Source organism: Antechinus flavipes, chromosome 1, assembly GCF_016432865.1.
Source record: "Antechinus flavipes isolate AdamAnt ecotype Samford, QLD, Australia chromosome 1, AdamAnt_v2, whole genome shotgun sequence".
Classification (NCBI taxonomy): domain Eukaryota; kingdom Metazoa; phylum Chordata; class Mammalia; order Dasyuromorphia; family Dasyuridae; genus Antechinus; species Antechinus flavipes.
Genome location: NC_067398.1, coordinates 419,012,172 through 419,300,529, shown reverse-complemented (window position 1 = coordinate 419,300,529; position 288,358 = coordinate 419,012,172). Strand labels below are relative to the sequence as shown.

Genomic DNA, 288,358 nt, shown 5'->3' with positions numbered 1-288,358 from the left:
AAGTTGTAGTAAGAAATTAGTTTCTTATCATCTTCAAATTGGATTTGTAAAAGAGCACTTCTTCAGTGCTTCAAAAGACATAAATTCATTTTAAAATTTCAGTTCTTTGTCCTGATATTGACATATCACCAGCCTCACTTTTTCAGGTGAGTCTAATGGAAAGCTATATCATCAGTCTACTGGAAATAGCCCTAAATGCAGTAGGAGATAATGACTTTTTTTAAGCTAAAGTCTCTCCTAGGTCTCAGTCTGTTTAAGACAATCCACATTCAGTAATGAAGCCTCGGGAAGAAATGAGACCAAAAAATAGCCTCTTACGTGGTCAATCTGAGAGGGAAAGAATTTTAGGAATTCTGGCCAAAGCAGAAACAAATACTATTTACATTCACTCTGAACCTGATTACTGACACAGAAGTAAAAGACCATGTGTTTATATGGTCAATATCGAGTACAAATAATCAGATAATTAAAACCCAAACAGTGACAAGTCAGATTTGAACTGGAATCTATAATTGCTCAATGAATGGGAGGCACGGTGGTTGTATATAAGCTATGTATATAAATAACAATTAAGTTATTGTATTTGAATCCCAATGGTTTTCATCAAAACCTGGATTTCCAAAGTTATATTTCAAGAAGTCATAAAGAAAATTACAAAGGACAAAACAATTAATTTTTCATGGTTACATAGGGAACTTGTGGTAGAGACGTTTCTGGAAACTCGGTCTCCTATTTCTTATCCAATGTTCTTTTTTCCTCAATAAACTACATGATTTTCATTAATATTACTGATTCTTGGTGATAATGGAATCATGGGATTCAGAGTTGAAAGGATTCAAATTGAAACATGAAAATCATTTAATAAAATTCTCTCACATAGAATATAAAAATGATATTGAAACTGCATATTGGATGTGTTTAATACATATTTGTTGTATATTTTGTGATATATTATGAATATGTATTATAATCATGTATACAAATATATTATATGTGTGATATAACATGAAACATTTTCTTTATGAGCTTATTTACAATATCCTAAAGCTTTTCTTGAAGCAAAAAGTAAATACAAAATTTTAATTCAGTTACATTTGCCCAGCAGGGTGTTTAAAGTATATGTCTTTGAAGGATGCCACTTCAGTTTTGTCCTACAAAACAACAAAAATATGATATCTCTTTTATCTTGTCAATTCTAAACTTTGAGGCATTTTTCTTCTCAAGATATCCTAAGGAAATGATGGTTATTCAGTTTCTACTTTTCAAATTTAGAAAGACAAGAATAAGAGATATAGTCTGCACTTGGCTTTCTTCCATTAATTTTTTTAAATTACATCATTTATGGATTTAATATGCATTTTGTGAAATTTGAACTAAAGAAAACCAATTTTTTTCTCTACCTGACTTATAATAGTCTTTAGAAAACTAGGTTTATAATGCAAATACTGACAGGCTTTTAACTTTAGCAATATGAATAACATCACTAAGTTCATTATTATTCATTTAAGTTTCAAGGAAACCTAGACTAAAGATTTCTTTTCCATTGTAGACACAGTTCTGTGCTTGACTTAAGACAATGGAAGGAAATCAGTCTTATACATAAATTGAACTAGTTTCACTGTCAAAACAAAATTTAAAAATAATTAATTTATTACAACCTTGTAGATCATTATTTGACTATTTGCTTTAGCCCTCAAACCAGAATACTGATGAATGAATTCACATTGATCCTGAGAATAACTTTTTTTTTTATTTTGGATAATTTGGAGGTTAAACAAAAATCTCTGAATTTTATTCCAGCAGTCTTTCCTACTAGAAATAACATTAAGGCTATATTAAATATTCTATTAAGCCATTAGGTTGAACAGAAGATAGAGCAATGGAGATGGAATTACAGACACTTGAATTAGTTTAGATTTAGAAGGAAGTCAGAGAAATAAGAAAGTGAATATGAGGAGTAAAATTCCAGGCAGAATGGGCAAGCAGTTAAAATTATCATTCCCAAATGATGGAGTATCTTGTTCATAGAAAAGCAAGAAAGCCAATGTCCCTGGATAAAAGAATACATGGGTGACTTTAGACACTTCTTAGCTGTGTGACCCTGAACAATCACTTAACCCTGGTTAGCCTCAATTTCCCCATCTGTCAAATCAGATGGAGAAGAAAATTTTAAACCACTCCAGTATCTTTTCCAGAAAAACTAAATGGAGTGACAATGTCTGACACTACTACAATGACTGAACAGCTACAAAATTATGCTTTACTAGTGAATTGTAGAAATAAGTAAGTTCATTTAACTTTTAATTCTACATCCCTAATTCATATTATTCTTTATGATTAATGGTCATTTAAAATTCTTCAGAAAACCATAGTGTTGCTTAAAATAGATCATATGGTGATAGATTCAAAGATACTTTCTTGTTTTCTGACTTCCTTCATGTGTAAGGTGTAAGATCTTGTGATCATGTAAGATCTTACCTTCTACATGAAGCCTTTCTTAATGCCTCTTAATTCAAGTGGCTTCTGTTTGTTATTTTTTATTTTTTCTCTTGTTTGTGCAATTTATACAATTGTATGCAAATTGTCTCCACAGTGCTTTCTTTAAGGAGAGGGATTGTTTTTTTTTTTTTCCTTCATGTCCCAGTGCTTAACACAGCACATGGGACTTGGGGGTACAGAATATATTTTCATCATCTGGTTGACTAATAGCAATAGTAGGAGAAAGAGGAAAAGTTTTGATAGTAGTAGTATTCATATCATGACCTTATCAGAATTATGTTCATAATCTTTACATTTATATGACACATTAAAAAGTATATTTATATCCACCACAGTAGCACATTTGAGTCTCTTTAATCATCCTGTGAAGAATGAAGAAAAATGTTATTGAGAATAACAAGAGTTGCTCCTTGAGTCAGGGAAAAAAAAAAACTTGATCCAAGTTTGGATATGGAACAGGATTTCTGTGTGACTCTGAATAAGTCACTTAAACTCAACCATCTTGCAAGCAAACTTCTAAGACTATAAGGTACAGAAAAATTATTAATTGATTTTGCATTATTTCAGAGTTTTCTCACTGGGAGTTTCCAACAACAATAAAATGATGTCTAAGAAGCAGCAAACCAAAGAAACCAAAAACAAAACAAAACAAAAAATCAAAACCAATCAAACAAACAAACAAACAAATAAACAAAAAACAATACTGTGTGGAGGGTAGAAAAGTTAGTTGTTGTTTTGTTTTTTTTTTTTTTAACTGCTTTTACTTAGTTGTTTTTAATAAAGATTGCCTTATGAATCATGTTGGGAGAGAAAAATCAGAGCAAGAAAAAAATCATGGGAGAGAAAAAAAAGACAGAAAAGGAAGTATTTCATAGTAGATCATCTCAAAATCTTGCTTATGTGTACAATGTACAAATATTTTTGCACAAGTGGATGCTTCCACTACTGTGTTTGTATCCCAAGGAAATCATAAAGGAGGGAAAAATAATGACATGTAAAAAATGTTTGTAGCAGCTCTTATTGTGGTAGCAAAGAACTGGAAAATGAGTAGATGCCCATCAATTGGGGAATGGCTGAACGAGTTGTGGTATATGAAAGTTATGGAATATTAATATTCTAGGAAAAAAATGGTGAACAAACTGAATATAGAAAGCCCTGAAAAGATTTATACAAACTGATGGTGAGCAAAATAAGCAGAACCAGCAATATGTTTATATATTTTTGTTTGTTTTCTGTATTAAAACATGCATAGATAATTTTTCATTGACCCTTAGAAAACCTTGCATTCCAAATTTTCCCCTGATTCCCCCCACATACCCTCCCCGAGTTGGCAGGTAATCCAATACATGTAAATATCTTAAAACATATGTTAAATGCAATATATGTATACAGATTCATACAGTTATCTTGTTACACATAAAATATTCAGATCAAGAAGGAAAAAAACTGAGAATAAAAACAAATGCAAGCAAAAAACAACAGAAAGAGTGAAGATACTGTTGTGGTACACACTCAGTTCCCACAGTCCTCTCTCTGAATATAGAGGGCTCTTTTAATCACGAGATTATTGGAATTGATCTGAATAATCTCATTGTTGGAAAGAGCCATGTCCATCAGAATTGATCATCATATAATCTTGTTGTTGTTGGGTACAATGATCTCCTGGTTTTACTCACTTTACTCAGCATCAGTTCTGCTGATTATTTCTTAACAATAATATTCCTTAACATTTTTCTACCATAACTTATTTAGCTACTCTCTAACTGATTGGGTATTCATTCATTTTCCATTTCTTTGTCACTACAAAAAGGGTTACTAGAAACATTTTTGCTCATGTAGATTCCTTTGCCTTTTATATGATCTCTTTTGGATACAGGCCAATAGAGATACTGCTGAATCAAAGGGTATGCAAAGTTAGATAGCCCTTTGGACATAGTTTCAGAATTGTTGCATCAGCTCACAACTTCACAAGCAATGTATTAGCGTCCCAGTTGTCCCACAACCCTTTCAATATTTTTCATTGTCTTTTCATGTCATTTTAGCCAATCGGAGAACTATGCAGTAGTATCTCAAAGTTATCTTATTTTGCATTTCTCTGATCAATATTGATTTAGAGTGTTTTTTTCATGTGATTAGAAATGATTCTAATTTCTTCATCTGAAAATGTTTACATAATGTTTACAGCATTTATCAATAGTAGAATGATTTGTATTCTTATAAATTTGAGTCAATTCTCTACATATTTTAGAAGTGAAATCTCTATTAGAAACTTTGTATATAAAAATTTCCCCCAGTTTATTGCTTTTCTTCTAATTCTGTCTGCATGTTTTTTTTTTTTGGTATAAAAACTTTAACTTAATATAATCAAAATTATCCTTTTTGCATTCCATAATGTACTTATTTGTTCTTTAGCCACATATTTCTTCCTTCTTCACAGATCTGAGAGGTAGACTTTCCTTTGTTCTTCTAATTTTCTTATAGTATCACTTTTTATGTCTAAATCAAGAATCCATTTCAATCATAACTTGCATAAGGTGTTGCATAGAGTCATTTGCTACTTTATGCCATACTAATTTCTAATTTTACCAGCAAATTTGTCAAATAGTGAGTTCCTATTCCAGAAGCTGGGATCTTTTGGTTTATCAAAAACTAGATAGCCATAATCATATTGAAACCAAACTAACTCCACTGATCAGCAACTGAAATCAAATGGCAAAATCAAATGGATTTGATGACTGTTGCTTTATAATTTTGGTCTGGCAAACAAGGCCACCTTCATTTGGATTTTTTCATTAATTCTCTTGAACTTTTTGACATTTTTTTTTCCAAATGAACTTTGTCATATTTATTTCTATCTTTATAAAATAATTTTTGGAGCGTATGATTGGTATGGCATGTAGATGATTTTAGATGAAATTGTCATTTTTATTATATTTGCTCAGATTATCCATGAGCACTTGATATTTTTCAAATTGATTAGATCTGATTTTATATGTGTAGAAAGTATTTTGCAATTGTGTTAATGTCTGACTTTCTCTTGGCAGATAGACTTCTAAATAGTTCATATTATCTACCATACACACACACACACACACACACACACACACACACACACACACACACACACACACACACACACACACACACACACACAGACACACACACACATCATAACTATATCATCTATAATAGTTATAAATGGAATTTATTTTTGCATTTCTTGTTTTTGGACATTGTTAGTAATCTCTAATGTATTATCATGCTGATGATTTCTATGGGATTTTTTGTATCCTAAAATTCTGCTAAAGTTATTAATTATTTCTACTAGTTTTCAGTTGATTTTCTAGAATTTCCTGCAGATCATATCATCTGAAGAGTGATAATTTGATTTCCTCATTACCTACTCTAATTACTTTAAATTATTTTTTCTTTTGTTTTTACTAAAGCTAATATTTTCAATACAATATTGAATAGTAATGGTTATATTGGGCAATCTTGTTTCATCCTCAATCTTACTGGGTATAATCCTAGGTTATTTCCATTACCTAAGATTCTTGCTGATGGTTTTAAATAGATGCTACTGATCATTTTAAGGAAAACGCCATTTATTCCTATCAATAGCAAAACTATAATAGTAGGGGAATCTCAATTTTGCTCTCTCAGAATTACATAAATTGAATCACAAAATGAATAAAAAAGAAGTTAAAGAGGTAAATAGAATACTAGAAAATTTAGTTATAATAGATGTTTGGAGAAAATTGAATGGAGACAGAAAGGAATACCTTGTTTTCTTTTCAGTTCATGGAACCTATAAAAAATTGACTATATATTAATGCATAAAAACTTCAAAATCAAATGTGAAAAGGCAGAAATAGCAAATTTATTTTTTTTCATATTACAATGCAATAAAAATTATATTCAATAAAAGGCCAGGGAAAAATAGACCAAAAATAAGCTTGAAACTAAATAATCTAATTCTAAAGAATGAATGGGTGAAACAGCAAATCATAGACCCAATTAATAATTTCATCCAAGAGAATTACAATAATAAGACAGCATATCAGAATTTTTGGGATAGAGCCAAAATGGTAATAAGGAGAAATTGTATCTCTCTAGATGCTTATTGTTTAAAATAGAGAAAAAGAAGATCAATGAATTGGGCTTGCAACTAAAAAGGCTAGGGAGGGGGGGGGGAATAAAAACCCACAAACACTAAACTTGAAATTCTAAAAATAAAAGGGGAGATGAATAAAATTGAAAAATAAAAAAAAAAAAACTATTGAATTTATAAAACTAAGAGTTGGTTTATGAAAAAATGAAAAAGAATAGATAAACTTTTAACTAATTTGATTAGAAAAAAGAAAGAGGAAAATCAAATTGTTAGTCTCAAAAATGAAAAGTGAGAACTTTCTGCCAATGAAGAAGAAATTAGAGCAATAATTAGGAGTTGTTTTGCTCAACTTTATGCCAGTAAATTTGATAGCCTAAATGAAATGGAGGAAAACATAGAAAAATATTCATTGCCCAAATTAACAAAGAGAGAATAAATATTTTAATGGTCCCATTTTAGAAAAAGAAATAGAATAAGCTATTAATCAACTCCCTAAGGAAAAAAAATCCCCAGGTCAATGGATTTACATGTGAATTCTATGAAACATTTAAAGAACAATTAATTCCAATACTACACAACTATTTGAAAAAAGTTGGGAAAGAACTCACTTGCCAAATTCCTTTTAGGATGCAGACATGGTACCGATAGCTAAATCAGGTAGGATGAAATCAGAGAGAGAAATTATAGAACAATTTTCCTAATGAATATAAATGGAAAAATCTTAAGTAAAACAGTAGCAAAAAGGTTACAGAAAGCCATCCCCAAGATAATACACCACAACAAAACAGGACATATACCAGGAATGCAGGACTGGTTCAATATTAGGAAAACTATTAGCATAATTGTCTCTATCAATAACCAAACTATCAAAAACTATATAATTATTTCAATAAATGCAGAAAAAGCATTTGGTAGAATCCAACAGTCATTTTGAATAAAAACACTAGAGAATATAGGAATAAATGGACTTTTCCTTAAAATAATTAGTGGGATCTGTTAAAAACCATCAGTAAGCATCATATGTAATAGAGATAAACTAGAACCATTGCCAGTAAGATCAGGAGTAAAACAAGATTGCCCACTATTACCATTACTATTCAATATTGTATTAGAAATGTTTGTTTTAACAATAAGAGAAGAAAAGCAGATTAAAGGAATTAGAGTTAGTAAAGAGGAAACCAAATTATCACTCTTTGCAGATGATATGATTGTATAGTTAGACTGTGAGAGTATTAACTAAAAACTATTAGAAATATTCCACAACTTTAGCAAAGTTGCAGGATGCAAAATAAATACACATAAATCATCAGTATTTTTATACATCACCAACAAAGTCCAACAGCAAGAGATACAAAGAGAAATTCCATTTAAAATAATTGTCAATAGGGTAAAATATTTGGGAATCTATCTGCCAAGGGAAAGTCAGGAATTATATGAGTACAGCTACAAAACACTTTCCACACAAATAAAGTCAGATATAAACAATGGGGAAAATATCAAATTCTCTTGGAAAGCTCAAGTGAATATAATAAAAATGACAATGCTATCTAAATTAATCTTTATTTAGTGCTATGCTAATCAAACTCCCAAGAAATTATTTTACAGATCTAGAAAAAATAATAATAAAATCCTCTGGAAGAACAAAAAGTCAAGAATTTCAAGGGAATTAATGAAAAAAATGCAAATGTTACTAAGCTGGACCAGATTTAAAACTATATTATGAAGCAGCGGTCACAGAAACCTTTTGGTACTGGCTAAGAGTAGTTGATCAGTGAAATAGCTTATGTTCACAGAACAAACTAGTTAATGACTATAACAGTCTAGTTTGACAAACCCAATGACCCCAGCTTTTTGGATAAGAACTCACTATTTGATAAAAACTTCTGGGATAATTGAAAAGTAGTATGGTAGAAACTAGACATTTACCCACACCTAACACTCTATAATAAGATAAAGTAGAAAGGGGTTCATGTTCTAAACAGAGAATGATATCATAAACAAATTAGAAGAACATAGGATAATTACTTCTCAATTCTGTAGTGGCCAAAGAAGAACTGAAATTGGAGGTCATTATTGATCACAAATAGATAATTTTGAATATATTGAGTTAAAAAGCTTTTGTACAAACAAAACTAATGCAGACAAGATTAGAAGGGAAGCAATATACTGGGAAAACATTTTAACATTCAAGTGTTCTGATAAAGACCTCATTTCTAAAATATATTGAGAAATGACCCAAACTAATCAGAATTTAAACCATTTTCTAATATATAAATGGTCAAAGCATATGAACAGACAATTTTCAGATGAAGAAATTGAAACCATCTCTAGTCATATGAAAAGGTGCTCTATTATTATTGATCAGAAAAAATGTAAATTAAAAGAACTCTTAGATGCCACCACACACATCTCAGATTGGTTAGATGACAGGAAAAGATAATGACAAATGTTGGAGGCCATGTGGGAAAACTAGTACACTAATACATTGTGGTGAAATTGTGAACAGATTCAACCATATTGGAGAGTAATTTGGAACGAAACCCAAAGAGTTATCAAACTGTGCATATGTTTTGATCCAGCAGTGTTTTTACTGGGCTTATATCCCAAATAGATCTTAAAAGAGAGAAAGGGAACCATATGCGCAAAAAATGTTTGTGGAAGTCCTATTTGTAGTGTCAAGAAACTGGAAACTGAATGGATGCCCATAAATTGGAGTATGTTTGAATAAGTTATAGTATATAAATGCTATGGAATATTATTGTTCTATAAGAAATGATAAGCAATATGATTTCAGAGAGCCCTGGAAAGACTTGCATAAACTGATGCTATATGAAATAAGCAGAAGCATGAGATCATTATACATAGCAACAGCAATATTATATAATGATCAATTCTGATGCACATGCCTCTATTCAACAATGAGATAATTCAGACTAATGGTCTTGTGATCAAAAGAGATGTCTAACCCAATGAGTGGATTGTTGGAATTGACTGTGTTCACAACCTAGAACACTCACTCATTTTGTTATTGTTTTCTTGGAGTTCATTTTCTTCATCCTTTTCTTTTCTGGTTTGATTTGATTTTTCTTGTACAACATGATAATTATATAAATATATATCCATATATTGGATTTAACATAGTTTTCTACTATGTTTAACATATATTGGATTACTTGCCATCTAGAGAACGCAGGTGGGAGAAGGGAGAGAGGGGAAACTAAAACACAAGGTTTTCCAAGGGTTAGTGTTGCAAAATTATTTATGCATATATTTTGAAAAATAAAAACCTTTAATAAAAAGAATTGGCCCTTTGGTAAAAGAGCTACAAAAGCTCACAGAGGAAAATAATTCCTTAAAAAATAGAATTGAGCAAATGGAAGCTAATGACTTCATGAGAATTAAGATACAATAAAGCAAAACCAAAAAAAAAAAAAAAAAAAGGTGAAATATCTCCTTGGCAAAACAGGCAAAACTGGAAAACAGATCTAGGAGAGATAATTAAAAAAAAATCATTATCAAACAACAAGACTGGATATGTCACCTTTCAAGAAATTGTTAAGGAAAATAATCTGTCCTGATATTCTAGAACCAGAGAGTAAAATAGAAATTAAAAGAATCCACCAATGTCCTCCTGAAAGAGATTCCAAAATGAAACCACCTAGGAGAAAATACTTCAAGCATTCAGAAAGAAACAATTCAAATATTATTGAAAAACTTTCAAGATAACACAAGATTTACCATCTTCTACATTAAAGGACCAGTGGGCTTAGAATATGATTTTCCAGAGAACACAGAGCTATGACTGCAACCAAGAATTATCTTTCCAGAAAAACTGTGTATAATCCTTCAGAGAATAACATGATCATTAAATTAAACAGAGGATTTTCAAGAATTTGTGATGAAAACATCAGAAGTGAATGGAAAATCTGATTTTCAAATACAGTACTCTAAAGCATAAGGAGGTAATCAGTAAAGTGATATCATAAGTGACAATAAAGTTCATATGTTTATATTCCTATTTAGGAGGATGATACTTGTAGCTCATTAGAATATTCTTATTATTATACAGTTAGAAGGAATATATATATATATATATATAGAGAGAGAGAGAGAGAGAGAGAGAGAAGGCAGAGGTGTGAGTCGAATATCAAAGGATAATATTTTTTTTAATGATGAAATCAAGGGGTGAGAGAGGATATACCGTGTTTCCCCAATAATAAGACACTGTCTGATTATTTTTTTGGACAGAAAAACACCAAAGGGTTTATTTTCAGGGGAGGGCTTATTTTAATGAACATTGACAGCAATTTTAATAAACAGGTAAATGTGAACAAAAAAAAAGTACCTTTATTCAATAATGATCATGTCATCTTCTTCAACAACATCGTCATGAGTGTCCATACCCTGAATTCCATCCTGGATGTCTTGTGCCTCTATTTCCTTCAGAAGAAGTGGACCCAATCTGTCATGTCCAGCAATATAGCTCTCTTTAAACGAACATGTCTTGCCCAGGTAACCTGCTCGTAGTGCCTTGGAGACACAGCTGTCAGTAATTTTATCCCATGACTTCTTCACCCAAGTCACGACTTCTTGCAGACAGGGCTTCACAAAGTTTCCACACTGATTTCTTTCCATTCTATTTTCAATTTAGTCATTGACTTCCATGCTCAAATGGTCCTTAAATGGCTTGTTTATTGCAATATCAAGGGTGTGGAGATAAGCAGTCATTCCTGCAGAAATCATTCCTTGATCTATTCTTCTCTCTGCAAGGAAGTTCTTCATTTCTTTAGCACAGTGAGTGCTGGCTGAGTTCTTCTTTTATTCTCCATCATGCCCCCTGAGTTCTTCTTTTGTCCTCCATCATGCCCCTTTTATCCTCCATCATGCCCCCTCACTCCCGCTTATATACCAGGTTTTTATGTTGTCCTGCCTCAGCTCTCCTCCGCGGCATTGCTCTCAATGGCTCCAGCAAGCAAATCACTAAAGACATGCTCACTACTACAGCTCTGATTGGATGGTACCATAATGTAGTGTGTAGCACAGGGGATCACCTTCACTACAGTAACAATCTCAATAGGGCTTATTTTGGGGGGAGGGCTTATTTTAGAGGAATCTTACACAGTAAGGGGAGGGCTTATTTTCAGGATAGGTCTTATTATCGGGGAAACACGGTAATGGGAGAAAGAGAAAGACAAAATTGGAATGGTGCAAATTATCTGTTATAAAATAGAGGCAAAAAAAAAAGTTTTTGTCTAGTGAAGGGGCAGAAGAGGAGTAGAGATTGAGTGAGTGAACCTTACTCTCATTAGAATTGGCTCAAATAGAAAATAACTTACATAGTTTTATATAAATCTATCTTACCCTGAAGGAAAATAGGACATGAATGGGATATGGGAAGGGGAGCAGGATAACAAAAGAGAGGATATATTGGGGAAGTGAGTGCTCAGGGTGAAATGAGAGAAAATAAATGGGGAAAAATACAATTAGCAATAAGAATTGTAAAAAAAAAAATGGAGAAAGTGTCTCTGATGGAATATTATTGTTCTGGGGGAAATGATGAGTAGGATGCTTTCAGGAAAACAAACAAACAAACAAACAAAAAAAAAAACCCTGGAAAGTCCTCCTTGAATAAAATGAAATATATTGTACACAAAGTAATAGCAATGTTATGGGATGAGTTGTAAATGTAGTACAATCATCTACAACTAATCTGAAGGATTTGTGATGAAAAATCCTTTACATACCCAGAGAAGGAACTGATTTTGTCTTGAATATTGATCAAAGCATTCTCTATTTTTCTCTTTATCTCTCTCTTATTTTTAACTTATTTTTCTTGAGGGTTTTTTTTATTTTCTTTAAGGTGGGAGATACATGTTTTCTTTTACTATTTGACTTTTATGGAAATGTTTTGCATCACTTTGATGAGGTTTGTATTCCCTCAATTCCCAGGGGTGGTGAGGTTAATGGCAATAAGAGAGCTGAGTAAAATCCCCTTTTTGGTCCACCACCGGTTTAAAGTGAAAGAATTCACTTATCCAGAATTATTAATAGCAGAGATGGAAGTTTATTTTTGGATAAAAACCAGTTTGCTAAGAGACTGACTTCTATAGTGGCAGAGCCCTATTAGGGAAATAGAATCTTATGCTGAGAATGCCTTCTCAGCAGGCAGTATCCTAGCAAATTGCTTGGCCCTCTACAGAGAGTGAGTTTAAGGGAAGCTGTTATACGGATATCTTGGTGGAGGACTGGGACAGCCTGAGCTGATCAGAGCAGTATTTCTCAATTGAATGGCAATTTGTAATTTCAAAAAGATCAATGGAAGTTGATTTGCCCTTAAGTAGTGTTGCTTCTCTCATCCTGAGAAGATGGGCCCTCTCTCTAGACTCCTTGGAGCCTGGGAGATCCTGATCTCTCAGATCAAAAAGGAGATACAATATAATTTTAAAGGAAACACAATTTAGTGATAGTATTAAAAGAAACACAGCTTCAGTAAAGGGAACTGTTTCCCTTCCTCTTCAACTTCACATATGGTTTCTTATTTGTGGGTGAGGATAAAGGAGAGAAACTAGAACTCAAAGATCTTAAAAATAAATATCTAGACAATTGATTTGAATGTAACTGGGAAAAGCATTAAATAAATATAAATAATATTTGCAAAAAAGTTGCAAAATTCCTCATCACTATTAATATATATCATGTTCTCTCCTCTCCACCCTTCATATTTAATTAAATGAACTTTTGACATCTCTGCAGTTGTCAAGTTTATTGTACTTATTTGCACCTCATCTTTCACAGCCTACTCATTTAATCTGCACACCTACCATCTTAGCTCAGTTCCTAATTACCCCTTGACTATATTATTTAGTTAGATTTCCAATTGATTTTCCTGCTTTAAGTCTCACTTCTCAAATATGTCCTATGTGCTTCTGATAAAGTATTTTTTCTTAAGCACAAATCTTGGCATGAGACATTCTACTCAAGCAATTCTGGTGATTGACACAATTGTAAAATATTAACTCTTCAGTATTTAAAACTTTGCGAGCAGACCCAACCTTTCTTTCCAGCGTTAATGGATCCATTTCTCTCTCTGTTTAACAAGCTATGAAGTATCCACAATGTTCTTCTCTCCTCAAATTAGGTGTGTCATTTTATATATTTTTTAAACCTCTTGACTTGTCATTTCCTATCTCTGAAAAGCCTCTTTCTTTATCTCTGACTCATTGATTCATTCTCTTTTAAGATATATATTGGGCATATTTTTCTACAGAAAATCTTTCCAGATCTTCCCAATTGCTACTATCTAGCTATCTTTTTTTATATCTATCTATATAGATATACACACATATGTTTGATTTGTATTTATTATCTACTCTTTTAGAATACAAAGTAATTGCAAATAAGCATTATTACATTATTTATCAGAAAAACCCCCTCCCTCCTATATATAAAACTTCCCCATTCCTTTTTTCCTTTCTTAGTTTTTTTCCTCTTCATTATCACTTCTTCTTAAGGATCTCATTCTTTAGAGATCCTAGGAGTTAAATTTTCCCTTCCGAATTACTCTTTGACTAGATTTTTTGTTGTTCAGTCATTTTCAGTCATGTCTAAATGTCTATGGCCCTACTATGGTTTTCATTGTAAAGATGCTAAACTATTTTGCCATTCTCTTTTCCAAATAATTTTTAAAAAATAAGGAATTGAGTCAAATAGAACTATGTGACTTGTCTAAGTTCTCTCTGGTAGTAAGTATCTGAAGATGGATTTGGATTAATGAGAATGAATTTTCTTGATTTCTAGCCCAGTGCTCTATCCTAGCTGCCCTAGGAAATGGATTTAGTCTGTGATAATGCCCCAGTTACCTATTTATACCTAGGACATATATATCTGTTTTTACATAAAACCAAATCTATTCCACAATAAAGTGGGATCAAGAGATATAAACTAGCAGTTCTCAATTGATTTATAAGTTATTAGTTATTGTTCAATCAGTTTAGTAATGTCTGACTCATTATCCCAATTGGGGTTTTCTTGGCCAAGATCTATAAGCACTTTGCAATTTCTTTGTCTAGCACATTTTGCCAATGAGGAAACTGAGGCAAACAGGATTAAGTTGCTTTCCCAGGTTCATACAATTAAGAAGAGACCACATTTGAATTTAGGAAGATGAATATTTACAAACATACACACACACACACACACACACACAAATATGTTCATATATGCATCTACACATAGTCAGGATCCCAATGCCAAGATCAACCCACTATCAAGAAATACTCTTTTTTCTAGAACTAAAACCCAGTAAGCATGTTGTGCTCTGAGCCTGACATAACAATTTTTTCAAGTCATTTTTTGGATGAACTCAAACATAGGAAAATGCCAGAACTGTTTCATATAGCCACCAAGTATTCCCTAAACTTTCACAAGTACTTATAATATCCATGTTTCCATAATGAAGCCCTGTTATCACTCAAACATGTCTCATTGTTGTGATTACTCCTCAGTGACAGTTTTACAATTTATTGCATAACTGTAATGCCAGAAACTGAGGCAAGATAGAGGTTAGAGAGTTATAATATTTTATTTGAAAGGGAAAGATTTACTGAGACCAAATGGTTCCATGGTTTGGTAGCAGGGCTGAATAAGACTATCATCTCCAAGAATCCAGTAGCCAATGTGAGTTCTCAATGACATATATATATATATATATATATATATATATACACACACACACACACACACACACACACACGCACACACGCATGCGCATACACATACACACACGTGGCCCAGATACAGGGGTAGACTGAGGCAGGGGCAGAGTCAGAGTGCTAAGAGCACAGGGTGGGGGGAGGCACTGGACATTCTAGGATTGGGAGAGGTATTCTGATAAGTAGGGAAGGGCTGGGGTCATGATGTCTAAGATAGAAGGTCTTTTATCCTTATCAAATATTCTGATGGTTAGAAGGGAGGGGTAGTGTTGCAGGATTGACCAGAACAATTTGGAACTGAAGCAGAAAAATTCAGGGAAGTTTATCTTCTCCAATGGGGGAAAAAAGACTTTAGCTTATAGCAGCTATTAGGAGTTAATTGTGATTATAATAACCTGTATGAGATCTTTGCTCCTTTATTCCATATACATATATACATACATACATATATATATTGTGTGGGTGGATATGGGTGTGGGTGTAGGTGTGTGGTGGTGTTCACTTTCTCCTCAAAATGCAAACTCCTCAGAATCTTAGACTCTTTTTACTTTATCTTTGTATGATTAGAACTTTATTTAGTCATTGAAACTCTGGAGAGTTTTAAACCAATGATTAATAGATTGTATGGAAAGATGGGCTGGATTCCAGATAAAGCTCTTAAAAATCAAAGAGGGAAATTTGTGTTTTATTCTCAAGGCAATGAAGGAGGGATCACTAAGGTAACTCAGCATAGGCATGTGGAGTACCTATGCTTAAAGTGTATCAATTTGGTAGTTATGTAGAGAACACAATTTCTAGAAATGAAAACAAATTTGGAGATTTACATAATAGTTCAGGTAACTGACAATAATGATATGACCTAGAGTAGTAATTTATAAGAGTAAAATTAAATCATGTGATATGATAAAATCAGCATTATTGAAATATGTAGTTAGAGAAAATACACATTTTGTATTTTTGGATTTATAGTAAAGGACACAGAAGATCATGTCTTTCAGTGTCAGAGTGCCACTGGTTAAATTGCTTAACTGCTATTTTCTTATTTTCCCAAATTTAAAATCAGGATTATTGTGGCACTTATTATGATAACACTGTTGTGGGGAACAATCAAGATAATAACTATAAAATGATTTGTAAAGCTAAAAATATATCACACAAATAATAGTTGTTATTAACATGATATAAACTTTATAATTCAATATACTCTGGATTAAAAAAAATGTGTATTATATTGATGACTATTTCACTAAACTCTACATTTAACCAAAAAAATATATTAGTTATGAAAATATTTTCCCAGAAAATGAGGAAGAAGGAGGAAGAGGAAGAAAAAGAGGAGGAAGAGGAGGAGAGAAGGGGGAGGATGATAACAATGGTGAAAATAATAATAATAATAATAGTACTTTTCAGTTCACAATTGTATTCTCTTTACACTATTCACAAAAAAACTCTCTGAGGTAGATGGAGCAGATAATATTCCTTCCTTTTAAAAGATGAGGCCAGATAATTTCAATATCCCACCCAAAATCAAAGAGCTAAGGACTGTCTAGCTAAAATTTGAATCCATGTCTTTTTATTTTCAGTTCCAAATCTCTTTTGTTGTGTACCACCTTAGGATACATCAATTCTTATTTATGGACATTCTGTTTTATTATATATTAATAAATAAACCAATAAATATATATTAAGTACCTACTATATGCCATATGGTGTTAACCACTTGAGATTTACTGGTTAGATTTCTTTCTTAAGGAGCATGTCTTAAACCAAAACCAATCTGATTCTAATTGGCCAAGGATAGATTCTAGGCCAAGCCCCATTTAGTCATTGTTTGAGTTCTGATTGACTCAGATTGAATTTAAATAGCAGTCATTTCTGCTTTGGCCAGTACCCTGAGGGTCTTTTCCTTGGGAATTCATTCATTCATTTATTTATTTACATTTTTTGGAGATTCTTTGTATATATTCTTTGAGCATAGGTATTCCATGTGCTTACCCTTAGTTTCCTTAGTGACTTTGCCTTGAGGTATTTCCTTCACTGATTTGAAAATAAAACACAAAATTCTCTTTTTGATTTTAAGAACTCTTAATCTGGGAGCCACCCTATCATTCCATTCACTCTATTAATCACTGGTTTAAAACCCTCCTGAATTTCAATCACTAAACAAAGTTCTAGTCAGAGGGAGAGTCATACAAAGGGAAGGGATTCTTTGCCCAAATTGATACCTAGCCTTAATCACTCAATGGGTATGTCCTCAGTCAAACTGAGACCTATGGAAGATCTTAACTTGAAAAGGCCAAGGTCTCTTATTTCTCCAGTCATTTTCATTTATAGCTTGTCCCTATACCCAGATGGCTCTGGAGGGGAAAGTGAGGCAAGTGACCTTGCACAGCCCTCCCTCCCTTAAATTCTATTCACTTGCATGCCATGATATGATCTTTCTGATGTCATGGTCCTCTTTGAGAAAGAAGGACAAACAGAACAAGTGGATAGAAAAAGTGATAAAAGATATTTGACCCTGAAGGAGCTTAGAATTGAATGGTGGAGGACACATAGATACACAGACATACACACACCCAATGTGCATGTCGATATATGTATATATGTATATGTATTAATGGGTGCTTCTATACATATTTATATTCACATGTATGCATACAAAACAAATTATATGCTAGATGGAGAGAGAAAGAGAGAAAGAGAGAGAGAGAGAGAGAAAGAGAGAGAGAGAGACAGTGACAGAGAGAGAATGCAAGCACAATTGCTTCTCCTTGTGGCTCACAAAAGTCCCTCCTCATTGGAAAGCTGACAAGCAACAATTTGAGAGATTGTCTGTATAAACATTTTATATGTACTCTCAGATCCATCTCTTGTGTCATCAGTCTTTACAGCTTTTCAGTTAGACAACAAATTCTTCACCATTCCATGATATCAGCTTATTGGACATCCTTAAAAGAAGGCTTATTAAGTTTCTAGCTTTTGAAACCAGGCATGAAAGATTATTCGAATGGAAAAAAGAATTCACCATCACTCGTATCCAAAGGAAAGCCTGCTCCAAACTTCAATGTGCCTTCCTATAATGCCTACTAATCATAGTGTGGGAAGAGATGTGAGGTATGTGGTTAGATATATGAATAATTTAATATGCCTTAGGTACTATAAGCATTTAATCAGAATTAAAGTTTTAGTCATTGAAATGATTAATAGAAGATAACATATTATTACTTTTTTTTTCTTTATTGATAAAATGTGCTTAAGAAACAAATAAGTGATTGACATTTTAACCTGATTTGACAATCCATTTGATATAATAATCTAAACCATTTTCCTAGCCATATCATCATAGTATATTTCTTTATGGCTCTTACTTTTTATTCAGGTTTGTTTTCAGTACATAGAAATGTATTTTAAAATCAACAGCCTTCTTCTGTCATTTAATTAACAGAATATGAATTACCCTCTCTACTCAAATAGGTAAATTGTCCTGTAACTATTCCCTCTACTAGTCAATACATTTATAATAGGGACTCTAACAGGTGACCTATTCTTGTAACAAAACTGTTATATTATTATCTGATACATTAGATTAAGAAGAAAAATTTCTCTAGAATAGGGCATAGAAGAAAGGGGAGAGGAATCACAAATCGGAAGAGCTTTTATTGTTTTTACTTTAAGGGTGGATCTACAAATTATTATCCATGACTACATAGAGTTTTTCAAAATAAACATAATAATGATAATCCTGGATCATATACATTCAAAGTCACAATAGTAAATTCTTCACTATCAATGGGGAAAACAATCTATTTTCCATTTTCTTGCCTTTAATCTCAAATCTTGTCTCTGAACTGAAATTAGGCACTATTGAATTCTGCAATAAGGATACACTGTTGATCTCTAACTCATACAACTGTGCTATTTTTTTTTTCTACAGATGATTTACAGGTTACAAGCATGCTATAACCTTTCTTTCTAAAACTGAAAAACAGATTAAGTAGAGCTGATTAACTGAGTCTACAGACACAGTTATTCTGTCATGAGGGAGGTCTCTAACAAAGCACTTCTCTCTGAACCCTCCCACCGTATTCACTTGCAAATCACTGTGTGCCTAGCAAGGTCTGTTCTCCCCCACTCCGGACCAAGACCTTCTCATGTTGAGCACTGCGGTTCCATCAACAGCAATGTCTGTCTCTATGAGGGACGTTCCTTATTAATCAGGGACACTGAATGGAAACCAATCAGATTGAGAGTTCCTTTGGCTTCAGTTTCCTGCCTGCCTGAGTTAAAAGTGATGCTGAGAGAGGGAGGGAAGCACAGTTAGAGGCAAGAAGATTCAGCAGTGGAGATATTTTATATTAGAAGCAAAGTGAAGGAATCAGACTGAAGCAACGCTGTGTTATCTGTGTATCATTATGAAACCCTAGCATCTCTTACATCCCTTAATAAGGTAAGTGTCATGTTTATTTTGAGAGAAAGAAAGAGGCAGAGAGATAGAAAAAGAGAGAGAGCGAGACAGAGAGAGACAGAGAGAGACAGAGAGAGAGAAAGAGAGCTTTTTGCTATGAAGTTGTATAAATCTTTAAATATCTTCTAAGCAGTTTTCTGTATATTTGGAGGCAGAAAAGAATAAACTCAAGGTGTTTCAATAAAAGTACAAGATTTCTGAATCACAAAACTTGTTATGCATGTTTTGGTTTCTTTGGGAAGTAATAAAAGCATACGTCCTTTTTTCATGTGCCTTACAAGTTATAGATGTTGGAAGATGAAATACAATTATACATTGATTTGTTTTTACTGTTTTCAGTGCTATTAAGTTAAACATACATCACCACGTTTCATGGAAAGTGTATTTTCTTATTCTACACATTCAAAACTCTGCTTTTTTCATTAACCGATATTTTATTAAATTGTTATAAGTTTAAAATATTTGTAGCTAAAGGCATCATTAGCCATCACTTTAGTTGTGTTGTATATCTTTTCTCCTTTAGAGATTGAATTGTGATCATCAAAATCCTCCCTCCCTTTCTGAAGTAAATAGTTCTATATGAAAATCTGTAAGTCAGAAGAAAATATATTAGTTAAATGTTCTTTAGATTATATGACTGTCTCCTTTATTGAAAGAGATACATCTTCACACATGCAAAGCAGTTGTCAAAGTCAGCAGCCTTAAAGTACAAGACAATTTGCCAGAAGTGCTAACTAATATCCTAGGAAACCTGATCTTTATGTAACAACAGCTGGAGGGGGAGAAAAAGACAGAGAACAGGAAGAAAGAATCAAAGGCTTTTAAATTGGCACCTTGAATTAAAAGTGGTTTGGCAGATGCAATACTTAATAAAGCATTTTTGACATGCAATATGTATGCAATCACATTAATTCAATTGTAGAGAGCATAACAGACTGAAACAAAGAATGATGAATGCCAAGTCTCTGAGAATCAATATCCTTTGAAGTGGCATGGTCATGGGCATCCTGTAACAATTTATTTTCTCCTGACCTGTTAAAAAAAAGAAGTTAGGAAAATATGAGGAGACAGTTAAAGCACTTATTGACTACAACAGAAAAGTTCACAGTATTTACTCAGATCAACTTTCTTATGAGAGTGTAATTTAGTAATGCAAGAGAAAATGGTGATTTTTTTCAGAGATGTGATAATAGTTTTGGTGGACTTTTTGTCTAGCATATTAATGTTTAGGAGATTTAAAATAAGATAAAGCTTCCCATTACCCTTCTCTTATATAAAGACTTTAGGTAAACTAATAAACCTGGAAAATATATAGAGCTTTCTTGATAGATATAGAAGTGATAACTTTTACCTGACAGGAATCAAATTTCAGTTAATAACATTTACTACATCTATGAAATTAATAATGTATTTTATCAGTAACAACTAAGAATGCTTGTAATAATTCAAAGTTCATAGGTGTAAAAAGTGTTATTAAGTTTTTTAAGTTGCAGATTGACTATGTTAATTATATTCTATTTAGTTCTGAGCAGATAGATTTAAAGGTTTCATTAAATGTTCATGTACTACTTCTGTTTCTTGTTCAGGCATGGCACTGTCAAACTCTGAGAAAGATATATGAACTGAAGATATTCTGAAAGGTCAAAAACATAAATGACATAATTAATGTTAAAACCTTATACATATTTGTTGATTTGACAGAGAATGGCATCAATAGATATATAGCATGATTAATCTCAAAAAAGTACATGACTGGAAACTATAAATGATAAGAACAAAATTTGAATACAAACTAAAAAGTATTTCTTTTTTGGAAGATGTTCACCAAGATTTGTTGCATCTTATTGTTTGTTAGAACATTCCTCTAAATAGAATCTATGTTCTTAAAGGGAATGGTATTAAAACAAAAATGCATGTTGATTAAAATAAGGAATAATGTTTTATACTTCTGAGTAAAATTTTGAAATAGGAATTGGACTGTAATAAAATCATAAATAATGTGAAATTTTCTTTCAAAATCAACTAAAATAATCATTGAACATTCTTGATACTGATAGCAAACTTCATTTGTATTTTGGCATTATCATAATATTACACATTTGAAACAGAAAATTATATTATTTCCTAAAAATACAAAAGCATCAATTTCACTCTTATTTCAAAATCATTTGTCTTTTTCCCTCTTTTCAATCACATGTTGCTCTTCTTGAGAATGAGTTCACTGGCTTTGGCTCTCATTGAAATCTCAACCTCTGAAGGGTTATGTTTTTTTTTTTTTTTTTTGGGGGGGGGTGAAGGGATGGAGAATGGAGGAGAATTTTCCAGTAAACTCTAAATGGACCAATATGGTATTTCACCTAAGATTTATTTTTCAGTTTGACATTTCATTTGTTTAAAAAAATCTACGAGTGAACAGTGAAACTGTTTTTTTAATTACTATATTTTTCTTCATGAAAATATGAGAGGAGGCATATCCTCTTGCTAATGAATGGTTTTATAGTATTAGAAGACTTGAGGATTGAGCTCAATAGAATTTCTTGTATAATGTCACAAGTATTTTCATGTGTTGTTTCAAAGACTATATGTTTTTAAAATTGGGATCATTGAAATTTTCCTACTACAAAAATTTTTCTCATACATTTGTTCTTGTTTCTGAATGCACACTACCAAACACACTAGTAGAAACTATGGCATAAGTACTGCAAGACCAGTTTAAATGTTTGAAGGAAGCCTTAGCATAATTTGCATGTGTATTTTAAGAGTAATTTTGAAAGGATCAATGTTAATTTTATGAAAAATGAAAAAATAAACTATAAATATTACTTGACATAATATTATTTTTTAAAAAATCAACACTATTTTGATCATTTTTTAAAGATATACTTTCATTATTTTTAAGTGAAAAATCAGTAGCAAAGTTTATCATAGAGAAAATGTAAGTAGTGAAGTTATTTTTAATTACTCTAAAAGACTTATGTTATGATAAGGATTTTCATATTTGCCACATAATAATTAGTTTTAAAGAGATGTAAATGGAAGAATTACCACCTCTAATTACTAATGTCAGGTAATAATGGTTTTTTAAAATCACTTCCAATCAACGCTTAACTTCTGCAATATCCCTATAAAGGGTAGTGGGATACTGAATTTCTTTTTGTAGAGAGTGCTATCTAATAAGAATTTTAAAACAACATCAAATAATTAGTCTAAAATCAATTAATCCAGTGAGAATTTGTATATTTCTTATTATGTATATGACCAACACCAGGCTAAGTACTACTTAGCATTCAAGGAGGGATAAAAAGTACTCATTCAATAGCATTATTCTAAAAGTGAGATAAGAAACCTCTCTAGGTCTAAAATTGTCAGTTATGGAGAGGTAAATATTTGAGCAAGGTCCTCAGATTCCACTATCTTGGGAATAAGAAAAAAAAAAAAAAAAGAGGGAGGAAAAGATAAAGAGGAGGAAAGGACAGAAGTTGAAAGAGAAGAAAAAGGCAGGGGGTGATAATGGTGAATAATAACAATAAAGTCTATGTGGTGTTACAATTACAATCATCTCATTTAATACTGAACAGTCCAAGTTCCATGGAATAGTGACCTGACTGATATAATACAAATAGGGTATGCATTTCCTCATTCAACATTTTATGTCAAGTTTTTCAATATTTTGTTGTGTGTTACACAAGATTTCCCCAAATTTGTCTCCTTCTAAACCATGATATTGTCTCATTGATGTCTATGCATCATGAAACAGATGATGATGATTCATAGAAATATGATTTAGATCAAGAGATGCAAATTATTTACATTTTTTAAATGAATACTATGCTATTTCAAGTTTTCTGTACAAACATAAATTTTGTAGTCAAATCATTTCCTTTTCTTCATGGGTCTCCAGTGGAATAAAGTTAAATGGATTAGTGAGGAGAATTATTTAAGTCATTAGAGTTTTATCCTTTTTTGATTAGCAGTCCTAACATTTCAATATACTTATACCTAAGTTTAACATTATGCTAGAATGATCATATAAACACATTAAGAAAACATATTAGGAAAAGCAGAACTTCAGTACTGTAACCATAGTGTTTCTAACAACACTGAAAATCCTCTCTTAAAAATGATAATGTATTTTTTTTTTAAAGTGGAAAGGGGGAAAACTGTAAGCATCATGAGCTTTTAAGAGGAAAAAAAAGTCTCCCTTCTGCAGTGCCAATATTGTGCCAATGGAGAACATAATATGTTTTCTATTCATTTCATTAGTTGAAAATCAATGCCATGTTTAATGAGTACTTTAGCAGTCTCAATTTCCTCTGTTGAGTAAAAAAAAAAAAAAAACTTTAGGTGTCACTGAAAAATCAATAAAATATTAGTGCATATGATTATTTCATAGGCATAAATTTAAAGTGACTATAACTTGAAGTCATTTCTTAGCTAAATATCAAATAATGAAGAACACTCATGACTTCATTCTGCTCTTTTGCTTTAAGTTACTATTCAATTTCTATTAAAAATATTAAACCATATATTTGAAAATTAAGTAACATGAATTTGTACATTCTTAAATGTACTATATTCATAAATGTACTTGTTTCAAGTTATAAAAGTTCTGTTTGGGCATGGTAATAAGCACTCCTTTATTTGCATATGTACTGAATATAATGTCATAATGTAATTTTGTCAACATCTTGTGCTTCTAACTAGATTATAAAACAACTCTAATTAGATTATAAAACACATTAAAGAAAACACACTAAAAGAATTAATATTATACCAAAGATAATCAGAGGCCACTGTAATTCACATAGAGCTGATAATTTATCAAACATTTTTTGTTCAGGTTTTAAAAGTTAAAAAATTTTAATATAAAATATATTTTATTTTGTTTTCATTAATTTCTGAGAGTGTAAGTTAATTCCAGGACTATAAACAGTCTCTTTTGTATTCTATTTTTGATTTTAAAGGAGGTTACTATAGCAATTTATTTTAATTGCCAAAAATCATTTTGATGTATTTTTATAAATGTTCATTTCTATGCTATATAAATATTAAGATGAATTTTTAAAATTTGATGATATTTTAAAACATTAATGCATAATTAAACATAAATATGTTTATATATTTTAATATGTGTTTATATATAAATATATAAAGTATAAACATTACTATTTATTTTTAATATTTATCTTGCATAGCTAGTCAGTTTTAATATTGTATGTGTAAGTGTGTGTGTTTGTGTGTGTGTATACATTATAACTAGTAGGAGAATATTGAGAAATATACTCATTTTAAAGTTGTTTTTTAAATTATCAATATACAATATAAACTGACATTAGGAAGATGACTATTATTTTGGATGTATAACTTTCCAAAGATATAATATCATGCAGAAGCATACAATTTAAAATTTGAAGCCATCATCTTTATTTATTTAAAAGAAGAACTATATGTTATATATATATGAAATGCTAAACTAGCCATGTGAATTGAGATATGGATTTAAATACTACTTAAGGACAAATTGGAAGTAACTTTGGTCCATTATTCATTTCAAATTTGAAAAACTGTCTTCACAAAACAGTGTAATATCTTTGCCTATTTAAGTTATCTCTAATGATAAAAGAACATAAAGTATATAAATTATTACATCCAATAAATAAGTCAAGATTAAGTACATTGTGCAACGTGAACAATGTCCCTAACTTTATTCATATGTTTGTTACATCTAAATGTTATTCTTGAGAAAAATTCAAATATATTATCATACTTTATGCTCTTTAAGAAATCTTTAATTTTTAAGATTAATCTTTAAGAAAATAACCTTTTAAGCTGAAATTTTAGCAATAATTTTCTTTTCTTAATTATAGCCCTTTAGTCTTTGTGGAATTGTTTTTGTTTGTTTGTTTGCATGTAATTTAAATTGCAATATAATCATATTTTTCTCATTTTATAATAATGAATATCCAGTAATTTCAAAGGTAAATTTCCTGAGATAAAATTGTCTAAGATTATCCTAAAATTTATTTAGACACTATCAGATTACTTTGCATAGTACTGAGCATATAAAGTAGTATTATGCATAGCATTAGGTACAAAGGATAGTTTCAGTTGTTTTGCTAAATAAAAGAACAAATGTGATGCATAAATATGAACTGCTGAGATAAAGGACTTATTATATATGTATTTTTCAATGTGTTATGAACCATGTTGGCAGTCTAGTGAAGGATAGAGACTGTACTACTACACACCTCTCAGATTGGCTAAAATGACAGGAAAAAATGATGAATGTTGAAGGGGATATGTGAAAACTGGAATTCTAATACATTTTTGGTGGAGTTGTGAATTAATCCAACAATTCTGGAGAGCAATTTGAAACTATGCCTAAAGGACTATCAAATTGTGCATACCCTTTAATGCAAAAGTATTTCTACTGGGCTTGGATCCCAAAAAGATTATAAAAAATGGAAAAGGACTCACATGGGCAAAAATGTTTGTGGCAGCCCTTTTTGTAATGGCAAGGAACTGGAAAATGAGTGAATGCCCATCAGCTGGAGAATGACTGAATAAGTTATGGCATATGAATATAATGGGATATTGTTATTCTATAAGAAATGATGAGCAGAATGATTTCAGAGAGGCCTACAGAGACTTTCATGAATTGATGCTAAGTGAACCAGTAGTAAAGACCTGAGCAGAACCAGTAGAACATTTAAACAAAAAAAGCAGTTATATGATGATCAATTCTGTTAGAAGTAACTCTTTTTAATAGCAAGGTGATTCAAGCCTGTTCCAATGATCTTATGATAAAGAGAACCATCAGCATTCAGAGAGAGGACTGTGGGGACTGAGTGTGGATCACAACATAATGTTTTTACTTTTTTGTTGTTTCCTTCCATTTTGTTTTCTTTCTCGTTTTTTTTTTTTTCTTTTTTGAGCTGATTTTTCTTGTGTACCATGGTAATTGTGGAAATATGTATAGAAGAACTGCATATGTTTGACATATATTGGATGACTTGTCATCTAGGAGGGGTGGAGGGAAGGGAGGAAAACATTTTAGAACACAAGGTTTTGCAAGGGTGAATGTTGGAAATTATCTATGCATATGTACGTGCATATAGGTATGCATATACATATTAAAAACTTTAATAAAAATTTATTTAAAAAAATAAACCCTTTCTCAGAATAATACTTATCAATGGACAAAATATGTTTGTGTATATGTGTGTGTATTTACCCATGTATACACACATACATGCACATATAAAAAATTCACAGTCCCCAAAGTAAAACAAACTCCAGGACTGAGATTTTTTTTCATTAAATTCTGATTGGGGCCAAAATTCAGGATTTTTTTTTCTGGACAATTGTGTAGAAAATTTCATTTTTTGTATAAGGATTATATGTTATATACCCAGTGAAATCAGTTTCTTCTATGATGTATATATATATATATATATATGATGGTATATGATGGTGATGATATATATATATATTTAATTTTAGCTTTATATTTACAAAACATTTGCATGGGTAATTTTTCAACAATGACCCTTGCAAAACTTTCTTTTCCAAATTTTCCCCTCCTTCCCCCACCCCTTCTCGTAGATCACAGAAAGTCCAATACATTAAATATATTAAAAATATGTTAAATCCAATACATGTATACATATTTATACAGTTATCTTGCTGCACAAGAAAAATCAGATCAAGAAAGAAGGAAAATAAATTGTGAAAGAAAACAAAATGCAAGCAAATAACAATAGAGAGAGTAAGAATGTTATGTTGTGATCCACACTCAGTTCCCATGGTCCTCCCTCTGGGTGTAGATGGCTCTATCACTGAACAAGTGGAACTGGTTTGAATCATCTTATTGTTGAAGAGAGCCATGTCCATATGATGCATATTTTGTCAGTCAGAAGTATTACCAGTATTTTCAAAATTTGTAAGAACTGTTCTAAAAAATAATTTCATCTTGTCTTTCTTTGTCTTCCTGATTATCTATAAAGCAGCTATTGTCATTCTAAAGGATATACTTAATTGATATATAATCTTTAATTTAATTTTATAAAAGTAAACTATGAATTAATGGGATAAAATAAGATAATTAAAAACTTTAGGGAATATTCACACAACTATAAAATTTGTGTTTTTATGTAATTCATAGGAATTTTTTTTTAAAATTTTCACTAATAAACAATTGAATCTACAAATTGAGATTGTATCAAGAGGAAAAAAAAAAGACAAAAATCACTTGAATCACTTTGCTTTCATAAGTGGAGTCCATGAGTTCATTTGATTCATTTAGGAAATTGATATTCAAAGTACTTTCTAAATTCAATTAAAGGATGCCTGAAAGCTCATAATAATAATAATAACAATATTATAGATATCAGCCCATACCTCTTATGAGGATGGGAAAGTTTGAATCACGAATAATCACAACATGGGGTTATCAATGAAAGCAGATAGAAATCTTGCTGCCATAGTATTCCATTATGTAGATGAATCAAAATCAGTTTGGGAAGAATATTCTTTATGATTCTTGCTTCAAATATTATGTTGTCAAGCATTTTGATATAATTATGTTCTTATCATCAAATTTATTCAAAATGAAAATAATGAAATTGCATATGTTTATGTACATAAAATATAGACAATATGCACATAGTTTTCTAAATCTATAAAAGAAAATAAGCACATACAACAAAACTACAGTTAAACTAGACAATAAAGTTAAAAAATCCAAAGAAAAGTATAAAGAAACCTTTCTTTAGAAGAAATTATTATAATTAATGCTATAAAATAGATTTGCGTGTCTTTAGTGCTAATTTTACAATATAAGAAAATGTTTTATAAAAATTACATTTGAAAAATATTTTCACAGAATAAATTTTATGAAAAATTTAAACATTTAAACATTTTAAACCCTTCATAAACTAATTATGCCCCCATCAAAAGAAAGTTATGAAGTTTTCTATTTTTTTCCCAAATTTAACTACAATAATGCTTATTTTTTTCTCTAATATGTGGCTTGAGTCTAAAAAATAAAAACAACCAAACTGTTTTTAAAAGTTACCTTCTACATATTGATAGCATTTAAAATGATTAACTGATTAGTGGCTTGCATTTAATGTATTTCTCTGTGTAGTGGCATGAACTACATATTAAATGATACCATGTCAATTAAGATTAGAAAATTGTTCCACGTTAATAAAGCTATTAAGACTGGGTGTTTTCATATTCTCCTCACATTTTTATTCTTCTAGTCTATGGAAATCTTGTCTCCCAGAGCATATTTGCATTTCTAAATAATAAATCACACATCATTTTGAAAAACTTTACATTAAAATTCTGTAATATTTTCAGTAGTTATGAACCTATTTTTTCTTTAATATAAGTTTCATATATGTGATGTTTTGGTTGTTGTTCAGCCCTGACTCTTCAATTTGAAGTTTTCTTCTCAAAGATATTGGAATGGTTTGCCATTTCCCTCTTCAACTCATTTTACATATGAGAAAACTGAGGCAAGCAAGATAAAGTGATTTGTCTAGGATCACATAACTATGAGGTATCTGAGGTCAGATTTCTGACTACAGTCCCTACACTCTTATCAATTCACTGCATCTAGGAGTCCTGTCTTGTTTCTAACAAAAATAATTTTCATTTCACCAACTTCTAGGTTTTATTAATTTTACTTTCAACTCATTTTAAGCAGCTTATAGTCTTTCATTATTTTTCTATTGTATTGACTATTACCATCTTTTATGAAAGTTAATTTAATCCCTCCTCAGACCTTTTTCTTTTTCTTTTTTTTTTAATTTTTTAATAACTTTTTATTGATAGAACGCATGCCAGGGTAATTTTTTACGGCATTATCCCTTGCATTCACTTCTGTTCCGATTTTCCCCCTCCCTCCCTCCACCCCTTCCCCCAGAGGGCAAGAGTCCTTTACATGTTGAATGGGTTGCAGTATATCCTAGATACAATATATGTGTGCAGAATGGAAGAGTTTTCTTGTTGCACAGGGAGACTTGAATTCAGAAGGTATAAATAACCCGGGAAGAAAAACAAAAATGCAAGCAGTTTATATTCATTTCCCAGTGTTCTTTCTCTGGGTGTAGCTGCTTCTATCCATCTTTGATCAATTAAGGCTCTCTTTATTGAAGAGATCCACTTCCATCAGAATACATCCTCAAACAGTATCGTTGTTGAGGTATATAATGATCTCCTGGTTCTGCTCATTTCACTCAGCATCAGTTCATGTAAGTCTCGCCAGTCCTCTCTGTATTCATCCTGCTGGTCATTCCTTACAGAACAATAATATTCCATAACATTCATATACCACAATTTACTCAACCATTCTCCAATTGATGGACATCCTTTCATTTTCCAGCTTCTAGCCACTACAAACAGGGCTGCCACAAACATTTTGGTACATACAGATCCCTTTCCTTTCTTTAGTATCTCTTTGGGGTATAAGCCCAGTAGAAACACTGCTGGATCAAAGGGTATGCACAGTTTGATAACTTTTTGAGCATAGTTCCAAATTGCTCTCCAGAATGGCTGGATGTGTTCACAATTCCACCAACAATGTATCAGTGTCCCTGTTTTCCCACATCCCCTCCAACATTCCCCATTATTTTTCCCTGTCATTCTAGCCAATCTGACAGGTGTGTAGTGGTATCTCAGAGTTGTCTTAATTTGCATTTCTCTGATTAATAATGACTTGGAGCATATTTTCATATGTTTATAAATAGTTTCAATTTCTTCGTCTGAGAATTGTCTGTTCATATCCTTTGACCATTTATCAATTGGAGAATGGTTTGATTTCTTATAAATTAGAGTCAATTCTCTGTATATTTTGGAAATGAGGCCTTTATCAGAACCTTTGATTGTAAAAATGTTTTCCCAGTTTCTTGTTTCCCTTCTAATCTTGTTTGCATTTGTTTTGTTTGTACAAAAACTTTTCAATTTGATATAATCAAAAGTTTCTATGTTGTAGTCTAGTTCTTGTTTGGTCATAAATTCCTGCCTCTTCCACAGGTCTGCGAGGTAAACTATCCTATGCTCTTCCAATTTATTTATTATCTCATTCTTTATGCCTAGGTCATGAACCCATTTTGACCTTATCTTGGTGTACGGTGTTAAGTGTGGGTCAATGCCTAGTTTCTGCCATACTGATTTCCAATTTTCCCAGCAATTTTTGTCAAATAATGCATTCTTATCCCAGAAACTGGTGTCTTTGGGTTTGTCAAACACTATATTATTAAAGTTATTGGCTGTTTTGTCCTTTGACTTTAACCTATTCCACTGATCAACTAGTCTATTTCTTAGCCAATACCAGATGGTTTTAGTAACTGCTGCTTTATAATATAATTTTAGATCTGGTACAGCTAGGACACCTTCATTTGATTTTTTTTTTCATTAATTCCCTTGAAATTCTTGACCTTTTGTTTTTCCATATGAACTTTGTTGTTATTTTTTCTAATTCATCAAAGTAGTTTTTTGGGAGTCTGATTGGTATAGTGCTAAATAAGTAGATTATTTTAGGTAGTATTGTCATCTTTATTATATTTGCTAGCCCAATCCAAGAGCATTTAATATTTTTCCAGTTGGTTAGATCAGACTTAATTTGTGTGGAAAGTGTTTTGTAGTTTTGCTCATAAAGTTTCTGATTTTCCCTTGGCAGATAGATTCCTAAATATTTTATACAACCAGTAGTTACTTTAAATGGAATTTCTTTTTGTAACTCTAACTGTTGGGTTTTGTTAGTGATGTATAAGAATGCTGATGACTTATGTGGGTTTATTTTATATCCTGCAACTTTGCTGAAGGTGTAGCTTGTTTCTAATAACTTTTTGGTAGAATCTCTGGGGTTCTCTAAGTATACCATCATATCATCAGCAAAGAGTGATAATTTGGTTTCCTCATTGCCTATTCTTATTCCTTTAATCTCTTTCTCAACTCTTATTGCCAAAGCTAGCATTTCTAATACAATATTAAATAGTAATGGTGATAGTGGGCAACCTTGTTTTTCTCCTGATCTTATTGGAAATGGTTGCAGTTTGTCCCCATTACATATAATGCTTACTGCTGGTTTTAAATAGATGCTACTGATTATTTTAAGGAAAAGTCCATTTATTCCTATACTCTCAAGAGTTTTTAATAGGAATGGATGTTGGATTTTATCAAATGCTTTTTTTGCATCTATTGAGATGATCGATCATATGGTTTTTGTTAATTTGATTATTAATATGGCCAATTATATTGATAGTTTTCCTAATATTGAACCAGCCCTGCATTCCTGGTATAAATCCTACTCGATCATGGTGTATTATCTTGGGGATGATTTTCTGTAGTCTTTTTGCTAATATCTTATTTAAGATTTTAGCATCAATATTCATTAGGGAGATTGGTCTATAATTTTCTTTCTCTGTTTTCAACCTACCTGGTTTAGGTATCAGTACCATATCTGTGTCATAAAAGGAGTTTGGTAGGACTCCTTTATTCCCTATTTTTTCAAATAGTTTATAAAGTATTGGGGCTAATTGTTCTTTGAATGTTTGGTAGAATTCACATGTAAATCCATCTGGTCCCGGGGATTTTTTTTTAGGGAGTTGATTAATAGCTTGTTCTATTTCTTTTTCTGAAATGGGACTATTTAAGCAATTTACTTCCTCCTCTGATAATCTGGGAAGCCTATATTTTTGGAGGTAGTCATCCATTTCGCTTAGGTTATCAAATTCATTGGCATAAAGTTGGGCAAAGTAACCTCTAATTATTTCTTTAATTTCCTCTTCATCAGTGGTAAGTTCTCCTTTTTCATTTTTAAGACTGCCAATTTGATTTCCCTCTCTCCTTTTTCTAATCAGATTTACCAAAGGTTTATCAATTTTATTAGTTTTTTTCATAAAACCAACTCTTACTTTTATTTATTAGTTCAATAGTTTTTTTTTTTTTTTTACTTTCTATTTTATTAATTTCTCCTTTTAATTTTAGAATTTCAAGTTTAGTAATTGATTGGGGGTTTTTAATTTGGTCTTTTTCTAACTTTTTAAGTTCCAGGTTCAATTCATTGATTTTCTCTTTTTCTATTTTATTCAAGTAAGCCTCTAAAGATATAAAATTTCCCCTTATTACTGCTTTGGCTGCATCCCATAAATTTTGATATAATGTCTCATTGTTATCATTATCTTGAGTGAAATTATTAATTGTGTCTATAATTTGCTGTTTCACCCAATCATTCTTTAAGATGAGATTATTTAGTTTCCAATTACTTTTTGGTCTATTTACACCTAACTTTTTGTGGAATGTAGTTTTTATTGCATTGTGGTCTGAAAAGAAAGCATTTACTATTTCTGCCTTCCTGCATTTAATTTTGAGGTCTTTACGTCCTAATATATGGTCAATTTTTGTGTAGGTTCCATGAACTGCTGAGAAGAAAGTATACTCCTTTCTGTCACCATTCAGTTTTCTCCAGAGATCTATCATACCTAATTTTTCTAATATTCTATTTACCTCTTTAATTTCTTTCTTATTTGTTTTGTGATTTGATTTATCTAAATCTGAGAGTGCAAGATTGAGATCTCCCGCTATTATAGTTTTGCTGTCTATTTCTTCTCGCAACTCTCTTAGCTTCTCTTTAAGGAAGTTAGATGCTATACCACTTGGTGCATATATGTTTAATACTGATATTGCTTCATTGTCTATAGTACCCTTAAGCAAGATATAGTTTCCTTCCTTATCTCTTTTAATTAGATCAATCTTTGCTTTTGCTTGATCTGAGATAAGGATGGCTACCCCTGCTTTTTTGACTTCACCTGAAGCATAATAGATTCTGCTCCAGCCTTTTTCCTTTAGTCTGTATGTATCTCCCTGTTTTAAATGTGTTTCCTGTAAACAACAGATTGTAGGGTTCTGACTTTTGATCCAGTCTGCTATCCGCCTCCTCTTTATGGTAGAGTTCATCCCATTCACATTTGCGGTTAAAATAACCAATTCTGCATTTTCTGCCATCCTAATATCCCCAGATTATGCTTTTCTTTTTCTTGCCCTCCTTCCCTTCTTCCCTATTGGTCCCACTAACATCGCGCAGCTCTCCTTCTTTAGTATCCCTCCCTCCTCCCTTTGAATCCCTTCCCCTTTCTTGTACCCTTCCCTTATTACTCTTTTTCCTTCTCCCTTTTCCTCTCCCACTTTTTAATGAAGTGAGAGAAGAATCTGTGTAAAACAAATATGTCAATTGTTTCCTCTTTGAGCCAACTCTGATGAGAGTAGGATTCACACAATGTTCCTCCCCCTCTCTAAGTTCCCTCATATATGATAGGTTTCCTTTGCCTCATTGTCGCATGTAGTTTCCCTCTTTTTATCTCCCTTCTTCCCTTTTTCTGACGCTATCCCCTTTCCATTTCTACTTCCCTTTTTTATGTTATATCGGGAAAATCAAATTATACATATGGTTTTTATGTATATTCACAACAGAAATACAGTTCTCAAGAGTTCCTTTTACCTTTTTCTACTTCTCTGATTCCTGTTGTTGAAGATCAAATTTTTTGTTTAAGTCTGGTTTTTTCCTTAGAAACAGATGGAATTCCTCTATTTCATTAAATGTCCATCTTCTTCCGTGGAAAAAAATACTCAGCTTAGCTGGATAGTTTATTCTTGGCTGCATTCCAAGTTCTTTTGCATTTCGGAATATCTGATTCCAGGCCCTTTGATCCTTTAATGTTGAGGCAGCCAGATCTTGTGTGACCCTTATTGTTGCATCTCGGTATTTGAACTGTTTTTTCCTGGCTGCTTGTAAAAATTTTTCTTTATTTTGGAAATTCTGAAGTTTGGCCACAATATTCCTTGGAGTCTTTATTTTAGGGTCTTTTTCAGAAGGTGTTCGATGAATTCTTTCAATGCCTATTTTCCCTTCCGGTTCTATCACTTCTGGGCAGTTCTCTTTGATGATTTCCTGTAAAATAGTATCTAGGTTCTTTTTTTCATCATAATTTTCTGGTAGTCCGATGATCCTCAGGTTATCTCTCCTAGATCTATTTTCTAGGTCTGTTGTTTTTTCAAGTAAATATTTGACATTTTTTTCCAATCTTTCATTTTTTTGGTTTTGCTTGACTGATTCTTGATGTCTCAATGAATCAGTCATTTCTATTTGTTCAGTTCTAATTTTTAGTGAGTTATTTTCTTCGTTAGCCTTTTTTACTTCTTTTTGTATATGTCCAATTGAGTTGTTTTGCTCTATGGAATTTTTTTCCATTTCACTATTTTTTTTTTTAATTGAGTCATTTTCTTTTTCCAATTCGCAAACTCTGTTTTTTACCTTTTCCAATTCACATTCAAATTTTTCTTTTAGTGAGTTATGTGTCTTTCCCCATTTCTCTTCTAGCTCTCTTTTAAGGTTTTTAATAGTCTCTTCTAGGAGAGCCTTTTGTATTGGAGACCAACAATTGTCTGGAGACTGTCTGCTATTAGTCTCTTCAGGATTGAAAAGCTGTTCTCTTTCTGTGTAGAAACTATCAATCGTTCTTTTAATTTTTTTTACTCATTTTGTTAAAGCCTGTAAGGTCTGCCTTCAGAGCCAGGAGGTTACCAGCTTCTTCTGCAGAGCAGTGAAAGGTATATGGACGGGGTAGCTGTCCTGCGAACCGGCTACAAAAAGCAGCGAGGTACTGGAGTGCTCTGGGAAAGAGTTCCCCACCTGAAAGTAACTCAGGCCTGCAGGGCCGGGCTGGGAAAGTACCTTTCAAAGAACCTCAGCTGTGTGAGATAACGACTGCCCTGGGGCTAGACACTTAGCAGTGAGAGTTTCACTTCCCAAGCCAAACCCTGCCCTGGTGCTGTGGGTATTAGCATCTGAGCAGTGAATGGATTTGCAGGGACAGGAGGTGTCTGCCTGAGAAGAGCAGTCAGCTGGGGAGGTTCTATTGCCCCAGGCCGAGCCCCCAGAGGCTGCCCAGGCTGTGCCCCGCTGCCGTGCAGATTAGTAACTGCCCCCACAAAAGCCCCGAACTGCCGGATGTGGCCACAGGGCTGCGGTAAGTTTGCTTGAGTCACTTCCGGGTTTGAGGGGTTACAGCCAGATCTCGTTAGGTTCTGGTGTTTTTTAGAGGACCCTCTGTTTTAGGCTTTAACTTCTTTGCCAGTTTACTGCTTTGTAATCAAGGCAGAGCAGTTAGCCTATAGCAGAGTGGTCCCTATAACTTCTCTAGCCACAGAGATCACCCCCGCCCCTGGTCTGCTCAGGACGCTAGCCTCTCGCTGCCTGTGCTAGTCTGTTCCTGGCTCCTCAGGACAAACCTTTCCTGGCGAGCTCCCGGATTGGCTGGTAAATTGTAGTGTTTCTAATCTTCATGAATTTAAGCAGTGAAGAGTTATTTTTGAGGCTGGATTAAATAGTTGGTTATGAGGGTAATGAGAGAAGCTTAGAGAGTCGTGTGTGCCTGCTCTGCCATCTTGGCTCCGCCCCGGAAGTCCAGACCTTTTTCTTAATGAATCACCTTCTTTCATCTTATTCTTCCTACAGATTTTGAACCCACAATCTTTTTCCTTTTTATATATAATTCTACTTCTTTAGAAAATTTATTAATTGCTTTTATTTCTTACCTTAAACATATGGAAATGTTTAGTTTCTCTTATAGTATCTCTTTCTAGAGACTTACTATCTCTCTTTCCGTATCTGTATCTATCTGTTTCTCTGACTCTGTGTACCTCTCTTTGTTTCTATCTCTCTGTGTCTTTCTCATTTTACCAGATCATTCTTTGTCATACTTGTCACTTTCCTGAATTTATGCTTATTATTTAAAATATGAGTAATTAATGATAATGACTCACATTTACACAATATGTTCATGTTTGTCCAACACTTTACATATATTACCTTAGTTTATTCTCTGAACAACCCCATGGGATAGATGCTATTATTTTTATTTTACCTATGAAATATTTGAGACTCAAAAAGTTTCAGAGAATTATTAAAGACTATAGAGCTATTTCTTATCTGAGGAGATATTTGGAAACATTTTTCCTTATTTCAAATCCGGTTGTCTATCCACTGCCATGACACTTCTTAAGGTCTGATTTTCCTACTAAACTGAAAGTTCTTTGAGGGAAGGAAAGGAGTGCTAGCTAAACATCACATCACTCTAATTCTAATATATTATTGGCACATAGTATTCATATTTGAAACAGTACTTTTTTTGAAAGCTTGTTGATTTTGCTTTTCTAGGCAGTTTTACTATAATTCTTAGCACCTAAATCCATCACTTTGAAGTTCACATAGTCTTTTTGATTCTTTAATGTAGTGACCTAGCTTTATTTAAAGTATTATAAATATTAAATGTATGGAAGATTTCATAAGTTTTTGAATCAAGCCCAGTGTATAAATCTTCTCTACAATATTTGTAAAAATTATATGCCTAATGGATTATCTCTTTGTTTTGATTTCTTTCTTTCTTTTTTGCAAAAAAAAAAAAAAAAAAAAAAAAAAAAAAAAAAAAAGGGATTAAGTGACTTACCCAGTATCACATTGCTATAAAATATTAAATACCTGAGACCTGACTTGAACTTAGGTCCTCCTGACTCCAGGAATGGTTCTTTATCCACTTTGCATGTAGCTACTCCTGTTTTAGCATTTTGAATGATAGAATACTCATTCAGTGAAAATTCTTCTATAATTTTCATCAATTTTCTTAACATGTTCTCTCTCTCTCTCTCTCTCTCTCTCTCTCTTTCTCCTCAGGCAATTGGGGTTAAGTGACTTGCCCAGGGTCACACAGCTAGAAAGTGTTAAGTGTCTGAGACCAGATTTGAATTTAAGTCCTCCTGACTTCAGGGCTGGTGTTCTATCCACTGCACCACCACGTATTCTCTTTAAAACAACATAGATCCTCTTATCCCTCTTGACCACTTTTACACTATAGGTATGGGAGGAAAAAAGTTACTATTATCTCTTCATAGGAACTTTGTTTGCCCTGAAAAAAAATTTCTAACACCTTCAAATAGTCATCATATAACATCATTCCTAAACCCTTCATTATCCCTTTTTTAGGATGAATCCAGTTTATCAATAATCTTAAATACAATATATAAAATTCATCAACTTTACTTTAATATTTATTTTTTTTGTTTAGATCCATTTTTAAAGCCTTTTCATTTGTGCTTTACCACCCAGAGCTGTACAATATAAAGCTATAATTGCAGATACAATTTACATTTGTTTTACATTGTCATCCTATTCAACTTCTCTGTCAAATCTTTGTCATGATAGCTAAAAATATCTTCCTGAAATCTGTGAATAGGAATTTATGAAACTAGACTTATGATTTTTCAGTTCTATAGACAATATTAGTTATGTGATTATGATTTGAGTATTTAAAATAATCACTCACATAGTAATGTCTCCATTTCACCTCCATTAAGGAATCCTCTTTTTTAAATTTTGCCATATACAATGTCTTGATATGTTCTGAATAGTTGATCTTTACTTCCCTACCTCTATTCTCTTTAGACAAGAAGTGGTACATAGATAAAGAGATACAGAGACAGACATGGAGATTTAATACAGATGAAGATTTAACTTCCATTGCTAGGTAGATGAAAAACACATTAATTAAAAAAAAAATTTCCATACTAACTTTTGTTAGTAGAGTTTAGTAGAGTTCCCACTCTAGCCTAAATTAAATTCTTTGATGTAGCCTTCATATTTGTGTATGCATATGCATGTGTGAATGGAGTCACAAGGACATATAAAACCAATAAATTATACTCTCCTTTGTTGCATTTATTAAGTGCTGTGAGAAGTTTATCCAACACAACTATAATAATTTATTCAGGTTCCATACATATTAGCATTTTATTAAAATAATTGCTCTCCCTTTTTCTACATACAAAATATAAATGCTTGTATTTTCAAGTCTAAAATAACTCTATTTCACATAATCTCTTGTTATCTGGGTTTTATGCATCTCAGTGATACGTAAGTTTTCATAAGTTTCCCTTCTCAGATTTTTGTTATATTTGTTGGTATGATAAAATATTCATATATTGAAAATATATAAGTATTATAACTTTTTATTCCTTAATTCATATAGAATATGTAATGACTGAGAATATTATAAAGCTTTTATTGCTTTAAGTTTGGAATGACTACATTTCTCAAGAGCGGTAGACATGTGAGTTATGGAGGTCTTTAAAATGTACAGCAATAAAAGTTTCAGAGTGCCCCATATCATCACATATTTTTAATGTCAGGTATTTTGCCTTCCCTTTCTATCACTTTTAACATCTCTACTCCATTCCTTTATACCTTTGAGAAATGTCCATGGCTGTCATTTTTGTTTCCATATTTTGCCATTGAGTGGCCAGCTCACTACCTCATGTAAGGCAAGCATTTTAATAAACAATTTTTTAATTAAATTGAATCTAAAACCAAGAATTTTATTGGAAAATATTGCTCATTGATAAGTCACAAAGACATCAAAATATATGATACATGAAAATGTTTCCTCTTTAAAAACTTTTATACATTGTATTTCTTAAATCTATTATGATTATCTTAAATATTGAAGTAATTAATTGGAATTGATTATCTGTTCCAATCAGATTCAGTAATACAAATTGCTGATATATATGCAGCACCTTGCTTGCATTAATTCACTTGAGTTTCATAATAATCTTGTGATTCAAGTAATGCAGTTATTATTACAAATCATTATTTCCAATTTATAAATGAGAAAAATAGGACTTAAGAGAGATTGAGAGATTTTGTCTAGGGTCACACAGTATTATTTCATCCTCTAGCTCTCTTTAATGTTTTATTTTTTCCTATCTACTGCTCAATGCCTACAGACACTCCTAGGATGATTCCCCCATTGTTCAAAAGCAAACATTCACACTTATTCCATGGATCTTACTGGTCTGCTAGTGTCTCATTATTCGTATTCCATTTTCTGCTATTTCCCTTGAAAAGATACAAAGATGGTGACCTATCTATAGCAAAGGCAACTGATATGTAAACAATCTGACAAATTAAAGGACAAATGAGAGAGAATAGAATCCCAAAGAACCAGAGATGTCTAAGCAGGAAAAAAATACACACACACACACACATACACACACACACATTTATGTATATTCACACTCACCTACATACATTCATATATTTATATACATACATACATACATACACTTCATGCATATTATACCAATTTATACTGAGACACATATATATGCATATGCATTTATTAATATTGTTTATATTGTCATGGTTATTGCCTTTAAAACAGTATTAATCTGGTAGACTTGAAATGGAGATTTCTCTCTTGATTGCATCTTTGATTGACTTCATTTAAGATCAATGATTACTATCTGTACTTTTTTCCTAATAAATTCTACTCCTAATCCTTGTTTTATATCTTTTATTTCCTACCCCTGCTAACTCTTCTACTCCATTATTTGCCTTACTATCATTTAACCTCCTGCCACCTATGAATCTTTCCCTTATCTTCTCCCTCCCAGACTATTTCTTCCCCTCTTTATCCCATTCCTATTAATCTACAAACCTCATATACTTCTTTTAATCTAAACATCCTATGGTATCCTGCCTTATTCAATGCCGCCTTGTCCACATTTTTATTTTTATCCCTTTTCTGTTAATCTACATTTCTTGTCCCACTATCATATTATATAAGTGATATAAGTGATATATATATATATATATATATATATATATATATATATATATATTTTTTTTTTTTTTTTTTTTCTATTAGGTTCACCTTTGGTTGAGACAAAGTCCTGAAAATCTGCAAATTCATTGAATGTCCTTTTTTTGTTTTTGTTTTTTTCAATATTATGGATAATTTTGGTGAATATGATATTCTTGGCCACAGGCCCCTAGCTTTTTTGATTGCTGGTATACATTATTATAATGTCTGTGGTCTTTATTTTGGTTGCTGATAAATCCTATACAATTTAATTGTAGCTCCAGCATGTGTGAATTATTATGTTCTTGTTTGGCAGGGTTTTTTTTTATGTTGTTGTTGTTGTTGTTGTTGTTTTTTTGCTTTGTTTGTTTGTTTGTTCCTGAAACATTTTCTCAATTTTCCTAGATCAAAGCTAGGGGTTTCAAAATTTGGCAAAAATATTCATATATGTTTTCCACAAATGAATTTTTTGAGGTGGTGATTGATGTTTTTTTTATTATTATTATTATTTCTACTTTCTCCTCATATCACATAAGAAAATTTTCTTTAATTTTTTTTCTTGCATTATTGTGTCAAGGAGGTTTTTTTTTTTTGGGGGTCACAGTTTTCAGTTACTCCAATTATTCTTATATTTTCTATTCTTGAACTGATCTCCAGATCTGTTTTTATTTTTTTTACAAGATGTTTCACAATGTATTCTATTTTTTCATTCTTCAGATTTTGTTCTGTTATTTCTTGGTCTCTTATACCTTCACTGATTTCTCTCAATTGTAATTTTAGAAAAATTATTTTCTTTTTTTTTTCTCCTTTTCTAATTGGCCTACAATAACATTTTTTTTCCATAATGATCCTTCTCTCCCTCTCTCTCTCCCTCTCTCTCTCTCTCTCTCTCTCTCTCTCTGTCTCTCTCTCTGTCTCTCTCTCTCTCACTCTCTCTCTCTCTCTCTCTTTTTCTCTCTCTGTCTCTCTGTCTCTCTGTCTCTCTCTCTCTCTGACTTGATTTTTAAAGTCTCTTTTGAGTTCTTCTGTAAAAACTTTTTGGGTAAGTATCCATTTAATATTACTCCTTGAAGTAGAAAAGGTTTCTTTTCTTTTTTTTTACTTCACTGTACTCTCAAGATCTCTCAAGATATTTTAAGTTTCCATTGTTGAATTATGTCTCATTTAAAAAAAAAAAATGAGAACTATATCTAATCCTGGGTTGGAGAGGATGATGCCTCTACATTCATTTCAGCTTTCCCCTCTGACCTGCAATCTCAAATCAAAAAATCCATCCTCTTGCAAATTCCTGCAGACATCAGTGTTCCTGCACAGCTGCATCTGTACTCACTAGATGTGCTGGTTCCTTTTACCCAGAACCCTATCTCAGCAGCACAGCTGAGCCTAACTTTCTTAATCAGCAGAGATTCTTTCTGTCTTTCCAGACTCAGACCCTCTTTCCCCAAAGTATTGGGGAGGTGAAAGTTCCTATGGTTCTGGTTCAGGTTCTAACAGAATCCAGATAACTCCAGTGTTCCCTACTTGATGTTTTTGGTGAAGCTAGTCTGGAGGGTGAACCCTGGTTAAAATCTCTTCTGGGTCTTTTCAAGTTATCCCAGGAAGATCCCTCTTCTGTCCCTAATCTTCTTTGTTTTTCACCATTCTATGTTTATCCTGAAGCACTGTCTGCAGGGGAAATTTTCTGACCTACTCCACTATCTTTCCAAAATCATCAAGAAATCTTACCTCAATTTCCTTATTTGTAGAAGAGATCCATAATCTCATTGAATTTACAATTGGTACCTTTAACTCATCTAGCTCAGCTCCCTCATTTTACAAAGGAGAAAATAGAAATAATAATAGGGTAAGTAACTTGTTTAATATTACGTAATTAGGAAAAGAAAGATGTGGTATTTGGACTCAGATCTTTTGACTCCAAACCCAGTGGCATCTCTATCATAACAGCATTCTTTTAAATGTAATAAACTGGCATAATTCTGCTGCAAGTTTTATATTTTAAGTTCTAATGTTTAAATATCAACAAAGAAAAGAGGTGGAGAATGGCTTTCCATAAATTAAAGTAGATACTAAAGTGGGCTTAGAAGTAATTTTCAAAGAATATATTTTAAGTAAAATAAAAATATATGTCCTCCAACCTAAAGTGAGTACTTTCTAGCAACTTTAACCCTTCATATAAATTTAAAATTTACTCCAGTATTAATAGTCCATCTTAATATTCTATCTATAAGCCAGAAGGAATTATGATTATGGTATTCTAGATTTTGTGGTTTGCAATTACAATATAAGATTATACATTTCATAATAGCTTGTTGAAACCTACTCATCCAATTGCTCATGTAATTTACAATATGTAATTATTCAAAATAGACTGGATTTCAAAATCTTTGTTCTCAATATTGTATAATCTTGCGCTTAATAAATGTTCAACAAATATTTGATCAAAAAGAAAATCAAGGACCCTAACTCATGCAACATTTCAGCCAAATGTCTATTTTTTTCTTTGATTACCTTAATATCTATGTTGTTATTCAGTCACTTCAGTTGTGTCTGATTTTTCCTGACCTCATTTGTCTTTTTTTTTTCCTCTTGCAGTGATACTAAAATGGTTTAACATTTCATATGCATGCATGCTTTACAGATGAGGTACTGAGACAGAGTTAATTGATATGTCCAGGGTCTCACAGATAGTAAGTGTCAGAGGCCAGATCTGAAATCAGGAAAGTGAATTTTTCTTATGCCAGGTTTGGTCTTCTATCCGCTGTATCACCTTGCTGTCCCTAAAATCTGTGTTGGTCTTTCAAAGATACTGAATTAGGAATAATTGGATAATGTGATATGAAACAAATACCTTGCCGATCCATTTGAAGAGCAGCTGCCATTATGGGAATATTTGACTCCCCTTTAACTATTTAAGGAGGTTCTTGTAGGTCCCTCACAAAGAATTCACAGAGGTCTCCCCAATAAGTGTCTTCTCAAGACATAATGCCCCAATCACAGCACTCAAGATATAGCTAGCTGTAAGATGTTAAATTTCATTAATTTCTTCTTATTAAATTTTGGACACTATTTAGATCCTGATTCTGTCATTTGATTTGTTATCTCTACCATTTTTATTATCTTCAAATACATATTTAGGGATACGTGGATAAGTTGAATAACAAACGCACCTAACTAATTGTTCAAAATTCCATTCAATAAATATTAAGGAGAGTTTTATATCTTCTTGTTGAAAATAACATAAAATAAATGATCCCTTTAGACTGACATTTAAAATCATTCACAATTACCATCTTACTTTCTCAGGTTTCTTTCACTTTATTTCTCTTTAATCATTGTATTTTCCAAACTCAGAGTCACATTGTTCTTGTGGTTGTAGACAACTACAAAGAAGAGTTAGAAGTTACATCAATTGCTTTTTGTTTGGTTTGGTTTGGTTTCGTTATCTGTTTTATTCTCTTTTTTTTTTCTAGGTAACAGAGACAAGTATGTGGCAGAGATGAGCATTGAAGTAGGATTTTCTTTGCTCTAACTAAGCTCTCAATTTACAATACAAATTGCTTCTCTGTAGAAGATAACAGATGGTTATTAAATTTTGCTAAATTGAATTGCTGAAATTGTCTATGTATGTATCTATTTATCTAGAGAAAATTAAAATTAAATCTATCATAAGTTAAAGAGTTATCTTCTCATTTTAATTTCTTATCTTAGAGAAAATATAAAGTGCAATGATAGCAATTTAAACATTTAATTTCAATATAATATTATTTTGGGATAAAAGTTAATCATTTAACACTTCATAACAAGATAAGGTTCAAACAGATTAATGATTTAGACATAAAGTATAATAGTAACAGCAAATTAAGGGACAAGGGATACCTTACCTTTCAGATCACTGGGGAGGGGAGGAATTTATGAACAAACAAGAAATAGAGAACATTAGGAAATGCAAAATGGATAATTTTGGTTACATTAAATTAAAATGTTTTACATAAACAAAACCAATGAAGAAAATGTTGAAGGGAAACAGAAAACTAGAAAACAATTTTACAGCGATAATTCTCATTTTTTAAATATAGAGAGAACTGAATCAAACTTATAAAAGTACAAGTAGTCCTCAATTAATAAGAAATCATAAATAAGAAGAGACAACAGATGAAGAAATTTAAGCCATATATATAGTCATATAAAAATGCTCTAAATCACTATTGCTTAGAGAAATGCAAATTAAGAAAATGAGGTGCCTCTTCACACCATTGATTAAGATGACAGGAAAAGATAATGAGAAATGTTAGGTAATATGGGAAAACTGGGGCACTGATACACTGTTGGTGGAGTTGTGAACTGATCTAGCCATTCTTGCAAGCAATTTGTAACTTTATCCAAAGGGCCATAAAATTGTGCAAATTCTTTGATCCAGCAGTATCTCTACTGTGTCTGTATCCTAAAGAAATCATAAAAGAGGGGAAAGAACACACATGTACAAAAATGTTTGTAACAGCTTTTTGTGGTATCAAAGAAGTGGAAATTGAGTGAATGCCATCAATTTGGAAATGCCTGAATAAGTTATGATCTATGAATATAATGGAATATAAATGTTTTATAAGAAATGATGAGCAGGCTGATTTCATAAAACCTTGGAAAGACTTACATGAAATGTTGTGAACATTGTGAACAGTGAAGTGAAGTGAGTGAAGTGAACAGAAGCAGGAAAACATGGTACACAGGAATAGCAAGATTGAGTGAGGATTAGCTCTTTTCAACATATTAATCTGAGACAATTTCAATAGACTTGGGATGGAAAATGTCATCCACATTCAGGAAGAAAACTATGGAGAGTGAATGCAAATCAATCAGTCACCTTTTTGTGACTTTTTTCTCCTTCTCATGGTTTTCCCCTTTTTATTCTGATGTTTCTTTTTCAATATGACAAATATGGAAAATGTTTAAAATAATTGTACATATATAACTTATTTTGGATTGTTTGTTGTCTTGGAGGAAGAAGTAGAGGACAAAGGGAGAAAAAATTGGAACTCAATCTTACAAAAATGAATGTTGTAAACTATCTTTACTTGTAATTGGAAAAATAAAATGCTATTATATAAAAATGTTTTTACATATAACAGGGAAAAGTAAAATTGGAAATAAAAAAAGAAAAGGAAAAGGAAAAAGTAAGTTAATCATTTAAAAGTATACTTATTTTTTCTGTTCTTAACTAATGAAATTCTTCACTTAAAAAAAAAAAACTTTGTTATAGAATTTGCTTTTTAAATTAAATTATTTTAAAGTTTTTAAAAAGAAATCTCAACTTTGAAATTCTCTCCTTATCTGATGTTCCACCCCACCTACAGAGAAAGCAAGAAGGCAATATATCAATTATAATATATATGTATGTGTGTGAGTGTGTGTGTGTATACATATATATAATATATAAACATGTGAAATATATTTCTCTGTTAGTAATATAAAAAAAAAGAAAAGTAGAGGGAAAAGTTACATTTCAAATTGTAACTGAATTCATTAGTTCTCTGATGATGGATAGCATTTTTTATCATGAGTCTTTTGTAATTATATTGCTACTATGTATAAAGGCCTCTATTTTTGCTCATATAACTTTGCATCAATTTATGTCTTCCCATTTTTTTCTGAAACCATCTTCCTTGTCATTTCTTTTTGCCAAATGGCACTCATTTCACAACTGATGAATGTCTCCTCAATTTGCATTTTTGCCACCACAAAAAGAACTATTGCAAATATTTTTGTACATGCAGATTTTTTTTTCTTTTGAACCTTTTTGGGGTACATTCCTAGTAGTAGAATTGCTGAAGTAAAGTGTATTAAAGGTTCGTTTTCAAAATCTCTTCAGTAGGATCTCTGAGTTTTAAATGGCAGCAAAAGCCCTGTTCTAATCACTGTGTTTGAAGATAGATATTGAAACTTTTCTTCATTTACAAATTAAATGAATCAACTCACAATTTTAAAGCAACAATAATAAAACTCACTCCTCTGTAATAATGCATTTTTGGTGTTATCTTTGTAAGGAGTGGGTATTTATTTTTCACCAATGTTTTGTCTCATTTATAAGAAAATGCTTAACCACTTTTGAATAAATCATATAAATTATTAAAATCCCAATAGCTACATTCCCTTAATTCAGGCTTATTTGTACTTATTGTGACTAAAATTACTGGAAGAATGATCTGAGGTACTCAGAAGCATTATGTTTAAAGAACATATAGGAGAATAAGGTGATTTTACTGTTAAAACATGCTTATAGGAGGCCACAGATAAATATTTTCCTACTACAAGAAGGTCATAGAAATATTTTATTCCTTTTCAAAGTATACAATAATTTGAAAAAAAAAAAAAAAAAAGACTTGTGTTCTCATTATAATTCAACACTACTTGATTTGACCCAATCATTTTAGTTTCACTTTTCAAGCTTTTGTCACAAGCTAATTTCCCTTTAAAATGTAATGATAAAAATTGTTACTATCTGCAAACAATTTTCTGCTATATTATTTCTGATTGAAAGAGTCCTTATTTCCCATTTTTCTGTTTCTATTTATCTGTCTTTGACTTTGTCTCCCTTTGTCTCCTTCTTTTCTTCTATGTCTGTATCTGTAGTCTGTCTATTTCTGTTTCCATCTGTCTTTCACTGTCACTACCATTGTCCCTGTGTGTCTGTTTCCCTTTTGATGTTCAGTACTGTCTGTTAAGACTTCAAAGATAGTTAAATGCAATGTTGTGTCCACCTAATTGTACATTAAAAACATGTTGAGGAATATGTGTGGAATGAATCCAGAAATCTAAGTTTTATAAAAGAAACCTTTCTAATCCAATGCTATGGCTCCCTCTTTTGGATATCAGGAATTTTAATATTTAACTGAAAGATAACTTGAAAAGACCTAGTTTACACATTCATTGTCTCTTTGGGAGCCTTTGCTGAAGGCTGGTGTTTAAAGAAACAAAGTAAATCAAAGTTGTTATAAATGCTTACAAGAAATTCAGGAAGCAAAACCACTGTATTTTAACTGAAATGCCTCTGAAGATTCAGTAGTGTTTCTAAATTCCATGAAATGTTTTAAAAAATGTTCTGCCAAAGTAATGCACACAGGTAGCAAAACGCAGAGAATTAAACACTGTCACTTTTTTTTTTTGCACATTTCACCTAAAAAGTACAAAGAAATGTCTGTGAAAATTCATCCAAATAGATACATCTATAAATAGATGTAAATTTTACATATAGATAGATGCATCTAAAGAAAAAAAATGAATGAATACATCCCGAAGTTTACATATTTTGTTCATTTCTCTTTTGCTATTGCATTTTTTTGAGATTTCTTAAGAGATTTCTTGAGTGATCTTTGCCATCATATTAATCATTTGAAAATAGTAGTTTTAAATAGAAAAAATATTTTGTTTTGAGTAATCCTTCATTTTAGAACAAATGAGTACTTTTTGAGGCATGCTGAAGGAAGGGATATCTAGAAAATGTTTCAGACAATAACTTTGAAATAATAAAATAGTGAGAAATAAAATCATTATATCATATGACTAGTTTTATTATTTTCACAAACATTTCAGTCTTTGTAACATATTTATTGACAATATATTAGGGGAACATGGACTTTAACTGCCTTTTTATTGTATTAGAGAACTCTCTTCTGAAGAAAATACTTCTACCAATCCAGAAGAGTATCTGTACTTCATATTTTTTAGAATTTTGCCTATATAAGTTCTAAATCGTTAAATTACTTGTCCTGGGTCATAATATCAGTAAGACTTCCTAGTCTTGGGGGGTCTATCTACTATGAAATTTTGTCTTTCATGGGTTATTAAATATGAAATGTTAATAATATTAACAATTCTAATAATTAAATAGCACATATTTGTGTAGTTTCAAATATAACTAGAATATTCAAAGAAATGAAGATAGTATGCTCTGATAGTAGAGATCTGCAAAAATAAGTAAATAATGCACATGTATAATTAAGTAATCTTATGTCTTTTTTAAACATTGCAACTTTTAAAAAAATTTTATAGGCAATTATTAAAAAATTTTCTCTTTTCTTATTTCTCTTTCCTATTATCTTTCTCAACATTAATTAGAACACATTAAACATCTTGTGGAAATATAAAGAATAAGAAGATCTTTGGTTTACTAACAAAATCATAATTTAAGGCATTGAACTACACATAAAATATTCCTATTATTATAACCACAGTAACTACAGAAAACCATTGTCATAGATGAATCAACAGAAGTAAGTCAATGGAGAAAAATTATTTTATTTTGACAATTCCTACAAGTCTTTCATTTCAACTTTTCTGCCTCACTTTATTTTATCTACTTCTATTGTTAAATGAATACTTGTGACTATACCTTGTCAATAGTAGTCTATCTTTCACATTAGGGCCAAAAATTTATGTGAGGAAGCTTTTAAATTGTCTATGGAACCAGCTTCCTTAAGTACTCAATATAAAATGTGTTTAAAAAAGCATGGAATTTGATACAGTGAAAAATATGAAAAAGAATGAAATTTCTTTTTTTTTCCCAAAAATCAGATCAAGAAAAAAGTAGTATTAGTTTATCCTATGAGTGGTGAAAAATAAGAACAAAAGAAAAGGAAAAGATGAAGAAAACCTTGCTTCATGAGACGATTTATTTATATATGCATTAACTGAGTTAACATCTTACTTCCCTTTCTCCCAAAGGGTTTCACATAGAAAGAAAGGGGAAAAAAATCACATTTCCTGTTGCTACTACATATGAATAAGATGGCATAAATATCTCATTAATATTTCCACCTAGCCTGTTCAAGTTAAATTATTTTGAGTAGTTCAATATAGAAGTTAATATGACAAATATCAGCAGATTTTCTGTGCTTATGCCATCAACATTCTTAATATTAATGTCTTCTCCAATTTTCTCAGGCAGTCTATGAAATGACATTTTCTACGAACGACTTAAACTAGAGCATTACTAACATCTAGAAAGAGTTTATAATGTACGAAGGAATATTTCCACATGCTTTCAGCAACAGCCTAGACTTAAAAAGTACATATTTTGAACTCTACTGCATTATTTACAGCTTCTTTAATGCTACTTTTTATAGCTTCCTGATTTTCTGACAGTACCTTCTAAAACACAAAAGGGAAAATTCTATTTTTTAGAGTGGTTGCCTTCCATTCCTTTAAAGACCCTGATGTCCTTCAATGGATAGAGTCACCACTTTTTTACCTTTATTCTCCCTCATTCTTGGCTCAACAAGGGAAATCAGGAAACAACAGCCCCTCACTCCTGACTTAAATTCTGTTTTATGATCTAAAATTGTGACAATTTTCTTCAGGAGTTCCATGATGATGAATTAAGTATATATTATGTTCCAGGAACTGAAGGTTTAACTATAATGATTAATTGACTCTCATTAATCCATATTCTATAATGGAAGACAACATAATATGTATGTAGACATATATGTGCATGTCTCTATCGCTATCATTTATCTACATCTGGTTCAGACAAAGTTTTGTTCTCAAGCTATTTTAAAAAGAGGGGAGGAAAAAGGGAATAATGTCCAAATTGCTAAAAAAAAATGTGGTAGTTTTCTTTCTTCCAAACTCAGGATAGGATAGGTCTGTATCAAGGGCAGAATTAAAAATGGTGTAGGTGGGTAGGAATTAGAGTTCAATTTTTAAAGCACTTTGGAAAGTGGGGCAGAATGGCATCTCAAATAAGTGAACAAAGGATAGAAGAAGGCAGCAGCAATAGATAGAAAACTTTGGGAAACTAATTTTAAGTCTTGTGGAGGATAGAGTTTTGAATTTTCCTGGTTCCCTGCTTGGCTTCTTAAGAGAATTCAGCAGGGATTGAGAAGACTATGATATTTTCCTCTAGGAGGGATAATGAATCTATGACAAATCCTTTTCCTTTCTCTTCTTTTGGTTTGTATTTTATCACTACTGATATAAACTACCTATCCCTCATAACTATGTTTTTCTTTGAACTTCCAAATTTATTACTGGTTGTTTATATTTTAATGATGATTCTAAATAAAAACAATTATCTTGAATTATTGTCTCTGCTATCAAGTGCTAGAATAAAGTGGAAAAGCAATAAATAATTACCACATTGAACTAAACTAGATCATTTTATGAATATTACTAATAATCAGCATTTTTAAACTTTTTAGTTTTTCAGAAAAAAAGGAAGTCATGGTGAATAGATATATTGGTTTCAGAGTTAAGACCTCAGGAACTAATCTCAGTTTTTCCAAAAAGGCAGTGGTCTTGGGTTTTCTATGCTCCCAGAATGAGAAAGGATACTGACGTTAAAAGTGGGACAGCAAAGAAAAGATAATGCACAAAGAGTGCTCCAATAGTATTACATAATAGATTCTATTCATTATCTAAAAGCAGTAAAAAGGTACTCTTAGTTTCCAAACTGCCATCCTTACATCTCTTTCACTCTAAAGATTTTTTTAAATGCTACTAACATGTAAAAACCATCTTCTTAGATTAGTTTTTTTTTTTTCTTCTTGAACTGATGAGGAATATATTTCTAGGGTATTTATAATAATATCCCCATTTTAAGGGAGCCAGTTCAAGCCTAGATTGAATAACTATTAAATAAAAAAATGAATACAGTTAAATCCAAGCTAGTTAGTTAGAAAAGGAAGGCATCAGTCTTTAGGGGACAAGGAATAAGAGAGAAATCAAAGACTAAATGGATTTGATGATACAGAGATTAGAAAAGAATGTCTTCCAGCCATGGATATGATCAGCTCAAAGGTGTGGAAATGAGAGCTGCAGTGTCATGGGAGGAAAATAGAAAAGGTCAGTTTTGAGGAACTATATGGTACAGAAAGTAGAATACTATATAAAAAGTAAGAAAGGTAATTTGAGCTCAGGTTTGTAAAGTCATATAGAGGAATTTATATTTTATCCTAGATAAAGTAGGATTTGATTAAATAAGGTAATCACATAATCAAACCTGAGTTTTATGGGTGAGAGAGACAAGGGACAGAGGGAGAAAGAGAGAGACAAAGAAAGAGAAAGAGAGAGAAAATTTTAGAAGAGATGAACAAGAATGAAGAAACCTGAGACTAAGGGAACGATTAAAAATATTGCAGCAATCTAAAAAAGGAGAAATGAGGTCTGAATTAATGTTTGGCTAGAGAAATTACCAGATATGACTGGTGAGAAATTGTGAAGATAGAAAATTTATTTTACAACTTATTGGATATGTGGTTGAAGAAGTATAAGGTAAAGTCTAAATTGTTGCCCTTGGACTACTAAAAGAATGGAAATAACCTTCAATAGATAATTGGAAGTTTGAAAGAAAGATGGATTTGAAGTGAAAGGCAATGAGTTGAGTTTTAGACAGATTGATTTTTGGATTTCTCTGGACCATCCAAACACTTGGTAATATATAGCTCAGAAGGATAAGGGAGAGACTGGGGCTGGATATACAGATTGGAAGTTATGTTTCTGACAAAGGCCTCATTTCTTAAATATATTAAGAACTATGTCAAATCTATAAGAATGAAATTCATTCCTCAATTGATAAATGATCAAAGGATATGAGCAATTTTCAGATGATGAAATTAAAACCATCCATAGTCATGAAAAAAATACCCTAAATTACTATTGATGGCAAAATACAAATTAAAACAACTCTGATGTTCCACCTCACGTCTCTCTGATCGGCTAAGATCACAGGAAAAGGTAATGTTAAAAGCTGGAGGGGATGTGGGAAAATTGGAACATTGATGCATTGTTGGTTGTTGCAGAAAAAAAAAAGCAATTAATAATAAAATAAGAAACTATGGAGGACAAGTTTCATTTGAAGGATGAAGTCAGAAGCCCGATATGAAAAGGCTTGAGTGATGAGTGAAAAGACAGGATGTGGAGCCAATAAAAATAAAGATTTTTTTCTAACAATTTTGCTAAAAAATGAAGGACATGTATAAGATATTTTGATGGAGTGGTACATTAGGGTCTAGTAACCATATACTTTTATTTTTGTTTTTATTTTAATTTTGTTTAGTAGTTGTGTTTATATCATTTTTAAACTGTGGGAGGCTAAGTTCAAAGGCAGCTGGGGAAAAATCAGTAGCTAGAAGAAGCTGAAACTCAGAAGTGGTCAGATATAATTGAATGTAAAATCTTTTGGAGAAGATAAAAGGCTATGGGATCAAGATACATGTATCAGGACTGATTCTGGGAAAAACCAGGGCCATTTCTTTGTTAGAAATATTGAGTCAAGGAGTTTTGAGATGAAAAAAGAGACAAATTTTTGAATTTATAGAGAATGTCTTTATTTTTCTAAGTTAAACATTAGGTAAATTTCTCAACTGAGAAGTTAGAGGAAATAGGAGTTTGAAGAGGAAATGGAATTTTTAAAATATTTTAATAATGGTAAGAAGTAATTAAGTAAGAAAAATGAATTTCTTTGCTTTAATGAAAACTATATTTAAATCAAACAACAAATATATTAGTGGTTGTTTGTCTTCCTCAAACTCTATCTTGTGCTGAATAATAGGAACACAATAAATTAATTATTAAAGTTATACAAGTTTAGGTCAAATAAGGGATAAATAGCAAAAAATGACCAGTGATACAAAGGGGCAAAGGTTTTAAAGGTACTAAACAGTATAGAATTGAATTAGTTAATTATAGATTTGAGGTCGAGAAGATAGGAAATTAAAGTCAGAGTTAGAATAATGGTCTTATAATATACAAAATGTTAGAGCTGTTAAAATTTGTGAAGAGCATGATGAATAATATTAGGAGTGTTAAGGCATAAAGAAAGATAAATGGTAGGAGGTTATCGTCATATTTAAAAAATGCTAGAATGGTTGTGTTTGGTTATTCCTTTGTTTTTAAATCAAAATAGTGGAATTTTGTAATACAGATATTTCACATATATGTAGCTAGAGCAGGATAAAGAAGTAGGTCATTGAATTTGATAAAATAAGGAAATTTAGGTGGTTGAGTCAGCAACAACATGAATATTAAATTGTTGTTTACTTATGCCTGAGTTTTTTGTGACCCCATGGATCATAGTGTCTAATAGAGTTTTCTTGACAAAGCTATTTTCCTCTCCAGCTGATTAAGGAAAGGAAAGGTTAACAAACTTGCATAGGGGAACACAGCTAGTAAGTGTCTAAGGCCAAACTTGAACTTCCTTACTTCAGACCCAATTGTCTAACCACAGAGCTTCCTTGCTGCTTCTTGAAATTCTCAAAAAAAAGAGGAGATTAAATAGTGATCCAAATTTTGAACCCCTTAAAGAGAAGATTGAATAATTAAGGGCCAGAATTTATAGACAAAAAAGTTTATAGGACAAAAAATATTAATAGTTAACTCCAAAGAAGTAGAAGTTGCTGACAGATGGTGGAATTGATAGATTCTACAAGTAAAAGTGAAGTGAAAATGTTTTTCTAACTCCATCTTGAAGGCCAGCATTGGAGAGAAAATAACTATGAATGTACAAACTGGCTCTCAGTGAGAGTAAGTATGTAGAAGTATGAGGAGAGTTAAGGAAGAAGTTTATTCCTAATGGTGAAACATACTGCAGAGGACTCTGGAACAGTTTGGCAGATTTGTACTGTGGCACATTGGATTGGGCTGAGAGAAATGGCTTGTGGGGATTATGTAATTTACTTCTAGGTATCTGGTGATTCTTTAATAAGGAAATGGGAAGAAAAAGATATTAAGAAAACTGGTCATAAATTTGTAGAGGTTGGGAGTCTCCATGTAGTGGTTTTGTGGAGGAAAGGTCCCAAGCCATATTTGCTTTATCTATTTTTCCAGGTTTGGAACAGATATAAGGTAAGTGGTATGTGACAGGCTTGATATAAATCACATAATAGTAATATAAAGGCTCTAAAATTTATTTTACTTTTATAAATCATATCCATATTGTTCCTTAAAATATATAATATTATACTATACTGAAACTTAATATCATAAAAGTCTAATGCTCTATTACATTTAAGGTCTACATAAGTGATTTTTAATATATATTTATTTGTATCTGTCCATACATTTTAAACAATTTTAATGAAAAGATTAAAAAATAGATAACTTTTTCTGGTTGCATAAATAGAAAATATTGAAAATAATTTTAAAATTATCTTGATAACCCCAAAATCATTCATTATAATCACATTTATCCATATGTATTCATAATTCTCATCTCCTCCTACACTAGATTTTAAACTTCATTTGAAAAGAGATGTAGTCATGTTGATACTATTATCCCATAAGTGCCATATAGAGAACATTGCACTGCTGTGCACTCATTATTTTTTCTTTGTTTTTTTTTTTCATAACTTCAATTTCATCCTCCTGTCTTAATTTCTTTAAATTAATAAAATCTTAGAAATAGAGGTAATTGTAGATTTTATTTTTGTTCAATTGGCAGGTGAATAAGAATTCTCGGATAAATGTTGGACAAATGCTTATACAAATTTTATTTGAAAATTTGTCTCTGATAACAAACCCATCAAGTCCCTAAGACAGGCTGGTTTTTCTTTTAGACAACTCTGTTTGTTGCAAATTTTACAAACACTGCCACAGCTCATATTGAGCTAAAATAATATGTTTTATTAAATATAATGTCCACCTATTATTTACAGTTCTGGCTCCTGGGAATTATCTGGTCCCTATTCTATCTGTTGTCTTCGAATATATGAAGTTATTACAAATTACACCCCAAATCCCTCAAATCAATGTGTTTCCACTGCCTTCTAATCAGATTTATTTCATACAAAATCCTAAATCAATAGCTGAAGATTGGACCTGAGGATATCTGTATGCTAGATAGGTTATTTTGATGTATTCTGGAAGTCTGTGGTCATTTCAATTCCATCCTTGGTATGTTGAACATTATTGTAAATTTCTCTTATTATGAAATGAAATTCTATGGGAAAGATATAGTAAGCACTGTTAGTGATGGCTTCAAGTAGCAAAGTTAAGACATGTTTGTTTTTGTTTCTGTTACTATTATTATTTTTTTCCCGTTGACACAGAATTCTAGATCAAATATTTTATTTTCAAATACACTCCAACTGTCTCTCATTTTCTTTTGAATATGATAATATGATATTTTTAGAAGGTGACAAAAGAATGACAATAGTTAAAAAGTAATAGAAGATAGAAGCCAATGTGTATATCAAAAAAATTACACTAATTAAAAAATTATCCTCTCTTCTCTCTCTCAATATCCACACAAGCATATACGCACATATATGAATAAGGTTTCTTCCATTTAATTGAGTAATATAATATGTAAAAATAAAGAGGAAGAGAAGGAAAAAATGAAAAATGAGAAAGAGGAGGTGGAGGCAATGGAGAAAGGGGCAGAGTAGTAAGAGGAGTAGGAGAAGGAAGAGGAGAACAGAAAAAGAAAGAGAAAAAAAGGGAAAGGAAGCCAAAAAAGCTTTAAGGAAATCACTAATGAAAAGAAAACAGAGGTAAAAACTCAAAAATTCTGTATCAGAATGATTTCTAAAGCAAATCATTAAGTCTAGGACATAAATATTTTTGACATAAAACAGACATTCATACAAACCTTTACACTTTCTCAAAAATCTCTGTAAAATCTTAATCAAATGTATACTCATAGCTGTAATATCTTCCATTTTTGTTACTTCTAATTTCTAAATTTCAAGTGCACTACACATTATAATGTTTCTTAAAGTGTTTTTGATAGATGATGATTATATTTAAATGAATTTTTTCAGCTAAGATGTTTATTTTAGGGTTATAATAAGACAACATTTGAATAAAAGAAAACAATTAGTCAAATACTTCAGCATTTAATAATTTTAGAATTTTTTCCCAAAATACCCATACAATTGAAGAAAAATACTTGATTAGGTAAAAAATTGAGTTTTATATTTCATTTTGTATGAAGAAATTATGCTACACTGTGGGTAAAAAAAATGAGAATGAGGAACGTACTCTATTCTGCCAATGTTTTTCCATAGGAAAGTCTAGGTCTTAGTTTTCTCCTCTAAAAGGGAGGCAGCTCAAGGGATTATAATAAAGATGACAATATTTAATCTATTTATTTAATGCTATACCAACCAGACACCCAAAATTATTTTAATGACCTAAAAAAAATAATAACAACATTCTTATGGAAGAAGAAAATGTCAAGAATTTCAAGGGAAATAATGAAAAAAAAAATCAAATGAAGGTGGCCTAGCTATACCTGATCTAAAACTATGTTACAAAGCAGCAGTCACCAAAACCATTTATTGGTTAAGAATTAGACTAGTTGATCTATGGAATAGGTTAGGTTCATAGAACAAAATAGTCAATAACTATAGCAATTTAGAGTTTGACAAACCCAAAGATCCCAACTTTGAGAATAAGGATTCACTATTTGACAAAACTGTTGGGAAAACTGGAAATTATTATGGCAGAAACTAGACATGGACCCACACTTAACACCATACACCAAGATAAGATCAAAATGGGTTCATGATTTAGCCATAAAGAATGAGATTATAAATAAATTAGAACATTTCTAAGTGAAAAGATGCTTGATTCTATGACTCTAATATTATAATGAAATACAAATGTTAATGTTAATAATGTCAAATATACCATACATAGTTTACCTCTCAGACTTATTGAGGAGGAAGGAATTTGTGACCAAAGAAGAACTGGAGATTGATCACAAAATAGAAAATTTTGATTATATCAAATTAAAAAGCTTTTGTACAAACAAAACTAATGAAAACAAGATTAGAAGGGAAGCAATAAACTGGGAAAACATTTTTACAATTAAAGGTTCTGATAAAGGCCTCATTTTCAAAATAAATAGAGAATTGACTCTAATTTAAGAAATCAAGCCATTCTCCAATTGCTAAATGATCAAAGGATATGAACAGACAATTTTTAGATGAGGAAAGTGAAACTTTCCATTCATATGGAAGGGTGTTCCAAATCACTATTGATCAGAGAAATGCAAATTAAGACAACTCTTGAGATACCACTACATACTTGTCAAATTAGCTAGAATGACAAGGAAATATAATGCAGAATGTTGGAGGGGATGTGGGAAAACTGGGACACTGATGCATTATTGATGGAGTTGTAAATGGATCCAACCATTCTGCAGAACAATTTGGAACTATGCTCAAAAAGTTATCAAACTGTGCATACCCTTTGATCTAGCAGTGTTACTACTAGGCTTATATTCCAAAAAGATATTAAAGAAGGGAAAGGGAGCTGTATGTGAAAAAATGTTTGTGGCAGCCCTTTTTGTAACGACTAAAAACTGGAAATTAAATGGATGCCCATCATTTGGAGAATGATTGTGTAAATTGTGGTATATGAATGTTATGGAATATTATTGTTCTGTAAGAAATGACCAGCAGGATGAATACAGAGAGGTTTGGAGAGACTTACATGAACTAATGCTAAGTGAAATGAGCAGAACCAGGTAATCATTATATACCTCAACAACTATACTATATGAGGATATATTCTGATGGAAGTGGATATCTTCGACAATGAGAAGATCCAATTCAGTTCCAATTAATCAATGATGGACAGAATCAGCTATACCCAGAGAAAGAACACTGGGAAATGAATGTGGACTACTTGCATTTTTGTTTTTTGTTTTTTTCCTCAGGTTATTTTTAACCTTTCTGAATCTGATTTCCCTTGTGCAACAAGAGAACTGTATGGATCTATACATATATATAGTATTTAAGATATACTTTAACATGTTTAACATATATAAGACTGCCTGCCATCTAGGGGAGAGGGTGGAGAAAGGGAAGGGAACAGTTGAAGTAGAAGTAAGTGCAAGGGACAGTGTTAAAAAAAAAATTACCCATGCATATCTTCTGCAAATAAAAAGCTATAATAAAAAATAAAAAAGGGAAAAAATTAAAAAAGAAAAAAAATAAAAAGGAGGCAGCTTTATACAGCAGTGGATAGATCACTGGCCCTCAAGTCAAAAGGATGTCAGTTTCAAATGAGGTCTCAGATACTTAATAACTGTGGGATGCTAGACAAATTACTTAACCCAAATTGTCTGTCAAACAAAAATAAAAAATGAGGTTACTGGATCGGATGAAATTCAGGGGTCCTCAAACTTTTTAAATAGGGGGTCAGTTCACTGTCCCTCGGACTGTTGGAGGGCTGGACTATAGTAAAAACAAAAACTTTATTTTGTGGGCCTTTAAATAAAGAAACTTCATGGCCCTGGGTGAGGGGGATAAATGTCCTTAGATGCTGCATCTGGCCTGCGGGCTGTAGTTTGAGGACCTCTGATAGATGGTCTCTTCTAAATCTGATTATGTGAAATGTGTTGGAACTTTATTTTTATTAAGAACCTATCCAACCATACTATTCCATTTTTTGTGTTCTATCATTCTTTGTTCTAAGACTTCTTACAATTCTAACCTTCCCTTTGATTCTAATCTTCTTTGTTTCAAGGTCCCTTCCTTCTCTAAGATGCTTGATTCTATGACTCTAATATTATAATGAAATACAAATGTTAATGTTAATGTCAAATATGCCATACATATTTTTTTCCAATTTAGAGTGCATATATAAAGTTTATATATAACCAGCACCAAATTGATTATTTATGAGGATTTTATAGCTCCACAAGAATGTGAATGCGTTTGATATACTCTAAATTTATAATGTTTTATAACAGAATAATTTAATGAAGACTGTCATTTGTCTGTGAATTAACTATCCCATTTTCCATTAATTAACCTTCTAAATATATGAGAACAATTCATTCATTTGCTTTGGTATGTTTTTTACCTTTTAAAATTTTTAAGAGTTTTATTTTTTGAATTACAAGTAAAGATAGTTGTCAATATTCATTTTTGTAAGAGTTTGAGTTCCAAATGTTTTTCTATTTCCCTCCCTTACTACCTCTGCCCCAAGACAGCAAACAATCTAAAAGGCCATCACACACGTGCAATCATTTAAAACATATTTACATATTAGTCATATTGTGAAAGAGAAATCTAAACAGAATAAGGCCCAGATGAAGTTGTGAAAAACATTTCTTAAACTAAAGTTACAAAAGACAACAGAGATTCTCCCCCCAAAAACAGAAATACCCTTAAGAAAAATAAATTAAGAAAAAAAAGTTATGCTTCAATCTGTCTTCATGCACAATCAGTTCTTGCTCTGGATATGGATAGCATTTTTCATCGTAAGTCTTTGAAAATAGTCTTGGATATACAGCAACCTGTTCAACATGTAAAGGACTGCTTGTTATCTGGGGGAAAGGGTGGAGGGAGGGAGGGGAAAAATCGGAACAGAAGTGAATGCAAGGGATAATGCTGTAAAAAATTACCCTGGCATGTGTTCTATCAATAAAAAGTTATTTAAAAAAAAAAAAAAAGTCTTGGATCATTATATTGCTGAGAATAACAGTCATTCACAGCTGATCATCCCACAACTTTGCTGTAACTATGTACACAGGACATTTCACTTTGCTTGAGCTCATAAAAAGATTTTCCAGGTTTTTCTGATAAAATCCTGCTCATCATTTCTTATACAAAAACAATATCCTTTTATAATCCCATACCACAATTTACTCAGTTATAAATCAATTGATGGGTATTCTCTCTGTTAGGGACTTTACTTCTGAGAATTGCCATGTATGCCATGTCAGCTGGTAGGGTGGACCCAGGAGATAAAAAGAGGCTTGGCCTTTGAGGCAGGAAGTTGCATCTTACAGGTAATAAATAAAATAAGGGTTATGAGTATTAGGGCTCATGTACGACCGATATTATTGTGTATTGATATTATTTGTTTTGTGATAAGTCGGATAAGTCAAATTTGTAGAGTTTGGATTAGGTTGGGTAGTCACCATTTAGGTGTTGAAAAAATACAGTTCCATAACATCATATTTTCTCAATGAGATACATGGTCCCTAAAAATAAATAAGCCTAATAATATATGTAAGAAAAAAAGTAATTATAGAATTGTTAATATTGTCTGGATTGTGATATACATAGACAATGTGGCATAGTTCCCAATCTTGCCAGTTTGATAATTACCAGTTTAGACAAATCAGGTAATCCTAGAGAGCCCCAGGCACTACCTTAGAATTGACCTATAGGTAACAGGAAGATTGTTGGTGGAGAATCACATGGACCAAACCCAGAGCTTTCAAATATATGCATTCTTGTATATAGACTTTGTACAAGTAATCTTTTGATTTATTCAATGCAGCTATGCTAGATAGATGCTGCTTGGGTACAATGAGCTAAGCTTAGAGTTAAATAGGAAGAGAACCATCCAAAGAACATTTGGAAACTTTCACAGTATTTTTTTATGATCTCAAGATGTTACACAAACATATTCTTTTTAAAGCCTTAACATTCTTTCATTAATATCATATGGCTGTGGTTATAGAACCAAATAATCTCATAAAAATAAAAAAAAATTAAGGTTACCAAAAAAAAGAACAACATAAGTGTATAAGTGATATAAGTAGACTATAGCTACCTTGTCAACAATGGCTATCAACTGAAAAATGACAATCACCAAGAAAGGATATGTATGATCAGAAAAGATAATAGACCATTTTAGTGGTATAGTAGAAAGAAGACTACATCTGGAATTAGAGGACCCAAATTCACATTTCCCAATGTAACCTTGGAAATGATTTAACTTTCTTGGGTCAAAATTGAGGTGTTTGGAATAAATGGCCTCTGAGACCCCTTCTTATTCTAACTCTTCATTTATGATCTTGAACAAATTATTTAAACTCTCAAGTTTGTTTCCTCATCCATAAAATAAAAGATGAAGATTAAATGTTCTATAAGGTACCTTAGGGCTTTTAAATCAAAGATTAACTAGACTTCAGTTTCTTGATCTATAATAAAAAGATTAGAGTAGATAAATTAAAAGATCCCTTGCACTAACTTTGTGGTGGGTGAGAGAGAGAGAGAGAGAGAAGGAGAACAGATGAGTAAAATAAGGACTTTCATGCTATCCACAAAATATTAAATAAACTAGGAGGTATTCATATATTGAATAAATATCTCCCAAAGAATTTGTGGAAATACAATGACAAGAATCATACTATTCAAGGAGCCACTGGTAGATTGTGATTTTCACTGATAGAAAGAATATCAGCATAATTAAAATCATTAATGTACAGAAAAATGAAAAGACACACACACACACACACACACACACACACACACACACACAAATAAAAATTCAGGGCCACCAAGAAGAAGTCTCTTTTGGATTTCCACAAGTATTCCACATTCTTCATTATTTTTTGGTTCTGTCCCCAACAAACATTTAAAAAGCAAAATTATTCTTTATTTAAGACTATGCCTTTCCATTTTATTTCATTACTAGCATTGAGACTATTTAATCACATATGTTCTCCCCCTAAATCAACACACTTTCTGCTCCCTTGGATTCTGGGAACTGTTTTCTCACAGTTTTTAATTCTTATTGTTCACCAATCATTATTCCTCTTTTCTAGATCATTATCCTCCTTCGACCTTCTAAGCATAAATTATTCCGTGAGGCTCTGTCCTCTGCCCTTTTCTCTTTTCCTATTTCCATAACGACTTGAAATCCACCCTTTGGAAATTACTCCAATATCTCTATCTCTAACCACAGTCAATCTCCAAGTTGCAGTTAGACATCACCAACTGCTTGGGAGACAGGTCCACATGGGTGTCACACTGGTGTTTTAAAATTTAATCTCCAAATCTTCCTCCTTTTCTCAGATTTCTTGTTTCTATTGACAGTATCCTCATTCATTCACTGAGACTCAAGATCTTTTCATCTTTAACTCTTCCTTCCCCTTTGCTCAATGAGTTATCATTTTCTGTTATTTTTCCATGCAATATCTCTCCCATCTGGGCTCTTCTCTTCACTCACAATTCTGCTACCTTAATTCACATTCTCATAATTTCCTTCTTGCCTGTAGTCTCATAATAGTCTGTTAATTGGTCTTGCTGATCTCAATCTCTCTTTTTTGTAATATTTTGCTCACATAGCTGTCAAAGTAATCTTCTTAATACATGACTCTTCAGATATTCTGTGATTAGAATTCTGTTTCTCAGTCTTTTGACAAAAAAAAGCACATAAACAAATGACATCTGTTTACATGGATTTTATCTTAATGATCTGGCAATTTTAGAGCATAGGATGTGCCAAATGGATGAACCACATATATATATATATATATATATATATATATATATATATATATATATATAGTAAAGGATAGACTTGAATGAAATTAATATTTAGGATTGGGTTCTGTTTCTTATTGAAGGAAAGAATCATGAGTATTGAAAGTATATGTACAAGAAACCTGGATAAGGAAGCGACTTGGAAAGAATGGATGAAAGATAAAGCACACAAAGCAGGTTATGTTAACATGACTAATGAAGCAAAATACCTTAGTAAGGATAAAATCTTGGATCAAGAGTTCTATTCATCATCTTAAGTACAAAAGCATTAATATATTTCATCTAGCCTTAGGGCAGCAGAATTCTTCTGATAAACTTTATGTCAAAAGTCAACACAACTTTCTAGAGAGCCTACAAAAAGAGTAATAGGTACTGCTAATTGTCTTGCTTATCCTATTTACAGTACAGTTGACCAATTAGTCTGAAAATAGTTGCTGGCTAGTAATGTACTTATTGTATTACTTTTTTTTTTCATGAAGTTTACATAAAAACAGCTAGAGAAGCTCCATAATACAAGAAGTTGTCTAAGGTTAAACCTTTCTATTTTGTTTTGTTTTCTTCTGGATCTGTGATTTTATTCATGTGAATTCTACATATATTAAATCTCATCTCCTAGTATCGATCAACAAAGAATTTGCCATTTATAATCTTAAAGAGCTGCCTAAGTATGCCATGAAGTGACTTATCCATGTTCATACAATTAGTAGGTATCAGAAACAAAATTTAAACCTAGACCTTCCTGAATACAAACTGGGTCCTCTAGATATTAAAATCCATGTGATTTCTAAAAAATATTTTATCACATCTTAATTCTAACAAGCCTGACTTCTTCAAGCAAATTTCCCTGCCTAGTATTTTTTCTAGCAATGGCAATAAAAAATCCATTTTATAAGTAACATAGCTCAGGTCTAGTATGTTTGTCATGTAGATCTGAGATAATTCTTCCCTAACAATAATGTTAAGGATGCATCTTTTCATTTAATTTATTACCTTTCTTTCTAAACATAGGAAATATTTTAGTTTGTAAGGAATATATAACTAAGAAAATATGTTCTTCACTTTACCCTCAATCCATTTTTTTGTCTGAAATTACAGTTTTCCCATTTTTTTACATGTCAGGATCTGAAATGTTTGGGACTTTGATAGCGTATATCAAAGTGATTGTCTACAAAAGTTTTAACTTGACATAACTTGAAACTTTCCCCAACCTTCCTATGGCATTATTATTACTCTATTACATTCTCCACTTACACCTGATGACTTCTATCTATGCTGCCAAAATATGGTCTATAAAAAAGACATCATGAAAAATTGCTTCAAGTGTTCCAGGTTCAGACTGAGCTTTCAGAGAGGGATGAGTTAACACCCTCGGCGAGAGATGAGTTAACACCCCGGCTAGGGATGAGTTAACACCCTCGGCGCGAGATGAGTTAACACCTTGGCTAGGGATGAGTTAACACCCTCGGAGAGCGATGAGTTAACACCTCGGCGAGAGATGAGTTAGCACCTCGGCTAGGGATGAGTTAACACCCCCGGCGAGGGATGAGTTAACACTTCCGGATCTGGCTGGTTATATAACTGGGACCGGAGCTTCAGTCCCACCAGTCTAAGCCGGTTTGGTGTGGAGCTGTGCGTCTGGTTGTAGGAAACCTACGGATCTCCTTCATTCAGGCTGTTCACTGCGCTACCCGGTACTGGCCATGACGACCTTGGGGACCAGCAATCCGACTGTGACTGAGTATGTTGTTCGAGTTCCTAAGAACAACCTCAAGAGGTACAATATTATGGCTTTCAATGCAGCTGACAAAGTCAACGTCTCCACTTGGCATCAGGCCAAGATGGAACGGGATCTGAGCGACAAGAAGCTCTATCAGGAGGAAGAGATGCCAGAATCTGGGGCTGGCAGTGAGTTTAACCGGAAGCTCCGGGATGAGGCCAGGAGGAAGAAGTATGGCATCATTCCCAAGGCTTTCAAAGCTGAAGACCAGCCCTGGATACTTAACGTCAATGGCAAAACAGGCAGAAGGTTCAAGGGAATGAAGAGGGGTGGGGTGACAGAAAACACCTCGTACTACATCTTCAAACAGTGCCCCGACGGGGCCCTGGAAGCCTTCCCCGTGCACAACTGGTACCACTTCACTCCTCTGGCGCGGCACCGGACGCTCACCGCCGAGGAGGCCGAGGAGGAATGGGAGAGGAGGAACAAAGTCCTGAACCACTTCAGCATCATGCAGCAGCGGCGGCTGAAGGACCAGGACCACGATGAGGATGAAGATGAGCATAAAGAGAAGAAGAGCCGGAAGAAGCCCAGTGAGTTTCGCATCCACGACCTGGAGATGAGCTCTGATGACAGCACCAGCAGTGGGGAGGAGGGTGAGAAGGTCCCCAAAAGCAAGAAGAAGGCGGCTCCCTTCAGGGGGGGCAAGAAGAAGAAGAAGAAGAAGGGCTCTGATGATGAGGCCTTTGAGGACAGCGATGATGGGGACTTTGAGGGCCAGGAGGTGGACTACATGTCAGATGGCTCCAGCAGCTCTGAGGAGGAGGCAGTAGGGAAAACCAAGGTGGTCCAGCAGGAGGAGGAAGGCCCTAAAGGCATTGATGAGAAAAGCGAAAGCAGTGAGGAGAGTGAGGAGGAGAAGCCCCCCGAGGAGGAGGAGAAGGAGGAAGAAGATAAGAAGGCCCTCAACCCGCAGGAGAAAAGGAGGAAAGGAGACAGCAGGGAAGAGTCGGACACCTCAGAGGAGAGCGACATCGACAACCAGGTGTCCTCGGCCCTCTTCCTGACCAAGAAGAAGACTCCCCCCAAGAGGGAGCAGAAGGCCTTAGGCAGCAGCTCCAGGGGCAATAGCCGCCCGAGCACTCCCAGCGTGGACAGCGGCAGCACGTCCTCCACCCTGCGGGCAGCCGCCAGCAAGCTGGAGCAAGGGAAGCGGCAGACGGGACCCAGTGGTCCGCCCACCGCCAAGCGCCCGAGGCTGGATGCCGGACCCCAGAGCATCTCGGGGAAATCCACCCCCCAGCCTCAGTCCGGCAAGTCCACGCCCAGCAGTGATGATGTGCAGTTGACAGAGGACGCGGTCAGGCGCTACCTGACCCGAAAGCCCATGACCACCAAGGACCTGCTGAAGAAGTTCCAGACCAAGAAGACGGGGCTCAGCAGCGACCAGACAGTCAAAGTGCTGGCCCAGATCTTGAAGCGCCTCAACCCGGAGCGCAAGATGATCAATGACAAGATGCACCTCTCCCTTGAGGGGCAATAAAAGCTGCTTGGCCTTTAAAAAAAACAAAACAAAACAAAACCAAAAAAAAAAAAAAAACAGGATTCCAGGATTCCGTTTTTTTTTTTTTTTAGTGATCCATGATGAATTATCTCTAATCATTGAAAAACAACATTTTCAATTGGTACTTAAATGTTGTCATTTCTAAACATGAAAGAAGGTCTCCATTATCTCCATTGATAGAGACTTTGATATATTTTGATATAAGATAGATACATATCTTATATGTCTATGTCTATGTAGGAAATATGTAGGATGATTCTGTGCCCAGTTAGAGATTTTGATAAATTTACTTTTTTCAAAAAAAGGCATGAAATTAGTTAGCCACCATAATGTAATTCTATTTAAAATGTGATATAAAGTTTCAGAATTGAGGTTTATAGCATTGATTCTACCAAAGAAGGCTTAATACTCCACCAAAGTCTGGATTTGGATTTAGTGAGATCTGTGATTAAATTCCAGGTCTGACATTACCTAGTACAAGTCAATTGTATTCATGAAAGTACCTATGGAAAAACAATAAGCCTTTTATTTTCTTCACTAAATTGTGGGGAAAGCTCTTGACACTGAAATTATTACAAGAATGTGACTAATGACACTTTGAAATCCCGATTTATCAATCATTCTGAGGGGATGTGGCTCTTAGATCTAGTCTATGATCTCTTCCAGATCTTAATCTTTGATATCATGTTATTCAGTTGGAAGAGATGCAAGAGACTTAATTTTTTTTTTTTAGAACCAGAAGATAAAAGTCTCAGTGAGCTAAATATCAGGCCATCAAAGGAAAAATAATTGTTTTGTCCCCCACTATCTTGAAAAAAATAATTTTCTTTTCCATATTTCTCTCTCTCTAAGTCTCTTGCATCTCTTCCAACTGAATAATATGATATCAAAGATTAAGATCTGGAAGATGTTGGAATCCTTACTAACTGCTAACTAATTAGAGTTGATCTAATCTTACAAGAAGATGTTTTGGGCAGAACCTGAAACAAGGTACTAAGTAGAACTAAGTTCAATGAGTTCACACCTCCCTTGAAGCTCATTGGGCCAGAGAGCACTATGGGAGAAAACCCATAATCCCTCTCTCTCGTATCCCACAATTCCTCCCTCTTGGATAAAAGAAACAGACAGAAGCTCTCGGTCAGATTTCAGTAGAGTTACGCCAGAAGCCCTCTCTCCAAGGCAAGGCAGAATATTTTCCACTTGGCTGGCTGGTGACAGAAGTGTTCTTGAGAGAGGAAGACGCTACAAGTCGAGATTTCACCGGAATGACATGAAGACTGGAGCTGGTTGAAGGCTGAAGAAAGCAGAGGCAGAAGCTGAAGGACCAGACCTTTGGATTTAAAGACATTTGGAGAGAGCTCTTGGAACCAAGCAGAGAGATAGGCCTCTAAGCTAACCGGGCTATATTGGAAATAATAAAAGATCTGAACTTTTATCACCTGGCTGCGTTTTGAGAAGAAAAAGCTCACAACATTTTGGCGCCCGAACAGGGACAAACAGACCCCTCAGTGGATTTCAGTGGAAAAGCTCCGATCCTGATTCAAGTGGAAAAGCCTCTGATCCTGATCCAGTGGAAAAAACTTCAACCCAGAAATTAGGGTGAGTGCAACAAAGAAATTTTGTTAGAAGAGTTAAAGTAGAATTTCATCTAAGATGGGACAGATATTTAGAAAACAGTCTGTTTATGTTCAAGGAAAATGTTTAGAGAGCATTGTCAAAATTATGGAAAGCCAAGGTTTAATTATAAGTTTACAGCAAATCACTGAACTTTTACAAACTGTAAAGGACATATGTCCTTGTTTCTCTCTTGATAAGGAATTAGATTTAAATGAATGGAAATTGGTTGGAGAGGATCTTTGTCAATTCTATGATAAAAATGGGCCTAACTCAATAATTAATACATATAATGTAATACAATTGGCTATAAGAAGTTATTTAAGTGATAGAATGATGAAAAGGAAAGTACAGGAGGAAGTGCCAACTTTACTTAGGTGAAAAGGAGGATGAATCAGATGAGAATGGAGTTAATTACAATTCTGAGTATGATACTTCACAGCAGGAGGAATTAGGTGATTCCACATCTCATGACCCTCCCCCCACAATTAACCCTTCATGGGTGGAACAAGGGGGAGGGAGAGAGACAGAAACACAGTCAGCTTCTCCTGTAAAGCAGAATTTGACAAGATTAGAAAAAGCATTAATTAAAGCAAAAAATGAAGGAGAAGATATATCTGATTTTATAAATGCATATCCTGTGATTGAAGAGCTCAACTCCTCAGGTCAAAAAGAGAGAAAATACACTCCTTTTAATTTGGGAAAAATTAAAGATTTGAAAAAGGGTTGCACTCTTTATGGGGCTACATCATCTTATGTGAAGATGTTACTGGATAATTTGTCTAATGAAATCCTAACCCCGAATGACTGGAAATCCATAACAAAAACTTGTCTAGAACCAGGACAAAATTTATTGTGGCTTTCGGAGTTTCATGAATTATGTAGGATTCAAGCCCAACGCAATAGGCAAACAGGAGCTATTGTACAAGTTGCTTTTGACCAACTAACTGGAGAAGGTCAGTATGCAGAGAGTTCAGAACAGATTTATTATCCCATAACAGTGTATGAGCAAATTTCTAAGGCTGCAATAAAAGCTTGGAATTCTCTCCCTGGACAGAAAGATGGAAATAATGCTTTCACAAAAATAGAGCAAGGTCCCAATGAACCTTTTGCAGATTTTGTGGGACGTTTACAAACAACTGTAATAAGAACCATTGGAGATAATGCAGCAACAGAAATAATGACTAGACATTTGGCTAAGGAAAATGCCAATGAGATTTGCAAGAGAATCATATGGGGGCTAGACAAAAATGCTCCTTTAGAAGAAATCATAAGATGCTGTGCCACAGTGGGCACAAATGCTTATTATGCCCAGACTATGATGAACATGGAAAGACAAGGTCCTTCTTGGCAGAGGAATTCTAGAGAAACTCGTCGATGTTTTCAGTGCAGAAAAATTGGACATTTGAGAGCTCATTGTAGATATGGAGATAGAGTGAGAAGACAGGGTGAGAGAAAACCCAAAACCCCATGTCCAAAATGTAACCGAGGCTTTCACTGGGCCTCTAAATGTATATTGACCCAGAGGAATGAGAGGCTCCTGCCCAGCCTCCAAAGTATCAATCAAAGGACAGGTGGGGCATGATAGCAGCTGAGGTTACACCCAGAGAGACTTTAGAAATTCAGAACTCTGATGTCATCAACCAACAGAAAAGCAATCAGGATTACAGTTGGGAAGAATACAGGCCTTTTAAGACAAAAAGACAATATCCAATGCAAACAGCTCCAATGTAATTACCAGATGATGAGGAGAAATCCCAAAAGTGGTAAATAGAAGAGAATTAGATAGGTTAACTGCTTGGGGAAGAGGATCTGCTTATATTTTCACAGGTGGAAAAGAAATCAGATGGCTAATAATGAGACTGTCAAAAGAACTTTAAAATCTTCAGATTTCAGTTCCTGAAAAACCAGCAAGAATCATTGGGTTCCCTGAGATGAAAAATTGTTGATGAGACTTTTTGCAGTACTTCAGAGCCTACAGGAATTATTAGATTCCTGGCACATGAACTAATGGACAATGGATTGCTTATGGACTATTTCTAGGACTTATGGACATGTGTAAATTTTCAGGTTGATTTATGTTGTTATATTACTACTAGCCTGTGTTATATTGCTATGTGCTTATGTAAATTATGTATAATGCCTCCCATATTGATGGATTTATGTATACCATGTATATCTGTTACAAAGTTCTGGCCCATATTGATGGATTTATGTGTACCCCTTCAGAAACCCCCTATGTTTTAAAACAAAAGAAAGGGGGAGATGTTGGAATCCTTACTAACTGCTAACTAATTAGAGTTGATCTAATCTTACAAGAAGATGTTTTGGGCAGAACCTGAAACAAGGTACTAAGTAGAACTAAGTTCAATGAGTTCACACCTCCCTTGAAGCTCGTTGGGCCAGAGAGCACTATGGGAGAAAACCCATAATCCCTCTCTCTCGTATCCCACAATTCCTCCCTCTTGGATAAAAGAAACAGACAGAAGCTCTCGGTCAGATTTCAGTAGAGTTACGCCAGAAGCCCTCTCTCCAAGGCAAGGCAGAATATTTTCCACTTGGCTGGCTGGTGACAGAAGTGTTCTTGAGAGAGGAAGACGCTACAAGTCAAGATTTCACCGGAATGACATGAAGACTGGAGCTGGTTGAAGGCTGAAGAAAGCAGAGGCAGAAGCTGAAGGACCAGACCTTTGGATTTAAAGACATTTGGAGAGAGCTCTTGGAACCAAGCAGAGAGATAGGCCTCTAAGCTAACCGGGCTATATTGGAAATAATAAAAGATCTGAACTTTTATCACCTGGCTGCGTTTTGAGAAGAAAAAGCTCACAACAGGAAGAGATCATAGACATAAACAAAATAATTGTTTTGTCCCCCACTATCTTGAAAAAAATAATTTTCTTTTCCATATTTCTCTCTCTCTAAGTCTCTTGCATCTCTTCCAACTGAATAATATGATATCAAAAATTAAGATCTGGAAGAGATCATAGACATAAACAAAATAATTGTTTTGTCCCCCACTATCTTGAAAAAAATAATTTTCTTTTCCATATTTCTCTCTCTCTAAGTCTCTTGCATCTCTTCCAACTGAATAATATGCTATCAAAGATTAAGATCTGGAAGAGATCATAGACATAAACAAAATAATTGTTTTGTCCCCCACTATCTTGAAAAGAGAGAGAGAGAAATATGGAAAAGAAAATTATTTTTTTCAAGATAGTGGGGGACAAAACAATTATTTTTCCTTTGATGGCCTGATATTTAGCTCACTGAGACTTTTATCTTCTGGTTCTAAAAAAAAAAATAAGTCTCTTGCATCTCTTCCAACTGAATAATATGATATCAAAGATTAAGATCTGGAAGAGATCATAGACTAGATCTAAGAGCCACATCCCCTCAGAATGATTGATAAATCGGGATTTCAAAGTGTCATTAGTCACATTCTTATAATAATTTCAGTGTCAAGAGCTTTCCCCACAATTTAGTGAAGAAAATAAAAGGCTTATTATTGTTTTTCCATAGGTACTTTCATGAATACAATTAACTTGGACTAGGTGATGTCAGACCTGGAATTTAATCACAGATCTCACTAAATCCAAATCCAGACTTTGGTGGAGTATTAAGCCTTCTTTGGTAGAATCAATGCTATAAACCTCAATTCTGAAACTTTATATCACATTTTAAATAGAATTGCAAAATTTTAGATTTGAAAGTTAGCATCCTATGTTTTAATGACTTCATAAACTTGTACTTAATTGAAATATCTAAAACTTTATCCTGGGCCATGGTAGGAAAGCAAAACTTTTGCTTCTTTTGAAGCTGAATTTACTGGCATCTGAGAACAGCTTTACTCTTTCAGACTCATAAGGATACTGTTCAGTTCTCAGCTATGATGATCTGGCTACATCTTCTAGAAGGCAATAGATGAGAAAAATGGGTTTACTACAGATTAGAGTAACTGGTACTTAAAACAATAACTTCTCCATTTGTAGTGTGAACCATTATGATTTATAGTTAGTGAATAGGATATAGTTAATAGGATATTTTAAATTTCCTGAGGAACCATCTTTTACACTGCCTTTTAAGGGAAAATCAGTGATTTTTTTTCCTTTTATTATTACTTAATCAAATCCCAGATTGAATTGTCCCTTATTTAAATGCAAGTTTTTTGTGATAAAATAAATTTTTCCAATAAAAAAGGGTTAGAACCAGGGAGGGGGAAGAAGTGATTTTATTTTAATTTTTTTTTAAAAAGATAATTGTTTTGTTTATTCTTATACTTGACTTCAAATTACTTTTCCAGGCCAGGAGGATACTCATGGGGTTGGGGTAAGGTGAGAAATAAAATAAAAGATGCTACTGAGAAAGTCTATAAAGCTTCTAAGAGGCAGGGACAGACAATTCACTAATGGGACATGAAAAATTTTTAACAGAGGAATTCTGCAAATGGGAATTCTCCAGAAATCTCCTTCTATTTTTATAGTGAATTATAAAATAAAATAACCTCAGTACTGTACCTTTGCCAGTGGTGTTTTATAAATCTTCTTCATAAAGTTTAGAGACACTAAGAGGTACATGCCATTAACATTTCAACAAGATTTTTCTCCTTTCCAAAGACAGACTTTTAATTCACCTGAATAGCTCCTTTAAGGAGCTATTCATTTCCTTCTTTTTGCATCCTCAGCTTTAGCACAGTGCTTGACACACTGTAGGCTTTTCATAAATGTTTGTTGATTGTTTGATTGATTGTTGTACAACCGAGAATCACCACTTTTTAAGACTTTATAGGATGGAAGCTCTTTAAAGTTGTATCCTCTATGTCTTTTTAGACTGACATGAAGAAAGCTGAGTAAGAGTCAATTTAGGAGTGCTCATAGATTCATATATACTTGCCTCATATATACTAGCTAAGTGACCCTGGGCAAAGCATTTTATCTCTTAATCCCCCATGTAATTCTCTGAGATAGAGGAGTTGCTGATTCCCTACATTTTAGAAGATGGTTTGACACCTAATTAATTTAGAAGCCCTGGGTTCAAATTCAAATGCTTCAATTTACAGCTTATTTCCTTTTGGAAAATCATTTAAGTAAGTCAAAGATCACTTATTTTTACACCCACTATGGAACAGAGATTGTACTAAATACTAGGGATACAAGGAAAAGGAAAAAAAAAAATCTCTGCCCTTTGGTAGCCTATAGTCTAATTAGCTAATAACATACTAATAACGATGTAGTTTATGTATAAAAGATATGGATAGAGTCATTGTCTCTAAAGTCCCTTACAGCTCTATTAATCAACATATATTAATTAATTATTAATTAATAATGTATTGATAGGTTACACCAAAGTAATTTCTAGGAATATAAAGGAATATAAAGATTAAATATTTACTTACAGTGAAGGAGCATTCTTGCTTAGAGTTCTTGTATCATAGTGTAAAGCTCACACACAACTTATAACCCTCCTAAAAAATCTTTAAGAGCTTAGTAAGTACTAAATCACTCTGCTAAGAACTGGGAATGCAAATACATGCAAACGTGAGAAAAGGGAAAGGGAACAAACATTTATTAAGCACCTGCAAATTTGTCAGATACTATTCTAAGTGCTCTATGTGAGGCACTTCAGCTTCACAATAATTCCTTAAGGTAAGTGTTATTATTATTACTATTACTGCTACTATTATTATTAATTCCCCTTTTTCAGTTAAAGAAACTGAGATTGACAGAAGTTGTGTCTTTAGTATCATGCAATATTAGTAACTATCTGAAGCCAGATTTTCCTTTTTCCAGACCCAGAATTCTATTTAGGGTTAAGACCCTAAACCTAACCCTAAATGTGTGCTGCTCTTATATAGCAGAAAAATCCTACCCTTAAAGGGCTTATATTCCAATGTTTGAAAACAATATAAAAGAGAAGGATCAACAGTATATAGGGTGTCTTCCAAGGTAGGGTGAAGTTTTTTTGGATATAGAATATTCTGGAACAAAATAAAAAAAAATTAAGAATTAAAAGTGCATACAATGCAGTGCATCTCAAACTGTAAGCACCCAATAATTTTATTAAATTAAAAATTGTGTATGTGGGAGCAGGTTGCTGAGGGCTACAGATGAGTCAATATAGCAAACACAGAGCTAAAAGTAAGCTGATACTTTTGAAATAGTCTTAATGATATCAATAAAATATTAAAGAAGTACTTTATAGAATTAGAAAAAATAATAACAAAATTCAGCTGGAAGAACAGAAGGTCAAAAGTACCAAAGGGATTAATGAGAAAAAAATACAAAGGGAAATGGCCAAAACTCCATAATAAATCAGCAGTCAACAAAAAACATATTGTATTAGTTAAGAAAAAGAGTCATTGATCATTGGAATAGGTTAGGTTCACAAGAAAAAAAATAGTTAATGATTATAATAATGTAGCATTTGATAAACCCAAAGACCCAAGTTTCAGGATAAGAATTCACTAGTTGACAAAAATTGCTAGGGAAAATTGGTAATAAGTGTGATATAAACTAGGCATTGATTCACACCTAACACACTATACCAAAATGAGGTTGAAATGGCTTGATGATTTAGACATAAAGAGTGATATTATAAGCAAATTAGAAGAACAAATGACAGTTTCTCAGATCTGTGGAGAAGGAACACATTTGTAAAAGAAGAACTAGAGTATTGTATGGAATACAAAATGGATAGTTTTGGTTATATAAAGTTAAAAAGTTTTAGTGCAAGCAAAATCAATGCAGAAAATATTACAAGGGAAACAATAAACTGGGGAAAAATTTTTACATTCAAGGGTTATGATAAAGGTCTCACTTCTAAAATATATAGATAAATGCTTCAAATTGCCTCCAATTGATAAATGGTTGGAGAATTTCAACAGATAATTTTCACATGAAGAAATTAAAACCATCTCTAGTCATGTAAAATGTTCTAAATCACCTTTGATCAAAGAAATGCAAATTTAGATAACGCTGAGGTTTTGCACACCTGTCAGATTGGCTAAGATGACAGGGAAAAAAATGATGATGAATTTTGGAGGGGATGTAGGAATACTGTGATATTAATATATTGGGTTTTTTTGATATTTTATTTTATTTTATTTAATAATAACTTTATATTGACAGAATCCATGCCAGGGTAATTTTTTTACAACATTATCCCTTGCACTCATTTCTGTTCCAATTTTTCCCCTCCTCCCTCCACCCCCTCCCGTAGATGGCAACCAGTTCTATATATGTTAGATATGTTACAGTATATCCTAGATACAATATATGTTTGCAGAACTGAACAGTGTTCTTTCTTTGGGTGTAGCTGCTTCTGTCCATCATTTATCAATTGAAACTCAGTTAGGGTTTTTTGTCTAAGAAATCCACTTCCATCAGAATACATCCTCATACAATATCATTGTCGAAGTGTATAATGATCTCCTGGTTCTGCTCATTTCACTTAGCATCAGTTTATGTAAGTCTCAACAGTCCTCTCTGTATTCATCCTGCTGGTCATTTCTTACAGAACAATAATATTCCATAACATTCATATGCCACAATTTACCCAGCCATTCTCCAATGGATGGGCATCCATTCATTTTCCAGTTTCTAGCCACTACAAACAGGGCTGCTACAAACATTTTGGCACATACAGGTCCCTTTCCCTTCTCTAGTATTTCTTTAGGATATAAGCCCAATAGAAACACTGCGGGATCAAAGGGTATGCACAATTTGATAACTTTTTGGGCATAATTCCAGATTGCTCTCCAGAATGGTTGGATTTGTTCACAACTCCACCAGCAATACATCAGTGTCCCAGTTTTCCCGCATCCCCTCCAACATTCATCATTATTTTTTCCTGTCATCTTAGCCAATCTGACAGGTGTGTAGTGGTATCTCAGAGTTGTATATTAAAGAAGTACTTTATAGAATTAGAAAAAATAATAACAAAATTCAGCTGGAAGAACAGAAGGTCAAAAGTACCAAAGGGATTAATGAGAAAAAAATACAAAGGGAAATGGCCAAAACTCCATAATAAATCAGCAGTCAACAAAAAACATATTGTATTAGTTAAGAAAAAGAGTCATTGATCATTGGAATAGGTTAGGTTCACAAGAAAAAAAATAGTTAATGATTATAATAATGTAGCATTTGATAAACCCAAAGACCCAAGTTTCAGGATAAGAATTCACTAGTTGACAAAAATTGCTAGGGAAAATTGGTAATAAGTGTGATATAAACTAGGCATTGATTCACACCTAACACACTATACCAAAATGAGGTTGAAATGGCTTGATGATTTAGACATAAAGAGTGATATTATAAGCAAATTAGAAGAACAAATGACAGTTTCTCAGATCTGTGGAGAAGGAACACATTTGTAAAAGAAGAACTAGAGTATTGTATGGAATACAAAATGGATAGTTTTGGTTATATAAAGTTAAAAAGTTTTAGTGCAAGCAAAATCAATGCAGAAAATATTACAAGGGAAACAATAAACTGGGGAAAAATTTTTACATTCAAGGGTTATGATAAAGGTCTCACTTCTAAAATATATAGATAAATGCTTCAAATTGCCTCCAATTGATAAATGGTTGGAGAATTTCAACAGATAATTTTCACATGAAGAAATTAAAACCATCTCTAGTCATGTAAAATGTTCTAAATCACCTTTGATCAAAGAAATGCAAATTTAGATAACGCTGAGGTTTTGCACACCTGTCAGATTGGCTAAGATGACAGGGAAAAAAATGATGATGAATTTTGGAGGGGATGTAGGAATACTGTGATATTAATATATTGGGTTTTTTTGATATTTTATTTTATTTTATTTAATAATAACTTTATATTGACAGAATCCATGCCAGGGTAATTTTTTTACAACATTATCCCTTGCACTCATTTCTGTTCCAATTTTTCCCCTCCTCCCTCCACCCCCTCCCGTAGATGGCAACCAGTTCTATATATGTTAGATATGTTACAGTATATCCTAGATACAATATATGTTTGCAGAACTGAACAGTGTTCTTTCTTTGGGTGTAGCTGCTTCTGTCCATCATTTATCAATTGAAACTCAGTTAGGGTTTTTTGTCTAAGAAATCCACTTCCATCAGAATACATCCTCATACAATATCATTGTCGAAGTGTATAATGATCTCCTGGTTCTGCTCATTTCACTTAGCATCAGTTTATGTAAGTCTCAACAGTCCTCTCTGTATTCATCCTGCTGGTCATTTCTTACAGAACAATAATATTCCATAACATTCATATGCCACAATTTACCCAGCCATTCTCCAATGGATGGGCATCCATTCATTTTCCAGTTTCTAGCCACTACAAACAGGGCTGCTACAAACATTTTGGCACATACAGGTCCCTTTCCCTTCTCTAGTATTTCTTTAGGATATAAGCCCAATAGAAACACTGCGGGATCAAAGGGTATGCACAATTTGATAACTTTTTGGGCATAATTCCAGATTGCTCTCCAGAATGGTTGGATTTGTTCACAACTCCACCAGCAATACATCAGTGTCCCAGTTTTCCCGCATCCCCTCCAACATTCATCATTATTTTTTCCTGTCATCTTAGCCAATCTGACAGGTGTGTAGTGGTATCTCAGAGTTGTCTTAATTTGCATTTCTCTGATCAATAATGATTTGGAACACTCTTTCATATGAGTGGTAATAGTTTCAATTTCATCCTCTGAAAATTGTCTGTTCATATCCTTTGACCATTTATCAATTGGAAAATGGCTTGATTTCTTATAAATTTGAGTCAGTTCTCTATATATTTTGGAAATGAGGCCTTTATCAGAACCTTTAACTGTGAAGATGTTTTCCCAGTTTGTTGCTTCCCTTCTAATCTTGTTTGCATTAGTTTTGTTTGTACAAAGGCTTTTTAATTTGATGTAATCAAAATTTTCTATTTTGTGATCAATAATGGTCTCTCATTCATCTTTGGTCACAAATTTCTTTCTCCTCCACAAGTCTGAGAGATAAACTATTCTATGTTCCTCTAATTTATTTATAATCTCGTTCTTTATGCCTAGGTCATGGACCCATTTTGATCTTATCTTGGTATATGGTGTTAAGTGTGGGTCCATGCCTAATTTCTGCCATACTAATTTCCAATTATCCCAGCAGTTTTTATCAAATAATGAATTCTTTTCCCAGAAGTTAGGGGCTTTGGGTTTGTCAAACACTAGATTGCTATAGTTGACTATTCTGTCTTGTGAACCTAACCTTTTCCACTGATCCACTAATCTATTTCTTAGCCAATACCAAATGGTTTTGGTGACTGCTGCTTTATAATATAATTTTAGATCAGGTACAGCTAGGCCACCTTCATTTGATTTTTTTTTTTCATTAATTCCCTTGAGATTCTCGACTTTTTATTGTTCCATATGAATTTTGTTGTTATTTTTTCCAGATCATTAAATTTTTTCCTTGGAAGTCTGATTGGTATAGCAATAAATAAATAGATTAGTTTAGGGAGTATTGTCATCTTTATTATATTCACTCGGCTTATCCAAGAGCACTTAATATTTTTCCAATTATTTAAGTCTGACTTTATTTGTGTGGAAACTTTTTTGTAATTTTACTCATATAATTCCTGTCTTTCCTTTGGTAGATAGATTCCCAAATATTTTATGCTATCAACAGTTATTCTGAATGGAATTTCTCTTTGTATCTCTTGCTGTTGGGTTTTGTTGGTGATGTGTAAAAATGCTGAGGATTTCTGGGGATTTATTTTGTATCCAGCTACTTTGCTAAAATTATGAATTATTTCTAATAGCTTTTTAGTAGAATCTCTGGGGTTCTCTAGGTATACCATCATACCATCTGCAAAGAGTGATAGTTTGGTTTCCTCATTGCCTACTCTAATTCCTTTAATCTCTTTCTCGACTCTTATTGCAGAGGCTAGTGTTTCAAATATGATATTGAATAATAATGGTGATAGTGGGCAAACTTGCTTCACTCCAGATCTTACTGGGAAAGGTTCCAGTTTTTCCCCATTGCATATGATGCTTACTGATGGTTTTAAGTATATGCTCCTGACTGTTTTAAGGAAAAGGCCATTTATTCCTATGCTCTCAAGTGTTTTTATTAGGAATGGCTGTTGGATTTTATCAAATGCTTTTTCTGCATCTATTGAGATGATCATATGGTTTTTGTTTGTTTGGTTATTGATATAGTCAATTATGCTAATAGTTTTCCTAATGTTGAACCAACCCTGCATTCCTGGTATGAATCCTACTTGGTCATAGTATATTATCCTGGGGATGATTTTCTGTAATCTTTTTGCTAATATTTTATTTAAGATTTTAGCTTCAATATTCATTAGGGGGATTGTTCTATAATTTTCTTTCTCTGTTTTCAGCCTACCTGGTTTAGGTATCAGTACCATGTCTATGTCATAAAAAGAGTTTGATAGGACTCCTTCAATCCCTATTTTTTCAAATAGTTTATTTAGCATTGGAGTTAATTGTTCTTTAAATGTTTGATAGAATTCACATGTAAATCCATCTGGTCCTGGGAATTTTTTCTTAGGGAGTTGATTGATAGTTTGTTCTATTTCTTTTTCTTAGATGGGACTGTTTAGGATATTTACTTCTTCCTCTGTTAGTTTGGGCAAGCTATATTTTTGGAGGTATTCTTCTATTTCATTTAAGTTGTCGAAATTATTGGCATAAAGTTGGGCAAAGTAACTCCTAATTATTGCTCTATTTTCCTCTTTGTTAGTGGCAAGTTCTCCCTTTTCATTTTTAAGACTAACAATTTGATTTTCCTCTTTCCTTTTTTTAATCAGATTTACTAAGGGTTTGTCTATTTTGTTAGTTTTTTCATAGAACCAACTCTTAGTTTTATTAATTAATTCAATAGTTTTTTTTTTTTTTTTTACTTTCAATTTTATTGATCTCTCCTTTTATTTTTAGAATTTCAAGTTTAGTGTTTGACTGGGGGGGGTTTAATTTGTTCCTTTTCTAGCATTTTTAGTTGCAAGCCCAATTCCTTGACCTTCTCTTTCTCTATTTTATACAAATAGGCCTCTAGAGATATGAAATTTCCCATTATTACCACTTTGGCTGTATCCCATACAGCTTGGTATGATGTCTCACTATTATCGTTTTCTTGGGTGAAGTTATTAATTATGTCTATGATTTGCTGTTTCACCCAATCATCCTTTAGTATGAGATTATTTAGTTTCCAATTATTTTTTGGTCTACTTTCCCCTGGCTTTTTGTTGAATGTAATTTTCATTGCATCGTGGTCTGAAAAGGATGCATTTACTATTTCAGCCTTAGTGCATTTGAGTTTGAGGTTTTTATGTCTAATATGTGGTCAATTTTTGTATAGGTTCCATGAACTGCTGAAAAGAAAGTGTACTCCTTTCTGTCTCCATTACATTTTCTCCAGAGATCTATCATATCTAACTTTTCTAGCATTCTATTTACCTCTTTGACTTCTTTCTTATTTATTTTGTGGTTTGATTTATCGAATTCTGAGAGTGCAAGGTTGAGATCTCCCACTATTATAGTTTTGCTGTCTATTTCTTCTTGTAGCTCTCTTAATTTCTCTTTTTAGAATTTAGATGCTACACCACTTGGTGCATATATGTTTAATATAGATAGTGCTTCATTATCCATGGTACCCTTTAGCAAGATATAGTGCCCTTCCTTATCTCTTTTAATTAGATCAATTTTTGCTTTAGCTTGATCTGAGATCAGGATGGCTAGCCCTCCTTTTTTGACTTCACCTGAAGCATAGTAGATTTTGCTCCAACCTTTTACCTTTAACCTGCATGTATCTCCCCGCTTCAGGTGTGTTTCCTGTAAACAACATATTATAGGATTCTGGCTTTTAATCCATTCTGCTAACCTCTTCCTCTTTATAGGGGAGTTTACCCCATTCACATTTATGGTTAGAATGACCAATTCTGTATTACTTGCCATCTTGTTAACCCCGGTTTATGCTTTTCTCCCTTCTTTCCCTGTTACTCCCCTTCCCAGTATTAAGCTTGTGAGCACCACTTGCTTCTCACAGCCCTCCCTTTTTAGTATCCCTCCCCCCGCCTTAGAGTTCCTCCCCCTATCTTATCCCTTTCCCTCCCAGTTTCCGTATTCCCTTCCGCTTAGCTTATTCCTTCCCTTTTCACTTTTCCCTTCTCACTTTTCAATGAGGTGGGAGAAGTTTCACCATAGACTGAATATGTCTACAATTTTTCTCTTAAAGCCAATTCTGAAGGCAGTAAGATACCCACTATATTCATCCCCCTCCATTCTTTCTCTCAGATATAATAGGTTTCCTTTGCCTCTTCATGAGATGTAGTACCCCCACTTTACTCTTTTTCTGGTACAATGTCCTTTCCACATCTAGTTTCTAGAACAAGGTATACATGTATTCTTTATACATCTTTATAGTCAAAATATAGTTCCCAAGATTAATCTTTACCTTTTTAGATTTCTCTTGAGTTCTATATTTGTAGATCAAACTTTTTGTTAAGTTCTGGCTTTTTCATCAAAAATAGGTGAAATTCGCTTACTTTGTTGAATGTCCATCTTCTTCCCTGGAAAAAGATGCTCATTCTAGCTGGGTAAGTTATTTTTGGTTGCATACCAAGTTCCTTGGAGCCTTTCAGAATATCATATTCCAGGCCCTTCGATCCTTTAATGTGGATGCTGCTAGATCCTGGGTGATCCTTTTTTATGGCTCCTTGATACTTGAATTAGGTTTTTCTAGCTGCTTGCCGTATTTTTTGCTTTGTCTGATGCTTCTGGCATTTGGCCACTATATTCCTTGGTGTTTTGGTTTTAGGATCCCTTTCATTAGGTGATTGATGAATTCTTTCAATGTCTATTTTACTCTCTGTTTCTATGACTTCTGGGCAGTTCTCTTTGATAATTTCCTGGAAAATAGTGTCCAGGCTCTTTTTTTTATCATGCTTTTCTGGGAGTCCAATAATTCTCAGATTATCTCTCCTGGATCTGTTTTCCAGGTCTGTTGTCTTTCCCAGAAGGTATTTCACATTCTTTTCCATTGTTTGATTTTTTTGGATTTGCTTGACTGATTCTTCTTGTCTCCTCGAGTCATTCAATTCCAATTGTTCAATTCTGATTTTTAATGAAGTGTTTTCTTCACTCTCTCTTTTAAAATCTTTTTCTAATTGTCCAATTGAGTTCTTTTGTTCTGTGGAATTTTTTTTCCATTTCGCCAATTTTGTTTTTTAGAGAGCTATTTTCTGTTTCCAGTTCACTAATCCTATTTTTCAAGGATTTTATTTCTTTATCCAGTCTCTCTTTAAATGAGTGGGACGACTTCTCCAGACTTTCTTGCCAAGCCTCCCTCTCCTTTTCCCATTTTTCTTCTAGCTCTCTAGTGAGAGCCTTTTTAATTTCCTCCATAAGATTCATCTGTACTGAGGAACAGATGATCTCCTCCTTTGGGGATTCACCTGGACACAGTCTGTTTTTAGTCTCCTCAGGGTTTAGAGGCTGCTCTCTATCTGTATAGAAGCTGTCAAGGATTAAAGTCCTTTTCAATTTTTTGCTCATTTTGTCAAAGAATCAAAGACAAACTTTCTTGGCGAATCTCAAGGATGGCTTCTCTTGGTAACTATTTGTGGGTTTTTTTCAGTCAAGCATTAATTCCTTGAGATGACAAGGTGTGTGTCCTCTTGCTAGATCTTTTCTTAGGATATCTTAGGATAACTCCAGGTGTCTCCCTTCTGAGGATGCTACACTCAAGGTAATTCCAGAGGAGAGTAAATATAAATGACCAGCTTTGCCATGGCAGAGAAGGATGTGGAGAGAAGTAGAGAGAGGCAGAGATGTAGAGAGATTCAGGGATACAGAGAGATGCAGAGACATGCATACATTTGCTCTTGCTTCCTGCTAACTCCTGCTGAGATAACCAATAAAGAAAGGCTGTCTGGCACCTTAACATTGGCTGGTCTTCATGTCTATCACAGGAAGATGGGTATGTATGGCCCTGGCAATTAGTAGTCTTGGAGTGGGAGGTTACACCTCACTTTCAAATTATTTGCTCTGAGAAAAGAGGTATAAATATTTTATATACATAAATTACTTTTTAAAAATCTCTTTTGGGATTCATATTTAATAGTGGAAGTGTTAGATGAATTTATAACCCTTTGGGCATGGATCACATCTTTTGACCATTCATCAATTAGGGAATGTCTTATTTTTTTAATTTGATTCAGTTCTGTATATGTTTGAGAAATGAGACTTTCATCAGAGAAACTTGCTTCAAAATAAAATTAAACATAATTTTTAAAAAACTGTCTCCTTGTGTGAAAAATGAAATATTTTCCCTATAGAGAAGTATCTGCAAAAAAAAAGATCAAATAAAACAATTCAAATGACTTTGGTTTTTAAGGGATTACAAACAATGCAAGTTGTATTTTTGTTATATTGATGGGGAAAATATCTAGTAATGAGAATCATTAGTGTTAACATGAGGTCTTTTTTTTTTCCTTTTTAAAAAAAGTTCTTATATACAATATTATTTAAGTGTAATGAAAATAAAATAGTTGAAGGTGTTACCTTTATGTAAGCCACGTTGGTTATGTTTTAAATGAATCTTTGGCCATTTGGATTTAAAGTGCATACCATGAAAAAGCAATATATTTGTTTTTCATTAAAGTAACATGTAATATAGTCAAGTCAGTGGTGCAGGTGATTGGTGTACAAAAATAACATTTTCCTTTTTAGCCTTGTTAGATATTTGTGTAGATTGTAATCTAGCCCTTTAGGCATTTTTCTGCTACCAAAAATATTTTAAAATATTTGGAGCTCCTAAGAACATTTGAAGGATAATTAAATTTTATTATAAAATATGTTTACTGTAATATGAGAAAAGTGAAGGATTTTATTTCCTGAAAAACTATAAAATTTATACATATGTAATATTTAGAAGGGAGTGTGGGTCAGTTAGATGGTACAGTAGATAAAGTGCTGGGCCTGGAATCAGGAAGGTTCATCCTCTTGAGCTCAAATCTGGTTTCAGACACTTACTAGTTGTGTGACCCCTGGTGAGTCTCATGATTCTCTTTGTCTCCGTTTCTTCCTCTATAAAACGGAGGAGAAAGAAATGATAAGCAAATTAGTATCTTTATTTGTTGGAATCCTTACTAACTGCTAAGTAATTAGAGTTGATCTAATCTTACAAGAAGTTGTTTTGGCCAGAACCTGAAACAAGGTACTAAGTAGAACTAATCAAGACAAGGCTTGTGTTCCCACCTTTACTCAAAGTCCACACCTTAAAGCTCGAGAGCTTTAAGGATTCCAACATCAGGTGGGAACACAAGCCTTGTCTTGATTAGTTCTACTTAGTACCTTGTTTCAGGTTCTGGCCAAAACAACTTCTTGTAAGATTAGATCAACTCTAATTACTTAGCAGTTAGTAAGGATTCCAACATTTATTCTTTTTATTTAAGATTCAACTTATTGAATAAATAATATAACAAAAATAAAGCATTTTCATGACAATTTTAAATGGTTGCACATTAAATCTTACTATATACAACTTGCTATTCCTTTCAAATATACAGCAAAATTGTCACTTTTTTTTTTCTCTTTTTCTTTCTATTTCCCAGGCACTATATATATATATTTATGACTAGAAATTGTTTTAATTTTTTCATCAGAAAATTGTTTGTTCATATCCTTCAACCATTAATCAATTGAGAATGACATTTTTACAGATTTAACAAAGTTCTTTAAGTATTTTAATTATAAAACCTAATTATAAAATTATAAAACCTTTGATAAATTGTCTATAAAATTGTTTTTCCAATTTTCTGCTTTCTTTTTGATCTTTATAGTGGAAATTATCCAATTCATGTGTAAATTTGTTATCTATCTCTTGTTTATTCATAAATCATTTTTCTGTTTGTAAGTCTATTAACCAATATGTTACATATTCTTATTTTCTTGTAAAATCTCTTTTTCCATCTAGGTCATGTATCCATTTTGGCTATCTTGGTAAATGGTGTAACTTATTGCTCTGTACCCAGTTCCTTTTACATTATTTTCCAGTTCTCTTAACAATTTTTTTTTAACCAAATAATGAATTATAACCTCCAAATCTTAAGTTTTATGCTTGTGAAATGCAAGATTATTGTTTATTTGCTGCTATAAATTACATGTATGCTTTATCACACTAATCTACCTTTTTATATCACATATACTAATACACATCTTCTAATATTTTTCCCAGAAAAGGCTCAAATGTGGTCATGAAAAGTTAGACATGATTGGAAAATAACTCAAAAAAGAAATGGCTTATGGACCTTTTTCAAAGATTTTCAAAGATTTACTGACAAAAACTTAGGAGCAATCTAAACACTGTATTGTTCATTTAAACCTAGAGCACATTTACAGATTGTCTTTTAACCTCCCTGATTTTTGCAGTGGGGAGGAAACAGTCTCCAAAAGTCAGTCAGAAAAGTATAAAGTGAGAAAGCCCTATCTGAAATCCTGGTTTGTCAATGCCAAATTCTGTTCCATTTCTTCTGTAACACATTAATTATTGTTAGAAAGTATAATACAATAACACCTTAAATGATATAATAGAATGTTACAATCTTGCACCAGCAACCCAATTTAAAAAAAAAAAAAAAAAAAAAACTTTTTGCAAAAACATGCATAAGTAATTCAGTGCATATATCCTGATTCTTTATTGTAAGTGGTATATCAGCTATCTATTTGGCACATTGATTAGTGTCAGGATTACAAAACTTTAAAATATTAGTAGAAACAGAATTTCAAAATCTCTTTTTTGTCTTTTTATTCTGTAGCATGTTGGTTAGCCATGGTTAGCACACAGAAAAGTCTGCTATGTTGTTGTTCTTGCTGTTTTTGCTTGTCTTGTGGGATCATAATTCACTTTTAAAAGAATTTTTTTATGCTTGGTTATGAAGTTGCTAAAAATTACAAAAGACTCATATCATGCATGACACTACTCGGCATTAATTAAAAACATTGCCATGGAGATTGCTATAGAAACATTTAAAATGCACCAGTGCCAACAGATCCTTACTATTGATTCAAGTATGTCTCATATTTTAGTACGAGTTAAATCCAAAGTACACGTATTTTGTATTACAAAATGTGTTACAACAAATTGTGTTTTTTTTCTCTTTTTGCATATTGAGAGGAATAATATATTCTTTAGATTATTCTCTCAGATCAAAATGTTTTAACAACTTGGTAAAAATAACAAAAAAATTTGTTATCACATAGGATTTCTTGATTTCTATGTCTCAATAGATTTCTTAAATATTAAAAACATGATTGGTTTCTACCTTTTAATAATATGCATTTTCTAAAAATAAAATCATGAAATAAAGACATGTTCCACTAATAAATAAATTAACTAATAAATAAATAAATAGATTTCTTAAATATTAAAAACATGATTGGTTTCTACCTTTTAATAATATGCATTTTCTAAAAATAAAATCATGAAATAAAGACATGTTCCACTAATAAATAAATTAACTAATAAATAAATAAATAGATTTCTTAAATATTAAAAACATGATTGGTTTCTACCTTTTAATAATATGCATTTTCTTAAAATAAAATCATGAAATAAAGACATGTTCCACTAATAATAATAAATTAAAGATATGTTCCTAAACCAGCACATAGTAAGTAGTAAGTATTTAACTAATGTTTGATCTATTAAGAGATATGCTTTAGGTTTTTATAAATATCTTTGTATTTTCATGTGTAATAATATTATAGAAGTAAATTGCAAAATGATAGTAATAAAACATTTTAATGATTGCTTTGACAATAATACCACCTTTTCTCTAATCTTCAATTTTTGCTTATTAGCTCCTGTACTACTGCTTACAAATATACCCATGCCTTCCTTCATTATTAAAACAAAACAAATAGTACACTTACTCCTCTCTACCATCTTCTTAAATTTTCATTCTATGTTTACTTCCTTTCACAATGAAACTCCCCCTCTCCCCCGCAAAAAAAAAAAAAAAAAAAAAAAGGCATCTAAACTTGTGCTTTATGTCTTTTCCTAGTATTCATTTTTCACCCTTTTGTAATATGGCATTAGATATCATCATTCACGGTGAACTATTCTCTCCAATTAAAATCCATTAGCCTGTTTTTTTTCCCCCAATCTTTATCCTTCTTCACATCAATATAGATACTGAAAACAATCACTTACTTCTGAATAGTTTCTCTTTTCTGGTTTTTATTCTTCTAGTTTCTCTTGGTTTATGTTCTATGTGATCACCCATTCTTAGATTCCTTTCCATGTTCCAATCCTTATAGAGGTTGTATGCCAAGATTCTATAATATGTTTTCTTGTCTCTTTCTACATTTCCTCCTTCCCTTTCCTTCTTATTTTATTATTGAATGAAATGTATTTCTGTTTCTGATGTTGTTTGTATATATTTTTCCTTCTTTTGATCAATTCAGATTAGACTGAAGTTCTTATCAATAATTCTCCCAAAACCCTTCTTAATGTAGATGTCTATATGCACAGCTGGATTATGTCAAATAAATATAGTTTTTTACCCCCTCCCCACTAGTGTAATCTGTCTCCTCTCTTTTTGAATTTTTCTCTTAAAATCATTGGCAAAATAAGGTCTCTAAACTTTAATTAGATTTCTTCTTTGATCTATAATGATGAAAGGAAACAGGGTACATGATTTACACATATTTGCATTTAAACTTTTTATCTTTGCACAGTTTTGTTGTTATTGCTCATCCTTATTTATCTTTTTTTTTTAAACTGTTTCTCTTCATTGCTGTTTTTGAACTTAAAAGTTACTATGTAAAAATGTTCTTTTTCATCAGGAGTAATTAGAAGTATTCTAATTTATTGAAGGTTTATTTTCCCCTCCATAAACTATACTCAGGTTTGTTGAGTAAATTATTCATGGCACTAAATTCACATTCATTGCATTCTAGAATATTACCTTGTAGGACCTGTTTCTTCAGTTGTGAATGATATATCATATATATGTCTGACTGGGCCTTGCCAGTCGGTAAATTCTTTTTTTCTGGTTGCTTGCAATATTTGTCTTTGAGCGTGAAACTCTAAATTTTGACTATGCTTTCCCAAGAATTTTCTTTTTTTTTTATCAATATATATATATATATATATATATATATATATATATATATATATATATTTATATATATATATATATATATATATATATATATATATATATATATATATATATATATATGTATTTCTATTTCAACTTTGCTTTCCAGTTCTTTAATATTTCTTGAAAGAGGATGTGTGAGCTCTTTTTGGTCATAGGATTCAGATAATTCAAAAATTCTCAATTATTTTTTGATCATCAGTTTTCCCATAATATTTTCCCCATAATATATCTTACATTCTTTTTTGTTTTTCAATCTTTTAACATTTTTGTAACATTGACTTAAGTTTAGCCCATTCTAATTTCATTCTTCTTTTTTTTTTTTTCATTCTTTTTTTCTTTTCCAGGAATACTCATTAAATTCTTGCCCACACTGTTTTTCTCTGTGGCGTTGCTTATGAATCTTCTGGAATCATTATTTTCTCCTGTGTTTGTGCCTTAGGCTTCTCTGCCACTATAATAAATATTTATAGTGAGATTATTTTACTTTTTTTTTGCTCATTCTTCCATCATGAAACTAGACTTGATGTCAGAACTAGGTTTGCTACACTTCTGGAGGGAAGGTTTGCGCTAATCTTTTTTATTGATTCTCTGGGCTAGTGAGAGTTGCATTATGCTAAGATCTTGAACACATTTAAGAGTGGAAGACCTGAAAGAATTCAATACTTTTAGTGGTGTGTTCTAGTGAAAAACCTGATTCTTGTCCCCTTTTTATGAGTTCTCCAAGCTCTTTTTTATTTTTTTTATAGCTTTTTATTTACAAGTTATATGTATGGGTAATTTTACAGCATTGACAATTGCCAAACCTTTTGTTCCAATTTTCCCCCTCCTTTCCCCCACCTTCTTCCCTAGATGGCAGGATGACCAGTAGATGTTAAATATATTAAAGTATAAATCAGATACCCAATAAGTATACATGACCAAACTGTTATTTTGCTGTACAAAAAGAATTGGACGCTGAAATATTGTACATTTAGCCTGTGAAGGAAATCCAAAATGCAGGCATGCAAAAATATAGGGATTGAGAATTCAATGTAATGGTTCTTAGTCATCTCCCAGAGTTCTTTCCCTGGGCATAGCTGGTTCAGTTCATTACTACTCCATTGGAATTTATTTTGGCTCATCTCATTGCTGAAGTTGGCCAGGTCCATCAGAATTGATCATCATATAGTATTGTTGTTGAAGTATATGATGATCTTCTGGCCCTGCTCGTTTCACTCAGCATCAGTTCCTGTAAGTCTCTCCAGGCCTTTCTGAAATCGTCCCGTTGGTCATTTCTTACCAAACAATAATATTCCATAATATTCATAAACCACAATTTATTCAGCCATTCTCCAATTGATGGGCATTTATTCAGTTTCCAGCTTCTAGCCACTACAAACAGGGCTGCCACAAACATTTTGGCACATACAGGTCCCTTTCCCTTCTTTAGTATCTCTTTGGGGTATAAATCCAGTAGAAACAATGCTGGATCAAAGCGTATGCACAGTTTGATAACTTTTTAAGCATAGTTCCAAATTGCTCTCCAGAATGGCTGGATGTGTTCAAAATTCCACCAACAATGTATTAGTATCCCTGTTTTCCCACAACCCCTCCAACATTCCGCATTATCTTTCTCTGTCATTCTAGCCAATCTGACAGGTTTGTAGTGGTACCTCAGAGTTGTCTTAATTTATATTTCTCTGATTAATAATGACTTGGAGCATCTTTTTATATGGCTATAAATAGTTTCAATTTCTTCATCTGAGAATTTGCTCATATCCTTTGACCATTTATCAATTGGAGAATTGTTATGAGTTCAAATGTTGGAGTTCTTGTTCTTCTCAAAACACAGCTGGTTTAGCTTAGAGCCCTCCGGATGTCTCCAAATCCAAAGGTTCTGTCCTTCAGCCTCTGCCTCTGCTTTCTTCAGCCTCCGACCAACACAGAGATGGAATGAATCTCTTGTCTCCTTCACTTGGGGCTCGGCTAGCTTTCTGGTGAGTCTTTCAGACCAGCTTGGTCTCAGTGGGGGGTGTGCAGGAGCCTAGCCATCAGCTATAGTGGTGTGAGATGAAGATGAATCTGGTTGTCCACTGAACTCTCCACTAGTAGCTTTATGCTCTGAAAACTCTTTTTCTGCCACCAGCCAGCCAAGTGGAATATATTCTGCCTTGCCTCGGAAAGAGGGCTTCTGGTGTAATTCCGCTGAAATCTGTCAAAGTGCTCTTTGCACTAGAGTTGCTCCTCTTGAGTCCAGTTGAACTCTCCTCTGTGACCAGCCAGCCAAGAGGAAAAACATATTCTCGAGTAGCTCTCTCTCCTTATATGTGAATCTTCTGAGAGAATGGGATTATGGGTTTTCTCCCATAGTGCTCTCTGGCCCAAAGAGCTTTAAGGGAGGTGTGAACTCCCTTGAAGTTAGAAAGTTTACTTTGTGAAGCTGGCATACTTGTGAACTCCAATGAGTAAAGGTGTGAACACAAGCCTTGTATTAATTAGTTCTACTTAGTACCTTGTTTCAGGTTCTGGCCAAAATCTTCTTGTAAGATTAGATCAACTCTAGTTAGCAGTTAGTAAGGATTCCAACATCTACTCACAGAGAATGGCTTGATTTCTTATAAATTAGAGTCATTTCTCTATATATTTTGGAAATGAGTCCTTTATCAGAAATTTTGACTATAAAAATATTTTCCCAGTTTATTGCTTTCCTTCTGATCTTGTCTGCATTAGTTTTATTTGTATAAAAACTTTTCAGTTTGATATAATCAAAATTTTCTATTTTGTGATCAGTAATGATCTCTAGTTCTTCTTTGGTCATAAATTCCATCCTCTTCCACAGGTCTGAGAGGTAAACTATCCTGTGTTCCTCTAACTTATTTATAATCTCATTCTTTATGTTTAGGTCATGAACCCATTTGGACCTTACCTTGGTGTACAGTGTTAAGTGTGGGTTGATGCCTAGTTTCTGCCAGACTAGTTTCCAATTTTCCCAGCAATTTTTGTCAAACAGTAAGTTCTTATGCCAAAAGCTGAGGTCTTTGGGTTTGTCAGACACTAGATTGCTATAGTTATTGACTGTTTTGTCCTTTGAACCTAACCTATTCCACTGATCAACTAATCTATTCCTTAGCCAATACCAAATGGTTTTGGTAACTGCTACTCTATAATATAATTTTAGATCTGGTACAGCTAAGCCATCTTCATTTGATTTTCTTTTTCATTAATTCCCTTGAAATTCTTGACCTTTTGTTTTTCCATATGAACTTTATGGTTATTTTTTCTAGTTCATTAAAATAGTTTTTTGGGAGTCTGATTGGTATAGCACTAAACAAATAGATTAGTTTAGGTAGTATTGCCATATTTGTTATATTTGCTTGCCCTATCCAAGAGTATTTAATATTTTTCCAATTGGTTAGATCAGACTTAATTTGCGTGAAAAGTGTTTTGTAGTTTTGCTCATAAAGTTTCTGATTTTCCCTTGGCAGATAGATTCCTAAGTATTTTATACTATCAATAGTAACTTTAAATGGAATTTCTCTTTGTAACTCTGTTGGATTTTGTTAGTAATGCATAAGAATGCTGATGATTTATGTAGGTTTATTTTGTATCCTGCAATTTTACTAAAGGTGTGGATTATTTCTAATAACTTTTTAGTAGAATCTCTGGCATTCTCTAAGTATACCATCAAATCATCAGCAAAGAGTGATAATTTGGTTTCCTCATTGCCTACTCTAATTCCTTTAATCTCTTTCTCAACTCATTGCCAAAGCTAGCATTTCTAATACAATATTGAATAGTAACGGTGGTAATGGGCAACTTTGTTTCACTCCTGACCTTATTGGGAATGGTTGCAGTTTTTCCCCATTACATATGAAGCTTACTGATGGTTTTAAACAGATGCTACTGATTATTTTAAAGAAAAGTCTATTTATTCCTATACTCTCAAGTGTTTTTAATAGGAATGGATGTTGGATTTTATCAAATGCTTTTTCTGCATCTATTGAGATAATCATATGTTTTTTGTTAATTTGGTTATTAATATGGCCAATTATACTAATAGTTTTCCTAGTATGGAACAAGCCCTGCATTTCTGGTATAAATCCTACTTGATCATAGTGTATTATCCTGGGGATGATTTTCTGTAGTCTTTTTGCTAATATTTCATTTAAGAATTTAGCATCAATATTCATTAGGGAGATTGGTCTATAATTTTCTTTCTCTGTTTTCAACCTACCTGGTTTAGGTATCAATACCATGTCTGTGTCATAAAAGGAATTTGATAGGACTCCTACATTCCCTATTTTATCAAATAATTTATATAGCATTGGGGCCATTGTTCTTTAAATGTTTGGTAGAATTCACATGTAAATCCTTCTAGTCCAAGGGATTTTTTTCTTAGGGAGCTGATTAATAGCTTGTTCTATTTCTTTTTCTGAAATGGGACTATTTAAAGAATTTACTTCCTCCTCTGTTAATCTGGGAAGCCTAATTTTTTGGAGGTAGTCATCCATTTCACTTAGGTTATCAAATTTATTGGTATAAAGTTGGGCAAAGTAACTCCTTATTATTTCTCTAATTTCATCTTCATTGGTGGAAATTTCTCCTTTTTCATTTTTAAGACTATTAATTTGATTTTCCTCTCTCCTTTTTCTAATCAGATTTACCAAAGCTTATCTATTTTATTAGTTTTTCATAGAACCAACTCAGTTTTATTAATTAGTTCAATAGTTTTTTTTTTTTACTTTCAATATTATTAATTTCTCCTTTTAATTTTAGAATTTCAAATTTAGTGTGTGATTGGGGATTTTTAATTTGGTCTTTTTCTAGTTTTTTTAGTTGCAAGCCCAATTCATTGATCTTCTCTTTATTTTATTCAAGTAAGCCTCTAAGGATATAAAATTTCCTCTTTACCACTTTGGCTGCATCCTACAAATTTTGGTATGATATCTCATCATTGTCATTATCTTGAGTGAAATTATTAATTGTGTCTATAATTTGCTGTTTCACCCAATCATTCTTTAAGATGAGATTGTTTAGTTTCCAGGTACTTTTTGGTCTATTTACCCCTAACATTTTATTGAATGTAGTTCTATTGCATCGTGATCTGAAAAGAAAGCATTTACTATTTCTGCCTTCTTGCATTTAATTTTGAGGTCTTTATGTCCTAATATATGGTCAATTTTTGAATAGGTTCCATGAACTGCTGAGAAGAAAGTATATTCCTTTCGGTCTCCATTCAATTTTCTCCAAAGATCTATAATACCTAATTTTTCTAATACTGTATTTACCTCTTTAATTTCTTCCTTATTTGTTTTGTGGTTTGATTTGTCTAATTCTGAGAGTACAGGGTTGAGATCTCCCACTATTACAGTTTTGCTGTGTATTTCTTCTTGGAACTCTCTTAACTTCTCCTTTAGGAAGTAAGATGCTATACCACTTGGTGCATATATGTTTAGTATTGATATTGCTTCGTTGTCTATGCTATCCTTTAGCAAGATACAGTTTCCTTCCTTATGTCTTTTGATTAGATCAATTTTTGCATTTGCTTGATCTGATATAAGGATGGCTACCCCTGCTTTTTTTTTTTTTTTTTTTTTTTTTTTTTTACTTCACCTGAAGTATAATAGATTCTGCTCCAGCCTTTTACCATTACTCTATATGTATCTTCCTGCTTTAAATGTGTTTCCTGTAAACAACTTATTGTAGGGTTCTGACTTTTGATCCAGTCTGCTATCTACCTCCTCTTTATGGGAGAGTTCATGCCATTCACATTTACTGTTAAAATGACTAATTCTGTATTTCCTGCCATCTTGTTGTCCCCAGATTATGTTTTTCTTTTACTTGCCCCCATAATCCTCTTTCCCAGTTTTAAACTTATGCATCCCACTTGTATCATGCGGCTCACCTTTTTTAGGATCCCTCCCTTCCCCCCTTTGACTATCTTCCCTTTTCTGGTATTCCCTTATTACTCTTTTTTATTTTCCCTTTTCCTCTCCCCCTTTTTAATGAGCTGAGAGAGCATTTTCTGCAAAACAAGTATGTCAATGATTTTCTCTTTGAGCCAACTCTGAGAGTAAGATTCACACAATGTTCCCCTCCCTGAATTCCCTCAGATATGATAAGTTTCCTTTGCCTCTTTGTGGGATGTAGTTTCCCTCTTTTTATCCCCACTTTCCCCCTTTTCTGACATTATCCCTTTTCCATTTCTACTTCCCTTTTTTTATGTTATATCAGTAAAATCACATTATATATGTAGTCTTTTTATATCTCTACAACAGAAATACAATTCTCAAGAGTTCCTTTTACATTTTCTGCATCTCTTGAGGCCTATGGTTGGAGATGAAATTTTTTGTTTATTTCTGTTTTTTTTTTTTTTCCTTAGAAACAAATGGAATTCATTTGTTTCATTAAATGTCCATCTTCTTCCCGAGAAGAAAATGCTCAGCTTAGCTGGGTAGTTTATTCTTGGCTGCCTTCCAAGTTCTTTTACATTTTGGAATATCAGATTCCAGGCCCTTTAATCCTTTAATGTGGAGGCAGCCAGATCTTAGGTGATCTTTATTGTGGCACCTCGGTATTTAAATTGTTGGATTTATTTATTTATTTTTTGGTGGCTGCTTGTAAATTTTTTTCCTTAATCTGATAGTTCTAAAATTTATCCACAATATTCCTTGGAGTTTTCATTTTACATTATTTTTCAGAAGGTGTTTGATGAATTCTTTCAATGCCTATTTTACCTTCTGATTTTGTTACCTCTGGATAGTTCTCTTTGATGATTTCTTGTAAAATAGTATCTAGGATCTTTTTTTCATCATAATTTTTGGAAAGTCCAATAATTCTCAGATTCTCTCTCCTAGATCTATTTTCCAGGTCTGTCATTTTTCCAAGTAGATATTTCATGGGGTTTTTTTTTTCCAATTTATGATTTTTTTGGTTTCACTTGATGGATTCTTGCTGTCTCAATGAATCATTAGTTTCTATTTGTTCAGTTCTGATTTTTAATGAATTGTTTCTTCATTAGCTTTTTTTACTTCTTTCTGTAAATGTCCAATTGAGTTTTTAAATGAATTGTTTTTCTCTATGGAATTTTTTTCCATTTCACTAATTTTTTTTTATTAAATTTTTTTCTTTTTCCAGTTCACAAATCCTACTTTCTTGCAAGTTCTTTGTCTTTTCCAATTCACAAATCTTACTTTCCAGAGATTTTTTTTTACTTTTGCTAATTCACAAATTTTGTTTCTTTGCATTTCTTGGGAATTTTTTATCTTTTCCAATTCATATTTCAAAGCTTCTCTTTCCTTTCCCCAATTTTTTTCTAACTCTCTTTTGTGACTTTTAATGGTCTCTTTTATGAGAGCGTTATGTAAAAGGGGACAGGTAACATTCCCCTTTGGGGTATTGTTTTGTGACTGTTTGCTATTAGTCTCTTCCGGGTTACAGACCTGCTCCTTTTCTGTATAAAAGCTATTGATCATCCTTTTAATTTTTTTACTCATTTTTTAAAGCCTTTAGGGTCTGCCTTCTGGACAAGGAATTTACCAACTTCTTCTCCAGAGCAGGAAGAGATGTAATCCAGCTTCAGGCTCCAAGTTGTGGGAGTGCTCTTAGTGAAAGTTTCCCCTTCCCCCAACCAGAGGTGATTGAGCACCACAGAGTTATGGATGTACCCAGTTGAGCTGTGTGGTTTAGCCACTGCCCTAAGGCTAAAGGCTAATTGGTCAAAGTGTCACTGCCCCAGGCTGGAGCCCCCTGTGGGGCTGTGGGAAATAGCAGCTGACCAGCAAATAGCCTGGTTCAGACCATAAGTCTCTGCCTGGAAGTCTCTGCCTGGAGGTCTCTGCCTGGAAGCAAATCGCCCTCCAAAGTTCTATTGCCCCAGGCCGAGTCCCCCACTGTGCAGATTAGAGTCTGCTCTGGGCTGTGCCTCAGTGCTGTGCATGTTCGCATCTGCCCCAAGGAAAAGCCCTGTACTGCGGATTGGGGCTTTGAGCTTGTGCTGTGGTCTGTGCTCTCACTTCTGGTTTGGCGCTCCACTGCCTCTATCTAGTTCTCTCCCTGCTTGTGCTGATTTTCTCCAGGCCCCAAGGACAAACCTTTTCTGGCGAGATTCCAGATTATCTTCGGCTGGTGAGTTGTTGTACTTCTAATCTTTATGAGTTGTAGCAGTGAAGCACTATTTTTTAGGCTGAATATAATATTGATATTAAGGGTAAGAGAAGACCTTAGAAAGTTGCGTGTGCCTTCTCCACCATCATGGCTCTGCCTCCTCCTCTTCCCCCCCTCAAGCTCTTGACCTGTGTTTGGATCCAAGTAACCTTAAACTATTTTTCGACTTTGCTCTTATCTGCCACCTAGAAAAGTCTGCTAGTTTATAGTGGCAGAATACTAGGTTTCCTTTTGTTCTGAAATTCCTCCTCTAGCTATATCTTTATAGATTGGAATAGATGCTAATGTTGAAATGGTAACTATTCCTGAAATCTGGAGGACACTGCTACGGGAGCCTTATAACTTCTTCCTTGTGCAGTAAACCACTCAGGACCTCTTCACCCAGGAATACCAGACCCACTTAAGGACCCCTCTCAGTCACTCCCACATCTATAATCCAGAACTTGGTAACAAATCTGCTAGTTTGCACATGAAACTATTGTGATACCCTTCATAGATTGTATGATGTCCTTAATGGATCTTAGATATCTTCTTGCCTTGGTGAACAATTTCTCCCTTAGTGATGGATTATTTAATGAACAATCCATTCACAATATCTACAGATTTATCTGTCTATTGTAATGTAAGTTCTCTGGAGGGCCTCAGGATCAGTCAGAGTCAAGATCAATCAAAGTACTTGGTCTTTAGCAGGAGAAGTGAAGGAGGCAGGCAAGCTGCACCCATGACTCATCAAAGATGGATCCTAGACTTTGGAGTCTGGAACCTGAATTCTTGCCTGCTAAACTTGCTACAGCAGAGAGACTCTGACTCTCTCCCTCAGCCCTCCAATCTTCCCCTATGATTAGCTCACCACAACACATTCAGCAGGGACCAATTATGAGGAGAGCCATCAAATCATCATATCATCTAAGTATATGTTTAAAGAACCATTATCTCACATTGAGTAGATACTTAGCCTTAAGTATTCTGCTGTCTTAGATTCAAGTACACCTTTTTAGAATTCCAGCCCTCTGCAATTGTTCCAGTCCTGTACAATTTACCTATCCAAAACTGGGCTGGACAAATGACACATGGATTAGTCTTGATTTCCCCATCAGCAACTGATTTGGTGAGTTCTTTCAATGTGTTTGGAATTTTGCCTAAGAAATCTGAGCTGTCATTTTCTTAATATTCTAACATCTTGGATCTGAATCTTCAGACCACAGTGATATTTTTAATGTCCAACTCTGAAAATGTGATTTCCCTGATGAATAAACTACCCTTACTCTCTATTATGATTAAATACATTATTTATTATAGATAAAATACAAATTATTATTTGAAGTTAAAACTTACTACCTTTATAGGATTTTTATTCATTATCCCTTCATGAACTTGGCAGTCAGACTTGGTCTCTCTCTTCCTCACATATGACAGCTTATTTTGTGTTTTTCTCATTTTGTACATTCCATAACTCAAATATACTTTCTTCTCACTTTTGCATATTACCAGCCTTTAAAAACTCAAATCAATCACCACCTCTTATATGTTACATCTTTAACATATTCCTAGGCTTTAATTCTTTTTCCAAATTACCTTGTTTTATTTTGTTCATAGAATATATCTTAAAATTCTTTGTGAAGTTTTAAACTTTAGTAGTTTATCTATGTTCATGCTATTAATCCTTGAGTGAAGTCTGTCAATCAATGAATATTTAGTAAACAGCTATTATCTACCAGACACTGTGATATTCAGTGGTGACACAAAGGCAAAAAATAATTCCTATATTCAAGAAGACCAAAATCTAATGGAGCTGACAGCATGCAAACAACTATGTATAAACAAGCTATATATAGAATAATTAAGAGTCATCAGAAGAGGGAAGTTACTAGAATTAAGTGTGATTGGGAAAGACTTCTAGAAAATGAGATTTTAAGTGGAACTTAAAGTAAGCCAAGAAATCCTAAAGAAAATGAGGAAGAAGAGAGTTCAAGGTATGAAGCTATTCACTGAAAATGTACAGAAATTGATCATGGAATATTTTATTCAAAGAAGAACAAAGCATCTAGTGTCAATTTGTCAAATGATGTGAAGCTGTTTGCTGTAAGATGTAAGATCACAGTGAAGTAAATGAATGTAACTTTAATAGAAATATGTCTTCAATACAAGACCTGTACATTTAACAAATGCCTGTGATTTAATGATTTTAAAAACTAGTCAACTAAAATTAATCTTATAAAATCAGTGTAGAAAGTACAGTGTAGATTGCAAATCAGTACATAAATCCATGATTTTATATTTTACTATTCCTGATAAATGAAAAACTATTTATATCAGATGAAAAGCAAAATCAGAGATGGAGAGGAAGTATAGCAATCCTATTCATAAGATAACAACTTTCTATTATATTATCCTTATTATAATAGCTTTCAGGATAATTTGACCTTGATAAACACACACACACAAACGAACACAAACAAATGTGTGCTATCTACAACTATATCCATATCTCTCTCTCTCTGTATATATATATATATATATATATATATATATATATATATATATCCACATAATATTGGCCACAAGGACATCTATCCACATATTTGTCAGTGCTTCCAAACTATGGATTTTGATATAAGAATAATATTTTAATAGATGCCCATCAACTGGAGAATGACTGAATAAATTGTGGTAAATGAATATTATGGAATATTATTGCTCAGTAAGAAATGACCAACAGGATGATTTCAGAAAGGCCTGGAGAGATTTACATGGACTGATGCTGAGTGAAACGAGTAGGGCCAGGAGATCCTTATATACTTCAACAGCAATACTATATGATGATCAATTCTGATGGATCTGGCCATCTTCAGCAAGTATATTAAAGTATATATTTTTAATATATTTAACTTCATCCTGCCATCTGGGGGAGGAGGTGGGAAGGAGGGGAAAAATTGGAACAAAATGTTTGGCAATTGTTAATGCTATAAAATTACCCATATATATAACTTGTAAATAAAAAGCTATGAAAAAAAAATAAGATTTTAGATAATCACATTAATAATTTAAATAGATGCAAGATTTCTAAACCTAGAGAAATGAAGTACTGAAAGAGACATAAAATTAGCGATTTCAATATTAAAATGATTATTTTTGATCAACCATTCTGTCTTGGATTCAGTCTAAACTAAAATGGTTAAATAGACAAATGATACTCAATTGACAGGAATGTGACATAATCTATTTGAGTATATGGACAACTAAAAATAAATATAAGTCACTGATATTTATAATGTTCTTTTTTCTAGTAAATTTATTTATTTTTAATACACATTGCTTTATGAATCATATTGGGAGAGAAAAATCAGAACAAAAAGGAAAAACCATGGGAGAGATGAAAAAAGAAAAATAAAAAAGAAGTGAACATAGCATGTATTGATTTATATTCAATCTCCTTAGTTCTTTTTCTGGACACAGATGGCATTTTCTGTCGAGTCTGTTGGGATAGCTTTGCATCAATGAACCACTGAGAAAAACCAAGACTTTCAGAGTTGATCAGTATATATACTTGCTGTTAATGTGTAAAATGTATTCCTGTTCTGCTTGTTTCACTAAGTTCATGTAAAATTCATTTAAATCTTTACAAGACTTTCTAAAATCAGCTTGTTCATCCTTTTTTTTTAATAGAACAATACTTTTCCATTACCTTCCTACACCATAGCATATTCCACCATTCTCCAATTTGTAGGCATCAATTAATTTTACAATATTTTGCTACCACAGAAAAAGCTATTACAAACATTCTTACACATTAGGAGTCCTTTCCTTCCTTTATGATTTCCTTTGGATAATGACCCATTAATGGCATGGCTTGGTAGAAGGGTATACAAAGTTTGATTGTACTTTGAGCATAGTTCCAAATTACAATTAAAAATGGTTAGATCATTTCACAATTCCAACAATGAAATAGTGTCTCATTTTTCCCACATCCCTTCCAACATTGATCATTATTTTTTTCCTATCATCTCAGCTAATTTGAGAAGTATGAGATGGTATTTCAGAGTTGTTTTAATTTGCATTTTTCTAATCAATAGTAATTTAGAACATTTTTTTTTCATATAACTACAGATGGCTTTAATTTTATTATCTGAAAATTTTATTCATATCCTTTGAACATTTATTAATTGGGGAATGGCTTGAATTCTTATAAATTTGATAAAATTCTATGTATATTTTAGAAATCAGACCTTTATCAGATATTGTCTGTAAAGATTTTTCTGTTTTGCAGTTCTATTTTAATCTTCTTTATCTTGGTTTTATTTGTGCAAAAAATTTTAATGTAATCAGAATTTTATTTTTCATAATGTTCTTTAGATTTTCTTTGGTCGTAAATTCCTACCTTTTCCAAAACATCTGATAGGCAAACTATGATTATGATACCATCCTTTGTGCCCAAATCATGTACCCATTTTGAACTTATTTTGGTATGGGTTGTGAGATATAGGTCTATGACGAGTTTCTGACATATTAGTTACCAATTTTCCTAACGATTTTTGTCAAATAGTGAATTCTTATTCTAGAAGCTGGAGTTGGGATTTTATCACTGTGCTAAGTTTATCTAATATATTCAACTTATCCACTACTCTATTTCTTAGCCAGTGGTAAATGGTTTTAATGACTACGGCATTATAGTATAGTTTTAGGTTTGATACTATTATACCACCATTGTATTTTTTTCAAATTAATTCCCTTGATATTCTTGACGTTTTGCTTTTCCAATTGAATTTTGGTATTTTTTCTAGCATATAAAATGTTTTTGGCAGTTTGGTATAGCACTAAACAAGTAGACAAGTTTAGGAGCAATTGTCATTTTTATTATATTAGCTCTGCCTACCCAAGAGCAATTGATTTTTTTTTTTTTTTTTTTTTTTACAAACATTTAGTTCTGACTTTTTTGGTGCAAGAAGTATTTTGTAATTACATTTATATAGTTCTTGGGCTTGTCTTAGTACGTATATCCCAACTATTTTATTTTATCTACAGTAATTTTAAATGTAATTTCTCTTTCTATCTCCTTCTAATGGACTTTGTCACTTACATAAGAAATGCTGATGATTTGTGTGGATTTATTTTATAATCTATAACTTGACTAAAACTGTGAATTGTTTCCAATAAATTTTTGATTGATTTTCTAGGATTCTCTGATCATCATATCATCTGCAAAGAGTGATAGTTTTATTTCTTCCTTGCCTATACTAATTCCTTTAATTTCTTTTTCTTTTTTTATTGTTAAAGTCAACATTTCTAATACAACATTGAATAATAGTGGTGCTCATAAGCATCTTTGTTTCACCCTTTGACCTCATTGGGAATATGTCCAACTTTTCTTCATTACAAATAAAGCTTGGTGTAAGTTTTAGATAGATATTGCTTATTATTTTAAGGACAATTCCTCTTATCCCTGTTCTCTATTGTTTTTAATAGGAATGAGCTCCATATTTTGTTAAAAGCTTTTTTTGGCATCTATTGAGATTATCATATGATTTCTGTTGTTTTTTTTTAATTGATATGATTGATCATGGCAGTAGTTTTCCTGATATTGAACTATACTTCATTGCTGGTAAAATTCAACTTGGTCATAGTGTATTATTCTGCAGATATATTGCCATAATTTCTTTGCTAATATTATTTAAATTTGTTGCATCAATATTCATTAGACTTATTGGTCTATATTTTTCTTTCTCTGTTTTGATTCTTTCCAATTTAGATATCAATAGCATATTTGTGTCATAATAGGAATTTGGCAAGACTCCTTCTTTATCTATTTTTCCAAATAGTTTACATATTATTGGAGTTAATTGTTCTTTAAAAATTTTGTAGAATTCATTCATGAATCCATTGGCCCTAAACTTCCCCCTCCCCCCCTTAGGGTATTCACCAATGCTTTGGTCAATTTATTTTCAAAAAGTGGAACAATTTATGCAATTTTTTCCTCTTCTGTTAATTTGAGCAATTTATATTTTTGTAAATATTCAATTATTTTGTTTAGATTAGAAGATTTGCTGCAAATAGTTGGACAAATTAGCTCCTAATTATTGTTTTAATTTCATTGTCATTGGTGGAAAGTTCACCTTTTTCAGGTTATGATGCTGGTGATTTTTTTTTCCTTTCCTTTTTCTAAACAAATTAACCAAAGATTTATCTATTTTGTTGATTTTTTTCATAAAACTAACAGTTTTATTTATTAGTTTAATGATTTTCTTAGTTTCAATTTTATCACTTCTTTGAGTTTCAGAATTTATAATTGGATATTTAATTGGGGTTTCTTAATTTTCTCCTTTTCTAGGTTTTTTAAATTGTATGTCCAATTCATTCATCTCCTCTTCCTCTATTTTATTCATGTAGCTGTTTAGACATGTAAAATTTCCCCTAAGAATTGCTTGGGCTGCATCCCGTAGGTTTTGGTATGTCATCTCATTAATGTCATTCTCTTGGATGCCATGGACTGTTTTTGTGATTTGTTGTTTGACCTACTACCTTTTTTTAAAATTACATTATTTAATTTCCAGTTGGTTTTTAATCTTTTCCTGCCCCTCTTTTAAATATATATTTTTATTGCATTGTGGTCTGAAAAGGAAGCATTTGATTGTGAGATTTTTCTATTCTAAAACATGATCAGTTTTTGTGAAGGAACCATGTAATGATAAGAAAAAGGTGTATTTTTTTCTTTCCCTCTTCAATTTTTTTCAGAGATCTATCATATCTTGGTTTTCTAGAATTCTATTAACCTCCCTAGTGTGTTTCTTCTTTATTTTGTGGTTAGATTTGATTGATTCTCAGAGGGGAAGGTTCAGTCCCTCACTTGTATAGTTTTGCTGTCTATTTCTTTCTGTAACTGGCTTAAAATTTTCTTTAGAATTTTGGCTGCTTTACTACTTGGTACATACACATTTAGTATCATTACTACTCTTTATCAAGATGTACTTTCCTTCCTTATCTCTTTTACTAAAATCAATTTTTATTTTTGCTTTAGCTGAGAGCAGAATTGCTACCCTTTTTTTTTTTTAATTCACCTGAAGCATAAATAAATTCTGTTCCAGCCTTTTACCTTTACTCTGCATATGACAAATGTGTTTCTTGTAAACTATTTTGTTTTTTAATCCATTCTACTATTTGCTTTCATTTTATGGGAGAGTTCATGCAAATCCCTCCATCATACACTTTTTCTCCCTATTATGTATTTTTGGTCACTTTTTCCATCCTGTCCCAGCTCCTATTTGTTTTTGTTTGTTTTTTTACTTACCCTACCAACTATCTTTTCTCCTATCATCCCTCCCCCTTCTCTTAGTAGTGTTTTGTTGTTGTTCTTTTTATCGATTCCACCCACTACCTTATCTTCTTTCACCCCTTCCTTTTTTCTCTTCCCTTTTCCCTAATGTTTCTTCCCTCCTTTTTATCCTGCCCCTCCCTTTTCTTCCCTCTTTCTCCTCTTACTTCTCACAGGGTTAGATAAATTTCTATATCTAACTGAATGATTAAATCATTCCCTCTTAAAATCAAAATTGATAAGATCAAGCTTCAGACAATGCTCATCCCCTTTGCTTCTTTCCCTCCATTGTAATAGGTCTTTTGCATCTCTTCTTGTGATAATTGTCTTATTATACCACTTCATTCCTCTTTTTCTAGTACTGACTTTTTCTTACCCCTTTATGTCTTTTCCTTTGATGTAACCCCATTAGAGTCTATTAACAACCACAGCCTCTGTCCATGGGATATTTCCTCTACCTATCCCAATGACAAATAGAGTTCTCAAGAGTTTACAGATATAATTTCACCATCTAGGGATGTAAGCAGTTTAATTTTTAAATTATATATATTTTTCCCTGTTTACTTTTCTATGCTTCTCTTGAATCCTATATTTGCAGATTAAATTTTCTAATTAGTATTGTTTGTTTGTTTGTTTGTTTTCAATAGAAAAGACTGAAGGTATATTACTTTCTGAAAATATATATAGCTTTCTGAAAATGAATGGTGGAGTCTTTCAATGACTATTTCCCCCTCTGTTTCTAGAACACTGGCATAGTTTTCCTTAACAATCTCCTTTTTTTTTTTTTTGGTTCTGACCTTCAGGTAGGCCAATAATTTTTTTTTTTTTACTTTTAAAATTTCATCTGCATCATTAGCATTTTCTCTATTGCTTTCTTAAGTTTATTTTTTTAAAATATATATATTTTTTCCTTTTTATTGTATCTGTATTTACAAGGAGTCTTTTTTTTCCCTTCCCTCCCTCGACCCCCTCCCCTAGATGGCAAGTAGTCCTATACAAGTTAAATATGTCACAGTGTATCCTAGATACAATATATGTGTGCAGAACCAAACAGTTCTCTTGTTGCACAGGGAGAATTGGATTCAGAAGGTAAAAATAACCTGGGAAGAAAAACAAAAATGCAGGTAGTTTACATTCATTTCCCAGTGTTTTTTCTTTGGGTGTAGCTGCTTTTGTCCATCATTTATCAATTGAAACTGAGTTAGGTCTCTTTGTCCAAGACATCCACTTCCATCAGAATACATCCTCATACAGTATTGCTGTTGAAGTATATAATGATCTCCTGGTTCTGTTCATTTCACTTAGCATCAGTTCATGTAAGTCTCTCCAGGACTCTCTGTATTCATCCTGCTGGTCATTTCTTACAGAACAATAATATTCCATAACATTCATATACCACAATTTACCCAGCCATTCTCCAATTGATGGGTAACCATTCAATTTTCAGTTTCTAGCCACTACAAACAGGGCTGCCACAAACATTTTGGCACATACAGGTCCCTTTCCTTTCTTTAGTATCTCTTTGGGGTATAAGCCCAGAAGTAACACTGCTGGATCAAAGGGTATGCACAGTTTGATAACTTTTTGGACATAATTCCAGATTGCTCTCCAGAATGGTTGGATTCATTCACAACTCCACCAACAATGCATCAGTATACCAGTTTTCCCTCATCCCCTCCAACATTCATCATTATTTTTTCCTGTCATCTTAGCCAATCTGACAGGTGTGTAGTAGTATCTCAGAGTTGTCTTAATTTGCATTTCATTGATCAATAGTGATTTGGAACACTCTTTCATATGAGTGGTAATAGTTTCAATTTCATCATCTGAAAATTGTCTGTTCATATCCTTTGACCATTTATCAATTGGAGAATGGCTTGATTTAGGCCAATAATTTTTAAAATATCTCTTCAAACTCTATTTTCCAGGTCAGCTATTTTTCCAAAGATGTATTAACCATTTAAAAAAATATATACTTTTTAGTTTGACTGATCCTTCCTGTCTCACAGAGTCATTAGAGTGCATTTACCCTGTTCTAGTTTTTAATTTGTGATTCTCTTCAATTATCTTTTGTATTTCTTTTTCTATTTGGTTAATTCTATTCTAAGGAGTTATTTTCTTCATTTTTCCCCCTTCCCTTTCCAAGCTGTTGACTCTTTCATTTCCTTTTTCATTTTTTTCTTTCACCTCTTATTGTACTTGAAAATCTTTTATGAAAACTTCCAAGAAACCTTTTTGTCCTTGAGATCAATTCATATCACCCCTTAATATTTCTTCTGCAGCCATTTTGTCCTTGTCTGAGTTGATATTTTGTTCTTCCCTGTTACCATAGTAGAATTCTTTGGTCATGGTCTTTTTCTGTTTCTTGCTTATTTTCTTTCCTTTTCTTTGGTATTTCCTCTTTTTTTGCTTCTTTGGTTGAGCTCTACTCCTGGAGTAAAATGGGCATTGTCTTAAATTTCTTGTGTATCACAGAACCTTGGCTTTAAGCACAGGATCTCTTTGTGTTTACAGAGGATAGCGTTGCTTGCTCTTTTCAGCAAACTTCCCTGAGTTTGCTTTTTGAGCTTAGACTGGAAGCTGCTTTAATGATTTGCTCCACAACCAATCCAAGGATGATTGTCTTAGTTGCTGATTTGCAGTGATTAAGACTCTATCATCAGCTTTCCTAGCTTCCATCTTACCTGGGCTGAACACCCTTTTCACCCCAGTGAGATTGACTTTTTTTTTTTTTAAAGTTTCTTTGGTCTATCTTAAGCATAAGAGTGGTTTCATTCCATCAGATTTTGTTCAGAGGATTACTTTCATGTGGTTTGTGATGGAAACTGCAAGAGCTTGAGCAGCTTCCTGCAACTATTCTGTAACATCTGGAGTGCTGGACTTGAACATAGGAAAATCAATTTCAAATTGGCCTGTGCGACATGGGGAAGTCATTTAATTTCTCTCAACCTCACTCAGTCAATTTATTGAAGCAAGAATTTATTGAATATTTAGTGTTTACCAGCTACTTTTAAGCACTTAAAATTAAATTATAAACTTATTTTCCAATAGGGGAATACTACATCAAAAAAAGGAAGTTCAAAAACAGGGAAGAAGGTAGCTGGCATGGAGATATTATAGAGGAGTCTCAGTTTGCAGCCTTGTGAGTGACAAACATGGTTACTTGCCAACTAATTTAAGTGGAAATTTTGGAAGGAGCCTTCCAGTCAAAAAGATAAATGTTAGTGAGGCAAGAATGTGTCTAATGTGTAAATTCCAGGGCTGAAATGGTATTCCAGAATTAAAAAGTTTGGGGGAAATGATGAATAGTTCAAATTGCAGTAAAAATTTGGGCAGATTTTGTCCACATTGAAGACTCAGGTCATGCCTTAAATGGAGAACATAATGACATCTACCTTACCAGTTTGTCATGAGTAATTTTTGTAAAACATTTTGTAAATCTTAAAGCACTATATAAATTCCAGAAATCACTATCATCATCATCAATTAAATAACATAGAAGTTAATTGTTTATACTGATGTGGTGAGTAGCCTAATAAAGCCATTTAATATTTGTATTAAATGACATTTGTGTTGCTTATATATTTCTGTGTTAAACCTCAGAATCTCACTACACATAAAATGGAATTTCACAGTCCAACGGTGGTATGGGCTCCACATGTCTGAGTATCTACTGGGAGGAATATACGACAATGTTGGTTACTTGCCCTGGTTGCAAAACAGTAGATCAGCAGACTAATTAAAAGACACCAATGCAAATACAAAAGGCAAACAATGAGCCCCTAAATGCCACAACATCACAGGACCTGCTAAGTCCACCCAGCACCAGGAATTGGTCAACACTGACCCAGCACAATCATTATTGCCTGTAAAAGAGTTTGGACAGTCTTCTATTTACCCTAAAAGCAGATCTCAATTTTTAAAAAAAGAATGAGCAAAAAATGAAAAATAACTGTAATCATAAATAATTTTTATGGAGAAAGAAAAGAATAGATTTCAAACCCTGAAAAGAGTAAAAGCAGATTGTCTTCAGAGGAAGCCCCAATGAATGATATAAATTAGTCTCCATCTCATATGGCTCTCTTGGAAATATTCAAAAAGGATCTTGGAAGAGAACTAGAAGAAAAATGGAAGGAAGAAATGAGAACTTTGCAAGAGGGTTGGAAAAGGAAACAAAGAAATTACCTGAAGAAAAATTACAAAATACATTTAGTGAAATGGAAAGAGCATATAATTTCTTACAAAATAGATTTGACAAAATGAAAAAAAAGAAAACAACTACCTGAAAAACAGAATTTGTGAAATGGGGAAAAAAAAAAACAGGAAAACAGAATTTGTGAGATAGGAAAAAAAAATCAAAATTAAAAAAAAAAAAAACAACCTCATTTAAAAATTCAGTTGGGTAAATAGAAAAAGAACTAAAAAAAAAGTAACTGAAGAAAACAATTTGCTACAAATTAGAAGTGAAAAAAATGGAAATGAATGACTCAATGAAATATCAAGAATCAGTCAAGCAAAAACAAAAAAAAAAAAAAAAAGAAATGAAAAAAAGTAGAAAAATGTGAAATACCTCCTTGGAAAAAAAACTGACCTGGAAAATAAACTTCAGAGGAACAATCTAAGGATTATTGGACTTCTAGAAAATTATGATATAAAAAAAGTGCCTAGACATTTATTTTTCAGAAAATCATGACAGAAAACTGCCCTGATGTAAAAAATCAGAATATAAAATAGACATTGAAAGAATTTACCAATCACCTTCTGAAAGAGACCCCAAATGAAAATTCCAAGTAATATCATAGCAAAATTTCAAAACTATTAAACCACTATCTATCTATCTATATGTGTATATTGCAAGCATCCAGAAATAAACAATTCAAATACCAAAGAACAAAAATCAGGATTACCCAGGACCTAACACCTTCAATTTTAAAGGAGTGAAGGGCCTGGAATCTGATATTTGGAAAGGCAAAGAAAATTGTAATGCAGCCAAGAATAAACTATCCAGCTAAATTGAGCATTATCTTTCAGGGAAGACTATGGATATTTGATGATGCAGATGGATTTCATTTATTTCTTATAGAAAGAACAGAATTGAATAAAAAAAATGATCTCCAAATACAGACTTCAAAAGAAACATAAAAAAAAAAAAGGTAAAAAGAAAAAAAAAAAAAAAAACTCTTGAGAACCATATGTCTGTTATAGGTATACATAGAGAGTGTGGATATAATTGGATTTTACTGTGATAATATGACAAAGAAATTAGAAGAGGAAAGCAGAGTATCCTGAAAAAAGAGGAAAATGAAGATAAAATCAAGGAAATTACTTCTCATGACACAGCAAAGAGCTATTATAATTAAGGGAAAAAAGGGGAGGAAGATGAACATTGTGAGACTCAACTTTCATCAGATTAGGCTCAAAGAGAGAATATCTGACATATTTGATTTCAGAGAGAAACTAATCTCATCTTATAAGGAAATTAGAGGGGAAAGAGGAAAGAAAAGGGAGAATTTAATAGAAGAGAAAACAGAAGTAGTAAGGGAAAGAAATAAGAAAGAGGGAGGGGCTTTAAAGGGGAAGAGATGCTTAAGGGAAATAGTGATCAGGAGCAAAATACTGGAGAGGAGGTAAAAGAAAAAAAAATGGGGGTAAATAAAATGGTGGAAAATACAGAATTAGTCATTTTAATTGCGAATGTGAATGGGATAAACTCTCCCATGAAACAGAAGTGGACAGTAGACTGAATTAAAAACCAGAACCCAACAATATATTCTTTACAAGAAACACATTTAAATCATAGTAATACATACGAAGTAAAGGTAAAAGGCTGAATCAGAATCTATTATGCTTCAGGTGAAGTAAAAATAACAGAGGTTATCAATCTTGATCTCAGATTAAGCAAAACCAAAAATAGATTTAATTAAAAAGAAATAAGAATGGAAACTATATTTTGCTAAAGGGTACCATAGATAATGAAATAATATCAACACTAAACATACAATGCACCAAGTGGTATAACATCTAAATTCCTAAAGAAGAAGTTTAAAAAGTGCAAGATGAAATAGGCTGCAAAACTATAATAGTGGGGGATCACAACCATGTTATCCCAGAACTAAATAAACTGAACCACAAAATAAATAAGAAAGCAGTTAAGTAGGTAAATATAATACTAGAAATGTAAGTTATGATAGATCTTTGGAGGAAATTGGAGACAGAAAGGAGCATTTTTTTTCTCTGCAATTCATGGAACTATACAAAAATTAACCATTATTAAGGCATGAATACCTCAAAATCAAATGCAAAAAGTCAGAAATAGTAAATGCATTTTTTTTTCAGATCATAATACAATAAAAAATTCATTCAATAAAAAGCCAGGGGAAAAATAGACCCAAGAAACTAAATAATCCAATTCTTAGAGAATGAATGGGTAGAACAACTAATCATAGATACAATCATTACTTTCATCCAAGAGAATGACAGTAATGAAACAATATACCAAGATTTGTGGGATTCAGCCAAAGCAATTGTTAGGGGAAACGTTATATCTCTATATATCTCTAGATGCTTACTTGCATAAAATAGAGAAAGAGGGCAATTAATTTAGCTTACAACCAAAACAGTTAGAAAAAGAATAAATTAAAAATTTCCAATTAAATACCAAATTTGAAATTCTAAAAATAAAAGGTGATATTAATAAAATTGAAAGTAAGAAAACTATTGAATTAATGAATAAAATTGAGTTGATTTTATGAAAAAATCAACAAAATAGATAAACATTTTGTTGATTTGATTAGAAAAAAGAAAGAAGAAAATCAAATTGTTAGTCTCAAAAATGTAAAGGGAGAACTTTACACCAATGAAGAGGAAATTAGAGCAATAATTAGAAGTTATTTTGCCCAACTATATGTCAATAAATTTGATAATCTAAGTGAAAAGGAGGAATATCTACAAAAATACAGATTTCCCAGGTTAACAAAAAAGGAACTAAATTATTTAAATAATCCTATTTTAGAAACAGAAATAGAACAAGCTATTCATCAAATTCCTAAGGAAAAAATCTTCAGGGCCAGATGGATTCACATGTGAATTCTACCAAACATGTAATCAGAATTTAATTATAGTACTATCTGAAGTATTTGAAAAAATAGGGAAAATAGGACTCCTACCAAATTCCTTTTATGACACAGATATGGTCCCGATACCTAAACAAGGTAGAGTGAAAACAGAGAAAGAAAATCATAGACCGATCTCCCTAATGAATTGCAAAAGTCTTAAATAAAATAATAGCAAAGAGATTACAGAAAGTTATCCCTAGGAGAATAAACCATGACAAAGTAGGATTTACACCAGGAATACAGGGGTGGTTCAATATTAATAAAACTTTTGGCATAATCGACTATATCAATAACCAAACTTACAGAACCTATGATTATTTCAATAGATACAGAAAAAGCATTTGATAAAATCCAACACCCATTCCTATTAAAAACACAGAGGGTATAGGAATAAATGGAGTTTTCCTTAAAATGATCAATAACATTTATTTAAAACCATCAGCAAACTACTGGGCTTATACCCTAAAGAGATACTAAAGAAGGAAAAGGGACCTATATATGCCAAAATGTTTGTGGCAACCCTGTTTGTAGTGGCTAGAAACTGGAAATTGAATGGATGCCCATCAACTGGAGAATGGCTGAATAAATTGTGGTATATGAATGTTATGGAATATTATTGTTCTGTAAGAAATGACCAGTAGAATGAATATAGAGAGGCTTGGAGAGACTTACATGAACTGATGCTAAGTGAAATGAGCAGAACCAGGAAATCATTATATACTTCAACAACAATACTGTATGAGGATGTATTCTGACAGAAGTGGATTTCTTCGACAAAGAGAAATTCTAACTCAGTTTCAATTGCTCAATGATGGACAGAAGCAGCTACACCCAAAGAAAGAACACTGGGAAATGAATGTAAACTGTTTGCATTTTTGTTTTTCTTCCTTGGTTATTTTTACCTTCTGAACCCAATTCTTCCTGTGCAACACGAGAACTGTTTGATTCTGCACACATATATTGTACACTGTGACATATTTAACATGTATAGGACTGCTTGACATCTGGGGGAGGGGGTGGAGGGAGGGAGGGAAAAAGTCGGAACAGAAGTGAGTGCAAAGGATAATGTTGTAAAGAAATTTTTTTTCAAAATAAAAATAAATAAATAAAAAAATCAGCAAGCATCATGTGTAATTGTAATGGGGACACATTAAAACCATTCCCAATAAGATCGGGGTGAAACAAGCTTGTTCACTATCACCATTACTATTCAATATTGTATTGGAAATGTTAGCTTTGGTATTAAGAGAAGAAAAAAGAGAGTAAAGGAATTAGAGTCAGTAATGAGGAAAACAAATTGTCATTTTTTTACAGATGATATGATGGTATGTTTAGAAAACCCTAGGAATCATTTAAAAAAAAAAACTATAAGAAAAAGTCCATTACTTTATCAAAATTGCAGGATACAAAATAAATGCACAGAAATCTTTAGCATTTTTATACATCACCAACAAAGTCCTGCAGCAAGAGATACAAAGAGAAATTCCACTTAAAATAATTGTCAATGATATAAAATATTTGGGAATCTTCCTGCCAAGGCAAAGCCAGGAACTATATGAACACAACCACATAACACTTTCCACACAAATAAAGTCAGATCTAACCAACTGGAAAAATATCAAGTGCTCTTGGGTAAGCCAAGTGTATATAATAAAAATGACAGCATTATCTAAATTAATCTGCTTATTTAATGTTATGCCAATCAAACTCCCAAGTAATTATTTTACGTATCTTCAAAAGACATTAACAAAGGTTCATCTAGAAGAACAAAAGATAAAGAATTTCAAGGGAATTAATGAAAAATATATAAATAAAGGTGGCCTAGCTTTGTCAGATCTAAAACTATATTATAAAGTAGCGGTCACAAAAACTATTTTTTACTGGCTAAGAAATAGAAAAAGTTGATCAGTGGAATAGTTTAATCTCACAGGACAAAATAGTCAGTGACACTAGTAATCTAGTGTTTGACAAACCCAAAGACCCCAGATTTTGGGATAAGAATTCACTATTTGACACAAACTGCTGGGAAAATTGTAAACTAGTATGGCAGAAAATAGGCAATGATTTATACCTAATACCATATACCAAGATAAAATCAAAATGGGTCCATGATTTAGACATAAAGAGTGACTATTATAAGCAAATTAGAATTACATAGGACAATTTATCTCTCAGCTCTGAGGAGAAGAAATTTGTAAGCAAAGAAGAACTGGAACTTATTATTGAACACCAAATAGATAATTTTGATTAAATTAAGTTGAAGTGTTTGTTTAATGCAGATAAGATTAGAAGGGAAGCATTGAACTGGGAAAACATTTTTAAATTCAAGGATTCTGAAAAAGAGCTCATTTCTAAAATATATAGAGAATTGACTTAAATTTGTAAAAATCCAAGCCATTCTCTAATTGATAAATGGTCAAAAGTTATGAAAAGACAATTTTCAGATAAAGTAATTGAAATAATTTCTTGTCATACAAAAAGGTGCTCTAAATCATTATTAATCACAGAAATGCAAATTAAGACAAATCTGAGGTACCACTACACACCTCTCAGATTGGCTAAGATGACAGGAAAATATAAAAGGTGCTTTAAATCATTGTTGATCATAGGCATGCAAATTATGACAAATCTTAGTTACTACTACATACCTCTCAGATTGGCTAAGATAAAGACTGATGTTGGAGGGGATACAGGAAGACTGGGACACTAATACATTGTAGAAGGAATTGTAAATGGATCCAACCATTCTGGAGAGCAATTTGGAACTATGCTCAAAGAGTTATCAAACTGTGCCTATCCTTTGATCCAGCAGTGTTTTTACTGGGTTTATATCCTAAAGGGATCTTAAAGAAGGAAAAATGGAAAAGAAAAAAAAAAAGAAAAAAGAAAAAAGGAGGAAAACGTGCAAAAATATTTGTGGCAGTCCTTTTTGTAGTGGCAAGAAACTGAAAACTTAATGGATACTAACCAGTTTGAGAATGACTGAATAAGTTATGTTACATGAATATTGTGGAATATATTCTGTAATATATGTTCTGTAATAACAATCAGGAGGATGATTTATGAGAATATTGGAAAAACTTATTGATACTAAGTGAAATGAGCAGAACAAGGAGATAATTGTACATGGCAACAACAAGATTATACGATGATCCATTCTTATGGACATTGCCCTCTTCAACAGTGAGGTGATTCCCAATGATCTTGTGATGAGAAGAACCATCTACACTGAGAGAGAGGACTGTGGGAATTGAGTGCAGTTCACAACATACCACTGTCTCTGTTTTTGTTGTTGTTTGCTTGCAGTTTGTTTTTTGTTTTTTAATTATTATTATTCTTTTCCTGTTTGATTTGATTTTTCTTTGCAGCTAGATAATTATATAATTATGTATGCATATATTGGAATTATTATGTATTTCTTCCATGTTTAATATATTGGATTACTTGGTGGAAGGGGGGAGAATAGGGATACAAGGTTTTGCAAGAATTAATGTTGAAAAATTATCCATGAATATGTTTTGAAAATTAAAAAAAAAAAACCTTTACAAAAAAGAATAGAAGATATGAATTTTTTTTTAATAAAACCCTTAGGATTTGAACTTTCTGTATTTGAAACAAAGTAACAAAGGGCCATTTAAATTACATAGTTTTGTTTAAAGCATGGGAATTTACAAGTCATAAATTAGCCTTGAGATCTCTGCTAGGGATCCCTAAATGCCTTCTAAATGAATAAGGAATTATAATGCAAATGTAAGAAGATGTTGATTCAAAAAACTATGGAATTCAAAGAAATGTGTTCTTTAGTTTGTAGAGGGCTGAAACTCTTGAGTCATTGCACTGAGGTCGGTTCAAGCACTTAAAGCTAATTACAATACTCTATGGGCATATGCTTGGAAAATGGTCCTACTCATTAAGGATTGTAGGAGGGACTAGGTGGTGGAGTAAGATGAGCCAGGGTCACTTTTTTGCGGTAGACAAGGAAGAAGACTGTTGCAGAGATTCTACTTCCATCCTGTTCACTTCTACCCTAAAGACCAAGAATAAAGACTAAGGACTTTTGCTTATCATGACTAGGGCTGCTTCTGAGGTATGCTGGGTGCTAGTGCGGTAGCCACATTAGTTCATATCAAAAACTATGTGCAAACACACCATCATGGAAATTGTTTAATTCACTGAGAATTTTTGCAATTCATTTAGTAAAAAAATAACAAGGAACCAATAAAATTTAAGTATATCATTCTATTGTACCTTAAAAATGTCATATGAATGTCAGTTTGCCTACCTAACAAAATAGTCATTAAATTAATTTAATGGAAAAATCTTAGTTGGATTTAAATTAGTTTATTTGTGAAGAGATCTCAGAAGGGTACATGGTATAGAAAGGTATGAGGCAGTTGGGATTAAGTGACTTGCCCAGGCTCATATAGCTAGGAAGTGTTAAGTGTCTCAGGTCAGATGTGAACATTTGAACTCAGGTGTTCCTGATATTAGGGCTGGTGCTCTATCCACTTAGTCATCTAGCTGCCCCAAGGCTTTGGAAATAGATATATTAAAACCTAATAAAAAGAATCAGCATAATATAGTACAAAAACCCCGGGGCAATGGGAACTTTGGTTTCATTTTCTGGATCTGCCAGTGAGTCGCAAGTCAATTCTTCCTATCAGATATTCTATGAATGAAACAAATGGAGTAAGAATACTTATTTATTTTTAGTTCCATCAAGTTGTAAAAGTCATTATTGAGAATATTCTACTAATGGAAGCTTAAGTAAGAGAATACATATCTACTCCTTATTTACTTAATAGATATAGACAGTGAACATATACTTTTACTGGCATAGAGCAGACATTCTCAATTATTTTTTCCACTTGTAGCATCTTTTTACCTAAGAAAATTTTATGTGACACAGGTACATAAGTTTATAAAATAAGTATACAAATCAAACATTTAATGAAAATAAATCATAATTTTACAACCTCCACATTTAGTTACATATCCCATATGGGACTGTGACCAAAAATTTAAGAAGCTTGTGGCAAATTCCATCTACCAATACAGTTTTCTGCATTTTATTGTCTTAGAGATTATATCTTCCAGTTGTAACATACTAATAATGAATCCATGAGAATCTGGGAAAACAATGTTATATAGAGGCAACTTAAAGTTACAAGAGAATAAGATATGCCCCAAACAGCTAGAAATTTAGTGATGGAAACCAAGTCAATGAAGTAAACTGTCTTCTTCTGCAGATTGAGAAGGAGAGGTTAAAATTTCATCATGAAAACTTTATACCAAATGCACAACAGAATGGGGAGTCATATAATTCCAGGGAGAAGAATACAGAAGTATGTTTGCAAAAAAGATAAAGATAAACTTCCATCACTTGCCCTCCGAACTCTAACATTGATCAATAGGTTTGGGGGAAGGACACTGGAGTTGGTAAAATAAAACAGTGAAAATTACCTTTAGTCAAAAATATGTAACATATACTCCAATCCTAAAAGGATGATGTTTAATTTAATATTAGGCTTCATTTAACTTTCAGTAATAAATCTGTTAGTGTTTCTGTATTAGTATAAATACATGTATGTTCAGAGATGCATATTTATATCTACTTAATTATATCCTTACTTGTATTAAATCACTTTCATAGGTCCAAATGCAAGAGACACATTAGTGATCATTTCTCAGTTTATGTATTTATTCTGTTTATGTATTGGGGTGAGAGAAGAGGAATTGATCTGTCCTTAGGCTTAGATATCTTGGGATAAGTCATAGCTAAAAATAAATTTGTTAATTGCTCTACACACAAAGAACCAGTAGATATCTGATGGTTATAAAAGAAAAAATTTCCATCACATTCAATAAAGGTAGTTTCTTACTATTTAATTTGGGTCATCTAAAAACAACAACATGAAATTGCATAAGTGACAGAAGTATTAACATATTTAAGAAAGTTTTTTTTTTTTTTCCTAGTAAGGTCTGAAGAGATTAGGGGGAAGTTTATGAGATGCATTGCTTTGATATTTAAAAAAAAAATCCTCAATTACATATTATTTGAATACTCGATGTTTATTTAAAAATTTTTAATAAAAATCCCACCCTTCCCATCTTCCTTTCCCCTGTCCCTGAGATGATAGGCAATTGATATGCTATACAAGTACAATCATTTAAACATTTCTATATCAGTGATTTGGGGTGAGAAGACAAGAAGGCAAAAATAATAATAATAATAATTAAAGAAAGGATAAGAGAAATGAAAAGAGAGAAAAAATGGAGGGATACAGTAATTAAGGAATGGAGGTAAGAATGGAGGAAGGAAGAAGGAAGAAAGAAAGGGAGAAAGGAAGGAGAGAGGAAAAAAAGGAGGGAATAAAAATATTTTGGTTCATTCTGTATTTAGAAAACATCAATTCTTTCTCTGGAAGTGGTTAGTATTTTTATCAAGAGTCCTTAATAATTGTCTCTAACCATTGTATTGTTATGGATAACTAAATCATCATTCAGTAGTGCTGTTTGCTGTGTATAATATTCTCCTGGTTCTGCTCAATTTACTTTGTATCAATTCATGTAAGTCTTTCCAGGCTGTGTTTTTTTTTTTTTTTTTTTTTTTAACCCCTGACCTTTCTTTCTTTCTTTCTTTTTTTTAATAGCACAATAATAGTCCATTACAATCCTGTATTATAACTTGTTCAGCCATTCTCCAATTGATATCTCTTCAAATTTAAATTCTTATCCATCAAAAAAATGCAAAAAACAAAACAAAACAAAACAAAACAACTATGAGAATTTTATTTTCTACTAAAGTAAGATACTTCAATTTCCAGAGAAAGAATGTTCATCAATGGTTAAAAAAGCTCACAGAGAAGTCATATATAATTCATTATCAATGCAGAAAAAGACAGTGGTACTTCTCTATATTAGACATGAACAGGAAGTCCATTAATATTATTTCAAAATATATACAAAGCTGTGCGCATGGAAACTTTCTGAAAAGGTGTTTCCTCTCTAAGAAATGAGAATAACTGCTAATAAATTTAACCTTAGTTTCACTCATGTTGGAAAAGAAAAGTTGGTAATATCGTGTTGGAAGCCCAAGTGTTATAAATATTTCTGTTTTTAAGTCTTTAAAAAAAATTTTTATTAAAGCTTTTTTATTTACAAAGCATATGCATGGGTAATGTTTCCAACATTGACCCCTGCATAACCTTTTGTCGCAAATTTTCCCTTCCTTCCCTCCAGCCCTCCCCTAGTTGGCAGATAGTCCAATACATGTTAAATATGTTGAAATGCATGTTAGATCTGATATATGTATACTTATTTATATAGTTATCTCTTTGTCCAAGAAGAATCAGATCAAGAAGGAAGAAAAAGAAAAACTGAGAAAGAAAACAAAATGCAAGTAAATAACAATAGAGAGAGTGAGAATGCTATGTTGTTTTCCACACTCTGTTCCCATGGCTCTCTCTCTGGGTTTAGATGTCTCTCTTCATCATTGAACAAGTGTAACTGATTTGAATCATTACATTGTTGAAAAGAGCCACATCCATAAGAATTGATTGCCATATTGTCTCGTTGTTGCCATGTATACTGATTAGTTCTGCTTATTTCACTTGGCATCAGTTTGTGTAAGTCATTCCAAGGATCTCTGAAAACATCCTGCTGGTTGTTTCTTACAGAACAACAGTATTCCATAGCATTAGTAAACCATAATTTATTCAGTCCTTCTCCAGCTGATGAATATCCACTCAGTTTCCAGTTTCTTGCCACTACAAAGAGGATTGCCACAAACATTTTTGCACATGTGGGTCCTGTTCCCTTCTTTAATATCTCTTAGATATAATTCCAGTGGAAACATTGCTGCATCACAGGGTATGCACAGTTTGATTACTTTTTGAACATGATTGCAAATTGCTCTCCAAAATATTTTGTTCCAACAATGTATTATTATCCTACTTTTCCCACATCTTGTCCAACACTCATCATTATCTTTTCCTGTCATCTTAACCTATCTGAAAGGTGGATAGTGGTATCTCAGAGTTGTCCTAATTTGCATTTCTCTGATCAGTACTGATTTGGAGCACCTTTTTGGCTACAAATAGTTTCAATTTCTTCATCTGAAAATTATCTGTTCACATCCTTTGACCATTTATCAATTTTAGAATGGCTTGAACATTATAAATTTGAGTCAATTTTCTATATATTTTAGAAATAAGGCATGTATTAGATCTTTTGGATGTAAAAATATTTTCCCAGTTTATTGCTTCCCTTCTAATATTGTCTGCATTTGTTTTCTTTGTACTAAAAGTTTTTAACTTAATATAATCAAAATTATTTACTTTTTTGATCAATAATGATCTCTATTTCTTCTTTGGTCACAAATTCATTCCTCCTCCACAAATGTGAGAGGTAAATTATTCTATGTTCATCTAATTTGTTTATGGTATCATTCTTTATGTCTAAATCATGAATCCATTTTGACCTTATCTTGATATATAGTGTTAGGTGTGGGTCTATGCCTACTTTGTGCCATACTAGTTTCTAATATCCCCAGCGGTTTTTGTCAAATAATGAATTCTTATCCCAAAAGGTGGGGCCTTTGGGTTTGTCAAATACTACATCATTATACTCATTGGCTATTTTGTTCTCTGAACCTAACCTATTCTACGGATCACCTAATCTATTTCTTAGCCAAAGGTTTTGGTGACTGCTGTTTTATAATATAATTTTAGATCAGGTACAGGTAGGCCGCCTTCATTTGATTTTTTTTTTTTTTTCATTAATTCCCTTGAGATTCTCGACTTTTTATTGTTCCATATGAATTTTGTTGTTATTTTTTCTAGATCATTAAAATAGTTTCTTGGAAGTCTGATTGGTATAGCACTAAATAAATAGATTAGTTTAGGGAGTATTGTCATCTTTATTATATTCGCTCGGCATATCCAAGAGCACTTAATATTTTTCCAATTATTTAAGTCTGACTTTATTTGTGTGGAAACTTTCAAAAATTTTTTCTTTTACTTCACACAATCTACCCTCTCTTCTTTCATCTCTTCTTTCTTCCTTTATTCTCCTCCTTTTTATACTTTCATGTATGGTAAGATAGATTCCAAAACTCAAAATGAGTATTCATATTACTCCCTCTTTGAGCCAATTATAATGAAGATGATATTCACAAGTTCCCCTAACCTCATGGTCCCTATCTTCTCCACTATAAAAGCTCTTTTATGCCTTTTATATCAAATAATTCATATATTTCTCCCCTTTTTCTTTCCTTTCCCAAATGCATTCCTTTTTCTTAACCCTTACTTTTGTTTCTTAAGATAATCATTCATTCCATCATATTTAACTCATATCCATGTCTTCTGACTATACTCTGTTTAATTATCCAGTAATCACAAACTTTATTGAAGTTTTCTCAAGGAGAAATATAAAATTTAACCTTTTTAAAATCTCTTATGGGTTCTATTTCCTCTTTACCTTTTTATGCTTCTCTTGAGTCTTGTATTTGAAAGTCCAATTTTCTATTAGCTCTACTCTTTTCATAAGGAATGCTTAAAAGTCCTGGAATATCAATTTATTTTTCAGTAGGATTATATTAAATTTTACTGTGCAAGTAATTCTTGCTTCTAGTTCTGGGTCTTTTGCCCTCAAGAATATAATTTTCAAGCCCACCAGTCTTTTAATGTGGAAAATATTATTTGTGGATCCATGATGTTTTGCTTGTTCTTTTTTTTTTTTTTTTTTTTTTTTTTTTTTTTTACTACTACTAACAATATTTACTCCCTGACCTGGAAGTTCTGGAATTTGATGATAATATTCCTGAGCTTTATTTTAGGATCCTTTCAGAAGGTGATCAAGGATATCTTTCAATTTCTATTTTTACCCTCTGTTTCTAGTATGTAAGGTTTTCTTAATACTATCTTGAAAGTTGATATCTAAGATTTTCTTTTGAACATGGCTTTTAGATAGTTCAATAATTATCACTTCTGTATACGTTTTTCATGTCAGTAGTTTCTTTCTATTGAGATCGTTCACATTTTCTTCTATCTTTCATTCTTTTGATTTTCTTTTATTATTTCTTGATGTCTTACAAGGTCGTTTGGTTCTACTTGTCCAAGTCTAGTTTTTAAGGACATTTTTTAATTGAGCTCATGTATCATTATTATACTTGGCTAATCCACCTTTTAAGAATTTCTCGTGTGTGTGTGTGTGTATGTGTGTGTGTGTGTGTGTGTGTGTGTTTGTGTGTTTTCCAATTTGGACAATTTTACTTGTCAATGCATTTGATTTTTGTTCTTTTTGACATATTTTTCCTTTTTGACAATTTTTCCTGTTGACCACTTGTCCTTTTATATTTCTGTGATTATCAAAATTTAAATATGCAATTGCACCATTAAACAGAGAATTTCACTTGGAGCAGGTATTGGAAGTATAATATGAATATACAATTAAATAACCTTCTCATAATTTAGTATTTGTAAGCTGTAGAACTGGAATTTGAACTCAGTTTCTCTAATTTTTCTCTTTAATAAATATCTTCAAGGCATCTATATCAAAACTTTGCCAATGTATTTTGATTCTTCATTCAATTCTGTCTTTACTTTCTCCCTTCTTCACCTCCCATTACTGAAAAGATAAGCAACTTAAAAGTAGATTATACATATGAAATTAAAGAAAATATATTTCTATGTTACTCATATATGAAAGAAAACAAAAAAAGGAGGAAAAATTATATATATATACATATATATGTGTGTGTGTATATATATATATATGTATGTATGTATATATATATATATATGTGTAGAACAGGGGTCCCCCTGATATAACCCTAGGACATTTTAGGAAAGACTAACCTTTCTGAAATGTAAACACCTACAGGCTAGCTCCTCAGAAATTTTGTTGGGACCCCTTGGACTAACTGGGTTTTACTGGACTTTCAGCAGAACCACAAAGACATTTGCCTCCCTGTTTGTCCAGTGGAATTTTGAGTCTGGTAGGACTGAGTAAAACTCAGCTTATTGGGAATGCCAGTCCCAGCTGTACTGCTGAGATGTGGCTCTGGGCAAGGAGGAACCAGCTCCTGGTGAGTGCAAAAGCAGCGGGACAGAGATGCTGTTGGCTGTGGATACTTGTAGGAGGATGGAGCTGTTGATTCCTGGTCAGAGTGGAGAACTGTACGATCCCCCTACCCCATGATTAGAGATGCTTACACTAATACCACTTATTTAAAAAAAAAAATGAATTGGCAAAGAAGAAAGAAGCTAACCATTAAAACTTATTATGGGGACAGGGAAGACTGGAGTTGGTCTTCAGAAGAGGACACTTTAGTTAAAAAAAAAAAAAAAAAAAAAGCTTCTACCATAAAGAGTCACGTGAAATGGCTCCCTGCCTAGAGAGAATTGATAGAAGAATTCAAAAACATTTAAAAATTAAATGAGAAACATTGCGGAAAATCTAAGGAAAAAATTAAAACCATCCAAGAAAAACAAGATCATTAAAAAAATGTTAATTAGAAAAAGGAGGTACAGAATCTCAAAGATGAAAACAACTCTTTGAACATTAGAATTGTGCAAGGGGAAACCAGTGAAGCTAGGAGAGAAAAAGAAATAACAAAACAAATTATGAAAAATGAGAACAGAGAACATATATTTAGTGTGCTATAATGTTGTAATCACTTTAGTATGATATAATAATATCATTCTAGTTTGATATAATGATATAATCACTCTAGTTGGCATATACTTAGTGCTATGTGGAATGATGTAATCAGACTGAGGTAGTTAAGAGCTAAGAGGACTGGAAAGGAGAGTTCAACCTCACGCTTCATCTAGACACAGACACAGAGAAGACACAGATGAGGATTAGGCACAAAAGACAGACAGAAACAGAGAATCCTCTTGGTGTTTCTCCTGCCTTTATCACTCCCTCCACCTAAGACCAAGGCTCATCCAAAGATCCTCCAGAGAGCTAGTCTGGACATTACAATGAGGGGAGAATAGAAATAGCAAAAATCCACCAATCACTCCTTAAAGAAGATCCTTTGTGAAAAACACAGGAATATTATTATAAAATTCAATTGCATAGAGGTTATACATGTATAATTATGCAAAACATTTTCATAACAGTCATGTTGTAAAAGAAAACATTAACAAACAAAAAGCTTAAAGGGAAAAAAAAGTTTTAACCTCTATTCAACATAATTTAATTAAAGACTCAGCAGGGATAAGAAAGACATGTGTGTTTATCTGGGGGGGGGGTATAGTGAGTGTCTGTATAATGTACTTCTTGTTGTATATTTTGAAATCTCTCCTATATTCTGCTGAGCATATGATAATGTTCCCTTTTGTTTTGTATTGCTATTCTATTTATTTCTCTTATTCTATTTCTTCAAATAAAATAAATCTGATAAAAAATTGGGGAATATATAACTTCATAAATAAGTATGGAATTTATAAAGAGAAAAATACAAATAAGTAAAAGGAGTTAAATGTGAAATAGTTTGGGGAAGAAGGCTCTCGACATTTAAATTAAAAAATAGTGCTATGTAGAGAATTCTCTATGTAGAGAAAGTCTATCTGTTCAACAAACTTTAAGGAAAAGAGGAATTCTAATGAGGTAAAAGGAGGCAAAAGGGACAATCTGCACAGAGGACTAGAAGAAACATATCCAAGAGGTGAAGGGAGAAAAGACAAAATTTGCAATTGATTGGATATATGGTTAAAAATCTATAATAACTTAAGGATAACATAGAAGTTGTGAACCCAATTAAACAATTAAACAAGTTATTTGAAAGGAAATAATGTAAAGATATATGTTTGTCATTCCATGATGATGATGATGTGGTAGTAAGCTTAGGTAACTGTGGAGAGAGGAAGGGAAGCTAAGAATTTTCTCACTGGTATCTGTGCTTCCATGGGTGCTTGGGCAGCATTTAAATGACTTCTACTCCATGTGGTCACTTCTATGCTCTTACTGAGAGTGTTTGATAATCTGGACAGCAGAAGGAGAAGCAACCTTCAGAACATAGAGGGAGAGGCTGTTGGTGACAAAGTTCATGATTAATTGTCATGGGGAAAGTAGGATATGATCTATCTTTCTATCCTCCTATAACTCTTAGATCTTTACCATAGAGTCCCAATTTAAAAAAAAAAAAACATTTTTTTAGTCAAAAACTGGCAAATACAAACTTGATGTGATTTACTTTCCTTCCCACCCTGCTTTTTGATTTATATTTTCAGTATTTATGTATTTACAGCTAATTTACCTTTTGATAATAGAACCTTAAAATTGTTATTTTAACCTCATTGTTTTTTGCGACATGAGTATTATATCCTCTCCCAGATGGGACATTAGTTTTCAATAACTGTATGATAAAATGTGGAAGAATGTATTGATATTTTATTTCCATAGTTCCTTGTACGTACCGAGATCTTAATAACTGAATTGAATAATAATTATTTCAAAGTAAGTAACTTATAAAATTTTGCTCATTTTTCAGGTCTTTGAAAAGCAGAAGACAACATTTGGAACTCTCTGTGCGTGTGTCTGTGTGTGTGTGTATGTGTGTGTGTGTGTGTGTGAAAGAGAAAGAGAGAGAGAGAAGCAGAAGAAATTTGAACTTGACATTCTATCAAAAACAAACATGATGAGGACGTGTTCCTGCTTATCCTTATTTATTTGGACCTCTCTGCTTCATGTTGTTGACCTGTCACCATTACAAGAACAAATGAACAAATATTCAGAAAGAGAAAAAAAACTTGGTTTCTCAGAAGATCGTGGAAAAATGCTACGTCGGACCAAACGTGGTTGGATGTGGAATCAGTTTTTTTTGCTGGAAGAGTATACAGGTACAGACACTCAATATGTAGGAAAGGTAAGTATTTTTTTAAGATGCCAAAGGCAGAAACTGAATGGAAGACTAGATCAGTCTCTACTAACCATTTTTATATTTTGTTCATCTTAGGTAAGAAAAAAACATATCCATGAATATGTACATGCAAACATATGTATGTGTGTGTGTGTGTGTGTGCGTGTGTGTGTGATGAAATCATTGGGTTGATATTAAATGTTTGCATTATTTTAATTCAAATGTATAAGCACTAAAAGAAAAAAAAAACAGTATTTCAAATAACATTTAAAAATCATGTATCAAAAGTAAAACAAATATATCAACATATCATAGGAATGATTTTTTCCCCCCACAGAAAAGCAATATAATTTATTTGAAATGTACTGATTATATGATACTCAGTGATATAGATAAAGTACCCTCTATATGAAAGGCCCTGGTGCTTTTCTCTGCAATAATGTCAAAAGCAGGTAATAGGCCAGATTAACTTTAGTACAAGCAGCTTTATATTTCTCCTTATCTCCCAGATGTTAATAGGAAGAGTCCAGTATTCAGATGATGATAGCCATTGCAACAGTTTCTTGTGAGTTCTAGATCAACAGATATAGATTTTTTTTTTCAATATGGATTTTTATTTTATTCATTTATTTTTTTCTGAGGCAATTGGGATTAAGTGACTTGCCTGAGGTTACACAGTTAAGAAGTGTTAAGTGTCTGAGAATAGATTTGAACTCAGGTCCTCCTGACTTCAAAGCTGGTGCTCTATCTACTGTACCACCTAGCTGCCCCTGAATCTTCGTCATCTTAAGGCATTGTTGTATACCTCCAATCAATTCTTCTTCAAATAAAAAAAAATCTTGGATTCCTTTTTTTCAGAGATGTGTGTTAGATTAAGAATTAAATGACAGACTCCTCACCTTTGCCCCTACCTTCAATTTTCTGAAACACTATCTATCTTCTATAAGGACACATTAGTTCAATCTAGTCTTTCTCCTTTATATTCCAAATTACCTATTGTTATGTTTCTTTCCCCCCCAATTAATAGACCTGTAATTTCTCAGAATGGAAAGTGAAAAAAGGAACCAAATAGCAAACTAATTATAAAAATGCTTCTTTCTAATTTAGTTCTAATGGCATCTTAATTTCAATCATGTCTTAAAACCTTGAAACCCTAGAAATCACCTTTAAATCCTTCAACATCATCATTAATCATGTATGGTACTTTATAAAGTTAACACTTATTATTGAAGTCCAGAATAATCTCTCAGCAAGCTAAAACATTCAGTAAATTGACAATGGACCTTTCTTTTGTTTTTTAATCTAATTCATTTTTTAAATTTTCTGGATATACATATATTAACTTTTTAATACACATTTCTTTATGAAACATATTGAGGCAAAAATCAGAACAAAAGAAAAAAATACTGGAGAAAAAATTAGAACAACGAAGTAACTATAGCATGTATTAATTTATATTCAGTCTCCATAGTTCTCTTTCTGAATACAGATGTCTTGTTCTATCCAGAGTTTATTGGGTTTGTCTTGGAACCAATGGCACTTTCACAGAATCCCTTGGTTATTATATGGTATGACAAATCTAGAATTAGAGGCGTGACAACTAAACATAGAGGTTATAACTAAGTACCACTTTTCTTTACTTTTTGTAATTGTTCAGTTTTTTTTCTTTCATCTTCTCTCTGGGGCACCATTTGGGAGTTTTCTTGGCAAAGATACTAGAATAATTTGCCATTTTCTTCTGCAGCTCATTTTAAAGATGAGGATACTGATACAAACAGAGTTAAGTGATTTTTCTCAGAGCCACACAGCTAGTAAGTATCTGAGCCCACATTTGAACTCAAGAACAGGAGTCCTCCTGAATCTAGGCCTGACATTCTAGCCAATACAATACCTATCATTTTATAAGTGAGAAAACAGGCATACAAAGTTAAAGTGACTTGCCCCTGGCCATATAGCTAGAAGGTGGGAGAGATAAGATATGAACTTATGTTATCCTGTATCCAAGCCATGTATTCTATGCATTAAACTTTTTAGTATGCTTTTTGTTTGTTTGTTTAGTATTTATTTTTCTACCATCATAAATCAAGATTGCATTTCTTTTATCTGGACAATTTTGGTAGCTTCTCTTAAATTGTTCACATCTAGAATCTAATGTGTATATCCTTGTAAGAATAATCTACCACACATCTGAAAAATAGGAATATAAAATTTTTGTTAATTGAAGAAAAATTAGAGGTCATCTAATATAAACCTCCTATTTTGTAGGTGAGGAAATAGACTAGGAATGAGGAAATGATTCATTTAAGTTAATCATTCAACTACTTAATGGTGTATTCTAGACCTCTATTATTGATTTCTACTCCATTGCTTTCCCCATTACATTGTATTGATCATGAAATGTTACATTTCAAAAAAAAAAAAACAACTTTTTAGTGGTTCAAATAATTAATATGTCAAGTCCTGTACTATGTTGGTCTTTTATTAAAGAAAAAAAAATCTGTCCTTATGAAAGTTGCAGTTGTTGCATTTTATTGGGGTGAAAGGATGGTGTGTGATTAGGGATGTATGAGGAGTGTCTGTATACATATATATGTAGTTTGTGTGTGAGTGTATGTGTATAATATGCATATATCTTATATTTTCTGTCTGTGTGTGCATGTACATATACATATATACCTGTATATGACAAACACACACAAAGTAAATACAGTGATCATAGGAATAGATCACCCAATGTTTGTGGTTGGAAAGATAATCAGCAAATAGCATATGTGCACAAAGTTTTTTAAAGTGAGTTCTCAACCAATATGTGGCTATGTAACTGAATATGGGGTTCATGAATTCATAAGTTATTATCAATAAATGTTTGATTTATATACACATATATATGTATATATAATATATATGTATATACTCATATTTGAGTAAAAAAAAAAAAATTGGGTGACAAGGGGTGGTGAGTGGAAAAAGTTTAAGAAGCCTTGATGTAGGAGATAATATTGAAGATTATCTGTTGAGGGAGTTTGGTCCTAAAAGGAAGATAGGGATTCTGAGACCTAAGAGTGAAAAAGGAATATATTGGAAGCATAAGAGGATTTTATGTACAAAGTCACAGGAAATGGAAGAATATATAATATATGTATGAAACAGCATGTTGTTCATTTTTACTGTAATCAATCAAATATTTATTAAGCTCCTAATATGCATTAGCACTGTGGTAAACACTAGAGATAGAAATACAAAGAATGGAAGAATTCTTATTTGCAATAACCTTACATGCTTATAGGGGAGACAACAAGTATATAAATTAACAGACAAATAGATATATGAAATATATAGATGTAGCTATTAATGTTAATATATCAATATCTCTATTATATAAATGGCATAAATGCAAATTAAATAAATATAAATATGTACAAAATATTTAAAATATTATTATAATTGAAGGACATGAGAAATTTGAGAAATCAGGAAATGTTTCCTGAAGAATTTTGTGTCTCACTGCCTCTTAAATAAAGAAAATTTATTGGAGCAGCTAGGTAGTACAGTGCATAGAGCACCAGCACTGAATTCAGGAGGATCTGAGTTTAACTCCATTCTCAGACCCTTAAAATTTCCTAGCTGTGTGACCTTGGACAAGTCAAACCCCAGTTGCCTCAGGAAAAGAAAAAAAAAGAAAAAAAAAAAAGAAAAGAAAAGAAGAAAGAAAAAGAAAATGTATTGTGTGGGAAAAAAAAGAAGGCATTTATTCCAGGCATGGGGGAATGACCATTGCAAAGACACAGAGATAGAAGGTGAAGTGTCTTGTATCATGTCTAAGGAAGAGAGTAAAAGCCAATTTTGTTAGATTATATTTTGTGTAATGGAAAGAGGCTTCCATTTGTATTTTTTAGAACCAGTCTTTATAGGACTTAAAAAAATAAAATAAAATTTTCTCTTTTGTTCAAGAGGCAAGAGGTAGCCAATGGAATTAGTTGAGTAGGAATATCATATGATCAGATCAGTACTTAAGAATAATTACAGTGATAACATTTTTTGTGCCTTTGGCATAAATAAATTTTAAAAAGAAAAGGATTTAAGGGGATAATATTTAATTTAGTTTTAGGCAGCTGACTTTTCGACAGACTGATTTTGGTATAAGCAATCCAGGAAATCTAATAAAATGTATCAACTAAGTCTTTGGTAATATGTAACTTAACTGGCAGAAAGTAGGGTTGGATGTCCAGATTTGGAGAGTTATCTGCATAGAAAGGATAATTAAACCAAGGGATTTGGTGAAGTAACTAAGAGATGTAAAAGAAAATCTTGGTGAATGTCTACAATTAGAGTATGTGATGTAGGACTGGTCAGTCTGATAAAAGAACCAGGTGATAGTACTATCATGAAAAGTAGAAGAGAAAATATGCAGGAGGAAAGGGTAGCATCAATTTTGGTTTGAAGGGTCAATTATATGGGATTCTTTCCATACAATGGAGGCTAATTTCTCAGTGTTCTCTGCCTGAGTGTAACCAATATACAGTGTTGATGAAAATGGGCAAAAGGAAAGATCCTGATTTATTTCTTATATCTGATCTTAACAAAGATGTCAGTTCCAGCTTTTTTCCAAGTCCAAGATGAGCAAGACATCTGCATATAGAACTTTTATCATATCCCATTCCAACCCCTACCTACACTACAATTTTCTGTTAATTTTCCCTTAAGTGATAGTTGAGACTCTGTTTTGAATGGACTGATTTACTTTACTCCCAATGGGAGATTTTCTTTACTCTGTCTTGTAAAGGGCTGAAACTCTGAGTTGATGCACTAGAATCAGACAATCGAGCACTTAAGGCTAATTACCGATTGGACAATACTCCATTAGCATATGCTTGGAAAATTGCTCTTCCCACTATTTTGTGCTGGCTTGATCTTTTTGGAGTATACAGAGAATATCATAAGGGGGTGTAATAAGACAAGCCAGAGTCACTTTGGCGGTAGACGAGGAGAAGGGATGTCGTGGAGATCCTGCATCCATCCAATTCACTTCTACCCCTAAAGACCAAGCATAAAGACCAAGGACTTTTGCTTATCCTGAATCCGGCTGATTCTAAGGCATTCAAGGTGCTAATTCAGTCTTCACACTGTCTTGTCTAGTATATATTCTTATATATGTACTTTCTCTTATTTTTCTGAATTGATTTAAATAAATGTTTTTTTCTTTACTATTTGCTTTATGTGGTCACTATGGAAATGGAATTTATTGAGTAGGAAGTCAAGCCTTGAATATAAGTTTAGAGCCCTCTTTTCTTCATTAAGAAATAGTACTAGGGTCAAGTAGGTGTTGCAGTGGAAAGAGCACCCGCCCTGGGTTTCAGAAGTAGCTGATTTCAAATCTGGATCAGATACTTAACACAAGCTGTGTGACCATATAGATATAATTCTAGCTTAGTAGTTCCTTTGTCAGTTCAGTCCTCTGTTCTTTATCATATCATGTTTTTTGCAAAGCCTTAATACTTGGACCACTCCCACCTACTACCTTCACTTTTGCATATCAGTGGCTAAAGGAAGATAGGAAAATATGAAACCAAAAATTGGATACATTTTACATTTACATTACATGACCTCAAATGATCATTCACAATTCTTAAATATTCCTTTTATAACTCTATTATCAGTTCACTATTGTACCCTCTCCAGTGGCTATTCCATACTGTTCCATCCCTCTTCAAACTTTCTATATTTCCTCCTTTCCTCTTCCTATCTACTCAGAAGGGAATCTCACCTCATACTTTACTAAAGAAAAGAATGATGAGGTTCAGAGATATATATCTAGACATTGTATTTTTCTCATTCTATACTACTTAGTGATCTCATCAGATTACAAAAATACTCTGAAACTTCTATTACTCTCAAGAGAACTGATATATATTGTAATTTCCACAGGCTTGCAACTCATGTGTCACCCTCAACTTTTCACTATCTCTCACTTCTCCCTATCTAATCTGTTGGCAAGATCTATCAATTTTACTTTTACTACATATTTTAAATATGCCTTCCTTCCTCTTCTGATATAACTACTATCTTTTAGAAAATTTAAAAAATCATTTTTAAAAACAGAGGATTAGCATAATGAGTGATGTTTTTAGATGATTAGAGAGTTGTACTATTCAGATTTTTTTTCTTTCTATACCCAAAGCCTGGAATGTTTTTTTCATCTTAATTTGAATATATTAGTTTCCTTTGTTTCCTGCATATACTAGCTGAAATCCCATAGGACATTTTTCCATCTTTCTTAATCTAGACCTTTCCTTTTGGTGACAATTTCCTTTTTTATATCTTTTCTTGTTTTCATTTGGTTTTATATTGTCTCCCTTATTAGGTTGTGAACTTCTTGAGACTACATACACAGAGAGACAGAGAAACAGAGAGAAAGAGAAACAAAGGCTGAGACATAGGCAGACAGAGACAGAGGAGGAGGAAAAAAGGGAAGGGGAGAAAGAAAAGAAAAGGAGTTCATTCTGTTTCGAACCCCAAGTTTAGCTCAGTGCTTAATACATAATAAACATTTGTGAAATCCATTTTTTACTAATAGGAGTGATGAATGTTTGGTGAATCAAATATACTTTTTAGAAAGCAAGAAATAGGTGCACTGTCTTCTTGAAATTAATGGTTTTGACTGATAATTTATATTATCATAATGTATATTGTCTTGAATATCATATTCAGGAATTTATGTTATAGAAAATGAGGGATCATTTTAAAAAATATAGCACTTGTATAATGAAAGTGGTGTTTTTAGATGATTAATTGGCTGCACTCTTCAGGATATATTTAAAGAAGAGATTATATTGACTAGGAAATATTTGATAAAATGCAGTTTAAATAGTTTACCGAAAAGAAGAATGTTTTATAACATATGGCTTCACAATCATTTTAATTTTCTATTTAAAAACCTAAAGTTACATTAGTTCTTTTTTCAGTTAAAAGTACCAATAAAAACTAGAACCTTGTTATTCCAAGACATTAAGAAGAATAAAAAGTTCTACAAGGAACACTTTAATATTAACTAAGATTTGTATGGTGCTTATTATGTGATTCACACTACACTATGCATTTTACAATTATTGCCTACTTTGATCCTTGACAGAAACCCCATTAGTGTGAGCCAGAATGGATTACAATCTGCATCATTGAAGGACTTTTCCATATTGAGAATGTTATAGATTCAATAATGTTTTAGAGAGCTGAAATAATTAAAGGAGCTTTTTCTGTTCAAGAGAAGTAGCCAAAAATTGCCACATAACATGCTCATCCATTTATTTATCTTTTATTTATCCACCTATTCATTCATCTTTCTAGTTTTTGATTGGTATTTATTTGACACCTACATTTTTTATCAGTTAGGATAGCTATACATAATAGAAGTAATTCAATCTAGATCAAAACCAAGGAAAAAATGTTAAATAAGTCTGACAAAAATAATAGAATACCTGATTATATAATTAGTGATTAACCTAGTGTATAGAGAATTATAGGAGTTTATTGAATAAATGTATTTACTGTAGGAAAAGCCAATTATTGAAAAATATTATTTTTTTTAACAATGACTTTAATTCCTACCTAAATCCCCAAAATAAGCTGTAACTGATTTATGTGTCAAACTGTTATTGAGAGTTAGCTGAACTTCATTTATTCACCTATCACTGATTTTTCTGAAGCAAATTATGTATCCACAAAGCATGTGAATTGTAGAAAGAGCCAAATCACAAGCAGAATAAATGTAAGATATGGTGTGTATCCTGTACTTTCAAGAAATATTAGGGGTTTAGAGAATTTAATTTCAAATAGTATTTTAACTAATCTTTGGAATAAAATGAGAAAACTGTTGTTGAAAAAACTGTTTACTTTCAGAAAGGCACTTTCAGATCCATGGGCCAATCTCATTATTTGGAGAAAAACAATTTTAGTAGAGATTATAAAATAGTAAATAACAAGTTGTAAAATTATACAGCACTTAGAGGAGCATCGGGTTTACAATTAGACTGGATGATCAGAACTATTTGATAAACCACTCTTCACTTTCAAGTCAATCTGTTGCCCATGAGAAAGAATGTGGAATTCCCTAGTATGTAGTAAATTTAGTGCTGGTAATAAATTGAGAAATATAATTCTTGGTTATTCACTGTACTTGCATATCTTCTGTACATCAGTAGTTTCCTAAAATTAAAACTGAAAAGACAATAGTGCCAAAAATTTAGGAAAGGAAGATAAGTGAATTCATCAAATGTGATTGATAATAGTGATAACTCTTAAGGAAAAAAAAAATTAGAACATACTTTTAGGAGTTGTTAATTAGTGTTTATGAAATTGTACTGTTTATAGACTATATATAACTTATTTGAATTGTGTATTTTTAAAAATAATCAATAGCTAAGCATAGGAGCATGAGACTGTAATAGCAGATATTAGGCAGACTGAGAATGACATGTCACTTGAGTTTGAGAATTCTGAGCTATAGAACTAACTATGCACTATCTGCACAACATACCTTATTAATATAGTGTGTATAGATTAACTGGAAGACTGAGTAGATCAGTAGTGGGATCAGGAACACCTTCAGCACTTCCAGCCTAGGTAACTTGTAATGGGCTGAGGCTTGAGTTGATGCACTGAGGTCCCAAGCACATGAGGCTAAATAGTAATTGGACCATACTCTATTAATAGATAAGCTTGGAGAGAGAATGGCCCCCACCCACTCTTTGTGCAAGTCCTGATGTGTTGTATAGGAAATGACGATTTTGGTGGGTGGAGGCAGGGGAGTGGAGAAGGAAAGGAAGGGGAGGAGATGGCTCAGTGGATAGAGCACTAGCCTTGAAGTCAAGAGGACCTGAGTTCAAATCCAGCCTCAGACACTTAACAAACAGAAAAAGTAAGTGGAGGCAACCGTGGCAATGGCAGTCCCAAAAGTCTCTCCTTCCCTTCCTTCTCCACTCCCCTGCCTCCACCCACCAAAATCGTCATTTCCTATACAACACATCAGGACTTGCACAAAGAGTGGGTGGGGGCCATTCTCTCTCCAAGCTTATCTATTAATAGAGTATGGTCCAATTACTATTTAGCCTCATGTGCTTGGGACCTCAGTGCATCAACTCAAGCCTCAGCCCATTACAGTAACTTCAGTAAACAAAGTATTAAACTCATAAAAAATGTAGCTGTCAAATAAATTACCAATCAAAAAATAGAAAGCTGAATGGATAGATAGATGGATAAGTAAAAGATGAATAAATGTATGAGTTCATAGGTGATAGATAACTAGATGATATATTATTCTATTGTTTTGATCTTAGATGTTTTCAGAAAGAAAAAAAATATAATGATTAAGTTATCTGGACAGCCCTGAAGATGCTACAATTTAATTTAACAATTATTTTATTTAACATTTACTGTGTATCAGAAATTGTACTTAATACTTAAGATACAAAAAGAAAAAAAATCATCTTTTAAGAAGCTTACAATTTTATACAGCAGAAAAGATATTGTAGATTGTACATAATTGTACATAAATTGTACAATTTCATTGTAGATAATTTCAAAAAGAAAGAAAGAAAAGGAAAAAAAAAGAAAGAAAAAAGTTTAAAAGGACCTATAAAGTGTTCTACATCACTTGTAATACCAAAAAATCTCATGTAAGACCACAATTCTGACCTCTGGTTTCCTGATGAACAAAGAAATATAGTGAATGGGAAAGAGTAAGGAGGAAGAGGAGAGAAATGTCTTCTGTTTCCTGCTATTGGAGTATCTCTAATTGCTATATCCAAATACATAAAATATCTATTTGGGTTTATTATAACTTCCTATCTGAAGTTACATTAGTTCTTTATTTCATTTAAAGTACCAATAAAAATTAGAACTTTGGTATTTTCTCCAAAATCCAGCTGTCCTATCCCATTCAAGTTCATGTCCAAGTCCTAGTACCATTAGTGCCACTCTTGCCCTACACTCACCTACCTATTTTGCAATGTTCTTAGTAACATGATAGTTAAAATAATCAATTATGGCCGAAAGGGTTAGCAGTACATAAATGAACCAAAGAAAAACTGCTCAAAAGATTGGCTCTGTTCAACTTTAAAAGACAAATTGAGTTGGAAGTGAATGAAGAAGAGAAATAAAGATTTATTAAGTTACCTACTCTGTAACAGATCTTCTGCTTACTATTTAAAAAGTATTTCATTCAATCCTTTCAACATCACAGGAAACAGGTGCTATCAATAATTCCATTTTATAGGTGAGAACAATGAGTAATACAAAGATTAAGTGAATTGCTCAGGGTAATACAAATTGTAAGTGTCTGAAACCATATTTGAACTTAACGTTTTTTTTGACTTCCAGCAGCACAGAAAATGAACATCTCTTGTCAACAGATCTTAAAAGGAGAGAAGCAAAAGAAAATGGCTATCTAGTGTCAAGAGGAGTAAAAATGTTTACTAAGGCTAGAATTTTGTCAAAGCACGTTGAACATCTTTAGCAAAGTCTCAATTGCCCTATCATCGTGATATCTCTGATCATAGTATTTGCAAATGCACTTACAGATTTATTCAGTCTTCTATGTTTCAAATTTGTATAATTTCCATTGTAATTAATAATAATCTATTTTATTCAGTACACATCTCACTTGTCTTATAAGAATAATTTGAGTAAATTAATTCACTTTAAATTTTCTAATTAGAAACCAATTCATGTTGAATTGATGGATAATTACAATTAAGAAAGAAAATCATTGATAAGAAAAATCAGTACACTCTTGTACAGAATTTAAATAGTCCCTCAGTTGAATGCCATTGAATGTTACAAATGTAAGAATGAGATGATTCTGGTGCTCAAGGAGCTGACATTTAATTGGGAAATAAGATTCATAATTTGTAGTGATCAGAGACAAGAACTGATTATGCCCTTATGTTCTGAGAGATAAGATAAGTGAATTGAAAAACGTCAAAAAGTATGTTGGGATATTTTTTGAGGAAAGTTACTATCAGATAGACAACTTCTTCCTCCCTATCTAAGGAAATTATTTAATGGTTATCTCTCTGATCCAATTTCTTTTATTTTTATTAAAAATAAGCAAAAAATAAAGAAGCAAAATTTCCTCTTTGATTAGATAAAAATTATCAGGGGAATATGCATAATAGACACAAACACCATATAACACATGCCTATTATGTGTGAAAAAATTCTCTGGGCCTATCCAAGAGCACTTAATATTTTTCCAGTTGTTTAGATCTGACTTTATTTGTGTGAAAAGTGTCTTGTAGTTTTGCTCATATAGTTCCTGACTTTTCCTTTTTTTGGCAGATAGATTCCCAAATATTTTATACTATCAACAGTTATTTTAAAGGGAATTTCTCTTTGTATCTCTTCCTGTTGGATTTGGTTGGTGATGTATAAAAATGCTGAGGATTTATATAGATTTATTTTGTATGCTTCAACTTTGTTAATGTTGTGGATTATTTCTTATAACTTTTTAGTAGAATCTATGGAGTCTGTAAGTATACCATCATATCATCTGCACAGAGTGATAACTTGGTTACCTCATTACCTACTCTAATTCCCTTAATCTCCTTTTCATCTCTTATTGCCAAAGCTAGCATTTCTAATAAAATATTGAATAGTAATGGTGATAGTGGGCAACCTGTTTCACTCCTGGTTTTATTGGGAATGGTTTCAGTTTATCACCATTACATATGATTCCCACTGATGGTTTTAGATAGATGCTATTTTTTTTTTATTTTAAAGAATTTTTAAGGAATATTTTAAGGAAAAGTCCATTTAGTCCTATACGCTCTAGTGTTTTTAATAGGAATGGATATTGGATTTTATCAACTGCTTTTTCTGCATCTATTGAGATAATTATATGTTTTTGTTAATTTGGTTATTGATATAGTCAATTATGTTAATAGTGTTCCTAATATTGAACTAGCCCTGCATTCCTGGTATAAATCTTACTTGGTCATGGTTTATTATCCTGGAGGTAATTTTCTGCAATCTTTCTGTTAATATTTTATCTAGGATTTTTGCATCAATGTTTGTTGGAATCCTTACTAACTGCTAAGTAATTAGAGTTGATCTAATCTTACAAGAAGATGTTTTGGCCAGAACCTGAAACTAGGTACTAAGTAGAACTAATTAATACAAGGCTTGTGTTCCCACCTTTACTCATTGGAGTTCAATGAGTTCACACCTCCCTTGAAGCTCTTTGGGCCAGAGAGCACTATGGGAGAAAACCCATAATCCCTCTCTCTGGAAGGAGCGTAAATAGGCCAATGGGCCAGTCGAAGAAGTTCTTCAGAGGAAGACGCTACAAGTCGAGATTTCACCGGAATGACATGAAGACTGGAGCTGGCTGGAGGCTGAAGAAAGCAGAGGCAGAGGCTGAAGGACCAGACCTTTGGATTTAAAGACATTTGGAGAGAGCTCTTGGAACCAAGCAGAGAGATAGGCCTCTAAGCTAACCGGGCTATATTGGAGATAATAAAAGATCTGAACTTTTATCACCTGGCTGCTTTTTGAAAAGAAAAAGCTCACCACATTTTGGCGCCCGAACAGGGACCGATTCAGATCCATCTGAACTAGATCACAACATTTTGGGCGCCAAAATGTGGTGATCTTTTTCTTCTCAAAACACAGCCAGGTGATAAAAGTTCAGATCTTTTATTATCTCCAATATAGCCCGGTTAGCTTAGAGGCCTATCTCTCTGCTTGGTTCCAAGAGCTCTCTCCAAATGTCTTTAAATACAAAGGTCTGGTCCTTCAGCCTCTGCCTCTGCTTTCTTCAGCCTCCAGCCAGCTCCAGTCTTCATGTCATTCCGGTGAAATCTCGACTTGTAGCGTCTTCCTCTCCAGAACTTCTTCGACTGGCCCATTGGCCTATTTACGCTCCTTCCAGAGAGAGGGATTATGGGTTTTCTCCCATAGTGCTCTCTGGCCCAAAGAGCTTCAAGGGAGGTATGAACTCATTGAACTCCAATGAGTAAAAGTGTGAACACAAGCCTTGTATTAATTAGTTCTACTTAGTACCTAGTTTCAGGTTCTGGCCAAAACATCTTCTTGTAAGATTAGATCAACTCTAATTACTTAGCAGTTAGTAAGGATTCCAACAAATGTTCATTAGGGAGATTGGTCTATAATTTTCTTTCTCTGTTTTCATCCTACCTTATTTAGGTATCAGTAGCATGTCTGTGTCATAAAAGGAATTTGGTAGGACTTCTTCAATCCCTATTTGTTCACATAGTTTATATAGCATTGGAGTAAATTGTTCTTTAAATGTTTGGTAGAATTCACATGCAAATCCATATGGTCCTGGGGACTAGATTAATAGCTTATTCTATTTCTTTTTCTAAAATGGGACTATTTAACCTTTTTGGTTCTTTCTCTGTTAATCTGGACAAGCTATATTTTTTAAAGCATTAATCCATTTCATTCAAGTTATCAAATTTATTGGCATAAAGTTGGCCAAAGTAACTTCTAATTATTGCTTTAATTTCCTCTACATTGGTGGAAAGTTTTCTCTTTTCATTTTTAAGACTAACAATTTGGTTTTCCTCTTTCCTTTTTCTAATCAGATTTACCAAAGTTTTATCTATTTTATTGTTTTTTTTTTTAAGAACCAACTCTTAATTTTATTTGTTAATTTAACAGTTTTTTTTTTTTTTTTTTTTTTTTTTTTTTACTTTCAATGTTATTAATCTCTCCTTATATTTTAAGTTATTTCAAGCTTAGTGTTTGGGGTTTTAAATTTGGTCTTTTTCTAGCTTTTTTTAGTTGCAAGCCTAATTCATTGATTTTCTCTTTCTCTATTTTATCCAAGTAGGCCTCTAGAGATACACATCTGGGGGAGGGATGGGGGGAAGGAGGGGAAAAATTGGAATAAAAGGTTTTGCAATCGTCAGTGCTGAAAAATTACCCGCATATATCTTGTAAATAAAAAGTTAAAAAAAAAAAGGCCTGAAGACCTGAGTTAAAATCTAGTTTTAGACAATTATTAGCTGTGTGACCCTGAGCACATCACTTTACTCTGCTTTCGTTTATTCAATAGTAAAATGCATATACCACTCATCTTTAAAAATTGTTTTGAGGAAAAGATCTGTAAAGAAATTTGCAAACTTTAAAGTGTTATATAAATGCTAGCTGTTTATTATTAGTTTAAAAATAATAATACTAACTCTCATGTACATATTACTGTTATACTTAACAAATATTTTCATTTTAACACTGAAAACAATGTAGTATAAGAAGTATTATCTTCATTTTAAAGGGAAGAGAACTTAGATATGATCCAGGAATGAATCATTTGCATGTGCAAATCATAATCAAAGGAGGCAAAACTCAAGTTTATATCTCTGTCTTCAAAGTCTAATTTTTTTTTTTTGGGGGGGCAGGTATACTTCTCTTATTCATTACAGTGATTGGTATATAGTGGAAATATAGTCAATATTCATCATGTTGAGTTGTTGTTGTTTTGGTTTTGTGAATTTATTGGTTAAAACAATCTCAACTTTCCAGATGTATGTAATTGTGTTTTGTTCTCTTCCTTTGCTTCCTAGCTTAGCCTCTACTCCCTGACTCTTCTAAACTGAAATATGTTACTCAAAATAATTTAGAATACTATGTGGCTTTTTAATTTTCCCATACCAGTGCCCTTATCCATTAGCATGAATAACTATATGTTTGCTCAATTTAAACTATATATATATCTATAAAGTATTTTGGTATTTGAAAATATCATTCTAGAACTATCTTACATATACACATATACTTTAAAACCAAATAGATTCTTTTTCTTTCTAATTGTTACTACTTTATTCAACAATATAAATAAAATCTTGAATGGTCTGTGAAGAGCTAAAAAACAAACAAACAAACAAAAAAAAAAAACTATATTGACCTGTTATTTGAATTCTCTAAAGATTTCTGAATCAGAATTGTTCTCCTCTTCATTAGCATTTTTGATGTGTAGATAATCAAACAATAGGAGGTAAATTGTCTTTGAAATCTTTAAAACACCAAGCAAATGGTGTCATTTCCCATCAATAGAGAAGAAAGGGGATAAAATAAAAGTGAATTAATTAAAGCTCTATTATAATTTATATCCTGTCCTTTAGCAAATTTCCTCATGGCAACAAGATGCCCTCATTTACTTGAAAACTATGCCACAAAAGGTTTGATGATGAGTGCTAGCGACCTGTTTAGTTAAGTTAAAAAATGATCACCATCATGTTAATTTCAAATGATTTGTATTTTTTGCCATAGGAGCTGTTGTAGACTCCCAGGGATCCTCAAACTTTTTAAATAGGGGGCCAGTTCACTACCCCTCAGATTGTTTGAGGGCCGGACTATAGTAAAAACAAAAACTTTGTTTTATGGACCTTTAAATAAAGAAATTTCATAGCCCTGGGTGAGGGGGATAAACATCCTCAGCTGCCGCATCTGGCCCGCGCCATAGTTTGAGGAACTGTCTGAATCAATGGAGGAAGTTATCACAATAATGAAACCAAAATATTTAATTACTGAAATATGTAGGTTTATATCTTAGTTTTGTTAACAGTTTAGTCACAAACTAATCTAAACTATTTACTATTTTATGACAGTTTTTAAAATTTTTTCTAGTTTCTTGTAAAACAATATTTTTTACATTTGTTTTTAAAACTTTCAGTTTCAGATTCTCTATTTTCCTCCCCACTCATCCTTCATTTAGAAGTCACATGTGAAATTATGTGAACATTTCCATAAAAGAAACCAGATTTTTCTCTTCCCCCAAACAAAACTCTCAAGAAAAATAAAGTAAAAAAAAAAAAAAAAAGTAACAAAAAATATCAAGTATAAATGCAACTGATTATCCAGACCTCATTTTGGGGGAAAAAAATCAAGAAGAAAAAGAAATAAAAAGATAAAAGGTAGAGCTACAACCTCTTCTGATGGTGAATGAGATTATTATTGACTCATTTTTGTTGTTGTCTGGTTGTTATTTTCTTAATGTTCTGTTTTTTCCTTAAATGTGAAAGGCCTTTGCAATGGAAATGCCTAGAAAAAAATGGCTATTGGAATTAATGAAAAAAAAAAAAAAAAAAGGAAATGGTAAGAAATCACTTCATTACCTGTGATGAAATTAAGCCATTTTTTTCACATGAACTTTCTCATCACTGGGTACCTAAAGAACTGACAGGTATATTTGTTTAACTATTCCTTAACACGTATAACAATATGGAAAATAGAAGAGGTATCACAAATTTAGAAACTGGCAGATTCTGTACTTATTTTCAAACACACAAACTCTTTACAAAATAAAAAATATATATATTTAAAATAAAAATATAGGCTTGGAATTTCAAAATCTGCCAACAGTTCCAGAAGAATAAAGTTTTGGGACTTTCATCACTGAGGCACAATCTCTGGCACCTTTTGGCAATACTTGATAGGAAGCACCTACCTCTTGAGGCTACTTGGACCTATGGTCCAAGACTAAAGATTCAAGAAGTCATCTCTCTAGTTACATGGGTGAAAGAGTACATATAATAAGATGTATCTTACTTTTCAGAGAGAAAATAGTAGTTACAAAGAGAGAGGTCATATATGTGTGAAATTCCCTCCCATAACTCATATTTTTTCTGTTGTTATATAATTCCAAATCTTAAAAATATTTTGGTAGTAATGGGAAATTAGAAATATTGTCTTTCTAAGTCTTTCTGAAACCCTCACATAGAAAGGCATCTATGATCAGTTAGAGTTCAAAGTATATAAATTATTTCCAGAATTCAATAGATGCACTTAATTCTCTCAATTTTGATATCTTCATAGTGATAAAATAGAAATTTGAAACAAAGACAAAACTCACTGTAACCTCAACAGCTTGTAAAAGAATTTTCCTGAAGTAAAATGTTCACTTAATAGAATTTTAAAAAATAAGAAATGAAAACAAGTGATATAGGGCCTTAGAGAAGGAAAATATCTCTCTTTTTCCCCATTGGGTACTAAGAATTTTTATGTATGCATTATGATGATTTTGCATCTCTAATATTAAGTCTTCTGTCATGCAGAAATAATTTTAAATTTAATAGAAAAGAATGCCATGACAATTATAAATTGTTGAGATATTATTCAATATTGTAAAAAGAAAAATGAAAAGAAGAAATTTCAAGTTATTTTATGCTCACAATATATTTTATGACTTTAATGTTAAAATGTCTTATTGAGTCATGAAACATTTAATTCATTTGTGAAACTGAAAATCCAAAAGATAATAAAATAAAATGAAAGAAAATATTTCATTTGTACTCTAATTATATGAGGACAGAAAAATAAAATTAAGTTCTAAACTGAAAGGCCTCTTATTAGCATCATTAAAAACAACAACAACAACAACAACTAAGTCATGGAAAAGAATTGATTAAAGATAAAAATTCTACATTTATGTGCTTATAATGAATTTTGACTTTAACTATAGTTACATATCATCAGTTTATGTGGCAAATTTAACATGTAGAACATTATATGAGAAATAACAAAAAAAATGAATATTTCAGAGAGGTTGGTAATCTAATATGCAGAGATAAAATAATAATTCTGTTAAAAGTCTGAAAAGACATTTTGATAGTCAAGAGGGTTTATGGAGTAGTGCAGATTCATATTTATGAAATTTATGCCATAGACTAAAGTATGGTATTTTTTGTTTGAATGATATATTGAAAAGGTGTTGCTTTGAAGGGAACAAGAGTGCTGCATTAAAGTGTGATAGAATAATAAAAATAACAAGGCTTTAAATCACATTCCATTGAATGACACTCACTCATCAATGGTCATACTCCTTTTCTTAATCCCATCCTATAATTAACTTAACTCAGATATATGGAATGAGATGAGACAATGCATATGGATAACTAAGCAATCAAAATTCCTCAAAATGGCTCCATTTAAAATTTTTTCAATAGCAAAAATTTAAGAGAACAGTTGAAAAAAAATATTGGAAGAAAATGCAAAAAGAATGAGAAAGACAAAAATATAAAGGAATAAAAATGTAGCAAAGAGAGACAGAGAAAGGGTAAATAATAACTACAATCAAGCTGTTGATCTGAATAAGAAATATTAAGCAAAGCAATATACATTTCAGAAGATTCTTCCTGTGTTAATATATAATGGATTCAGTGTTTCTAAAGTGCCTCCAGATACAGAAAAACCTGTGTTCATCTCTTATCTCTGTCACATATTTCTTGTGTGAATAATGACAATTCACCTAATCTCAGCATGATTCAGAAAGCTCCTGAGTTTCTAAGGAATAGGTACCTTATTAATATATATTTGTATAAGAAGTTTCCCCTAGGAGTTCCCTTAAAGACATACACACACACACACACACACACACACGCATGCACATATACGTGTACATGCACATGCAATGCACACACACAGATTGTATAAAGATACATACAGAGAGAAACATGCACATGTAATAAAATTGAGAGCAAAATAGATATTAATGAAATACATTTAGTACAAGATCATATTCCCATTGTTAGAAGTTAAAAAGAAAACAAAAAGAGAACAGAACAAAAAATGGGTTTAGCTATATTTAACTATATGTGTCATACTTTATAAGGAATATTGGAACTCTGGTCAAAAGATTTGAGGGTAAAGCCAAATTTTCCACTGGTTGATTAGAAGTAAATTATAAATTTGGATGTAATATTCAAAATGTAATAATGTTCATATTCTCTAACTCTTAGGAATATTGTGAAGAAAGCACTGTATAACTCTAAAGGTATAAAATAAATATGAGCTCTAATTTTAATTCATTATCTTTCATCAAATTCTCCCACAGTTCTTCATGTTTAACTTCTTGCTTTTCCAAAAAAAAAGCACTTTTTCGATTAAAATTTCTGACTTTAAAAATAATTTTTAAAAAATATGAAGAGCCCCATGAAGTTAAACAGAAAACTATTAAAAAGGACATAAAAGGTAACAACATTAAGTAGTTGAAGTTTTTTCCCATCTCAGTAACTTATGGTGGATAAGTAAAAAATATGGAAACAATGTTTTACCTTTTTCATTCCACCAACTTTATATATGATTTTTCTCTTTGGATTTAAGAAAACAGAAAACAAAATACTTTTTTTTTTTTTTTTTTTTTGTAATTTAAGTATAGAAAGTAATGATATAAAACCTATGCATTCACAGCATCTCTCTATTTTCATCTATTTTTTCCCTTTATATTAAGTTGCATATTATGTTCCCAGTTGCAAAAGAGAGTGAACTCAAGAAAAATTCACGTAGGTAAGCTTGGGGTTCCTAGGGAATGATCTCCTTAAAACTCAGGGAAGCAAATTCCAGAGAAAAGAATAATATATCTTTCAATGAAGATATCAAAACACATAAATATACACAATATTAACGGAATATGATGCCCTGTATTTGGAATGAAACAGCAATTCTAGAGAGACCATAATTTCCCCATGCCTCACATTTCCCAAGAATAGTATAACAATAAATATTATAATTAGAAAAAATAACTAAGGATACAAGAAAGGGATTTCTTAGACTTTTTTTCTTTTCAGTTTACATTTTTTTATTATTTATTAAACAACTCATTTTTCCTTACTGATCTAAAGTACTTCCTCTAGAAGTATCTAGATCAAAATCAGATCTTTTGAATATTTCAGCATTTTTTCCCCGACTACACCACACATCCTTTTTATCCCAGAGATCTGTAAGTATATGGATCACTTTTTCAGATGACCATGAAGCAAAACAAAGGGAATAATTATACATAATTAATCTGACACTATATACATGCATGTATACACATATAAAATATATGTGTATATATATATACAAAAAATAAATGAGTGCAAACTATATATTTAGGTGTATACATGATATCCATGTGTATGCACATATATGAAATGTTTTAAATATGTATAAAATACTTATTTAAATATTGAGTGGTGAGAAAAGAATAAGCGAGTAAATACATCACTAGAGCAGAATGCAGCATTCTTTGAGAGAGTAGGTTACTCCAGTGTTAAATCATTCTATCATGTTTGACTTTGTGATCCCATGTCAATAGCTACCAGACCCTTACTTCTGAAGTCTGTCCAATCTCATTTTCATTATTCCATAAAACTACCTATCCATCTCATCTTCTGTTGTCTCCTACTCTTTTTGCCTTCAATCTTTCCCACCATTAGAGTCTTTTTCCTATTAAAAATTTTTCTTTTTTCTCTGGCAAAAGTATTTAAGTTTTAACTTTAGAAGTTAATCTTCCGGTGAAGAGTCAAAATTGATTGCTTTAAATATTGACATATTTGATTTCCTTGCTGCCAAACAATAAAAAAGTCTTCCTTAGCACAGAAATTTAAAGCATTCAACTTTCCTCACATTCAACTCTTACATATAGTGATTCTGGGATTGTTGGCAGGGTGTTGACTCTGATTTTTTTTTTGTATGCTGTCTAGATTTACTACAGTTTTCTGTTAAATTAGCAAATGTTTTTCATGGCTGCCATTGCTATCTTCAGTGATCTTTTAGTCCAAGAATATCAAACTTGATACTCCACTAGAATTTGGAAAAAAATTATATTATATTTATATTACATAATATATTATATACATATAATATATTATGTGATTTATATAATAATTATATATTAGGGTTTTCTTTATCAATTTGAAATTCTATTTTTGAATGATTTGTCTGAAATTTTGTGGGAAAGTCCATCATCCAATATAGTTGAGAAATTATGGGGGATTTTTTTGAAGAATTTTGAAGAAAAAATTAATCTTATTAACATGTAGCCACTGAGTTGACACATATGTCCATAAAATTTGATCACATGGCAATGAGCTAGATATGGCATTCCTTTATATATAAGTGTACTCATAAATCTTAAGTAAATAGTATGAACCCTTTAAAAATCCTATTATCTTTTCAGATGTAATCAAGGAACCCAAAATAAGTGAATATTTTTATCAATATTTAATTTAATGTCTCTGTATAAAACCTACATATATCTTTATTATTATTTCTATTTAAAATGATCCTATGATTACAATTATGTCTTTCAGCACATTTCTATTTATAAAGCCCTACTCTTTATTCAAACTTTGAACACAAAGACAAAAGAACAAAAGCAAAATAAAAAACAAAACAAAAACCTTCATTGCAATTATGCATGTTATATCAAACTCAAAACTGGTGAAGGAAAAAAAAAAACATTTTATGTAGAATTTTCTATAGTACCCAATTTTAAAGTGTTATTTACTTGATATAGTTAACTGTATTGTAATCGAGTATTTTAACACATTGAGAACAATTGTCTAGAATCTAAAAATAACTTTTCAAATTGCTGTTGCCTGCAGTAAATTTGGTCCTTATTTAGTAAAATTTAGATAACTATTACATTATAAGTGTGCTGAAGTCCTTTCTCTCTCTCACAAAATAACAATAATAATCTAACACAAAGGATTAATGAGCAAGTGTCTTTACTTTTCTAAATTCAATTCAATAAGAATTTCTTAACACTTACTTGATACCATACAGTGTTCTGAAATGCAAACATAAGCAAACAATCACTGCTCCCAACTACCATATATTCTAATAGAGGAGGGCACCACATAAAAGGATGTTTTTTTAAAACAAACAAACAAAAAAACAGCTGGGGAGGGGATAGTGAGAAATGAAGATACCCAGGGTGTGGGCATTAATATAGAAAAATAAACATTTTAGAGGAAGTCCAAGGGGGACAAGAATGCAGCTTAGAGAGTAATGAATGTAGCTTGATCATAAACATAGGAAAGTTTTGAACAAAGAAGTGACAAAATAAAACATAATTTCCTCAAGTTCCAGAGAGCCATCTGGGATTGTCCATTGGAATACACCCACACAGCAATCTAATATTGGAAAAAATGATTCTCTGCTGATGGTTTGAGGAATAATCTCAGTTTTAAAACTGAAAGGGATTTTTACCAATTATCTAATCAAACCCCTTTATTTTATAGATATTTGATTCCCAGAAAACTTAAGTGATTGGATAAAGGTCACAATAGATAGTAAATAAATGATCTGGTATTGATACCAAGTTCTTTGACTCCAAATTTAATATTTTTGTTATTACACTGTAAAAATATACTTTTGTCCTAGGGAAAAACAGTCCTGATTTTGGAGGCCTCCCTCCTAATCTTGTCAAATTGAAAAAAGTTATCATTTTACTAGTTTGTCTTTATTCCCTTATTCTAGAACCTCCTGAGAAACCTCTTTAAATGATTTAGTTTCTAAGAAATTAGACATAAATTCATTGGCCATCTGAGATATTAGTAAAGCCCTACTCTATCAATGCTATTGATATTTAACAAAATGCAAATTTGTCAACTCTTTGTTGTTTTGGCATAATTTTTATTTACAACGTGTTATTGTTTCTTTTTGCTATTTTTATTGTTACTAAATAATGGGGCACATGAACATATAGGTTACTTTCACAGAACTCTTGAAATCATTTCTAGATTTTTTTTTTTATTTGCACAGTCATATAACTAGTAAATATGAGAGGCAAGATTTGACCTTACTTGCTATATGACTTTGTACAAATCATCTAACGTCCTTGGTGCTAAATAGCCTCATTTGTAAAATGTAGGTGTCATGTTAAATAACATTGAAAATTCTTTCAAACATAGATCTATGATCCTATCAAATCCAAGGATCTTGAAGCTTATACTTCTTTGAAGGACCTTGAAAGGATACAATTTATTTTAAAAAGACAGGGGAACCTAGATTAAATTCTTGTCTTTGAAGACACATGAGATCTATAATTATGAACAAGTTAAGGAACCCTTCTATTATTCAGGAAACACTGTAAGTTATAGAGTAGTCACCTATTTCAAAAATTTGATTTTTTTTTCTATATCTGGAATTCCTTATACCAATTAAATCAAATAGTTCAATATAATAAGGAAAATAAAATAAAGCAAGAGCCAATGTTAGAGAAGAAAAACTTATGAATCATTAATAATTGTAAAAATATTGGAAATAAGACTATGGGATGTTCTTGCTGAAATTTTCTCCAAAGACATTGAAAAAAAAAATCATATACCCTTGTGAATGTAACATTTCTAATATAGACTTTAAAAATATATTGTACAATAAGTATTTCCAAAAAAATCATTAGTAGCACTTCACATAAAAAAAAAAAAAAGAGTCTCATTTGATTAGAAATCTAACATGATTATTGGTTCTTTTATTTCAAAATCCATTCCTGCAATGTGATTGCTAAAAATTCCAATGTAATCTTGGCTACAGAGTAAAAACATCTTTCAAATCAGAGTAAAAAACATTTTCAATTTACACAGTGTTGGTCAGATCATATAAAGAGTTTTGTATATAATTGTGGTCACCATGTTTTAAGGAGAATGCTGAAAATAAAGGGTGAGAGAAATAACACTAGTGATAGTGAGGGTTCTCAAAACTATTTCAGATGACAAAAGAAAGAAACTGGACTGCCATACATGAAGATCTCATGTCATTACAAATAAAAGCAACTTAATAACTAGAGCTTTCTAACTATTCTAACTATAGAATAGACAAACTCATTAAGTAGTAATCTCCCTCTAACCCATGTACCAAATGAAAGGCTGAATAAAATTCTATGAACAATAGTAAGGAAATTTATTCTTGTATTAGATGGAACTTGGAAATGAATAACTCCAAGGAAACTATTAAATTCTCTATTTTATATTTACTAACATATACTTTACCTATACTAATTATAAAGAATTGGAACTTATATTGAAAAAATTAGCATATACTTTATTTTAACATGTCCATTGATTTAACAGTCATAATATATGCAGAATTCAATATAAAACCATATATATACTTTGTGAATTTACATGTACACCTATGCATGTTGATATGTTATATGTATATCTCCTTACATATATAGAAATACACATATACATGTAGGCATGTACACACATAATTAAAATCTATATATCTACAAACCTGTGTGTGTGTGTATGTGTGTGTGTGTGTGTGTGTGTGTGTATTCATGTTGGTATGAGTGCATCTTTATATAACAAAAGAAGTATTAACTAATGTCTAACATACAACTTTATTGTCAGTTCCAGTTTTTTAAATATGATTATATTGGGGAATTTTTAAAATTAACATTTTTAAATTAAGAATTTATTGCCACTTATTTACTAGATCATTACAGAACTGCATATTCTTTAACATATAGTGTGGCTTAAAATGGTGAATGGTCACCATTCAATAAAAAAGCTGGAGAGAGCTCTAGGATCAAAACAAAAGTTTATTGTATGTTCTTAAAGAAGCAGGCACCCTTCCTGTCAAGCAAACAATCAAAAGGAGGAGGCACTTTTTGGGATAGGTTTTACACTTTAAATAGTCCCCAGTGCAAATACTCCTCCCACCACTGACTATCATCTTCATTGACTGAGAGTCTTACATTCTAAATACAGGAACCACTTAAGAAATTGAACTTGGCCAATAAGTACATAGTTGCCTATATCTAATTTGAAGTAAGGAGAAAAGGATGTCATGGGAGGATAACAGGAAGAGGACTTAGGTATTCAGTCCCCCCTCTTATTTGTTCACTGAGATCTCTTGAAATTTTTATAACATAATTTCACATTCCCTATCTAATTCCTCATCCCCTTCTAGCTCCTGTTGGTCTTTTTGGGGCACTGACTCCCACCCTTTTAACACCATCAATCTAACAGACCCTTCAGCTTTCCCTTCCAACCTAATCATTTTGGATAATGAGTTTTGGACTATTCTAGTTATCTGATTGTTGATAATCTCTACAACTGCTTGAAGTCTAATTATACTATTCAACATAGATATTGGGATTCTATATCCCCAACTTCTATCTTGAGCCCAGGTGGTTGGCTCATACTCTTTAACTATTCTTTTGGGGGGCCAGGTGTCACCCTAACTATTCGCATCTCCAGTCTGGGTAATGGAGATATCTAAATTCCATTTCCCTCTTCCCAAATCATCATACAACTGAATCTCTAAATATTTGTCTGCTTGTTCAGGAAGAAAGAAAAAAAGTTGGTCTTATTAATTCAATATAACAGATCCCTGTCCAAGTAAGAGGTAGGTGAGTACACTGGGAGGTTTAGGTGAAATTCCTTGGGGAAAATATATCAGCTCCCAAACAGGTGAAGAGGCCCAAAGTAATTTTTACTTTTTTAAAATTTTTTATTTAAAAATTTTAAAAAATAATAAGAAGAGTGATACATAGTCTATTACAATGCACTGGGTTCAGAGATTGTGTTCCCATTCAGTGAAGGCCTCCTCCTGAAACATAATTTAGGGCTCCCTAATCTTCAACTGACCACTCTGATAAAGGTGGTGCCACAAATCCTTTTGTCCTAGTATGGGATGTCCAGCCTTGTTCCTAGGTCCAAATTGCAGTGTCTGAGATCAGTATCACCTGGTAGGATCCTTCCCAGCATGGAGTCAACTTCTTATCTTTCCAGGATCAGATCAAAACTCAATCTCCAACCTGAATTCTATGAACAAGGAAACCTAGAGGAATAATCTGAGCTATTAGCCCTTTTATTGTAGTTCTTGTAAATATTGTACCAATGATTTAACATATCTCTTAAGAAATAAATCCTTTGTCCCTAAAATAGGATCCCAGTTCCCCATATAATAAGCCTGGAAAGGCTGACTATATAATAATTCATAAGGTGAAACCCTAATATCTCTGCATGGCTTGGTTCTGTTTCTCACCAGAACAAGAGGAAGGCAGTTAGTCTGAGGTAGTTGGGTCTCTAAAGATAATTTAGTCAGTTGCTGTTTTATTTCTTGATTTATTCTTTCTATTTTCCTAGAAAAGGGAGGATGCCATGGAGACCCCAAGTGATTTCTAAGTCCATAATCATATTCTGCAATACTTGGGCAGAAAAATGTGTTCCTTGATTTGAGTCTATCCTCTCCACTCCTTCATATGTGGGAATGATTTGTTCTAATAAGACCTTACTTACTGTCTAAGCATTTGCTCAGGCTGAGGATGTGGTGTTCTTTTCTTTAAAAATATAATGGTTCTCTCTGGGAACAGGTTTCTTGGGGAGGTTTTCTGGAGGCAGCTTCAGTATCAGTTCAGATCAATAATCACTCCAAATACAGCCAGATGATAAAAGTTCAAACATTTATTTTCTCCTTCCAAAATAACCAGGTTAGTTTTTCTTAGAAGCCTATCTTTCTGCTTGGTTCCAAGAGCTCTTGCAGTTGTCCTTTGCCTCTGCTTTCTTCACTCTCCAGCCAGGACCAAGGTGAAAGTTGGAATTAATTTGTCTTGCCTCTGAGAGAGGGCTTCTGGCTCTCAATCTCTCAGAGTGCTCTGTGTCTGTCCCAGAGTGCTCTCTGGCCCTAAGAGCTTCTTGCTTAAATGAGCTCTCTAAAGGTGTGAACACAAGCATTGTTTCTATCAGTTCTACTTAGTACCTTGTTTCAGTTCTGGAATAACATCTCCTTATAAGATCAGATCAATCTACACTGAACCATGCTAAATTAGATAATTATTGTCTCTATCAACTCTAATGACTTAACACTTTTGTAAGGATTCCAACATGGGGGGAATGCTTCCATCCATGAGATTAGATGGCCCACTATGACCAGCAAATATTTGAGACAACCCACTGGTGGCAGCTCAGTGAAGTTCACCTGGATGCACCTGATGTCTGACTCCTAGAGGTTATCCCCCTTTCAGGACCTGGCAAGGCTTGTTAGTCCTTCAACAAATGAGATAGTTGTACACCAGTTGTCGGACCATAGTATATAGGCCTGGGGAAACATATCTTGTCAGTACAACATCACACAGATTTTGCTGCCCTGGTGCAATTGTTGAAGGATCTGCCTCATACTTGCTTTGGTAGGTCCCTCTCTGCCTTCAGGTAAAAGCCATTGTCCTTTCGGAGTTCACAACTGCTCCGAGAGTTAAGGCCTTCTCTTTTTCCTTCTGAGTAAAACTGGGAGAGGGTAGACGAAGGGCAAGTTCAGGTATCAAGGCCATTATATGAGTAATCTCCTGGTCTCCAGCTCCCTTGGGTTCCTTATTTGCTAATTCTCTTGCCTCAAAAGAATTTTCCATCTGATGTCCCTTTATGGGTATTACTGCTACATTGCTAGGAGCAAGAATGTTGTCTAGTACCTCTCTGATTAATGTATAGTTTAACATTACTACTGACAAACCCTTGTCCTAACCAAATTTTCCAAATACATGTATCACACCCAGATATATTTTGAATTGGTGTATATATTCCCATCTCTGTCCCTCAATAATTTCAACGCTTGATTTAAGGCATATAATTCACAAGTTTGAGCTGACCAATGGGCAAATAGACTGCCCTTGGTAAATAGTGGAAGTTTTATCTCCATCCACAATAGCAAATTCATTTTTCCTTTTCCCTTATACCATCCTAGAAGAGACATCTATAAACCGATTTACTCCCCAAGATATTGTTGATTCTTGTAAATCCTTTCTTACTTTTGTTTGAAAATCAATTAACTCTAAGCAACAATGTTCCTCTCCAGGGGATAGTTCTGTTGCAAGGGACAAAAAGGAGACAGGATTAAGATTAAAGAATAGCCACTAGTTTTTTTCTGCCCCCCTCTTATTTGAGCAAGAACTCCCCGAGTCCCCCTCCCTCAACATGGACAAACAGATGGAAGGGTTTTTCCAAGGTGGGGAGAGCCAATACAGGTGGTGAAATTAACAAAAACCTTAAGTACTCAAACTTCTCATCACTCTCCTGATCCCATATGATAGAATTTGGATTTTCCTCCAGGAGGTTCTTATAAAAGGGTTTAGTAATAGCAGCATAAGAATCTACCTATGTCCAACAATATCCTACTAACCCCAGAAATTTACTTAGCTCTTTCTTTTTCTTAGGTTTGGGTATATTTCCTCAATTCTGGCAGGGTCCAGTCTCTTGCTGCCTTCACTAATCAAGTGTCCTAAATATTTTACCTCCCTCTTCACAAACTGCAATTTCTCTTTTGATACTCTAAAACCTAATCCTCCAAGAAATTTAATAGCTCAATGGTACAACTACTAGTTTGTTCCCTTGTATCCCCCACTATTAGTAGATCATCTACATATGTAATACCCAAGTTTCCATTACTGATTGGAAATCTCCCATGCAATTTTCAAGGATTCGACCAAACAAATTCAGGGAATCAGGCTAGCCTTGGGGTAAAAAGCACCATCTCATTTGCTGCTTCCTTCCAGTATCTTCCCGATGGAAAGCAAAGAGATTTCTACTACTCTCCTCTAAAAGGCAGCTCCAGAATGCATCCATCAGATCCAATACACTGAACCACTTAGCAGAACTAGGAATCCAAGCCAGAATGGTATATAGGTCTGGAACCACAGGGTGGTAAGCTAACACATTAGTAATCTCCCTTAGATCCTGAACTAACTGTATTTCCCATCCTTCTTCTTGACAGGAAGTATGGATGTGTTGAAGGGTGAAATACAGGGTTCTATTGTAATGCCAGAGAAACTGAGCAAGATAGAGATTAGGGAGTATTTAATAATTTATTAGATGGTAGAGATTTACTGAGACCAAATAGATCCATGGTTTGATCCCAGGGCTAAATGGGACTATTGTCTCAAAGAATCCAGCAGTGAATGTCAGATACAAGATTCTTTTATAGGATAACAAGAATAATGACATAATGGGGGAGGTACCTGGATGGGGATGACCTAATGGGGGGAGGCACTTAGAGTGACAATGGGAGGTACTGGAGAGGCTCCTGATATTCTAATGATGTCTAAAATGGATAAAGACCTTTATTCCATCAAACATTAACAGGGAATGATTATAGCCTAAGGTCTAAGATTTAAGACCTTTATCCTAACATTACGAGGGAATGGTTATAACCTGAGTCAGAGTAACTGAACAGGAAATTAGGGAAACTGGATCAGGACATTAAAAGAGAACTGTGGTACAACACTATTACTCCATTTCTCAATAAGCCTTGTATCATAGTATCATTCTCCTTCCTTCTAGTGAAATTGGATATTGTTTGATTCTTCTTGCAGACCACCTTCCCAGAGTTTTTCAATGTGATTTTTTCGGGATTATGTCTGCTCTTCCTGGATTGTCAAGTCCTGCCCAAACCTGAGTTTATCCTAGTCTGTTCTTCATTCATTAGTGCCATTTTACTGGGGTATATTGTGGGTCCATGTGGAATCAACATAATTTTTAGTTTAGTTATTAAATCTCTCCCCAGAAAGTTTACTCTCCTACTTCTGAAATGAGCACAAATCTGCCCAATGTTTCCCTTTTTCCCATATACAAGAAAAATTTCTCCTTTCACCCTAGAAATCATGTGGGTCTCCTTACATAAGTTAACCCCCTCAGGCAAACAGGTCACTGAAGATCTTGATGTTCCAGTGTCTACTAAGAATATGAGTTTCCTGGTGGGGTCTCACCTTTAAATTTAGCAAAGGTTCCTTGTGGGAGTCTTTCAAGAACTCCTGACTCCCATAATCTTCATCAAGCTCAACAAGGGAACATATCTGCTTTTCCATTCTCTGTTGGAGGTAGTCTTTTTGTATATGCCCTACTTTTTGACATCCCCAGCATGTCAAATGTTTTCTCCTGTGAGGAACAGCAAGCCTTCTTTTCCTTCCTGAATATAACTATCTCCTTTCCTTGGGGCTTTGTCCTATGGGTTTTTTCTGTATCCTTTGCAATTCCCTGTACCTTCTGGACTAAGATTTTGGCTTTGTGCTTTTGTTTATCATTATCCCTTCTAATATACACCTTGGTGGCCTCTTCCAATAGATTGGAAAAGTTCTTATTAGTCTATCCTATTAGTTACTTTCTGTAACTTTTTAATGATATCTGGTCACAAAGTTCAATTTCAAGATGTCTTTTACTTCTGGGTCATCAAGATGAAATCCAGAGTACTTCCTCATGCTATTTTCAGATATTCAGCTGGTGACTTCTCCTTCCCTTGAATCACTCCAAAGGTCTTTTTCATATTCTGTGCCTTTGGTACTGTATTTTAAATTCCCATTGTAATGCAGGAGAAACTGAGGCAGAAGAGAGATTAGAGAGTTTTTAATATTTTATTAATGGGAGAGTAAGATTGACTGGACAGGACTCTCATCTCAAATTATCCAGTCAGACAGAGATAAGGATATACTGGGATCAAGGAATCCATGGTGGTCCCAGGGCTGGAGGAGACTGTCATCTCAAAGAATCCAGCATCCAGCATCCAGCTGCCAACCTCCAGCAATGAATGGAGGAACCCCAACTTCTTAAATATCTTTTCCCTAAACAAAAGAAGGGGTAAGAAGTGAGGGAAAACCTCTATCAGAGTAGGGAGGCCATAAATCCTAGAAATACCAGAGACAGGATGTCTGAATACAAAGAAGTAAAAATATCAGTAAAATATCTTGAAATATTTTAGAGGGATATTGTAAATTCTTGAGGACACAAAAGAGTCAGGAGGTCTACTCTCTTGTTTATCTTGCTAATTTATAACCTTAGAACAAATAATCCTCAGTCTTACTGGGTCAGAGTGGGGTTTACAACTAAAGAGATTGAGACAGAACAGTTAAGGAAACTGAGACAAGGGAAACTAGTGCAGGGAAACTGAGTCAGGACAGTTAAAGAGAACTGTGGCATAACACTATAATTATCACTTTTCTAAGATCCCTCATACTTCCCAGATGTATGGTGTTATTGTGATCTCAATTCGGATCTATTAAAGGGTATTTTTGGTCAGCTGGGATTCCTCCTGCAGCTGGAGGGAATCTTCTGTACTATTCTTTCATAGCTGCTCCTCTAAGTTCTCCTCTTGTGAGAAGAGAAAATTCAAAATAGACATAAATTCTCCCTAAGTGAAAGATTAGGATCCAGGATTTGATCAAATTGTTCTGCTAGGCTGGTGGGATCTTCTATTAAGGACATCATTTCCTTCTTAAAGGTCCTTACTTCTGTGGCACTCAGGGGAACATTCACATATCCTATACCTCCCTGAGCCAAGGGAACTTCTCTTGTGATACAATTTAGGAGTTGAGATTTTGGTCTCTGGAAGAGGGTAATTTGCAATATCCCTTTGAATTTGCTTTAATTCCCTCCTTAGAGAAGCAAATGGCCCTTTATGGGGCTTGGGTGGGGTTAATTAAATTAAGTCCTACTGTGCCCTTAGGGCCACTGAAGGGGCTGTTAGAATTAAGTCCTCTCCTTTCCTTTCAGGGCTGGATGATATGGCTTCCTGAGGTAGAGATAACAATGGGTCCCATTGCTATGTATTTAAAGTTTCTTCCTTTACCCCCTTTACATTTTGATTCTTACTCAACATTTTCAGGGCCTGAGAGCCATAGTCCAACATATATGGGTTCTTCTGGATTAACAGATTCTTTACTATTAACATGGAAATTTAGTTTTTGACACACCAAGTCTTCAAGGGAGCTATATTCGATTTTCACAACTATCTTGGGAGATCTCTCCTCATCTCATTCAATATCAAATATATAACAAATAAGTCCTAATTTTCTTATTTGAGTTCACCCTTAATAGTATAGACTTTACATAAAATATTTTAATATTCAATAGTCTTTAACATCACATGCAAAGACATTCTGTTTTCCTGACTCTGGCCAAGGCTAGAAGTAGTATTGCATTTGCAGGCTTGCATATTTATTGTTGAAAAGAGACTGAGTTTGCATCTGTGTCAAAGCTCCATGGGGGGACAAAGTAGCCCAAATGTGTGAATAGTGATAAGAATTGACTGCTTTATGAGAAAAGGCTTTCTGACATTTTTGCTGCTTGCATTCTTGTTCCTACTTTGCATCAAAAAGTGCAGAAAAAATGGAAGATTTTGTTCAGGTTCAGTCTCAATTGTGTCTGAAGAGGCTGAACAAGGCTTCAATGTATGAGACCTTGAACAATGAACAGTTATGTTCAAATCACTCCAGGACTTTAAAAGTGCTTAAGGAAACTATTTTTTTTTAAAAATCTAATATATATCTATATCTTTCTATCTATATGTATCTATCTATCAACCTATCTATCTATCTATATAGTACTTAAGAATTATCTTGATTAATCCATAACAAGTAAATTCTGATTAAGAGACTTCTTTTACAATGGAAAAACTCTAATCCATTTGAAAGTATGGGTAGTAAAATAAAGCTAATGAAAACAAACAAACAATCTGCAGGTCTAATCATTATTGAATACACGCCTACCCCACCGGGGTAGCCTCTTTTCTTAGCCTCCTTCCTTCAACTGAATAAATGGTGGATAGAATAAGCTCTCAACAAAAAGACCCCAACAAAGACCAGGTCTTTGTTAATTAGGTATGTTTTAAGGAGGGACTGTAATAGTACAGAAAATAAATTATTCTATAATTGTACTTTTCTTATTTTCTTTTTTTATATACTCTAAAAGTCTGGAAGCCAAGCTACTTCAAAGTAAACAGGGAGGAACAGTGAGACAATGATCTCTTTAAGTGGACTTTTTGATTTTGATTAGACCTTTTATTATTCTAAGCAGACTTTCATAGCACTCTGCTTCTGGTTGAGATTCTTGGATGAATTCCTGGCCTAGCACAGATAAAATCACCATACCCACAGTTACTGTAGCCAACCAGAAAGACAAGTTAGGATGTCAACCCCAAGATTATTTCTCCTCTATAAAAGAATCTACCTGACTCTCACTTCCTTGCTAACTCTTTTTAGCTAGCTAAACTTTTTTAGAGTTAGCTTGACAGTGAATGACTTAATCTTCCACTTCTTTGTGAGTTTATTAGGAAGCACATACTTAGGGAAGCAAATTAATTTTGCCTGCCTTTGGTGTCTTCCCTTTTGATGGCATCTTCTTTCTGGTTAATTATGAGTTTTGATAGGGAATTTAGCTCTTTTATTTTCTTGTTAATGGTTAAAATTTCCCTTTGGAACTTAGCATGCCATTCGTAATTAAAAAAAAAAAAAACTGCCTCTTAATTTGGAGAAAGTCTGAAGTTAGTTACAAATTCTTTTCAGACACATTGTGATACCTGCCTGAAATCCCAATATAATTTTAAGGGATGTTTCAACATCCCTATACCCATCATTGAATAAGTATGCTAAGTGTATTCACACATAATCATCAGGTATATACAAATTGAAGCTATAGTGTCATAAAGTGAATTAACTAGCAATTAACTTGATCATTAGCCATATATTGGGATATAACATTATACTACAGTCATTTGAGAGAGTACAGAAAGATCCAGCCTCAGCTTTAGGTAGACTTGGGTTCAAGTTCTCCCTTTTTTTTTTTTCTTTTTTTCTTTTTTTTTTTACTTTGGCAAGTCATTTAATGCTTCAGTTTCCCCTAAATCTCCCAGCAATTAGGGGTTACTGAGCAAATTCCTGTCTGCCCATAAAACTCTCTTACCATCAATTTCCTATACCAATAAGGTCAAAGATCTGGTCTAAAAAAAAGTCACATTCTAATATTAAGAGTATTATTAAGTTAAGGGTGCTATTTTATTTCATCTAATTTCAAGGAAAATACATATCAGGAAACTTTATTTTTCACCAGAAAATGATTTGACTTACAATTTGCAGGGTTGAAGTTATAGGACCTGGTAATTTCTGGTTGTATATATGTGTTTATGTATATATGTGTATGCATATATGTTCATATGAACTTCTTATATCTCTCTTTGGAATATAAGACCCTTGTGAATAGGGATTATTTCTTTCTTTGTCTTTTATCCCCAGCATCTAGCAAAGTGCCTTGCTCATATTAACTGTTTAATGAATCTGTTAAATGATTGGCAATACAAAAAGAAACTACTATAATTCTCTTGATTTTCACGAGTTTCATGAGTTATTTGATCTGTCAAAAAGACAAAAGGTAGAAAGAGTAATAATTTATAGCCAATCTTGCATAGCATTGACAAGGACCAATATTATAGCACATATTGTGTAAATTTAATGAAAGGTGTTAGCTGTAAGTCTTTACAAAGAAAAAACAAATATGTTATATTCAGAAACAGTGCTTTGAATAGAGTTATTCAAAATATTAAGAATTTTTTTCTTGAATCTAAAAGCTTCAATTTACTTAAAAAATATATAGCACAATATAAGTTACTGACTTTTAAATACTAATGAAAAAGATATGTAATGCTATTAGGTTTTATCAATAATTAATTCAAAGAAAAAAAGCCTCATTTATTTTCTTACTTTCCATTGCCACAAAATTCAATGAACAGTAGGGTCATCTGTGAAATCTGGAGAGGCTTCCTTTGTGCTTAAATGAACTTTACATGGTACATTGTCCAAAATAATGGGCTTTTTTGGGCCCAGTTCTTTGGCTTTTTCTATACTTTGTGTTTGAGACTTCCTGGGAAAAGACAGAACACATGGAAAAGAATAAGACAAAATAACAAAAGCTTCTTATACTTGATCGTCCCATTATCATTTCCATCTACCTCAAACTTCTTCATGCTCCAGAAAGGGGACAAATATCTTCAACATTGTAAATAAGTAAAACTCCAGATCACCGCCTCTTGAGTTATTCAAGTGCTATATGAGAGGGTTTCACTACATACACACACACACACACACACACACACACACACACACACACACACATTATACACACACACACATACGCATTATATATGTGTATATATGTATATATATATATACATATATACACACACACACACACACATACATACATACACACACACACACATATATGTATATATAGATAGACAAGTAAATATGTAGTATTTACAAAATGGAAAATCAAGAAATAGATAGGGTTAAAGAGGTTCTAAAGTTAGCAATCTAAATGGGAATTGTTCTTATTTTCCAGCCCTCCAAATATGAGGTCACTAAGAAAAATTGTTAGATGAAACATTTTTACAAATTAGATAGTGTTGTAAATGAGGCACACTGGAAAGCACCTTTATTTATCGCTGGAAAAAAAAATCACAGGTGCCTGAATTCAGCTGTAGATGAGGGAGTTGTTTGATTCATGAGGGCAAACTTCTCCCACTCAATCAACACAGCTACTTTTCCGTGAAAGTAGAAGAGATGAACTGAAAGAAGATAGAATGTAATTTATGGTTTTATTTATTTTATGATTTTGATAGATATGCATCCATCTAGAAAGGACAAATGAACTCAATGAACCAGATTATTCCACAGTATGAACTGTTTTCCTGGTTTATAAGACACTTTGAGAAACTGCCTTATTCCTGCAAATCCTAGGACACTATTTCCTTTTCTTACAGATTCTGGTTTCAATGAAATCAACTATTGAGAATGACTAAATTAAATAATTATCAATCTTCATATTGGAAAAACACACCCATATGTGTTAATAAGACTGAAAAACAGAAAGAGGAAGAAGGAGGAAAGGGAGAAAAGGAGGAAAGAGATAAAAACAAACACAGAGACACAGAGACAGAAAAAGATAGATAGGGAGAACAAGAGAATTATAATCACTATGACATTAATTAAGGGGAAAAAATGCCATCCTTCCCTAAACAAAACAAACAAACAAGCAAAAAAAGAAAATGTGGTACAAGGGGATAACTTTGTTCCAAAGTGAATATCAAATAATTTTCAACATTTTTTTTCTAGACAGCTATATCTTCTCAGTGCATACTTGTGAAACTGATTTGTTTTTGTTTCTTTAATCCAGTAGAGGATCATTCATTTATACTTTAAAAATTTCTATTTGATTTAATTCATCATTCCAAATAGGTGTTCTATGTATTTTGGGAAGGGGGGGTAGTTGAAAATTGTTTTGTTTAATTTAGAAATGTGATAAACATGCCATCTTTTTCTTTATTTAATGTTTTAATAACATTTATAAAAGAAAGAAGCTAAGGATACATAATAGAGACATACGTAGAGTGGAGAGAAAAAAGTAAATATACTGGTACAACTCATAATCATTTCTTGGATCATGAGGAAATGCTTTTTGTGCCTCATTCTTTTTGTCTTAAAAAATCAGGGATGCTAATAATCAGAAGTCTGTTTACCTTCTTAATATATTATCTCATTTTCTAACCACTTGACACTTAATATCCTCATTTTTATTCTCTTTTCCCTTCTCAGAATCATATTTTCTTTTCTAAATGTTTAAATAGACTGGATCATCGTACTGTTAGGTGATGATAGCAGAGCATTTAACCATGTTTCTGTCTGCTATGCTAGAATGATACAATGAAACTTAAATTAGAGGAGAGAGAGAGAGACAAGACAAAAATAATTCCATATTCTGCTCTATTATCTTCCTTTTGTGTTCTTCAAATGCAGATTTTGCAAAAAGTTGCATGCCATTGTAATGCATTCTTGTATATTACCTGTTCATATATAATTCCTTATGCAAAAATAATATAATTGAAAGTAGATGTAGTCCAAATATTTGCAAATCAGATATTAGGTTTCTGGATTAGTTCTCTGAGGGAAAAGTCTATATTTGAAGATTTTTCTAAGTAATTTTATCACAATGGTTTGTGCCACAGTTTTTTTGTTTGTTTGTTTGTTTGTTTTGTTTTGTTTTGTTTTTCCTTTCAGGAAAAAAAAATGAAAGTAATGTTGTTGTCTTTTTTAATTTTCTAAAGTCTATAGAATTATTAGTACTATGCTCACTCTGTTTGATGTAATGTGACTTCTTGAAATAAAAAATCTATTAATCACTAATTTGTTAAAATTCAACAAAAATTTAATTCAACCAACACAATGATCATAGTGAACTTTGCCATTGACAGGATTCATAGAAATAGTTTTATGAAAAATGATAAAATTTAACATAATTAATGCTTAGGAAAATATTAAAATGATTGATATTTCCTAGCTAAATTGAACCAGGGCTTAATGAATTTTGCTACTGTCGAGTATAAGACAAAATCATATGAATATATTACACTCCACCAATTTTTTTTTCTTCTTGATATACTAGGTGAAAACAAGTTCCATTTCAAAAACTATATTCACTATCAAATTATTTTTTCTTGAATTTTATTTCTAATTAATGTGTGAATACTAGGCATCAAATGTTTGTTGAATGCAGGTCAGAACAATCTATACACCCATATAAATAAAAAGGTATATAATTTTCTATTGAGGTATCATGCATTCAAGTTCATCAGAAATAAATTTTTGAATTCAATATCACTCGGAGGCCTTAAATTACTATGCTTAATTATATTTTACACTTGATTAATTATCTGTTACTTTCACTCAATCTATACCATAGTAGGAAATCCCTTTGGAAAAAAAAATTCTCAAGTAATATTTCTGATCAAGATTTTAGATAGAACAGACATAATTAGAATAACAATTTGTATAAGCCTGAAAAATAAGATGTCTGATTGTAGAGTGAATTCAACACAGGGAGAAAACAAGGAGATTAGAGTTTTTGTCTGTGTGTGGTTATACACATACATACATAAATAAATATCCATAATGAATTCTTTTTCAGTCTGTAGGCATAAACTTTTGCACTATATTATTAGAACAACAGCAGAAAGTGATTTGGTTTTAGTTATTTAAAAATAATTTTAAAATATCAAACAAATCCACATATTCATAAAAAAGATAGTTAAATATCTTTCTTCATAAAAATTTGTTATTGTCAATATTATGTTCCCTTCTTGATTACTATTGATAATACATCACTGATTATGAAAAAAAAATCTTATATCCTCCTTTCAATATATTTGTATATATACTTATAAATGAATACTAAGAACCTGTGATTTCATCAATGTAAATACTCAATATTATAGATAACAAAAAATTTATGTATAGTCACATGTAAATATAGATGTTATTCATCTAGATAGAGCGATAGATTATGTATATCTACATATGAAGATAGTGAGATAAAGATAGGTACACATATCTAACTTTTGTCTCTGGACAACTCTAAATACTTTTACTACCAATTGATGTGTATATATATATATATACACATACACATACACAGACACACACATACATATATATGTATACACACACACAGACACACATATACATGTATACACACACACATATATATATTACTTTATTACTTATTTTTAGATCAAGTTGGTTTTGGGGGGGTGGAAAGGTAATTGTGATAACCAAATATTTAAAATCAGTCTGAGTCAGGAATTCAGGTTAGGGGAAAATCACCAATCTTTATTCTTAGTGAAGGTGAAGAAGGATCGAAGGTAAAGGGGAATCAGAGGTGAAGGGGGGTCGGGATAGCAATGTGTGCAGCTGCAACAAGACACCAGCCAGCAGTCTCTCTGCTTCCTTCTCCTCCCCCCCTGCCTCCACCCCCCAAAATCATCATTTCCTATACAACACATCAGGACTTGCACAAAGAGGGGGCGGGGGCCATTCTTTCTCCAAGCTTATATATTAATAGAGTATGGTTCAATTACTATTTAGCCTCATGTGCTTGGGACCTCAGTGCATCAACTCAAGCCTCAGCCCATTACAGGTAATATATTTCTAATTATTTTAAGTATCCTTTATTTTATAATAGTTCATTTAGAATAAGATATGAAGTTTATCTTGAATTCAAAACTATTAAAAATGCATCTTTACATCATTAAACTCTTATTGGCAACTCAATATTGCCTGTTTATTCCTCCAGATCATGAGAAGAGTTGTTATTACTCCTTAGTTCCTGAAGCGAATAAGTGACATTAAAAGGGTGATGTCTTGACTACAAGTGAATTGAATTTAAGTGAGGTAGAGATGTTCAAAGTCATCAGTCTCTCTCTCTTCTGCAGGGTTACCTGAGTCCAGTAGAAAGACACAGGTGAGGATAGCTGGAGATCCAGAACGCAGTGGAACACTTTGGCCTTTTTTTTTTTTAAATAATAGATTTTTCTCTTTTTTTCCCATTAAAATTGTTCATTTTTAAAACATATGCAAGATAATTTTCAACATTCACCCTTGCAAAGCCTTGTGTTCCAACTTGTTTTTTCCCTTCCATTCCTCCACACCCTTTCCTAGAAAGCAAGCAATTCAATATATGTTAAACATGTGCAATTCTTCTATACATATTCTATGTATATTTATACAATTATGCTGCACAAGAAAAATCAGATCAAAATGGAAAAAATGAGAAAGAAAACAAAATGCAAGCAAACAACAATAAAAAAGATAAAAATACTATGTTATGATCCACACTCAGTCCCCACAGTCCTCTCAGATTGTAGATGTCACTTTTCATCACAAGACCACTGAAACTGGTTTAAATCATCTTGCTGTTGAAAAGAGCCATGTCTATCAGAATTGTTTATTGTATCACCTTGTTGTTGCTGTGTACAATGTTCTCCTAGTTTCTACTCATTTCACTCAGCATCAATTCATGTAAATCTCTCCAGGCCTTTATGAAATCATTCTGCTGATTGTTACTTAATAGCACAATAATATTCCATAACATTCATGTACATATTCATCCATTCTTCAACTGATGAGCATCCACTCCATCTCCTATTTCTAGCCACTACCAAAAGAGCTGTTACAAACATTTTTGCATATATAGTCCTTTTCCCTTTGTTATGATCTCTTTGGAATACAGATCCATTAACCTGTATCTTTGATCTTTGAACCTTGAATCAAAGAGTGTGCACAGTTTGATAACCATTTGGGCATAGTTAAAACTTACTCTCCAGAATGGTGTGATGAGTTCCACCAACAATGAATGAATGTCCCAGTTTTCCCACTTTCCTTCCAACATTCATCATTATCTTTTCCTGTCGTCTTAGCCAATCTGAGAGGTATGTAATGGTACCTCAGAGTTGTCTATCATGTCAATAAAAATTTACAACATTTTTTCATATGACTATAAATGGTTTTAATTTCTTCATCTGAAAATTGTCTCTTCATATCCTTTTATCATTTATGAATAGAAAAATCACTTGAATTCTTATAAATTTTAGTCAATTCTCTATTTTTAGAAATGAGACCTTTATCAGAACCCTTTGATTTAAATTTTTTGCCATTTTATTTCTTCCCTTCTAATCTTGTCTTCATTAGTTTTGTTTGTATAAAAAATTATAATTTAGTATAATTAAAATTATCCATTTTTCATTCTATAATGTACTGTAGTTCTTTTTTGGACACAAATTCCTTCCTTCTCCAGAGACCTAAAAAGTAGATTATCATTCGTTTTTACTAATTTGCTTATAATGTCACTTTATACATTAAAGCTTTTTATTTACAAAACATATGCATGATAATTTTTCTTTTTTTTTCTTTTTTTTTTTTACAGTTTTTTTAATATTTTATTTTATTTTATAATAACTTTTTATTGACAGAACCCATGCCAGGGTAATTTTTTTACAACATTATCCCTTGCACTCGCTTCTGTTCCGATTTTTCCTCTCCCTCCCTCCATCCCCTCCCCTAGATGGCAAGCAGTCCTATATATGTTAAATATGTATGCATGATAATTTATCCATCATTGACCCTTGCAAAACCTTTTGTTCCAAATTTCTCCCTCATTTCCCCCACCACCTCCCCTAACTGACAGATTGTCCAGTCCTTGTTAAATATGCTAAAATACATGTAAAATCCAATATATGTATACACATTTATAGTTATCTTGCTGCACAAGAAAAGTCAGATCAAAAAGGAAGAAAAAAGAAAAACTGAGAAAGAAAACAAAATGCACGCAAATAACAACAGAGAGGATAAGAATGCTACGCTATGTTCCACACTCTATTCCCACAGTTCTCTCCCTGGGTATAAATGTCTCTCTTCATCACTAAATAAGTGGAAGTGATTTAAATCACATCATCACTGTGTCGATGCCACACCAAACAGAACTGAACATCCTATAGTCTTTTTGCTATGTATAATGATCTCTTGGTTCTGCTCATTTCACTTAGCATCAGTTCACATAGGTCTCTCCAAGCCTCTCTGAAATCTTCCTACTGGGCATTTCTTATAAAACAATAATATTCTATAGCATTCATATACCATAATTTATTTAGCTATTCTCCAATTGATGGGCATCCACTCAGTTTCCAGTTTCTTTGCACTACAAAGAAGGTTGCTACAAACATTTTTGCACATGTGGGTCCCTTTCCCTCCTTAAATATCTCTTTAAGATATAATCCCATTAAAAACAGAGCTGGATCAAAGAGTATACACAGTTTGATAACATTTTGAGAATAATTCCAAACTGCTCTCCAAAATGGTTGGATCTATTCACAGGTTCATCAACAATGTATCAGAGTCCCAGTTTTCCCAAATGCCCTCTAACATTGGCCATTATCATTTCCTGTCATCTTAGCCAATCTGACTGGTGTGTAGTGGTATCTCAGAGTTGTCTTAATTTTCATTTCTCTAATCAATAATGATTTGGAGCATCTTTTCATATGAGTATAGTTTCAATTTCTGCATCTGAAAATTGTCTCTTCATATCCTTTGACCATTTATCAATATGAGAATGGTTTGAACTATAATAAATTTGAGTCAATTCTCTATATATTTTAGAAATGAGGCCTTTTTCAGATTCTTCAGATATAAAAACGCTTTCCCAGTTTATTGCTTCCCTTCTAATGTTGTTTGCATTAGTTTTGTTTGTACAAAAACTTTTTAACTTAATATAATCAAAATTATCTATTTTGTGATCAACAGTGATCTCTAATTCTTCTTTGGTCATAAATTCCTTCCTCCACAGGTATGAGAGATAAACTATCCTTTGTTCTAATTTGTTTATAATATCAATCTTTATGTCTAGATCATGAATCCATTTTGACTTGATCTCGGTATACTGTGTTAAATGTGGGTCTATGCCTACTTTCTGCCATAGTAGTTTCCAACTTTCCCAGCAGTTTTTATCAAATAGGGAATTCTTATCCCAAAAGCTGAAGTCTTTGGGTTTGTCAAATACTAGATTGCTATAATCAGTGACTATTTTATTTTGTGAACCTAACCTATTTGTTTCCCTGATCAGCTTCTCTAATTCTTAGCCAGTACCAAATGATTTTGATGACCACTGCTTTATAATATAGTTTTAGATCTGATACAGCTAGGCCACCTTCATTTACTTTTCTCTTCATTAATTTCTTTGATATTCTTGACTTTTTGTTCATCCAGATGAATTTTGTTGTTATTTTTACAAATCAGTCAAATAGTTTCTTGGGAATTTGATTGGTACAGCACTAAATAAATAGATTTGTTTAGAGAATATTGCCATCTTTATTATATTCACTCTAACTATCAATAAGCACAATATCAAGTGCTCATTGATAGTTAGAGTGAATATAATTGGTTGGATCTGACTTTATTTGTATAGAAAGTGTTTTGTAGTTTTGCTTATGTAGTTACTGACTTTCCCCTGACACATAGATTCCCAAATATTTGATACTATCAACAATTATTTTAAATGGAATTTCTCATTGTAATTCTTGCTGTTGGATTTTGTTAGTGATGTAGAAGAATGCTGATGATTTAAATATGTGGATTTATTTTGTGCCCTGCAACTTTACTAAAGTTGTGGATTGCTTCTAATAGTTTTTTAGTTGATTTTCTAGGATTCTCTACATATACCATCATAACATCAGCAAATAGTGATAATTTGGTTTCCTCATTACCTGCTCTAATTTATTTAATTTTTTTCTTCTTCTGTTATTGCCAAAGCTAGCATTTCTAATACAATATTGAATAGTAATGGTGATATTGAGCAACCTTGTTTCACCCCAATCTTATTGAAGATGGTTCCAGTTTTGCCCCATTACATATGATGCTTGCTGATGGTTTTAAATAGATGCTGAATATTTTAAGGAAAAGTCCATTTATTCCTATATTTTCTAGTGTTTTTTATACGAATGGGTGTTGGATTTTATAAAATGCTTTTTCTACATCTATTGAGATAATCATATATATATTTTTAAAAAATGGTTATTGATATAATCAATTATGCTAATAGTTTTCCTAATATTGGACCAGCCCTGAAATCCTGGTATAAATCCTATTTGGTCATAGAGTATTATTCTGGTGATGATTTTCTGTAATCTCTTTGCTAATATTTTATTTAGGATTTTAGCATCAATATCCATTAGGGAGATTGGTCTATAATTTTCTTTCTCTGTTTTCATCCTACCTGATTTAGATATTAGTACCATGTCTGTATCATAAAAGAAATTTGGCAGGAGTCCTTCATTTTTTATTTTTTCAAATAGTTTTTATAGTATTGAACTTAATTGTTCTTTAAATGTTTGGTAAAATTTACATATAAATCCATTTGATCCTGGGGATTTTTTCTTAGGGAGTTGATTAATATCTTGTTCTATTTCTTTTTCTAAAAGGGGACTATTTAAGTAACGTATTTCCTCTTCTGTTAATCTGAATAATCTATATTTTTGTAAGTATTCCTCCATTTCACTTAGGTTGTCAAATTTATTGGCTTAAAGTTGGACAAAGTAACTTTTAAGTATTGCTCTAATTTCCTTTTCATTGTTGGATAGTTCTCCCTTTTCATTTTTGTGACTAATAATTTGATTTTCCTCTTTCCTTTTTCTAATCAAATTAAGTAAATGCTTATCTTTTGTTGTTGTTTCATAAAAACAATTAGTGTTTTTGTTAATTCAATAATTTTTATTTACTTTCAGTTTTATTGATCTTTTATTTTTAAAATTTCATTTGGTATTTGATTGGGGGGTTTTGATTTATTCTTTTTCTAGCTTTTTTTAGTTGCAAGCCAAATTCATTTATCTTTTCTTTCTCTATTTTCCGCAAGTAAACACTTAGAGATATAAAATTTTCCCTTATTACCACTTTGGCTGAATCCCACAAATTTTGTTATGTTTTTTTCATCATTGTCATGTCTTGGATGAAATTATTGTGTCTTTGTGTTTGCTGTTTCACCCATTCATTTTTAGGATGAGATTATTTAGTTTCCAATTTCTTTTTGGTCTGTTTTCCTCTGGCCTTTTAGTGAATGTAATTTTTATTGTTCATGATCTGAAAAAAAATACATTTACTATTTCTGCCATTCTTCATTTCATTTTAAAGTATGTATGTCCTAATATATGGTCTTTTTTTTTTTTTTTTTTTTTTTTTAGATTCCATGAAGTGCGGAGAAGAAAGTATAATCCTTTCTGTCTCCATTCAATTTTCTCCAAAGATCTATCATATCCGGCTTTTCTAGTATCCTATTTATCTCTTTAAATTCTTTCTTTGTGGTTTGATTTATCTAGGTCTGAGACAGCAAAGTTGAGATCTTCCATTATTATAGCTTTGCTGCCTATCTCTTCGTGCAACTCTCTTAACTTCTCCTTTAGGAATTTAGATGTTATACCACTTGGTGCATATATGTTTAATATTGATATTGCTTCATTATCTATAGTATCTTATAGCAAGATATAGTTTCCTTCCTTATCTCTTTTAATGAAATCAGTTTTTGCTTTGCTTAACTTGGGATCAGTATGCTTTTCTTTCTTTCTTTCTTTTTTAACTTCACCTGAAGTATAATAGATTCTGTTCCAGCCTTTTATTTTGCATTTACTTTTTATGTATCACTCTTCTTTAAATGTGTTTTATTGGATACAACATATTGTATAATTCTGGCCTTTAATCCTCGTAAGCTTTATGGGAGAGTTCACCCCGTTCACATTTACAGTTAAAACTACTAATTTTGTAGTTTCTGCCATGTTACTAACTGCAAATTATAGTTTTCTCTTTTATTTTCCACTTTTCCCTCCTCTCTAGTATTTTAGTTATGAGCACTGCTTGCCTCAAGTAGTCCCGCCTTTAGAAATCCTCTCCTTTTCTTATACCTTTCCCTTACTAGTCTCTCTTCTATTTAGCCTACTCCTTTCCTTTTCCCTTTTTTCCCTATCATTTTTCTATAGGATAAGAGAAGTTTCTCGGTGAAATCAAATATATCTAATATTCTTTTTTTGAGCCAATTCTGATGTGAGTAAGATTCACACAATATTCATCCTTCTCTCTTCTTTCCCACAGTTATAATAGACTTTCTTTGCCTCTTCCTTTGATGTAATTTTCCTCATTTTACCTCTATTTTCCCCCTTTTTTTTCAGTTACAAACCCCTTTGAACCTCTAGTTTCTTTTTTACATTATAACAGTAAAATCAGATTACATATGTATACTCTCTGTACACCCATAATAGAAAAACAGTTCTCAAGAGGTTTTTTTTTTTTTTTTTAACCTTTTTATGCTTCTCTTGAGTTCTATATTTGGAGTTCAAATGTTTTGTTTAGTTGTGGTCTTTTCATCAACAATAAATGAAATTCACCAATTTCATTGAATGTCCATCTTCTTCCCTGAAAGAAAATGCTCATTTAAGCAGGGTAATTTATTCTTAGCTGCATTCCAATTTTCTTTGCTTTTTGGAATATGAGATTCCAGGCCCTTTGATGATTTAAAGTGGAAGCTGCTAGATCCCAAGTAATCCTTATTGTGGCTCATCAATATTTGAATTATTTCTTTTTTGGCTGTTTGTAATATTTTTTATTTGTTTTGATAATTTTGAAATTTTGCCACAATGGTTCTTGGGGTTTTAATTTTGTGATCTCTTTCAGGAGGTGTTTGGTGAATTCTTTCAATGGTCATTTTACCTTCTGTTTCTGTGATATCCAGGCAATTGTCTTTGATGATTTCCTGAAAAATTAGTGTCTAGGCTCTTTTTTTCATCATGGATTTTAGGGAGTTCAATAATCCTTAGATTATCTCTCCTAGATCTATTTTCCAGGTAGGTATTTTACATTTTTTCTATTTTTTTCATATTTTTGCTTTTGCTTGACTGATTCTTATTTTCTCATTGGATCATTCATTTCCATTTGTTGAGTTCTGAATTTTAGTGAATTATTTTCTTCATTTAATTTATTTTTAATTATTTTTGTATTTTTAATTGAATTTTTTAATGATTTGTTTTGTTCTTTGGGATTTCTTTTCCATTAACAAATCTGTTTTTTAAAGAAGCTATTTTCTTTTTCCATTTCATAATTTCTGATTTTTAAGGTGTTATTTCCTTTTTCTGTTTCACAAATTTGTTTTTCTGGGCGTTATTTTCTTTTCCTGTTACTGAGAATGATGAAGTTTAGGTTTTGGGGTTCCCTTTTATAGGGAACCAAATGATAAGGTCTAGATTTAAGGAACCAAAATGAGATTAGGATTTCTGGTGGTCAGGGAGTTAAATGATAAGGGTTAGTGATAGGTTCAGGATTCAGGGAACCAAATGGAAAAGTTTGGCTCCTCTGCACATCCTTGGGATTCAGTGCAAAGGTAGGAAGTTTTGGAGAACCCCCTTTTGGAGGCACAGGGATTCTCTGTAAAGGAATTTACAAACCCGAAAACCTAGACTGATAAAAGAGGTTTATTATAGGGATTGGGAAGTAAGATTAGAAATCCCAACAGAGGCAAAAAGTCTCATTAGGGAAATAGGTGAGGATAAAGAAAGGGTAGCACCAGAAAAGAATATTATTCCAGTGGGAAGAGGCTTCCTTAGTATTGCATGGCATAGCCTAGCATGGCTTAGCATGGTATGTTTGGAACCTCTGCAAAGAGATGATTTTAGATTGGCTCTTATATAAAAGGAGCTTTGGCTACAAGCTGAAGGAGGCTAGTGGGTGGAGTCCCAGATTGGCTCATCTACAAGCTGGGTTTCAGTTTGAGCTGGAATTTGAATAGAATTGAATGAGTTTCTTTAATTCAATAGGGTTCGAATTCTTTTGCTCGGGACTGAAACTGTTTGTCTTGTTTCCCTTTGGTGGGGGTCCCTCACTGAGGCAGATTTTCTCCTTCAAAGAGTTTTAGAGTTTCAGGGTCCCTTCTTCAAGAACACTACCTAGACGTTTTGTAAATCCCCTACTTTTTACAAGATTTCTTCTTTCCCAATCCCTGCTAGTGCCTTTCCTCTGAGAATACCTCCTTTTTAGCCTGTAAATATCTTGATTATACATGTTTTTTTGTATGCACTATTTCCCATTAGATTGTGAGCTCCTTATCAATAGTAACTATTTGTATTGCCAGAATATAGAAAAGGACTGACACATAATATGTGCATAATAAATGTTTGTTGACTTGAGTTATGCAGGGGAGAATTCACATAAAAAAATCTTTGACAACAGAAAAAAATAAAGTTTATATTGCCCTGAAAATGGAAAATACTTAGCAATGAATTGTTCCTATTTTAAAATTGTTTTCTGAATCAATAATGAAATATGATATTTAACAATCTAAAACAATTGCTAGTTCTTCAAATTCAATGAATTAAATAACTAAGTTATGATTATATTATTACTTTATGTGTGTATGAAAAAATAGGAAAAGGCTTTTTCTAGCTTTCCTGAAGGGCAGAAATTGACAATCAAAAGAATAGAAACTATACTCCCAACAATAATGAAATAAAAAATCCCAATGCAGACTTCTTAGCTTTGACTTGTAAAAATGCATCTATTTAAAATATGTAGACTGAAGGAAGAAACATTCAAACAAACAAACAAACAAAAAACTACCTCATATCTGTGGTCATCTTGGACAGACATAAAAAATATTTAATTAATAGCTAAATTGCTTCCCAGATACAATGAACTATACTTGAAATATTGTACTATTTTCTATTTAAATATAAACATAAGTATATAAATAATAAGTATCTACATGTATATACACATACATATAAACTTAAGTGCACATAATTTAAAAAAAAAATATATATATATATATAATTGTATTTTTGCCTGTGCCCATGGCTCTTCGATGATGTTTTTTTTTGTGAACAAGAAGGTTCCCCCTCCCCCAAAACATCACAAGTGGTAGAGTATAGTATCAAAAACAATCAGAATGTCTTTGTTTATTTGGTTAGTTGACTAATTTTAGTTGACTAACCAGTGTACATATTACCCAAAAAATGACCTGATATTTTCTAAAAATACATTTTATAGTAGTCCAACAATGTCAATTACAGTGCCATCCTGCTAGAGATGTACATGCTAAGATACATGATTGACAGCCTGTCAGTTGCTCCATTCATTCCTTTTCTCTGCTAGTCTGACTTACATCTTTTAACTTATTCATTTTTTCATAATCCTTCAGAAGAATTACTTCTTTTTATTGACAGAATAATGATTCTATCTACTAGTATCTAGCTTGAGTGAGTGTTTGATTTATTTTGTAATGGAGCCATTTTCTTTCAAAACATAAGCAAAGTCTGCAAAACTATAAACTAATTCCAATATTCCCTTACTGAGAGATTAGGAAATCAGTAGAGATTACACCAAATTATATATATGTCTCTGTGCTCAACACCACAGGGAATAAAAGAATGAATGAAACATATCTCTTGAATTCAAGGGCCTCATAATGTAGTACAGAGTTAATTCATGCAATAAATAATTGCATTATAAAGTTGCACATTAAAATTTAATCTGAATGATATCAAAAAAAAAAGTTTTGTGGAAATTCAAAAGAAACTGTGGGTTTCAGAGAATGTCATAGAGCAAATGACATTTAATCTATGCCTGGAAGCATGGTTTGGATACTGTTTATATCCAATATTTTTTCTTTGTATGGAAGTTGAAATGAACCTATGCCAAAGCTACTGCCATATATACCATTTGTGAACTTTGAGATAGGAAGAGAAAACTTCCTGGACCAGCAGAGAAAAATCAGGAAAACATGACACAACTGACAGAAGAACTATAAGTCAGGATAAAACATGTGGTATATAAGGATAGGGGATACATTGTATAATTCAATACTGGAAGATGAGGTTGGAGCCATATTATGAATACACTTGAATATCAGGCTGAGAAATCTGTATTTTCCTTGGAAAGTAACATGAGAATTTAAATTGGAGAGTAGCTTATTTACATCTGTTTTTAGGAAGATTAGAAAAACTGAATCTCAGTGTTGGAAAAGACTTCTGTAGACTTTTAACCTAACCCCTAAAGGATTCATGAGTTTCTTACACAATAGCTCTGAGTTGTAACCATACAATCTATTTTTAAAATGTTATTTTTGGAAATTCAAATTATTACAAAGTTCTTCCTTATATTGAGCCAAACACTGTTTCTTGGTTGTTTCTTAATAATTCTGCTTGAGCTCATTATTCTTTTGAATTTTCCCACTGATGAACTCTGAAATCTGCTGCAGTTTATAAGATGAAGTATATTGGGAACAACAAGTAGTAGTTTAACTAGAAGACTATTGTAATAGTACAGTTTAGAGGTAATAGAGAGAAAAAAATCAAAGGTTTTTGTAGTTGGAATAGAAATAATTAGATATAGGTAATGTAGGCAATGTATTATGGTAGTAAAATTGTCAGAACTTGGTGACATTTTTGATGATGTATATGGTATATAAGAGTGAATTATTAAATGTCACCCCAATAATTAAAGTTCAGGTAAATGTGAAATACTGTCATTTTGAACAGAAATGGGAAAATTAGAAAGGGATATAGATTGAAGAGTAAACATTATATTCAATTTTTGTGGTAGTGAGTCTACAATGCCAATGGAACATGTAGGTAGAGATGGGTTAGCCATTACAACAGAATATAAAAATCATGAGACTGGAATTTAGGAGAGGAAAAAAAAATAACTGTACATAATGTCATGTCTATAGACTAATGATAATTAAATCTATGGTAGTACCAAATCAAAGAAAAGACCATTAAGTTAAAAATAAAAGATTAAAATGATTAATGTTGAGAAGTGCTTACAAAGATACAACAGGAGAAGGAGCTGATCAAAGTTAAGAATGCTATACCTCACAGTGTATAGGATTGTCTTTTGCTAATAATTGGAGAAGTAGAGGTTTGTGGAAGGGCAATTCTAATGTCAGAGGAAAAGGCACAAAATTAAAAGACTTGTCTAAAGCAAAATAAATATTGTTGGAGTAAAGATTCACATTTTGAGGAGAATATTAAATATAGAGACTAGATGTAATAAATATCATTGGTTTTAGTAATGGGAAATTTAAGTATGGGTATATGGGGAAGAGTGACAAAAGAGTTCATTTCATTTCAAATATTGAATTTTGGATAATAGCAATTGAAATGTTTTGAGTATAGAAATGCTACAAAAGAACTCTAGATAGATGAAAAATCAGAGTTTGAGATAGAGAGTTGCCTTATAACAAAACAGAGTTGAAAACTGAAGTCATGAGAAATGTTAAAAAAAATGATGGGGATTAGGTTTTGAAATCACAGATACTGTTTTGTAAAATGTAAGACATAATATTTTCTACAAAAAAAAATTAGTATAGTTGAGTTTCAAGGTATCAGTAGATAAATAACAGTGATAAAAGCAAATGTTGCTCAGAGAAAACATTAAAAAAAAATTGTTTTCCCCCTCCATATAAGTTCAAAGAGAAAATGTTTTAGTCTGAACTAGTGAGTTATATTAATTCAGATACAATTCTAATTGGAGCAAAAAAATACTACTAATACCAATTTACCTTTATTAAAAATGTCTCAAAGATCTTCATACAGTTTTAAGCTTTAATAATTTCAGAAATATAAATACTACAAAATTATAAAAGTTTTTTTGAAAACCTAATTAAATAACCTATGTGTTACATTATAAAAATCACACTTTTCTGAGAACATTATGGAGTAGGTTATAAATATTATTCCCTATCTTTTTATATTTGAGGAAAAGGTTTAGCAAGATGAACAAATCAGAATTGAATTAGCCCAAAGGAAATATAAAATTGACAAAATAAGAGAAGCTACCCCAAATGTTCATAAAAAACTATTTTGTCCAACCTATGGCCTAATATTATGAGCGTGTATTGATCTAATCAGCCATAGTGAGACACACTATAACTCAATTCTAACAAAGTGATGTCATTTTGGTCCTCTTCAAAATTGAAGAACAACAACAAGGGGACTGTTGTTAATGACTTAGATGAAGCTAAGAGATTATTTTTATCAACTTTGAAGATAATACAAAATCTGGAGTAACAGATAAGACAGTGGTACCAAAATCAGCATGTGCAGGTTTGATTAGATTTTATCCAATCAAATAATTATGAAATAATAAATATCAAGGCTAAAATATCTTTTTTTAAAAATAAACTTCACAAGTCAAATATAGAAGATTCATGGCTCTATCAGAAGAAGAAAGAAAACAGTTTAAATTATCTTTATAGAGCTTAAGTTTATTATGAATCAATAAAGTAATGTTAGCTCAGAAAATGAATAAAATATTAAAATGAAATAGGATGCAAGAATTCCAAGAATAAGGAGATGTTCGTCCCACTGTAATTTACTCTGGTCTGATCACATCTAAAATTTTGGACTCAATTCTGAGTTCCATATTTTTGGAAGCATAGTAATAAGCTTATTAGTGATTAGAAATCAGTTCATGCCATCTGAGAATCAATTAAAGAAACTAGAGAGATTCATCCTGAAAAATAAAAGATTTAAGAGAATTATAACAACATCCATAGAGAATAATAATGGATTTCAAGTATGTCAACAACTAACAAATAGCTATTTGATTTCTTTTTTCATTCCAGAGGGCATAATTTAAAGTAATCAGTCTATTAAGCTGTAAACATTTATTTGAGTGCCTATTGTATGCCAACAACTTTTATGAATGATGAGGATGCAAAAGTAGGTAAAAGACAACCTTTCCCCACAAGGAGCTTACCATCTAATGGGGGAGGCAACATGTAAACAATTATGCACAGAACAAACTTTATATGAAATAAGTAGAGCATGATTAACAAACAAAAGTTAATAGAATTAAGAAGTTTTGAGAAAAGATAAGAGTGAAAGAAAGGATTGTATGTGGGACTAAAAGAAAGCCAGGGATTTCAGTAGGCAGAGGAGAAGAGAGAGAGCATTCCAGCAATTGGGATTATCAGAGAAAATTCCCAGAATTGAGAACAGTGAATTGATCATGAAATAATTAGAAGGTCAATGTCATTTTATCAAAAGAATTTTTTAGGGAATAAAGTATATGGAAAAGTATGAATAGACTAAGCACATACATCATTTTTTATTTGATCCTAGAAAGAACGGCAAGCAATGGAAGTTTTTTGAGTGAGGTATGTATGACATGGTCAACTTGTGCTTAAAATAATCACTTTCATGGCTGAATTGACGATGGACTGGAGGTAGGTGAGACTTGAGTCAGGCAAACCCACAATCAGGCTATTTCAATAGTCTAGGTGTAGATAATCAGAACTTGCACTAGTGTCAGAACAAAAGAATGGTATATGATCTTAGGTGAAAATTGCTGCAAGATAAAATTGATAATCCACAGCAATACATAGGATATGAAAGAATAAGAGATGATAAGAAGTTCAGGATGACTTGTAAGTTATAAGTGTAAGGTATTTGGAGTATAGTGTTGCCTCCTTCAGTGATAGGGAAAGCAAAGTGGGCAATTTTAGGGAGAAAATTTTCCATTTTAGGCATGTTGAGTTTAAAGATATCCAGCAGACATCAGCTCAAAAATGTCCTACAGAGGAAGATACAAAATTGAAAGTAAGCAAGGAATTGGGATAGAGTATTCAGCTTAAAGATAATAATTAAATTCAAGAAAGCTGATGAGATCACTAAGTGAAGTAACCTTGAAGAAGATGAGAAATGGATCAAGACAAAACTCTGAAGGATCCATGTAGTTATAAGGCATTGAATGAAAGAAGATCCAGAAAAAAGAAAGAGCAGTCAGATAAATAAGAGGAAAATCAGGAAAGAGTGATGCCCCAAAAATCTATAGAGAAGAGAGAATCAAGGACAAGAAAGTGATTAAAAGAAGATTCTTGTAAGATAGTGGAGTAGATCAGTAAATTTCATGCTCTCCAGAATTCTCCCACAAACAAAATAAATTTGTGACTCAGGGCAAACATAGACTAGAGAGAAATCAAGACGACTTGGGGCAGAACAGGAATCTTCCTGGTACAATTCAAGATCTAAAGAAAGACCTCAAACTGGGATTAATTAGGGTGAAGTGAAAACACTTCCAGGGTAGTTCCAGGCAAATCCCAAGTGGGGAGCACCAAGGCTGGAGTCTCAGCAGTAACCACAGAGACATTCACCTGCCAGTCTGCTTGAAGAGTTAGAAGTCTGAATCTGGGAAGACTTGAGGGAATCTCTGTTGATAAGGTAGAGCGATCCCAGCTATGCTACTGAGACAAGGCCCGGGGCAAGAAGGAACCAAAAGACCTAATGAGTGTAGAACCAATGCGGCAGGGACACTAATGGTAGAAATTTTGGTTTGGAATTCCAGTGCAAAGGGGAGAGCTGAAGTTAAGGCAGAAGCACCACTCCCCTCCCACAGTTAGAGGCTTATACTAATACTTCTCATTAAAAAAAAAAAATGGGGAAAAAAAGATTCCAACCATACTTACTTACTATGTAAAGTAACTTACTATGGAAATATGGAAGAACAGGCTCATCTTCAGAGGAAGACACTGAAGTAAAAAAAATAGCTTCTTCCCTTCTTCTACTTCAAAGAGTAATGTTAAATAGCTCCCTGTCCAGAAAGAATTTAAAGAACTCAAAAAAGAATGTAAAAATCAAATGGGAGACATTGAGGAAAAACTTAAATAAATAAATAACATCCAAGAAAAACAAGATTATGTGGGAGTGGGGGGGAGTGGGGGGTAGAATCCAACTAGAAAACCAGATGCAAAATCTTAAAAGACAAAAATAATTCTTTGAAAATTTGAATTGGGCAAGGGGAGGTCAGTGAAGCCTTAAGAGACCAAGAAATAATAAAATAATGTAAAGAATGGAAAAATAGAACATTTTGTGAAATACAAGAAAAACAACAGATCTGGAAAACAGATTAATAAGAGAAAATAAAAGAATAATTGGATTACCTGAACTTTGTGACCAAAAAAAAAAAAAAAAGAATCTTGACACAATAATGCAAGAAATAATCCAAGAAAATTGTCCTGGAGTGATAGATCATAAGGGAAAAGTAGAAATAGAAAACATCCACCTATCACCACATCAAAGAAGTCCTTTGTGGAAAAATAGTGATATTATTGCCAAATTTTGAAATCCCTAAATGAAAGAGAAAGCTTTCCAAGAAATAAGAAACAAACAAACAAACAAACAAAAAACAATTCAAATATACTGGAACAACAAGTAGAATTGCACAGGATGTAGCAGCAGTCACAATAAATGACTGGTATCTTATATATTGGCTATCAAAAAAAAAACAAAAACAAATTAGGCCTGTGGCCAAAAATATCATATTCAGCAAAATTATCCATAATATTCAATGAAAGAAATAGATATTCAATGAAGTTGCAGATTTTCAGGACTTTCTATTAACCAAACCAAAACTCAGTAGAAATTTTAAGATATAATAACCAATATCTAGGGTTAATTTAAAGGAACTTAAAATTGATAAATTGCTTATATTTTCTAAATGCAAATGCATATTATATGTTTATGATTGACATTAGGAATTGGGGAACCCAAAACAAAGATTTATACAAATGCGATGCAAAAGAACAATAGACATAGACGCATTAGAGAGAGGAGAGCTCATAAGTCTGAAAACCTACTTCCATCAGGAATGAGTTAAATGGGCCACATTACATATATAACACAAAGGGTATAGTACTCTCCAAAATTTATAAATAAATAAGGAGAGTAGGAAAGGCAGACGAGGATGAAAAGGTGGGAGGGAAGATAAGGGAAGGATCCCTAGGTGGGGAGAGTTTAGGTAATAATAGCAAGGCAAGTTAAAAAGCTTAATTAAAATGGAAGACTTAGTAAAGATAGAAAAGAAGAGATGTGCATAAACACTATGACATAGATCAGGATCAAATTTATTAGGAAAAAAGTACAACTACCAGTAATTGATCTTAGCCACAATAAAGCTTGAAGATTCAATTAAGAAAGCAATTTACATTATATATCAGCTATACTAATGTTTCAGATGCATGTTTACATATGGCTAAATGTGTGTGTATATATATATATACATATCTACATAACCATGTGTGTATTGGGAGGAGACAGAGAGATGAAAGAAAAAAAGGAACAAAGTAAAAAAAAAGTGCACAGTCGAGAAGAAAAGAACAACCTATAAGAAAATATAGACACTAATGAAAATATATGTGTGTATATCTATATATACACACATATATAATTATATATGTATACCATATAGTATATATGTGTACATCTAGTGTGTGTGTGTGTGTGTGTGTGTGTGTATATATATATATATGTGTACATATATATATATAATATGTGTATGTATACTATATATATATATATATATATATATATATATATATATTTTTACTATTTTATATCCTTTCTTGAACTGGAAATTCATTGTTATATTTTGAATCCTCCCTGAAGTGCTACTTGGGCAAATAACAATGATCTACTTTCTTTTTTTTTTTTTTTTTTCCTTTTTTGTCTTTCCATTTTCTATTAAAAATTTATAAATTCTAAAAAGAAAGGAAGTGATTAACAGTTTCATAAATTGCAGAGAGGTCAATAATAAACAAAGAAAAAAGGTCATTAAATTTTATAATCAAGAACTGAATTTGTATTTTCAGAAGTAGTTCATGTGGTTTAATAAAGTTTGAGGACAAATTATAAGAGGTTAATAAATAGGGGGAAGAAAATAGAGGTACCTATTATAGACAGTCATTTGGAGCATAGCTAAAAAGATCAAAATTCTTTTATGATGATATAGGGAACAAAAGGATGAAGTGAGGTTTTTTTTTAATTTTTTTAGGATGTGGGAGATCACAACACAGTAAAAAAAAAAAAAAAAAAAGGAGAGATTTGAAATAAGTGATAATACAGTGAATATAGGTTTGGGGCCTATGTTCAAATGTATCCTCAAACATTTTCTGGATAATACTGTAAATTACCTAAGTTCTATTAACTCATTTTGCTCATTTGTAAAAAAAGAGAATAAAAATGATACCTACCTTCTCAGGATTATTATGAAGAACAAATAAGACAATAATTATACACTACTTAGCACATTGCCTGAATATAAGTGTTATATCTATGGTATGTTGAGAGAAGGAGAACTTTTGTGGAGGACATGGTATTTAGCTTCTTTTTTTTTATTTTAGCTTTTTATTTACAAGATATACGCATAGGTAATTTTTCAGCATTGACAGTTGCAAATCCTTTATTTCCAACTTTTTCCCTCCTTTTCCCCATCATGTTAAATATGTTAAAGTATAAATCTTAGCTTCTAATATGTAAAATGGGACCCTTACTATAACATGAGGATAATTTAAAGAAACTTCCTTGCAAATTTCAAAGTAATTTTTAAAAATTGAGAGCCACGAGATGAGACAGGGCAGTTTCAATGGTCTTGTGATGAAGACAGCTATCTGTATTGAGAGAGAGCACTGTAGGTACTGAGGGTGGATCACAACATAATGTTTTCACTTTTTTGTTGTTATTTGCTTGTATTTAGTTTTCTTTCTATTTTTCATCAGTTTTGATCTGATTTTTTTTCTGTGTAATAATTGTGAAAGTAATTATCAAAGAATCATTCTTGTTTAACATATATTGGATTGTTTACTATTTAGCAGAGGAGGTAAGGGGAAGGAAGGGAGAAAAAAAATGAAAGACAAGGTTTTGTAAGAATGAATGTTGAAAATTTTGCATATTTTTTTTTTGTTTGTTTTTGCTGAGGCAATTTGGGTCAAATGACTTGCCCAGGGCCACACCGCTTGGAAGTATTAAGTGTCTGAGACCACATTTGAACTCAGGTCCTCCTGACTTCAAGGCTGGTGCTCTATCCACTGTGCAACCTAGCTGCCCCAATTTTGCATGTTTTGAAAATAAGAAAGCTTTAAAAACATTGAGAGCTATTATTGGTAAAACTTGCTTTTTTCAAAGTTAGTAATTCACTTTCCATTTATTATATGAAACTAAATATATAGTTTCTTAATTGTGTAAATTAAAATAAAACCTACATGTGTGAAGTCAAATGAAATCAGATTGGTTTTAAGCTTAACTAGAAATTAGGATTAAAAAAAATTGCTAGGAAATGGAAAGAAATATCAGCACCTACATATGAAATAAATCATAACATTTTGGTTGAAAATATATGTTTTTGTATTTTAACCTATTTTATCCTACAGATACAAAAATGCACCAGTGCCTAAAACTACATAAGGTGCAATTTTTGTTAATTGCTAATAGATGGCAGTGTTACTCCACATAAAACTTTAATATTTAATAAATGAAATGAATAGGGCTTTCCTCAATTTCTAAAATATAAAAATCTGGTTTATATAGTGATAATTATATAGTAATAATTAATTGAAAATAAACATTTTTAATTAAACAATTTCTGCACCTCAACTTCTGCATTTTTTCTTATTATTATCCAATGGCTTTTCAACTAAAGTTGTGGATTTTCAAAAGTAAAGTCCATTAATCAATAGAGAGTATAGAGCTCTGTACAGAGCTCACTTTGAAGGAATTTATTCATGATTTTAAATTTTATTTGCATAAAAATTAAATGATACTTTTATTTGAGAGTTTATTTTGTAAATTTTGTCCATTGTTTTGAGGTTGGTTGAGGTAGAATTTGAAGTGAAAGTTTGATAAGAATTCTCATTGTAGACAGTTTCTATTCTAACTCAATATAAATTCTCATTCCAATTACTTTATAGGCTATACTTTCCTAGTGAATAGACTCCTTATTTGACTTTCAGCTAAGTACTACCAAAATTTTGCTCCTGTGTCAAATTGGAAATAGAACCAAGTCTTTCAGGATTCAAGACAAACTTTCTAATCACTACACAGCTATATCTATATTTTTATCTGTTTATCTTCTGTCTATCTATCTATCTCATCAAACCTAATCTTAGCAAGACAAAGCTTAATGAGGTTATCACTTATTTTTGGAATTTTTATATCTTAAGACAATATGTATTTATGTCTGCATAATTACATATAGATAAAGTGCACATATATATTACTGTGCCTATGTACATGCATACATAGATAGTACATTTTAAGTGTGTGCATATTAAGTGCATGTGCATACGTGTGTATGTGTGTATAGAAGAATGAATGAATATATATAGGATGAAGAAACTAGGCTGACTCCTAGAAAGCACCCAGACTTAATTGAAATTTAGAAATTATTCCTTATATATGTTAATACTTTTAATCTTGGACTCTGGCAATATTTATAAAGCTTAAGAGAGTGGTTAAAGATATATTTAATATTTTGTGTTTTGTCTCTTTTCCTCTGCATAGCAAACTGGCTGTCATGACAATTGTTAACAGAATTGTCATAATTTGAAGAGTGAAATAGGGCATCCTATTTATATATTCTAACCAATCTCCACAAAATACTTTGCATTCTCTTTATCTGAACAATATGAAGTTGCCAATTAAGCAAAGGCCTAAATAAAACATACACAAATTTCAAAGTGACAAAGATTAATTAAAATAGCACAAAACCAGAATGTAAATGAAAAATGGGGGAAGACTCTATCTAAATATAAATATATCAATCATATGAAAAATAATACTCTAATTATCCAGGCAGATGTAATTCAAAGAAGGAAAGTGATACTGCATTGAGTCATAATAAGAATTTACTTAGTAGGTGCCAGACTTTCAATGCCTGAGTCTTGAGGCAGAAAGAGAGGAAAAAAGAGGGGGAGAGAGAGAAGAGAAAGAGAGAGAGAAAGAAAGAGAGAGAGAGAGAGAGAGAGAGAGAGAGAGAGAGAGAGAGAGCGCAAAGATTGAAAAAAGATAGAAAGAAAAGAAAGAGAGAAAGAAATAGGGAAGGAGAGAGGAGAGAAGAAGAGTGAGAGGAAGGAAGAAAAAAAAAAGTATAACGAGGTCTGTATTCAAAATACCATTAGGTTTTTCTCTAGAGTCAGCATTTTTCATCATTTCATTTATTCATTTTCATCATCTTCATTAGGGTTGTCTTGGATCATTTTATTACTAAGAATAGCTAAATCATTCACAGTTGTTCATAAAATAATAAAGCTACTGTGCACAATGTTCTTCTTGTTCTTCTCATTTCACTCTTACAGTTCATGTAAGTCTTCGCAGTTTTTTTTCTAAAATCATTCTAATTATATTCCATTATAATCATATACATGGCTTATTTAGTCATTCCTTAATTGATTGGAATCTCCTCAATTTTCAATTTTCATTCACAACAAAAAAAAGAGTGGCTATAAATATTTTTATACCAACAAGATCTTCTCCCTAACTTTAAAAAAAAAAAAAAACATTTTTGGGACTATAAACCTAGTAGTGATAAGTATGTACAGTTTAGTAGTCCTTTGGGCATAGTCCCTCTAACTTTTCTCCATAGTGGTTGAATCAGTTCATAAGAACACCAAGAGTATATTAGTTTTCCATTCCCGAATAAGGAATGATGTAAAGGGGTGGGAGAAGTGTTGGCTCAGTGAAGGGATACCTAGAAAATGATGTGAAACCTTGAACAGGTTAAGGCAAATACGTACTTATGAGAACTAGAGTGATTAAGGTTTGATTGGAAAGCAGAAAAGAATGATGACCAGAGAAGAGATAACATGATATGGATGTGGCCAAGAAAATTCAAATCTCAAAAGGTTTACATTTTGCTAAGATGTAATGAATAAACAGAGAAATATATACATGTCCATTTCAGGATGAGGAAGCAAAATTTCTCCTTCCATTATAATAATACCTTTCCAAAAGAGATGACTAAATTAGCACAGTGAACCAAAGTGTTTTATTTAAAGAAAAATATAGTAGAGATGCCCAGTGATTGACAGTGATAAAGATAAGGTATCTTTTTATATACCTAGTAATTTAATCCATAATCTCAATATTTATGCAGAAATGTTCAAATTATACATAATACTTCAAGGTTCTTTATTTGTGGTAATTTATTGATTTTAATACACACTGCTTTATGTTATGAATCATGTTGAGAGAGAAAAATCAGAGCAAAAAGGAAAAACCATGGGAGAGATTAAAAAAAAAAAAAAACAGAAAAATGAAATTAACATAACTTGTACTGATTTACATTTAGTCTCCTTAATTTGTTTCTGCATGCAGGTGGCATTTTCTGTCCAGAGTCTATTGGGATTGCTTTGGATCATTGAACTCCTGCAAAGAACCAAGTCTTTCATAGCTGATCATCACATATTCTTGCTGTTATTGTGTACAATGTATTCCTGGTTCTACTTATTTTCCTCAGCATCAGTTCATGTAAATCTTTTCAGGCCTTTCTAAAATCAGTCTGTTCATCATTTTCAAAAGAACAATAATATTTGATTACCTTCATATACCACAACTTGTTCAGCCATTCCTCAATGGATGGGAAACCAATTTTTTTCCAATTCTTTGCTACCACAAAAAGAGCTGTTACATTGTTGCCCTGTGCTTCCTTTTCCCTCCTTTATGATTTCCTTGGGATACAGACCCAGTAATGGCATTGCTGGTCAAAGGGTATGTGCAATTTTATAGCCTGTTGGGCATAATTCCAAATTGTTCTTTAGAATGGTTGGATAATTTCATAACTCCATCAGTAATGTAGTTTTCCCACATTCATCATTATCTTTTTTGTCATCTTAGCCAATTTAAGAAGAGTAAGGTGGTACTTCAGAGTTGTTCTAATTTGCATTTCTCTAATCAATAGTGATTGAGAGCATTTTTTTTTCATATAAATATTAATGGCTTTAATGTCATCATCTGAAAATTGGGCATATCCTTTGACCATTTATCAATTGGGAAATAGCTTGCATTCTTATAAATTCGACACAATTCTTTATATATTTTAGAAATGAAACCTTATTAGAAATACTGGAAATAAAGATTTTTTACCATCTTTGCACTTCCCTTTTAATCTTGTTTCTACAGGGTTTTTTGTGCAAAACCTTTTTAACTTAATATAATCAAAGTTGTCCACTGTGCCTTTCATAAAGTTCTGTAGTTCTTCTTCGGTCATAGATGTTTCTCTTCTCCAAAGGTCTGATAGTTAAATTATCTATTGTTCTCCTAATTTATTTATGATATTCTCCTTCATGACCAAATTATGTATCCATTTTGATCTTATTTTGGTATGGGCTGTGAGATGCAGGTCTATGTCAATTTTCTGACATATTATTTTTCAATTTTCTCAGCAATTTTTGTCAATAGTGAGTTGTTATTGCAGAAGCTGGATTTTGGGAGTTTATCAAATGCTAAATTGCTATAGACCATGATTATTGTTTCATGTTTATGTAATCTATTCCACTAATCTACCACTCTATTTCTTAGCAAGTATCAAATGGTTTTGATAACTGCTGCTTTATAATATAGTTTTAGGTTTGGTACTGCTAAGTCACCATCCTTTATATATTTTTTTTTCATTAATTCCCTTGATATTCTTGACCCTTTTTTTTTCCAGATGAATTTTGTTATTTGTTCAAGTTTTATAAAATAATATTTTGGCAGTTTGATTGGTATGGCACTGAACACATCAACCAATTTGGGCAGAATTGTGTCATTTTTATTATCTTAGCTAAGAATAGCCATGCATAAGTTATACTTTTCCAATTGTGTAATTCATTTGCAAATCCATCTGGCCTTGGAGGTTTTTTTCTTAGGGAGATCATTAATGATTTTTCAATTTCTTTTTCTAAAATGGGACTACTTAAATATTTTATTCCCTCTTCTGTTAACCTCAGCAATGTATATTTTAAAAAATATTCATCCAATTCAGTCCCATTGTCAAACATGCTGCAATAGAGTTGGGCAAAGTAGCTTCTTATTTCTTTGATTTCTTTTTCATTGGTGGTAAGTTCATACCTTTCATTTCTGATGTTCATGATTTGGTTTTTTTCTTAACTTTTTTTGATCAAATTAACCAAAGGTTATCTGTTTTGTTAGATTTTTTTCCCCATAAAACCAAGTCTTAGTTTTGTTTATTAATTCAATGATTTCCTTGGTTCATATTTTATTTCTGTTTTGAGTTTCAACATTTCTAATTTGACATTTAATTGGGGAGTTTTAATTTTTTTCCCCCTAGCTTTTTTAGTTGCAGGCCTAATTTATTGATTTCTTTCTCTATTTTAGTTATGTGGTTATTTAGAGATATAAAGTTTTTCCTAAGAACTGTTTTGGTATGTTATCTCATTATTGTCATTTTCTTAGATGAAATTATGTGTTGTTTCTGTGATTCATATTTTAGATCCATTCATATTTTAGAATTAGATTATTTAATTTCTAACTGGTTTTTAGTCTATCTTTCTCTGGTCCTTTAATGAATATTATTTTTATTACATTGTGATCTAAAAAGGTAGCATTTACTATTTCTGGCTTTTTGCATTTGGTGTGTTATTTTTATGCCTTAACACTTGGTCAATTTTTGTGAAGGTGCCAAGTACTGCTGAGAAAAAGATGTATTATTTTCATTTTCTATTCAGTTTTCTACAGAGATTTATCGTATCTAGGTTTTTTTAGGATCCTATTAACCTCCCTAGCTTTTTTTTATTTGTTTATTTATTTTATGGTTAGATTTCTTTGATTCTGAGAAGGAAATGTGGAGACTCTCCACAGAATAGTTTTGCTATCTAGTTCTTACTGTACCTGGCTTAAAATCTTCTCTAGGAATTAGCCTGCTCTACCACATGGTGCATACACATTTAGTATCACTATTACTTCATTATTTACAGTAACTTTAGCAAGATGTACTTTCTTTTCTTATCTTTTTTTTAAATAAAATCTATGTTTACTTTTGCTTTATCTGAGATCAGAATTGCTACTCCATTTTTTTTTTTACTTCAGATGAAGCATAATAAATTCTGTTCCCCCTGTTTACTTTTACTCACTATGTGTCTTTCTGTGTCAAATATGTTTCTTGTAAACAATATATTATAGGATTCCATTCTGCCATATGTGAGCATTCTTTGCATTTACTTTAACAATTATGTTTATCAGCTCTGAATTTCCCTCTATCCTCTTTTCTCTTCTGTATATATTTTTGTTCTCTCTTTCCACTCTGTCCTTAGTTGCAAGCTTCTTTTTTTCCCATCTTATTCACAACCTTATCTTCTATCAACACTTCCTTTCTTCTCTTACTCTTCCTCAATGTTTCTGCCCTCTCTTCCATCCTGTTCTTCCCTTTTCTTTTCCCTTTTCTCCTCCTACTTCTTTGTAGGATTAGATAAATTCCTATACCCACCCGAATGATTAAATTATTCCCTCTTAAATTCAAAATTGATGTGATCAGTCTTCAGACAATATTCCTCCCCATCCCTTCTTTCCCTCAATTGTAATAGGGCTTTTGCATCTCTTCATGGGAACTAGTTGAACCATTACAACTCCTCTTTCCTCTTTTTCAAGTACAGACCTTTTCCTACTGCTTAATGTCTTTTTAGTTATTTCATCACATCAGGGACCATTCACAACCACATTCTCAGTCCATATGATGCCTCCCTTTGCCCCAGTGACAGATACAGTTCAAAAGAGTTACAGATAGGTATGTAAACAGTTAAACCTTTAAATATTTTTTCCCAGTTTACTTTTTATGTTTCTCTTGAGTCCTGTGTTTGTAGATTAAATTCCCTGTTTACTTGTTTTTTTTTTTTTTAATAGAAATGATTGAAATTCTCTTATTTCATTGATGCTCCAACTCCTCCTCTGAAAGATGATGCTGAGTTTGGCATGAAGTTAATTTTTGATTGTAACCTAGGTGTGTCGCTTATTCCAGGCTCTCCAGTCATTTATTGTGGAAGCTGTCAGCTCCTACATAATCCTGATTGTTGCTCCTTGATATTTGAATTACTTTTGTCTGGCAGCTTTTTTCTTTGGGATTATAGGTTTGCAATTTTGCAACAATGTTCCTTGGAGTTTTTCTTATAGGATCTCTTTCCAGAGGTGATCAAGGGATTCTTTCCATCTGTATTTCCCTCTGTTTCTTTAATATTGGGGTAATTTTACTTAATGAGTTTTTTCTAGAATGGTATTCAGGCTCTTTTTTTGATCATGGTTTTCAGGTAGACCAATAATTTTTAAATTGTTTCTTCTGGATCTCTTTTCTAAGTCAGTTGCTTTGCCAATGAGGTATTTCACATTTTCTTCATTTTTTTCATTCTTTTTTGTTTTTTGTCTGATTCTTGCTATCTCACAAAGTCATTAGCTTCCATTTTCCCTGTTCTAGTTTTTATTGTGTGGTTGTCTTCAGTTATCTTTTGTATATCCTTTTCCATTTCATTTATTCTGCTGTTTAAGGAGTTATTATCTTCAGAATTCTTTTTCTTCCTTTTTCAAATTGTTGACTCTCTCATGCATAGCTCTCATTTTTTCCTTCATTTTTTCTTTTATCTCTATCATTTGCCTTATGAAGTCTTTTATGAGCATTTCCAAGAAGCCTCTTGGGACTTGTGACCAATTTATCTCACTCTTTGTGATTTTTTCTGTGTATATTCTGTTTTAGTCTGAGTTTATATTTTGTTTTGTCCTGTCACCAAAGTAGTTTTTTATGGTCAAGATTCTTTTCTGTTTCTTGCTCATTTTCTTTCCTTTCATTTTGGTATTTCTCTGACTCTGTTCCTTGGGTAAAGATCATCTGTTCCAAGCTTCCTGTGCAGTTCTGAGCCTTGGAATTGAGCACAAGGGCTCCTTGTGCTTATAGGAATTATCTTGACTGCTTTTTCCAGAAAATAGCCTGGTTTCCTAGAGTTTGCTTTCTGAGCCATTATTGGGTGCTGCCCCACTAATTTGCTCCTCTGTTGAGCCAGAATTGAGGGTCTCAGTTGCTAATTTGCTGTGATTAAGATCCTCTCATCAACTTTCTCATAGTCTATCCCCCCTGGGCTGCATACCTTTTTCACCCCAGTTAGACTGATCTTTTTTGAAGTCCTTACAATCTATTTTGAGTTGGAAGGTAATTTTATTCTGTCAGGGAGGCTTGGTTTCATGTGATTTTCAAGGGAAACTGGGAAAGCTCAAATAGCTTCTTTACTTTTCTCTGCCTCTGTTACCATATAGTCAAGCTTCTAAAGAAAGACAAATTCAAAAGCAGAGGTATCAGTGAGATTTCATGTGCTCATACCCATGTGTGATATATAATTATAGCAGGATATTACTTATACAGAAATAGGAAAAAAAAAGAGAAACGAAAAAGAGGGAAGGAATAATTTTAAATAGATATATTCATTTAAGCATACCTGGGAGCCAGAGATCCAAAATACAATAGCAAACATTTATGTGAAAATCAATAGAGGGAGAAATAGGAATGACATTGTTATGAAAACATGTTATCTATCATTTAGAGAAAAGAATGAAGATTTCAGAAAACATTTCAATGTCTGACTTGGACATAGAACTATTGGTACTCATTGCTTGTCCAAAACAATAGAGTTCATAAATTATTTTCTTGTATTTTCAATTTAATATTATTGGTCTAAAGTCAGAGGAAGTAACAAGTTATCATTCAGACTAGTCAATAGCAAGGTGACAAATATTTGTAAAGTGCCTCATAAAATGCCATAGTAAGTCCTAGGAATACAAAGAAAGATAAAAGACAGTACCTGCTTTCATGGAGTTTGAATCTAATGGAATGAAGCAACATGAAACTGATTTTATACAAACAAGATCTTCATACAATAAACTGAAGGTAACAACTAAGAAAAAGTATAAAAATTAAAGCAGAGAGGGAGGGGTTTCTTATAGAATTTTAATTGGAACTTTACGAAAGTTATAGTGTAAAAATTGTAAGAATTCCAGGCATAAATTTAGGACAATGAATTTAAATGCCTGGAATATGGTGATGGAATATTTTATATAAAAACATCCAAACCAATAAGTTAAAAAGTTATTAAAGTAGAAATAATAGGATCTTTGATGATGAGTGTGATTCATTTTAAAGCTGATCATAGAAAAATAAAGTACAACATGCATGCCAGAAACATGGGGAAATTAAACTCAGTATTATAAAGCAAGACTTGTAAAGAATATTAAAAAAAAATGTTTTGTTGTTGTTGTTGTTGTTTTTAACTATCTTAACAAAAAGAGCTAGGTTCATGGATTATAGTGTTTAATTGAACATTAGAAATATTCATTGGAAAAAATGGATATATAAAGTTAATTTCTTTTATTAATACATATGTATATATGTGTATGTATGTGTATGTGTGTGTAAAGTAAATCACGTTACAGATTAAACTGAATTTAGAGGGTTCAAAAATAGTTTTATCAAGGCAGGGAGACCTACATGTTACCAAGAAATCAGGGACAATTAAAGTTATTCTTTTGGCTTTTCATCTCAGGAATATTTAAGATCTTAAGTAAATATTCACATCCCAAGAGAAAGATTTTGGTCAAGTGATATTAATATTAATAGAAGACAGGCTTTCAGTTAACCAAAAATTACAGAAAAAATGACCCTAAGTCCCAAATAATGAAAATTAACATATATATATATGAAATATTTGAAATAGTGGAAACAGTGGAATAGGAATAGGAAACAGTAGAAACAAATGCATAAACCTAGAATTACTGACTTTACTCTTACCTCTTCAGCAAATCTTGTGCTAGTTCTTACAAACTAAAAGTGAGCACTGAAAATGGTGTTTAGAAGTTAATGGAAAGCTATGGGATTTTTCTTTTCTTAATTAGAGGAGAGGCATAATCAAAATGGTACATTAGGAAGATTACTCTAGCAGCTATATGGGGAATAAATTGAACTGGCAATAAAATATAGGCAAAAAAGCATTTAGGAAGCTATTATAAAAGACCAAATGAAAAGAGATTCAATTCTGAGCTATGAAGGTTACAGAGGTATTCTAGAGGAGAATATGGACATAAAAAGTTTTGCACAGTTTGAAATGAGAGAACTTTACTACTAATTAGATCTTGGTAAAGAGAAATATTTTATAAGATTTGTTTTCTAGGAGGATGCTTATGTCCTTTTGTATGTAAGTATAAGGAAGTCTCATCAATTCCTTCAATCTCTTTTCTCTTATCTGTTCATCTTTTCACAGCCAATGCCAAGAAACAATTTGTTTACTCAGCACCCACTGCCTTTTCCAGTCCTTATAACAAGGATTCCAACATCCCTGCTGTTTTGTTTTGTTTCTTAAATTTATAATCTCCCAATTGTTAAACCCAAAGTCCCTCCATATCTTTATCTTCTTTGAACAATCTCTATTTTTGACATGACTGTACCTCCAAATATAGCATGAAAAGTAGTAAAATTTGAATGAGCTGAAATAAACAATGCTAAGTACAATTAAAAGATATTAAGCTTTTATCTTTGTTTCTATCAATAATATTTAGTCTAGTTTGGGCAGAAGTCAGGAATGTGGCTGGTGTATTTGAAACCTTTAATTTCGGTCTTTGCTTAAGTTTTATCAAATAAAATAAATAGTGATTAAAAATAAATTCTTGCACTTGGATAAAATTCACAAACATGAAATGTATGAGTATGGAAATGCTATTTTTTTTGAAAAATAATCTAATGGTTTTAGTTGATTTCAAAGTTTGTATGAATGAGCATTATAATGTATAGCAATGTAAGCTAGATTATTATATCATCTAGATATTATGTTCAATTTTGAACTGTATGTTTTAAGAATAAAATCAATAATTAAAAATGTGTTCAGTGGATGATGATCATGATAGTGAAAGGGCTTGAGTTCCTCTAAAATAAAGATTGATTTTAAAAAAAAGGGGTGTGTTTAATGTTAAGAACAGAAGCCTCAGGAGGATATGATATCTATTTTTAAGGATTTAATAGGCTGTCATATGAATTTTGTATTAATTTTATTCCATTTGGCCAAAAGTGGCAGAAGTAGGAGCAGTGAAGGGACAAAAAGAAAATTGTGGCTTAATATTTATTTTTAAAAATTCCTTAAAATTAGAGCTGTCTAAAAGTGAAATGTGTTGTTTCTAGAGGTAATGGGTTCTTTCTCCATGGAGTTTTCAAAGATAGACCTGGTGAAAACTTGTCAGTTTTATGTACAGGTTGTTCCAGGTGAATGTTAATGTGCTTTTATGTTCTCAAATAATATACTCTATTATTATGTGTCTTCACTGCTTCCTCCAGTTTTCCATTTACTTATCAGGATTTTATTTATTTTTTATTATTCTTTAAAGATTCATACTCAAAGTTTTGCCTCTTTACAATGGCATAGCTGCCAGAGTTGACCTTTATGACCTTTAATCCAATTATTTTTACTGTCTTGTCTCTTCCCTTTCCAATCTTTCATTCCTAGGAAATCTACACTCTTCTTGATGATACCTCTCAAAATCATTATGTTCATCCAAGGCTCTGCTCAGGTTTTATTTCTACTCTGAAGCTTTACCTAGCTCTCTTCCATCCCCTCTCCCCAATAGCAGCACTCCTTACATCTTCAAAGCATCTTAACAGTTCTGTGTGTCTATATATTTTATATGTCACTGTAATACAGAGAGTTGAAAAGTGCTACTGTTTCAGTATTTTCTTTATATCCTCAACACTTAACACAGTGCCTGGCATAGAGAAACTATGTTCAGGAACAGGGAAATTGACATGGATTAGTTAAAAATCTTTCTTTTTAAAAAAAGCTACTTTAAAATTCATATTTATAGTGATTAATGTCAATACCTCCTTGCTACACTCTTACAAAAACATTCTACAATCTTGTTTCTTAACTTTGCTCACATCCTTACCTGATCTTAGAAGGCTATTTCTTATTTCTGCCTGCTAAAATGTTAATCATCTTTCAAATCACAATTCAAATTGTCTCTCACCTATCCTCTTCTTTTCTCCCATTATCAAGATGTAATCTCTCTTTCCTATTCCTCTCATTGCATTTAGAAATTTGGCCTTGCACTAAGCTGTCATTTCCTTGAGAAGCAAGTAGATCTTATTTATCTTTATACCTTCCAAAGTCCTTATCACTGTTCCTAGTAGAGTAGGGTCTCTATCAGTGCTTGTGAAATGTACAAATGAATGAATGACTTGACCTAAGAAATTTTCTCACCAGAAATTAATTCTTTTCATGAAATTAATTCTTATTTGCAGAATGTTAGGTAAAACAACAATAAGCAAAACAATATTAATTAAGAAACAATAGTATCATGGGAAGTATACATATAATAGAAAGCCCTATTGTCAAGGGCAATGAATCAAGCTTGTTACTCACACAGTACAGTACTATGATTGATGAAATAATAGGTTAACTCTCAGATTTTTAGAGACAGAGCATCTCCACAAATACCCAATGGGATGACATTAGATATATTGTTGACAGGAGATCCATAATAGCTGTGGCTTCTTGACCTAGGGACTCTTTGATGATAAGTCTTTTCATACTAGTAAATTTTACTTTACCACTAGAGCAAAAAGATTTAATAGTCTTTCTGAAGAAAACAACTGTTGGAAATTGTGCAGCCGTTTTTGTATAAGAAACACTTAACAAATCTCTTATGGGATTTTAGAGATAAGTACTATTCTGCTTTTGCTTAAGAATTGTCATGATTGAGGTAAGGTAATAAAATCAAAGATTCTATATTGAAAGTGATCTCAGAGGCCATCTAATCCTACTTGTTCCAAAAGAGAAATTATCTCTACAGCATACTTGACAAGCGATCATTCAGCATTCACTTTAAAATCTCTAGTTAGTGAAAGCCCACTACTTCCATAGTTAGCTTTTTTCACTTTGGTTTAGCTCTAATTCTTAGGAGGGCAACCAGATAGTGCAGTGGATAGGGCTCTAAGTCTAGAGTTAGGAAGATTTATCTTAATGAGTTCAAATCAAACCTCAGATATTTACAATAGCTATATGACCCTAATCCAGCCATTTAGAATTGCTGAAGAAGGAAACGGCAAACCACTGTACTATCCTTGCCAAGAAAACTCCAAATGAGGTCACAAAGAATTGGATGTGATTGAAAAGAATGACTTAAAAATTCTTAGAAAGTGTTTCCTTATATTAATGCATTTTTGTCTCTTTTCCATTTCTATATATTTCTCCTAATGTTATCCTAAGCCAATTTTAGTAAATCTAATTAATGTTCCATTTGACAGCTTTTTAAATCACAAAAAGTTGAGATGGAATCACAATTCATACCTGAAAAGAAATTCACTCAATAACTGAAAAGTAATCATTATGATTTTGCTAGATGATTTTTGAAGGTGGTGATCCACTACTTCCTGAGATGGCCCATTTCCTTTAGCCCATTATTACCCTGCAAAAATTGCCAGATTTTCCTCTCTAACATCATTTATTAGTTTCTCTTTGCAACTTCCATTCATTGCTCTTATGATGAAACCTCTAAAACTAACTAGAATAAAATGAATCCTTCTTCTTCATTGTAACCTTCAATAATCAAAGATTAGCTATTTTATCTTTCCAAAGTATTTTTTCCTTCTTTTAGTATATTGTAAACACCTGCAGTTTCTTCATCTGTGGCACAGCCACAAAATCTTTATCATCCTGATTGTTTTTCTTTGGGTGCACTTAAGGTTGCCAATGTCTTTTCTATCTAAAATGTGATTATATCTAAAAGCTGAATAACAGACACAGTCTGATGAAGGCAGAATATAGCATGAATAATGAGGTTTCTATATTGTGCAATATATAGATCAATAGATCTGGAATCAGAGTTCAAATCTAATCTCAGAAACTTACAAGCATTGTTACCCTAGGCAAGCTATTTAACAACTATCAGCTTCAGTATCCTCATCTACAAAATGGCATAACATATAGATAGCACTTATTTCCCAGGATTGTTCTGAAGATCAAACAAGTCTCTCTCTCTCTCTCTCTCTCTCTCTCTCTCTCTCTCTCTCTGACTTTGTTCCTGTCTCTCTGTCTCTCTTTCTCTTTCTTTTTCTCTCTATGTTTCTATTTTTCTCTCTGTATGTCTATGTGTGTGTGTATATATGCACACCTATATATGTATATATAATATGAATTGTACATTATATGTATATATTTACATATAGTGTTTTGTAAAATATAAAGTGTTATTTAATTCTACTCTTTAATATTATATTTTTTATTCCTAAAAGTATTCTCCCTCAATTGTCCTCAATGTATTTGTAGTAGCTCTTGTCATCTAAAAAGTCCAGTTGATATTGTTTTTAGGTGAAATTAAAAAAAAAAAAACCTTCTCTTTAAGTAAGTCTTTCTCTTAATGCATTTGTGAAGTTGATTTTTTTTGAAATCAAATATAAGACATTACTTTTATCCATGTTAAATTTCATATTAAAATTAGTTGAGCATTCTACACTCTTTAGTTATTTATGGATATAGAAGCAAATGATATAATATAATATATATATATAATATATAATAACTGAAAAGTATTTTGAAGACATAAAAATACTATATAAGTGCTAGCTAACATTATTATTATTAGTAGTAGTCATCATGATGCTTTGAGTAAAATGGAGAAACATGCCATTGATGTTATTAGCATTTTTATATATCCTCACTAAAAATATTATACATCACATTAACATACATTCCTGTGTTACTACACTGATGGCTGCCTGCCAGTTTAACATGTAATAAAAAGATAATTATTCTTCTCCTTTGATTATTCTGTAAGTTTTGAATCTAATATAGATCTCTAAATGTTTTCTTACCAAAATAGTAGGGACATTTATCAAATACTCCAAAATGTGGTTCTCAAATCATATGATCTCCCATTTTAGTAACCTCACCAAAAAACAATATACAATTAGTCTGGAATGATTTCTTGAGGAATTAGTGGCAACTCTTTGTGATAATTTCCTCCTTTTCCAGATGTTCATTCACATCCATTCTATTTCTATTCTACCAATACTAAAATCAAAGTCACTGGAAAATAACTGAAAATAGCAATTTGGTTTACATGATCTTTCTCCTAAAGGCTTTCAAATTCCTTCCAATAGATCACACAGAATTGAACATATTGAACATTTTGCCTATGAGATTATTGGAATTTGTCAATGACTTTCATAAGATATGATTTTCAGAAATGAAGAATAAGAATTCAATTAGGTCTGAAAGTAATAAAATATAAAGGAACAAACACTATCTAATTCCTGAACATTAAAGTTTCTTCCTATAAAATTAGATTTCTTTTCTGCCATATCATGTTCTTCATCATTTATGTTGAATTAAATCAAATTATTTCCCTTTCAGCAGAAAGATGTGTTTTTTTTATTTTATTTATTCATTTTTGCTACTAAAGTTTATCTTTTAGATGTAATTAAAGTATAATATTAAATACAAACTTTTTGACTTGGTGTTTTATCTGCCATGACTTCACAATATCATCAAAATTGTTAAGAATTTTTTTATGCATCAGAGAATTCTGGGAAAATTTGCCCCACAAACAAGCTAAAATAGTGCCTCAAGACAAATAGAGAGTGGTAAAAATAAAGGAAAATAAAATAAAGAAGAAAATAAAGTTTCACTCTTTGGGAGTAAAGAGTGATACTTCTGGGACAAATGGAAATATTCCAAATAAAGTTATCAAGACAGAGGTTTGGTTCCTTTGAAGTATAAACACCTTCAGCATAATTCTACAGAAACAGCAATGGTATGGATTGAGAAGTAGCCTGGATCTTAGCCACAGAAATCTTAATTTCCCAGACCATGTGGGGAACTGGGCTGAGTCAGATAAATTGAGAAAATTTCTACTGATAAAGGATGCCCAGCTATGCTGCCTAGATGTGGCACTAGAAGGAATCAGATCAAACCCAGTGAGTGCAGAAATAGTAGGGCAGGAACCTTGCTGGTTGTGGGCACTTACAGGAGAGCAGGAGTGGAAAGCAATAGGAAGATCTGAAGCCAAATGCACCATCTACCACACTCCAGTACTAGAGATGTACTAATGAGCTTCTTTAATAATAATAATAATAAAGAGCATAAAAAGGAAATAATTTATAAGCATAAAACTTACTATGAAAATAGAGAAGACCAGGATTCATTTTCAGAGGATAATAGAGAAAAAAGGAACATTATGTATAAAATTAACTGTTTTCTATATCCTTTGGTTGATCTTTACTCAAATGTTTTTTACTATGTTTCCTTCTTTTAATTTGTAGTTCTTCTCATATAAATGCATCCTTTTTAAATGTTCTTCTTTCATGATATAGTGTTAAAATTGTGGGGACCTGGTCCTAGTTTTTTGAGCAAATAATATCCATTGTTTAATAAGTTGCATTGTTTGGAAAGACAGCTTGGTGAAACAGAAGATAGCAAGGTCTTTCATGTTATTCTGGGCCATTATCAGTCATCCTGATTTTGTAGTGTCACTGGAATTGATGATTCTATAAGAGAGAGTTTGGTTGATGATTCTGCAACTGTGCCTTATTTAAATCTACTTGATGCACAAATCAAGACATTACTCATGTTACTGCTGGTTCTCTTTGAAATAAGACATATAATAATTTGATTTTCAGTACTAAAGATAGCAAATGATGGTTTCTTGTTCATACTTAATCTCAACTAGATAGCTCAGATCTCTTTTCTAACTCTGAAATTCTATGATTCTATTGTTATACTGAACCACCCCCAAATGGAATATTATTGAAATTTATATTATTTATATTATTATATTATTTTGGCACTTTAATAACTTCTCATTGTTTTTATATCATAAATTTTGTCAGAAATTTAGTCCTTTGAGAGTGGATATGATTTTTGGAAAAAGCCAAAGATCTATTAAAGTTAATGGGTATACATCTGCTTTAATTCCATTTTTACCCAAAACTTTAAAGTACAAGTATGATATTATGGGGCAACTAGGTAGTATATTGAATAAAGTGCCAGGTCTCCAGACAAGAACACTCATCTTTATGAATTCAAGTCTTGGCTTAGATGTTTACTAGTTGTATGACCTTGGACAAGTTACTTAACCCTGTAGGCCTCAATTTCTTCATTTGCAAAATGAGTTGGACATAGTAAATCATTCCAGCATTTTTGACAAGAAAGCCCAAAATGAAGTCACAAAAAATTAGACAACAATAACAAATATTACGGAACTTGCTTTCTTGAATGGCTTCTTAACTGACTCTAAAGGAAAAACCAAAAAATGAGTTATAAATACATTTCAAGCAATGACAGCATTATTGAAGTTTGTGATTCCTCATATATGAAGAACTTACTACACTTATAGTTAACAATCCCATGTTTGCTTTAGGAAAAAAAAAAAAAAATTCTTGAATAAAGTTCAAATTCCTGAATGTAAAATTGAAGTTCTTCCTAAGAACATTTTACTGATATGATTTTTTTCTCTCTGACAAAGTATACAACTTGTAAAGCTGATCAAATCCATTTTCAAATTCTATGCCTTTGTTCATATCATTCTTTAGCTTACACATGATTTCAGGCTTATATATTCCCTCTTTTACGAAAACATTCATGGTCCTTTTTGGTGGTGTCAACCCCTGCCTCAATTGAATTCTGTGTAGGTGTTGTTGTTTTTCACATCTACACTTAAGTTCTAAATTTTACTGTACTCATAACCATTTTGAAACTACTTTACCCCACCCACTTCCCATATTACAAGTTTTTTTTTTTTTTTTTTTTTTTGTGATACTTACTGTCATCTCTTTTTTTTCCCTTTTCCTTTTAACTTAGCTAATACAAATACATAGTGAATATTTTATGAATTGAATTAATGAATCTTCTTCCTTCATATTAATACATTTAAAATGGAGATTTTTTTTAACAGTCAATTCACAACAGTCTGTTGGAATCCTTACTAACTGCTAAGTAGTTAGAGTTGATCTAATCTTACAAAAAGATGTTTTGGGCAGAACCTGAAACAAGGTACTAAGTAGAACTACCCATAATCCCTCTCTCTGGAAGGAGCATAAATAGGCCAATGGGCCAGTCGGAGAGTGCTAGAGAGTGAAGACGCTACAAGTCGAGATTTCAGCAGAATTACGCCAGAAGCCCTCTCTTCAAGGCAAGACAGATTCAACTTGGTACTGGCTCTGGAGGCTGAAGATTTTAAAGTTCTTTTGACAGTCTCATTGTTAGCCATCTGATTCCTTTTCCACCTGTGGAAATATAAGCAGATCCTCTTCCCCAAGCAGTTAACCTATCTAATTCTCTTCTATTTACCACTTTTGGGATTTCTCCTCATCATCTGGTAATTACATTGGAGTTGTTTGCATTGGATATTGTCTTGTTGTCTTAAAAGGCCTGTATTCTTCCCAACTGTAATCCTGATTGCTTTTCTGTTGGTTGATGACATCAGAGTTCTGAATTTCTAAAGTCTCTCTGGGTGTAACCTCAGCTGCTATCATGCCCCACCTGTCCTTTGATTGATACTTTGGAGCTGGGCCTTGCCTCTCATTCTTCTGGGTCAATATACATTTAGAAGCCCAGTGAAAGCCTCGGTTACATTTTGGACATGGGGTTTTGGGTTTTCTCTCACCCTGTCTTCTCACTCTGTCTCCATTTCTACATTGAGCTCTCAAATGTCCAATTTTGGGCCTCTAAATGTATATTGACCCAGAGGAAGGAGAGGCAAGGCCCAGCTCCAAAGTATCAATCAAAGGACAGGTGGGGCATGATAGCAGCTGAGGTTACACCCAGAGAGACTTTAGAAATTCAGAACTCTGATGTCATCAACCAACAGAAAAGCAATCAGGATTACAGTTGGGAAGAATACAGGCCTTTTAAGACAACAAGACAATATCCAATGCAAACAACTCCAATGTAATTACCAGATGATGAGGAGAAATCCCAAAAGTGGTAAATAGAAGAGAATTAGATAGGTTAACTGCTTGGGGAAGAGGATCTGCTTATATTTCCACAGGTGGAAAAGGAATCAGATGGCTAACAATGAGACTGTCAAAAGAACTTTAAAATCTTCAGCCTCCAGAGCCAGTACCAAGTTGAATCTGTCTTGCCTTGAAGAGAGGGCTTCTGGCGTAATTCTGCTGAAATCTCGACTTGTAGCGTCTTCACTCTCTAGCACTCTCCGACTGGCCCATTGGCCTATTTATGCTCCTTCCAGAGAGAGGGATTATGGGTAGTTCTACTTAGTACCTTGTTTCAGGTTCTGCCCAAAACATCTTTTTGTAAGATTAGATCAACTCTAACTACTTAGCAGTTAGTAAGGATTCCAACAACAGTCAATTTGGGTATTGTTAGCTACAAATTTATCTAGTGCTTCTAGATCATTTAATATGTGATGATCAGTTTTGTATTCTTTATAGCTGTTTTATGGAATACCAGATATTACTCAAAATTTTATTATTTCCTTATTAAGAGTGAACACAGAGTCTATTTCCCAATAAAAACTCTCAAAAACGCTACTAATATTCATTGGGAAATTTGCTGGTTTAAGATCTAGATTTGGGAATTTTAAAGATAGTTACATGGATAAACTATTTCAAAATAATTCATTTATTTTGTGACTATGTATTTTTCTCTATACACTTGAAAAATCATCATTCTGAGAGGAGATCCTTAAACTTCAATATATTGCCAAAGGAATCTATACACACACATAGAATTGGTTAAGAATTGCTAATCTAGGAAAACTCTAGAACACTCCTGATAACCCTTAAGAAGGCAATACATCTATTCAGAGCACAGATTATTGTAAACTTTATCATTCCCATGCCATGTTGTTTAATTAAACCAAAATATTGAAGAGATGAGGTGCTTTTTTTTTCTTTATCAGTATAACAATTTATTAATCAGTGAAAGAAACTTATCATGTCAGGTTTTTTTTTAATATAGTGACTAGTCAAAGATAATATACATATTGAAACACATTTGTCATAACATAATAACAAAGCAATACACTGGTCTTCTGCATAGAAATAATCAAATATTATCAGAGAAAGAATAAGAATTATAATGAATTTATTATTTTAGACACAGGATATGGGGAAAGAATAATTAAAATATAAATAACAAATATGTTGATGGTTATATCAGAACATTAAAAATTGATGAAAGTACTTAAACTTATATGTATTTGTATATAAAAGAACAAGGTCTATTTTACACACACAACTAAAATGTTTTCTGTCTATCTTTGATCTACTCATTTATAAAGCTATAGAGTGGCAGATTTTTCTAATCTTTATTTAAAAGTTTTGGAGACTATTGAATTGACGTGAATAATATCTCATGTTGACTGTCATTTTATTTTAATTCTACTTTCTTATCATGTATATACCCTCATAGCTTTATCCATTTGTTTAGTGATTTTTGAGTGTGACAGAGTCTGAATTTTGTAATTTTTTCAACCACAAGACAGAAAGAAGATAACCATTGCTGACCCCAATTATAGTTAAGATTTGAACAGACTTATTCATGTGTGCTGAATGATTTGGTCTGTAATGACAATAGATATATTTATGGATTTTTTTTTCTTTTTCTACTTCCCTGAAGCTACACACTGACCAAGATAAAGGAGATGGAAATTTAAAATACATATTAACAGGAGATGGGGCTGGCAGTCTGTTCATTATAGATGAAAATACAGGTGATATTCATGCTGCAAAGAAATTAGACAGAGAAGAAAAATCCTTATATGTGCTACGTGCCAAGGCTATAGACAGGAAGACTGGAAGACAAGTGGAGCCTGAATCTGAATTCATCATTAAAATCCATGATATCAATGACAATGAACCGAAATTTACAAAGGACTTATATACTGCCAGTGTTCCAGAAATGTCTGGGGTTGGTAGGTATAACATATTCTCATAAATGATTTAATATTCTCTGATTAGGACAATAATAATTGATAGCTGTGATCATTGTTTATAAAATGGAAGAGGTGTAAAATGCTTTCCTAACTATTTGATTTTTTAATTTGCTTTTTCTTAATCCTTTTTTTTTTTCTTTTGTGTAGCAGATTAAGTTACTTGCCCAGAGTCTCACAGCTAGGAAATGTTAAGAGTTAGAGGTCAGATTTAAATTCAGATCATCCTGACTCCAGGGCCACTGCTCTATTCATTGAACCATCTAGTTGTTCCTTCTTATTTGTTTAAATTCAACTTAACTTAATTTTCCCCCATAAGGCAATAGGCATTTACAACATTTGTTGTAAAATTCTGTTTGAATAAATAACTATGATGAAATCTGGTAATTTCAATGAGGAATCTCTTTTTTATTATCCTAGATTACATCAGCACTTATTAAGAAACCTGGTAGCATGGTGGATAGAACACGGAACTTGAAATCTAAATAACCTTTAAAAACTTACTATGTGTTTGATCTTAGGAAAATCACTTTATCTACACATGCCTGAGTTACCTCATCTGTGAAATAGGGTTATTAATACCAGCTACCTCCCAGACTAGGATTTTGATGATGTTCAAATAAGATAATAATTGTAAAGTGCTTAATATAGTGCTTGACATATGAAAGTAATATATCATAGACATACACACACATAAACATATGCAATCATCATCAATACATTTTGCATGTATACCAATTCAGAAATAACAAAATCTAGGTTCTGCTTGACATAATATTTTCATTGCTTTAGTTCATAAGGGAATTAAATTTAAATGAGGATGGAAAAGAAAACTTCATAAAATTCTGGGAATATTTGAGGAAAAATAATTGACTTATTTTTCTATTACAACCCATTACATTTGTGTGGTACTTTGCACATTTTAATATTCATGAATGTGCTTTGTCTCCTTTAATTTTCAAGATTACCATGTGAAATAAACTGTTTTCCTTATAGCTCTGGGGTGGTAAATAAACTGCAAGATTCTAAAGTCTAAAATTCTTTACTCTAATGCTAAAGAACTATGGGAAGAATACAGATGTTTAAAAAAAAAAAAAGAAAAAAATGGACAAATGTTTTATGTGTAGAACTATGGTTAACATTCTCCAATGTCACAAAAAGAATCAAGGACAATAGTCCTAATCTATTATAGCACAGCATTCTAAACTAATAAAGAAAACCTGTGTGGTACACCTTAACGATTTCAAAAGGATTCTAGATGTTATAATTGTCAAGAAACTATACCTTTTAAGTTGCCTCAGGGGTTGCTTCACTGATTCTGAATAGAATAAAGAAGTACAGTACTAATTATAATTCATCTGGAGGTTGAGAGGTAATTGAAGTTAAAAAAATATTTCATGAAAATATATTATTGTTCCTGAAAGGGGGGGAAAAGAAAGAAATTGTTTTACCTTTTGGTAAAAACTAAATTAATGTATTTCCAACCAAATGCTATGGAATTCCTTCTTTTTTGTGACCTATCTCCCCTTAAATTTAGGGGTAGCTTAAATAGGATTACCTTTTATAGCCTGCTAAAGGATGACATAGCTCCCCCAAATCTTCCAAGTATTTCCCTCTAAATTTTTCTAAGGCTCTATGGTTGTTCTAGTTCTCTTGGTACATCTGCCGGTTTGATTGCTTATTATTTCTTCCATGTCCACTCTTTAAGAAAGGGAGTTCTCTTCTTCCTCTTCCTCATTTAGTATTATTGTTATCATCATCATCATCATCATCATATTATCATTATGGTTAATATAGTGTGATACTTACATCTGTAATTTCATTAGGACAGAATTTACTCTGAGGAAATTCCCCTAATCAGGTCAGAACAGTCACTGCTTTGCAATCTAAAATGCTAGAGAATTTCTTAAGAGACTGAGAATTTAAGTGATTTACTTGGGTCCACAGAACTGTTATGTGTCAGGGAGAGATAGAAAATATGAAGTCATCCTGTCACCCTAGCCAGTATGCCAAACTGCCCCTTAAGAATACTTAAGTTTGGCACATAATAATTCACCTTAATTCATACTAGAGCTACATTTCTAATGTTGAATCACAGAAGATTTTTAAATGTTAATATTAACCAAAGGCATACAACATTTCATGTAGTTGGGATAGAGACTCTTAAACTATTATCTGGTAGACATTTGTCAAGGACATGCTATGAAAATCAGTCTTTTTAGTTAGAACCCTTATTCTTATTTTTGTAAGGCCTTCTCTAGATATATCCCATAGAGTTGTAAAAACAGTAAGGTAAGATAGAAATTAACCTTTTCAAAGAAATAGTGCCATTGGACATAAGTTTGCTTGTGAAACGCAGATATCACTGTGTAGGCTGGGATATCCACCTGTATAAATAATCCCCCACTACAAAAATCCCTGTCTAGGTAAAAGAGATAGTCATGTATAATTAGAAAATGATTTTCACAGAAATAAGGATTTGTATAGCTCAGTAAATGAGCAACCACATGCTGACACAGGGAAATCATTTCTCAGTGTTGTAGGCGTTTCTGTTAAGACATTAAATTGCAGACAGGAGGCCCATATACTCTGACAACGTGATTTTCCTGATTTTGAGATCCATTTGCCAAGGAAATCACGGGTCTGGTTAATAATAATTATAATGTAGCAAGAGTATTGAGCATGGAAAGGCCTTGATTTGAATCCTGACATTCATATTTACTAGATGGACAGTAGGCAATTAACCTCCCTGAGCCTGTTTTCTCATCTGTAAAATGAGAATAAGCAATAACACTTGTGATATTACTGCACAGTATTGCTTTGAAGAAAACGTTTTACAAAATATAGGATTCTCTGTGAATCTTGATTGCTATGTAAGAAATGTTGGTAGAACCAAGGTCAAGTGAGCAAATGACTGAAAAAGTATTCCATCACCTAGTTTTACTCGAATAAAATTGATGCATATCACTCATATAATCATATGATTTTCCTCTGGATTCATATTTGTTTTTATTTCTTGACTTTGACTTGTTTATGTAATGATATGCTTTGCTTTGTTCAATTTATAATCCAATGAATTTGCCTACTAAAATAGATAGATTACATATATGATCCTGAGCAAGTGACTTAACCTTTGTTTCAATTTCTTCATCTGTTAAATGGAAATTATAAGATTAACCCCTATTCCTTTAGTTGTTGGTATCAACTGAGATAATTGTTGTAAAATGTTTAGCCTATTTTATGGCATATAGTAAGTAGTGTATGAATGTTAACTGTTAATACAAAATAATAAAATGACCAAATTTCACTATTAACCTTGATTTATCTGTTTATCTGGAAATAGATAATTGTTTTTAGAAGAAAAGAAGGGCTAATGCTTTTCCCTGTTATTTTTTTTCTCCTTTTGACTTAACTACAGTAATTTTCAAAAGTAGGAATTATGCCTTTTTTTCTCATCAGAAAAGAGAATAATTCATTCAGTTCATTACAAATTTAGTTTTTCTTATTTCCCTTCCTATCACCCACCTGCATATTTTTATGAAATTTTCTTTTTAATAGAAATATGAGGATGCATTTATATGTTTTCACAGACTACATATAAGCTGAATAATGGATTAAAACCTATATGTTATCCCATAATAAAGGATTCATTTGTCAAGTTGTCCACACTGTTTTATCTGTATGCATTATGGAGAATACTGTAGTAGTTCTCCAAAAATTTTTTTACCCTAACTGTTTATAATTCCATGTGAAATCAGGCTGAAATTAATTAGTAGTGACATTTAGAAAGCTATGTGAATTGAAAGATTGTTTTGATTTTTTTTTTGTATATGCTCTTTTTCTTTGCTTAGCTCCCTCTTTTCACTCTATTGTTACTGTAAAATGTTATATATAATACTTTGCTTGAATTTTATTGCTTACCTAAGCTAAGTTCCATGAGTCTCCTTTTTTATATGACAAAAGCTTAATTTTATACTGAAAAGACTCTTTATAAATCATTCATTCTAACCCCTTTACTTTAAAAATGTGAAGATTTAGATCCAGAGACATGGAATGGCTATCTCAAAGTCAAAAAGCCAACTTTTATTCTGTTGAAAAGTTTTGGCTTAGGAGTTGGAAGGCCTGGAACTAAACTCATTTTTCTGCCATTTACTACCAGGGCAACCTTGTGCTCACTATCAATCGCAAACATCATTGTCTTCGGAATGAGGCTGCTGAAATGCGTGTTTATGTTCCTTTTGACTTAAAATCTATGATCATAAAACTCACAGGTGTTTCTTCCTTGGGCATTTGCATGTGAAATAATTTTTAAGCTTCTTAGCCAAAGGTTGGCTTTGTGAATTTTTTGTTTACAAATAGATGACTTTATTAAAAATATAAGGAGAAATATGTAAATTTGTTTTCATACTAATACCTATAACATATGCATGAACCCATATGACCAAAAATAATTTTCATGGGCCAATATGATATTCAAATAATGTTATGGGATGTATGCTATACTTTTAAGAATGCTATGTTTTAGCTATGATATTAAAACTAAATCCAATGCAATCTTTCGAGACTGCCTTTCATCTTGCTGCAGTGGGGTCAATAGTAGTAGTATTGGGTGGTAGTACTAGTAATAGTATTTATTATGTTTTTTAACAAACAGAAAGGCATTCTGGCTAATATATTTACCTACAATAAAAACAAAATAATGAATTCCTTCTGGATTTTCAAATAATTATATTAACCATTATTTTTATTTATATATTATTGATCTTTGAAGATATTAGTAAGATTGTCTTTCATGATGAAATATCTTTTTTATTTTATTTAAAAGAAAAATAGGCTAGGTAGGTCACATTTTGAAGAAATATTTAACTCGAATAGTATTGCCCACTTTCCACTTATTAAAATATATGCTAATTTTGCATATGATATTGTTGCCATAAAGGCCAAATTAACCATTCTATCTTCCTTATATTTTCTACTAAAACTTGGCATAAATTATTATTGGTGCATAAATGTAGATTTTTTTAAGGTTGCTTTCTAATTCATAAATTATTGTAAAATGTAAAAATTAATTATGTATTTTCTTTTTGTTCTTTGAGCAACATTATAACATTGCTTAATAAATGGATTTACTTAGGTTCCCCGAGGGCAAAGATAATGCTATATTTATCTTTATGTTTTTCCCAGGGGCCAGCAATAGTTTTTGCTACAACAAACAAATACTGATCATTTAATTAAACTGAATAAACTATGCATAGAAAAAACTGAAAATATAGTCTATAGGAATATCCCTGTTCTCCATAATACCTTTGACAAGAGGTCCCCTATTTGGCATATGAAATTACATTCATAAAGTTATATTTTTCAAGGGGCAATTATTGTCCTACAACAAAATATGGAACTTGTTCATTTTCCAATTCATTGCAGATAGATTTTAAAATAGCCAATTCAAATTAAGGATTAGACCATTCAATTTTCATTTTGCTTCAGTTTCTCAAATAGACTGTTTTCAAGAATGAGAAAAACTATCTTTAAATGTATAGACGGAGTATGAGAATTTTGATATAGAAAATTTTATTAATTTTTCTGAGATTATTTAAGCTAAAGCTATTTAAAATAATTACTCATTATCTTTGAACATATTCAAGTTATCAAAATTAACCAGCATTTTCTATAATATAGGCAACACCTAAAGACTCAAAGAGTTACATAGTTTTGATTTGGAGATTTTTGTCAATAACATAAGAAACTTATGTGGGCCTTCTCCATTATAACACAATAATCCCTAGCATTAAAGAGTTTTCATCATATTTTAGATAATATAGTGAAACATTTCATGTCTATCCTATTTTCTATCACTACTATTCCCTTCCAAATAGGAATTATTTTCTTCCATCTTCAGGCCATTGGTTTCTGTTCCTTTATAGTCTGAGAAACTAAATGATTTATTCTTTTATTTTGAACTTGGATTAAAGGTTTGCAGGATTATTATTTTTTATTCCACAAAGTTGTTTTTTCCTGACTTCCCTTTTGTACTACTATATTTAAAATATAAAATTATTAATTGCATTGGAAATTATTATTAAAATATTATTTTCACACAAAGGTGTTTTTTTTATATAAAAGTCAGTCTTGTGGCTAATAAGAAAGTGAAAGAACTCCAATAAAAGAAGAACTGAAGTCAGATTGTTAACTGTATCATAATATATGCTATTCATATAGTTATGCTCTGTGTTTTGTATAATCTTGATAAGTGTTGTGTTCAGGTAATGTTTAGTATCTCTGTTGAAGGGGCAATCAGTCTACCATTCTGACAAATATGCACCAGAGATATCAACAAGTGATTTAGGGAACAGAGTTTGAAATACAATGCAGGATATTGTTTACTCTTATTGCATAAATGATTCATAATCTTGATGCAGGGAAAATTAATTTTCTTCTTTCTGCCTTAGTTTCTTTGTCATAAGCAAAAAAATTTCTTCCTTATCTCACAGATGGATCATTTATCAGAAGGTAGATATTACATAAATGTTATTATATAAAGGAAGAAATGGGAAATAAGTTGTCAATACAATTATGTACATCACACTCAAGTCAGAAATTGATTTTAATTAAAAATAACTTGTATTTTCTGGAAGAATAAATTATATACAAAATCAACTGGAATTTGCATACGTGTTTATAAATGAAATGTCAAAGTGGTGTTTTCATTCTTTTTGGAAATCTGAGTGCAACAAAGAATAAAACTATCATTGTAATTCAATGTGACATGGCTAATTCACTAGCCAGTAGCTACTGAGTTGTAGTAGATAAAAGAGTAAAACGATTCTGTAGCTTTTATTTCATATTCTGGCATCATTTAGACACAATAAATCAGATTATTTTCATAATAGAAAATAAAACATAAAGAATTGTTAAATTCACAAAATTAGAGCTGGCACTTCTGTCCTCCCCCCACCCCAGTCCACCCCTCTCTCTCTCTCTCTCTTTCTCTCTTTCTCTCTTCTTCTATTTCTTCTTCTCCCTCTCCCTCTTCCTTTTCCTCTCCTTTTCCTTCTCTGTTTCCTCTCTTTCACTCTCTCTCTTTTTTACCCTCTTTCTCTCTCCTCCATATCATGTTAACATTCACATAATAGTACAGGCTTATAAAGCACTTTGAAAACATTTGGCTTATATGACTTTCACAGATATCTTCAAATTTGGTAAATTATTACTTCCACTTTTTTTAAACTTAAAATGCACTTTCATCAATGCAGATTTAGTTGAGAAACTACTTCTAACTTCACAGTTAGTTTAAATGATCTTTTAGGGTTATTCAGCCTGTATTCATAAGAAGTAAGATTTGAACTGATTCTTGGTTCCATGATCAGATTTCTATTCACTGTTTAATACTGCCCTATTTGCATTTTACAGATAAGAAAACTTATCCTTGAACAAATTACTCATCATGAGTTTATATTTAAACTCAGTCCTTTTGCCTCCTTGTCCAAAGCTCTATTTACTACCCTGCTCTGCTTCTCTAAGCCTGTTTATGTAGAAAGGGGGAAGAGAAAAACCATTTAGTAAACATCTGCTATATGATATTGTTATACTAATTTTGCAGTTGAGTAAATTGAGGTAAACAGAGGTTAAGTTTTTTGCTCAGGGCCATATAGCTGTTAAGTGTTTAAAAAAGGTTTAAACTGAGGTCTTCCTGACTTTAGGCCCAGCGCTCTATTCACTGTGACATCTAGCTTTTTCTATATGGGCTGAAACACAGAGATATACATAAATATGGCATGGTAGCATAAATATGATAGACACATGCACAAAAAGAAAATGTATCAAAACTTTTCTTTCTGTGTCCTGCTTTATTAGATTTATAACAAAAGTAGAATTCCTTTTATGTCTCATCCTATTTACAAAGGATGATTAAAGTTATACAAACAAGGATGATTAAAATAATAGAAATAAGGAATAGCAGGAGGGCTATAAGTATTATATCCAGCATTAAATATTATTATCCAGTTAACAATTATTACATTATCTGAAAATTACACACATATTATATTCAGTGGCAAAATCTTTTCCCTTCACAGTACTTCAAATAGATTAGAAATGTGTAGAATTAAATCACATTATATCCTTCTACATGGTAAGATCTTATGAGTCCTTAATATACACTTATGGATACAATTAGATTAAAATTAATCAATTTAATTTAATAAAAAAATAGCCAGAAAAGAGGGAGAAAACTGATATTTTTATCAGTTTACAAAAGAAATTCCATTATACTGGATACTAGTATTTGTCAAAGTCAGGACTTCATGATTCCCTGATTTAATGCTTATGTAATCATAAACCACAAAAAAATGTTCTAATTCATTATTTCACATTTGTGTTCATGTGTGTGTCTATGGTGGGGGCAATCTGTCTTTAGGTACATCTGTTATCCAAGTTATGGCAACAGATGCAGATGACGCCAACTATGGAAATAGTGCCAAAATTGTGTACAGCATACTTCAAGGACAGCCATACTTTTCAGTAGACCCAGAATCTGGTAAGAAAATAATATTTTAACATTACTACTAATATAATTATTTTAGAAACAGATGTCAAATAAGTGCCTCTAGGTCTTTCATAATTTTATTCTATAATTTAATGGAAGTTTATATTTGTTCAAAAAATCATTGATTATATCACTCAAAGCATTTCTGTATCACAAAGAAGTGTCTTCCTTTTGTTTAAGTATATAACTTTTAAAATGATATTCTTCTGTGCTTTAACTTCTTGTGTTTGTATTTAAACATGAAACCAAAAGTTCAATTCAGCTTCATTCAAATAAATAAAACATGAAGATAATCTAAGAAAGACAAAATCTGAAGGTTGTGACAATTTCTAAAATGAAACAACATTTTGCTGAACGATTTTCATTGACTGAAAAGCCATGTTTCTTATCAAAAAATATAATTAAATTGATTGAGCAAAGATGATACATAATAATGGCAGGACTAGGAAACTCTCTGTTCTAGCAATTACATTAAATTGACTATAAATTAAAAAGCTTGTTTCAGTATACCTAAATTTTGTTTGCTATGATTAACATCTGTTCAATATAACCTGCATAAATTCATTTTAAAACCTTAGTATTAAAATACATGACTTCTCTCTCCTTTTTCCAAAAGGCATAATAAAAACAGCTTTACCAGATATGAGCAGAGAAAACAGGGAACAGTATCAAGTGGTCATCCAGGCCAAAGATATGGGAGGACAGATGGGTGGATTATCGGGAACAACCACAGTGAATATCACTTTGACTGATGTCAACAACAATCCTCCACGATTCCCCCAGAGTAAGGAATATTTGAAGTTTATATATTTGAAGTCTTTTTATAAATATTTTTATGAAACAACACTATTTTAAAGTAGATTCTCTGTTGTGTTTTTAAAGAAAAATAAAGTTTATGTAGAATATATAAATAAGAGGAAGAAAGCTCCAAAATATTATACATATCATGTTATTTCACTTGAATTTCCCAACAACTCAGTGAAGTAGGTGTCATTATTAGTGTCTTTTTTATAAATGAAGAAACTGAATCTTAAGAGATATTTACTAATTTTCCAGGTATCATATAAGTAACATATCTAAAAGAAGTTTAACTCCAGCCACTGTCATGTAATTGCTTCAATGATTAAAAAAATAAAACAAACAACAACAACAACAACAAAAACCCTTTAATTTTACTAGTATTGAATTGAAAAGTAGAAGGAATTAAGAGAACAAGTACTTTAGCTATTTTGGCTAAATTCCTTATCCTTCTTTCCAGCTAGAGTCAGTCCACAAACCTTTATATATTTTCTGCCTTCTCATCAACTTATCTTCTAAATTTACCGACTCCTCTTCTTTATCAATTCATACCATGCTACCAAATTCCAAATTGGCTAATGGGAAGCATTCAGACTCAGGAGGAATTGGAAGGTATTATAAATTGTACCAGGGTATAGACAAGATTAATGAGGAGAATCATTCCAGTTCCTCCCTGGCACCACCCCAAGCTCTGAGCTCAGCTCTTCAAATATAATACACTATTCATGCTAGTTATTTTACCTTTGCCTGTTTGAATTATGACAGAATTATTAATAGGTCCAATGATTCAATTCATTTCAATCAACACACATTCAATCAATGCCAAAGTCTAATCATTAATACCAAAAATACAAATTCATCTCATTTGTTTATAATAATAATAATGATTATTATTATTAATAATAACTGAATGTTAATAAATGCTGTACCATTGAAGTTTATAGAGAACAATTGGAGCTTAAAATATTTCATTGTTTAAATAAATGAATGAATTAATGAGAAAATGAACAAAACAAATAAATGATTATACTGTAAAGCATCGATTCACATCTTATCAGGGATTTATGATAACTCAAAACAGTTCTATTGTCTAATATACTTTAATAGAAATGGAATATCATAATCTTCATTTTTCATATGTTTTCTAAAACTTATTATTTGTTTGTCTGGGCCTATGCTTTTATTGGTGTGGGGAATGCTTAGTAGAGAAACTTCCCACTGAGGCAGAAGTAACTTATATATAACATAACATTCTAGTTTCCTGGGCACATACATGTTAAGGGACATCCTCATGGTTATTTCATATACTAGAATTTATCTAAAGTAGGGTTTAAGGCCATCTTAATCAATTAAGTCATTTATTAATTAAAATTATATTTTTGAAGCATTGTGGTATAAATTTAAAATTGCCTAGTGCATTTTATGATCTGAATTATTCAAAATACCTGTTGATTTTAGCAGACTATATCAGAGAATCATTCCTATATGACTTTCATTTTATCTTTGTTAAGTAGATATAGTATTTAGTGTATTATCTTGTGCCTCACGAACTAATTTTTGAAAAGAGAGCAAAGAAAATGTATCATTCCATCATCATGATTACTCCTTTCAGTGCCTCAGATTGAAACAACTCTGTTTCATAACTTGATTGGTATTTTTCTGAGAACAAAAATCATAATAATACAAAATAAGTGACAACAAAACAAAATATATTCCAAAGTGTATCTAGATTTACTATCTTTGATAATGCATCTTAAAATTAACTAGGCAGGATCTCTAATAACAGACATAAAGTTCATTATTAGGCCAAAATTTGAAAATGTTAAGAGGTAGGAATGATCTATTAGGAATTCAAATCTTTTATTTCAGTCTTTAAAAACATAGCATTATCTTTCCTTTGCAGAAAGAGAAAAAGAAATCAATAAAATTTTTGTAGTAATTCAGAGAGAGATATATAATTATATTGATGTTATAACTGTTTTATGAAGTCAAAATTTTCATACAATAATACTTTCCTATCTTAAGACACAAATATTTTCTAAGTCTCTTTTATCAGTTTTTTATATGTTGAGACTAAAATCAGATGAGATTTGGATATGTTTTCATATCATATAATCATATTTATAATTCTTAAATGATAAGAAAAAGACTTTCATTTTACCAAAAATGGCATTGACCATAGTTAGTATATAACAAAAGACATATTCAAAAATATATTATGTTTGATGATAATGTATATTTGAGGGAGAAAATTCTGAGACTCAGATTGTCTGGTCTGGTAAGTTCCAAGTACCATGCAAACATGAGTCCCTTAAAATTTATTCCCATTAAAACAAACTCTCAGTGTATCATCTAGTTATTCTCAGACATAGCCTAAACTTGAGACAATATTGTTAGAAGATTACATATATATATTCTATGCATGAAATTATATTTGAAAAACATTAAATTTTAAAATGAAGCCTTCATTTTTACTTCCTGAATAACCATAGATGTTTGACCTATATAAAAGTAAAAACTGTCCTAATTCTAGACTTCCTCATCTATTAAATGGAAATTATTCTTCTTGTATAGCACATTTCAAAGATTTTTTTGTGGATAAAGTGAAAGAACATACATTAAGAATATTGAAAACATTTTTATAAGTGAGGCCTACTAAGATATTGTGCATTTGTTCTATTAAGAATGTGTATGATACAGAATTCCCTCAACTCCATGATAGAAAATTCCCCTCATAATCTTTCTCTTTTATCAACGACAACTCTGTGTATAAGAGGTGAGAAAAAAAAGGCACTTGGAATTAATCAACCCTATGTTAACTAATAGTTCTGCCATTTATGTGGGCAAGTCATTTCTTCTTTCTGAGTCACTTTTTTCTTCTGTAATGCAGAATTACCTATCACAAAAAGTATTTGGGGAAGGGGGAAAACAGATTGTGTATTTTAATATGCTTCATAAATGATAAAGAACTACATAAAAGTTGGCTCCCAGCCAAAATACAATCTAAATTTTGGTGACAAGTTCAGAAAAATAACTTATAACAAGATTCTTAAACCATATCTTAAATTGATCTTAATATCAGCATATATCATCAATATGATAAGAAAGGCATTGCTGGAAAATTAAGTGTTCTGTCAAATGCATTATTTATCATAATGTATTTATGTAAATGTGTATTTTATTCAACAGTTTTTTCCTAAAATATTCAATTTGGTATGTACACATAAGCATATGCATTTTTTCCTTTACAAGTTTTAATTGTTTATTTAAATTTTAATATGAAATAGTCTCACTTATACCACAAGAGAAAAACAGAGAATTGAACAAAATCCCATCAAATTGAGCTTATTTAAATAATGTTATTAAAGCCAAACTTTAGTTGTCAACTACTCATATCCACCATGCAATTCTTAGCTCTTCACTTGATTGTATGCATTAGGGTTAGACTCTGTGTTTTGGGGGATATTTGATCACACAAAAATCATGTCATTGATAAAATAAATGGCAATCATTTGTTTCTGCACCATCACTAAAACATCTTTAAAAAAATCTTCAATATTTATTTAGATTGTTGATTCATTTTCTAATAAATAACACTTAATAAATTTAGAAAGGCATTTTTAAATATAAAGAAATGCTCTGTAATATATTAAACATTTTAATGTTCACATAAGCATTTTTATTAGACTACTTTGTAAATTTGATTTACAAGATTATAAAATTAGAAATTCTAATAATTTCTTCTGAGAAGTTTAAATTGGTTCAGATACATTATTACACTTAGCCCCAAATCATCTCTCCAGATGTGATTGCCTACATTTCAGATTAAAATAACTATAGCTAAGCAGCACAATGGGGTAAAATACTGATTCTAGAATTATAGAATCTGAGTTTGAGTATAATTCCAGAGTTGCATTCCTATATTTGACTTTGGGAACTTTGCATAACACACACAAGATGTTTTCTTTTCATCTGTCTAATGAAAGAGTTTGACTAGATATTTTCTGAAGATTGTTCTCCCCATAGCAATGTGATTTAAATAGATTGCCTTCTCATGTCCACTATTTTAGATATTTTAGATAATGACTTAAGGGTATAGGGCAAGTTTTGAAATCTAAGACAAATGCAATTTTAATAATCTAAAAGTTTTGAAATTCATTTTTGTAATTTAAAAAATATTTGTACTTTAAGCAGACACATTCCTCAAAGAAGCTTTGCATAAGGGAGTGTCAGAAGACAATTTTTCTCTCTTCAAAATATATATTCAGATTTCATTTAATAACAATAAATATTATTTTTAAAGTTATCAAAGAGTTTTTATTTGTAACATTGCTGATCTTGGTCATTATTGCCTAAAAGGTTCAGATATGTTATTTCAATCTCTTCCTCAAGGCTCTCTGATACTCTTAAAAGGAACTGGGAGAGGCTCTTTGCCACTGGCTCCAGCCTCTTCCCCCCCAAGCAATTCTTTTCAGTTTAGGATGGTCCCTGGACTTCAACTTCATTTGTCCAATAACAGTCCTATTACATTTTGAAAGGACTATTTATTTCAAAATGTATAATAAATAGGCAAAGTTACTCTCCAACATGTGAGGCTTAATTCAATCCCCATTTTGTGCCAGCTAAATCTCTGGGGAGGGAAAGACTATTAGGTTCAGGTCTTGATTCATTTCCTATAACTCAAAGATTTTGTTCCATGTCTGAAACTCAGGCTTGAATCCTAGGCAAGGTCCCTGCTTGGGGCTTCCCCAATGTGCTAGAAATCATAACATCTCATCTAGAATCTAGGTTCCAAGATGCTCATGGTTCAAACTTCTGGATCTGGTCCTATGGTGCTTAGAACTAATATATGAGATAAAACAGGAAATACACCCATAGGATAAGAATCTTCAGAACAAAAATGTTAAGATAGAGATCAGGATCCCTTCTTACCTGTTCCGTTCATGGCAACTGTGGTATGTGTAAAAAAGCACATGGGAGAATGTTGGAGCCATGATGGTGGAGAGGACACACATGACTTTCTGAGCTCTCCTTTACCTCAAAATATTCCAATGAAATTCAGCCTCTGAATTAGTGCTTGACTGTCAGAACCCACAGATATTGGGAGTACAACACATTATGAACCGAAGAAAATCTCAAAATTCTCCAGAAAAGGTCTGTTTTGCTCACGCAGGAACAGAACAGGAATAGGTCAGGTGTAGACTCAGGCAGGTAGGTAGTGAGAGCACAGGAAACAGCTTACAGAGTAAGGTGTTGGAATCCTTACTAACTGCTAACTAATTAGAGTTGATCTAATCTTACAAGAAGATGTTTTGGGCAGAACCTGAAACAAGGTACTAAGTAGAACTAATTAATACAAGGCTTGTGTTCACACCTTTACTCATTGGAGTTCAATGAGTTCACACCTCCCTTGAAGCTCTTTGGGCCAGAGAGCACTAGCATAAATAGAGCTTCAATGGGCCAGTCAAAGGAGTTCTTCAGAGGAAGACGCTACAAGTCGAGATTTCACCGGAATGACATGAAGACTGGAGCTGGCTGGAGGCTGAAGAAAGCAGAGGCAGAGGCTGAAGGACCAGACCTTTGGATTTAAAGACATTTAGAGAGAGCTCTTGGAACCAAGCAGAGAGATAAGCCTCTAAGCTAACCAGGCTATATTGGAGATAATAAAAGATCTGAACTTTTATCACCTGGCTGTGTTTTGAGAAGAAAAAGCTCACAACAGTGAGGCAGGGTGTGTTCTCTGCTGGCAGAAAATCTGCTGGCAGAAAATCTGTCGGTAGAACTTTACCGCAGTGTGAGCTACTCAGCCCTGGTCAGCAAGCCAGAGAAGCTATAAACACAGTGGGTAAAGATGCTGTTGCCTTTCCATTGCCATTGATTTCAATACAACTGCTTATCCTAGCAGCCAGTGAGCACTGTCTCACTCCCCCTTTACTGTCACTTCCTGTTGTCTGCAGAGGCAACTTAGAAATACCCCATTCCCACCCCCCCACCCCCATAAGAAGACCAAAGCTTTCTGTTTATTTATTTATTAATTCATTCATTTATTTATTTTTTAATGAGCAAAAAGGCAAAGTTGGCTCTATCTATAGACAGCTTCTTTACTGAAAAAGAACAGATTTCAAACCCTGAGGAGACTAAAAAACAGTGTGTCTCTGGTTGAAAATCCAAAAATGGATATGATCTTGTCCCTACCACATAAGGCTCTCATAGAAGAAAATAAAAAGGATTTTTAAAGAGAGTTAGAAGAAAAATGGGGAAAGGAAAGGAAAACGGGTCTGGATAAGGCATATAACTCATTAAAAGATAGGGTGGAAAAAGAAAACAACTCCCTGAAAAACAGAATGTGCGAATTGGAAAAGATAAACAACTCCCAGGAAAACAGAATTTGTAAATTGGAAAAAGAAAATAATACTTTAAAAAAAATTTGCAAAATGAAAAAAAATCCATTGAACAAAACAACTCATTTAAAGACACAATTGGACAAATACAAAAAAAAAAAAAAAATTAAAAAAGTTAATGAAGAAAGTAATTCATTAAAATTCAGAAATAAACAAATGGAAATGAATGACTCAAGGAGACACCAAGAATCAGTCAAGCAAAACAAACAAACAAAAAAATTAAACACTTACTTGGGAAAACAGAACTGGAAAATAGATCTAGAAGAGATAATTTAAGGATTATTAGACTCCCTGAAAAGGGAAACTACATCTCACAAAGAAGCAAAAGAAACCTATTATGTCTAAGGGAAAGAAGAGGGGGGATGAACATAATGTGAATCTTACTCTCATCAGATTTGATTCAAAGAGAAAATAATAGACATATTTGGTTTACATAGAAACTTCTCCCATCTCATTGAAAAGTGGGAAGGGAAAAGACTAAAAGGCAGGGCTAGGCTAAATAGATGGAAATATAGAAATAGTAAGGGAAAGGTATAAGAAAAGAGGAGGGACTTTAAGGGGGAGGGATGAATTCTACAAGGGGAGGTCTGTGTGAGGCAAGTGGTGCTCATAAATTTAATACTGGGGAGGGAGGTAAAAGGAGAAGGAAAGAGAAAAGCATAATTTCAGGATAATAAAATGGCAGGAAATATAGAATTAGTAGTTTTAACCATAAATGTGAATGGAGTAAAGTCCTCCATAAAGCAGAGGCAGATAGCAGACTAGATTAAAAGCCAAAATCCTACAATATGTTGTTTACAGGAAATACATTTAAATCATGGAGACACATACAGAGTAAAGGTAAAAGGCTGGAGCAGAATCTACTATGCTTCAGGTGAAGTCAAAAACGCAGAGGTAGCCATTCTGATTTCAGATTAAGTAAAAGCAAAAATTGTTCTAATTAAAAGAGATAAGGAAGGGCACTATATCTGGCTGAAGGGTAGCATAGATAATGAAGCACTATCAAAAATAAACATATATGCACCAAGTGGTGTAGTATCTAAATTCCTAAAGGAGAAGTTAAGAGAGCTTCAAGAAGAAATAGAAAGTAAAAGTATAATAGTGGGAGATCTCAACCTTATATTCTCAGAACTAGATAAATCAAACCATAAAATAAATAAGAAAGAAGTTAAAGAAGTAAATAAAGCACTGACAGATTTGAATGGAGACAGAAAGGAGTACACTTTTTTGGCAATTCATGGAACCTATAGAAATACTGACCATATATTAGGACACAAAGACCTCAAATTCAAAAGCAGAAAGGCAGAAACAGTAAATGCATTTTTTTTCCAGATCAGAATGGAATAAAAACTACATTCAATAAAAAGCCAGGCAAAAATAGACCAAAAAGTAATTGGAAACAAAATAATCTCATCCTAAAGAATGAATGGTTGAAACAGCAAATAATAGATACAATTAATAATTTCACCCAAGAAAATGACAATAATGAGACATCATACCATAATGTGTGGGATGCAGCCAAGGCAGTAGTAATAAGGTGAAAATTTCTATCTCTAGAAGCTTACTTGCATAAAATAGACAAAGAGAAAATCAATGAATTAGGCTTGCAACTAAAAAAGCTAGAAAAAGAGCAAATTAAAACCCCTAATCAAACACTAAACTTGAAATTCTAAAAATAAAAGGAGAAATTAATAAAATTGAAAGAAAAAAACTATTAATAAATAAATTAGTGCATGACTGTCAGAATCCACAGATATTGGGAGTACAACACATTACAAAAACACACTACAAACCATTAAAAAAAACCTGACAAAATAGATATACCCTTGGTAAATTTGATTACAAAAAGGAAAGGAAAATCAAATTGTTAGTCTTAAAAATGAAAAGAGAGAACTTTCCACCATGGGAGAGGAAATGAGAGCAATAATTTTGCTCTTTATGACTAACTTTATGCCAATAGATTTGGTAATTTAAATAAAACAGATGAATACCTTCAAAAATATAAATTGTGCAGATTAACAGAGGAAGAAATAAATTGGTTAAATAGTCCCATTTAGGAAAAAAGAAATAGACAAGCAATTAATCAGCTCCCTAAGAAAAAATCCCCAGGATCAGATGGATTTACATATGAATTCTACCAAACATTTAAAGAACAATTAACTCCAATGCTATATAAACTTTTTGAAAAAATAGAGAAAGAAGGGGTCCTTCCTTTTATGACACAGACATGGTACTGACACCTAAACCAGGTAGGATAAAAACAGATAAAGAAAATTATAGACCAATCTTTCTAATGAACATCAATGCAAAAATCTTAAATAAATTATTAGCCAAAAGATTACAGAAAATCATCTCCAGGATAATACACCCTAAACCATAACCAAGTAGGATTTATACCAGGAATGCAGGGCTGGTTCAATATTAGGAAAACTATAAGCATAATTGGCTATATCAATAACCAAATTAGCAAAAAACAAACAAAAAAAAAGATCATCTCAATAGATGTAGAAAAAACATTTTATAAAATCCAACACCCATTCCTATTAACAGCACTAGAGAGTATAGGAACAAACAGACTTTTTTCTTAAAATAGTAGCATCTATTTAAAACCATCAGTGAGTATCATATGTAATGGGGATAAACTGGAACTATTCCCAATAAAATCAGGAGTGAAAAAACGTTGCCCAGTATCACCATTAGTATGCAATATTGTATTAGAAACACTAACTTCAGAAATAAGAGATGAAAAAGAGATTAAAGGAATTAGAGTAGGTAATGAGGAAACCAAATTAGCACTCTTTCACTCTTTGCACATGATATGATGGTATACTTAAAGAACCCCAGAGATTCTACTAAAAAGCTATTAGAAATAATCCACACCTTTAGCAAAGTTACAGGATACAAAATAAATACACATAAATCATTGGCATTTTTATACATCACTATCAAAATCCAACAGCAAGAGGTACAAAAAGAAATTCCATTTAAAATAACTGTCCATAGTATGAAATATTGGGGAATCTATCTGCCAAGGAAAAGTCAGGAACTATATGAGCAAACCTACAAAACACTTTCCTTCCAAATAAAGTCAGATCTAAGCAATTAGAAAAATATTAAGCACTCTTGGATAGGTCGAGCAAATACAATAAAGATGACAATACTACTTAAACTAATCTATTTATTTAGTGTTATACTAATCAGACTCCCAAGAAACAATTTTAATGACTTAGAAAAGATAACAACAAAATTCATCTGGAAGAGCAAAAGGTCAAGACTTTCAAGGGAACTAATGAAAACAAAAAATCAAATGAAGGTGGCCTAGCTGTACCTGATTTAAAACTATATTATAAAGCATCAGTCACAAAAACTGTTTGGTATTGGCTAAGAAATAGACTATTTGATCAGTGGAATAGATAAGGTTTACAGGACAAATTTGCCAATAATTATAGCAATCTAGTGTATGACAAACCCAAAGACCCCAGATTTTGGGATAAGAATTCATTATTTGACAAAAACTGCTGGGAAAATTGGAAATTAGTGTGGCAGAAACTAAGCATTGACCCATATTTAACACCGCACACCAAGATAAGATCAAAATGGGTTCATGATCCCATTTTATACCCAAAATGGGTATAAAAATGAGATTATAAATAAATTAGAAGAACATAGGATAGTTTACCTCTCAAATCTGTGGAGGAGGAAGGAATTTGTGACCCAAGAAGAACTAAAAGTCATTATTGATCACAAAATAGAAAATTTCTATTGTATTAAGTTAAAAATATTTTGTACAAACAAATCTAATTCAGGCAGGATTAGAAGGCAAGCAATAAAATGGGAAAACATTTTTTACAGCTAAAGGTTCTGTTAAAGACTTCATCTCCAAAATATATAGGGAATTGATTCAAATTTATAAGAAATCAATACATTCTTCAATTGACACATGGTCAAAGGATATGTACAATTTTCAGATGAAGAAATTGAAACTATTTTTAGTCATATGAAAAGGTGTTCCATATCATTATTGATCAAAGAAATGCAAATTAAGACAACTCTGTGGTATACTACACACCTCTCAGTTTGGCTAAGATGACAGGAAAAAATCATGCCAAATGGTGGAGGGAATGTAGGAAAACTGAAACACTGATGCATTGTTGGTGGAGTTGTGAATGGATCCAACCATTCTGGAGAGCAATTTGGAACTATCCTTAAAAAGTTATTAAACTGTGCATACCCTTTGATCCAACACGAATTTATATCCCAAAGAGACATTGAAGAAGGGAAAGAGACCCATATGTGCAAAAATGTTTGTGGCAGCTAGTGGCTAGAAACTTGAAATTGAATGCATACCCATTAATTGGAGAATGTCTGAGTAAATTGTGGTTTATAAATGTTATGGAATATTATTCTGTAAGAAATGACCAGCAAGATGAATACAGAGAGCCTTGAAGAAACTTACATGAAGTAATGCTAAATGAAATGAGCCGAAAAGTTGAAACAGAAGTTTTTGCAAGGGTCTATGTTGAAAAATTACCCATGCATATGTTTTGTATATAAAAATCTATTTAAAAAAGAAACTGAGGCACAGAGACATTTAAAAAAAAGCACATAAGAAAGAAAATGAGTTTCAGACTTACCAGTTTGAAAAATGCAGCCTTTTTGACTATGAAACTAATCAAATCCAGAAACTAATATTACCCATGTGTTAGAGGATGTGGCGTACCTTCATATTAGGTTATCTGGTCTTGCCCAAGACATGTTCCTTTATATATGTTTTGACTCCTGGGAGCCCATAATAAGACTACATGCCAAATATTTCTAATTCCATTTTATAAATTAGGAAATTAAGGTACAGAAAATTTTAATGAGTTTTTAAAATAGGTGTACAGTTATTTGACATTTGAACTCTGGTCTTCCTAAATCAAAGTCCCTCACTAATTCTATTCTTCCAGAATGTTTCCCATACACCAAATTATGCCTCCTTTCCATGCACCTCTCAAATTACAACTGTGATGTAAGCAAAATTTAATTCAGTTTAACCTAACAAATATTTATTAAACATCTCCAGCTAGGGACAAGGGATACAAATATAAATTGTAAAAATCCTTACCCAAAAGGAAGTTACATTTTAATTAAAAGAACAATATAGCTATAGATAAATCAAAACAAAATGTTTTAAATAATGAAAAATAATTTTGTAAAGCACTGACTTGGACTGAAGTACTAAAAAAAACTCATGCAAAATGTGACATTTGACCTAAACTTTGAATGAAAGAACAGAAAATTTCCCAGTCATAAGGAAATCATTTTTTAAAAAAGATAGGGAATTCCAGCTGAACTATTTAAAACCAGAAAAGACAATGTTTATGTGATGTACTTAACAAATATGAAAATTTGGAAAATACAACAGTGGCCACTGAATTGGAAAAGACCAGTTACATACCAATTTACATACCAATGCCAAGGGGTAGTAAAATTACCAAACAATTATATTCATTTTATATGAGTAAGATTTAGCAATGTGAATCAAAACTTGACAGAAAAGGAACCTCATTTTAAAAGAGATAGAAGAACTAGAGGCCAAATTGCCAATGTTCACTAGATTATAGAGGGAAAAAAGCAGCTACAGAATGAAAAAAAAAAAAATTCTGCTTCATTGACTACAATAAAACTTTTGACTGGATGAATCACAAAAAATGTTCCAAATCCTCAGAGAAATAAGAGTGCCAGATCATTTTACTTGTATCTGAGGAACCTATATGAGGGATAAGAGACAACAACTAAAATTGAACATGAAATACCTGATTGGTTTAAGATTAGGAAAGGAGTACAATGAGACTATGTGTGGTCAGCTTATTTACTTAAATTTTATTCTGAAAATATCATGCTAAAGGCCTGTATGGATGAAACAAAAGCTTTATGTAAAATTACTTAAGCTATGAAATATCAACAATATGAGATATGCAGATAATTAAGAAGTCTTTTTTAATTAATTAATTTTAAATACATTCCTTTATGAATCATATTGTGAGAGAAAAATCACAGAAAGAGGGGAAAACCATGGGAATTATTTTAAAAATGGAATAAAAAAGCAAACATAGTGATGAGAGATGGATATGAAGTACCTAAATGAAATTAGGGTTTAGTTGAAGTCTAGTGACAGATTTGGGGTACAGGGAGTCAAATAGAGTTCCCCTGCAATCCCTTTGGATTCGGCGCAAGGATGCAGTGTTAAATGAAGTCTAGCCAATTCCCAATAAAAGCATTTTTTGTCTAGAAAAGCTAGATTGATAAAAGAGGTTTTTTTATGGGGTTTGGAAGTAAGGAAATAGGTGAAGATAGAAATAAGAAGGGCACCAGACAGAAGGTCCAGTGGACAGAGGGTCCTGGCATTCCAGGTGTAAGGTTGGCCTATTTGGGACCTCTGCAAAGAGGGAGTTCCAGCTTGGCCTCTTTTATAATGAGAGATTTATCTAGAGGGGCTTGTGGGTATAGTCCCAAGTTGGCTCAGGTCCAGATCTTCTGTTGGAATTCAAAAGGACCAGCATTTGTGAATCAAAAGGGAATTACATTAACTAGGAGGGGGAAATCAGAAAGAAAGGAATCTGAAAGGGACCACACCCACATCATTAGCACATATTAATTTACATTCAGTCTTCTTATGTTTTGTTTTGTTTTGTTTTGTTTTATTTTTTTTTCCTGCATGCAGATGGCATTTTCTATCCAAAGTTTATTGGGATTGCTTTGAATCACTGAACCACTTAGAAGAACCAAGTCTTTCATAGTTGATTATCGCACATTCTTGCTGTTATTGTGTACAATGTATTCCTGGTTCTGCTTGTTTCCCTCAGCATCAGCTCATGTAAATCTTTCCAGGCCTTTTAAAAACATGCTTGTTCATCATTTTTAATAAAACAATAATATTCCATTACCTTTATATACCCACAACATGTTTCCAGTTTTTTGCTACTACAAACATTTTTGAATATGTGGGTCCTTTTCCCTCCTTTATGATGTCCTTGGGATACATACCCAGTAATGGCACTGCTGGATCAAAGGGTATGCATAGTTTTTAGCCCTTTGAGCATAGTTTCAAATTGTTCTCCAGTATGGTTAGATCTTTTCACAACTGCACCAACAATGCATTAGTGTTCCAGTTTTCCCACATCACCTTCAACATTCATTATTATCTTTTCCTGTGATCTTAGGCAATCTGAGAAGTATAAGATGATATCTTAGAGCTGTTTTAATTTGCATTTCTCTAAGCAATGGTGATTTACATATGAAAAAGTATATGACTATAGATGGCTTCAATTTCATCTGAAAATTGTCAGTTCATATCCTTTGACCAATTATCAATTAGGGAATGACTTGTATTACTATAAACTTGACACAGTTCTTTATATAAATGAGACCTTTATCAGTAATACTGGTTGTAAAGTTTTTTTTTTTTTTCCCCCAACTTTGCATTTCCTTTTTAATCTTGTTTCTGTAAGTTTTGTTGCATAAAAACTTGTTTTAATTTAATGTGATCAGAGTTTTCCATTATGCCTTTCATAATATTCTCTAGTCCTTTGATTATAAATTCCCCCCTTTTCCAAAGATCTGCTAGGTAAATTATCCCTTGTTTCCTAAATTTTTTTATGGTATACTCCTTCATGCCCAAATCATGTATCCATTTTGACCCTATCTTGGTATGGGGCTTGAGAAAATTGGCATATGCCTAGTTTCTGACATATTATTTTTCAGTTTTCCCAGTTATTTTTGTCAAATAAGATCTCTTATTCCTGGAACTGATTGGGGGTCGGGGGAGTTATTATTGCTATAGGCCTTGATTATTGTGTCATCTGTAGCTAATCTATTCCATTAATCCACCAATATATTTTTAGCCAGTACCTAATGGTTTTGATGACTGCTGCTTTATAATATAGATTTAGGTTTGGGACTGCTAGGCCACCATCCTTTGTAATTTTTTTTTTTTTATTGATTCCCTTGATATTCTTGATCTTTTGTTCTTCCAGATGAATTTTGTTATTATTCTTTCTATTTCTATAAAATAATGTTTTGGCAGTTTGGTATGGCACTGAACAAGCAGACCAATTTAGGCAGAATTGTCATTTTTATTATATTAGCTTGTCCTAGACATGAACAATTGACACTTTTCTAATTGTTTAGATCTGATTTTACTTTTGTGACAAATAGTTTGTAATTGTGTTCTTATATTTCTTGGGTTTGTTTTGGCAGGTAAACCACCAAGTACTTTATTTTGTCTGCAATAATTTTAAATGGAATTTCTCTTTGTATGCTGATTTCTCTTGCTGATGGGCTTTGTCAGTAACATATAGAAATGCTGTTGAGTTGCGTGGGTTTATTTTTATATTCTGCAACTTTGCTAAAGCTATGAATTGTTTCTAGATTGAATTTGTTTTTGGTTGGTTTTCTAGGATTCTCTAAGTATATCATCATATCATCTGCAAATAGTGATACTTTTCTTTCCTTACTGCCTATTCTAATTCCTTTAATTACTTTTTCTTTTCTTATTGCTAAAGCCAGCATTTCTAGTACAATGTTGAATAATAATGGTTATAATGGCCATCCTTGGGGCAATTAGGTGGCACAGAGAATAGAGTACCAGCCCTTAATTCAGGAGGATTTAAGTTCAAATCTGGCCTCATACACTTAACATTTCTAGCTGTGTGACCCTGGACAAGTCACAACCCCAATTGCATCAGTAAAAAAAAAAAAAAAAAGAAAGAAAAAAAAAGGCATTTTTGTTTCACTCCTGATCTTATTGGGAATGCATCCAGCTTCTCTCCATTACTAATAATGCTTACTGTGGGTTTTAAATAGATACTGCTTATTATTTTGAGGAAAGCTTCCTTTGTTGACCCTGTGCTTTCTAGTGTTTTTAATAGGAATGGGTGTTCTATTTTGTTAAAAGCATTTTTTGCTTTGAGAGTATATGATTTCTATTACTTTTGTTATTGATATGGTAGAGAAGCCTCTTGATAAGGATAAAAGAACAAAATGCAATGCTGGATTGAAGATTAACATAAAAAAGTAAGATCTTTATAATGGGTCTCATTATGTTATGCCAAATAAAGAGAACTAATTGAAAGCAACTCAGATTTTATATGCCTCGACTCAACAAACACTCTAGTTGGAAAATACGATTATAAAATTAAAAGATTCTTTCTCCTTGGAAGGAAAGGTATACCAAATATGTATAAAATACTAAAAAGGAAAAAAAAATCACCTTGCCAATAAAATTCCATATATCAAAGCTATAATTTTTCATTTGTTTGTTTGTTTTCTACTAGCAATATATGACCATGAGAATTGGAGTACAATAAAAACTGAGCATCATAGAATTGATGCTTTAAAGTTGTGATATTAGACAAGCCTTTTGGGAGTTTTTGGATAGCAAAAATATCAAATCACTCAATACTTAAAGAAATTAATTCAGGATATTCACAGGAAGGTCAAATACTGAAGCTGAAGGTTAGATACTTTGATCACAGAATGAGAAATTAAGTGACCTTGGAAAAGACATTAATGTTGGGAATGATTGAAGGCAAAAGGAAAAGGGGATAGGAGAGGATGACATGGATAGATAGTATCATATAACAATGAATATGCACTTTGATTTCAAAAGATAATGGAGGAGAGAAAAATATGGGATACTATGGTCAAAGAAATCACAAAAAATTAAACATGACTGAACAACTGAATGAAAAAGGAATTATATATTAAAGAATAATAGATATAGAGCATGGAGGACATCAAACACTACTTAATATCTTCTTTTTTTTTGAAAAACCTAAAATTTCAAGAGCAGTCATATAAGTTGCAATTGTCATCAGTAGGATTTGGAACTTGATTTACTGACTTCTGAGGCATTGTTTTTGTGTTTTGTTTTTGCTGGGATTTGAATTGTGAGCTAGGAAGCACCCACTTTTCTAGCTGCATGACATATTACAATTTTAGAATAATGTAAATAACGAAAAAATTTCTTTTCATTTTTACCATGATATACTTGACCAGTTTTAAAAAAAAGTTTTCTTGAACAAATTATTCATTATCATCATCATCATCGTCATTATCAAAATAATAAAAAAATTTACATCTATTTAAAGAACAGAATTGTTTCAAAGTAGGCTTAGTTATGTTTATGTCATAATAATGCCTTAAATGTAGTTAACTTTAAATTCAATTGGTGCTTTCTAAACACAACCTCAGTTGTGCATCACAGTAATCTTGTATAGTAGTCAGTCACAACATTATTTTACTTCTTTTATAGTCATGGACAAATGGTATCCAGAGTTAATACATAACTAAACCAAGAAGATATCCAGAAGTTGAAATATACAGGGCTAAAATCAATGTTTGTTGCTATGTTGGCTATAAAAGCAATTGTTACTGGTTGCAGTATATAGTAGCACAAATACACTTTACTTTTGTACTGTGTTTTCATGGTGTGTGTGTGTATGTATTTATATAGGCAAGTATATGTGTACTTAAGTTTGAATGATGAATGGGTAGGTTCTCTGTATCCTTAAGAAATTGCATAGATTTGACTTGAAGGAAGATGTGATTAGATTAAGGTTTTCTCTACCTAACCTTCTCCAAGGGTGAATTTTATTCCTTCTAGTCAGGGAACAACAAAATAATGCTGGTCACTGTGCTCTCTTCATAGTGGGAAGTACCAGGCTGCAATTATATCTCTCTGACTCTTAAATATTTTTAGTTAAGAGGAAATATCTTCATGTTCAAGCTGTGTTTTTGATTGCTATCAATTGCTATCACTTAACAGAGAAGGCCTCCAAAATGTATATTCAACTTCACTTCCTTCTTACCAAATGCCAATTTGATAAAGATTATCATACTTAGTGAATAACAAATCAACCCATTAATTCAAGCAAATAGCAACAAGGAAGAAAAACAATTACACAAGTGTGTGTATGCTGTCAAGGAACAAAGTAAATACATTTTCTCACTAGAAGTGAAAGAACTCAGCTAAATCATAAGAGAAGGAATCCATGATCTCACAAAAGGGGAAATCACCTTAAATTCTAACATAGTAAGTTATAAACAGAGACTTGATCAAGGTTGCAAGTTCTCTGTAAATAAGGTTCTCTCTGGATTCTTTATCTTCCTTCAATGATCTTTCCTTGAAGAAAATATAAAACTCATTATCTACTCTTTGGAAGCTGGAAGCCAGAAAAGTTAGGATCTCTATTCACATTCAAGTTGTAACCAACTATTCTTCTCATGTAGACACTGAGCAAAGGTAATCATTCTCTACTAGTGAGGAGAGTCTTGGATAATACTTATAATCGAGAATTAGTAGGTCAGACAAGACTACTACTTCCAATTTTTAGCAATTATTCCATCCCTTTCTATAATTGAAAGCAATGAAATTAGATTTTTAAAAAGAAATTACTACTCTAGAATTTTCTTTAACTAGATTCTTCTATATACTGGGACCATAAAAGATATTTATTACTTCTGTATGATCAGGTAGGCCACTGATTAATGACTGAGAGCTTATGCAAAGAGAAATTTAATGAAGTTAATAGATTAAGCAATTCCATTTTTATGTGGCCCGTTTTCATAGAGATACCAAGTTCCAGGAGCCAGATCCAAGAAGGTAGAGTAAAAAAAGAATCTTGCCTGACCTCTCTCTCAGACATCTCCAAATATCTCTGAATGAGAACTCTATATACACTGTAGAGAGGCAGAACTCCAAGAGTCAAAATGAAACAATTTTGTAATCTAAGATAACTTACAAGATTGTCATGAAAGGTCTGTTGTACCAGAATGAAATGAGAGCTCTGTCCAGCACAGACTACACCAATACAGGCCCAGCTATAGCAAACTGGGAGTAGTCTGTTGGTGAATGAGTCCATGGAAGCAGTGGGGGGTTTCAGACTTTATACATAAAAGACAACTTATGAGGTTAGTAGGAAAGTTCGGTCATACTTGGATAAGAGTGGAACACCCAGTGCAGGCCATTCTACCACAGGCACAGCCCCAACAAATCAGGGGCATTCTATGGGACCCTCTGAATTAGAAGTGGCAGTGACTACTTCTGCAGCTCTCAGAACACAGACACTAAGTTTCATACAACTGGTAAGAAGGAGATTTCAGGAGTCTCTTTGCTAACACTGAGTCAGGCAGGACTCTGTTGCTTTGCCTATACTTTTATCTGGGCTTCCTGCTATAGTGGAGCAACAACCCTCCTCCCAATTCCAAAGCATTTAAGAGCTCTTGTGGTAACTCACAGGTAATGAGAGTAATTTACATTTCTCCTTAAATTGTACCACCTTGGAAAAACAAAAGATTTACAGGTTCCTAGATGTATCTCTGCCTAAAATTGGATACCTGAAGCTTGGAACAATGCATTGTCCACCCTGAAAACAAAGCCATATTTTAACAAATAGTTAAAAGACAGGAAACAAAAACTTAGCCATATAAAATTACTATGAAGACAGGGAAGATCAAAACACACAATTAAATGAAGATAACAAAGTTGAAGCTCCTACACCCAAAGCCTACAAGAAAAATTCATACACACACACACACACACACACACACACACACACACACACACACACATATGAATTGGTTTCAAGCCATAAAAGTGCTGAAAAAAGATTTTGAAAATCAAGTAAGAGAGAGAAAAAAATTGGGAAGAGAAATAAGAGTGATGTAAGAAAATCAAGAAAAATGAATCAACAGCTTAGTAAAGGAGATGAAAAAAAAAAAATCTTGAAGAAAATAACACCTAAAAACATAATAGGTCGAATGGTACAAATAGCCAAAGAAGATAAAAATATCTTAATAAGCAGAAGTATCTAAAGGGAAAAAAGGGGACACAAAAATCCTCTGAATAAAACAAAAATAGAATTGGACAGATTGAAAAGGAAGTACAAAAATCTGCTGAAGAAATTAATTCCTTAAAAAAGTAGTAATTGAAGCAAATGGAAGCTAATGACGCTATAAGAAATCAAGAAATACTCAAACAAAAACCAAAAGAATTTAAAAAAAGAAGGCGATACCAAATATTTCATTAAAAATAACTGAATTGGAAAATAGATCCAATAAAAAAATTATTGCACTACTTGAAAGCTATGATAAAAACAAAACAAAACAAAACAAAACAGCCTAGACATTATCATTCAAAAAATTGCCAAGGAAAAGCTGTCCTGATCTTACAAAATCACAAAGTATAATAGAAATTGAAAGAATCATCTCCTAAAAGTGATTTCTAAATGTAAACTCCCAAGAATATCAGAAAAATTCTAGAGTTCCCAGGTCAAGAAGAAAACAATGCAATAGCCAGAAAGAAACAATTCAAATGTTATGGAGTCACAATCATGGTAACAGATGATTTAGCAGCTTCTACATTAAAGAATAAGAGTACTTGGAATATGACATTGAAAAGGGAAAAGGATATAGGATTACAAGAAAGAATTTTATACTCAGCAAAACTGAGTACAATCTTTCGGAGGGCAAATCATCATTAAATGAAATAGAGGATTTTCAGGCATTCTTCATGAAAACACCAGAGTTGAATAGAAAACTTTATTTTTGAACATAATATTCAAGGGAAGCATGAAAATATAAACAATGAAGGGGATATCATAATAGACTTAATAGATAAGCTGTTTACATTCCTACGTGAGAAGATGATGTAACTTGTAACTCATAAAACTTTCTTATTATAGGGCATTTAGAAGGACTATATATAAACAGAGAACACAGCTATGAGTTGAATATGATAGGATGATATCTAAAAAGTAAAATGAAGGGGTGAGAGGAATATATTAGGAGAAAGGAAAAAGAGAGATAGAATGAGATGAACTATCATACATAAAAGAGCAAAGAAGAAGCTTTTACAGTGAAAGGGGAAATGAAGGAGAAAAGGGGGTGTGAGTAAACCTTATTTTTATCAGAATTTGCTCAAAAAGAGAGTGAGATATACACTCAATTGAATATTGGAATGTATCTAATTCTACAGAAAAATTGGATGGACATGGGATAAGACAATGGGATGCAGGAAATGACAGAAGGGAGAAAACTCTTTTGAGGAGGAACAGAATGAAAAGATAGAGAATTTGGAATAATCAACTTGGGGAAAGGAAATACAGTTAGCAAAAATAAATGTGTGGGAAATAGAAATGAAGTAAGTTTCTTTGATCAAAATTTCATTTCTCTCTTTTTAAAAATAATAGCTTTTTATTTTCAAAATATATGCAAAGATAGTTTTCAGCATTCACCTTGGCAAAAGCTTGTGTTCCAGATTTTTCTTCTTCCAATAATCCAATATATGTAAAATATGTGCAGTTCTTTTACACAATCAGGAAAATTCAAATCAAAATGACTAAAATTCAGATCAAAAAGGGCTAAAATGAGAAAGAAAACAAAAAACAAACAACCAGCAACAAAATAGGTTAAAAAAACAATTTTATGATCCACATTCAGTGCCAATAATCCTCTTTCTGAAAGCAGATGATTTTCTTTCACAAGTCTATGGGAATTGGCCTGAATCACCTCATTGTTGAAAAGAGCCACACCCATCATAATTAATCATGACATAATCTTGTTGTTGTTGTGTATAATGTTTTCTTGATTCTACTCAATTTATTTAGCATCAGTTCATGCAAATGTCTTCATGCTTTTCTGAAATCATCCTGCTGATCATTTCATATAAAGCAATAATATTCCATAATATTCATATATCATAAATTATTCAGCCATTCCCCACCTGATGGGTATCCACTCAGTTTCCAGTTCAAAAAGGGCTGCTACAAACATTTTTTGCACATGTGAGTTTTTTTCCCCTTATTTATGATCTCTTTGAGATATATGCCCAGGAGAGGTCTGCTAGATCAAAGGGATGCACAGTTTGATAGTCCTTTGGCATAGTTCCAAATTGTTTTCCAGAAAGGTTGGATCATTTCACAACTCTGCCAAGAATGTATCAGTGTTCCAGTTTTCTCATATCCCCTCCAACATTTATCATCATATTTTCCTGTCATCTTAGCTATGGTATTCAGTGGTACCTTACAGTGTGTCTTAATTTGCATTTCTCTGATCAATAGTGATTTAGAGCATTTTTTTACATGAATAGAAATGGTTTCAATTTCTTCATCTGACAATTATCTATTCATATCCTTTGACCATTTATCAATTGGATTGTATTCGTATTAATTTGAGGCAATTCTCTATATAATTTAGAAATGAGGCCTTTATTAGAACTCTTGGATGTAAAGATTTTTTCCCCAGTTTTCTGCTTCCCTTCTAATCTTATCTGCAAACTTTTTTTTTTTTATTTTGGTATAAAAACTTTTCAATTTAATACAATCAAAATTATTCTTTTTGCATTTTTACTATACTCTAGTTTTAATTTGGTTATAAATTCCTTCTTTCTCCACAGATCTGAGGGGTTTCTTTGTTCTAATTTGCTTAGAGTATCACTCTCTTTTTTATTAAAGCTTTTTATTTACAAAATAGATGCATGGGTAATTTTTCAACATTGAACCTTGCAAAGTCTTTTATTTCAAATTGTCCCCTCCTCCCCACCCTCTTCCCTAGATGGCAGGTAGTCTAATACATGTTAAATGTGTTAAAAAAAAAAAAAAAAAGAACATGTTAAATCCAATATATGCTTACATATTTGTATAGTTATATTGCTGCACAAGAAAAATTGGATCAATTGGGGAAAAAAATGGAAAAGAAAACAAAATGCAAGCAAACAACATTAGATTATTATAGTCATTGACTCTTGTGTCTTATGAACCTGATTTATTCCACTGATTAACTACTTTATTTCTAAGTCAGTACTAAATGCTTTTGATGACTGCTGCTTTATAATGTAGTTTTAGATCTGGTACAGCTAAAAAGCTTCATTTCTGAAACATATATAGAAATGAGTCAAATTTATAAAAATAACAACCATTGCCCAACTCATAAATAATCAAAAGATATGAAGTTTTCAAAAAAGTAATCAAAGTTATCTACAACCATACTTAAAAATGTTCTAACTCAGTAATGATTGGAGAAATAAAATTTTAGGAAATTTAGGAAATTACCTCATATCTAATAAAATAACTAATAGGAAAGAAAAGGAAAATGCCAAATGATGAAATGGGTGATGAAAAATGGAACAATAGTGAGTTGTTGATGGAGCTGTGGAGTGATTCAACTACTAACTAGAGCAATTTGGAACTTTATCCCAAGGGCTATAAAACCATATATACTCTTTGATCTAGCAATGAAACTCCTAGATCTATATCCCAAAGGGGATAAAAAACAAGAAGGAAAATAATCTATGATAATATGTATAATGAACAAAATAATGTGCAAAAATATTTATAGCTCCTTTTCTGGAGACAATGATTTGGAAATTGACGAGATGCCCATCAATTGGAAAATGGCTGCACAAATTGTGGTATATAGTTATAATGAAATATTATTGTGTTATAAGAAATGATGAATAGAATCCTTATAGGAAAAACCTGGAAAGACTTACCTAAGTTGATGCAAAATGAAATGTATTGTATAAAAAGTAACAACAATATTGAGGATCAGCTGTGAATGGCTGTTATTCTCAACAATACAATGATCTACTATAACTCTGAAGGACTTATGATGAAAAATGCTATTTTTTCCCGGGGGTGGGGGTGGGGTGGGGAACAACTGATGGTGTTTGAAAACAGAATGAATCATACTTATTTCCCTTTATCTTGAGCATTTTTTTTGTTCTGTTTTCTTTCACAACATGACTATTATGGAAATGTTTTGCATGACTACACACGTATAATCTGTATTGAATTGCTTACCTTCTCAATGGTGGTGAGAGTCAAGGAGAATAGAAGAAAAGAGAATTTGAAACTCAAAACTCTAAAAACAAATTTTAAAAATTGTTTTTACATGAAAGTGGGGAAAATAAAAAGGTAAACAAATTAAATGATTTTTTAATTGTCAAAATAATAATGAAGAAAGTTTAAAAAAGAAATATCAGGCTTATTGCTTAGATGGATGTATTATCAATCTATAGTATAATTAGAATGACAAAAACTAAAAGTAATTATTTTGATAAGTTACTGGCTATTTAAAACATAGGGAGGGAAATGTGTGTATGTGTCTCTGTGGGTGGGTGGAAGGGTGTGAGTGTGGGTGTGTGTATGTATTCCAAGTGGCATGTATATCAATCATTTTTAAGGACAATTAAAAAGGAAAGAAATATATTTTTTTCCCCTCTGCCTTTCATGAGATAGATTACAGATATTTCATTAATTAACTCTGAGATTTTGATAAAATTACTTCATCTCTGTGGTCCTCTTTTGCAAAATGTTCAGTTTGAACTTCACAATTTCTAAGGTGTCTTTTAAATCTTAACTTTAATAATTTTATAATACAAAGTTCTGAGTTCTGCATGATGAAAATTATATGAACTATTTTGCAATTTTAAATCTACTTTATTCAAATAAAAATAAGGAAGGGAAATGAATATTATTCAGTATTTTAAGATACAGTGTCAAAGCAACACTCATTTAATTTGCAGGTACATATCAGTTAAGTTCTCTGGAATCTGTGCCCCTTGGAACCCCATTGGGAAGAGTAAAGGCCAATGATCCTGATGTGGGAGAGAATGCAGAGATGGAATATAGTCTTGTGGAAGGAGATGGTTCAGACATGTTTGACATCATCACAGACAAGGATACACAAGAAGGGATTATAACTGTCAAAAAGGTTTGTTATCTCTATTGTGATTTTTTTCTAAATTAATATGCAATATATTTTTTACCTTCTTTACGAGAAATACATCCCTTATGAACTTATTTTGTGAGAATTGCTTTGGCATTTTGCTTCCCAAAAGACCTCCTAATTGCCATATAACAATCACGTGTAACATCCAGTACTAATGAATCTAGTACTAATAGTCGTGCAATAAAATTTAATATAAAAAATAAAATAAAAAATATTTGAAATATATTTTATTTGGCCTCATTAAAACTATCCTGAGGTGAGAGTAGATTACTAAGATACTAAAGTACAAAGAACTTCTTTTGAAGGTTATCACCTTCTCTATTACATATTAATGTACCCTAATACATCAGTCCAATATTGATATTGATAATAAGTACAAATTTTGTTTTAATTATGACAATAACTTGGATGATTTTTAAGACTAGATATTAATTTTTTTTGTAAATATGCTCAGATAGACAGACATGAAGAAAAATCTTTTTTTCTTTTGTTTGTTTTGGCAAGACATTTAGGATTAAGTGACTTGCCCAGAGTCACCACAAGCTAGCAAGCGTTAATTCTCTGATGTTGAATTTGAACTCAGATACTCCTGAATTCACGTCCAAAGCTCTATCCACTGCATGATTGAACTGCCCTGTTAAGCTAAATTTTAAACATTTGATTATTTTGCCTTATGTTATAACAGATAATATGAATTCAACATTTCCTGCCAATTGCTAATAAAAATGTGTAATTTCTTATCTTAAGATTCAAGTAGAGACTATTAAAAATTGACTTGACTAAATAGTTCATATCAGACACATTTTGTTATTTTAATTTACATTTTACTCTTCTCTTTCAACCTATGTGAATGCCAAATTGAGAGCTTTAATTGTTGGAGATCATTGAATAAGACTAATTAAAAAATATAGACATTTGCATCTAAAAGCTAATACTTGCCTCCAACAAGTGAGCACATGTATTAAAATTTGCAGATCAAAAAACATAATAAATGGTAATTACTCACAGTAGCTCACATTCTACTGGGGAAGTATAGGAGAAAGAAAGACAGACACACAGTGAAAGACACAGAGATATACAAAGACACACACACATACACACACCAAGACAGAGATGGAGACAGAAACAAACAAAGAAACAAACAAAAAGACAAAACAGAAACAAATAGGATCATGACATGGCCCATATTACAAGCATCACCTAATCGGAACATTGGAGAAATCAAGAGATTCCAAAAACTATATATAAATATATATTATATGTGAAAGTTTATTCTTAACTTAAGCAAAAATTTGGAGACAGAATATGGAATGTGATTTGTGTAGAACAGCTAACAAGCCAGTTTGGCCAAAAAGAACAGTGAATAAGAAGTAATATGAAATGTAAGTGGAAAGATAAGTGGGAACCAGATTATGGTAATCCTCAAGTGAAAGATTTTATGTTGTATCAGAGAATCAATAGCAAAGCCACTTTAGACTCTTGGATTTCCATAGGAGGTAATTTAGAAAATATGTATTTTATGATATCAATTTAGAAGATATTTGATAGAGGTATTAAATGCAGAAAAGACTCAAATCCTGAAGACTGATTGAGTCAACTGCAATAGACTTTATAAAAGATGATAAATATCTTAAGTAAATTTCAGGCTGTCTTTTAAGTTCAGTGGCTTATGCAATCCAATTCCATAAACATTTAAGAAACACCTATTTTATAGCGAGCTTACATTTTTAGGTATAAGTAAGCATTAACTTTGTCATTTATATAATGATCACTACTTTAGGAAGCTATTTATATGTAGTTCATGCTATCTAGAGAGATGACTGCTATTGTTTTAACTTCTCATGTATTCATGGGAATGTGCTGCTGTTAAATGTGAAAAATCTTGTCAATTTTTTCTCTAGCAATTAGATTTTGAAAAGAAAATGGTATATTCTCTAAGGGTGGAAGCAAGTAATACTCACCCCGATCCACGTTTCCGACACCTGGGGCCCTTCAAGGATACAGCAGTAGTCAAAATTTCTGTGGAAGATGTTGATGAATCCCCCGTCTTCAGCAAACCCTTTTATTTGATTGAAGTAGATGAAGATGTCAAAGAGGGTAGCATTATTGGACAAGTCATAGCTTATGATCCAGATGCCATGAAGAATTTGATAAAGTAAGTACTTCAGAAATATTTACATTGTCACACACAAAAATCAAATTTTCCTTCTATTACTATTTATAAAAAAATTAACAATATGATTTTTTTTCTTAAATTCATTAGTAATGAATTTACCTTAGTCCTTTAGAAACAAATCAAAATTAGCAAGCAAATCATAAGAAAACATTACAATTCTAAATCATGGATATAGATAGCATAATGAATCTCTTGATATTCTCCTTCTTATTATTGATACCTCTAAGTAAAACTGAAAAATTGGAGGAGATAGTTGTTTCTGAAATTTAAGCTGAATCTTAAGATGCCATACATACTTAACAAAAAAGTCAATATGTGAAAGGAAGTATATTGGATTTAGGCTACTAGAACTTCCCATAGCCAACATTAGATATTAATAACTATAATTTTTTGAATTGCCTGGTATAACAGATGCATTTTATGTGGTTAAAAATAATTGATGAAACCTTAGGACTTTGTTTTATCCTATCAGTTTTCCTACTATTTGTCAATTAAATATTGTCAAAGCTAGAGTTTTGAGTGCTTATAATTCAAGATGATTTATGCAAGGTTATTAAGAGACATATGTTTGTTATTTTGATTTTAATTAAATTTTGTTTGATCTTTCTTTTCATTCATATGTATGCTGTACCCATTATTACAATTCCTCTCTGTTTTCTCAACCTGTATAACACTTGTTAATTTCTTTTCATAAATGCTAGCCATCTAATGTGCTTCTGTTTATTGATAAGTAATGTCCCTGTTCTGAAGAAATTTTTTTTAAAGCATGATTTTAAATTGTTCTAGGAATAAGACATTTTTAAATAGGAAAAAATTAATAGGAAAAATATTTTAATAGGAAAGAACCAAACATATTTAAATTAAAAATGACATTTAAAAATAACATCATCTCATTCAGAAAGAAATATTACAGTGCACTTTATTCAAAACAAGCAGCTACATGAATAACCAACTGTGAATATATTAATACAATAAGTTATCTTTCTAATATAATGATCATCTTTGCAAACAAAGGAATTAACAAAAGTATAATTAAGATAACTAATTTTAAAACACTGTTAACTGTTTATGTATTATATGTAGCCAAGTTTTTTGGTATAATTTGCTTAACATACATGGCAAATTTGATATTAAAATAAATAAATAAATATATATATATATATAATTTTCAGAAGTTACTTTTTGTGAAATGAATTTGTTCAAATATATGCAATTATATATGCATAACTATATTTACAAATAAATATATACATAAGAATATACATTTATATGTTATATTTATTATTTAAATTTATATATCTCTATATTTGTCATAGTCATTATGCTAAACACAAAGTATATGAAGTAAGGCAGGGAAGGGATCTGTATAAATCTGCCTTTAAATATTTTGCATTTTAATAGGCATCAATCAAAAAACTATACATGTAACATATAGATTGAAATTGAAGGGAGTCTCAGAGGGAAAGCACAAATTGTATGTTAGAAAAAGGAAAGAAAGGAATAGAAGGACTGGCATGAAGATTATATATAGAAATAAGCTAAATCTTAGAAGATGCCAGAGAAAACAGAAGTGAGAGATAAAGAGAGAAAATATTTTAATTTGGGAGGACAGTCAGTAAAATAGCAGGGATCTGGCAGAAATAATGTTTTGTATAGGAAAAATGCCTGTGTTGCTCTATTATCAGGTACATGATAAGGGAGTAAAATCTCATAAGACTTAAAAAAGAAAAAGGGGTCAGATTGTGAAGAATTTAAAATGCTAAAAGAGTATTTTCTATTTGATTCCAGAAGTAATAGAGAGATATTTGGGCTTATTGAATTGGAAAAATGACAAGATTAAATCTGTGCTTTAGAAAAATATATTTTTAAAATTATTAAACTGTGGTGTTTTTCTTCTTTAAAATATAATGGTTCTCTCTGGGAGCAGGTTTCTTGGGGAGGTTTTCTGGAGGCAGCCTTAGTTTCAGTTAAGAGTAATAATCACCCAAATGCAGCTAGGTGATAAAAGTTCAGATCTTTTTATTGCTTCCTCCAAAATAGCCCGGTTAGTTTTTCTTAGAGGCCTATCTTTCTGCTTGGTTCCAAGAGCTCTTGCAGTTGTTCTTTGCCTCTGCTTTCTTCAGCCTCCAGCCAGCACAAAGGTGGAAAATGGAATGGATCTGACTCCTCTAGCTCAACTGAGTGTCTCCAGCCAGCACCAAGATGAAAGTTAGAAATGAATCTCTCTTGCCTCCAAGAGAGGGCTTGGGGGCTTCCTCCCAGAGTGCTCCTCTGCAATCCCTGGCAATGTTCTGAAGTAACTAACTAACCTGAAGCTAAGAGCCTCTTTATATATGATTTCCCAAAGGTTGACTCCTACTTCTGGAGGCAGAGATTAAGGGAGGTGTGAATTCAGATATCTCATACTAAACCCTGGAATCTCCCAAACGTGTGAACTCCAATGAGTACTTAAGTATATTAGTGAGCTAGAGGATTTGCTAAGTACTATGCTAAATTAGCACTTTGTAAGGATTCCAACATTAAACAAAAATCATTTCCACACCATATTATTTTTAAAATGATTGAACATATTTCAAGTGTATTATGTACAAATTGCTATTCCATTATATATGTAGTAGAACTATCATGTAAATTTCTATTTTTATTTTTTTCTTCCTCCCTCTCACTATACATACATACATGAACATATATATATATATAGTATTTATATAAATACACACACACATATATATATATATATGTAAATTTTTTTCTATACAAACTTCTATTATATGTTTCCTCTGGATGCATTTTTTTATTTGTCTTTCATAGTTAATTTAATTTAAGTTAAGTTAAGTTAAGTTAACCAGTTTAAATCAATTTCATCTGGATTGAAAGAATTTGAATTGTATTCTTTAGCTAATTAGGTCCTTGGGGAAATTGGCTATGTTGATACTTTGATGCTTAAGTACTAAACTAATAGAGGGTACCTACTGAGGAGAACTTTCCTCATGTAATGCTTTTTCTTGCTTTCACTTTGTCATTTATTGAATTGATAAGTGGTGATAAGAAAGGTAGAATAACATAGTAAGTGGTAAGAGGGAAACATATGGACTCTGGTTCCAAATGACCTGTATACATAGTGTCAGTCTCATGCTCAACATCTGAATAACTTTGGTCATCACATATACCCTCTGGTAGAATTTATTCTTCTGTAACACAAAAGTTCCTTTCTAATTTAGAATTTATAATCTTCACATACAGCTTTATAATCTCTTCTAGAGATAAGAACTTTTAAAGTTCTTAACCTGGAATTTATAAAATTGAAAAAAAAAAGAATAATTTCAAAATTATAGTTTAACATAATTACATTCATTTGAAATCACATTTACTTTATTTTATACATTTAAAAATATTATTCTGAAAAGCATTTTTTAGGTTTTCCCAGACTACCCAAACGATCTAAGCCAAAAATCAAAAGTTTAACAGCCCCTAATAAAGATCTAAGTGTGTTGAAGAAATCTTGTTTGTTTTATTTTTGATTAGTGGTTGATTATTCAGTTTCTTGTTGTTTTTGTTGTTGTTGTTGGGGCTTGTTGTGGTTTTTTTTTTTTAACTGCTTGTGAATTATTTTAAATAAGGGTGCTGTTGAACAATTTTTAAATTGCTGCTGAATTATTTTAAATAAAAATGGCATCTTTAAAAGCAAGTCATGAAAACACAGTAGAATAGTCAATAACCTGCAGAGGGAGCCTCAACCATTTCTCCTTTCATTCAGGCATTTTCTCAAAGCAGTACCTGATATGTATGCCTCTAGAAAGGAACTGTGTGCCTAATTGTTAAGGACATTATGTTGAATTTCTATAGATTTCTTCTTTGGAATAGTGACTAATAAGGGATCTACATAAGAATATAGCATAGGATAATATGGTAAGCACTAAGACTACTGGGAAGTCCTGATATAGTCACTAATGTTTGATGACTATATTACTAATGATTGAGTACTTCCACACTCTGAAATATTGTATCATTGAAAATCTTTTCAGTACCTGTGAATCTCTACTTAAATTTAGAAGACACAGGATCTAATGAGAATGATTTAGAGGGGATTTGAAGAATTCAATTAGAATATTAAACAATTTGTAATCTAGTAGGAAATAAAATCTGCCCTTAAAATAATAAATACACTATGCCCAGAGAAATTTCCTGATTTTCCAAAGGGATCTTAGTTTGAAAAAGAGTCAAAAAGTTCTGAACAAAAATGGGAACGAAATAAAAAAAAATAAAAAATAAATAAAAACATAAACTAAGAGATCAGTAAGTCATCTATAGACCCCAAAGGAGTATAATTTTCTGTAAAATTTTAACAAACATATTGGATAATACAATTGCTGAAGATTAAAGCCAGTGATAGGGATACATAGGTTAAAATCAAGAAAATCCCTAAGCAACATTGTGAAGCAGGTAGAAATGTTCTCTTGTACCTTTCTATTTTAACTGATCTTCCCTTCAGGTTCTGTCTCTCTAAAGTCACATATCTTTGCCTCAATTGATAAGAGGGATTCTGTAATCAAATTTGTCTTTACTTGATAAGGGTTTCAAGTGTTTTCTTTGCAAGGAGGCAGATGAAACCAAGATCTCATTTTAGCTCTAATATATTAAATGAGTGAAAACACAACTCTATCCTTCCATCAATTAATCAGTCCAAAGATTTTAATCTCAGTACAATTTTTCTAGATTACAATGGTATTGCTTAAGAAATATTTTCTGATAGGCTGAAGAAATTTGACCACAAAATCATCTAAAAATAATCAATGGAGATGAGGAGGGAGGAAATTATAGAAATACTAGTGATTGCAGAGTTCTAGATGAAACTCTTGAGAAGGAAACTCGGATAGGTATTGAGAAAAGGGAAAGAGAATAAGACTTTGGCTTTGAACAGGTTTCCTTTCTCTTCTTTAGGAGGATTTTCCATCTTTGAATAGACTAGAAGATATTTAACTTCTCACTTTCTCATCAGTGTGCTAGGATTACACTAGGATCAATTCCCATGTTCACATCATTGTTTTAAATGGCATCTCTGAATTAGATTTTGGACATTTCTCGATTATCAGAGATGCATGGTTGACTGGATTTGTGGCTTTACAAACATCCCATCAAAGACACTCCACAAGTCTAAGAAAAACTTTTCAAGCACTTCAACAATGACAAAAAAGACTTCCAGCAATGAGGGGCTATGAGCTATGCCTTGGCCACATGTGGTCTCCAAATTTGAACTTGTTTTTCTATAATCTCAATCTGAACTTTTATGTATCACATACTTTGAGGGGAGTTGAGAAATGTTTTGTGCCAACTTTTCTTACAGTATCATCTTAGTAAATTCTAAAAGTTACTCAAATCAAAAGTTTGATTAAATTGATTTTCAGCTCCTGATGGGGGGAGGGAGCACATCAGTGGAGGTTTAACCAATGGCATTAGAGGAGTATTCCTGAAACTTCAGAAGCACCCCAAGAACTCTGAGGGAAAGTTAGTCAAATTAGCTTTTGGAACTTGTATTTGGCAGTGGGAGGGGGAATTGGAAGAAGCATTCTCCAAAACTTCTGTGGGTTACATTAGCAGTTTGGCATTAAAATAGGAAAAGAATCCTATGGGCTGCATTTTGACTTATATCCACAAATTAACATTACTTGTGTAGTATTTTATTTTTATTTATTGTGTTAAATATTTCCTTATTACATGGTTAGGAGGTTTAGGGCTCTTGGATTGTGAGTCAAGATTTTGATATTTTTGATCCATAGTCTTCTAGAAATGTTATTTTTTTTTAAATTTGTACTTATGAATTCATCATAGCAATATTTACATTTTAATAGGAAACTTAAATATCCAATACAGAATTATAATAGCTTCTTGGGGAACTATTTTCTCTTTAAAAGATGATTTCAGTCTCTCAGTTTATATCATATGTAGAATCACTTAGAATTATAAAACCATAAAATTTGAGAAACAGAAGAGAGGTTCAGCAGAAGCTCCTATTTTTACAGAGGAGAAACTTGAAGGATATGTTACTTTTCCAGAGTTACACAAATAACACAAGGATAATCTATGGTTCAATCCACGTATTTATGGTAAATCCATATATATTTCAGTGTGTCATGATGCTTTCTTATTAATCTGTGATAATTTAAAATATCAGTTCTGTTATCAGTGAGACTCTGGGATTCTTATTTAAGAAGAATAGGACCCAGAAGGTCTAATTCTTCTCTTCTACAAGTTGGAAGGTTTCAAGAAGCTTCTGAAGGAAAGGAATATATTAAAGTAGGAGTTCTCTGCCTCAGAAGGTAGGAAACTAATTCTACCAAACAGCAAAACATTCATCACACGCACTTTTGGAAATTCTTCTGCCACTTACAACATGTAAAAAGGATTTGAGATTATCATTACAATTAGCAGCTGTTGTCAGCTCTGCCTCACTTCATTAGTAATCAAGTTTCCCTCAGGTTACAGACTTGATTATATCCTCACAGCTTCTGAGAACAGATGCTTCCTACCTCCCACCTCTTATGATATCATTGCATTTTAAAGTTCAACTATTTTTAGGAGCACCCTTGCCACTGATATCAACTCAAACGCTCATATAATCAAACACAACTTGTTGCCGAGATATTTCATTATGACTCAGAGGTTAGAAGTTTATCACAGACAGGCAGCAAAGAGAAGACAAGCTCTTTCTTTCCAGGGATGATGCAAAGAAAAAGAAGATGAGGCAATTAATTCCTGACAAAGGTATTAGAATTTTGCAGAAAAAATCCAAATATAAGTAAAGATATTAGACCTCCAGTTTGTTGTTTTGGATTGGAATTTCATTTCAAAGATCATGGAACTAAAAATAACATTCCCATACTGAAAAAGTCAATAGTAACAGCTAATTTATGTAGAACCGAAAATGTGTCAAGCATTTGTTCAGACATTAAGTTATTTGAATTGTTCAGTAATCCCAGAATGTAGTTATTATTATCTGCATTTTATAGTTGGGAAACCTGACAGTAAGCAACTTGCTTAAGGTCATACACCTAACAAATGTCTGAGGTAAGAGTTGAATTCTAATCTTCCTAACTCCAGAGCCAGCACTCAATCCATTCTATCTACTATACCACCAGATGCCTCTAAAGATAAATGCATGATAAAATTGATGCAAAATCCATTTAGGAGTAGTAAGACCAATTAATTACTCTACAATGAAAAGAATTTCCTCCTGCCCCTTACTCTCTAGTGTCTGAAGGCAGATACTTCTTCATAGAGGATAATGAATTCACCAACATCTAGGAGTTCTATTAACAGTCCATTTGTCGAGATTAGAATATCCAAAATGAATCTTGATAATTTGCTTAAAGGAGATTCTATGGAAGAAAAACAGGAAATATAATCTCCATTTTCAAAAGAAAAAGGATACTATTTTCTCAATATTTACAAATCTTTCCCAACAATTGAGCATCTGTTAATATTTATTAATTAAACCCATATTATGGGTTTACACAATGGAGTGACACAATGGAGAAAGCATCAGGCCTGAGTCAGGAAGATCTTTGTTCAAATCCAGTTTCAGACATTATTAGCTGTGTGATCCCTGGAAAGTCACTTAATCCTGTTTACCTCAATTTACTAATATGTAAAATGAGCTAGAGAAAGAAATTGAAAACCATTCTGGTATTTTTGACAAGAAAAACTCAAATGGTTAGACACTAGTTAGAAACAACGAAATGATTCAATAATAAAACACAATGAAACAAAATAAGAAGCAAAAACAAATTCTACTTTTATGGAGTTCACCATCTAATATCGGAGACAATTATATAGATAGATAGATAGATAGATAGATAGATAGATAGATATACTGTCTATGCGATAATGTGATCTGATTTAAAAAGGGAAAACACTACAATTAAAAGGGTTTGTGAAGGTTTCCCATAGAAAAGGGAATTTTAGTTAAAACTTAAAGGAGGTCAGAGAAACCAGGAAGCAGAGATTAAGAAAGAAAACATTCCTGACATAAGAATAATTAAAATAACACCCAAAATCAAGGATATCTTGTTTAAGGAATAACAGGGAGAAACTGGTGCCACTTGATTAAAGAGTAATAGGTGGAGAAAAAAGTCTTGGAATGGACAGCTTTGTTTTTATTTTTGTTTGTTTCGGAGGGGTGAGAGGTGTGCAGGTTATAAAAAACTTTTGAATTACCAGAGTATTGTATATTTGATCTTGGAGACAATTGAGAACTACCACAGTTTATTTTTTCCCAGGTAATGGTATCTTCCAATTATATGTAATGATGAACATTTTTACCATTCACTTTTATAAAATTTTGAGCTGCAAATTTTCCTGCTTCTACTCAATTCACTCCATTTCAATTCATGTAGACTATCAAATTTCTTTCTAAAATTCACCTGTTCATTTCTTATGGCAAGTATTACATTACATTCATATAGCCCAACATACCCAGCCATTCCACCATTGATGGCCATCCCCTCAATTTCTATTCTTATCCCCTCAAATATGTAAATAGAGCTACTATCAATATTTTTATACATTTTTAAACTCTTTTTTATAATCTCTTTGGGATATCAACCTAGAAGTGGTATTGCTGGATTTGGGAATAATGCCAGATTGTTCTCCAAAATCCTTCAAGCAGTTCAAATTTCACCAAAAACACAGTAATGTCCTAATTTTGCTATTTCTTTCCCGGTGATTATCATAGCCAATCTAATTGGTTTAAAGTGAGACCTCAGAGTTATTTTAATTTGCATTTTTCTAATTAATAATCATTTAGAACATTTTTATATATTATAAGTAGGTTTAATTTCATCATCTGAAAATTGCCTGTACATTTCCACTGACCATTTATCAACTGGGGAATGACTTGTATTCTTATACATTTGACTCAATTCTCCATATACTTGAAAAATGAGACCTTTATCAAAAACATTGAATGTAAAAATTGCTTACCATCTTTCTACTTTCCTTCTAATCTTGGATGCGATGCTTTTATTTGCACAAAAACATTTTAACAGTGTAATAAAAATGATTCATTTTAAATTCTATAATACTTTCTCTCTTGTTAGTCATAATTCTTTCCTTCCTTACAGATCTGGAAGATAAACTATCCCTTGCTCTCTCAGTTTGCTTTTTGTATCACCTTTCATGTCTGAATCATACCCATTTGGACCTTATCTTGGTGTATGGTATAAATATTGCTCTATACCTAGTTTCTATCCTATTGCTTTTCAGTTTTCCCAGAATTTTTTGCCAGATGAGTTCTTATTCCAAAATTTGTGTTTATCAAACAGTATGTTTCTATAATCATTGCCTATTACTTCATGGGTACTCTAGTCCCTGAAATGAGTGTGGACCACAACATAAGCATTTGCACTCTTTCTGTTGTTGTTTGCTTGCATTTTTGTTTTTCTTCCCAGGTTATTTTTACCTTTTTTCTAAATCTGATTTTTTTTTGTGCAAGAAGATAACTGTATAAATATGTATACATATATTGTAATTAACTGTTGAGGGACAGGTCAATTCTCTGAGAGCCTCCACAGCTGTGAATCATAACAACTGAAGGAGTTGCAGGATAGCATTTGCTGACACAGGTGTTGGGGACTGGTAATGAGAAGTAGTAGGAAGAAGAGAGATGTCAGACAATGCAATTTGGTCTCAAATGCTAGCTAAGTGATGTTGGGGGAAGTCATTTAATATCATCTTGCCTCAGTTTCCTCATTTTTAAATGGCATCACCTACTAGAGTTTTGAAGATAAAATGACATAAATTTTTTAAATAGTTTGAAATCTTAAATCTCTGCATGAATGCTGGCTATTATTATAGGAAACTTTCTGTCAATCTTACTTTCCTCATTTGTAAAACAGGAATAGTACTATCTATATTATGTATAGCACTTAACTCACAAGATTGTTCTGAAGATAAGATGGCCTTTAGAAACATAAAAGAGTTCTGAAAATGTCATTTATTATTATAAAAATAAGATTAATTTTTACCAAGAAAAAACATAATTCTTCTTTCTTTTCAATACTTGGTCCAATCAATTCATCTTCTGATGTGCCTGTCCAAGGTATTGATGGATTCTCATGTCAACTGCATGACATAAGGAAGAGAGTATTTTTGTCCTTGTTTTTTCTACATACATTTTTAGGTATCTCTCTTTCAAATTATAATGAATCGCATTAAGAAAGGCCTCAGTGTTTGGGGACAGAAGGGTTTTTGCAATTAACACATTATCTACAAATACCCACATAAAAGATTCCATACTAAAGTACGTTTGTCATGATCTATTTAGAATTCTTCTTATCTTTAATCAGAATTAGTATATAGCATATTACATTGACATTTTTATGATAGTTATTATTAAGGAGAAGGGGAATTGGGATAATTACATAGCATGAATAAGGATTAACAGATGGAAAGCCTGGGGATTCCATTGATTCCCATAAAAGGCAAAAAGACCTAATAAAACTACAGTAAAAGATTGCATGGAATGTTTTTGTGTATTTGTGTGTGTGTGTGTGTGTGTGTGTGTGTGTGTGTGTGTATGCATGGTCATCTATGGGGAAAAATATGGACAACTGGTTTTGGATAAGAAGAAATGGATTCATTACAGTTTTTATCAATAAAGCAGTGACCAAATTGTTGAGAACATAGTTCAATTGGAATATATTTACTCATCATGTAATAAAATAATAATAATGATATTTATCTAATGCATTTAGGTTTGCAATGTGCTACACATATATCATCTCATTAATCTAATCAATATAAAAGTTTTTTTTTTTTTTTTTTTTAAGCACTCACTATGCTTGATTCTCTGTGCTAAGTTTTAGGAACACAAAGAATGGTTAAAATGATCCCTATTTTCCAAGAGCTCAAATCAAAATGGGAGAGGACATAAATGTGAATAGCAACTTGTATACAAAATATCTAGTTAGTAAATGGGAGAAGGTGAAGGTACTAGCAACTGGGAGACCAGGAAGGGTATTGTATAGATGATGGAATTTGAGTTGAGATTTTAGCTAAAATAAAGAAAGTAAGAGAAAATGATGGAGAGCTTTTCAAACATAAGGATAACATTACAGAGGCATAGAGATTGGAGGTAGAATGTCATGTGTGACAGACAAATAATCCAGGTTAGCTCATTGTACTATGTATAGATAATAATAAATATTAAACCATGATTTATGCTTTAAATGCATCATTGACTGTAAGAACAAAATGCATATTTTAAGACATAGACAAATTATATAGATACTGCTATTCCAATCCTTATATTGTATGCATATTTAATTTAAGAATGCTGAATATATACATATGTGGGCATATACTTATATGCATATATCCAGATATATAGTCATTTGATATCTAGATATAAATGAAGAAATTTAGGTATCTAGAGGTAGAGCATATGTGAGGTGAGCATATTTTCATTAGTATAGGGGATACATGCACATTCGTATGTATGTATAAATATATATATACATGCAAATATGTATTAATGAATTAATGAAAAAAGCCAAAACCCAATTTCCTTCCATTGATTGTAAAATCAAAAAGCGTGTTTTAAGACATAGATACACTATATAGATACCGCTATCCCAATCCTTATATTGTATCCATATTTTAATTTAAGAATGCTGAATATATAAATATGTGTGCATATACTTATATGCATATATCCAAACATATAGTCATTTGATATCTAGATATAAATGAAGAATTTTAGGTATCTAGAAATAGACATATTCATATGCAAATATTTATTAATGAAGTCAACATAAAGACTCATGTTCCTTAACTTTCTTGCCCATTGCTTATTCCATTATTCTTCATTTCTTATCACCAATGCAAAATTCCTAAATGTTGCTGAATAACCATATCTGTTTGTAAGAATGTATTCATTAGTGTGCTCCTCAATTACTGTGTGATTACTGTGCTGAGGTTCTACTGTGCTTTGCTGAGAATTTAAGTTCAAAGTCACACAATAATGATCTAAGGTAAAATTTGAATCTAAATCTTCTAACTGCAGAGTCAGTGCTAATGTTTGTGTTGTACATTATTAACTATTAGCATTTTGTTCATCATGTAAATATGTAGGAGAGAAGTGAAAAACCAAATGTGGTGTATTATATACTCCTATATTGAGTAGGAAATGAATTGCTCTTAACTTAAGCAACATCTTGTAACCATGAGGCATGTATTAATACAAATCTAGTATTTCTAGTATTGTAAAAGGATTTTACTATTCCTAGGTATGCCTGTGTTTATTATAATCTGGCAATTATTTGCTTCAGATAAATATGAATGTCATTTTTAACAAATGATAATTTCACTGAACATCAAAAAACAAAAATATAATGCAACATAAAAACTTTTGAATTCATTTAAATAAGTTATGTTGTTATTCATTTGTTTAGTTGTCTGACTCTGATCCCATTTGGGATTTTCTTGGCAAAGATCCCAGAGTGTTTTCTCGTTTCCTTTTCCAGCTCATTTCTTGGAGGAGGAAACTGAGGCAAACAGGGTTAAATGACTTGGCCAGGGTCACATAGCTAAATCTGAGACTATATTTTAACTCAAGGGCTCCAGGGTCAGCACTATATTTTACCTTCTTTAAGTGTGGATCACAACTATATGTGGGATCTTGTAACTGAATGCGGGGATCACAAAATGGTGATTTTATTATCAATAAATGTGTGATTTGTATATCTATTTTTTATACCTGTGTACCCAGGGTCACATAAAAAAAATTGGACAAAAAAGGGTCAGCAATGGAAAAAAGTTTGAGAAATACTGCTCTATACCACCTTTCTGCCCCATAAATAGGAATAATGCAGTAATAAAAACATCAGTTCTAGTATTCCACACCTCATTCATATTTTCTCTTAAAATTAATATAAATTCTTCTCTCTGTGGTGTTCTTTTCCTCTAAATTTGGTACAATAGTAATAGTAATAGTGGTAACAGCAGTAGTAGTGGAAGTAGTAGTAGTAGTAGACAGTAGTAGTAGCAATAATAGTAGTTGCAGTAGCAGTAGTTGTAGTAGAAATAGTTGTAGTAATAGTACTTATAGAAGTAGTGGTAGTAATGGTTGTGGTGGTGGTGTAATAATAGCATTTTTACATCACTTTCTAGGTAGCAATAACATAGTAAGCACATTACAAACATTGTTGTATCCTCAAACTGCCCTGGGAGGTTGATGCTAATTTTTACCCAAGTTTACAGTTGAGGAACTGAACCAAACCTAGGTTAAGTGATTTGTACCAGATAGCAGGTGTTTGAGTTCATATTTGAGTCAGGTATTTCTAACTTATGTATTTCAAGTTTATTCTTCACACAGAGTCCTTTGAAAAGTCTTCATTTATGATCAAATGAGAAACCACAAAAGTAAAATAAGAGGTTCAGGGGAATGTGAAAAGAAGAGAGTGAATACTATATCAGAATCAATGATATAAGGTAGACTATTCTGTGTATTAATATTGATGTTTGTCATACAAAGTTTGCCTTTATTATTTAGAGAACAATGCCTTGTAAGAAGTAATTTAATGTAGATTATTTTCTCTCATCCCCTCTATGGAATGTGTTTTCTCTGCCATCAATTAATTTTCCCAGTACAGATTTGTATTATAATACTAAGCGCTAGAACTCCCTTTTCCGTATTCCACAAGTATGTGAGTTGAATTCTAAATAATAAAAAGGTTTTTTTTTGCCAATTTACTCCTGTTCATTTGTTCATAAAAGCTTATGATTTATTATTACCTTAGAAGATCTTTCTTCTTGTTTCCTTTTGGAAATAGTCTTTGTTATTTATTTTTTCAGGAATATCACAATCCTTACAAAATGTTAGTATGTAATCCTTTGGTTCAAAAAAATGATAAGAAAATAAAGAAAAAGAAATCTTCATGGTTTCTTTAAGATGAATGACTCAATTTCAAATTCTATTGCTTCATATTATCTGTCTCCATATTACCTATTCAACTTCATCTTTCACTTACTGCCATAAATCTTTTTTTTCCCCTCTCTACTACCTCTCTTAACAGATTTTAAATATTAATTTTACCTAAAATTTTCCTAATCTTATTTTCCAAAAATTCAACCCTTCCTTGATTTTAAGGATGCCTTTAAAAGACATCTATAGAATGTGACTCTCAATACACACATACACACTATAGGTTACTTAATTTTCATGATATTAGAGCAACAGTTGATCTCACATAACGTCATGGCAGTGGTTTGGGGGATAAAGTGCAATTCTCTCACCAAATAGAACCCAACTTATGCCTTTTGTTAGTTAACTAAAAGGCTAAAAATAAGATCCTTCATGCCATAGATAGATACATATATGCACTTATATACATATACATATGTATATATACACACACATGTATTCTTTTATATTAATATATGTAAAAAGAAAAATGAGAAGTGTTTGATTTTAGAATTATGTAGTCATTATCAAAAGGGAATAAACGCTAAAACTGACAGCAATATCCAGCTACAGTATATAGGAAAATAGTAGGTAAAAAGCTGTAATTTTCAAAGTCACTATAATGTTTGACAGATGTTGTATCCTTAAAGTACTATAGATATAAAGTCAATAGGCCAGCAAGAAATATATCAGAAAGTAATTGGATACTGCCTAGTCTCTTGGGCAATATGCAATGGTACATTTCCTGATATAAGATCAAATAGCATGTAGACTAGTTGTCCCCTTGGCTAATTCAATTCTTAGTTTAGCATAAAGACCAATTCTGCCAAGTTGCTTTATACTCAGCTTCTATATCAACTATAGAATATTGATTATTTCATCAATAAAGGACTCAACAAAAGTTGACAACAGAAATTAAAATATTGTGCAATAAACCACTGCGAAGCTAGCTAGTAAAGGATTTAAGCTTTTGGGGAACTGAGGGATTTCTACTTATAGATCACTGGCAGCTATTCAGACAGTTAGATTATAAGATAATATTTTCTATAGTGTGTTTCCTGACATATTTGTTAAAACCAGTGAATGCAGAATCAGAACTTTCTGGTGCTCCATAATACATTCTGCAAAAGGAGTGACTGCAAAGATTTAAAGCAACAGCAATAATAACAAGAAGAGAACATTAAAAATAGAGACTTTTGCTTTCATAGAAATCTTTGATGCTATTGCAATTAACTACAAATCACCTGGTATAGACAGGTGACAGCACTGTGAATAAAGCACTGATTCTGAAGTGAGAAAGAACTGATTTCAAATTTTGCTTCACAGTAGTTTCATGACTGGGCCAGTGAATTAATTTTGTTTGCTTTAGTTTCCTCAATTCTTAAAAAAAATAGCTGGAGGAGGCAATGGCAAATCACTCTAATATCTTTCCTGAGAAAATCCTAAATGAGATTATGAAGAGTTGGACACAACTGAACAACAGAGATCACTTAGTTATGATTGCAATTCCACTCAAAACAGCAACCTGCATCAACTAATTTGTTATCTATTAGGATAGAGATAGGGGCCTCTTAAAAATGTTACACTATTATTTGTTAATAATTCAATTCAATAACTAATTATGAAGCATTTCCAACATTCTGCTAAAGTTAACCTAGAATAAGTGAAGTGCTGCTAGGTCAACTTTAGCAGAATGTTAGAGGTGCTTCATAATTAGTTCTTGCAAAACAGCAAAGCTCGAAAACGCCAAGTATGTAGATTCATTCCAAAATGTCAATAGCAATGTTAATAGAGTCTTGGAGTCACAATCCATAAATCATCCAGATGTATTTTATCAAATTATCTGTTTCTTCAAACAGCAAAAATACAGCTTACAATAGTGAAATATATTGACATGTGCCTCTGTTTCCTGATAGATATTCAGTGGATCGACACACTGATATGGACAGAATATTTAATATCCACTCTGCAAATGGGTCAATCTTCACACTGAAACCCCTTGATCGAGAATCATTTCCCTGGCACAACATTACCATTACTGCAACTGAAATTAGTAAGTTGGAGATTGATCTATTCAAAGCTATTATTTTTCATTAGCACATATCCATACTTTTTAAGAATCAATCTTATGAAGTTTTGTTTTCCTTTTTTATATTACAACATTTTACATAGCTTCTATTTTTACATGATATTCACTTATGAAAAACATTTTTATATCATTAATACTACATTTAGGAGCAGTTAGATTGAGAAATGAATAGAGCAACAGCCCTAGAGTCAGGAGGACCTGAGCTCAATTTTGACTTCAGAAACTTGACATTCACCAGCTGTGTGACCCCAAACAATTCACATAATCTTAATTGCCTCAGCAATAACATAATAAATAAATAAAATAGAATGCTACATTTATAGAAATAATTATATTTTATTGATACAGTCATATATTCAGGAAGATTTAGGAGAATTGTTATAAACATACACAGACAGAGAGACATACACAAACAAGGACAAGAGGGTATAGATATACAGAAACACACTGAATGAAAAAAAAATTTAGAAAATTAAAGAGAAAGAAACAGAAATAAAGAATTCAATCTCTTTTTGGTGTCAAGAATATCTAAGCTCAATTCCTGTATCTAATATATTCTATTATTAAAGCAAAGTCGCTTAACTTCTGAGAGTACCAGGTAATTATCTAAGACTAGTTTCTCACCTGAATCAGTGAAGGGAGTTATTTTTAAGTTGGAAATTCCCTATACTAATAAAATAATAGATCTGTTCTTGGTCTCAGGATAAATACATTTATAATGCATTCATACCTCTACATGAACATGACATTTTAGGTCTCTTTTGTGATCTAGAGAAAACAATATAAATAAAATAATTTATCATGCTAAGTTAATTAGTTAATAGGATTAATACCATATTCTAATTTATAATAATTCTTTTTTTTTATTTGGGTCTTCTAAGTATACTGAAGTTCATAAGTAATTCAATCTAGAAAATGAAAAATCATAGACGTTACTTGTTGCTAGGTTACAGGTCGTATAAGTGACATCATTGTAATTTTGTAAATGAGACAGAAATCACTTGTTATTTTTTTTTATTCCAGATAACCCAAAACAAAGTACTCACATTCCTGTCTTCATCAGAATTTTAGATATAAATGACCATGCACCAGAGTTTGCCAAATATTATGAAACATTTGTTTGTGAAAATGCAAAACCTGGACAGGTAAACTGCATGCTATATATAAAATTGTTTTCTGCTTGCAGCCTATCTCTGTCATTACCTTTGTCTACCTTTTTCTCCCTTTTTCCTCCTTTTCCTTATCTTCTTTCTTTCTTCCTCTTCCTTCTTCCTCCTCCTCCTCCTCCTCCTCCTCCTTCTCCTCCTCCTCCTTTTCTTCCTCTTCCTCCTCCTCCTCCTTCTCCTTCTCCTCCTCCTCCTCTTCCTCTTGTTCCTCCTCCTTCTCCTTCTCCTCCTCCTCTTCCTTCTTCTTCTTCTTTTTATTTAGGCAGTTGATCTTAAGAGGATTTCACTTTGATACTCTTGTCCCAAATTCCTTTCACACACATCAGTATGCTAAAATGTAAATGGCTTCTTCTTTTCCTCCTCTGTCATCTGCCTATTTTATATAAACATTCACAGCTTACTCTGACTTCAGAGAAAGCTCTTTGTTGATAATGTTGTTATAAATGCTTAGGAATATAAGAGAAGAAAAATACAATTTGCATTAATTTATTTAGCAAACATATAATGAAGATGCTATAGATCCTAGACAATTTTGCATAGTCATTGTTGTGCTGATATTGAGTGTCATCACATCACTGGGAAGAAGTCCTTATGGAAGCCATTTGCAGTCCATAAAAATGAACTTTATCTACAATAAAGAAAATTATGAGTGATGATTCTCTTATCAATTATTTTATCTGCTTTTAGGAGCTTTGCCAGGAGAGCTTCCTTTGCCATTATTTTAATGGTCATGGCTAATATTGATCATGCAAGGAATTTATATTAGAAATATATGATTCTAAGTAATAGTCATAAAATGTTTTACTTGAAAATTCATAAATTGAAAAGTAAAATGCATGCATAATAAATAATAGTTTTATATTCATAGGATATATTATCTTAAAGTAGATCTAAACAGCTCATAAATTTGTTAATGCTATTAATATAAAAATCATTTGTAACCATATAGTAAAGGGCAACTTTTTGTTAAAAGACTTTAAAGTGTTATCATCATAGATTTATGACTCAGTGGCCCATATATAACCTATACATATGTACGTATGTACACAGGCACATTGAAACTCTCCAATGTGCTCCTATATCTGTGTTAGTCACATATTTTGATATAAATGAAAGAATGCATGCATGTATATATATATATACAGGGACTATATATATATATATATATATATATATATATATATAGTCCCTGTAAAGAGAAACCTTATGCCTTAAAGCTGAAGCTCTCTCACTTTTTCAAAAATTTTTTCAGATCTATTCAAAAGATATTTGCAAACTGTTGAGAAAAACAAATTGAAAAAGATATAGTATGAATTCACATATAAATGTAGTTCATTATAAATTTCAATTATAGATTCCTTAGCAAGTATTTCAGGATGGTTACCATGACCAAATAGTTGAATAATTTTTTTAAAAATCCATTAATGAAACCTCTTTCAGATAAGATGATGAGATTTTATGTTTTATTGAGAGACAGATAGCATCCAAGATCAGATGAGGAATGGTAAGTCATGTTAGATTGTTTTTTGAGTGTAATGTTTTATTCTAGGAATGTTCTGCTAAGTCCCAGATGGTGGAATCAAGAACATTAAGTGGAAATTGCTAAAAAAAAAAAAAAAAAAAAAGCTTGATATATGTAACTATTAAGTTTGATTTCTATTTTATGTAAGAGAAAACTTCTTATCAATTATGGCAAACTAAATTCTAAATGATTACCTTGGGTGTTAGTGGTTTCCTTCTAAAGGAAATCTTCAAATATGGGATAAATGATGTTTACTTTTCAGATAAATTGTAGAAAGGATTCTTGCTAATTCATTGGTAAGACCTTATAGTATTTGAAGTATCTTCCAACTTTGAGCCTCTATGATTCTGTGATTACTTAGGTAGATTTGCCTGCCATTGAATTTAGCAATTAAGAAATGTCTAAGATAGAAAACTTTTAGTTGGATGATAAAGATGGAAGCCAAACTATAAACAGTTAAGAAAAGAAGAAAGAAAGCAGAGGAATCTATTTTGCAGATATCTCACTCCACATCCTATCTACAGTTCTGCTTTGTTTCATCTCTATAGAACAAGGTGCCCCGGCTGTGTAATTACTTCCCACACAGTCTAGCTATTTAGAGAATTTAGCCACAACAAAGATGAGAGGTATAGGATAATAACTAGCAAATCTGGATTTTTTTAAAGATGGGGAAAACATGGGCATGTTTTTAGACAGCAGGGAAGCAGCCAGTAAATTTGGAGAGTTTGAAGATAAGTAGAAAAGAGTAAGATAATAGATAGTGGTACCTTTTGGAGAAGACAAAATATAGAATGACTTGTACAAATAGAAGCGTTTCCCTTGACAGGGACAAAGGACATCTCTTCTTCATATGTTATAAATGTAAATATAAAGATAGTAGCAAAAGATATTTGGTAAAATTGAGGTGAAGAAGAGGTAAAAAGTGAGAGTTCTCTTTGAATGATTTATTTCAATTTTTTCATTAAAATATGAAGCAAGTCTCTTACATGAGATAGTGAGTGATGTAGGAATTATGAAAGGTTGGAAGAAAAATAAAAAGCTTTAGAAAACCTGCTCTGGCAAGTGGGATGGTGGGTCAATTATTTGTCTCTTTTCAGTGAGATTTTATAACATAAATTTATAGTGAATCTAGTGGTACAGTGTCATAATTTTCTCCAATTGTTCTTCTTTAGTACTTATCAAAGGGGAAAAGGTAAATTTAGTGTAAAAAGACAACAAACACATTAAACTAATTTACTCTAATATAAGGTAAACCAATTTATTCTGAGATCTGTCAATCATGTTAGAATGGCTGTTTAATTTTCCAAGAGTGTTGTCAGTCAATAAATTGATGAATATTTATTAAGCATATACTAAATTCCAGGCAATGTGCAAAGCTTTAGGGATATACTTTTTAAGAAGAAAGTCCCTTTATAAGCTCAAAATCTAAGGGAGGAGACAACATTTTAAAATTATGTACAAATAAGGCTACATAACACATAATTATTAGAGGGAAGGCACTACAATTAAGAGAAATTGGAAAAGACTTCTTTTAAAGGTAAAACTTTAGTTGGGGGTGAAAGAAGCTATGGACATAAAAGAAAAAATGAAGATGTAAAATATTCCAAGCATAGAAGCTAACAAGTGAAAATATCTAGCGTTTGGAGATGGAGTTTTGTGTGGGAAAAAATACAAAGGCCAGGGTCACTGAATAAAAGAAAAAGTATGAGGAATATGTGAGGTGTAAGAAGACTGGAAAGGTAGAAAGGAGGAAAGACACATTGTGAAGAACAATAAATGCCAGAGGACTTTATATTTGACACTTTAAAAGAAAGATGTTGTGAAGCCAAATATCACTGAGCTGATTTCTGTCCTGACAAAATGAATTTTTAAAAATAATCTGCTGAAAAATATTGTGATAATGATATTTCCTGCCTGTGAACAACTTGTCCTATTCGAAGGCCATATTCCCAAGTGATTTTAAATATTTTTTGTGGTATGTTTTCTCTCCTGACACACTCCTTACCATAAATATGCATGGAGCATGCACTGGCTGTATATATGTATGCCTAGCACACCCAGAAACAATAGGCACCCCTATTCTCCCCATCAATGACTGACTTATTTACAATGGCATAATATGGCATAGTACATACATCTATTTGATATTGCCTTCTTTCTCTCTAGCCATCATCACCTAATTTTCTTTTCACTCTTACCCCATTCAAATTTCAAATCAAGGAAAATTTTTTGTTTGTTTTTTTACCACTAGTAAGTTTTATTGTTTTGACAAAGCAAAGGAATTTTGAATGTGCACCATGTATTTTTGAATTAATATTCAATAACTACTTTTTAATATTAGAGTTCAGGGCAGCTCAATTGGACAAACTTTATACTGAGAAGTGAATTATATAATCAGACCTCTTGCCAAGTGTACTATTCTTCTCAACTTTACTTCTGAATTAATCCAAAGTATTGTGATATATTAAAAGTAAAATTCTCTAACTGATATGTCAGAAAGCTGCAATTATAACTGAGATAAAACAGGATCTCAGGATGTGGAGAGCACACTACCTGATTAATTTTAAAATCCACTGATATTTAAAATCAAGCTCAAATGTGTCACTTAAAATCTCAGTCACCATGGAAAACTAATGAATCATTTAGAACTCTACATTGTTCCATATAATTTCCAAGTTGTTTCTTTCCAAAATTAGAATGTTCAAGAATTTAGACATGCCAAAATCAGATATAGAATTAACAGGAATTCACTTATGTAACTATTCTGAACTTCTATTTCCTCATCTACAAAATAATAGCATTGTACTGTTTTCTCTGGGGTCATCCTTACTCTAAAAATCTAAGAATCTATGCAAATGAATGTAATTCACCACACAAAAGTCAAATTATGGCCTATTTTGTCTTGTATTGTTAGTAATAGTAGTAGCAGAAGTAGTTAATGATGATGATGATGACTGACCCCTAATGGTTTAAAAGATTGAAAAATACTTTACCTGCCTTCCCTGACTTCGTTCGGGTTTCTATTAAAATCTTACTTTCTGGAAAAAAACAACAGCAAGAACAAAAAACATTTTTCCTGACCCTTCTTGATTTTAATTCCTTCCCTCTGATATTATCTTCAACCTGTCTTGTATATATTATGTCAATACATAATTGTTTTCTTCCCTATTGGGTTGAGACCAGGAACTTATTTATTTATTTATTTTCATTTCTATGGAAGCACAGCACTTGTCACAGTATCCAGCTCGTAGTATGTGGTTAATTAAATGACTATTGAGATAATCTATACAAGGTTTCTCAAAAGTCTTAGTGTAGTTTTAAATGTAAAACTATATTGACTTTTGACTTTAAATTGCAGTAAGAGTTTTGGTGCATCTTGTATAATATCATTTGATTCTTAAACATTTCAAGGAATGGTCTGCATATACAATAGTTATAAATATAAATAAATAGTTATATATTTTATTTTAATAAAGAATTTAAATTGTGTTAATAATATTAAAATTTTATCAAAACTATATTGACATCTTGTGTTAGTTATTCTGACTATTTTATGTCTGTCTTCTATTTTGAATCAACAAATGCATTTGTTACAAAGCTTCATAATGAAAAGAAGTATAGGGTTATAAAATGTTTGATTATTTGTTAATTAAAAAGAAATCCTGAGTTTCTTTACACCATAAATATATAAAAAGTACTGCCTTATTTGCTAATGAAATTTTCATTGATGTCATTATTGGTAATGCCATTATGATATCTATCATGGAATGTAAAGGTAAGGATAAAAAAGATAATTTTACAAAAGCATTAACTATGCATTTCCACTATACTGAACTTCCAATGACTTTATACGAAAAACTAAAGAAAACTGTGACTGGACAGAAAGTTAAAACAAATATGAGAACTATTCAATTGACTTTTTGAAAAACTAATGCGGTTTTACGTATTCTAGTTAAGTGCCATAAGCATTAGGGAATCATTATATGCTGCCATGATTTCAGAATGTAATAATTCTAAATGCCTGTCATATAATCAGTAGATTTTTTATATCTGCAAACAGTGATTATCATGTACTTGGATAACATCTGTATTAAGATAATGCATTAAGAGCAGGTTACTATGAGCAAGAAAATAGTAACAATATGGTTACATTTAAGATTTTTTGTTTTGTTTTGGAGTTTCTCCCTGCCCCCTCTATTGAGGATATAGATTGGAAAGAAGATACAGAACAGAACATTAAGTGTAATAGCTAGGAAGAAAATTTATCTGAGGCTTCCCAATTCCCTTTGTATTAGAATCATAGATTTTTTTTTTTTTTTTTTAGGATATCAGGGGATCCTTAAATCAATCTTGTTTTACCTAAAATATAAATCCTCTCTAAAATAATGCCAACAAAATGATCAACTAACCCCAGCTTGTTTTTTTTTTCCTAGTATTAAGAAACTCAATAGCTTTTAGTATACTTATTCTACTATGGACACCTCCATAACTCCCCAAATTATTCACATTCCATTTTTCATCTCTCTATTTCTTTTGAACTAAGTATACCTATTAACTGTACTTTTTCAGGAATTCTTAATTTCACCTTTCTTTAAAAGATATATTTGTGTCCTTATGTTAATATTGCTAGTATATTTTATATATTAGCAATATTCTATGGTATTAGATAACCAAATTCATAAATATAGCCTTTCTTTTTTTCCATAATTTTCAAAGAATTATTGAAATTGATAATTTTTCTTCCTATTCTTTTATATTCTACTTCTTGACTCTTATTATCACATCCAAATCATAATTTATCTCTCTCCTTTCATTTTCTCTTAATCAGATCAGACAATATTTTATGATGATATTTTTTTCTTACTTCATTAGAAATGTTCCACCTCTGGTCAAGACTATAATTTTTGTGACATAGCATGTTGCACAGAGCCCAAACTTATTCCCAGCTAGTTTCTATTCCATCGCTTAAATGTCACTGCATGATGTTGTATTTTACTTTAAATTTCTAACTTATTTTGACGACAGAGATGAAAACATATTTTTGCCTCTTAATTCGTTTAGTTTTCTACCCAAAGTTTCATGATATTACAACACTCCAGATATATTAATAAATCTTTTTTGGCAGAAAAAATGACAGTCTGATCATTAGGATATTTCTCTTATTTATTTGGTTTATTTCTTTCTGAATATGGAGAGCAATATGGAATCACTCAATAAAAGCAATGAATCTTCATTATAGTCTGAAATGAGGGAAACAGTTATTACTTGTAACATCCTATAATTTCTGGATTTTATAAAAAAAAAAACAAAGATGAACTAAATATATTCAAAAGTAATTAGTTTGGAGAGATTCTCAAGACTCTTATATAACTATAAAAGAAGACGTTCAGTAGAATGGGGAGCTAAATTATCATAAAAACTTAAAGTTTGGGTCATTGTAATTTACCTAAAATTTGAAATCTCTTTGTAAATTAACTGTTTTTTCCCCTGAGTCAATTGAGGGTAACTATCTACCCATAATGTAATTTTGAGATTAACAAAGATTCCTTAAATGTATTGAATCTGGTACTGCTTACCATTTACAGGATTTTCTTGAGAACTAGTGATATTAACAAAGTAATCTGGATTGTTGTAAGATCATGAAACTTTGGGTAGAAAACTAAACGAATTAAGAGGCAAAGATATGTTTTCATTTCTGTTGTCAAATGAAGTTAGAAATTGTCCAGGGTCACACAGCCAGGAAGTATTAAGCATCTGAGGTCAGATTTGAACCCAAGTCCTTCTGACTTCAGGTCTGGTGCTCCATCAACTACACCAATTAGCTGTCCCCCATAAACTAACTTTTAAAAATTAAATTATTACAAATAATCTGGAGATTTAAATAAAGAGGATCACATAAACATTACTATGATATATATGTATATATGTGTGTATATATATACATATATATGTATATTTATATATATATACATATATATATAGTTTTTGAATAAGTTAATCATCACTTCAAGCAGAATCAAGAAGAATTTGAGAGATGGAAATTATTTTTTGGATATCTAATCTAAAGTCAAATAGTCAAATAGATGGATTATTGTTGATTCATTTTAATAACCATCTTTTCATCACTAACACAGTGGAAATCTAAATCTTGGCAAATTCTACCACTTATTTTATCTCTTCATCCTTCCCAAATTCCTTGGCAATGTTAGAGAAAGTCATTGAATCCCATTCATTTCAACTCATTATAAACTGAATCTTTGTGTGTATAAACTCTGTTATGCCCTCAATTCCATTTGGAAAATTTTCCATTTAACTCCTTAAATTCTATATTACCGTCATTAAAAAAAATAATAATGTCCCTTCCCTACACCCATATTTTACACATAGAATAAAAGGCTAGACTTCTATTTTGCTTAGAAGACTTAGAAAACTATGAAGAATTCTCTTTATTCCCCTTCCTTACTCTTAAGCACATCTCATTTGCATCATTCATCTCTCCTCCTCTCTTCAGTTTAGAGGAAGGGGGATGCATCCTGTTCCCTCTCTTAGAATAACAACTCTACCTGTATTCTTTAGCCAATTCCTGCATATCTTCTATGGAATCTTAATCCCGAATTTATGTCATCTTTCTCATTTACCTTGAGTCTCTCCTTTCCCATCTTTCTGCAAATATGGCCAGTTCTCTCTGGTCAATAACAACAACACTAATAACAACAGTAATATCAAAAATATTTTCCCCAATAACTCTTTGTCTTCTACCTGATCTATTAAACATGGTTAATACTTTTTTTTAAATAACTTTTTATTGACAGAACCCATGCCAGGGTAATTTTTTACATTATCCCTTGCAGTCACTTCTGCTCTGATTTTTCCTCTCCCTCCCTCCACCCCCCCCCCCCGATGACAAGCAGTCCTTTACATATTAAATAAGTTACAGTATATCCTAGATACAATATATGTGTGCAGAACCGAACAGTTCTCTTGTTGCACAGGGAGAATTGGAATTCAGAAGGTATAAATAACCCGGGAAGAAAAACAAAAATGCAAGCAGTTTATATTCATTTCCCAGTGTTCTTTCTTTGGGTATAGCTGCTTCTGTCCATCCTTGATCAATTGAAACTGAATTAGCTCTCTTTATCGAAGAGATCCACTTCCATCAGAATACATCCTCATACAGTATCGTTGTTGAGGTCTATAATGATATCCTGGTTCTGCTCATTTCACTTAGCATCAGTTCATATAAGTTTCTCCAGGCCTTTCTGAAATCATTCTGTTGGTCATTTCTTACCGAACACTAATATTCCATAATATTCGTATACGACAATTTATTCAGCCATTCTCCAATTGATGGGCATCTACTCAATTTCCAGTTTCTAGCCACTACAAAGAGGGCTGCCACAAACATTCATGCACATAAAGGTCCCTTTCCCTTCTTTATGATCTCTTTGGGATATAATCCCAATAGAAACACTGCTGGATCAAAGGGTATGCACAGTTTGATAACTTTTTGAGCATAATTCCAAATTGCTCTCCAGAATGGCTGGATGTGTTCACAATTCCACCAACAATGCATCAGTGTCCCTGTTTTCCCACATCCCCTCCAACATTCCTCATTATCTTTCCCTGTCATTCTAGCCAATCTGACAGGTGTGTAGTGGTATCTCAGAGTTGCCTTAATTTGCATTTCTCTGATTAATAATGATTTGGAGCATCTTTTCATATGACTAGAAATAGTTTCAATTTCTTCCTCTGGGAATTGTCTGTTCATATCCTTTGACTATTTATCAATTGGAGAATGGCTTGATTTCTTATAAATTAGAGTCCATTCTCTATATATTTTGGAAATGAGGCCTTTATCAGAACCTTTGACTGTAAAAAATATTTTCCCAGTTTATTGTTTCCCTTCTAATCTTGTCTGCATTAGTTTTGTTTGTACAAAAACTTTTCAATTTGGTATAATCAAAATTTTCTATTTTGTGGTCATTAGTGATCTCTAGTTCTTCTTTGGTCATAAATTCCTTCCTCTTCCACAAGTCTGACAGGTAAACTATCCTATGCTCTTCCAATTTATTTATAATCTCATTCTTTATGCCTAGGTTATGAACCTATTTTGACCTCATCTTGGTATACGGTGTTAAGTGTGGGTCAATGCCTAGTTTCTGCCATATTAGTTTCCAATTTTCCCAGCAATTTTTTTGTCAAATAATGCATTCTGATCCCCAAAACTGGGGTCTTTGAGTTTGTCAAACACTATATTATTAAAGTTATTGGCTGTTTTGTCCTTTGAACCAAACCTATACCATTGGTCAACTAGTCTATTTCTTAGCCAATACCAGATGGTTTTAATAACTGCTCCTTTATAATATAATTTTAGATCTGATACAGCTAGGCCACCTTCATTTGATTTTTTTTTTCATTAATTCCCTTGAAATTTTTGACATTTTGTTTTTTCATATGAACTTTGTTGTTATTTTTTCTAGTTCATCAAAATACTTCTTTGGGAATCTGATTGGTATAGTGCTAAATAAATAGATTAGTTTAGGTGGTATTGTCATCTTTATTATATTTGCTTGCCCAATCCAAGAGCATTTAATATTTTTCCAGTTGGTTAGATTGGACTTAATTTGTGTGGAAAGTGTTTTGTAGTTTTGCTCATAAAGTTTCTGATTTTCCCTTGGCAGATAGATTCCTAAGTATTTTATACAATCAGTAGTTACTTTAAATGGAATTTCTCTTTGTAACTCTAACTGTTAGGTTTTGTTAGTGATATATAAGAATGCTGATGATTTATGTAGGTTTATTTTGTATCTTGCAACTTTGCTAAAGGTGTGGATTGTTTTTAATAACAAGGTTAATACTTAAGGTTCTGTGTTTATTTCCTCTCCACTTTTCTTCTTAAGCTGTCTTTGTAATCCTATTTACTTTCAAAATGTCAAGTATCACCTTTTTTTTTTTTTTTTTTTTTTTTTTTTTTAAGCTCAGAACCAAGTGCTAGCTATGTAAATGTAAATTATTGCTTGAAGTTTGAATCTACATATCAATTCTTAGGAAATTCATTTAAAAATCTTTTGTTTGATATTCTGCTACTAAACAAACAAATAATGATAACCGCATTGGAAAATTTTCTTTGAATGATTCTAAAATCTATGTGATTTAGTGAATCATTTTCAAGCAAACAAACCAATTTAATTGTTTTCTAATGCCAACGTAATTATTATATTTCCAGTTGATTCAAACAATCAGTGTCATGGACAAAGATGACCCTCCTCGAGGACACAAGTTCTTCTTTGAACCAGTACCAGAATTTCCTCTTAATCCAAACTTCACCATTGTAGATAATAAAGGTATACATGAACCTTGATCATCAAATTTATTTGTTATTTACTTTTATGAGATACTATATAGCTTATCATATCTCATTCTTACTCTTTCTTATAGATAACACAGCTGGTGTTCTTACTCGAAAGGATGGGTATAGTCGCCATAAAATGAACACATATTTCCTACCAATTTTAATATTTGACAATGATTATCCAATCCAAAGTAGTACTGGAACACTAACTATCCGTGTGTGTGCCTGTGATAACCAAGGAAATATGCAGTCCTGCAATGCAGAAGCCTTGATCCTTTCAGCTGGTCTGAGTACAGGAGCTCTCATTGCTATTCTCCTATGCATTCTCATTCTGCTTAGTAAGTAACTCTGTAAATAAATATTCTTTCAAGTTGAAAATATCTACCTCTTTTTTTTAATCAGCATTATATCTGGCAAACATTTGTAGGTGAAAAATATACAATGCCATTTTCATTTTCATATTCTCTTAGTAAGTTTTACACAGTGACATTAATTGGTTACTTTGTAATTATATTGAAAAGGGCAGACTGACACTGCTGGTGTTTATAAACGATTCCAAAATAAGAATGGATTTGGTAAAAATATCCAGTGTCTAATAAGTAAATGCATTCAAACTTTTGCAATGTTCATACTAATTACAAGGAACACCTTAGTAATTGCAATATAAATTTCTTATATAAAGGTGTAATGCTCCAATTAAAAAAAATGAAAGAGTGCATTTATTTTGATTTGTCTCCATGACTATAGCAAGGCTTATAATTTTTTTTTCCATATAATTGTGGGGTTCACAAAAACAAATGTATTATTTGAGTATATACTAACAGGACAACCATTTGATTCAATTAAACAGTTGTTCCATTGTAAAACAACTCTAAAACATTCATTTTCCTAGCAGTTCAGCCAGAAATCCTTATGCTGAGGGCAGTGAGGCTAGCCAAATTTATTTTCAAATGTTATTCCAAGCTGGCAGCTTTTCACTGAAAACCCTTACAGACCACCTGGATAACTTCCCATTGGCCAGGAACTCTTGCAGGACTTCAGTGAAAGCCTGAGGGAAACGGCCGAGAAATCATTTGTGCAATTAAAATGATACAAATTCTTTAAAAAACAAACAAAAAAACATTTTCTTGGTGTAGAGGAAGGGGCAAATCATGCCAGCAGCCAATACACAAATAACTGCAACCAGCTGTCAGGATGCAACTGTTCACATACATTAAAAATATTTTTCATGTCCCCAAGATGATTCAGTTTAGATTATACATTTGCTCCAACTATTCCTGAATTTATTTCATTTCCTTTATCCATAAGAAACTATTATTTTAATCAGTTTCTTTCAATTACACATAGTAATACCTATGTGCAATATATGTACTATACATAGTGTATTTCTCTATATCAGTAAAGCATATAATATATAGAACAGCTGATTTCCAATAAATTCCTTGAATTTGGAAAATTTATCAAATGCAATCTACTTTTCTCTCTGAACAAAGAAGTGACATATTTCTTCCCTTTTCAACTTAAACTACTAGAAAAGTCTAAAGTGTCTTCTTTTTACTTTTTAACCATTCCTTCTAATTACTGTATTTAATCTCCTGTTCTTTTTTCCATTAAAATTTGCTCCTATTCTACAAGTTTAGTTATTTATATGGCCCAAATTCTTCAGAAAATGTATACTAAACAGATTTTTATTAATCTCCTTTTGTCTTTTCTTATGTGAATAAGATGGCTGCAGTGTGATCTTATACAAAATCATCTTTTGAAAGTCATAGTGCTAGGCAATATGACACCTTCCCTCCCCCACAAATATATATATATATATATAGAATTAAAGTGGAAGATACAAGTTTTAAAGGAGTGGGTTAGACAATTGTGAGCCAATTTTTTAAAAAGTAGAAAATCATAGAACATTTTTATGATATCAATGAGGATAAAGGCACATTACATTATATTTAGTTTAAAAATGGGATTAAATCCAACTGCTTAAAAGTAAAGTATAATAAAATGTTGATGTCATATATAAAGACTTTGGAGCACCATGAGTCATTGCACCATACCAAATAGTATTTTTCAAAAAAAAGTATATTCATAAATGATATATCAAGCTTTGCTTGCTTTCTGAAAAGTTAAATAAATAAAAGCAGAATCCATATATAATACATAAAATCACAAGCTTTTTCTTTAAATTTAGGAAGGTCAGTAAACCTTAAGATACTAAATAAATGCAAGGGATAGCCTGGCTTTTCATAGTTCTTTTCTCAATGGAAGAGGACTATATAATTTGTTGTCAGGCTTACATAAAATTCCAGACCTTGACAGGAAAAGGACAAACATTTTTAAATGTTATGACTATGTAAAGTATAGTAATTAATTTACCCCATTGTAAATATGTCATGTGAATTTGAAAAAATGTAATCACTTTGCCTGAATTCATTATTTTTACTAATTAATGTTATATAGCTAAAAAATATAGCTAGAGACCTAGCTATATTTTTCCTCAGTCTCTAGGTTCTCTGATTTCAAAGAATAACCAATTTCTTTTATCTGGCAATTTTATACAACTTAGATCCTCATAATATGTTTTAGTCCCTGTCTTTAAAATTTATCTTTTTTTTTCTCCCATTTTCTTTCTCAGTTCTAGTTGTGCTATTCACTGCACTCAAGAGACAGAGGAAAAAGGAGCCCTTAATCATTTCAAAAGATGATGTTCGAGACAATATTGTAACCTACAATGATGAAGGGGGTGGGGAAGAAGATACACAGGCTTTTGACATTGGGACACTACGGAATCCAGAAGCCAGAGAAGACAGTAAACACCGAAGAGATGTAATGCCTGAAAGTATTTTTCAGATAAGGAGGACTGTTCCATTGTGGGAAAACATTGATGTACAAGACTTTATTCACAGAAGATTAAAAGAGAATGATTCAGACCCCAGTGCTCCACCTTATGATTCCCTAGCAACATATGCTTATGAGGGGAATGATTCCATAGCAGATTCCCTCAGTTCTTTGGAATCTCTTACTGCAGATGGTAACCAGGATTATGATTATCTCAGTGATTGGGGACCCCGATTTAAAAAACTTGCAGATATGTATGGAGGAGATGAAAGTGATAGAGACTGAGAAAAGTTACTAGTGACTTGCTAAGTCATTATTAATGAAAGTAATATCTTCATTACTAAATTAAGTGGCCTGCATTCTCTTACTTGGGGAAAAATACAAACAAACATACAAACAAAATGTAAGTGTTGTCTTAGTAAGGGTTTGCTTAATCAATATGTCCACATGAATCAATATGAACGGTATAGCTATAAGAAGTTTTGACCCTCTTTGCCTAAAAATATTGGAAGAAAGATGCATCACATCAGCATTGAAGAGACCTTTAAAAGGCTTTTTGTGCCTTTGCAAAGTGAAGGAAACTTTAATTTCTTATCTTGCTTACAATCACCTTTATTACATGGGACATTTGTGCAACTACTTTGTAAATTAATATGAAAAAAAATCTAAATAGCAACTACAACTACGCCTGCCATATTTATTAACTTAAAAAAAGTCTTGTGTTGACTCATTCATGATATTTTTATAAATGTATATTTATATTTTTATATTTTTATGAAATAAACTAGTATTTATAAAAATCAAATGCTTCTTGTTTTCTAAAGATGTTTTATTTCCCCTTTTTAAATAGGGAATCATAGAATCTTAGAGTTAATCATGTCCAAACTTCAAATAGTTAACCAATACTCGCTAGAATACCTCCAGTTACAAGAATATCATTATCTCCTGAGATAATCATCTGTTCACTTTTCAGTTCTAATTATTATAAATTACATCTTTATATGATATTTTTAACATATCATTATGAATATAATATAACTCATGGAAGAATTTTGATCTTGTGCTCTTTTACCCACTTTATATGAATTTCATACAGATAAATTAACCAATATCCTGGAAGACTTTACTTTTTTTTTAATATTGCATGCATATTAATGTAACACTTCAAGTATATAACAATCTGATGTCTTTTCCTTTCACTAAATGATGTGTACTAGTCACTCTCCCAGTTGTAGTATACATTCTTGGCTGATATCTCTCAGACCACTAATATCTTCTCATCTGCCATGTTCAATGCATTGATCCAATTTTGCTCTCTCAAGATAACAAGTAAATCAAATCATTTTTCTACTAATCGTGTCAAATATTATTTTAATATATGCCTAACAATTGTATCCTCTGGACTCACAGCTATGGTCCTTATGAATATTTAGTTTGATTTTTTTTTTAATTTTGTGCCTCAAGTTTCTTCTGAGCTAATTCAATCCTGTTTTGCTTATAGAGCACAGCATCTTTTCTATTGAGGGCATGCTGTACTGGATGATTTTGTGTCAGTGTCTTCCATGTCATGGAATCAATTCTAAATTCTTAAGAGAGACCTGTATTAAGTGTCATACAACAAGGTCAGCACAAGTGCTCTTTAAACCTTGGTTTAAATGTCAGTCTAATATCTCATCTACATCTACATAGTATTTACAAACAAAAAATCATGCACTAACATTCCCTCCACTTTTTTGGCTTATAGACTTTTCAAGCTGAAAAATTCATCATCAGTACAGTAGCTGATTGGTGCCATGTTTGTCCTTATTAAAAGCATTTGACAACTTGCCTGAAAAATCATGCTAAAAAGCACGAGAGCAAACACATAGCCTTGTTTCATTTCATTGGTGAATTGGAAAGCTTGAGGAATCTCCAGAACCCAGGCAAGCATGCCATTATGGAATTGATGTCACTACTGATGAACTTATCTGGGAAACAAAATTTTCACCTAATTTTCCATAAGCCCTCATGACTGACATTATAAAAAGGCATTGTCAGATCTACAAATGTTGTAGACAGACCTTTATTCTGCACCAGGTATTTTGCCTTGATTTGTCAGGTAGCCTTTGGCCAAGTTCAGAATTTGCACTCAGCAAGCATTGTCTTTTTTTTCAATTGAAACTTTTTATTTTAAAAACATATGCATAAATAATTTTTCAACATTAACGCTCGCAAAACCTTGTACTTCAATTCCGTCCTTTCTCCATACCCTCCCCCAGATAGCAAGTAATCCGATATATGTTAAATATAGTAGTAATATATGTTAAATCCAATATATACATACAAATTTATAAAATTATCTTGCTGCACAAGACAAATCAAACCAAAGAGGAAAAAATGAGAAAGAAACTAAAATGCAAGCAAACACAACAAAAAGAAGGAAAATGCTATGTTGTGAATCATATTTAGTTCTTATAGTTCTCTCTCTACAGATGGCTCTCTCCATCAAAAGATTGTTGGAACTGGTCCGAATCATCTCATTATTGAAGAGAGCCATGTCCTCAGAATTGATCATCATATAATTTTGTTGCTGTGTACAATGGTCTCCTGATTCTGCTCATTTCACTTAGCATCAGTTCTTGTAAGTCTCTCCAGGCCTCTCTGAAATCTTCCTGCTGATCATTTCTTACAGAACAATAATATTCCATAACATTCATATACTATAACTTATTCAGCCATTTTAGAACTAACGGGGATCTATTCAGTTTCTAGTTTCTTGACACTACAAAAAGGACTGCCACAAACATTTTTGTACATATGGGTCTCTTTCCTTCCTTTAAGATCTTTGAGAAATAGGCTCAGTAGAAACACTGCTGGATCAAAGGATATGCACAGTTTGACAACTCTTTGGGCATAGTTCCAAATTGCTCTCCAGAATGGTTGGATCAGTTAACAACTCCATCAACAATATATTAGTGTTGGAATCCTTACTAACTGCTAAGTAATTAGAGTTGATCTAATCTTACAAGAAGATGTTTTGGGCAGAACCTGAAACAAGGTACTAAGTAGAACTGCCCATAATCCCTCTCTCTGGAAGGAGCATAAATAGGCCAATGGGCCAGTCGGAGAGTTCGAGAGAGAGGAAGACGCTACAAGTCGAGATTTCACCGGAATGACATGAAGAGTTGGAGCTGGCTGGAGGCTGAAGAAAGCAGAGGCAGAGGAGGAGCAGCTTGAACAAGGGCATTTACAACCTTCTCTAAGTCCTTGGAATTCACCAGTGTTCGTTGTAAAAAAGAAATCGGGAAAATGGAGGATGCTCACTGATTTAAGAAAAGTGAACGAACAGATGGAAACTATGGGAACTCTTCAGCCTGGACTTCCATCTCCTACTCAGCTTCCTAGAGAATGACAAATGTGGTGAGCTTTTTCTTCTCAAAACGCAGCCAGGTGATAAAAGTTCAGATCTTTTATTATTTCCAATATAGCCCGGTTAGCTTAGAGGCCTATCTCTCTGCTTGGTTCCAAGAGCTCTCTCCAAATGTCTTTAAATCCAAAGGTCTGGTCCTTCAGCCTCTGCCTCTGCTTTCTTCAGCCTTCAGCCAGCTCCAGTCTTCATGTCATTCCAGTGAAATCTCGACTTGTAGCGTCTTCCTCTCCAGAACTCTCCGACTGGCCCATTGGCCTATTTATGCTCCTTCCAGAGAGAGGGATTATGGGTAGTTCTACTTAGTACCTTGTTTCAGGTTCTGCCCAAAACATCTTCTTGTAAGATTAGATCAACTCTAATTAGTTAGCAGTTAGTAAGGATTCCAACATCTCCCCCTTTCTTTTGTTTTAAAACAACATGAATCAACCTAAAAATTTACACATGTCCATAATCCTCTGCCTCTGCTTTCTTCAGCCTCCAGCCAGCTCCAACTCTTCATGTCATTCCGGTGAAATCTCGACTTGTAGCGTCTTCCTCTCTCGAACTCTCCGACTGGCCCATTGGCCTATTTATGCTCCTTCCAGAGAGAGGGATTATGGGTAGTTCTACTTAGTACCTTGTTTCAGGTTCTGCCCAAAACATCTTCTTGTAAGATTAAATCAACTCTAATTACTTAGCAGTTAGTAAGGATTCCAACATATTAGTGTCCCAATTTTCCCACATCCCCTCCAACATTTGTCATTTTTTCCTGTCATCTTAAGCATTCTGAGAGGTGTGTAGTGGTACCTTAGAGTTATCTTAATTTGCATTTCTCTGATCAATAATGATTTAGAACACATTTTCATATGACTGCAAATGATTTCAATTTCTTCATCTGAAAATTGTCCATTCATATACTTTGATCACTCATCAATTGGAGAATGGCTTGAATGCTTATTAATTTGAGTCAACTCTCTTTGCATTTTAGAAATGAGGCCTTTATCAGAATCCTTAAATGTAAAAAATGTATTCCCAATTTGTTGCTTCCCTTCTTATCTTGTCTGCGTTATTTTTTTTTCGTATAAAAACTTTGTAATAATATAATCAAAATTTTCTATTTTTTGTTCAATAATGAGCTCCAGTTTTTTTGTCACAAATTCCTGCCTTCTCCACAGATCTGAGAGGTAAATTATCCTGTGTTTTTCTTATTTGCTTAAAATATTGTTCTTTATGTCTAAATCATGAACTCACTTTGATCTTATCTTGATATAGAGAGTTAGGTGTGGGACAATGCCTTGTTTCTGCCATACTAGCTTCCAAATTGTAAAATGGTATTGTTGGGTCTTTTGATTCATGCATAAATTGGATTTAAGTGAGGTAGAGTTGCATGAAGTTGTCAGCTTCAGGCTACCTTTCAGTTATTATTGTCCAATTGCAGGACAGAATCAAGATGACTGGTGATGACTCTAAATGAAATGAGATGACCTTGGTGTTTTCTATGTCTCAAGCTCTAAGCACTTCACAACATCTACTTCACCTAACATCATTGTGTTGGGAAGTCTTCACATGCTTTGTAGACAAACCCCTAACTCACCATAGGGCTTGATATCCCTTAGTTACTCTCAGTTTTATTCATTCCCCTACATCTGAAATCTTGTCCCTCTTTGTCCCTGCCTCATGGTTATCTTGGATTTCTTCAAGACTCACCTCAAGTTATACTTTTAGCAAAAGGCTTTCCAGATCGATCCCACTATTTTTGATTCTCTAATTTCATTAATTTATTAAAGAATTTCATTAGTTTTTTTTTTTTTTTTGCTTGATGCCACATCATTGATACATTGAATTTGTCAAACAAAAATCTCTGACTAAATTTTTGCAAACAAAACAAAACAAAACAAAAACAGCTATTACAACATGTCTCTTTATAGCCAAGGGTTTGCATTTGTATTTGGTACAATTTTTTTTCTTTAATCTTTGGTGAATAAAATTTTGCAAATCAGTGCTCCATTTATATATATGTGAATGAGATTTTTGACATAAGGATAATTCTTCATATATATTCATATTATATCTAGTCATGTTAGATTTATCACATCATTCAAAGTTTGTGAGATCTCTATTATATTATGTTTTTATTATCAGATGTGTTAACCATTCCTGCAACTTTGAGTTATCTATGCATTTGATTAGCAGATCATCCATGCCTTCATTCAAGTCATTGATCAAAATGTCAGAAAGAACGGAACTGAGAAAGGGTCCTGAAGCAAATCTTTCTCTAGGTTGATATTAGTCCATTAATCACTATTCTCAAAGTCAGTTACTAGAGATGATGACAAATTGAACATGAATTTTATAATACAGTGACTTCTGCCAAGACTTTTTTTCCTATTTTGATTAAACAAGAACTATGTATATTTAGTATATATATATAATACGATACTTACACATTATGTTTATGTTATAATATTTATATATATATATATTATATTAAAGATATATTTATATAAAACAAACAAATAAATTGTTGACCTATGGTTGGTTGCTCTTAATCATAACATATCACAAAGATTCTAATCACAGCTTTAATTTATACTGATTTATACTTTCTTAAGTATTTTTTCATATGTAATTTAATTCTTATGGCAAAATGATAAATAATTGAGGCAGAGAGAAGTGAAGTGATTTGTTCAGGATCACAAAACTAGGCAGTATCTGAGGCAGAATTTGTACTAAGAGCTTCATGACTCAAAATTAGAACTCTATTGTCTGTGCAACTTAGTTGTGATATCAGTACGTTTTAAGTAGAGCAATGCAAGTAATTTTTATAATCCTATCATTAGGTACCCCATGATGCTGCAATATTTTGTAAATTGCAACGGTTTCAGGAGCCAAACAAAGAGGTTACTTTGGCATCTGCTTTAGATAAAGATCTGAGCCTCACATTCATTCATACATGAAATCATTCCATCTGTTACTCCCTGCATAGTTGCTCCAAACTTTAATCCATGATCCCACAACAAGTCCACCTGGGTCATAAACACAGAAACAGAATTAAAACAAATCTAAACTTTGATCATTTTGCAATTTTAGACTCAACCAGAAATGAGGAAAATGACAGGCTTTATTTTTTGTTTGTTTGTTTGTTATATACAAATATATATATATATATATATAAATATTATAACAAACATATTTAAGTATTATATCATATATAAGTATTATAAATGTATAACTATCTCTTTAATATATTTTATAGTATTTATACTTTTTTATATCCATCTATCATTGCTCCTTTATCACAATATCAGAAGTAAATTTTAAAAATTTACCAATTGCTTAATTTTTTACCAAAAATGTGTAAATATTTTATAATAGAGCACTAATAGACTTCTGATCAACTAATAAATAAGCATTTATTAAATTCCAACTTTGCACAAGTACATTCAATATGCTTTAAATAAAAAGTGAATTTGTTACTATTCCCAAAGGCCTCACATTCTTTTGAGGTAAACAACATAAATAATATAATATATGTGTTAACCTATTATCAACAGTTTAGCAATATTTCTATATGAAATTCTTAGATTTGGGTATGTCTGATTTTCTTTTTTTAATGTCAGATAATTTTGAACTGTTATTGCAATTTTCATGAAGATCAAATTAGTCATAGTAACAGAAGGTACTTACAAATATACCATCTACCTTTTGCTTAAATCCTACAAAATTAAATCATTTTGAATCAAAATCTAGGAAATCAAAATGCTTGGAAGTACAAAGCATTATTAGAGTTTTCTTTTTAAATTAACAATCTATGTCTCTAAGTTTGAATTTTAGAAATATCCACAATGTACATGTCCTTTTTAAATTATAAGTAATTCATATAAATTAATTTGAGCTAACAGTGGAAAATGTAGATTGTGAATACACATAGATTATCCACACATTCTATCCTTTGAATGTGCCCCTAGCTTTGCATAAGATTTAATTTATTCACAAGCATTAAACCTTAATCAGTCATTTGCTTAGCCAATATTTATGTAAGAGTATATTCATTTCATGGCAATATTGGCAATTCATCAAAATTCAGATCCAATGGTGCTAGTCCTGGTGTTTGGTAAATGGTATCATGAGCAAGATCCGATGATTAAACAGAATTGACAAGTGATCCAGGAAAATCCAAACAGAAAACAGCTGAAGGATACTTTCAAAGTATCTGAAAGGAATGATACTTCCAAAGAGTTTGAGGACAGAGTCAATAGAGACCTAGGTCTCATTCAAGATATATTAACTTATTGAAGTAGTGTATATACAAAAGAAGGCAGATGGCAGGCAGTGAGGAGGTTTGGGACAGTGAAAGAATGTTAAGATTGTGAGAGGATTTAAAATAATGTAATCATTTTATTTTTCACGTAATAGAAGTTTACATCAGTCAGAAACTAAGACAGTTGGAAGTCAAAGCCTTGTCTTCTTTCATTTGCACCATTACATTGCTGGAAAAAAAATACCTAAGTTTATGTATGTTAGACTTTAGCATTGAACAAGAGTCCCAGGACTCTTAGCAGGACCCCAATTCCTAGCACAATTACTGATATGAAGACAGGGCTCTCATTCCAAAGTGAACTGAGGCATGAGGCAGCAGGATACTAATGCAAGAGTTTAAACAATAGAAAATTATAGGAAAAATAGCAATATTGCCCATTGGAATCAGACCCAAGTCTAAATCCAACCTCATATATATTTACTAGCCATGTGACCTCAGCAAGTCCTTTAACTTACATTTGCATCAACTTTCTCACATATAAAATGAATATAATAATGGTGCCTACTTCTCAAATTTTGTGATGAAAAACTTCAAAGTAGAATAATAATATTTGTGAAATTATAATCACCTTATGATCATTTATATATACCTGCAATACCTATGGTTGTATTTAAATATAATAATAGAGCACTTTTGTAATACTAGTCTATTAATGAGAATGATTTTTTTTTGGTGGGATAACATCTTGCTTAATAGGGGGTAAAAAGCCAATGTTCTCTATTGATAAAATTGATTATGAATATTTATCTGTTAATGCTGATATGTAATGAGACTTTATGTTTCCTCCTTAAAAAATGTCTTCTTATATATTGCTATCAGTCCAAAGCATATTGTTTTTAAAAAGCCTATAAATTGATTGGAGAGCATTTATAGAATTCTATATTCTCTTCTTGATAGTTAAATGGAATTTGAAAATTAAAAAAAAATTCTTTTGCATTTGTATGTAGGTTCAAAACACAACACACACACACACACACACACACACACACACACACACACACACACTACTATAACTAGAGTAGTTTGAACTCAGAAAATATAACCATTGAAAATTTGTAAGCGAATGGAAATCTCACTTCTTGGTTTAACTTTTGACAACACAGGATATATATAAATTAGTTTTGACATTATGTATGATTCAAACAACATTAATTGTGTTTGAATTGACTTTATGGAACATGTTTCATATGTTAGCTCATATTTTATGATGAATTTTATGTCTTATAATTTTATGATGAATTCATCAAGGAAAAAGAAGTTTACTAAAAAATCTAATTTCCAAAGGCATTCATTATGCTATTAAAGTTCTTTGTCATTCAGGAAAAAAAAAAAAAAAAAAAAACCTTGTGCTGAAAAAATAAAATTATTTTTCCCTTCATCTTTTTTGTTTTGTTTTGACAGAATGGGGATGCATTGTATACCCATGTATGTATTTTATATGTATTCAAAATACACACATACATATATATACATATGTGTATGTATATATATATGTATATATGTATGTGTATATTTATCCATGTATACATATTTACATATGGATAAATACATAAATAAATGAAAAAAATAGCATGATGGTTTCATTATTATATGTGAGTAAAGATTAGAGCATCTCATGTGAATTCTGTTACTGATACTTAACTTTTCCATTGTAGCATATAAGCAGCCATAGACAATACATAAATGCATAAGCATAGTTGTGTTTTAGTGAAACTTAACTTTAGAAAACATGCAGTAGGCTGGATTTGGCCTAGAAACTATAGTTTATTTAACCCTGCTAAATACCCATTATGTTTCTTATATGGTAATCCCATTATCTTTTGAAACATCCACAAAGGTATTTTTTCTGACATTATGGTGTTCTATTATTCAAAAATATCTAACATCATTAAAATATATGTTAGGATAAAATACTAGATTTTTTTAATATAAAGGAATAGGTTGTACTAATACCAAATATGAAGTATTAAGAATATTACTACTTAGAATAGTAAGCTATTCTTTTCCTAAACTTTTGTTAGCCCAATTTTTAGTTTATTTTGAAGAACTTTTCAGTATACACACACATCCACAAACACACACACACACAGAGATATCTCACAATAAAGTAGTTCAATAGGATACCTATCAAATTTGATATCATAATAATGATTGTGTTTATTATTCACTGATTTTGTTTTCTTTGTGCAGATAACTAATCTAGTCTTCTTTTATTTACTATAGTTCTTCTTACTGTTATTTATAGTTTTTCATATAATGTTCTGCTGGGTTTTCTGGAGGTCTCTGGACCAGCCTTCATTACAGCAGAATAATCACCACAAGAATACTAGAGATAAAGTCCAAATTTTTATTATTTTTTTCACACTCTACTTTCCTTGCCTGGGGCCTGGGCTAGCTTTCTTGAGGTCCTCCAAAATATGTCTTGGTTTCTGTGGGGGAAGCAGGAGGACCGCCACTATGGTGTCTGTCTTGAAGTCTATCTCAGTCTGAAAGCTTGTGCTCCAGTTCCAGTCTTCTGTCTTCTCCAAGTCTGTCTCCAAGCTCTTTCCTGAGTCTGTCCCTAAACCCCTTCTGAGTCTGTCTCTGAGCCCTCTAAGTCTTGGTTTCAGTGGAGAAGCAAAGGACAAGAAGCACCATGATGGTGTGAGATGGAATGAATAAATCTGGTTGAGTCTGTCCCAGCTTATATACACTATTATAATTACATTATCATAGGTATGAATTTTGTACAATAGGTGTCCATTTTGTAGAACTATATTAAGTACTAAGTACATGTAGTGAACTAGAGAACTATTAATCTCCATGCAAAACTAGTTAACATTGTATTATCAATCCCACTAAGTTAACACCTTGTAAGAATCCTTATTTCAAGTACAGAGTTCTGGCCCATAACACTTTCAGAGCGTAATGCTTATAACACAATATCACCCACAAACAACAACATCTAAAGGATTTTATGATTATTTAATCAATTTTGATTTTGAGTAATAAATCTTCAAAAAACTTTTATAAACACATTGTTGGTCTTATTTCTAATTTCTTGCTTTACATTAATTATAAGAGGATTAGAGAAGCAAAAAAAAAAAAAAAAATTCCCTCAGGTTCTTTCTCATAGAAAAGACTTCCTTTCTATGGTCTATAAATATCAACATGCATCATTCCATTGAAATTATTTCTCTAAGATTACCAATGATATCGTTAACACCAAATCTAATAGATTTGTATCAATTCTTATTCCTACTGACACTGTTGATCACTATCCCCTTGATACTCTTTCTTTCAGGTTTTTGTCATATTACTTTCTTCTGGATCTCCTCCTATCTAAGTATTCCTACTCAATCTTCTTTGCTATATCAATATCATGGGTGTTCCACAACGCTCTCTCCTCTTTTCCTCTTTCCCTATATTATTTGACTTAGTGCATTCATCAGCTGACAAGAATGATGATCTCTTGATGATATTCAGACCATTTATCTAGCTCTAACATTTCTTCTGATCTCTAACCCTTCTTATTCATGCATTCTACTGCTTGTTGGACTGGTCAAATTGAATGTCTTCATAACATCTTAAATTAAATGCAACTGAAATAAATTCATTATCTTCACACTTACCCTAACTACCTTCTTACTTTTTCCTTTGCTTCCTTTATTGTTGTGAGGTTTCTGTTGTACAAATCTTTGTGACCCTATTTTGGGATTTTTTGATCAAAGGTCCTTAAAGTGATTTGCCATTTCCTTCTTCAGCTCATTTTACAAATGAAAAAGTGAGACAAACAGGGTTAAGTAACTTGCACAAATCTACTAATTGTCTAAGACTAGATTTGAACTCATGAAGATGAGACCAGTGTTCTATCCACTTGTGCTATCTTAGTTGCCATTACCTATGGTAATCCAAATCACCCAGACTTAAAAATTTCCCTCATACTCCATAGCCAATCAATTATCACATTTCATCAATTATAGTTTGACATGTTCATAAATACTCCGTTTTCTTTTCTGATATTAGAATTATACTGATACACACTATTATTACTCATGCCTTTATTTTTGCCATGTCTTTCTTTTGTTTGGTTTCCCTTACTAAAGGCTTTCAGCACTCCAATCCATTTTCAGATTAGTTTTACTAAAGTACAAGTCTAAGTGTGTGACCTTTTTACTCAAAAATAATGCCTATAACTTACTAACATCTTCAAGAACACAATGAAATAACCTGATATTTAAAAGCCCTTCATGACCTGGATTTTCCTACCTTTATAGTCTTCTTATACCATATTCCTGTATAGTTATCCTGCAGTACAGGCTCACTGACTTTGCTGTTGCTCCCATAAGACACTCCATCTTCTGAGTCTGAGCATTTTCACCAACTATTTTGAATGTCTGGAATTATCTCTTTTTTTTCTCTTCATCTACTGACCTCCCTAGCCATCTTCAAGTTCTAACTAGAGTCTTACTTTTTACAAGAAACCTTCCTTGATACCACTTAATGCTAGCAATTTCCCTCCTCTCCAATTTGTAATGTATGTCTTATGTGTGTAAATATATACACATATGTATGTGTAAGTTGTGCATATATGTATATACATATATATTTATGTGCATGTTGTCTTCTGTGATCTTTTTGAGAACAAGTATTATTATTATTGTTATTTTTGCTATTATTGTTACTATTATTTTGCTTTTCAAAAGCCCTGTAGCTTAATTCAGTTTTTAGTACTCTGTAAGTACTTAACATATGCTTATTGACTGACAATTGAGTCCTGATATGAAGATTCCAGTATACTTTAAGATTTTCCTCACTTTTCTGGCTCTTTGCTTCAACACATCTGGAACTTTCAGTATCTAGCATTTTCCCTTTTCCTCCTATAAAAGAGTATACTTACATGTTATAATACATAAACATTTTTTCATAATAAACTTTTATTTTAATTGAAGCAGGTGGCTGCTACTCCCATATTGGGGAGAGAGTGTGATGACCACGTATTTAAAATTAGCCAGAGTCAGGAATTCAGGTTAAGGGAAAAATCTTCAATCTTTATTCTCAGTAGAGGTGAGGGGGGATTGAGATAGCAATATGGGCAAGAAGGATTGAGATAGCAAAATGGGCAACTGCGACAGGAAGCCAGCTAGCAGAGTGGGATTGGAGATGAAGGGCCGCTGCGATAGCAATGTGAGCAGCTGTGTCAAGATGCCAGCCAGCACTCTCTCCTTCCACTTCTCTTTCCATTCCCTTGCTTCCACCCACCAAAAACGTCATTTCCTATACAACACATCAGGACTTGCACAAAGAGTGGGTGGGAGCCATTCTTTCTCCAAGCATATATATTAATAGAGTATGGTCCAATTCTATTTAGCCTCGTGTGCTTGGGACCTCAGTGCATCAACTCAAGCCTCAGCCCATTACATCTCCTCCTTTCTTTTGTTTTAGAACACAGGTGGTCATGCCATCCCTGACTTCTCAGGGAGATCAGAGCCCCCAAGGGGAGGTGATCACACCCTCCCTGACTTCTCAGGAAAGGAGGTGAATGCACTAAAAAGGAGATAATCACGCCCTCCCTGACTTCTCAGGAAGGGAGTTGAAAAGCACCAAAGGGAAGTGGGGGTTGCTAGCAGGTTTCTGGGCTGAAGGGTCTTATTATACACAAACCCATCAGCATGGGAGGTATTACACAAGCACATAGCAATAACGCAGAGGCTATTAGTGATGAATCTCCCCACAGTCAGTGCAGGCTTGATATGATGTAACAAACATGAATTGTACACACAAGTAACGGTGTAACAAACAATATAAATCAACATTGTGTTGTAAAAGATTTTCAGAAGTCCTAGAAGGAGTGTATCTAAACAGCAGTCACACACGCACCTTCTTCAGCAGCCAAGAGATAGTCCAAAACCAATCTATTGTCCATTGCTTCACCTATCAGGGAATCCAAGGATCGCCCCCAAGTTTTTGAAGTCCTGCAAAAGTCTTTTTATGCGTTAGGGAATCCAATGATTCCAGCAGATTTTGAAGTCCTGTAAGAGTCTTATTATTTCTCAGAAAATCCAATGATTCCTGAGGGCTTTCAAGTCTTTCACCTCAAAGAATCCAATGATTCCTGAGGGCTTTCAAATACTACAACAATCTTATGTCTCAGAGAATCCAATGATTCCTGAGGGTTTTCAAGTCCAACAATTTTCTATGTCCATGAGTCAAATGCCATAACTACCACATTCTTTCAATGGTGAGCACAATCAGTAACAGAACCACCCAATATTTCTTAGGTCTTCTCCTTTGTTCCAAGGGTCTGCTCCGTCTCTCTGCAATGGACAAGGTGAATACAGCTCCTTGGCACCCATCTGATCCTTTCTCCTCCTGTAGAGATACAAACAAACCATCTCTCCCAAGCAGTTAGCCTATCTAGTCCCTTCCATTCACCACTTTCTGGGTCTCTCCACATCACCTGGTGATTATCTAAAGATAGTGGAGCTGCTCGCACTGGACACTGCCCTTCTGGTGGGTTATAAAATCTGTCTGCTGAAGCCAGTGCATCTTTGTCAAAAATCAAGAAGTTAATAGTATAAAGTGCTAGATTTAGTAATTCTCTAGGGTTACCTGTGGCTCCCTCTTTCTTTTGTTTTTAGAGCAGTGTCTTAATGTCTCTGTTTCTCATCTCTACTGTTGCCTGTCTTTGAGGATTAAAGGGTATGCCAGTGGTGTGTAAAATCTTATACTGTGCACAAAAGTGTTCAAAATGTTTGGAGGTATATGCAGGACCATTGTCTGTTTTTATTACTTGTGGCACACCCATAATGGCAAATGTTTGCATGAGGAATTCAGTGACCACTCGGGCTCTCTCTTTTGATGCTGGTATGGCAAAAGTGAATCCTGAAAAGGTGTCTACCACAACATGGATAAAAGACAGACGACCGAAAGATTTATAATGGGTCACATCCATTTGCCAGATTTCATTGGGTCTCAAACCATGAGGGTTCTTCCCTGGAGGCAGTGTAGGAGCGTGGAAAGGAAGGCAAGCTGTACAGCTTTTTACTATGCTCCTAGCTTCCTCTTTTGTAATCTCAAATTGTAAATGCAAAGCTCGAGCAGCCTGATGGTATTTAGAATGGGATTCCTGGGCCTCCTGAAATAAAGGCGTACTGGCTAATATAGTTAAAAGGCTATCTGCCTTTGAATTCCCATCAAAAATAGGACCTGAGAGTCCACTATGTGAGTGGACATGCAAGATATAAATCTTACCTGGATGTTTTCTCACTTGCTCCTGAAGTTCCTTAAAGAGCTGATATATATTAGAAGCTGCAAATTTTATTTGGGCTGTGGCAATTCTTTGTACCACATCTACTGAATAGGCTGAATCAGATATTATATTTATGTCTCCTGGGTAATAAGTAAGAGCTAACATGATTGCATATAATTCATTCTGCTGAGTGGACTGAAAAGGAGTTCTGACTACTCTCTTTATAGTTAAGTCATGAGAGTATACAGCACAAATATTATGTTTGTTTGCATCTGTAAAGATAGTTGGTCCTTTAAGAGGAACTTTAGAAACTTTTTCTTTAAGAATCCATCGCCAATTATGTAAAAGTCTGGTTATCTTTAATGGAGACCCATGTGTAAAATTTGGAGCCATGGCTAATAAAATTTGCCACTCTGGGATGGTCTCACAACACACATTAATTTGTATATTGGTGTAAAAAGGGTATATCTTAGCAGGTCTGGCCTCAGATAATTGTACTGCTCGTTTAATGGCCTTTAACAAAATTCTAGCCACAAGCACTGGGTAAGGAGTAAGGCTTTGTTCTGGTTGTGCCGGGAGGTTCACCCACTCTATCACACTGTCTCCTTGATGAAGGACTGCTGTGAGTGCCTCTTGTGTGGCAAAAACGGATATTTCCAAAGGTTTTTGAGTGCCTCTTTCAACCACATTGGATAAAGCCAGTTCAACTTTTCTCAAAACCTCTTGAGCTTCTTCTGTAAGCTGGCGTGGTGAATTTAAAACACTGTCTCCCCTTAAAATGTCATATAATGGTTGTAAGTGATAGGTAGTCAAGCCTAACATTGGTCACATCCATTGGATATCCCCTATCAATTTCTGAAAATCATTTAAGGTGTTTAGCTTCTCTGTTCTCAAGGACAGTTTTTGTACTATAAGCACCTTAGGGTATACTTCATATCCTAAATATTGAAAAGGAGCATGTCTTTGAATTTTCTCTTCAGCTATGTATAATTTGTAGTATCTTAGTGTTTCTATGGTCTTTTGTAGACATGCTTCTAGCATTTGTTCTTCAGGTGCATATCCCAATATATCATCCATATAATGTAAAGCATAACTTTTGGAAATGCTTTTCTTATTGGAGCAAGAGCAGCAGCAACATACATTTGACACATAGTGGGGATGTTTTTCATTCCATGTGGCAAAACTGTCCATTCTTTTATAAGGCTCAGCTAAGTTAATGCTGGGCACTGAAAAGGCAAATTTTTTCATATCCTCCTTATCCAGAGGTATAAAATAGAAACAATCCTTAATATCTATGACCCAAAGAGGCCACTCTGTAGGCAATTGAGTAGGAGATGGAAGTCCAGGCTGAAGAGTTCCCATAGTTTCCATCTGTTCATTCACTTTTCTTAAATCAGTGAGCATCCTCCATTTTCCCGATTTCTTTTTTACAATGAACACTGGGGAATTCCAAAGACTTAGAGAAGGTTGTAAATGCCCTTGTTCAAGCTGCTCCTGTACTATATCTAATAAGGCCTGAATTTTATTGCTACCTAAGGGCCACTGTTCTATCCACACTGGTATATCAGTTTTCCATTAGATAGGAACAGGTGAAAGTGTTGGCAGGCCTTCAACAGCAGCCCTGCTTAAAAACCCGAAGTACTCATTTTTAATCCTAATTGCTGTAAAATGTCTTTTCCCTATAGATGGATGGGTATTTTTTCAACTATAAAAGGAGTAAAAACTCCTGTTTTGCCTTCAAAAGTCCATCTCATAGGGGCAGCTCTAACTTCAGCTGCTATTGATCCTCCTACTCCAGACATGTAGGTGTCTGCCTTAATCTTTGGTCAGTGACTGGGCCAATTGGCACCTCTAATGACTGTATGATCTGCATCTGTGTTTACCAATCCTTCCAATGGCAGGCCATTTATATAGATTGTGAGCATATGTCGGTCAGCTGTTACAGCTGCTGTCCAGTATATTCCTGAATTTTGTGGTCTGGAGTCAGAATCTGGGTAACTATCACCAGGTTGCTTATTAGGATTCTGTATGAGTAAACCTGATGTTACTACTTCTTCTGGGTGATAAGTCACACATTGTCTACCTGTATTAGGGACTGGGATATTATCTACACATTCCCCAGTTTCCCACATCAGTGTGTGGATGGACACTGTTTTGTACATACAAGGAGGTGAAATGGTCAAGCCTACTGCGCCTGGAGGCAGGGGATCCATAGGCTGGAGAGGAACAGATTTCACCTCTTCAGGGGGTATCCCAATTGTCCCAGCTGCATACAGCTCTATTTTCCCCAATTGTAATTCTTTCTCCCATCAGGTTGCTTCCTGGCTAGTTGATTGTGTAATCCCCTTCTCCCATCATATGGCTTTCTGGCTGATTGGTCATGTCTGGGTATTGGACTTCTAGGCACTCTTTGGATTCACCATTGGCTGCCATCATGCCCCAAGTGTTTTTTGCCTTGGGCCCTGGGGCTGGGCCCCTCATCCAGTTTCCCTGAATCTGTCTACATTCTGAGGCCCAATGGAAGCCTCTGTTGCATTTTGGACATGGGGTATTGGGTCTTGTTCTCCCACCCTGTTTTCCCATTTTTTCTCTATACCAACATTGAGCTTTCAGATGCCCTACTTTTCCACAGTGAAAGCATCAACGAGTCTCTCTGGAAGTCCCTTGACAAGAGGGACTCTGTCTTCCCATGTTTGGATTTTGGGAAGTCTGCATCATAGCCTGGCTATAAACGGCATTTGTGCCCACTGTGGCACAGAGTCTTATGAGCTCCTCTAAAGGAGCATCCTTGTGCATTCCTAGTGTAATTCTTCTGCAAACCTCAGTAGCATTTTCCTTAGCAAGTTGCCTTATCAAAATGTCTGTTATTGCATTTTCCCCATTTGTTCTTGTGATAGCTGTCTGCAAATGTCCCACAAAGTCAGCAAAGGGTTCATTTGGCCCTTGTGTTATTTTTGTGAAGGCCCCACCCTTGTTGTCTTTATTGTGGAGAGAGGCCCACGCTTTGATAGCATTAGCAGCAATTTGCTCATATGCTGCTATGGAATAATTAATCTGTACTGTGATATCTGCATAAGGACCTACACCTATTAGTATGTCACAGGTGATTACAGCATGAACTCCACTTTGACTATTTTGTTGGGCTTGTATCGTACAGAGCTCACTATATTCAGAAAGCCACAAATAGTTTTGTCCAGGTTCTAGGCATATCCTTGCTATAGATTTCCAGTCATTAGGAGTCAAGATTTCAAAAGCCACATTTTGTAATAACATCTTAACATAAGCTGATGTAGCCCCATAAAGAGTACAAGCCTTTTTCAGGTCTTTGAGGATTTCTATATCAAAAGGAGCGTATCTTCTACTTTCTTGACCTGAAGAATTAAACTGTTGAATTACAGGAAAAATGTGGTGTTGAAATTCTGATACATTTCTCCCTTCTTCTTTGGCCTTAATTAGTCCCTTTTGCAATCTAGTCATAGAAGCAGCTGGATGCTGGGGGGGGAGGTGCTGGTGTTGTCACTACCTCCCCCACTACCCCTCCTCCCTCCATCTCGGAAGGTGGAGTTGATGGAGGAGAGTCAATTATCTGCTCCTCAGGTGGGGCTGAAGCTGCCTCAGATTCACCACACTCTTGAGCCTCACTTAAGTCTCCTTGCCCTGTGGGGATATGGCCATTAATCTGTTCTTTGTCTTCCTCCTTTATCTCAGGCTTCCCCATTTGGCTATTCCTAGAGTTTTTTCTTTTTCTTCTATGACTTATACGGTTTCTTAAGGCCAACTGTATTATATTGTATAAATAGAATGCCTCGATGGAAATTGAATGAGGACCATTTTCATTGTAATATGTGGAGAGCTGTTGTCCAATCAAAATTCAATTATCTGGAGAGATTTGCTCTTCCTCTAAGAACCAAGGGGAGGTGCGTTTTAATGTACCAAGAAGTCTACCTGTCTGTTCCCAAGTTACAAGTAGCCCTTGATCTTCTATCAGCTTAAGCAGGCTTTCTATAGCGCCACTCCTGGGTGGGGCTGGGGGTGGGGGAGTTGGGGTGAGGGATAGAGAATCTTTAGTTAGCATCTATCCCATTTCAGCCAAAAAATGTTACTAGTTTAGTCTATTATACTCACATAAGTTCCTGGTCACTGGAGACTTCTTCAGTGAAAGTAGGGTCCTTGGTTCCCACCCTTGGGCACCAAATGTGATGACCACATATTTAAAATCAGCCAGAGTCAGGAATTCAGGTTAAGGGAAAAATCTTCAATCTTTATTCTTAGTAGAGGTGAGGGGGGATTGTGATGACAATATGGGCAAGAAAGATTGCAATAGCAATATGGGCAGTTGTGACAGGAAGCCAGCTAGCAGAGGGAGATCGGAGATGAAGAGCCATAGCAATAGCAATGAGAGCAGCTGTGTCAAGATGCCAGCCAGCAGTCTCTCCTTCTGCTTCTCTTTCCATTCCCTTGCTTTCAACCACCAAAAACATCATTTCCTATACAACACATCAGGACTTGCACAAAGAGTGGGTGGGGGCCATTCTTTCTCCAATAATATATATTAATAGAATATGGTCCAATTACTATTTAGCCTCACATGCTTGGGACTTCAGTGCATCAACTCAAGCCTCAGCCCATTACAAGAGAGAAGTTGGGCTTGGCATGATGTAAAATAAAGCTGAAATCACCCCTACCCCTCAAAGTGGGCAGATGGGGTGGGAAATTAGACCCTAATCCTGGAGGTGAACTGAGGTATCTGTACCATAGCCAGGGGAGGAGGGTCCCTGGGACCTGCTGCTAGGAAGGGGATATAGGTGTACTCTTTTGCCCCTATAAGGCTCTTATTTGTCCTGCATCTTTTCTAAGATGGGCACAATCATATCAAACTTAGGCCTCTTGGCTGGTCCTCATTCATGCAGAACTTCATGAGCTTACACACATGTGGCAAGATACCTGCAGATATC

At 32.4% G+C, this 288,358-nt stretch overlaps 2 protein-coding genes across 2 annotated transcripts; both read left to right on the top strand.

Moving 5' to 3' along the window:
- Positions 1–64,420: 64,420 nt before the first annotated feature.
- Positions 64,421–65,980, top strand: LOC127546294 (general transcription factor IIF subunit 1-like). Its single transcript, XM_051973494.1, has one exon. It carries the CDS (start codon positions 64,421–64,423, stop codon positions 65,978–65,980), a length of 1,560 nt encoding a protein of 519 aa, XP_051829454.1.
- A 57,944-nt stretch (positions 65,981–123,924) lies between these two features.
- CDH9 (cadherin 9) lies at positions 123,925–269,268 on the top strand. Its single transcript, XM_051969884.1, has 11 exons — positions 123,925–124,213; positions 201,529–201,823; positions 210,258–210,377; positions 211,003–211,170; positions 235,155–235,342; positions 237,262–237,515; positions 253,413–253,549; positions 254,609–254,730; positions 265,500–265,617; positions 265,712–265,963; positions 268,261–269,268. Exons 1-11 carry the CDS (start codon positions 123,983–123,985, stop codon positions 268,746–268,748), a joined length of 2,373 nt encoding a protein of 790 aa, XP_051825844.1. The 5' UTR covers positions 123,925–123,982; the 3' UTR covers positions 268,749–269,268.
- Positions 269,269–288,358: the final 19,090 nt, after the last annotated feature.

Coding starts and splice junctions, on each gene's coding strand:
- CDH9 (XM_051969884.1), top strand. CDS start 123,983: ATGATGAGGACGTGTTCCTGCTTATCCTTATTTATTTGGACCTCTCTG. Junction 201,824..210,257: donor TCCAGAAATGTCTGGGGTTG/GTAGGTATAACA, acceptor ATCTGTCTTTAG/GTACATCTGTTATCCAAGTT. Junction 265,964..268,260: donor ATGCATTCTCATTCTGCTTA/GTAAGTAACTCT, acceptor TTTCTTTCTCAG/TTCTAGTTGTGCTATTCACT.
- LOC127546294 (XM_051973494.1), top strand. CDS start 64,421: ATGACGACCTTGGGGACCAGCAATCCGACTGTGACTGAGTATGTTGTT.